Source organism: Sciurus vulgaris (assembly GCF_902686455.1).
Source record: "Sciurus vulgaris genome assembly, chromosome: 9".
NCBI lineage: Eukaryota > Metazoa > Chordata > Mammalia > Rodentia > Sciuridae > Sciurus > Sciurus vulgaris.
Genome location: NC_136469.1, coordinates 1576308 through 1817085, shown reverse-complemented (window position 1 = coordinate 1817085; position 240778 = coordinate 1576308). Strand labels below are relative to the sequence as shown.

At 56.4% G+C, this 240778-nt stretch overlaps 2 protein-coding genes across 6 annotated transcripts in view; one reads left to right on the top strand and one right to left on the bottom strand.

The window, feature by feature from the left end:
- Positions 1 to 55222: 55222 nt before the first annotated feature.
- On the bottom strand, positions 55223 to 213343 carry SYNPO2 (synaptopodin 2). 3 transcript variants are annotated; one of them, XM_079152896.1, is made up of 6 exons: positions 212977 to 213324; positions 93194 to 93355; positions 86671 to 86822; positions 81335 to 81885; positions 76780 to 78965; positions 55223 to 56982 (listed from the first exon to the last, which is right to left on the bottom strand). In XM_079152896.1, the coding sequence occupies exons 1-6, from the start codon at positions 213079 to 213081 to the stop codon at positions 56449 to 56451; spliced, it is 3690 nt and encodes a 1229-aa protein (XP_079009022.1). In that variant the 5' UTR covers positions 213082 to 213324; the 3' UTR covers positions 55223 to 56448. The 3 variants fall into 3 exon arrangements, with proteins under 3 accessions (XP_079009022.1, XP_079009023.1, XP_079009024.1); XM_079152897.1 differs by lacking the exon at positions 93194 to 93355 and having other exon boundaries at positions 212977 to 213322; XM_079152898.1 differs by lacking the exons at positions 76780 to 78965; positions 81335 to 81885; positions 93194 to 93355 and having other exon boundaries at positions 56526 to 56982; positions 212977 to 213343.
- Positions 213344 to 237216: 23873 nt separating this feature from the next.
- SEC24D (SEC24 homolog D, COPII coat complex component) overlaps positions 237217 to 240778 on the top strand; it is an 83262-nt gene continuing 79700 nt past the window's right edge. For all 3 annotated transcript variants that reach the window (XM_079152903.1, XM_079152902.1, XM_079152901.1), the window contains exons 1-2: positions 237217 to 237343; positions 239746 to 239904. In XM_079152903.1, the coding sequence (XP_079009029.1) occupies positions 239787 to 239904 (118 nt within the window). In that variant the 5' untranslated portion in view covers positions 237217 to 237343; positions 239746 to 239786. The remainder of the gene's footprint in view (positions 237344 to 239745; positions 239905 to 240778) is intronic.

The window sequence follows — 240778 nt, the reverse complement described above, 5'->3', positions numbered from 1 at the left end:
GGCACTTGGCCAGCCTCCAGCGGGCGAGCATGAGGCGCTGGAATGTGAACGTGCACCAGTGGCAGCCAGCAGCTGTCTGCCCCGTGCCTCCCACGCTGGCCCTGTTGCCACGGGCCTGGAGGCCCACAGTCCACCTGCCTGGTCACTTTCTTTCACTCCAGCTTTTCCTCCTGGCTCTTGAGGTAAGCTGGGGACAAGAGGAGGCCAGCAGAGCCAGCGATGGCTTGTCTAGGACAGGCGGAGACAGAGGGCCGGAGCAGGGACCCAGGGACACTGAGGAACACAGGGCCAACAAGTACGCAGCATGGTTGCAAGACACGTCTGGGCCCCACAGGACGCGCCGCAGACTTTCCAGCCACAGCAGCCAGCAGCTGCCCGTGCACTCCCAGGTCTGAGAGCGCCCGTGCGGGGAGTCTGCTCCTCTCCTTCGTGCAAACAGCGTAACTAAATCAAGTTAAACAAAACTTCACTAAAAACCAAGACTCTTGTTTGTTTCTAAAAAATGAATGCTCAAAAAATTTAGTGCAAAAACCACTCAGAGATAAAATCCATGTGGTAGGTCTGTGGCATGAAGGCAAGAGGGGAGATCACAGTGTCCACAGGCAAGGGCTGGCCAAGAGACACCTGATGCATAACACAGTCCTGTTGTGCCCTAGAGTGCGGCAACGTGGGCCATGGTCACTGCCGTGGCACTGTGGGTGCTGAGCTCAGTCCTGGTGTGTGATGGCATGTGACGGTGTGGGCCGTGGTCACTGCTGTGGCACTGTGGGTGCTGAGCTCAGTCCTGCTTAGGTACTAGGTGTGGGCCCAGGATGGCACACATACCCAGGCATCAAATTTGGCCAGAAGTGGGTCCTTGGCAGCATTTGGAGCTGCTTTGTGATGTGGGGGCCACAGAAGCAAAGGAAGTGATGTCAGTGATGGACAGGGAGCGTCCATCACTGGGCGCTGCTCGGTGACAGCTGGCAGGGCGTGTCCTGGAGTTGGACCTGAGGATGGCGAGTGTGGGAGTGGTGGGGTACGATCCCTGGGAACCCCACTTCTCCTGGGCATGACCCTTCCCCGGCCTAGCTCTGTGCAGAGTCCTGCCGCCTGAGACGCAGGCGGCGGCAGCCCTGCTGGCAGGAGGGCGCACAGTGGCCCCGTGACATCGGCAGCTGTTCCAGAGCATGTGGACCTGCCATGTCTCCAGTGCACATGGCTCATGGGACCAGCCCAAGGCCACCGCTTGTCAAGGGATTGCTGTGAACTCAGACTCCAGAAAGGCAGGCGTGTGAGGAGCAGGTGTGTGCAGGAAGGGAGACGGGCGCTCACCTGAGCTAGGAGAACAGCACCAGTGTGCAGGGCCCGGGTCCTGGCCGCTGGAGCTGGGCGCCATCGAGGCCTGGCCTGGGGCAGGCGGTGCTCCATGCGTATTTCCCTGATGGGCTCGCCTGACACTGTGCTCCTCCCGCGGCCTGCGGCAGGTCGGCGGGGTCACTCCGCAGCGCCTGCACGGAGGTGGTGCAGCCTGCCTGGCTCCCTTCACCCCATCAGCTCAGCACCTTCCTCCACGCCCATCACCGGGTTCTGTGATGAGCAGCAGTGGGATGGGAGGTGGCGGTCAGCAGACCTCGGGCCTCTTTCTGTCTCGACCCTCCAGGAGCTAAAATGTTACACAGGCTACGCAGACACGGCTTCTGCTGTCTCAAGTGGATACACCTCCGCACAGGAGCATCCTCCACGCTCCCTCTTCTCCCTCGATTGCAGGAAGCCACCTGGCTGACTCCTGACTCGTTCGACCAGCCAGTAGCCCCTGGGCCTCCGTCGTGCACGAGGTGTGTTCTAGGCCCGAGGAGCAAGAGACATGTTTGAAGTCCCAGCCTGCTGGAGATTTCATCCATCCCAGTGGACAGTTGCTGGGCAAGACACACAGGCAGTAAGTGCTGCGTTTACAAGATGATAAGTTCAAAAGAACGTGATAAAGCAGAGAAGGCAGGCGACCCTGGCGAGGAGGGATTGTGACGTGCACAGGATGCCCAGGAAGGACTCAGAGAAGGTGCATCTGAGTGAAGACCGAAGGAAGAACACCTGGGCAGGAAGAGAGGGCCAGGTCCCTCAGCGGAGCGTGTCAGGTGGGTGGGAGCAGGAAGCCACCAAGAGGTCAGGGCAAGCAGGAGAGGCAGGAGGCCGGCAGAGGAGAGGAGGCCTCAGCTGTCACGGGGCTCTGGATGTCCTCCGCCCAGAGAGGGCGCTGTCAAAGGGTTGTCCAGAGAAAAGAAAGTGCGGCTCTGTCCTAATTAGCCACACTGGCCACTCAGTGGAGGATGGACCCTGTAGGCGAGGTGAGAGGCAGGGAGACCGGTGGAGGGCCTTGCGACAACCTGGGCGATTCTGTGGGCTGGGCCTGTGGGTGCTCATGTGGTGGCAGCATGGGTTGGACTGGGAGCAGAGCCAGCAGGGTTTGCTGGTGGACACAGGTGACAGCTGGAGAGAGACTCCAGGCAGGGACCTGTGCAGCAGGGAGGAGGGCGAGGCCCCCCTCTGAGCTCTGGAAGGTTCTGGGGGATCGGGTGCTCAGGGAACATCAAGTGCTCAAATCTGGACGTTAATTCTGGACGTTGATTCTGAGAGGTCTGCAGACATCCCCAGGAGGTGGGAAGGAGCCAGCTGGGTACGGGGCCTTGGATTACTGGCAAGATGTCTGGAACAGAACTCACACCTTAAGGTTTTCAGCACTTAATCAAGTGCACATTCAAGCCTTCAGAGAGGGCAGGACGCTTCCTGCTGGCTCCTCCTGGCAGCCAGCTCCCTGGAATGCTATGGGCCTCTTCTGCTCCTGTCAACTCCAGTTCTTCCTGCGTTCTTTCACATTCCTGCACAAACTGGTCTGCAAATCCTGGATGTACCTCACCGCTGACCCGTCCCCTCCTTCACTGTTACACCCTGGTCCACCTCCCTTGACCAGAATGTCCCAACCACCTGGAAATTGCTCTCTTCTCCTTCGGGCTGTTCTGCAAGGCTCCGGGAACCTTTAGCAAGTTTCAACCAGAGAGTTCAATGCCTCTGCTCAAAGTGCCCCAAGGACTCTAGCACCTTAGCCAGAGAGAGAATCATCCCCACGAGGACTAACCCTGTGCCTGGCAGTCTTTCCATCTAGACAGCTCTCCTGGCTGTTCGCCTCTGTGAGGGCTATTTATTTGATTTCTAGGGAACACTTCCTGTGAGCCTGGGCCTGTCTGAACACCACTCCAGTGCTGAGTGGTCACTGGAGGGGCCCCCTGAGCATGGGCCACCTGCTGGTGGTCACTGGAGGGACCCTGAGCATGGCCCCCTGCCCAGTGGTCACTGGAGGCTGATTGCCCCTGGTAGGCTCTGCTCTGGGAAGACGGGCTTCCCTCAGGCAGCCTGCAGCTCTGGACGGCCCTGGGAGCCCAGCTGCTGCAGGTCCTCTTCCTCCTTGCCTCTCCTGCTCGACCCCTGAACACCCCTCCCATTCCTGGGGAGTCATGAACGTGTCACCTGGAGTTTGGGGTGCGGAGGGTGAAGTTCTCTTGTTTTCTCAAGCTCCACTCAGTGAGCAGTGGCTTGGGGCTGTGGAAGACCAGCATTTGGTCAGCCTGTCAGTGCTGGAGCCCTGGTGGACTTGGAATGGACATGGCAGCTGTCACCTGGCCTCCGAGTGGCATCACTGCCATGAGCCAGTGCCGGCCCCTCTGCTGAGTGGCCTCCTGAGCCCTGGAGTCAGTCAGCACTTGGGCCTGCACTCCACCAGCACTCCACCAGCTCTGCGGGGCAGTGCCTTGTCTGTCCTGGCTTCCTGAGTGGAGTTGCCACAGACACTCCAGGAGATGGCTCTCCTTGGTTCCTGGCATCGTCTGGGCCGCTCCAGCCCTTGCCAGCCACCTTTAGTCCCAAGTGGGCTGCGTCTTTACCCCCAGGTCACAGCTGTGGTTTCCTGGGTGTGCTCTGTGTGAAGCAGGCCCAGATGGTCCAGAAGACGCAGCTGAGTCCTCTCTGAAGCTCCCAATTCCAGCCATGACCCATGGCATGGCTGCTTATTCATGGAGGAGATTTTACCCCAGAGAGGAGTGAGCTTGACAGAGCTGCTCTGAACTGAGATCTTGGAAGGAGTCATGTACATTTCCAAATGAGGATGGTCTCAAGAACTTGGTTCAAAGTGGCTTGTTTGGAACCAGGGACGCAATTCCAGGCAGCTGGTTCTGAGGTCTGACCCAGCCCAGGCTCTGCGGCTCCTGGGTACAAGTGGAGTTTGCTTCACTGTCGGCTGGCCTCCCCTTCCTGAGGGTAGCCTGGAGAAGGGTAGAGGTCCCTGGGCAGCTTGCCACCTGCCCTGTTGCTTCTCTTGCGTCTGGTGGTGTGAGCCTTTATCTTGCTTTGTCTTTGCCTTCTGTCTGATCCCTGGAGGAAACACAGCCTGACCCCATTTCCCACAGACTCAGACCCTCAGGTCCAGCAGAGGCCACGACTCCTGAGCTGTGCTTCCCACCGCTCTGCCTCTGGTGTTCTCTAGTCCGATTCCGGGCGACTTTAGAGAGGCGGTCAGCACCCAGTAGCTGGATGCTGCTGGCTCTCAAGTGGCATTTTACAAAGTGGGTGTAGCATGCTTCTTTCTCAGAAAACAGACGGAGCAGGTTCCTGTCTCCACCACAGTCGAGACTCTGAGCCTCTGAGCGTGGGGGTTGCAACGCCTGCCATTACACAGAACTGTCCTGTGAGCTCTGGGGAGGATTTCTCCAGAAGCAGAGACCAGTCAACCTGGCTGGGGCATAAGGGAGGGCTTCGGGGTCTCACAGAAGAGTCCTCATTATTTAGAGAACTTGCCCTTGAAGGATAGATCACATCTGCAGCAGGGAAGACAGGGCAGGATGTTTCCGTCGGGAGAGGCCTGGGGAGTCCCTCCATGGTCAGCTTGTGGACCAAAGATGCCAAGGCATCTTAGCGGGAGGTGCGGCTGGCATGCCACTCGGGTCTGGGGGACTCAGCAAGGGTCTGCGGAAGCCTGAGGGACCGGTGATCCTCCGAGGCCCTGCAGGCCGCCACGCCACTCTGCCTTGCCCCCTCGGCGTGGAGACTGCCTCGGGCCCTCCTGCAGGGTGGGTGCCTTCCTCCGCGACGTCCTTCACCATCACCATGGCCTCCCTCCCGCCGCGCAGTAGGGCAGGTTCAGAGGCACCACCAGCAGGAGGCGGGTGCCCGCAGCAGGGCCTGCCTGGCTGCCCTCTCTGGGGACCTGCCCCATTAGTGTGGCCTTTTTCTTTCTTAAGAGCAACTGCAGAAAAACACCCGAAAGTCCAGTTAGGGCTATTTTTCCTCCCAGATATGACCAAACCCCACGCTCCCAGCCTCTCCGTTGTCACCGCTGTGGTTCCTGAGATGGGTTTTGATTTCCTTATTACTAACTGTAATATTGCAGATGAAATATTTCTACTTTTCTTTGTTTTCAAAATTCAAAATACCTTTCAGAAGTTTCTCAATCTGTTCTGCTACATATGCACATTAATGAAATTCTGGATATGTTCATTCAAGAGCCAGCCTGCCTGCGCTGGGTATGGTGGCCACACCTGTGATCCCAGCTCCTGGGAGGCTGAAGTAGGAGGATGCAAGTTCAAGGCCAACGTGGACAACTAGTGAGACCCTGTCTCAAAAATTAAAACAAAAAATAGCAATGAAGCCTGGAGTGGGTGTGGCTCACCTGGAGCATGTGACCAGCCTGCAGAGGCCCCATGTGGAGGCCCAGGGTCCAGTACTGCAGAGAGAAGAGCCAGCCCTGCAAGTGGCCGAGTAGCTCACAGCCCCTCAGGCGCAGAGCTCTTCTGAAGGGTCCTCCTGAGAGGACAGCAGCTGTCCTGAGTTGTTAGTGGCCCTGGACAGTCGCGCCGGAGGCAATCTGTAAGTGGGACACACAGGCACGTGGGGCGGGAGGGGAGACCAGGACCACTGCCACTGTGCGAGTTTGATCTCTGGAGAAAAGGCTGAGTCACCACGCAGGGCCTCAGGCCCACCCGTGGCTGGAAGCCAGGGTGGGGCTGTTGGAAAACACTGCTTCTCCTCCTCCCGGAGTTGGAATTTGCCAACAGCGAAGCAGATGGACACCGCAGGAAGGCTGCTGCTGCAGGCCCCTGAGCTTGGCCTCCTGCTTTCCTGTCCAGCCCACCGAGACCTTGTGGGAACGACAGGTGGGCCTGGGTTTGGGCCATGTCCCTTCCCGTAGATGGGACGTGGGATGCTGGCTGGCCCTGGTGGCAGCCTGGTGCACTTGCCCGAGGGCCCTGGCACCCAGAGGGGAGGTCGCAGCCCTGCCCCGCAGGCTCCCCGGAGGCTGCCTCTGTGGCTGCAGGAGGTGCTGAGGGCTGCCTGTGATAGCCTGTGCAGACCCCGTGGCTGCTGGAGGAGGGCCGGGCCCTTGCCCCATGCTCTTGTCACGGGCCTGGGCACTGTCCTGAACGCGAGGGCCACTCTCCGCCTGGTCACTCTCTGTGGTCGTCTGCCCCTTGTGCTGCGCAGCGTGTGGCTCAGCCTCTGACACGGAACCTGGCACCGTGTGGCCTTGCAGTCCCTGGCGGCTTGCCCACAGGCTTCACGCCGGGCGTGTCTTCTGAGCGCAGTGGACACTCAGCCTGTCACCCTCCATGCAAGATGCATCCAGGGCAGCGGTCCTCGTGCGTGTCATCTCTGCTCCTTACTGTGCACCTTTCATTACACATGGTCACGCAACACGAGGTCGGAGGTGCTGGCCCCTGACACCGCCCTGTCTGCAGAGGCGGGCGTGCGGGCAGCTGCTAGCAGGCAGCGTTGGCTCCTGCTGGATGTTGATGGCAGGGACAGGCCAGCACTCTGCTTCCACAGGCTGATTCTGTGGTGTGATCACAGAGAAGGCAAGTAAGTTTCCCAAGGTCACACAGTGGTGAGCGACAGGGCCTGGCACTCGAGCCCCACTTTGGTCTTCGTGGTCCTGGGAATCCAACACAGGGCCTTGCACATGCTGGGCCAGTGCCCCACCGCTGAGCTGCGCCCCAGCCCTTTTTATTTCACTTTGAGACAGGGTCTCGCTTAGTTGCCCAGATAGGCCTGGAATATGGGCCCTCCTGCCCTGGTTCTTGAGTAGCTGGATCACAGGCGGGGCCCTGGGCCGCCCCAGCCCTCAGTCGACCACAGCACTGTGTTCTTAGGAAGTGGTTTCCCTTTCTGGAGAAAGGATTACTTGAAGTGTCGAACATCAAATTGAGTTTTCCCATAATAGAAGGTTGGTACAGAGCGTGATTCTCCACGTGCATCTGGGGGTCCCTCGTCCACTCCATGGGGCCCCTGCTGGCACGCTGGACCTGGTGTCCCTGTGAGGCGGCAGCGTGAGCGCGTGGAGGGAGCGGGGCAGCAGGGACCGTGGAAATGCTGAGGAGCCCGCACCACTTTAGGACAGGGCCTGCAAGCTCCTCAACGCCCGAACGGTCCAGAAACCAGACACGGAAGTTCACAAGGCCTCTTCAGAAGGCATGGACCGCATCCCGAGGAAAGCGCCCAGCAGTGCTGCTCTCCTCCCACTGACAAGATCTTCCCACCAAAACAAGCAGGAGGCCAGTCCCAAGGCCCCCGCTGTCCTGCGGGACACAGGCCTTCGGCTCTGCCTGCTGGCCCACCGGCACCCCAGCTCTGTCTTGTGCGCGTGGCTGGATTCGAAGGGCTGCTGCAGCTTTGCGACAGGTCACGCTTTGGCGCTGCAGTTCTGTCTCCCTGTTCAAGTCCAGAGCATCTGCGGGACCACAGAGACCTTCACCCCACCCGACATCCCCCAGCCCTCCCCAGGGACAGTGGTTCAAGGCAGGAAAATCCAAGAGGCCTGCCGTCCAGGAACCCTGTGCTCCGTGAGAGCCGCCTACTGCTTCAAGTCTCACCAGGTACCATACCCACCCCTCCAAACCTGGGTCAGAGGCAGCGCGGGTCCTGGATTTGGGGAGGAGGACAAGGATTCCACAGCTGTGCCATCAATAGTCCAACCAGGGCAGGCGGGGCCCTGTGCCCGACTTGGTTTTCCTTTCAACAGTGTGACCTTGGTCATCTGGCCACCCACTGGCGTGCTCATCATGCCAGGGCAGGACGCATGCTTGGCGTGAGGAGCAAGCAGGATTATTTCCATTCAAGGCCCATGGTCACTTACATTCTCCAGAATGCACATTTCTTTGTTGTGAACCAGAAGCAGCTGTATATTTTCTAACCAGATAGACTTGCTCTCTGAGACTGGAGGCGTTCAATTGCTAGACCCAGTCCTCGTGGATGCGTGTCCATTTACATTTGATCTGGTGTGCAACCAACCACCTGCTGGTGATCAGAACCTGTCAGGAAGTTCACTTGCAGTCACTGACCAGACCCTGTGCTCACGCGGGAGGTGTGGGAGGACAACCGAGCTGGCTTCTGACGGATTCCAGGAAAACTCCTTGTAGGAAAAACATAGAATACCTATTTGTAGTGTTATTTGTAGTGTTTTAAGGTACATTAATGTTTTTAAGTTGTAGTAATTTAATCACTTCTATCAATAATTCTGTGGTGTGTGTATTATATTTCACCCACTATTTGGTTCAGGAAAGTGAAGAGATTCAAGTGACTTTGCTTAAGAAACAGTAACTATTGTAATGGAGTCATCAGGATGAACTGATGCTGGGGCCATGTCTACCCCTGGGGTCAAGTCTACCCCTGGGGCCATGCCTACCCCTGGGGCCATGCCTGCACCTGGGGCCATGCCTGCACCTGGGGCCAAGTCTACCCCTGGGGCCATGCCTACCTCTGGGCCATGCCTGCACCTGGGGCCAAGTCTACCCCTGGGGCCATGCCTACCTCTGGGCCATGCCTGCACCTGGGGTCAAGTCTACCCCTGGGGCCATGCCTACCCCTGGGGCCATGCCTGCACCTGGGGCCAAGTCTACCCCTGGGGCCATGCCTACCTCTGGGCCATGCCTGCACCTGGGGCCAAGTCTACCCCTGGGGCCATGCCTGCACCTGGGGCCAAGTCTACCCCTGGGGCCATGCCTACCCCTGGGGCCATGCCTGCACCTGGGGCCAAGTCTACCCCTGGGGCCATGCCTACCTCTGGGCCATGCCTGCACCTGGGGCCAAGTCTACCCCTGGGGCCATGCCTGCACCTGGGGCCAAGTCTACCCCTGGGGCCATGCCTACCCCTGGGGCCATGTCTACCCCTGGGGCCATGCCTACCCCTGGGGCCATGCCTAACCCTGGGGCCATGCCTAACCCTGGGGCCATGCCTAACCCTGGGGCCATGCCTACCCCTGGGGCCATGCCTACCTCTGGGGCCATGCCTACCCCTGGGACCACATCTACCCCCTGGGGCCATGCCTACCCCTGGGGTCAAGTTCACCCCTGGGGCCATGCCTACCCCTGGGGCCACATCTACCCCCCTGGGGCCACACCTACCCCTGGAGTCATGCCCACCCCTGGGGCCATGTCTACCCCCTGGAGCCACACCTACCCCTGGGGTCAAGTCTACCCCTGGGGCCATGCCTACCCCTGGGCCATGCCTGCAGGTGGAGCCTTGCCTACACCTGGAGCCTGTCTATATCAGCCACCTGCTCATGGGAAGCTCCCTCAAGCACCATCTCTAGTGCTTGTCTGATTGAAAAATTCTCATCTGATGTGACCTCCATCTCCTGAGCTATATGAACTGACCTTGGAGTGCCCATTCAGTGAGGCTGGACTTAGCATAGTAGTCCTCCTGACCAGGGTTGGACTGCAAGGGGGACCTGAATAGCGAGGGTCTTTTCTCAAAGACATACATGTCTTCTATTTCCCTTGGATGAAGGATGGAGGAAGGTGAGGGAGGCCACTAGGGAAGAGCTTCCTCTTTGCTGGCTGGGAGATGTTCACATGGGAACCAGAGGTCGCTGGGAGCAATTGTGGGCACATTGAGAGAGTCGTCCAAGAGAAGGAAGCTGATGTCAGGGAGAGCCAGGTGGAGAAGTGGGACGGGAAACAAGGTTTGGGGTCTGGTCGCCCTGAGAGCCACGGTTATTATCCTTCCTCCAGCTTGGTCTGCTGAGCCAGTAGGGATCTCCTTCCCTTTGCCCAGGTTAGTTGGCTTTCTGCAATTTCCATCTGAAGAGTGAAGAAGCAGAAACAGAGTTTGGATACTTTGCTTGCCTCCATTTTCAGGCTTCCCACCAAACCACAAGTCTGTCCCCTGCCTCCCCGGGCTTCTTGGGTTCTCTAGGATCACCTCAGGTAAGACACCACATACACTGATGTTCTTGGCAAGCCGTGTGGCCCTTGCTCCTGCTGCAGAGAGGTGCCTCCTGACTGCCTGTTGGGGCCTCTGGTGGGCAGCGGCCAGTGCTCAGGCAAGATGCGACCGGCCACGTCTGGGGTGAGTGAGGCGCCTGAGCTGTGCAGGGAGCCACTGGCAGGTCTTGGTCGCACTCTTCCCTTCTGAGTGATCACAGCCATAAGAGGACAGTTACTGAATGTGGATTTCAAGTTTCCTGAGGAGTTACTTTAGAAACACAGCCAGATCACTTGGCCTGGATTGTTCTGGAGTCCACCAGAGCACAGAGCATGACCCATCCTTCTGAGTGTTGAGGCAACCCTTGTTCCTCTGAACATGCATGCTCAGGGCCCTTGCCCATTGTGTGTACACTTAATACGGACTTCAAATTACTGACATGGAAATCACAGGTAAATCAATCTTTAATACATTGCAAGATACTGTATGGAAATAAGACACAAAATTAAATGATTTTCTTCAAGCACTTGGTTCTGGTCATATGATTCATAGAAACTCTGGGACATAAGTCCTTTCAAGCTGTACTCAATTTAGAGATGTGAAATTCATTCAGAGGAGCCATGCAATGCACTCTGCATGCAGGGGAATATGTCCCACGGGTGCTTTATAATGAGAGGACATTTCTACTAGTTTTTCTGGGCCACTGGGATACACCCATTCAACTCACCAGGCACACAGCAGGTCAGGGCCAAGCCTTCACCTGGCACTCAAAGGCCCTTACCAGGCCGACAGCAGGCCTTCGCCAGTCACTCAGTGGCCAAAACCAGGCCAAGAGTAGGCCCACAGCAGGCTTACAGCAGACCCACAGAAGACCCACACAAGACCCACAACAGGCCCTCAACAGGCCCATATCAGGCCCTAACCAGGCCCTCACTATGCCCTCACCGAGCCCTCACTAGGCCTTCACTGGGCCCTCACTAGGCCGGCACCAGGCCCTCACCAGGCCCTCACCAGGCCCTCAGCAGGCCTCAGCAGGGCCACACCAGTCACTCAAAACCAGGCCAAAACCAGGCCCAGAGTAGGCCCACAGCAGGCATACAGCTGACCCACACCAGGTCCACAGCTGACCCACACCAGGCCCACAGCAGACACTCACTAGGCCCTCACTAGGCCCTCACCAGGCCCGCACCAGGCCCTCACCAGGCCCTCACCAGGCCCTCACCAGGCCCTCACCAGGCCCTCACCAGGCCCTCACCAGGCCCACAGCAGACCTTCAGTAGGCCCTCCCCAGGCCCTCATGAGGCCCTCAGTAGGCCCTCACTAGGCCTACAGCAGACCCTCACTAGGCCCTCACTCGGCCCTCACCAGGGCCATAGCAGGCCCACCACTGGCTCTCACCAGTCACTCAATGGCTAAAACCATGTCCACATCAGGCACACAGCAGACCCTCAATAGGCCCTCACAGGCCCATAGCAGTCCCTCACCAGGCACACAGTAGGTCCTCACTAGGCCTTCAGTAGGCCCTCTCCAGGCCCACAGCAGGCCCTCAGTAGGCCCTCACTAGGCCCTCACCAGACCCACAGCAGACCCTCACTAGGCCCTCAGTAGGCCATCACCAGGCCCACAGCAGACCTTCACTAGGCTCTCACCAGGCCCTCATTAGGCCCTTACTAGGCCCTCACTAGGCCCTCACTAGACACTCACTAGGCCCTAAACAGGCCCTAAACAGGCCCTCACTAGGCCCTTAGTAGGCCTTCACTAGGCCCTCTGTAGGCCCTGACTAGGCCCTCACCAGGCCCACAGCAGACCTCACTAGGCCCTCAGTAGGCCCTCACCAGGCCCACAGCAGACCCTCACCAGGCCCACAGTAGGCCCTCACCAGGCCCACAGCAGGCCCTCACTAGGCCCTCACTAGGCCCACAGCATACCCTCACTCGGTCCTCAAAAGGCCCTCACTAGGCCTTCAGTAGGTCTTCACTAGGCCCTCACTAGGCCCACAGCAGACCCTCACTAGGCCCTCAGTAGGCCCTTATTAGGCCCTCACGAGGCCCTCACTAGGCCCTCAGTAGGCCTTCACTAGGCCCTCAGTAGACCCTCACTAGGCCCTCACCAGGCCCACAGCAGGACCTCACTAGGCCCTCACCAGGCCCACAGCAGGCCCTCACTAGGCCCTCACCAGGCCCACAGTAGGCCCTCACCAGGCCCACAGCAGACCCTCACCAGGCCCACAGTAGGCCCTCACTAGGCCCTCAACAGACCCTCACCAGGCCCACAGCAGGCCCTCACTAGGCCCTCACTAGGCCCACAGCATACCCTCACTAGGTCCTCAAAAGGCCCTCACTAGGCCTTCAGTAGGTCTTCACTAGGCCCTCACTAGGCCCACAGCAGACCCTCACTAGGCCCTCAGTAGGCCCTTATTAGGCCCTCACGAGGCCCTCACTAGGCCCTCAGTAGGCCTTCACTAGGCCCTCAGTAGACCCTCACTAGGCCCTCACCAGGCCCACAGCAGGACCTCACTAGGCCCTCACCAGGCCCACAGCAGGCCCTCACTAGGCCCTCACCAGGCCCACAGCAGACCCTCACTAAGCCCTCAGTAGGCCTTCACCAGGCCCTCACTAGGCCCTCATTAGGCCCTCACCAGGCCCACAGCAGGCCCTCACCAGGCCCTCAGTAGGCCCTCACCAGGCCCTCACCAGGCCCTCACCAGGCCCTCACTAGGCCCACAGCAGACCCTCACTAGGCCCTCACCAGGGCCATAGCAGGCCCACCACTGACTCTCACCAGTCACTCAATGGCCAAAACCATGTCCACATCAGGCACACAGCAGATCCTCACTAGGCCCTCACAGGACCATAGTAGGCCCTCACAAGGCGCACAGTAGGTCCTCACTAGGCCCTCACCAGACCCCACAAGGCCCTCTCCAGGCCCACAGCAGACGCTCACTAGGCCCTCAGTAGGCCCTCACTAGGCCCTCACCAGGCACACAGCAGACCCTCACTAGGCCCTCCCCAGGCCCTCACCAGGCCCACAGCAGACCCTCACCAGGCCTCCACCAAGCCCTCACCAGGCCCTCACAAGGTCCTCACCAGGCCTTCACCAGGCTCACAGCAGACCTCACTCGGCCCTCACCAGACCCTCACTAGGTCCTCACCAGGCCCACAGCAGACCCTCTCTAGGCGCTCACCAGGCCGTCACAAGGCCCAAAGCATGCCCACAGCAGACCCTCACTAGGCCCTCAGTAGGCCCTCAGTAGGCCCTCACTAGGCCCTCACCAGGCACTCACCAGGCCCTCACTAGGCCCACAGCACACCCTCACTAGGCCCACAGCAGACCTTCACTAGGCCCTCACTAGGCCCTCACCAGGCCCACAGCAGACCCTCACCAGGCCCTCACCAGGCCCTCACCAGGCCCTCACCATGCCCACAGCAGACCCTCACTAGACCCTCAGTAGGCCCTCACTAGGCCCTCATTGGGCCCACAAAAGACACTCACTAGACCCTCAGTAGGCCCTCACCAGGCCCTCACCAGGCCCTCACCAGGCCCTCACTAGGCCCCCACCAGGCCCCCACCAGGCCCCTACTAGGCCATCACCAGGCCCTCACCAGGACCTCAGTAGGCCCTCACCAGGCCCTCACCAGGCCCTCACCAGGCCCCCACCAGGCCCACAGCAGACCCTCACTAGGCCCCTACTAGGCCATCACCAGGCCCTCACCAGGACCTCAGTAGGCCCTCAGTAGGCCCTCACTAGGCCCTCACCAGGCCTCCACCAGGCCCACAGCAGACCCTCACTAGGCCCCTACTAGGCCCTCACCCGGCCCTCACTAGGCCCTCACCAGGCCCACAGCAGACCTTCACTAGGCCCTCACCAGGCCCCCACCAGGCCCTCACCAGGCCCACGGCAGGCCCTCACCAGGCCCTCACTAGGCCCACAGCAGACCCTCACTAGGCCCTAAGTACACCCTCACTAGGCCCTCACCAGGCCCCCACCTGGCACTCAACAGGCCCACAGCAGACTCTCACTAGGCCCTCACCAGGCCCCCACCAGGCCCTCACCTGGCCCACATCAGAACCTCACTAGGCCCTCACCAGGCCCTCACCATGCCCGCAGCAGACCCTCACTAGGCCCTCACTTGGCCCACAGCAGACCCTCACTAGGCCCTCAATACGCCCACAGCAGACACTCACTAGGCCCTCAATAGGCCCACAGCAGACCCTCATTAAGCCCTAGGTAGGCCCTCACTAGGCCCCCACCAGGCCCCCAGCAGACCTTCTCTAGCCCCTCACTAGGACCTCACCAGGCCCCCACCAAGCACTCACCAGGCCCATCGCAGACCCTCACTGGGCCGTCACCAGGCCCTCACCAGGCCCACAGCAGGCCCTCACCAGGCCCACAGCAGGCCCACAGCAGACCCTCAGTATGCCCTCACTAGGCCCACAGCAGGCCCTCACTAGGCCCTCACCAGGCCACCACCAGGCCCACAGCAGGCCCTCACTAGGCCATCACCAGGCCCACAGCAGACCCTCACTAGGCCCTCACCAGGCCCACAGTAGACCCTCCCTTGGCCCTCACTAGACCCACAGCAGACCCTAACTAGGCCCTCACTAGGCCCACAGCAGACCCTCACTAGGCCCTCAACAGGCCCCCACCAAGCACTCACCAGGCCCATCGCAGACCCTCACTGGGCCGTCACCAGGCCCTCACCAGGCCCCCACCAGGCCCTCACCAGGCCCACAGCAGACCATCAGTATGCCCTCACTAGACCCACAGCAGACCCTCACTAGGCCCACAGCAGGCCCTCACTAGGCCCTCACCAGGCCCCCACCAGGCCCACAGCAGGCCCTCACTAGGCCCTCACCAGGCCCACAGCAGACCCTCACTAGGCCCTCACCAGGCATTCACCAGGCCCACAGTAGACCCTCCCTTGGCCCTCACTAGACCCACAGCAGACCCTCACTAGGCCCTCACCAGGCCCACAGCAGACCCTCAGTATGCCCTCACTAGACCCACAGCAGACCCTCACTAGGCCCTCACTAGGCCCACAGCAGACCCTCACTAGGCCCTCACCAGGCCCCCACCAGGCCCTCAGTAGGCCCTCACTAGGCCCTCACCAGGCCCCCACCAGGCCCATAGCAGACCCTCACTAGGCCCTCACCAGGCCCCCACCAAGCACTCACCAGGCACATCGCAGACCCTCACTGGGCCCTCACCAGGCCCTCACTAGGCCCTCACCAGCTACCCACCAGGCCCTCACCATGCCCACAGCAGACCCTCACTAGACCCTCAGTAGGCCCTCACTAGGCCCTCACCAGGCCCCCAAAAGCACTCACCAGGCCCATCGCAGACCCTCACTGGTCCGTCACCAGGCCCTCACCAGGCCCCCACCAGGCCCTCAACAGGCCCACAGCAGGCCCTCACCAGGCCCTCACCAGGCCCTCACCAGGCCCACAGCAGACCCTCAGTATGCCCTCACTAGACCCACAGCAGACCCTCACTAGGCCCTCACTAGGCACATAGCAGACCCTCACTAGGCCCTCACCAGGCCCCCACCAGGCCCACAGCAGACCCTCACTAGGCCCTCACTAGGCCCTCACCAGGCCCACAGAAGACCCTCACTAGGCCCTCACCAGGCCTTCACCAGGCCCACAGTAGACCCTCCCTTGGCCCTCACTAGACCCACAGCAGACCCTCACTAGGCCCTCACCAGGCCCACAGCAGACCCTCAGTATGCCCTCACTAGACCCACAGCAGACCCTCACAAGGCCCACAGCAGACCCTCACTAGGCCCTCACCAGGCCCCCACCAGGCCCTCAGTAGGCCCTCACCAGGCCCTCACCAGGCCCCCACCAAGCACTCACCAGGCCCATCGCAGACCCTCACTGGGCCCTCACCAGGTCCTCACCAGGCCCTCACTAGGCCCTCACCAGCTACCCACCAGGCCCTCACTAGGCGCTCACCAGGCCCTCACCATGCCCACAGCAGACCCTCACTAGACCCTCAGTAGGCCCTCACTAGGCCCTCACCAGGCCCTCACCAGGCCCTCACTAGGCCCTCACCAGGCCCTCACCAGGCCCTCAGTATGCCTTCACCAGGCCCACAGCAGACCCTCACTAGGCCCACAGCCGACCCTCACTAGGCCCTCAGTCGGCCGTCACTAGGCCCTCTCTAGGCCCTCACCGGGCCTACAGCAGACCCTCACTAGGCCCTCACCAGGCCTCCACCAGCCCCACAGCCGACCCTAACTAGGCCCTCACCAGGACCTCACTAGGCCCTTACTAGGCCCTCACCAGGCCACCACCAGGCCCACAGCAGTCCCTCACTAGGCCCTCAGTAGGCCCTCACTAGGCCCTCACCATGCCCTCACCAGGCACTCACTAGGCCCTTACTAGGGCCTCACCAGGCCACCACCAGGCCCACAGCAGACCCTCACTAGGCCCTCACCAGGCCCTCACCAGGCCCTCACCAGGCCCTCACTAGGCCCTCACCAGGCCCCCACCAGGCCCTCACCAGGCCCACAGCAGACCCTCACTAGGCCCTCAACAGGCCCCCACCAAGCACTCACCAGGCCCATCGCAGACCCTCACTGGGCCGTCACCAGGCCCTCACCAGGCCCCCACCAGGCCCTCACCAGGCCCACAGCAGACCATCAGTATGCCCTCACTAGACCCACAGCAGACCCTCACTAGGCCCACAGCAGGCCCTCACTAGGCCCTCACCAGGCCCCCACCAGGCCCACAGCAGGCCCTCACTAGGCCCTCACCAGGCCCACAGCAGACCCTCACTAGGCCCTCACCAGGCCTTCACCAGGCCCACAGTAGACCCTCCCTTGGCCCTCACTAGACCCACAGCAGACCCTCACTAGGCCCTCACCAGGCCCACAGCAGACCCTCAGTATGCCCTCACTAGACCCACAGCAGACCCTCACTAGGCCCTCACTAGGCCCACAGCAGACCCTCACTAGGCCCTCACCAGGCCCCCACCAGGCCCTCAGTAGGCCCTCACTAGGCCCTCACCAGGCCCCCACCAGGCCCATAGCAGACCCTCACTAGGCCCTCACCAGGCCCCCACCAAGCACTCACCAGGCCCATCGCAGACCCTCACTGGGCCCTCACCAGGCCCTCACTAGGCCCTCACCAGCTACCCACCAGGCCCTCACCATGCCCACAGCAGACCCTCACTAGACCCTCAGTAGGCCCTCACTAGGCCCTCACCAGGCCCCCACCAAGCACTCACCAGGCCCATCGCAGACCCTCACTGGTCCGTCACCAGGCCCTCACCAGGCCCCCATCAGGCCCTCAACAGGCCCACAGCAGGCCCTCACCAGGCCCTCACCAGGCCCACAGCAGACACTCAGTATGCCCTCACTAGACCCACAGCAGACCCTCACTAGGCCCTCACTAGGCACATAGCAGACCCTCACTAGGCCCTCACCAGGCCCCCACCAGGCCCACAGCAGACCCTCACTAGGCCCTCACCAGGCCCACAGAAGACCCTCACTAGGCCCTCACCAGGCCTTCACCAGGCCCACTGTAGACCCTCCCTTGGCCCTCACTAGACCCACAGCAGACCCTCACTAGGCCCTCACCAGGCCCACAGCAGACCCTCAGTATGCCCTCACTAGACCCACAGCAGACCCTCACTAGGCCCTCGCAAGGCCCACAGCAGACCCTCACTAGGCCCTAACCAGGCCCCTACCAGGCCCTCAGTAGGCCCTCACCAGGCCCTCACCAGGCCCCCACCAGGCCCACAGCACACCCTCACTAGGCCCTCACCAGGCCCATCGCAGACCCTCACTGGGCCCTCACCAGGTCCTCACCAGGCCCTCACTAGGCCCTCACCAGCTACCCACCAGGCCCTCACCAGGCCCACAGTAGACCCTCACTAGGCGCTCACTAGGCCTTCACCATGCCCACAGCAGACCCTCAGTAGACCCTCAGTAGGCCCTCAGTAGGCCCTCACCAGGCCCTCACCAGGCCCTCACCAGGCCCTCAGTAGGCCTTCACCACGCGCACAGCAGACCCTCACTAGGCCCTCAGTCGGCCGTCAGTAGGCCCTCTCTAGGCCCTCACCGGGCCTACAGCAGACCCTCACTAGGCCCTCACCAGGCCCCCACCAGGCCCACAGCCGACCCTAACTAGGCCCTCACCAGGCCCTCACTAGGCCCTTACTAGGCCCTCACCAGGCCACCACCAGGCCCACAGCAGTCCCTCACTAGGCCCTCACCAGGCCCTCACCAGGCCCTCACTAGGCCCTCACCAGGCCCTCACCAGGCCCTCACCAGGCCCTCACCAGGCCCTCACCAGGCCCTCACCAGGCCCACACCAGGCCCCCACCAGGCCCATAGCAGACCCTCACTAGGCCCTCACCAGGCCCCCACCAAGCACTCACCAGGCCCATCCCAGAGCCTCACTGGGCCCTCACCAGGCCCTCACCAGGCCCTCACTAGGCCCTCACCAGGCCCTCACTAGGCCCTCACCAGGCCCCCACCAGGCCCTCACCAGGCCCACAGCAGACCCTCACTAGGCCCTCACCAGGCCCTCACCAGGCCCTCATCAGGCCCACAGCAGACCCTCAGTATGCCCTCACTAGACCCACAGCAGACCCTCACTAGGCCCTCACTAGGCCCTCACCAGGCCCACAGCAGACCCTCACTAGGCCCTCACTAGGCCCTCACCAGGCCCACAGCAGACCCTCACTACGCCCTCACTAGGCCCTCACCAGGCCCACAGCAGACCCTCACTAGGCCCTTCCCAGGCCCTTTCCAGGCCCTCACCAGGCCTTCACCAGGCCCACAGCAGACCCTCCCTTGGCCCTCACCAGGCCCACAGCAGACTGTCCCTCGGCCCTCACCAGGCCCCCACCAGGCCCTCACTAGGGCCTCACCATGCCCTCACTAGGCCCTCAGTAGTCCCACAGCAGACCCTCCCTTGGCCCTCACCAGGCCCACAACACACCCTCACTAGGCCCTCACTAGGCCCACAGCAGACCCTCACTAGGCCCTCACCAGGCCCCCACCAGGCCCACAGCAGACCCTCACTAGGCCCTCACTAGGCCCTCACTATGCCCTCACCAGGGCCACAGCAGACCCTCACTAGGCCCTCTCCAGGCCCCCACCAGGCCCACAGCAGACCTTCACTAGGCCCTCAGTAGTCCCACAGCAGACCCTCCCTTGGCCCTCACCAGGCCCACAACACACCCTCACTAGGCCCTCACTAGGCCCACAGCAGAACCTCACTAGGCCCTCACCAGGCCCACAGCAGACCCTCAGTAGGCCCTCACCAGGCCCTTACCAGGCCCTCACCAGGCCTTCACCAGGCCCACAGCAGACCGTCCCTCGGCCCGCACCAGGCCCACAACACACCCTCACTAGGCCCTCACTAGGCCCACAGCAGACCCTCAGTATGCCCTCACTAGACCCACAGCAGACCCTCACAAGGCCCTCACTAGGCCCACAGCAGACCTTCACTAGGCCCTCACCAAGCCCCCACCATGCCCTCACTAGGGCCTCACCATGCCCTCACTAGGCCCTCAGTAGTCCCACAGCAGACCCTCCCTTGGCCCTCACCAGGCCCACAACACACCCTCACTAGGCCCTCACTAGGCCCACAGCAGACCCTCAGTATGCCCTCACTAGACCCACAGCAGACCCTCACAAGGCCCTCACTAGGCCCACAGCAGACCTTCACTAGGCCCTCACCAGGCCCCCACCAGGCCCACAGCAGACCCTCACTAGGCCCTCACTAGGCCCTCACCAGGCCCACAGCAGCCCTCACTAGGTCCTCACCAAGCCCTTACCAGGCCATCACCAGGCCTTCACCAGGCCCACAGTAGACCCTCCCTTGGCCCTCACCAGGCCCACAGCAGACCGTCCCTCGGCCCTCACCAGGCCCCCACCAGGCCCTCAGTAGGCCCTCAGTAGGCCCTCACTAGGCCCTCACCAGGCCCCCACCAGGCCCACAGCAAACCCTCACCAGGCCCATCGCAGACCCTCACTGGGCCCTCACCAGGCCCTCACCAGACCCTCACTACGCCCTCACCAGGCCCCCACCAGGCGCTCACCAGGCCCACAGCAGACCCTCACTAGGCGCTCACCAGGCCCTCACCATGCCCACAGCAGACCCTCACTAGACCCTCAGTAGGCCCTCAGTAGGCCCTCAGTAGGCCCTCACCAGGCCCCCTCCAGGCCCACAGCAGACCCTCACTAGGCCCTCACCAGGCCCTCACCAGGCCCTCACCAGGCCCTCACTAGGCCCACAGCAGACCCTCACTAGGCCGTCACTAGGCCCTCACCAGGCCCACAGCAGCCCTCACTAGGCCCTCACCAGGCCCTTACCAGGCCCTCACCAGGCCTTCACCAGGCCCACAGTAGACCCTCCCTTGGCCCTCACCAGGCCCACAGCAGACCGTCCCTCAGCCCTCACCAGGCCCCCACCAGGCCCTCAGTAGGCCCTCAGTAGGCCCTCACTAGGCCCTCACCAGGCCCCCACCAGGCCCACAGTAGACCCTCACTAGGCCCTCAACAGGCCCCCACCAAGCACTCACCAGGCCCATCGCAGACCCTCACTGGGCCCTCACCAGGCCCTCACCAGACCCTCACTACGCCCTCACCAGGCCCCCACCAGGCGCTCACCAGGCCCACAGCAGACCCTCACTAGGCGCTCACAAGGCCCTCACCAGGCCCTCACTAGACCCTCAGTAGGCCCTCAGTAGGCCCTCACTAGGCCCTCACTAGGCCCTCACCAGGCCCTCACCAGGCCCTCACCAGGCCCTCACCAGGCCCTCACCAGGCCCTCACTAGGCCCACAGCAGACCCTCACTAGGCCCTCACCAGGCCCTCACCAGGCCCTCACTAGGCCCTCAGTAGGCCTTCACCAGGCCCACAGCCGACCCTCACTAGGCCCTCAGTCGGCCGTCAGTAGGCCCTCTCTAGGCCCTCACCGGGCCTACAGCAGACCCTCACTAGGCCCTCACCAGGCCCCCACCAGGCCCACAGCCGAACCTAACTAGGCCCTCACCAGGCCCTCACTAGGTCCTTACTAGGCCCTCACCAGGCCACCACCAGACCCACAGCAGACACTCACTAGGCCCTCAGTAGGCCCTCACTAGGCCCTCACCATTCCCTCACCAGGCACTCACTAGGCCCTTACTAGGCCTTCACCAGGTCCTCATTAGGCCCTCACCAGGCCACCATCAGGCCCACAGCAGACCCTCACTAGGCCCTCACCAGGCCCCCACCAGGCCCACAGCAGACCCTCACTAGGCCCTCACCAGGCCCTCACCAGGCCCTCACTAGGCCCTCACCAGGCACCCACCAGGCCCAAACCAGGCCCTCACTGGGCCCTCAGTAGACACTCACCAGGCCCTCACCATGCCCCCACCAGGCCCATAGCAGACCCTCACTAAGCCCTCACCAGGCCCATCGCAGAGCCTCATTGGGCCCTCACCAGGCCCTCACCAGGCCCTCACCAGGCCCTCACTAGGCCCTCACCAGTCCCCCACCAGGCCCTCACCTGGCCCACAGCAGACCCTCACTAGGCACTCACCAGGCCCTCACCAGGCCCTCACCAGGCCCACAGCAGACCCTCAGTATGCCCTCACTAGACCCACAGCAGAACCTCACTAGGCCCTCACTAGGCCCACAGCAGACCCTCACTGGGCCCTCACCAGGCCCTCATTAGGCCCTCACCAGGCCACCACCAGGCCCACAGCAGACCCTCACTAGGCCCTCACTAGGCCCTCACCAGGCCCTCATTAGGCCCTCACCAGGCCACCACCAGGCCCACAGCAGACCCTCACTAGGCCCTCACCAGGCCCCCACCAGGCCCACAGCAGACCCTCACTAGGCCCTCACCAGGCCCTCACCAGGCCCACACCAGGCCCTCACTAGGCCCTCAGTAGGCCCTCACTAGGCCCTCACCAGGCCCCCACCAGGCCCATAGCAGACCCTCACTAGGCCCTCACTAGGCCCCCACCAAGCACTCACCAGGCCCTCACTAGGCCCTCACCAGGCCCCCACCAGGCCCTCACCAGGGCCACAGCAGACCCTCACTAGGCGCTCACCAGGCCCTCACCAGCCCCTCACCAGGCCCACAGCAGACCCTCAGTATGCCCTCACTAGACCCACAGCAGAACCTCACTAGGCCCTCACTAGGCCCACAGCAGACCCTCACTTGGCCCTCACCAGGCCCCCACCAGGCCCACAGCAGACCCTCACTAGGCCCTCACTAGGCCCTCACCAGGCCCACAGCAGACCCTCACTAGGCCCTCACTAGGCCCTCACTAGGCCCTCACCAGGCCCTCACCAGGCCCACAACAGACCCTCACTAGGCCCTCACCAGGCCTTCACCAGGCCCACAGCAGACGCTCCCTTGGCCCTCACCAGGCCCACAGCAGACCGTCCCTCGGCCCTCACCAGGCCCCCACCAGGCCCTCACTAGGGCCTCACCATGCCCTCACTAGGCCCTCAGTAGTCCCACAGCAGACCCTCCCTTGGCCCTCACCAGGCCCACAACACACCCTCACTAGGCCCTCACTAGGCCCACAGCAGTCCCTCACTAGGCCCTCACCAGGCCCCCACCAGGCCCTCAGTAGGCCCTCACTAGGCCCACAGCAAACATTCACTAGGCCCTCACCAGGCCCCCTCCAGGCCCACAGCAGACCTTCACTAGGCCCTCACCAGGCCCACAGCAGACCCTCTCTAGGCCCTCACCAGGCCCACAGCAGACCCTCACTAGGCCCTCACCAGGCCTTCACCAGGCCCACAGCAGACCGTCCCTCGGCCCTCACCAGGCCCACAGCAGACCCTCACTAGGCCCTCACCAGGCCCACAGCAGACCCTCACTAGGCCCTCACCAGGCCTTCACCAGGCCCACAGCAGACCATCCCTCGGCCCTCACCAGGCCCACAGCAGACCCTCACTAGGCCCTCACCAAGCCCTCACCAGGCCCCCACCAGGCCCTCACTAGGGCCTCACCATGCCCTCACTAGGCCCTCAGTAGTCCCACAGCAGACCCTCCCTTGGCCCTCACCAGGCCCACAACACACCCTCACTAGGCCCTCACCAGGCCCACAGCAGACCCTCAGTATGCCCTCAGTAGACCCACAGCAGACCCTCACTAGGCTCTCACTAGGCCCACAGCAGACCCTCACTAGGCACTTACCAGGCCCCCACCAGGCCCACAGCAGACCCTCACTAGGCCCTCACTAGGCCCTCACCAGGCCCTCACCAGGCCCACAGCAGACCCTCACTAGGCCCTCACCAGGCCCTTACCAGGCCCACAGCAGACCCTCCCTTGGCCCTCACCAGGCCCACAGCAGACCGTCCCTCGGCCCTCACCAGGCCCCCACCAGGCCCTCACTAGGCCTCAGTAGTCCCACAGCAGACCCTCCATTGGCCCTCACCAGGCCAACAACACACCCTCACTAGGCCCTCACTAGGCCCACAGCAGACCCTCACTAGGCCCTCACCAGGCCCCCACCAGGCCCACAGCAGACCCTCACTAGGCCCTCACCAGGCCCCCTCCAGGCCCACAGCAGTCCTTCACTAGGCCCTCACTAGGCCCTCACCAGGCCCACAGCAGACCCTCACTAGGCCCTCGCCAGGCCCCCACCAGGCCCACAGCAGACCTTCACTAGGCCCTCAGTAGGCCTTCACTAGGCCCCCACCAGGCCCACAGCAGACCCTCACTAGGCCCTCACCAGGCCCACAGCAGACCCTCACTAGGCCCTCACCAGGCCCTTACCAGGCCCTCACCAGGCCTTCACCAGGCCCACAGCAGACTGTCCCTCGGCCCTCACCAGGCCCACAGCAGACCCTCACTAGGCCCTCACCAAGCCCTCACCAGGCCCCCACCAGGCCCTCACTGGGGCCTCACCATGCCCTCACTAGGCCCTCAGTAGTCCCACAGCCGTCCCTCCCTTGGCCCTCACCAGGCCCACAACACACCCTCACTAGGCCCTCACCAGGCCCCCAGCAGACCCTCAGTATGCCCTCACTAGACCCACAGTAGACCCTCACTAGGCCCTCACTAGGCCCACAGCAGACCCTCACTAGGCCCTTACCAGGCCCCGACCAGGCCCACAGCAGACCCTCACTAGGCCCTCACTAGGCCCTCACCAGGCCCTCACCAAGCCCACAGCAGACCCTCACTAGGCCCTCACCAGGCCCCCACCAGGCCCACAGCAGACCCTCACTAGGCCCTCACTAGGCCCTCACCAGGCCCTCACCAGGCCCACAGCAGACCCTCACTAGGCCCTCACTAGGCCCTCACCAGGCCCTCACCTGGCCCACAGCAGACCCTCACTAGGCCCTCACTAGGCCCTCACCAGGCCCTCACCTGGCCCACAGCAGACCCTCACTAGGCGCTCACCAGGCCCTCACCAGGCCCTCACCAGGCCCACAGCAGACCCTCAGTATGCCCTCACTAGACCCACAGCAGAACCTCACTAGGCCCTCACTAGGCCCACAGCAGACCCTCACTAGGCCCTCACCAGGCCCTCATTAGGCCCTCACCAGGCCACCACCAGGCCCACAGCAGACCCTCACTAGGCCCACACCAGGCCCCCACCAGGCCCACAGCAGACCCTCACTAGGCCCTCACCAAGCCCTCACCAGGCCCACACCAGGTCCTCACTAGGCCCTCAGTAGGCCCTCACTAGGCCCTCACCAGGCCCCCACCAGGCCCATAGCAGACCCTCACTAGGCCCTCACTAGGCCCCCACCAAGCACTCACCAGGCCCTCACTAGGCCCTTACCAGGCCCCGACCAGGCCCACAGCAGACCTTCACTAGGCCCTCACTAGGCCCTCACCAGGCCCTCACCAAGCCCACAGCAGAACCTCACTAGGCCCTCACCAGGCCCCCACCAGGCCCACAGCAGACCCTCACTAGGCCCTCACTAGGCCCTCACCAGGCCCTCACCAGGCCCACAGCAGACCCTCACTAGGCCCTCACAAGGCCCTCACCAGGCCCACAGCAGACCCTCACTAGGCCCTCACCAGGCCCTTACCAGGCCCTCACCAGGCCTTCACCAGGCCCACAGCAGACCCTCCCTTGGCCCTCACCAGGCCCACAGCAGACCGTCCCTCGGCCCTCTCCAGGTCCTCACCAGGCCCACAGCAGACCCTCACTAGGCCCTCACTAGGCCCTCACCAGGCCCTCACCTGGCCCACAGCAGACCCTCACTAGGCGCTCACCAGGCCCTCACCAGGCCCTCACCAGGCCCACAGCAGACCCTCAGTATGCCCTCACTAGACCCACAGCAGAACCTCACTAGGCCCTCACTAGGCCCACAGCAGACCCTCACTAGGCCCTCACCAGGCCCTCATTAGGCCCTCACCAGGCCACCACCAGGCCCACAGCAGACCCTCACTAGGCCCACACCAGGCCCCCACCAGGCCCACAGCAGACCCTCACTAGGCCCTCACCAGGCCCTCACCAGGCCCACACCAGGCCCTCACTAGGCCCTCAGTAGGCCCTCACTAGGCCCTCACCAGGCCCCCACCAGGCCCATAGCAGACCCTCACTAGGCCCTCACTAGGCCCCCACCAAGCACTCACCAGGCCCTCACTAGGCCCTCACCAGGCCCCCACCAGGCCCTCACCAGGGCCACAGCAGACCCTCACTAGGCGCTCACCAGGCCCTCACCAGGCCCTCACCAGGCCCACAGCAGACCCTCAGTATGCCCTCACTAGACCCACAGCAGACCCTCACTAGGCCCTCACTAGGCCCACAGCAGACCCTCACTTGGCCCTCACCAGGCCCCCACCAGGCCCACAGCAGACCCTCACTAGGCCCTCACTAGGCCCTCACCAGGCCCACAGCAGACCCTCACTAGGCCCTCACTAGGCCCTCACTAGGCCCTCACCAGGCCCTCACCAGGCCCACAGCAAACCCTCACTAGGCCCTCACCAGGCCTTCACCTGGCCCACAGCAGACCCTCCCTTGGCCCTCACCAGGCCCACAGCAGACCGTCCCTCGGCCCTCACCAGGCCCCCACCAGGCCCTCACTAGGGCCTCACCATGCCCTCACTAGGCCCTCAGTAGTCCCACAGCAGACCCTCCCTTGGCCCTCACCAGGCCCACAACACACCCTCACTAGGCCCTCACTAGGCCCATAGCAGACCCTCACTAGGCCCTCACCAGGCCCCCACCAGGCCCTCACTAGGGCCTCACTAGGCCCACAGCAGACCCTCACTAGGCCCTCACCAGGCCCCCTCCAGGCCCACAGCAGACCTTCACTAGGCCCTCACTAGGCCCTCACTAGGCCCACAGCAGACCCTCACTAGGCCCTCACCAGGCCCACAGCAGACCCTCACTAGGCCCTCACCAGGCCTTCACCAGGCCCACAGCAGACCGTCCCTCGGCCCTCACCAGGCCCACAGCAGACCCTCACTAGGCCCTCACCAAGCCCTCACCAGGCCCCCACCAGGCCCTCACTAGGGCCTCACCATGCCCTCACTAGGCCCTCAGTAGTCCCACAGCAGACCCTCCCTTGGCCCTCACCAGGCCCATAACACACCCTCACTAGTCCCTCACTAGGCCCACAGCAGACCCTCACTAGGCCCTCACCAGGCCCCCACCAGGCCCACAGCAGACCCTCACTAGGCCCTCACCAGGCCCCCTCCAGGCCCACAGCAGACCTTCACTAGGCCCTCACTAGGCCCTCACCAGGCCCACAGCAGACCCTCACTAGGCCCTCGCCAGGCCCCCACTAGGCCCACAGCAGACCTTCACTAGGCCCTCAGTAGGCCTTCACTAGGCCCCCACCAGGCCCACAGCAGACCCTCACTAGGCCCTCACCAGGCCCACAGCAGACCCTCACTAGGCCCTCACCAGGCCCTTACCAGGCCCTCACCAGGCCTTCACCAGGCGCACAGCAGACCGTCCCTCGGCCCTCACCAGGCCCACAGCAGACCCTCACTAGGCCCTCACCAAGCCCTCACCAGGCCCCCACCAGGCCCTCACTAGGGCCTCACCATGCCCTCACTAGGCCCTCAGTATTCCCACAGCAGACCCTCCCTTGGCCCTCACCAGGCCCACAGCAGACCATCCCTCCGCCCTCACCAGGCCCACAGCAGACTGTCCCTCGGCCCTCACCAGGCCCACAGCAGACCCTCACTAGGCCCTCACCAAGCCCTCACCAGGGCCTCACCAGGCCCTCACTAGGCCCTCAGTAGTCCCACAACAAGCCCACAGAAGGCCATAGCAGGCCCAGAGCAGGCCCATAGTAGGCCACAACAGGCCCACACCAGCCCTGTAGCTTCCCTCACCTGAGTTTTTTGGCTACCTGTTCACATCCAGCCTTCTCTGGTGTGTGGTTTGTTTTCTCTGCCAGGTCACCTGATTTTCCTGTTGTGGTGCAGGGATTTTGAATGCAGGGAGGTGAAAGTGGCTCTCAGAGGGCTGTTCCCAGAGTCCTTGATTCACTTTCACCCCATGCACAAAGTGCCTTGCACTTCCCAAACTCATTCACTCACTGTGGGTGAAGGAGGGGAAGGGTTAGTCCCTGTCTCTTTTTTTAATTCCAATTTTCCTTTCCCTGTGTTGCTAAAAGTTCTGATTTTGGGTATTGTTTGCTATATCAGTGATCTCCTTTTTGATGTCCAATATTCAAATAATGTCTCCATTTATTTCATTACTCCCCATGTATTTGGTTTGTTGGATTGTAAGAGCTACCTACTTAACCCTAGGTCAGCACTGCTGACAATCTTGCATGTGTCATGATGTTTGCATCTGACACAATACTTGGAGGTAAGCAGTTGGGTTTGGCCTGGAATTCACATTCATTCCCAAGGAGAAGCAAAGCTCTGATAGGCCCGCTCTCAACATGGTGACAGATGTGGAGACATTTCCTTCCTACGAAAACTTGCTGGAGGCACTTGGTAGCTAAAAATGAAATGCATGGAACCATTCCAAACTGCTTTATTACGTGGGTCAAATCACCCTTGCTAATGAGAACCAAATGTTAATTACACACAGCTAATTATGCATTAGCTGCCCTTCATGTACCACATCCCACTCTGCAGAAGAGAAGCCTGGGACTCAGAAGCAGCTCAGCTCCCACCTGCACCTTGCTGCAGTGCAGGTGGAAGCCAGCTGTGGCAGATTCTAGACTCTGCATTCTTAACCTCTTGCTGTCCCTTTTCATTTCTGGTTCATTAAAATAGTAAATAAAAACTCAATGTTTTATATTTTAGAACAGGGACCTGCCCGAAGCCCCCTTCTTTCTATTCACTGATCTGAACCCTAATGCGTTAGGCCTGTTTCCCAAACAGAGCCATTGTTAACCTGGTGAGTTCTTGATGAAAGGCAGGAGATGTGCCCAAGGTCGGGAGCACAGAGCACAGCTCCTGTTCCTCTGAAGGCATTGCCACATGGACTGCCGAGACCTGGCCTGGGTGCAGACTGGTGTGCTCTGTCTTCTTTTGGCACATACCACACGCAGGCTGGAGTGGCTCCCTTCCAGGGCAGACACCATGACCAGGGTCCTTACTGCAATAAGGTGACTCTCCTGCTTTATGGATCCTTCCCAGTTTTCCTTCTTTGTCACTTGTGAGTATAACTGAGAGAAGCGACAGCCTTGTCCTGTTTTTTCAGGTCCTCTTAGTGTCAGGTTGCACTCTCCATGGAAGGGATCTGAGTGCCTGGGTCTTGAGACCTGCTCAAGATTATGAGGAGAAGGGGTGGAGCTGCCTGGGTGTGGGTGCTGTGTGTGCTGGAGCCTCCCGGGCGTGGGTGCTGTGGGTGCTGTAGCCTCCCGGTGTGGTTGCTGGAGCCTCCCGGTGTGTGTGCTGGAGCCTCCCGGTGTGTGTGCTGGAGCCTCCCTGTGTGGGTGCTGGAGCTCCCAGTGTGTGTGCTGGAGACTCCCGGTGTGTGTGCTGGAGCCTCCCGGTGTGTGTGCTGGAGACTCCCTGTGTGGGTGCTGTGGCTGCCACTCCTGCCTCACTCCCTGCTGCTCCCCTGCAGGGCCCTGGTTCTTGTGCAGGGAGCAGGGTGGGGGCTTGTTCTCCAAAGTGACTCATGCACTCTGCTCTGGAGAGACAACCACCTGAATTAGGACTCCTTCCAGTGGTCTGCCTACCGACCTCATTTTATTTTGAGAGTTAACTCTGAAAGGAAGGCTGCATGTCGGATGCTGGTTTCTTGGGCAACTCTGCTCTGAGGTCCATCATTCCTGAAGCACAAAGGCTCTGGGCTGCAGGCAGCTTGAGCTGCACTGTAGGCGTGGGCATGTGCAGTGTGGCCTGCTGTCCTCCCGCCTGGAGTAGTCCACGCTGTAGTGTTCACCTGTGGGGTCCGCTGTCTCAGGAGGGCCTCCCAGGTGTCCCTGCCGTCTGCACGTGAGCAGCTCCTGGCCTCGTTCTGTGTGAGGCAGACGATCCACGTGTCGGGGACTCTGGAGCTAGTCCTGTGCAGTGCACGTCTTGGTCCTTCTCTTCCCCACTGTGTCCCCATCCTCTGTCCCATCAGCTCCTCTAGGGCAGCTGCCTGGGTTACACATGTGGCTCGTTGACTGTGCCTAGCTATCCTTCTGAGACGACCAGAGGTGGCCATCTGGGCATCTCTGGACAGCTGGTGTTACCGGAGGCTTTGCCGTCCTCGGACATCCCTCCGCTGAGCTCAGAGGTCCGCGGTCACAGCTTTGCTGGTGAAATCCCATCTGAGCCTCTGTGGCGTGCCCCTCTTCCTCCCCTCCCTGCTTCCTCGCACAGTAGGGCTTGTGCATGAGAAGGCGGGCTCAGCCCTATGTCCAGGTCACCTGGCATTCCCAGGCTGCTGTCCCTTGCCACTCCCAGGGTGTGCTTCCTCCTCCTCCTCCACTGCGCCCCCTGCTGCCTACGAAAACGCCATGAGCTTCCTTCCTGGGCGTTCCCACCTGCCCGGCCCTTCTCCGTCTGCTGGCCTCGAGGACAGGAGGAAGAGGGCCAGTGGGGCAGATGTCAATGGCCGTCTTCGTGGGTGCCAGTGTCCTGTGCTGCACCGTGCTGGCCCTCACCGTGTGTGCCTGTCAGGTGGGACGGGGGTCTGGTTCCTTAGAAGTGAGCCCTCCCCCAGCCCCAGGTCCCTGCCCCTCGGGCTCAGCATAGACTCCAGCGACCGCCCTCTCTCCATGTCGCGGCCCTCTCTCCATGGGGTCCCATCGTCCTGGAAAACACGCCATCCCACATCTCCTTTCAGAGAAACGAGCCTCACAGGAGGAGCCAAACAGTGACCCTGGAGCTGGACGTCCTCGCTCACATGGAGTCCACCCTGCTCACCACCTTGCTCCTTTCCACCGCTCCTGGGCAGATGGCTGTTGGCCATGGTCACTGGGATGTCCATGCCCACATCTTAGGAACCATCCTGACTTCTTTCTCCAGTGCAGAGGCAGCGTCCAGAACCTGGTCTCGAGACACGCAGCTCTGTCAGCTGTACCTGTCGCCCTCCCCAGCCCACAGTCCCCTTGCTGCGCGGCTGTCCCCTCTGTCTGTGACAGAGGCTGCCATAGCTCCTGACCCGTCGTTGGTCCACTCGGCCAGCACAGGCCCTTCTCCCTCAGTGGGCTCCTTCTTTTCTTTGCTTGAACTCTCTGACGGCTTCAGCGCACCCTGGTGCAGGTCCGGAGCCCCAACCAGCTGCGGCCAGGCCCTGAGCGGCCTGCCTCTGGCCTCTCCCCTTTGGTCCCCTGCTCTGGGCACCAACCTGGGCTCTTCCTCTGTATCCTGCCCCAGCTCAGGCTGTTCCACCTGCCCTTCCCTCTCTCTGGAATGAGCCCCACAGACCAGAGCCTGCTCAGGCAGCTCCGCACAGCACTGGCTTCTGTCTCCAGCTGCTTGCTGCCACCTAAACTGAGAAACTTCTACGTCTCCCCTTCCCCTGGAGCAGAGGCTGTCGGAAGGCTGCATCTGACCCGACAAGGTTTTATAGGACCCTATCATGGCCCCCAGCCCAACTCTCTGAAAACTTGGTCACAATGGTAAGGGAGCCCACCAGATGGACTGGATGGGCCACCAAGCCTGGCTGACCACAGACACCGGCCAGCCCTGCCTGGAGGGCACATGGAGGAAAGCACCATTGTGATCCCTCATTTCTCCAGGCCTACAGGAGGCCTGCTTGGGAAGCTAGACCACAAGAAAGGGCAGCAACACTGACCCTCGTTCACCGTGCTGACTCTGTCTGGCCCTCCTGGGTTCCAGTGGCCTGGGTTCTCACTCTTTCCTCTAGTCCCAGAACGCTCCGCCTCTGATCTGCACCTCCCCTGAGCCTCCCTCTAATGCCTGAGCACTGCTCCTCTGATCTGGACCTCCCCTGAGCCTCCCTCTAATCCCTGAGCTCTGCTCCTCTGATCTGCACCTCCCCTGAGCCTTCCTCTAGTCCCTGAGCTCTGCTGCTCTGATCTGGACCTCCCCTGAGCCTCCCTCTCGTCCCTGAGCTCTGCTCCTCTGATCTGCATCTCCCCGGAGCCTCCCTCTAGTCCCTGAGCTCTGCTCCTCTGATCTGCACCTCCCCGGAGCCTCCCTCTAGTCCCTGAGCACTGCTCCTCTGATCTGGACCTCCCCGGAGCCTCCCTCTAGTCCCTGAGCTCTGCTCCTCTGATCTGCACCTCCCCTGAGCCTCCCTCTAGTCCCTGAGCTCTGCGCCTCTGATCTGCACCTCCCCTGAGCCTCCCTCTAGTCCCTGAGCTCTGCTCCTCTGATCTGCACCTCCCCGGAGCCTCCCTCTAGTCCCTGAGCTCTGCTCCTCTGATCTGGACCTCCCCGGAGCCTCCCTCTAGTCCCTGAGCTCTGCTCTTCTGATCTGCACCTCCCCGGAGCCTCCCTCTAGTCCCTGAGCTCTGCTCCTCTGATCTGCACCTCCCCGGAGCCTCCCTCTAGTCCCTGAGCTCTGCGCCTCTGATCTGCACCTCCCCTGAGCCTCCCTCTAGTCCCTGAGCTCTGCGCCTCTGATCTGCACCTCCCCTGAGCCTCCCTCTAGTCCCTGAGCTCTGCTCCTCTGATCTGGACCTCCCCTGAGCCTCCCTCTAGTCCCTGAGCTCTGCTCCTCTGATCTGGACCTCCCCTGAGCCTCCCTCTAGTCCCTGAGCACTGCTCCTCTGATCTGGACCTCCCCTGAGCCTCCCTCTAGTCCCTGAGCTCTGCTCCTCTGATCTGCACCTCCCCGGAGCCTCCCTCTAGTCCCTGAGCACTGCTCCTCTGATCTGGACCTCCCCGGAGCCTCCCTCTAGTCCCTGAGCTCTGCTCCTCTGATCTGCACCTCCCCGGAGCCTCCCTCTAGTCCCTGAGCTCTGCGCCTCTGATCTGCACCTCCCCGGAGCCTCCCTCTAGTCCCTGAGCTCTGCGCCTCTGATCTGCACCTCCCCTGAGCCTCCCTCTAGTCCCTGAGCACTGCTCCTCTGATCTGGACCTCCCCTGAGCCTCCCTCTAGTCCCTGAGCTCTGCTCCTCTGATCTGGACCTCCCCTGAGCCTCCCTCTAGTCCCTGAGCTCTGCTCCTCTGATCTGGACCTCCCCTGAGCCTCCCTCTAGTCCCTGAGCTCTGCTCCTCTGATCTGCACCTCCCCTGAGCCTCCCTCTAGTCCCTGAGCTCTGCTCCTCTGATCTGGACCTCCCCTGAGCCTCCCTCTAGTCCCTGAGCTCTGCTCCTCTGATCTGCACCTCCCCTGAGCCTCCCTCTAGTCCCTGAGCTCTGCTCCTCTGATCTGGACCTCCCCTGAGCCTCCCTCTAGTCCCTGAGCTCTGCTCCTCTGATCTGGACCTCCCCGGAGCCTCCCTCTAGTCCCTGAGCTCTGCTCCTCTGATCTGGACCTCCCCTGAGCCTACCTCTAGTCCCTGAGCTCTGCTCCTCTGATCTGCAGCTCCCCTGAGCCTCCCTCTAGTCCCTGAGCACTGCTCCTCTGATCTGGACCTCCCCTGAGCCTCCCTCTTGTCCCTGAGCTCTGCTCCTCTGATCTGCACCTCCCCGGAGCCTCCCTCTAGTCCCTGAGCTCTGCTCCTCTGATCTGCACCTCCCCGGAGCCTCCCTCTAGTCCCTGAGCTCTGCTCCTCTGATCTGGACCTCCCCTGAGCCTCCCTCTAGTCCCTGAGCTCTGCTCCTCTGATCTGCAGCTCCCCTGAGCCTCCCTCTAGTCCCTGAGCACTGCTCCTCTGATCTGGACCTCCCCTGAGCCTCCCTCTTGTCCCTGAGCTCTGCTCCTCTGATCTGCACCTCCCCGGAGCCTCCCTCTAGTCCCTGAGCTCTGCTCCTCTGATCTGCACCTCCCCTGAGCCTCCCTCTAGTCCCTGAGCTCTGCTCCTCTGATCTGCACCTCCCCTGATCCTCCCTCTAGTCCCTGAGCTCTGCTCCTCTGATCTGGACCTCCCCTGAGCCTCCCTCTAGTCCCTGAGCTCTGCGCCTCTGATCTGGACCTCCCCTGAGCCTCCCTCTAGTCCCTGAGCTCTGCTCCTCTGATCTGGACCTCCCCTAGCCTCCCTCTAGTCCCTGAGCTCTGCTCCTCTGATCTGCAGCTCCGCTGAGCCTCCCTTCTCGTCCCTGAGCACTACTCCTCTGATCTGGACCTCCCCTGAGCCTCCCTCTAGTCCCTGAGCTCTGCTCCTCTGATCTGCAGCTCCCCTGAGCCTCCCTCTAGTCCCTGAGCACTGCTCCTCTGATCTGGACCTCCCCTGAGCCTCCCTCTTGTCCCTGAGCTCTGCTCCTCTGATCTGCACCTCCCCGGAGCCTCCCTCTAGTCCCTGAGCTCTGCTCCTCTGATCTGCACCTCCCCTGAGCCTCCCTCTAGTCCCTGAGCTCTGCTCCTCTGATCTGCACCTCCCCTGATCCTCCCTCTAGTCCCTGAGCTCTGCTCCTCTGATCTGGACCTCCCCTGAGCCTCCCTCTAGTCCCTGAGCTCTGCGCCTCTGATCTGGACCTCCCCTGAGCCTCCCTCTAGTCCCTGAGCTCTGCTCCTCTGATCTGGACCTCCCCTAGCCTCCCTCTAGTCCCTGAGCTCTGCTCCTCTGATCTGCAGCTCCGCTGAGCCTCCCTTCTCGTCCCTGAGCACTACTCCTCTGATCTGGACCTCCCCTGAGCCTCCCTCTAGTCCCTGAGCTCTGCTCCTCTGATCTGCAGCTCCCCTGAGCCTCCCTCTAGTCCCTGAGCTCTGCTCCTCTTCTGGACCTCCCCTGAGCCTCCCTTCTCGTCCCTGAGCTCTGCTGCTCTGGTCTGCAGCTCCCCTGAGCCTCCCTCTAGTCCCTGAGCTCTGCTCCTCTGATCTGGACCTCCCCGGAGCCTCCCTCTAGTCCCTGAGCTCTGCTCCTCTGATCTGGACCTCCCCTGAGCCTCCCTCTAGTCCCTGAGCTCTGCGCCTCTGATCTGGACCTCCCCTGAGCCTCCCTCTAGTCCCTGAGCTCTGCTCCTCTGATCTGCAGCTCCCCTGAGCCTCCCTTCTCGTCCCTGAGCACTGCTCCTCTGATCTGGACCTCCCCTGAGCCTCCCTCTAGTCCCTGAGCTCTGCTCTTCTGATCTGCAGCTCCCCTGAGCCTCCCTCTAGTCCCTGAGCTCTGCTCCTCTGACCTGGACCTCCCCTGAGCCTCCCTTCTCGTCCCTGATCTCTGCTGCTCTGGTCTGCAGCTCCCCTGAGCCTCCCTCTAGTCCCTGAGCTCTGCGCCTCTGATCTGGACCTCCCCTGAGCCTCCCTCTAGTCCCTGAGCTCTGCTCCTCTGATCTCCACCTCCCCTGAGCCTTGCTCTTCGTGCATTTCAAGTTTCTGTTTGTGAATCTGGGGGCTCAGGTGTAGAGCAGTTATCGAACTCAAGTGGTGCCCAGCACTAAAAAGAAACTGCAATTGTTCGGAGAAAGTCCTAAACCAACTAAACCAGTTCTGGGATTATGAAGTTCATCCTTTCCTTTGGCACTAGCATTGGAAGTGTGCCCCTCTGTCCCTACCGGTGTCAGTGCTGTGTTTAGTTGAGCAAAGCTGTTAGGGAGAAGTGAGGCTTGGTTAGTGGCCGTCCTGCACAGCCAGCTGGCTGGCACCGAGGTTAGAGTAGTCCCCTCTGGTGTGGCATGCTAGCCCGCCTGGGCGCTTGCTCCCCGGACTCCATACACTTGCTGCACTGGTGGCACAGCCTGTGCCCTCTGGAAGTAGTGTGTTGATAACTTGCAGATGTGGTGCCAAACCTGCATGGACGGGACCCTTCCACGCCCGTGGGTAAGACAGGAGGGAGCAGCAGGAGCGTCTGCTGGTCGTACTCCATCCAGCCGCCCGAGATCCCGAGAAGCCTGGGCGATGTCAGCAGGAGCCAGGCCTCCCACTGGCCTCCTGCCTGTGTTTTCGATGGGCGTTGAACCTCGTGCGTCCAGGGCTGGCCTCAAGTGTGGCCACGAGAGCTCCCGCAGAGGCAGGCCCCCCGTGCAGGAAACACGATGACGGTGAGAACATGCACAGTTACTTACGTGCCGAGTGGACGCACCCACCCCGGCCCACTGGGATGACCTGGCAGGTCTTTTCTGGGCTTTGATTCCAGAAGCCAAAGGACCTGGAGTCTCCTTAAGCCATGTGGGCTGCCACCCACCCTGGGCGATGACCAGGACACGGGCTCCTCAGCTCTGGTTCTCCTTCCTGGTCACTTTGTCCAGCCTCGGTGTGCTCGCCAGGGTCTCCAGCTGACCCTCACCTCACTGTGTCTCCGAGGCTATGCCTGCACCCAGAGCTCTGTGGGTCTCTGGATGAGTAACAACAGTAGACAAGATGTCTTAGATTCCCAGAGATCCAAATAAGGCATTGTTTCAAAATGAAGACACCTAAGTAATACAAGTCTCATCTTTGATGATGATGGGCCCCCAAAAAGCTTCGAGGTACCCTAGGTGTCTAGTCACCGAGCTGAAGAGACAACTCAGACAGGGCGAGGGGACAACATGCAGCCCGCGTCCTCACCTGGAGTCATCTAACTGGCTTTGTCATGTCACTTCCAGCTGATCCATCCTGTTTTCCACAAATCTTACTGGAAATAAACTAGATTCCCTGGATCTACGGAGCTTGCCAGAGGCATTTTGGTGAAGTGGAACCTGAGTGCGTGCCCCCGTGGCGACCTGGGTGGAGGACGCCATTTCCTCGGGGTCAGGAGACCCCTGCTGGAAGGGGCTGCCCAGCCCCAGCATCCTGCCTGTGTCCCCAGCAGGAGTGGAGTGGCCGAGCGGCCCTGGCTTCCAGAGCTGACGCTCGCCCTGCCTGCATCTGCTCCAGAGACAGCCCGGCCGCTCGGGCCCTGCAGCTGCTGCCTGCATGTATCACTTGTTTTCAACGTTTCCTTCTCAAGGAGGACAACCTTGGGCTCGCTTGACTTTCTTGTCTTCCCTGTGCCACAGGCAGGCCCAGCAGGGTCAGTGAGGCCGCAGGCCCCTCAGCGGGCAAGGGACACAGCACGCCTGGCCTGACCCCCAGGAGGTGCTGGCTCTGCTAACACTCTCTTCTTGGCCTCTTTCTTCTACAGAGGAGGCTCAGCACTAAGGCCAAAGGAAGTGGACAAAAGTAACACACCCAGTCAGGAAACACGACCCTCGCCCACCTGTGCCTCGGGGCACCCCACGCGGGAAATTCCACCCAGTGCTGGGGTGAGGGAGCTGAAGGGCAGCCGGGCGGATGGTGCCCCAACCCAGCCTGCCCACAAACACAGCTAGAAGGCCGGTTGGAGAAATCTCCAGGACTGTCCCTGAGCGGAAGCATTGTGCCCTAGGTCACAGAAGGGCAGGCGCCCAGGAATGCAGGACGGTGGCGCGTGCCCTTCCAGGGCTTGGAGCTCAGCTGCTGCGTCCCACAGGGATGGGAGCAGAGCCAAGGGCTTGCCTGACTTGACTCGCCCCTGGAACAATGCCAGGGCTCTGCCCGCAGCCAGAGGTGGACAGGGTGGCCCAGCAAGCTCCTGGCCCTCCCAAATGTGACCAGGGTGACCCAGCAGGCACCTGGCCCTCCCAGGTGTGACCAGGGTGACTCAGCAAGTCCCTGGCCCTCTCAGGTGTGACCAGGGTGACCCAGCAGGCACCTGGCCCTCCCAGGTGTGACCAGGGTGACTCAGCAGGCTCCTGGCCCTCCAAGATATGACCAGGGTGACCCAGCAGGCTCCTGGTCCTCCCAGGTGTGACCAGGATGGCCCAACAAGTCCCTGGCCCTCTCAGGTGTGACCAGGGTGACCCAGCAGTCACCTGACCCTCTCAGGTGTGGAGAACAGATGATCCAGCAAGTGCCTGACCCTCCAGGAGAGAGGTCTGCTGATAGCATGGAATTAATACACAACCACTCAAAGAAGTATTAATTAGATCCAGGTGTGGTGGTGTACATCTGTAATCCCAGGGGCTCGGGGTGGGGGACGTGCAGGAGGATCATGGGTTCAAAACCAGCCTCAGCAACTTAGCGAGGCCCTAAGCAACTCAGTGAGACCCTATATCTAAGTAAAATATAAAAAAGGGCTGGGAATGTGGCTCAGTGGTTAAGTACTCCTGGGATCAACCCTGGTACAAAAGAAAAAAGGAAAGAGGAAGTATGAATCATATATTTTAAGCATAAAAGAGTATAAAATTGTAAGTGGAGAACAAATACATTTAAAGCAGGACTCTGTCAGAGTCCACAGAACTGGAGTAGGGTTGAAATCAAGGAAGAAGCATGGGCTAAAGAGTGGATCAGACCGGCTCATGAGAGAACTGAGTACCAGCCCCAGGACACCATCCAGCATGAAGTCAGGGAGCAGGGAAGGAAGTGGGGAGGAGGGGCTGGGAGCCACGGAGTGGCATGACGAGGTCTGGGGTGCACTCTCAGCCAGACAGGTGGGGAGGACCGCAGTCCAAACCGGCAGCAGCGACTCGATGGCAGACTCCAGCTGCAGCATGAAGCCCAGGAGGCAACGCCTGGAGGGCAACTCGTGGCATTCACGAGCCCCTGGCTTCTGTGGAGGGGACAGGGAGATGAGCTCGCTTCTGGGAAGAACAGGACTGCTGGAGGCCTGGTTGAAGCAAGCGTGGCCGGAAGGAGCTGCCGGACAAGGTTCAAGTGCTCGGCGTAGAGTGTGTGGCGCAGACTTTCTCTTCCTGGAGGCTGTAAGATCTTGTGTAAATTCCACTCTTTCCTGAGATTTTTTTGTCAAGTGGATTCATTATTATGGGAGGAAGATCAGATGCTGGGGAGCTCGAAGGGAAGGACCAAGGGGCAGGAGAAAGCTGGAGCACACTTACTCACCAGCCACATTAGCCCCAAAGACCTCTGTCAGTCAGAGAAGAGCAGATGGTGATGAATGACCTGAATGGAGACTAGGAAGGCTGCTTCTTGGAAATCTGATGTGACATCAGGTCACACTGCGTAACCCAAGTTCCAGAGCAAGATGTGAACTCTGGTCAAAAGCTTGGCACCCACCATGAGCCCACTCACATGACCCAGGGTCAGTGGCAGAAAGAGTCTCCTTGGTGACTCTGGCATGCAGAGGTCCACCCTGGGTGGGGACTTGCAACTGTTAGCCCGGCTTTAAAGACAAGGACTGGCAGCACAGAGATGTTAAGAATGTTGCTAAAAGTCACAAAGGCAAAGATGAGAGAACTGGAATCTGAACCCAGACATCTCACTGGAGTCAGGATCTTCACACAAGATGGTGACTAAGATGGTGTTTCCTGAGTCAGACAGCTGGGCTAACTCCCAGGCTCCACCCCTGAGTTCAGATGGACTAGGCAAGACCCGTCTCCTTGGCTCACCATTGCACCTCTTGCAGCTGATATCAAGCAGATGTCCAGCCAGTATTTGTGCAGTGAGTAAACTCAGATGTGTCCATAGAACTATGGGAGGTCCTCTCTCCCCTGGACTGGAGTACATGGGATGTGCTCCTGCATCCCCAGGAGGTCCTCCCTCCCCTGGACTGGAGTACATGGGATGTGTCTCTGCATCCCCAGGAGGTCCTCCCTCCCCTGGACTGGAGCACATGGGATGTGTCCCTGCATCCCCAGGAGGTCCTCCCTCCCCTGGACTGGAGTATATGGGATGTGTCCCTGCATCCCCAGGAGATCCTCTCTTCCCTGGACTGGAGCACATAGGATGTGTCCCTGCATCCCCAGGAGGTCCTCCCTCCCCTGGACTGAAGTACATGGGATGTGTCTCTGCATCCCCAGGAGGTCCTCCCTCCCCTGGACTGGAGTTTTCTGCTCAGTACAGGTCAGTAAGGTGCACAGGGATGTACATGTTTCTCCTGGAAGAGGGAAGACACAGATCCTCATGGACCCCTGGGGTACTGGAATGTGGTGTACCCCTCCTCGATGACCAAGCACAGCGATGAGACCCTCCCAGGTCCAATCACCAGTACAGTCAGGACAGTGAATGCAGGCAGGGTGGAGAGAGCCACCTGCAAAGCCTGAACGTCACCGGGACCAGAGTAGCCTGCTCAGCACACATGTCTGGCACGTTCGTCGAGAAGCTCTGCAGCACTCCTTCAAGGTCACAGTGGGCGTGGGGTGGCCCTTGGTCTTCTCTCTGCTCAGGCCCAGATAGACGTGAGCCCTGCCCAATTTGCAGAGGGGCAGAACGTGGCCATGACACCAGCCAGACTTTCCTTTCCAAGGCTCAAAGTTCTTCCCTCTCCTGCTGCTCTCGCGCCCCCCGCTCCCACCCTGCTGACTCATGTGCGTGGAATGGCTGGGAACCAGGTGATGGCTGTGGACACCGGCATGGGCACACGGGCTGGCAGCTTGGAGCCTGGGAGCTCTGCTGCCCCTGCAGGTTTGGCATTTCTCCCCTGTGCTGCCCGCTCCCCCACAGAGCCAGCCCAGGAGGACACCAGGGTCACTGCCCCCATCCAGCCACTGTCAGCTCTTCCTTAAGCCTTGTTACAGAATCAGTGGCCACAGATAAATGATCCAAATCCTGGAACCAGAGCTGGGTGCAGGTTTTTTGAGGCCTGAAATGCACACAAGTTTGAAATTTTCTTTAAGAAAATGTTGTATTAAAATATACTTTCATAATTAAAAACATAAAATGAGCACAGGGCTTTAGAAGGGGCTGCTATAGACCAAGTTCCTCAAACAGCATCAGCTAGCTAAACTACACCAGGTACAGGGACAATCCATCACCCCCTTCAACATCTGAGATACAGGATGACGTAGCAGGGCAGGTGTGGAGTGGACTCTTCATCGCTGTGACCAAGACGGCTGGCCAGAGCAACTTGGGAGAAGAAGGGCCTACTTTGGCTCACAGTTTAGAGGCTTAGTCCATGGCTGGTCAACTCCAATGCTTGGAGCCCAGGGGACGCAGAACATCATGGCGGAAGGGTGTGGTGAAGAGGGCTGCTCTGCTTGTGGTAACCCAGAAGCGGCATGAAGGGAAGGGGCTGCAGGGAAGATGAACACTTCCAGGTCATGGCCCCAGTGACCTGCCTCTTCCAACCACACACCACCTGCCCTAGTTACTACCCAGTCAGGACATTAAAAGTAGGATCAGCTGATTAGGTCACAGCTCTTATAATCCAAGCATTCCATCTCTGAATATTCCTGCCTTAATAGGAGGTTTTGGGAGATGCTGTATAACCACACCATAACATTCTTCCCCTGGCCCCCAAAAGCTCACGTCTTCGGTCTCACACTGCAAAATGCTCTTAGTCCGTCTCCACGAGTCCCTCAGTCCTAAGAGTTTCAGTTGCCCGAAGGCCCAAGTCCAAAGTCTCCTCTGACACCAAGGCAAACTCTTCCGTGAGCTCCTGAGAAGGCCAAGGCAAGTTTCCTAGACCTGGTATCAGAGGCCTGGGGGAGCATTCCCATTCCCAAAGGGAGGGAGGGGCACAGAGGGAGCGGAGGAGCCAGAAACCCAGCTGGGAAAACAGGTCCTATGCACATGCAGCATCAGAAACATGGTTGTTTGGAGATGTTCTCTCCCAAGGACTTGGGTGGCCCCACCGCCTGGCCCTGCTGGTTCCTGTGCACAGGAGCTCTCTCTTAGCCTTACTCTCTCCACAGCCAGCAGCTTTCTTGGCAGACAGTCTGTGTTGCTGGCATCTCTTAATTCCCAGGGTCTCCATTCCAGCATTGGCTCACCTTCACAGCTTCATGCATTCCCCTCTCAGGGCTGCACACAGGGATCCTGACCCTGCTGCACTCTGCCTGGCCTCCCAGGTCTTCCTCTGGACTCTCAGAGGAAGCCTCCATGGCCCCTAACTCCAGCCTCCCACATCCCTGCAGAAGCAGCACGATGTGAACTAGACCAAGGTCTGCCACCAGCTTGCAAAATGCCCAGGACCTGGAATCATGGCTGCAGAGGCTTCTGAGTGCCTGGGCAACTGAGCACAGTGAGACCACTTCCTAGGCCCTCCGTGCAAGCAGGGTGCTCCCCTGGTCTCTTCCCAGGGAGGTTTCCCTGCTGTACTCCGGACCTACAGTGGTGGAGTCTTTCAAATTCCTGAGATGCCCCCAGAACATCCTTCCTATTTTCTCGTGTAATGTCCTAGTCTCTCACAATCTCTCTCTGTCTCTGTCTCTGTCTCCCTTTGCCTTTTTTAACATGTTTATTTATTTATAACAAACATAATACATTTTATATGTTAAAGATGTGCAGTTTGAAATGTCTTGACAGACAGGTGCGCTGACAAATAATAACCACATCAAGCTTTACAAATAATAACCACATCAAGCTTTACAAATAATAACCACATCAAGATTTGAAACATGCATCATCTTACACAAAGTTCCTCAGGCCCCTTTGGTATCTTTTCTACCTAATTCTCCTACCTGCCCCTGTCCCAGGACAACTGATCTGCTTTCTATCTCTACAGATTATCTTGCATTTACTAGAGTTTGGTGTAAATAAAATTATGCACCCTATGTTTTCTTTGTAGGATAGTGGACTTGGATTTTTTGGTTTTTTTTTTTGATAAAAAATGCTAGTAAGGACATGGTGTTATCTTATTGTGCCTTTTATCAGAATTTCCCTAATGACCGAAGATATTGACTATGTGCTGCTTTTTTTTTTTTTTTTATTGTAAACAAATGGGATACATGTTGTTTCTCTGTTTGTACATGGCGTAAAGGCATACCATTTGTGTAATCATAAATTTACATAGAGTAATGTTGTTTGATTCATTCTGTTATTTTTTCCCTTCCCCCCACCCCTCCCACCCCTCTTTACCCTCTATACAGTACTTCCTTCCTCCATACTTGACCCCCTCCCTAACCCTAACTCTAACCCTAACACTAACACTTCCCTCCCCCCCATTATGTGTCATCCTCAACTTATTAGCGATATCATTCATCCTTTGGCTTTTTGAGATTGGCTTATCTCACTTAGCATGATATTCTCCAATTTCATCCATTTGCCTGCAAATGCCATAATTTTATCATTCTTTATGGCTGAGTAATATTCCATTGTATATATATACCACAGTTTCTTTATCCACTCATCAATTGAAGGGCATCTAGGTTGGTTCCACAGTCTGGCTATTGTGAATTGAGCAGCTATGAACATTGATGTGGCTGTATGTCTGTAGCATGCTGATTTTAAGTCCTTTGGGTATAGGCCAAGGAGTGGGATAGCTGGGTCAACTGGAGGGTCCATTCCAAGTTTTCTAAGGAATCTCCACACTGCTTTCCAGAGTGGCTGCACTAATTTACAGCCCCACCAGCAATGTATGAGTGTACCTTTCTCCCCACATCCTCGCCAACACCTGTTGTTGCTGGTATTCTTGATAATCGCCATTCTAATTGGGGTGAGATGGAATCTTAGGGTGGTTTTGATTTGCATTTCTCTTATTACTAGAGATGTTGAGCATTTTTCCATATGTTTGTTGATTGCTTGTGGATCTTCTTCTGTGAAGTGTCTATTCATTTCCTTAGCCCATTTGTCGACTGGATTATTTGAATTCTTGGAGTAGAGTTTTTTGAGTTCTTTATAGATTCTGGAGATTAGTGCTCTATCTGAAGTATGATTGGCAAAGATATTCTCCCACTCTGTAGGCTCTTTCTTCGCATTGCTGATAGTTTCCCTTGCTGAGAGAAAGCTTTTTAGTTTGAATCTATCCCAGTGGTTGATTCTAGCTTTTATTTCTTGTGCTATGGGAGTCCTGTTAAGGAAGTCTGGTCCTAGACCAACAAGGTGAAGATTTGGACCTACTTTTTCTTCTATAATCTGCAGGGTCTCTGGTCTGATTCCGAGGTCCTTAATCCATTTTGAGTTTAGTTTCGTGCATGGTGAGAGATATGGGTTTAGTTTCATTCTGTTGCATATGGATTTCCAATTCTCCCAGCACCATTTGTTGAAGAGGCTATCTTTTCTCCATTGCATATTTTTGGCACCTTTGTCTAGTATGAGAAAATTGTATTTATTTGGATTTGTGTCCGTGTCCTCTATTCTGTACCATTGATCTACCTGTCTATTTTGATACCAATACCATGCCGTTTTTGTTACTATTGCTTTGTAGTAGAGTTGAAGATCTGGTATTGCAATACCCCCTGTTTCACTCTTCCTGCTAAGGATTGCTTTAGCTATTCTGGGTTTCTTATTCTTCCAGATGAATTTCATAATTGCTTGCTCTATTTCTGTAAGGTACGTCATTGGGATTTTAATTGGAATTGCATTGAATTTGTATAGCACTTTAGGTAGTATGGCCATTTTGACAATATTAATTCTTCCTATCCAAGAACATGGAAGATCTTTCCATCTTCTAAGGTGTTCTTTAATTTCTTTCTTTAGTGTTGTATAGTTCTCATTGTAGAGGTCTTTCACCTCTTTTGTGAGATTGATTCCCAAGTATTTTATTTTTTTCGAGGCTATTTTGAATGGGGTAGTTTTCCTAATTTCTCTTTCTGAAGATTCATCACTTATGTATAAAAATGCGTTGGATTTATGGGCATTGATCTTGTAACCTGCTACTTTACTGAATTCACTTATGAGTTCTAAGAGTTTTCTGGTGGAATTTCCAGGTTCCTCTAAATATATAATCATGTCATCAGCGAACAGGGATAGTTTGAGTTCTTCTTTTCCAATTCGTATCCCTTTAATTTCTTTGGTTTGTCTAATTGCTCTGGCCAGAGTCTCAAGAACGATGTTGAATAGAAGTGGTGAAAGAGGGCATCCCTGCCTTGTTCCAGTTTTGAGGGGGAATGCTTTCAGTTTTTCACCATTTAGAATGATATTAGCCATTGGCTTAGCATAAATGGCCTTTACAATGTTAAGGAATGTTCCCACTATCCCTATTTTTTCTAGTGTTTTGAGAATGAAGGGGTGCTGCATTTTATCAAATGCTTTTTCTGCATCTATTGAAATAATCATGTGATTCTTGACTTTAAGTCTATTAATATGGTGAATTACGTTTATTGATTTCCTGATGTTGAACCAACCTTGCATCCCTGGGATGAAACCCACTTGATCATGGTGCACTATCTTTTTAATATGTTTTTGTATGCGATTTGCTAAAATTTTGTTGAGAATTTTTGCATCGATGTTCATTAAGGATATTGGTCTGAAATTTTCTTTCCTTGATGAGTCTCTGTCTGGTTTAGGTATCAGTGTGATATTGGCTTCATAGAATGAGTTTGGGAGGGTTCCCTCCTTTTCTATTTTATGGAATACTTTGAGAAGTATTGGAATGAGCTCTTCTTTAAAGGTTTTGTAGAATTCGGCTGAGAACCCATCTGGTCCCGGACTTTTCTTTGTTGGTAGGTTTTTGATGACTTCTTCTATTTCAGTACTTGAAATTGGTCTATTTAAATTATTTATGTCCTCCTTGTTCAGTTTAGGCAATTCATATGTCTCTAGAAACCTGTTTATGTCTTCGAAATTTTCTATTTTGTTGGAGTATAGATTTTCAAAATAGCTTCTAATGATGTTTTGTATTTCAATCCTGTCTGTTGTGATATTTCCTTGTTCATTCCGAATTTTAGTGATTTGGGTTTTCTCTCGTCTTCTCTTTGTTAGTGTGGCTAAAGGTTTATCAATTTTGTTAATTTTTTCGAAGAACCAACTATTTATTTTGTCAATTTTTTGTATTGTTTCTTTTGTTTCAATTTCATTGATTTCAGCTCTGAGTTTAACTATTTCCTGTCTTCTACTACTTTTGGTGCTGTTCTGTTCTTCTTTTTCTAGGGCTTTGAGCTGTAGTGTTAGGTCATTTATTTGTTGAGTTTTACTTCTTTTATTGAATGCGCTCCATGAAATAAATCTTCATCTAAGTACTGCTTTCATAGTGTCCCAGAGATTTTGATATGATGTTTCTTTGTTCTCATTTACCTCTAAGAATTTTTTAATTTCCTTCCTAATATCTTCTGTTATCCATTCATCATATAATAGCATATTGTTTAATCTCCAGATGTTGGAATAGTTTCTGTGTTTTACTCTTTCATTTATTTCTAACTTCAATCCATTATGATCTGATAGAATACATGGTAGTGTCTCTGTCTTCTTGTATTTGCTAACATTAGCTTTGTGGCCTAATATACGGTCTATTTTAGAGAAGGATCCATGTGCTGCTGAGAAGAAAGTGTATTCGCTCTTGGTTGGATGGTATATTCTATAAATGTCCGTTAAGTCTAAATTATTGATTGTGTTATTGAGATCTATGGTTTCTTTGTTCAATTTTTGTCTGGAAGATCTGTCCAGTGGTGAGAGAGGTGTGTTAAAATCACCTAGTATTATTGTGTTATGGTCTATTTGGTTTCTGAAATTGAGAAGGATTTGTTTGACATACATGGATGAGCCACTGTTTGGGGCATAGATGTTTATGATTGTTATATCTTGCTGATTTATGCTTCCCTTAAGCAGTATGAAATGTCCTTCTTTATCCCTTCTGACTAACTTTGGCTTGAAGTCCACATTATCTGAAATGAGGATGGATACTCCAGCTTTTTTGCTGAGTCCATGTGCATGGTATGTTTTTCCCCATCCTTTCACCTTTAGTCTATGGGTATCTTTTTCTATGAGGTGAGTCTCTTGCAGGCAACATATTGTTGGATCTTTCTTTTTAATCCAATCTGCCAGTCTATGTCTTTTGATTGATGAGTTCAGGCCATTAACATTCAGGGTTATTATAGAGAAATGATTTGTTTTCCCGATCATTTGGTTCATTTTTTAAATTTTGTTTATTTATTTGTTTGACACAACTTGTTTCCTCCTTTATTTGACAATTCCTTTAGGATAATTCCTCCCTTTGCTGATTTGCTTCTTTGTTTTTCATCTCTTCCTCATGGAATATTTTGCTGAGAATGTTCTGTAATGCCAGCTTTCTTTTGTAAATTCCTTTAGCTTTTGTTTATCATGGAAGGATTTTATTTCATCATCAAATTTGAAGGTAAGTTTTGCTGGGTATAAGATTCTTGGTTGGCATCCATTTTCTTTCAGGGCTTGAAAAATGTTGTTCCAGGCCCTTCTAGCTTTTAGGGTCTGGATTGAAAAATCTGCTGATATCCGTATTGGTTTCCCCCTGAATGTAATTTGGTTCTTTTCTCTCACAGCCTTTAAAATTCTGTCTTTATTTTGTATGTTAGGTATTTTCATTATAATGTGCCTTGGTGTGGGTCTGTTGTAATTTTGTGTATTTGGAGTCCTATAAGCCTCTTGAACTTGATTTTCCATTTCATTCTTCAGATTTGGAAAATTTTCTGATATTATTTCATTGAATAAATTGTTCATTCCTTTGGCTTGTTTCTCTAGGCCTTCCTCAATCCCAATAATTCTTAAATTTGGCCTTTTCATGATATCCCATATTTCTTGTAGATTTTGTTCATGATTTCTTACCATCTTCTCTGTTTGTTCAACTTTGTTTTCAAGGTTAAATATTTTGTCTTCAATGTCTGAGGTTCTGTCTTCCAGGTGTTCTATCCTATTGGATATGCTTTCTATGGAGTTCTTAATTTGGTTTATTGTTTCCTTCATGTCAAGGATTTCCGTTTGGTTTTTTTTCAATATCTCTAACTCTTTATTGAAATGATCTTTTGCTTCCTGTATTTGCTCTTTTAACTGTCGATTGGTGCAATCATTCAATGCTTGCATTTGCTCTTTCATCTCATCGTTTGCTTCTCTGATCATTTTAATTATGTATATTCTGAACTCCTTTTCTGTCATTTCTTCTGCCATGCTGTCATTGGGTTTTATTGATGTAACATCTAGATTTGTTTGCAGCATTTTCTTTCCTTGTTTTCTCATATTGTTCAGGTATCAGAGGACCGCTGAGATATTGCAGATTTCCTCTATTGACTTACAATGTCCCTGAAGATTTCTATATATATCCCCCCTTAGCCTTCAGTAGCCTGAAGTCTTGGAGGAAGTTGATAATGCGGTGCTCCACAAGGAAGCTGCCTCTCTAGGAGTGGTGTCCTTCAGGTGGGGTATAATCCCTGCTAGTGGGCAGAGGTGCCTCCACTTGTTGACCAATGGCCATCCAAAGGGGACCTAGGCTGCGGGCTGAGGCAAGGCCTGTTTGGGCCTGAGTCTCTGGATTTACTGTCCTTGTGGGGAAACCTCACCCGGCAGGGAAGACTCACCCAGTGGGGAGGTCTCGCTGGTCAGTTCCCTCCAAGAGGTTCCCCTTAATTTACAGCTACCGCCTGTGCTGGGCTGCCTTCCTCTGCAAAGTTCCCAGGGGCCCGGCCCTACCTCCTGGGCCTGGGAGCCTCACCCTTCGCAGATGAATCTCCTTGGGCTGCCCCTCCTCAGAGAATCTGCCCGCAGGCCTGGAACCTTCGCTCCGCCCTAAGCCTGTCTCTGTGCGGCTCTTCCACCCAGAAGCCTCCTAGATCCTAGGACCCTGCTCTGCACCTAATCACCTGGCTATGCGGCCCCTCCTCTGAGCAGCCACCTGGGGCCCCGAACAATCGCTCTGAGTCCCAGAGACCCGCCGCAGGCCTCTTCCTCCAGACAGCCGCCCAGTATTCTGGTGCGGTCACTAGGAGTCCAAGAAACTCACTTTGTGCCTCCTCCTCCCACCAACCACCCGTAGCCCTGGGCAATCAATCACTCCGAGTCGAAGTGACCCTCCCCGTTCCTCCTCCTTCTCCAGATAACCCCCCGGGTGTTCCGGAGCGGTCGCTCTGAGTGGCTCTGAATCCACGTGACCCGCTGCACGGGTCCTCTGGGCAACCGCCCGGAGATCTGGTGCGGCCACTCAAGACCAAGCGACCCACCACGCTCCTCCTCCTGGCAGCCCCCCTGTGTTCAGGAGCTGTCACTTTAAGTCCAAACAACTCACCACTCGCCTTCTCCTCTGAGCAGCCGCCTGGAGCGCTAATGCAGTCACTGCGAGTCCAAAGGACCCGCTGCGCTCCTCCTCCTCCTCCTCTTCATCCTCAGGGCAGGCCCCGGGGTTCAGAAGTGGTCTGAGTCCAAACAGCTCGCCACACAGCCCCTCCTCTGGCAACCGCCTGTAGCTCTGGTGTAGTCACCCCGAATCCAAGCGGCCGCGCTCCTCTTCCTCCTCCTCATCCTCAGGGCAGGCCCCGGTGTCCTGAGTCCACACAGCTCTCCTCGCCACTCCTCCCCTGGGCAGCCACCGGAGCCCCAGTGGTTGCTCCGAGTCCCAGCGCTGTGCCAAGCGGCCTCCTTTACGGCGCTCCCAGTTGTCCGCGTTCACTGCTTCAGTGGGGGGAGGGGTGTCTCGCCGGCAGCTCTACTTCACAAGTTCCCTGCGTTCCGGGACCACCGTCCCATCTGGGACGCCTTCCCAATGGGTGAGAGTCACCCAGCTGCTTTGAGTTGGTCCCAAGTGTCTCAATATCTCCTCTTTTGAATCCTGAGTCCTGGAGCAACATGAAATGCAGCCTCCCTCTAGGCCGCCATCTGTGCTGCTTTTTGTGTTAGTTCTTTTAGTCATGTGTAATGCCTTCAGAGACCGCAATCCCTTCAACAACCATACCCTCTTTGACCCCAATTTTACTCACAATTTTCTAGTCAAATTGCAAATTTTGAAAATCCTCCTCCTCTGATTTCTGCTCATGATTCTCACAACAAACCAGGAAAAAATTGCTAGCAAAATCCCTGCCACTGCCAATGCCGTACTGTCTTGAGGTCGATTCCATCAGGTTAATCAGTCCATCGCCTTTAGATTCAATATCAGGACGTGGGCAGAACACAGGCAAGTTCTTTGCCAGATGTAGCACAGATGGCCTTTGGTCCAGCTCCCACCCGAGTCCCCTGAAACCTCAGGAGCTGTCCTTGCTGTCTGCATTCCTCCGGACAATCTGGTCCTCTCGGCTTGCACCAAAATTGCTCATTAAGCTCTGCTTACAACATTCTGAAGCTTCTCTATCCTGCATCTCCAAACTTATCCAAACTCCTCCAGCAAATCGGCACCAAAGTTTTTTGAACCATGTGGTCAGGTTAGTCACAGCCACACCCCCTTTCTTGCTAGCAACTGGCACTATATTTTCATCACTGTCACCAGAGTGCCTGCAAGAACCAGGTGAAAGAGGAAAGTTTTCTTGGGCTCACTGTTTCGGGGTTCCATCAGGGTTGGCCAACCGTGCTGCTCTGTGCCCAAGGTGAGGCAGAGCATCCTGGAGGGAGGACATGGGAGAGGAAAGCTGCTGTGCTCTTGGTGACCAAGAAGCAGAAGGAGAGGGCAAAGGACTGCAGGGCAGACACCCCCTTCCAGGGCCCACCCCAGTGACCCACCTCCTCCAGCCACGCTCCACCTGCCTGCTGGCACCACCCAGTCAGTCTGTGCCAACCGGGATGAACTGATTAGGCGACAGCTCTCCAGCCCAGTCTTCTCTCCTCTGAGCATTAACAGGTGCTTTTCTGGGATGCCTCATATTCAAACCGTAGCAGCAAGCTTAAGACTTTGGGCTGAAGGTCTAACTCTGTGACCCTGGACAAGATCGGATGCAGGGGTCACCCTTCCTTTAGGCAGGGCATTGACTCTTGGTGGGTAATAAGCATCCATCTATGAACTGTGTCTATTGAAGCATGTGATAGGTGAGGCTGGTGGTGTGGCCAAGTGGTGAGGGCCTAGTGTGTAGGTGGCATGGGGACATAAACGAGGAAAGGTCAGGTCTATTCAGGAGAGAAGACAGGTGACTGGGGAAGGTGTTTCGGGGTGAAGCAGACCTGTGGGTTGAGGCCTGCAGGTTGAGGAAGACTGTGGGCACCCAGGCCTGGAGCAGCGTGGGAAGCAGGGTTGGCTCCTCCTGAGGGTCAGGGACTCTAAGCAGTTTGATGCAGGTAAGGCCGGAAGCTCGGGAGGAGGCAGAGGGTCAGCACGAGATGCAAGTAAGGCCGGAAGCTCGGGAGGAGGCAGAGGGTCAGCACGAGATGCAGGTAAGGCCGGAAGCTCGGGAGGAGGCAGAGGGTCAGCACGAGATGCAGGTAAGGCCGGAAGCTCGGGAGGAGGCAGAGGGTCAACACGAGGGTGCGGCTGAAAGTCAACCGTCCAGCTGGGCAGGAGTCTGGTGGCTGGGAACCCGGGAGCCGCTGGGCTTGAAGCTGGCGCGTGTCGTGGGCCTGTGAGCACGGTGCCACGCCATCCTGAGGAGCCCCGCCTGCAGATGGCAGAGCTCAGGTGCGCTGCCCGGTGCCAGGCGAAAAGACCACAGGCCTTTGGGGAAGGTGGAGGCCTCCGTCTGGCCTGGTGAGCTGAGTGGATCTGAGCCAGCGAGGAGCCAGCGAGGGCTCCAGTCCTGAGGGCAGTGGTGACGGGGGGTCAGGTGGCCAGTGGAGGACACAGGGCGTCCTGCAGAAGTGTTGGAGCGGAGAATTCCGAGAACCTAGTGAGTCTGGGGAATAAACAACTCGGGGCTGGAGCTGGACAGTGTCTGCACCTGATGTGGCTCTGGATGGCCCAAGAGGCAGCAGTGGCAGTGACAGTGGCTGATCACTGCCCAGGGGTGTGGTCTGAGAGCAGGACGGGGCTGGCGGGGCACGACGCTGAGCAGGCAGGGGCAGGCGGGACCACTCCTCTGAGGCTTCGAACCCACCGAGTGGAAAGGCCCAGTGCTGTGTCCACGGGGCCTCCCTCCCCTCCTCCGGGAGTGGCCCACTGGGCTGCTCCCAGTGGGACCCCACCCTCTCAGGCCTCAGCTCTGTGAGGCTGATGTCCCCACACTCGGCACCTGCACCCTGTCACCTGGGGGTCACTGCCTCTCCACCCCTTGCCCTGGGCAGCCTCTGAGTGACAGCAGGTCATATAGACATCTGCAGGTGACTGTCTCCAGGTAGCTCCGGGCGGTCACTGCTCAGCGTCCACCACCAGGCAGAAGTGGTTTATTAGTGTTTGCTTTGGCAGCAGGACATCCTGGGCACTGTCCTGATGCTGTGGCAAGAAAGCAGCCGCAGAGCCACAGGGTTAAAATGAGCCTGTCCTGTCAGGCTGTGGGGCTGCACCTGCTTCCTGCTGGCTTTATTTGGAAATGCGTAGGATTTAATTGCTTTCCTGGCACCAGGTCACTAATTGTGTGGTACAGAGATTAAAAGGCCAGGCTCTGGAGTAACACCTGCACGCAAATCCTGAGTCTGCCGCCTATAAATGTGAGCTCCTGGGAAGCTAACTGACCTTCTGTGCCGCCGTCTTCCCACCTGTGAGGCAGGGGTCACACTGCCACCTCCTCGGGGTGGCCCTGGGGGCTGAGTGGGGTGGTGTGCAATCGGGGTCCGACGCATGGCGAGCAAGCCCCATGGTTATGAGCAGCACCGCTGACCTGCCTGGGGCTCAAGTGCCCATCCTCACCATGGCTCAGCATGTTGGACTGGACACCTCTCAGTCCCCTCCCAATGCACTCCGCATGACCTTCCTCTCCCAGAGGAATGTGCTGCATCGAGTGTCCACGTGCACCTCGCCCTCTTCTCTGCTCCTGCATCCGGTGCACCAGAGGCCAGGCCGGAACCCCCAGGATAGGAGTTGGCGTGTGCCTCGGCCTCCGATCTCCAAGTCACCTTCCCCTGGCGCCCCAGCCTGTGCAGGGCCTTCCTCCTGGGCCTTCCCCATGTCCTCAACCTATCTTCCCAGTCTTACAACCACACTCTGGCCAAGGTCCCGCTGTGGCTTTCCATGTCTTTCTTTCTTTTTGGTTTTTTATTTGTAGGTGGACACAATGCCTTTATTTTATTTTTATGTGGTGCTGAGGATGGAACCCAGTGCCTCCTGTGTGACTGCGAGCACGGTACGGCTGAGCCACGGCCCAGCCCTGGCTTTCCATTTCTTCAGGAGAAATTCCAATTCCTCGTGTTGACCTCCAGAGCACGCAGAGGCCCTAATGGTGTCCACCTCCCCTGCCCGAGCTCACCCCTCCACCTCTATGGCTACCTGCTCCTCCATCGCAGTGAGCCCTTCCGAGTCCGTTCTTGCTGCCTGGAATGCTCTTTCCCCTTGCTGCCCTCTGCCTCGGGCGCTCTGTTTCCATGGTGCTGTGGTGGGACCCAGGCCTCACGCACTGAGGCAGCACCCACCACCGAGGGCACCCAGCCCTGCTACAATTGCCTAAGATAGTCAAATGTTTAAAACATTGTTTCTAATTGTAGATGACAGCATGACTTTGTTTTATTTGTTTATTTTTATGTGGTGTGATGGAAGTCAGTGCCTCCCACGTGCTAGGCCAGCGCTCTGCCACTGAACTATAGCCCAGGCCCCATTTAAATCTTTAAAATCATTTAAATCTTCCTAGGCTGGGGATATAGCTCAGTGGGTAGAGTGCTTGCCTTGCATGCATAAGGCCCTGGGTTTAATCCCAGCTCCACAAAAAAAAAAAAAAAAAAAAAAAAAAAAAATCTTCCTTTCTCTTGAAGTTTGTTTTAAAATCTGGCACGTTAAAAATAGTTTATATCAGAATGCCAAAAATAGCCATTTTACTTAGATTCACCAAAAAAAAAAAAGTAAAAAGCCTTAAGCTTGTGGTATGTTGTGGGCTGACCAGGGAGCCCAATTCCAGCTGATGGTTTTAACATGGTGTAGAGAGAGCCAAAGTTGCGTTCTGAAGCACTTTACTTAAAACAGGGCTTCAGTTTGACAGAGCTTGGCGGGGGCAGAGGGCGAGGGCTGGAAGCACCTGAGTGCTGGAACTTCCAGGCGCTCCCTGCAGGCGGCCAGGTCAGGAAATGCTGCAGGATGCTGTTCAGCAAGGAGTGGGCCCAGAGTAACAGCAGAGTGATGACCAGCCTCGCCCTCCCGTAAGTCTTACAGGAGCTTCCAACATGGCAGAGAGAGGGACGCTGTGCCCAGCCTGCGCAACCGGCCAGGTCCCTCAGCAGCCTCCACCCGCAAGGCAGCCCACCACCCTGGCCCACTGGGCTGCTCAGCCGGACCCCCACGCCCCAGGCTACCTCTGGTGAGTTCCCACTCACCCGCAGGCTGCGCTGCCTGGAAAGGCCCCAGTGTCCCCTGCAGGCCACCTGCAGTGTCCTTGCCTGAGGCCATGTCTGCACAAAGGCTCCTCAGCACTAGTGACTCTCCCTTGCGGCACGAACCCCTTTGCTGTGCCTGGAAGCCATTATGGAAAAAGAAATTCAACTCTGCATCACAGCAGAGTGATTGCCTGAATAAACAGGGGTTCAAAGCAGTTTTAAAAGGAAAAAGGGGAGACTCCTTGTCTTCATTTTCAAGTTGTGTTTATTGCTAGGTTTGGTTTTCAGTGTGCATCTCTCACGTACAGCCTTTTGGGGTAAACAATCTCATCAGCAGAATAACACATCTTTATTTTTTAAATAGAAAAGCGTGAATAGTGTCTTCTACTTTGAATAGAAATCAAGTGTGGAAATCTACTTTTTCTTAAAAAACAAACATCCCAATGATTCTGTTTGCCATACTAAGGCTGTTTGATGTGCGTTTGTCTGAAGTTTAAGCTGTGAGCCAAGGTCTGCACTGACAGGGTGGGTGACTTTCCCACGCGGTGACGGTGCCGAGCGCTGAAGGCCCACAGGGGATGAGAGGCTGAAGGCTGCGCGGGCATAGCTCTGCGTCCAAGGCGAAGCTAGCCCACTGCCTGATGCTGGGCACACTCAGGGACACTGCTCAGACGCGAGGTGGAGGCCATGCCGATGACCCCACCCTGGAAGGATGAAGGGGTCTCTGTGGCTGTAGCGACTTCCCTCGGAGAAGGTGTGCAGCGCGCAGACCACCCATCTCCACCCACGAGTGCCACTCGCGGGCAGTGGCTCTGTGCTCTGCCTTCCTAGGCTGCGGTTTTTTCCATGGACTCCCTTGTTTGGGGACAACTCATCCCACTTCTATGAGAAAATGACAACCTAAATCCGTCCCTGGAGAATGGGACCTCGGACGGGCAGAGGCGCCTCAACCCTGGGGTTGGAGGCGAGCCCGCCACTTGGTGCTTCCAGGACACAGAGGCATCTCTCCTCGCGGTGGGCCCTGCAGTGCTGTCCTCCCAGGGCGACTTCTCGGAGCTCGGCTTCTGACAGACCACAGGATACTGCATCCTCGCCAGAGAGACCTGCGCGGCCCCTGCCAGGGTCCGCTGGGTGACGGGCCCAGGCAAGGAGAAGAGCACCTCAGCCAGCCGGTGGAGAGTCTGCCTCCCTCATCAGCCTGGAGAGCTCAGCGACCAACAGCGTGCGGCGACCAGTGGAGGTAACAGCTAGCACTTCCGGAAGGAGTAGCCAAACAGCACCCAGTGCCAGAGAGTGAGGTCTTAGGTCCCTCACCCCCAAGACAGTCAGAGCCCGCGATTCATCCACCATGACAAATTTCAAACCAAGTGGGGACCTATGTGCGGTGTTCTGGAGAATTTGCCAACATACGAACGCATACGCCAGATGTTACTTTTTAGGATTCTGTAAAAACTCTTGGGAGCCAATGATCATTTCTTACACTTTGCGAGAATCAGCTCTTTATCAATCTATATAACAATAAGCCTTTGGAAGCTCGCATCTTTTCTATTCTGCAGAACTGGACTGACCAGCCTCTGGCTACTTTCACCCTTAATTCGACTCGATTCTCAGCTTCTCTTCATCCTTCCAGGGTGGGGTCATCTGCACCCTGGAACTTGTAGTCAGTTCCCTTCTGTGAAAGAGCTTCACAGTGACAAGAGGCTGCCTTGCTGCTGGGCACAGGACTTAAAGTGCTACAGGCAAGCTCGTCACCCATGCGAACCTCACAGATCTTAAGTTCCAAGGAGACTGGACACTTGCTGAGCACGTCGAGTACTGGACCTTGCCGTCGGTGGGCACAGTAATGAGGGGCAGCCTGGGGTCTGCACCCTGCGTGCTCACGAGGTTCCTGCCTCAGCGCTCTCTCTTCCCTTGAAGGTCCAGGGGCCACTTCCCAAAGAAGCACCACTGTGCGCCCTCTGAGCACCACTGTGTGCCCTCTGAGCACCACTGTGCGCCCTCTGTGGCCTGTTCTGTCTCCACGTTGGCCGGTGCCGCTCGGCTGCACACCAGCACCTTTCTCTGCACTTCTTTGACCCTGTTCACGGTTCTCTTCCACACATCGGCCCTCGTTCCACCTCACACGTGACACAAAACTTGCTGCCGGAGATTCCTGCTGGATCTTTGAGGACACACACAGTGACCATGGTCACTCCCCACTCCTGAATGTGGCCTGTACGGGTGGGCAGTGCACCTCAGGAGCTGGGCTAGAGGGACACTCCTGGCCCCAGAGTCAGCAGGGGCCTCAAGAGAATCCTCAGCCTTCTCACTGACCCATGAGGACGACTGAACCCGGGGTCGGTCCTGCCAGGCTGCCAGGCTCAAGCAGATGAGAACCCGGTCCACCTCCCAGTCTTTCTGTTCCCCATGTCATACCCTGCACTTGAACACCCACCTGAGACCTGCAAAGCCTTGTTCTTATGTGCCTCTTTCTGAGAACAAAACATGTCAATCTTGTAAAAAATCTGAATCTTGTTAGACTTAAAAATGTTTCAGAGTAAGACTAAGGAAATATTCAGGGCACCAAGGAAATCCTCTTTGTGCAGCCATTGCTCTGGCGTCTTTTTGTGAAGATCTCCCCACATGGTTTCCCTTGCTACTTCGGCTGGCGACAATCAGCTCACGTAGGCCAATTCCTTCCTGGACTAAGGCACTTGGAGGGAAGCCCTTGTTTCCCCTTCTCTGGGCAGTTGGCTTGCATAGACTGCCCCTGTCAACAGAACTGATTTTGAGTGACCTGTGAGTCCAGAACATCAGTGCAAATTTGACTTTTTCTTCCGTGAAATTCCCATGCGTCAGCAGAGTGAAGTGAGTCACACAGTGAGTCCACAGACGTGTACCAGCTCAGAAAATGGCCATGCGCACCAACAGGGCCAGAGAGAACCAGCCCTGCGGGACAGCAGAGGACCCCCTGGGTGAGCCTTCCACACAGCTGGTGGCTGCCATGTGGTCGGTCCCTCTACTCCCGCTGCCGTCTCCATGCCCGCGGCTGCGGGTTGTAGTTGCAGCCCGTTGCTGGGAGCCAGTAGTCAGAGCTAGTCTCCAGGGACGGTGTCTCGAAGTCGTCCCTGGACACCTGCTTACATGCGCGTGGTGCCTGAGGGCCACGCCAGGAGCTGGTGGACATGCTGCTGCTGGCTAGGGAGGCAACCTGGCACTCCTGTCTTCCAGACACACTCACGTGAGCCGGCTGGCTGTGCAGCAGCCTCTCTCTCCAGCCCTCGGGGGACCCAGGAAGCATCTTCCTCTGGGCTGCTGAGACCACATGGAACACCACGGACTCCTGGATGTTCCTGGGCCTGAAGGCATCATCCACCAGCCCCAGAGGAGACTGGGCCGCCGCCTCCCAAGGTGTTGGTCTCTTGCTTGCTCTCTGCAGCCTGTTGGGGGCTTGGCAAGGGTGACTGAAGGCAGACTGCCGTGGCCAAGAAGGTGCTGTGGACAAGGCAGGTGGGGCTGGTCTTCCAGGGAGAGAAAAGGCACGCCCACTGGCCTAGGAGAAAGGACAGCATTAATGACAGTGTTAATAGCCCTGTCCATTTCAGTTTCCACTGACCTCTGTCACAGAGCCCCCAGCACCAACACCAAGCCCTGCAAGTCGGCAGTGTCCACCCCTGGACAGGCCATCTCAGCCGCCTGCCTCCTGAGCTCTGTCTGCATATGGCCCTGGGCCTGCCCTCCCTCTCTGATCCCACAGTTCTGTCTCTCCCAGGCACAGGCTATGGCGGGGCCCCTTAAACCCGCCCCGCATATCCATGTTGGACCGCGTGCCATGCTGGTTTTCCTGGTATAAAATAAACAAGGTCCAAGAAAAGCCCAGGACCAGACGGATTCTCAGCCGAGTTCTACAAGACCTTCAAAGAAGAACTCATTCCAATACTTCTCAAAGCATTCCAGGAAATAGAAAACTCATTCTATGAAGCTAACTCATTCTATGAAGCTAATATCACCCTCATACCCAAACCAGGAAAAGACACATCAAGGAAAGAAAATTTTAGACCAATATCCTTGATGAATATAGATGCAAAGATCCTGAACAAAATATTGGCAAACCGTATCCAAAAACATATTAAGAAAATTGTGCACCACGATCAAGTGGGGTTCATTCCTGGAATGCAAGGATGGTTCAACATTCGTAAATCAATAAACGTAATCCATCATATCAATAGACTTAAGGATAAGAATCATATGGTTATTTCAATTGACGCAGAAAAAGCATTTGACAATATACAACACCCCTTCATGCTGAAAACACTAGAAAAAATAGGGATAGTAGGAACATACCTGAACATTGTAAAGGCTATTTATGCTAAGCCCATGGCCAACATCATTCTTAATGGAGAAAAACTGAAACCATTCCCTTTAAAAACGGGAACAAGACAGGGATGTCCTCTTTCACCACTTCTATTCAACATTGTCCTCGAAACTCTAGCCAGAGCAATTAGGCAGAATAAAGAAATTAAAGGGATACGAATAGGAAAAGAGGAACTTAAGCTGTCACTATTTGCGGATGACATGATTCTGTATTTAGAGGATCCAAAAACCTCCTCCAGAAAACTTCTAGACCTCATCAATGAATTCAGCAAAATAGCAGGCTATAAAATCAACATGCATAAATCTACAGCATTTTTATACGCAAGTGATGAAACAGCTGAAAGGGAAATGAGGAAAACATTTGCAATAGCCATTTGCAATAGCCTCAAAAAAAAATAAAATACTTGGGTATCAGTCTAATCAAAGAGGTAAAAGATCTCTACAATGAAAACTACAAAACACTGAAGAAAGAAATTAAGGAAGACCTTAGAAGATGGAAAGATCTCCCATGTTCTTGGATAGGCAGAATTAACATTGTCAAAATGGTCATACTACCAAAAGTGCTATACAGATTCAATGCAATTCCAATTAAAATCCCAATGACGTACCTCACAGAAATAGAGCAAGCAATCATGAAATTCATCTGGAAGAATAAGAAACCCAGAATAGCTAAAGCAATCCTTAGCAGGAAGAATGAAACAGGGAGCATCACAATACCAGAACTTCAACTCTACTACAAAGCAATAGTAACAAAAACAGCATGGTATTGGCACCAAAATAGACAGGTAGATCAATGGTACAGAATAGAGGACACGGACACAAACACAAATAAATACAATTTTCTCATACTAGACAAAGGTGCCAAAAATATGCAATGGAGAAAAGATAGCCTCTTCAACAAATGGTGCTAGGAAAACTGGAAATCCATATGCAACAGAATGAAAATAAACCCCTATCTCTCACCCTGCACAAAAATCAGCTCACGATGGATCAAGGACTTGAAATCAGACCAGAGACCCTGCAGATTATAGAAGAAAAAGTAGGTCCCAATCTTCACCTTGTTGGCTTAGGATCAGACTTCCTTAACAGGACTCCCATAGCACAAGAAATAAAAGCAAGAATCAACAACTGGGATAGATTCAAACTAAATAGCTTTCTCTCAGCAAAGGAAACTATCAGTAATGCGAAGAGAGAGCCGACAGAGTGGGAGAATATGTTTGCCACTCATACTTCAGATAGAGTGCTGATTTCCAGAATATATAAAGAACTCAAAAAACTCTACACCAAGAATACAAATAACCCAATCAACAAATGGGCTAAGGAAATGAACAGACACTTCACAGAAGAAGATGTACAAGCAATCAACAGATATATGAAAAAATGTTCACCATCTTTAGTAATAAGAGAAATGCAAATCAAAACTACCCTAAGATTCCACCTCACCCCAATTAGAATGGTGATTATCAAGAATACGAGCAACAATAGGTGTTGGAGAGGATGTGGGGAAAAAGGTACACTCATACATTGCTGGTGGGACTGCAAATTAGTGCAGCCACTCTGGAAAGCAGTGTGGAGATTCCTTAGAAAACTTGGAATGGACCTACCATTTGACCCAGCTCTCCCACTCCTTGGCCTATACCCAAAGGACTTAAAATCAGCATACTACAGAGATACAGCCACATCAATGTTCATAGTGGCTCAATTCATGACAGCCAGACTATGGAACCAACCTAGATGCCCTTCAATTGATGAATGGATAAACTGTGGTATAGATATACAATGGAATATTACTCAGCTATAAAGAATAATAAAATTATGGCATTTGCAGGCAAATGGATGAAATTGGAGAATATCATGTTAAGTGAGATAAGCCAATCTCAAAAATCCTAAAGAGGAATGATCTCACTGATAAGCAGATGATGACACTTAATGGGGGGTGGGAGTGGGACAAGAATGGAGGAAGGAGGGACTGTATAGAGGGAAAAGAGAGGTGGGGGGGTGGGGGGGAGGAAAAAATAATGGAATGATTCAAACATCATTATCTATGTAAATGTATGAATATGCAAATGGTATGCTGTTACTCCATGTACAAACAGAAACAACATGTATCCCATTTGTTTACAATAAAAATAAATTTAAAAAAAATAAAGAAAAAAAAAATAAACGAGGTATGTTGAAAGCACACGGGCTGCTAGCCACCAGGCCTTCGCTTTCCCTGCGACGTTGTCCTGCTGTCTGGTGGGGTCCCTGAGCATGGCAGCCACGGCAGGAGCTCCTCTGCACAGTGAAGGGTGTGGGGTGCGCAGGGCCGGCCCTCGGCCCACCCTGCTCTGGGCGAGGGTCCCCTGGTCTTCATTTCCCCCACAGGGAGCTGCTCTGTGGCTTCCTCTGCACCTCCTTTCCCTTCCATCTCGGAGAGCTGAGTCCTCGCGCAGTCCCTGCTGGTGGGATCCTGCCATCGAAGACGTGGTAAGCACACCACAGGCCTGGGCTCCCTCTCCCACCCGCTTTTCAGGGCCCTGCCTGCTGGCTGGCACACGACCGCCTCACGGCCCTGCCCAGGGAGACCCCTCACAGAGCCCTCGGGAAGCAGCAAGGTCCACCTGAGGTCCGCATGCACTGCCCAGTGCCAGCCCCCACCTCTCCTGCACCAAGGCCCGCCGCAGGGTGTTTAGATTTCAGAATCAGTCGCCAGTGCGGCACGTGTTTTCTCTTTATGGTCATTAAAACTTTCCTGTAGTGGTTGAGTCCTTTGGAAACTTGTTTTCTTTAATCTTTGTATCTTAATCCAGAACTTGTGCAAATCATCTTCACCAGGTAGTTTTAAGGCTTGGTTTATATTCCGCATCATTTGTGTCGATGTTGTAAACGTATGTAACAGAAACGTATGTAACGGACTCTTCTAGAGCTCAGGATCAAGGCCCAGGTCCCTGCCCTGCAGAAGACCACCCCGGACCAGACAGGCTCCCCTGTGGCACGTCCGTCAGGAAGGCCACTTTAGAAAGACTGTTTTGTAGCTTGACCCCAAATAGAGAACTTTCTAAACTGAGAAACAGATTTGGTGCCACAGGACACATCTAGCCTCCGCCCACAGCTCTGTCTGTGTGCTCTCCTGTTCTCACCTCGGGAGTGGGGGGCGACCATGACCTCGTCCATGGTGTCTGCTGCTGGGGTCTCTGGCCAGAGGCAGCCCACCAGGGCCTGCAGCTCAGGTCCCTACGGTGGGAGGTGGTCAGGGCATCAGTAGACCAAGCTGCAGAGGCTCTGAATAGGCATGCGCTGAGTCAGCCCTGGCTAAGCTCCCTCCTCCCGGGAGCACTCAGCTTGGTGTCTGTGTGCAGGGGACAACCCCCCAGCACTGGGTGCAAAGAGGAATCTATTCTGTCTTCCTCCCACCTGCTCCTGCGAAGCTCCTCAGAGGAGACCAGGACATTCAAGGCTGGCGAGTGAATCCTAGCTACAGGTCGGACTCTTCGGCTTAGGTGTGAACACCCCCAGTGCAAACTGGGCGGAGGGACGGGAGCCTCGAGACCAGAGAGTGGGAGAGCAGGCGGGCATTTGCTTTCTGCAGAGGTGCTTCAAAAGCACCAGGCCTGAAGCACAGATCTCAGGTGGGGAACGTTGCTCATTTCCTTGGGCTGAAGATGTGGGAATACGCCATTCTTCAGGCAGAGTGTTTTCTGTTTGTGCCCAAAATACTGCAGCCTCTGGTCTCGCCTGTGCCAAACCCCTCATTTTGGCCTGTTTCCCCAGAGCCATTTCTGTGTCTTGCTCCTTGGTGCCAATGCCTCTGTCGTCTCTGCCCCAGGCTGTGCTGCTTGCTGCTCTCTGCTTGGCTGGCCCACCCAGCCCTGTGCTAGACCAGAGCCAGCAATGGCCAAGGGACCTGGAAAGGGAGCTCAGGCGCCTCTGCTCAGGGTCTGATGTCTGCTGCGGAGTCCTAGCCCGTCACCTGCTGTCACTTCCCCGGGACCTTGTGAGCACAAGAATTCAAGTCTGATGTGAGCCCGCTCCTGGGACCTGTGGTCACACTGGCGTCCCAGGCAGGTCCTCGGCGGCCTCCTCTCCCTTGTCTGCTGCCACCCTTTGCGTCTCACAGCAACAGCTTCTCCGCTGCCTGAGTGAAGCCTTGGCTTCTGCTCACGGGGAGGGACGGAGCCAGGCTGCTACCAAGGCCGCCCCAAGTGGTCTTGCTCTGAGAGGTTCCTGTGAGCTCCTTGCCCTCCCGCTGGGGTCCCCTCCTGCTGGGGTCCCAGGGGAGCGCAGCAGCAAATTTCCTGCTTCTTGGCCCAAATGGTTCATCAGCCTGCCTGGCCCTCTGGATTTCCTGAGAAGTCCTCAGATCCCAATCCACTCCGACCTCCCACCCCTCCTCGGCAGGCACCCCCGCAATTCTCCAGGAAGCCACTCTGAAATTCTTCCCCGCTGCTTGAGGTGAAGCCCGGCCTGCACTCACCCAGGCGCGGCTCTGGCCTGCGAGCTGTCCTCCCAAAGCCCTCCCTGCTGCCATGCCTGACCCCTGGCTTCCTGGACCCACGTCTGCTACCACGTTCTTTGTAAAGTCTGAGTCTTAACCTGGACTCTCACTCCAGGTGCAGCACGTCCGCCCAGGCCTTCCTGAGAGAAACTTCCGCTTGGGTATCCTGTTATACTAACAGATCACTTTGAGCAGAACAAAAAACTGCTTTTCTTATTAAAATGAAATGTAGACTAAAAGTGGAATGGAATTTGTTTCCATGAATAAATTCCAAGGAATTTGTCTCATAACACCCCGTCATCCCACAGAGCAGAACCCCAGGCCCCGCCGGCCCTGCCCCGGAGGACAGGCCTGCCTGTTCCCAGAATGTGGGCTCCCCCACGGCTGGACCGCGTGTCCCCTGGCACGTCCCCTCCCCCTCCTGCAGTGCTCCCTCCTGGCCGCCAGCTCCCTGCCGCTCCGAGGTGTCTGGAGGAGGCTCCCGGCTGCCTGCTGCCACCTTCCATTCTTCAACCTGGGGAGAGAGGATCGATTCCCTCGTCTCCTCCAGCCTGCTAGGAAGGCCAGCGCCGATCGGGGTCCTGATCCCTGTGAGAGGATGCTGGAACGTGAGCGTGGACACCAGAACCAACCCAGGCCGAGGCAGGATGTCGCCCTCTGCATGCGCCGAGCCTCGGGCAGGCAGCAGAGCTGCACTGCCCAGAGCATGCTGTCCTTCTCTGAGCGTCCAGCCCCCAAGGGGCCTGCCAGTCTAGTGCTGGTCTATCTTGCTGCACAGTAAAGACAAGATTGCACGGACTCAGAGTCCTGGTGCTTCAAACTCCCTCCAGCGGGCCTCCCACGCCGTCATCTTCCGACCGGAGCCCTGATGAGAGCTGGGTGGACAGTGGCTGCTGGGCACCAGTCGCTGAGCGGGAGCTGCGGTGTCGGGTGAGGGCCGAATCCAGCGTCCAGGTTCCAGAGCCTGGGTCTGACCCTGTGCCACACCTGCAAAGTCCACGTTGCTGGTAGATCACTGGTAAGAAAAGGTCAGGGCCCACGCGCACTGAGTGGAAGGAGATCACAGAAGTGTTGGACAGGGTCACTTACATGTGACTAAGTTGGGTTGATTCAGGCTGACTTCTGGCCACTTGTCAAGAGAAGTAAGTGGCCAGTACGCGGGAACGAGGAGTGACACATTTACCTGCCAGGTGCGACGCGGGTCTGTGGGCAGCCCTGGAACCCCAGGGACAGAGGGGAGGGCCTGTCTCAGCTGACGCCATCTTCCCCTGTCAATCAAAGCCTCCTCCCCCACTGTCTTGAATGGTTGCCTGACCGCGGGGAGCACTTGACCTCAAAGGGCAGTGTCCCTGAGCTTTACTTAGGACAAAGTGAATTCTAGAGCCACGTCCTGCTGACAGAGACCCCACGGGATGCACGTCTCAGCGTTCAAAGTCTCTGTCATGAGCTGGACGCCAAAGCATTCTCTTGGCTGAAGTCCTGCTTACACAGGAGAAAGGCCTCCAGCCGGACCTCGGTCCTGCTGCTGCGGCTGTCCTCTCTCAGGACCAAACTGGTCCTGGACATTGCTCTAGCATGGGTGGATTCAGAGCCCCCGAGGAGCCAGCCTCGCCTCTGCCTTGCGAGGCCTTGCTAGAGTTCCTGAGGAGCACCAGAGGACACAGCATGCAGGAAGCAGGAGACCTCCATGTCCACCTGGAGGCCACACCCCAGGAGCCAGCGCGCACTCCTGGCCACCTCCTGCCCACACCCACCTGCCCACAGGGCCCCACACCCGAGTCCCCCAGGCACCCAGCCTCTGACCGCCCCCGACCTGCATGTCACCGCCCTGGAGAAGCGGTCACTCTGGCCGGGACTGCTACTCTGTCCCACTTGGGCTCTCTCCTCCTGCCCTGGTTCCTTGGTAAACGCTCGACGTGCCAGACAAAACTGTATTTTAAAACCTGTCAGATGATGTCGCTCAGTTCTCTGATCAAAACCCTCGCTGGCTTCTCGTTTCAAAGAAGGGAAACCACATCCTTCCACCTGCACAAGACCCACAGCACCGGCCAAGCCCACCCACTGCAGTGCCCATCTCACCACCTCCTGCTGTCCCCGGCCGTCCCTGGATGTGCTGGCACACTCAGGCCTCAGGGCTGTCTATCCTTGTGGGGAACACAGTGCCCCAGATGCCAGAGTGCCTCCCGCCCGCTTCCGGGCCCTACTCAGATGCTGGCTGCCCTGCCTGCACCACCGACCACGAGCAGGAGAGTCGCCGGTCATCACTGAACCGGTCGACTTTCAGGACCACACTGGGCAGGGAAGCAGAGCCCTCCTGCCCTGTGCACCAGCGTGCACCCAGGTCCCCTTCAGCAAGACACATAAGTCAGTTTTCTAAGCAGGTGGATGATTTTGATATGCAAATAAGTGATTAAATAAGTGGAAGTTTGAGAGTTTCAACCTGCTTCAAGTCTACGCTGATCTTCTGCAAGGATCCTGTAGAAGTCCTGAAACACCAGGACTCAGAAGAAGCTGGTGGGGCCGGCTCTTGTTAGAGGCTCGTTGCCCGCTGCAGGTGCCGGGGGCAGCTCACTGCCCCCGGCCCCTGCAGCTCCACGGACCACAGCCACAGGCTCCCGGCAGCAGATGACACCCAGTGCCGGGGGAGATTTCCACGTGGAGATGTAGAGTCCCTTTATACGGCAGCCTCTGAGTGCAGGACCAACCTTACACTCCAGTGGGGCCCAGAGAGGCCAGGGGTCAGGCGGGACCCCATCCCTCGGCCTCCCTGGGACCTGCCAACTAAGGTGGATCCCATTCGCTTCTCCCTCAGGGAGTTCTGGAAATTCCGTGACAGAGCCCAATTCTGCAGGCACGGGCTGCAGGCCATCCTGCCTGCCGAGAGCAGGCAGAGACATCGGCTAGCAAGCCCTGTTTTGAGCAGAGACGAGGCCAAGTGACCACTGGTTCTAAAGCAGTTGCAGGAATGCATGAGCAGAACGCACGTCAAGTCGGCCCTGTCCTCGCCCCTCGCCGGCTCCGCCCTGACGGGCCCTGGCCACAGTGGACTTGCAGTTGTGTTTCACAAGGGAAGGAGAGCCCTCGAGAGACGGCTGGTGGTGACGGCCTGCAGCGCACGGCCAGGCAGTGACCCCGGACGCCCCGACAGGGCGGGTGTCTCTGCCCTGCTCACGCCCCCGGGGTTCAGCCTCTCCCACCTCAGTGCCGCGGGTGCGGGTGGGGAGCGGCGTTGGCTGCAGCTCCAGGTTTGGGGTGGAGGAGAGGCTGCGCTCACGGATCCCGCCACGCAGCACCAACGCTGGGCTTGGCTGCTGTGCAAAGGTACTGAGGAGCCTGAAGGTGTCGGAGGCCGGCAGAACCTTTTGTTCAGGAAGCAGCTGCAGGCGGGTGGGTGGTGCCACAGGATAAAAATAGGAGGAAGCCTCGCCTTTGAAGTGGCATTACCCTGGGGCCAGAGAGCGCCTGCTGGCCTTAGGCTGAGCGCTTCTGGATGATTCTGACTCTTGTCCTGGAAGGACTGGAATAGCCACACCCCTCCGAGGTCAGGAACTGCTCCACTGTCACCTCTGCTGCACCTCAGCTGTCACCAGCTCAGCCCCTCAGCAACCCCAGCCTCCTCCTGCCAATAAGGAAAGAAGGTGGGGCGTCAGGTGACTTCCCCAGCCCGCAGGCCTGTCTGCCTGGGCAAGTGGGAGGGCCGAAGCCAGAGGTGCTGAATCTGTTGGTGCGTCAGCCTTTTAATCTCACTTACTCCAAAGGAGAAGCAGGTCACTCTGCAAGCTACAGCCTACAAAAATACTTGTATGGACATAGACTGTGTTCTATTTAAACAGCTGAAGCTGCAATTTATTCATTTGCAATTTTTGGGAGGTCTTATGTGACTATATTTTTATAGAAGTCACTTATTGGTTTATACATAAAAATAAATTTTTAAAATTCATTTCAAAATTGTTTTGAAGATTTTTCTCCCAAAAGATTTAATGGTAAAGATCATGAGTGTGGATTCCCACCACAGAAAAAATGGAGGATGGGTGTCAAAGTTGAGATGTCATCGTTTCCACAGTGAAAAATCAACTTCCGCATCCAGCTAAGGGTGCTGGCTGCTGCCTGCCTGCCTGTGCCCTTGCGGGAGGCTCTGGAGGGAACTGCCCATGCCCGACCAGCCTGGGCACAAGGGAGCAGAGGATCAGACGCTGGCGCGGGGACACTCCTCCCACCTCGTGGGTGCACTCATGACGAACGCCAGGACCCGCCCTGGACAGGCTTGGCCACACCACCACAGAGGCACTGTCCACTGGTCTGAAATGACCTTCTTTCCCAAACAGGCCCCATAGCCTGTCCTCCTCCCTCATTCACAGCCAAACACGCCCCACCAACCCCAGAAGGGAGGCAGGACGAGGGAGACCACGGCTGGTGATCGTGCACCTGCTGTTCGCAGAAGGGCTGATGGCCCCTGAGCAGACCCCAGCAGAGCAGAACGGCGTTCGCTTTCTGGAGGAAACTCCAGCTCAGAGCAGAAGCACCAGCTTTCTAAGAAATGCAAGGTCCACCCAGCACCCAGGTCTGTTGGATGCCCAGGCAGCTGATGTGCTTGGAGGTGAGACCAGCCCATGAACTGCTGCAGATCAGTGCCACCATCTCCAGACGGGGACGGTGCAGCACAGGGAGGGTCGCTCTCGGTCTTGGTCCTCGGCTTCCTGCCAGTGGCCCTTCCAGGCTGGTTAAATGCATCCTTCCATTCACAGGCTGGGTCCTGGGGAGATGGCCTGACCCACTGTTCTTTGAGAATCTGAGATTTGCTGCCACGCGATGTGTACGTGACCTTCCTCAGAGCAACGTTCCTGGTTGGTGTGGTAAATCCAGCTCCCTCATGAAGGCTTCAAGGTGCCGCTCAGCAGAGGGGCGGGCAGCCGAGATCAGCACCCGATCCCCTCGCCACATCCCCGCTCTAGCGGCGAGAGTTACTTAGTGGTCTCTTTCTAGTTTGAGGGAATCTGCATGATAAGAATATGACTTCATGTACGTCACTTGGTTTCGAAGTTGCAGAAGAGCCGCAAAGCAGGAGGGACTTCCAGTGAAGCTGTGATGTTGCTGGGGTAGATGAAAGACCCCTGGGGGTGGACTGGATCAAGGGAGTGAATAGTGACAGTCACGAGCTCGTGCTTTTCAAATACAAAAGGGAAATTTAGAAATATCTTTCAGTGGGCACGTCCCAGGGCCACCTCTTCAACATCAGAGCATTTACTTTACTTGGAGACACCAGCCTCAGCTGTATTTGCAGTGTGTCTTTAATGTTCCAGGGGACGTCTTGTGCAGAACTTGAATACTTGTCTGCTTATTTAACTGTAAAAATTAGAGAACAAATTCTTGATTTTGCTCTGGCACTAACTTACTACAGCATTGGCACAGGTTCCTGGGAGTGTCACAGAAGTGCCAGGTGTGACTACCAGCCAGGGCACGAGCCGGCACTGGAGCAGACTGCTCTGTGGCCGCACACACGTGGCACAGCTCCATCCGCCCCAAGTGCACCTCATTCTGACACCATGTCAGGTATTACTGACTACCCCACGTGCTAATCAAGTTTTTGACTTTCAGTCCCAACACTACAAATGCATCGACCAATTTACAGAGACCTTGTGGATTATCTGCAAACACCACATCAATATCACTCCTCTTGACCATTCTGGACCTGCGGTTTTAGTCTCAGGAGAAAGACAGCTTCCAGAGGTAACCAGATGTCTGGGCCTCCTGGATGCATGTTTGAGAGCAGAAAGCAGAGATCCTGCTGGGGATCCACCGAGAGCTGCTTTGCTGCCCCAGGCTGCTCGATCCTGAGAGATCACTGGGTGCTCTAACAGTGCCCACTCCCCTTGTTAATGGCTGTTCCCCCAGTTTTGTCCTTATTTGTTCATTCTTTTTTTTTTTACAAGTAAAATAACTCACAAAATTTATTTTAAGTGTGCCTAAGGTATGGGAGCATCAGGGTCCTCATTCTTGATCTCACCTCTGTCAGAATTGTTAAGGGAAAGGCAGGTAAGTCCTTTAAAGACACTAGCAGACCAGTGACCAGTGACTCATGCACCAGTGACCAGGGCTCCCCTTGCTCTCTCCTGTGGACGCCAGCCTTCTCTTGCTTTTCTCTGATGCTGATGAAGGGCCAGCCTGTCTCGGTTGCTGGATTTGTGGACACATCACCATCTCTTTTGCTTCTGAAGTGAACTCTAGGCTGCAGGTGTGAACACCGGGAACCCTAAGAGCTGCCGCAGGTGGCCCCGATCCCGCAGCACCCGCAGCCCGTCCCTGGAGCTGGCTTTCCCCGTGGTGCGCTTGAACTTGCTTTTACTTGTGGAAATTTCATAGTCATACTTACTTTTGTTTTAAAAAGTTAATTAGCATTCAAAGTGCTTCAAAATTTTCCTTTAGCTTAGATCCCATGGTAAGGATGTTTTTATTCTGCCAAGAGATTTAAGTTAGTTACGAGTAAGAACATTTTTGATGGTGATAACAGACTCCAGGCTCCCACGGCCAGGAGGAGACCTGGCCCCCAGAGAAAAGCAAAACCGACGGAACTTGCAACAGTCCTGTGTCCAGGTGACTAGAGCATGCCGTTCTGGTCCTAGAGGTAGTTAGGCTCAGCGTCAGCTAAAGCACAACTCCAGCCCCTCCACTCTGCCAAACTCCTCCAGAGCGTGCTCAAGTACAGCAAGTGTGGACCGGCTGCCAGGAAGCGCCGCAGCAGCGAGAGCTGGCTGCCACCTCCCGGGCGTTTGCTGCAGAGCCCTGGGCCAGGCCCCCGCTGCAGCACCCAGACAGGACGCAGAGGGAAGCACAGGGCTGCCTACAGGCCTGGTGTCCCTGCTGCCAGCAGGAAAACGGTGGGCCTTACAGAGCAAAGGTGACCAAGCATCCTGAGTGGTAGGAAAGGGCTGTTGGAAGAGCTGCCGAGCAGGCAGCAGGTCACCCACGCATTACAAACCCCACTAGCACTTCTGGGGCAGGCAGGGGCCCCGTGGTCCCTGAAACCAGAACACTGTGTGGAAACATGGAAGGCGACAGCTTGCCTGGGAGGAGCGGGAGCCCCGTGGTGGAGGTGCGGGGTCCAAGCGGGAGCCCTGACACACTGGCCTGTCCAAGGCAGGGGCGTGGCCCACAATGAGCTGCGATATTTCAGTGGGTGTTTCATAGCACAGATTTCAAGATCCACCAACTCACGCTGGGCTTGCCCAAAGAATTGTAATTAGCACCATCTGGCAAACTTGAGGGCACAGTGCAGGGGTCAGACCACCTTCACCAGGTCCCAGGGTGATTAAAAACAACCGGAAGAAAACCCTAAGCCCTCAACCTCACTTAATTTAGCACTGCAGTCACTTTGAGGATGGCCTGAGAACATTCCTTACGAGGCGTCTAAGATGTCCTGGGAGAAGAAGGAAGCAGGGCACAGAAGGGACCTGTTTAAAAAAAAAAAGTAACTAAAGTTCACAAAAGAAAAAACTAAACTGTATCAATGTAATTGTCTTTGAAATGAAGTTATTTTAGATTCAGACCAAACTTCCAGAATCTCAGCAGTTTTGATTTTTTTTTCTCAAGATCAGCCCTGACCTCTGCTTCTGACTCAGAAACATTCTAGAAGATTCTAGAAGTATCAGGAAACCCACAAAAGTCCCCTGGGCCTGAAAGGCAGCTGGAATGTCAGCTTCCTTGCCACATCGGTCACTGGGCTTCTGAGAACCGTCCTCGCCTCCTGCCCTATGAGCTGGGGGTTTGCCATTTCCATTTTTGGAGAGGATTGTATTCCTCAGGCAAGGGGATCGGTTACGCTGTGCAGGCCAGGTTGTTGACCCTTTGTCCTAGGGCGGAGCTGGTGGCAGGGATGGGGCGGCTGTGCGTGCCAACTGCTACAGATCCCAACACGGGGAAGCGGGTGGGATCTGGGCTGAAGCCGGTGCAGCTGCAGCAGCCCACCAGAACCTCGCTCAGGCTGCCAGCAGGCCCAATGAGAACGCTCCTAATGGCAAGCCTGCCTCCCGAGGGTTCTCATGCTGCCCAGCATGCCATTTTTGCCCTATCTGACCTTGGTACTTTGAATGGAACTTGGCACCTTTACAGTGGAATCTCAAAGCTGACATAAGTTAATTTTCTTTTCTTTTCTTTATGGTTTTTGTTGTCATGGGGATGGAACCCCAGGAAGCTGTATCACTGAACTATATCCTCAGCCCTTTGTATTTTAATTTTTATTTCAAGACAGGGACTCACTAGCCTGGAACTTGTGATCTTCCTGCCTCAGCCTCCAAGGCACTGAGATCACAGGCACGTGCTGCCATGCCCAGCAAATTTACTTCATAGAAACACTGGACCAGTTTTTTTTCATCCTGGTCTCATCTCAGGATGCCATACTACTAGAGTTGATGAGCGTGAAGCCACAGAGTGGAGAAGCAGGCTGAGGGCAGCCAACACAATGCCTCGCCAGAGCAGCAGGGAGGCTGCGTCTCCATTAGACTCCTGGGAGCAGAGTCCTGCTGTTGGCGAGAGCTTCTTCAGGCACTGCTTCTGCTGCTGCCTCCTAGTTGTGGCAGGTCCCTTAAACTGGAAGTCATACTAACAGAGAACAAAAAACAACTAGTTTAGTTGCTATTTTCCTCCTGGGAAGCTTTTGGAACAGCAGCTCTCTGGTGGGTGCACTGCAGGATGATATCTGCACCTAGTCTTGAGGATGTGCCCTGCAGCACCATGCACCTCGCGGCTGAGGCACTGAGGCCCAGAGTGGCTGGTCATTTGTTTCACATCTCCCAATCAGCAGGAGGCAGGCATGACCATGGGCAGGCCTGGCTGGGGGCAGGCCTGGCTGGGACAGGCCTGGCTGGCTCTGGAAGCAGCGCTGGCAGCACCAACACTCAGGATCCAGTTCACTGGTTCCTCTGGAAGTGTTTCAGAATAGCAATGAGACCCAGCTCAGGAAAAGAAAACAGTTGGGAAAACGTAGGTGTAAACACCCCCTTGCTTGAGTCTCTGGAGGAAAGAACTCCAGGGAACCTGGGGGCTCTGCTGCCTGGCAGGCCCAGTGCAGCTGCTGGTTGCAGGGCAGCTCCCAGATCCCAGGGCAACTGTGGATAGGGTATATCTTGAAGTGCTGGAAACTGATTTCCCCCTGGTGTTAATCTGTTTAGAATTGTCCTGTGGAAATGCCTCAGGTGAGGTTGGTTTTGTAGTAGGCCAGGCTTGGTGCTGATTCACCACTCGGTAAGAAAGCCCCAGGGAAGCCCCTCCTGTGAAGTGCAGGAAGATCCCTGATTCAACCCCACATAAGAGAAAGGGAGAATCCGGGGGATTCACACAAAATCACTTGTTCTTACAAAGCATGTGACTTCCTGCTTAACCCGTGACCTTATGGGCAATCCCTTCCCAAGGTGACTGGACAAGGTCAGACCTTGGGCCTGTGCAGACAGGCTCTGAGCTGAGCTGGCCCAGGCCGCAGGAGTAGTTCTGCAGAACACGCGGGCATGCGGCCACGCACCCCAAGTGCACCCTGAGCACACTCCTGCAGCTTGGCCACGGCTGGACAAGCCTCCTGGCCCCGGAGCTTCAGATGTCACAGGGAAGTACCTCCCTTCAGTGGAAGCTGAGTAACGGCTGGTGGCAGGGCCCCTTCCTTCATGTCCTCTGGTCTTGACAGGGCACTCCCATCTGTATCTCTGAGGTGGGACTGAGGGTGGCCCTGTTCCGTAAGGCGCCTAGTCAAGAGCGTCTTTCCTGAAAGGTACTCAGCACTCAGCACTGAAGTTCTCCTTGGTTGGGGTTCCTTATCCTTGCAGCCTGTGTGAAGTGATCCACACATTTCCAGGCACGAGGTGGGTGCTTTATCTCCTCTCCCTCCCCACTTGGCCTGAGGCCCAGGTTGTTTGGAGGCACCAGCCTCCCTCCTCTGCACATCCTGACTTGCACCAGAACGCTCCATTCAGGGTTGTCCCGTGACCTTGAAGCGGGCAATTCCCCAATGAAGAGTACCCAAGACCCCTGAAGAAAGCCCCAGACCAAGCGCGCAGCACTGCTTTGTGCCTACCATGTGCCTTCCCAACTCAGGGCCTCTTACAGGGCCGGTGAGTTTTCCCAGGAACCTGCAGCCATTCTGTGGGGAGGGGGATGTGGGAGCTGTCACTGTGCACCCCCCAGGGGAGGAGTAGGGGCTGGGAGGCCCACAGCACCCCTGAATGTACCCCCACCAGGCACCAGGTGCTTCCCACAAAATGAAAATCTGAAAAATTTGATGCATCCATGAGGAAAAGAGGGCTTGAAGGACAGGGCCCGGAGAAGACCAGCTCCTCTCCTTGCCTCGAGGTGCGTCACTGGGGGATAAAGCCACAGTCTGAGAAGTACCCGACAGGGTCTGATTTATTTTTGATGTGCTGGGGTAAAACCCAGAGCTTCACATAGGCTGAGCAAGTGCTCTGCCACCACGCTGCCTCTCAGCCCGGACGTGGGGACTCTTCATTAAATTCCTCTTCCTTCAATTGCCTCTGAGAAGTTCCAAGATTTCCAAACGTCAAGCGCTACTTTGGTGTAAAAATAGACACACCGGCAGAAGCCCGAGTTCTTAAGACTTAAGAAACCGAGCCCCAGACAACACAACACTAGGAGGGATGGCTCTGCCTCAAGGCTGTTGGGGCTGGTGCTCGGGTGACTGGCGGCCTCTGCCTGCTGCGTGGGCCCTGTGGGGACTACCAGCCTGCTGCACCCGAGGCCACCAGGGAAGTCAGGAGTAGGGTCCCTGCTCTGCCTTTTCCCTGAACACTTGTTGACTCCATTGGCAGCTCTGAAGAGTTGCTGGAGTCCGTGTCCCCCAGAGTCCAGTGACATGGGGACATGACCCCAGTGAGGTCACTGTTTCTGGGAATGCAGTCTTGGATTTTGGCATTTACACGCTCTTCTCATGAACTTACAAACACATCTGAACGCAAGTCGGCTGCCTGGTTCTGGTGAGCGGCCGCAGGGAGTGCGCCACGCTTCCCTCAGGGGATTCAGTGTGTGGCCTCTCGGGACCACCCTTCCCAGATGCCTGACCTCAGACCCTCCTGCCTGGCTGGCGGAGACTCCACGGTGATTCAAACTCTCCCTTGGGAGGGGAGCACACAGGTTCTCCAGGATACAACTGAGAAACTGCAGGCAGCAGGGCCTTTGCGACCAGACCCCAGGGCAAACTTTCGGTCTTCTGTCCTCCAGGCCTCGGGCAGCACCTGTGACATGCCCGTTGGCAGTGGAGGACCCTCAGCCACAACAAGCAGGAAGGGCACCCCGTGTACACTCACCCACCCCCTAAGTGTGGGTCAGTGTTAGCGACGCTGCAGATCTGGGTCTTGCTCTCCAGCATCAGTCGGGTGGGGACTCACAGCCCCCGGGGAAGGCCATCAGCACAGACCAGAACAGCTGCAGGCCCGGGAACTACTCAACAGGACCGGGTTTCCCGTGCATAAAGTGGACAGCTTCTCATGAGGATCCAGGGGACAGTTTGTGCAAAACGAGAACTGGTAATGTGATCACTAAGGATTCTACTAGATTTCTTTGACATGACGCTTTCTATGCTCTGGAATGACCAAATGCACCTTTAAAAACAGTCCCAACATGCAGCTGTCAGTGGCTGGTCCAAAGCAGACACCGCCCCAGAGCACAGAGGTCCACTATCGAGTTACAAGAAACAAAACTGAACCTTCTAAGGCGAGGCGGCAACTCACCTAGACTCCCTGTGATCGGTTTGCCCTCCCCAGGATGGGGCAGCCACACAGCAGCTCTGTCCACGCAGCAGCCTCCTGGTCCCTTCCACAACCCACACAGCTGGAGGAGAGGCTGGCGTCTGCTAGGGACCCTCGCGGGAAGAGCCTTTGCTCCACCCTGCCCTTCAGTAAGTCGCCTGTGACTGGCACTGTACCTCCAAAGCCCACCAGGCCCCTGGAGCTCCTCAGGGCGGTGCTGTGGCCCCTAACATGATGCAGACGCCTACCAAGGACTACGGCTACTGTGCTGAGAAGGGGGCCTGAGCGCTCTGCCTGGACACCAAGCTAAGCAAGAGCCAGGACGAGGCCTCCCAGACCTCAGTCCCAGCCAACCAACCAACCACCCGCCACACCACAGAGAGCCGTGCAAGCTGCGGAGTGGCCCCTGGGGGCAGCTCGGCTGGCCTTCAGCCCTGCAACCACCAAGACCTGGCCACGCAGCCAGTGGGAGAAGAGGAAAAGGAAATCGCTCTCCCGCCCTCCCCTCCTCCCACATCCCTCAGCGAGAGGTCAAACTCTGCTGTGAGCATCATCCCCAGAATTTCCACATTTCTCCTACGAAGTCTGGTCCAAGACCTCCACTACCAGCTCCTGGTGGAAACAGCAGATGCTTCAGCTGCGTGCCTACAAGTCTCCTGGATGCTTTCTGGGAAGCCTGTCCCCAGAAGATGAGAACACAGGCATGTTAGTTGTCCTAAGTCATCAACTGCAAAGAGTAGCTCTGCAGACTGCCACCTGTCCAACAGGAAACAAGCCTAAAACACTTCTCACTCCTCTGCACCACAAGCCCTGGACAACCGGGAAGCCTGCCTTCCCAGGACACTTCTGAGCTGATCTCAAATGGACAGCCAGTGTGTTCCACATATTTCCTCTAACTTCAGCCATGCTTCAGAGGCTAGGTAAGCACTCAGTTATGAGAGTGATCTAGGTGAGCATGCAGGTAGGAGAGTGATCTAGGTGAGCATGCAGGTAGGAGAATAAGTTCCTTTCCTGCTATACCTACATTTTGCATTAGAAAACAATGCAAAAGACACAGTATCCAACAGAGAACAAGTGATATAAAGAGCTGTATTATATAAGGGGTAGATTGTTTTCCCCTTTATCCTACACTAATCTTCCTAATTGATTTCATGAAAAGGCAAATAAGAGGCCCCACTTCCTGTGGTTGTATTGCCACCAAAGATAATGGAAGATTTTACAGAAAACAAAACAAAAAACAGAAAAATCAGTCGCATTGTGGGCAGCTGGCTTAATTCTCTTCTTAGTGTATGTTTTAGAAATCCCTGAGGCTTGCAGTTTTATAATCTGTGGAGAAATTCAGATGCTATGGAAGAAATATCTGAGAAATGACTTAGGTCAGAATAACTCATACAAGGCAGATTTCTAAAAAATATGTGCAACGAACAGATAAAGAAGACAGTAATATTTTAATAGGACAGTGAAAACAGTGATTGACAGTGGCCACAGGAAAGGACAGGAGCACAGAGCTTTCAGAGGTGGTGGCGCGCGTGCCCGCAGGCCAGGCAGGCCTCTGCGAGAGGTCTCCCGAGCACGTCTCCGCTGGGTGGTGGCTCTCCGGAACTGAGTGCTGCGTGCTCTCCACACGACTCACGTGGGACAGTTTCCTGGATGGCCACCCTCAGACCCAGATGAGGAGAGCTCTTCAGGTCCACTCTCAGGGACACTGTCCACCTGGTGGCCAGGGGCTGAGACACTACGGCCATCCGTACTGACAAGGCAGGCTTGCCTGCACGACCCTGGTCCATCAGAGAAGGAAGAAGCAGAGGTGCCAGGACAGAGCTGCAAGCAGCTGCGGAGAAGCCCTTGCAGAGAGAATGGTGGCACAGAGGTCTGTGTGGCACTGGGTCTGACGCTGCACGGTGCCCCCACCCTGCCTGTACTGTAGGCAGGTCCTCCTGCTCACATTGGGACCTCAGGTCCCGCTGCCCGGCTCCGCAGGCACCTGCCCCTGCTTCCCACAGCTACTTCCTGCCCTGCACTCTGCCGCCTGCCTCAGCCCAGGAGAACCACCTGCGCCTTCACGGGCAACTGAAGAGGAATGTGCCCAGTCCTTAAGAAGCTGGGCAGGGAGGGGGCCATCTCCTCCTCACTCCAGGTCAGTCTTCTGAAGTGGTCACTACATGCAAGAACACCGGCAGGAGAGTCTGCACCATGAGTGTTCAGCGGCTTTCAGATCCTCTCCTCCCCACCGCCCTTCGGCCCTGGGTGCTCCAGCAACCCGCAGGGCACCTCCTCTGAGACGCCAGATTGGGTACGAGGTGGCCCACCAGAGCCCACCTGTCCTGGGCAGACTTCACTCCCTGGACACTAGCAACAGAGGTCAAGCTCGACTCAGAAGGGCAGTCTCAGCTAGCAGGTGTGGTGTGTCCTCCACCCCTGCACCTGCCCAGAGGCCGTGTCCTGAAATTGATAAGCTGATCGCTGTCTTTCTTGTGGCTAAAGCATAAATCCTAAGTATCCTGCTTCTTTCAAGTATTGGCACATGTCTACTCGGGGATTCGGATTTTTAAAGTGTGCAAAGAAGTATATCCTAAGTCAATCTGAGTTGGATTTCTGCCTCCTTGGACCCAGACTGGGAGGTGACCTATCTGAGACTAAGCGAGTGGAGGACCTGTTAGGCACTCTCGGGCTCAAGTAACACTGCAAACAACCCATTTCAAGCTAGCAGACAGTGGTGGTCACAAGGCTACTCTTCCACGACGGATGGTCTCCACACCTGCACAGCAACTCCGCTTTTCTTGGCCGAGAACTTGGGCCTTGGCGCCACAAAATAAGACGAGGAGGCCGGCTCCTGCCTAGGAGAGGCGGGGACAGCCACAGGCACTGGGGACGCGCTGGCTGGTGAGGCAGGCTCTGCAGAGCGGCAGGGCTGGGAGGTGTAGGCCGGCAGTGAGCACACCGAGGGAGCCTGAGCGGCCCTGGGGGAGCCCAAGGGGACCAGCTGGGGAGGCAGAGCCTGGTTCAGGACAGGGCCGGGGCTGGCCTTGACTGGTGGCTTCTGCGGGAGGCCATCCTTGGCACCTGGAGGCTGGAAGGTGAACAGGGCCGCATTGAGCTGATACGGCTGGTGCTTCATGACATCCAAGGCGTTGAGGGGCTTCTTGCCCTTTTTCTTGCCCACTCTCGAAGCCTGTGGGGCTGACGGCTGAGACTTGAGAGCAGCCAGCGGGTAGGAGGGGGAGTGGATGGGATTGTAGGCCACCGGAGGCGGCGCGCGGATGTTGGAGGAGTACTTCCAGCCGGCCGGGAGGGACGGCGTGGGCGACTGTGCGCGGGCCGCGTGGGCCTGCACGGTGTCGGCGTCCACCACGTACTTCTCCATTCTTGACTGCCTTTTGGCGAAGAGCTGGGCCCCCTTCCCGCTCATCCCAGGCAGCTCAGTGGACGGTCCCGCGGCACCAGTGTGGGCAGCACCACCCGCGGGTGCCGGTGCTGCTGGCTTCGGTGTGTAATTCTGACTGGCCACTGCTGCCTGTGGTCCTTTGAAGGGACCTGCCAGGTTCAGCGCGCTCGCGGGCCGGGCAGGGCCATAGGAGGGCTGGGCTATTTGGATGGAGGAGACGACGGTGCCCTGTGGCGGGTTGGACGCGGGGAAGGCCGGAGGTTGGGTCGGAGCCGCTCCTGGAGCCCAGACTGGAGAAACTGGGGTCACTGGCTGGGAGGAGGACTTGACCGCTGGCTTGGGGGCCACAGGAGGCGGGGTCTTCTGTTTAGCAGAGGAGCTCTGCATGAAATTGCAGGCCTCTGCTCCCAGGCTGAGGTAGTCCTCCTCGGGCCCAGAGTCGCCTCCAGTGCCCCGTTTGCCCTCTGCACTCTGAAGCAGGGACAGGAGTTCAGGGTTCGGGCTTACTTTGGGCTCTTTGAAGGTGAACATGGGCTTCGTGGTGCTTCTCCTCTTGGCTTCCTGAAGTATTCCCGTTCTCTTCGCGGGCACTGCGATCCTCTCATCCCGGGAAGCTATTCGCTCAGAAGAGTCGTAAAAGGCAGGCTGGGTCCACGGGGCAGGCTGAGGCCAGGGAGGGGGCTGTGCCGGGCTGGCCACAGGACTTGACACCCCTCTGGAGAAAGTGTCCGGGGGAGGAGTGACCGCAGAGTAAGGTGGAGGTGCCGGGAAATCAGAGATGGGACTTGTCACGCTCCGGGTGGGAGAGAAGGGGGCTGCTGGTGGGTTCCCAGACCCCGGGAAGGGCTTGGCGGTTCTGTTCATGGGGGTCGTCCTCTGGGCCTCGACTGCCACGGAGACCCCAGTGAGGCCGTTCTGCTGGGGCGCGTGTCTAGGACCCTGGCCCAACTGGATGTAGCTCCGGCTCACGGAGCTCTGCACCCTCACGGACTCTTCTGCCTTGCTTTGATAGGAAGCCGTGGCTCTGAGGCCGTCTGTGTGGGCAGCCTCGGCTTCTCTCCCTGGCAGCCCACTGGCCCTCCCCTCCTCCTTCTGGGCTGTGATCTGATCCATTCTCTCCCTCCTCTTGGCAAACATAAGGGCTCCCTTGCCCGTGGTGTCCGGCAACATCTCCATCTTACCCCCGCTCTCTAGCTTCCTCTCAATGTCCACCAGTCCAGAGTCCCAGTCAAAGCTCACAGCCTGCCCACTGTGGTCAGTGTCAGACGGCAGGTCCTCGTCTGCCTCCGACTCACTGGTGTGGAGAAATGCGAGCTCACACGCGTGCTCCCTGCAGCCCTCCTCCTCCTCCTCCTCCTCCTCGCCTGCCTCCCTCTCGAGCTCTCCAGTGCCGTAGCTGACCAGGGTGTACTTTCTGGCCCTGCGCCGGCGCTTCTTAAACATCAGCACCCCCTTGGAGCTGGGGTTGGGGGCCTCCGTGAGCAGCAGAGCGATACTCTTGCATTTGGACTTAGCTTCTTTCACCTGCTTTTCCGACAGGCTCTCACTCCTCCTGAGCCCTAAGGAAAAAAAGAAGGATCATTTTGAGCCAAGGACTTCAAGGAACACATCACAGCAACCCAGAAACGACCCCCTGGGGCGTACACACAGGACCTCCTCCAAGGGATGCTGGACTTTGAAGGACTCCAACTCATTCCTCTCTCTCTTTCTTTTTCGGTGCCTCATGCATGTGGGGACACATGCTGAGCACCCTGAGCTACATCCCAGCCCTTGTTTCTTTTAAAATTGCTGCTCCTGTAATAGCAACCATGTATCTGACTGCAAGCCCTACTCCCTGTGTTCTGTGAATGTATTTCATGTGTGCTGAGTAGAGCATGTTTCATACCTCTGTTCTCTCCACCAGTCTTCCACTGGAGCAATAGAACATAGCTGGAAACTCCCAGCTACTGGGATGCAAATAGAATTTAAAAGAACACACTTAAGAATATAAGATTTTTGAAACACAAGATATACTTTGTACTTCCATATTTAAAAAATGAAATGTAAATATAAAACTTTTCAAGCATCTTAAAAAGGAGAGGATATGTCCTAAGAACATTTTAAATTTTCCTAAGTGATTTAATATAATGAATTAAGATATTTAGGTTTTATTCTTTGTCATCTTCTACTGTTTTTCTTTTTTACTTTGAAAACCACCCTGTCTTTTCAGTGACTTTTACTGAATTAATATAAATACCAAACTCTGAACTAACAATTGAAGGTACTGAATAATTAGTTATAAATCAGGATACTGGGTCACTGTGAAGACATGTAATAAACTCTAACTACAAAGCTTTCTCAACAAATTTATAGAATTTGCTATTTTGGAAATATAATACTGCTTAAATTGCAGTAGTATAAGGGTAAATCTTGGGGAAATTTTAAAATCATATGACTGAACTTTTAACTGATATAAGAATTGGTGCAGCAATTGGATCATTTAAAACAAGAGCTTGATAGTTATAAAATAACAAAAATTGATATTTAAGTCTTTCTTTTATAGTTACAAATGTGAACTGTCAAATAAATTTATTGTATTGGTTAATTATAATCATGTTTTTAAGGATAATGTATATGATACACAAGCATTTAATTTATCAAGATAGTTAAATGGATATTTCAGGGAAAAAATTAAGTATTTTATGATTGAAAATTAGCTCTTTTGTCACAAGAAAATCAGATCTCATGGTTACTTTTTGAAAATAAAATGTAATCAGAGGAAATCATTTTATAACCAAGTTATATTCACCAGTGATGAAATCTCGTACATAGAAAAGTTAAAAGTGTGGTCATTACTAACTGTGATTCCTTCCTCACTTAGGTTATACAACTTATTAAATGACAGTCACAGTTGCACAGTTGTCGCTCACATCACTGCCAAAGTATGTGGATGCTGTCTTGGTGCGGCCGCTTAGCATGCTATAAATGTGAAGACGGCACAGCGGCCTCAAGTATAAGCAAAGGACGGCACTTGCCAAGGAAGTACAAATGGTCATGCTAAAAATACGCTCCTGGAGGAGAACAATGCTCAAGAGCTCCCTGCGGTGGTGCGACACTCACACATGCAAGTGCCTCGGCCACCTCGCATCCTCAACCGAGATCCCAAAATTTGTAAAGGACACACACACGCACACACACACACGCACAGAGAGAGAGAGAGAGAGAGAGAGAGAGAGAGAGAGAGAGAGAGAGAGAGGGAGACGGAGAGGGAGAGGGAGAGAGAGGGAGAGGGAGAGGGGGAGGGGGAGGGAGAGGGGGAGAGGGAGCGCGCCTAGCACCTGACTCCTACTCAGTCCGCACTGCTTGAATGAAACAACGCCCCGCAGCCTCGGGCCCGCGCCTGTGGCCCGGACCCTCCACGCCTGCACCCGCCCTGAAGCCCGCGGGGTCTAGAAGGCGCAGGTCACGCCGCGCGGTCCAGCGCGACCTCGCCCAAGACGGGATCGTGTAACCGCTCGAGGGACACATGGCCTTGTCCGTCAAGCTCTTCTGCAGGCATCATCAAGCTGCAGGGCGCCTGCTTGGGGCAGAGCAGCCTTCAGCTCGGGAGTGCAGCCCACGTCTGAAAGGCAGCTCCGGCCGCACGCTGGCCGTTTCTGACACTGAACTCGGAGCCACATGCCTTCGAATACTCTGGTGCTGCCTCAACACCAAACCCTGCAGCCTTCCGAGGCAGACCCGACGGGCGTTGGCCACTGCGCCTTCTAAGCTCCTGCGCCCCCGGGTACACAAGCCCGGAAACACTGAGGTCTGCGCGGCCCGCCGACCCGCCCCCAGTCCGGGGCCGGGTCTGGTTTCTCGTCCGCTCTCCTGTGCGTTTCTGAGCTGCACCCGAAGGCCACCGAGAGAGAGGGCCACCCACACAGCGGGGCGGGAGCCGGGGACTTACGCGCGTGCCGCGCGCGGTGCCGGTGCGGGCGGCTGCGGTCGGGTCCCGGGCGCGGAGCGTCTGCCGGCGGCGGCGCGGCTCGGTCGGGGAGCGCGGTTTGGAGCCCCGGGGGCGGGGTCTGCGGCCACTGCCCGTCCCCCGGGGTGGGCGAGGGGGCCGGGGCGGGGACAGGGGAGGGGCCGGGGGGCGGAGTCTGCGGCCACTGCTGGTCCCCCGGGATGGGGATGGGATCTGGGGAGGGACTCCGGGAGGGGACCGGGGAGGGGCCGGGGGACTGAGCCTGCGGTCGCTGACCTTCCCCGACGCCCGGGGTCGGGGCCAGGGAGGGCGACTCTCCCGGGGGGCGGAGGCTCAGCCGCAGCTCCACCGTGCGCCCGCGGGCCGCCGCCCCTCCGTCTGCAGGTGCCAGGGCCGGGCTCTGCTCTCTACCCTGGGGCCTGGCGGCGGGAGGAATCTGCAGAGTGGTACTTTCCACGTGCCCCTCGAGTGTGAGTTGCTCACGGATTTTGTTCTCAGACTCAGAAAGCAAAGCCTCACTTGCTCCGGACGGTCTGCGTACAGAAAACATTCCCGACAGTTAGATCAGTGCGTCTCGCCTGGGGAAGAATTCCCTACGGTTGCGATGCCCAATGCACCCTAAGATGGGAACATTTTCTCCTGAATGTCAACTGCAACATTTGAAAACAGACGCTGGCAACATGTTGGTATCATCAGAGAGCTTCCAAATAAACTTTTATTTAAAACACAACAAAAATGCTTGCAAAATATTTTGAAATCTAAATACGTCCTAAATTCCCTAAATTCAGCTTTTATTTTTAAAAGCACAGGTGGGAGCTATATGAATGTACTTTATCTGAAATCGTCTGGGTATTCCCAAACAACCTTGTTTTGTTCCAAGGAGAGCAAGAATTTCAGTGTCTTACTGAGTAAGTTTTAGTCTAGGCATCATAGAGTCACATCGACAACAGGTCCAGCAGCTTCAGACCAAGCTTAAGTGGCTGGTGATGCAAGTGATCCTTTTAGAGACTGTGCTTTCTTGAAAGGAATGAAAGAGAAGCTGTTTTCTAAGCTCAGGGAATGTGTGTTTGGTAATCAGTGGACCCAGCCCAGAACTCTTGTGTAAAGAGAGAACACACTGCCACCGTCCTGAGTCACCAAGTATTTATAATCTGAGATGTATTCCCTTCCCCTGAGCTGGTCTCTTACAGCACTTTCCTTTTAGGATCTCTGAAGTCAAACTCCTCCACCTCTTAGCTCAGAGCCCAAAGCTGTTCTCTACAGCCCTTGGATTTTGACCTTACCAGTTCTCAGCTGGTTTCTCAAATTGGGTCTGTGAGGAGAAGCAACGACAGTCCAGGAGTTAAGCAGCCTCTTTCTGAACTCTAACTTTCTGGAACTCTTTCTAAACTTGAACTGCTTTTGGAAGGGAAGTGTGGTTCACAGGGCAGCTGCTGGAGATGCCGCATTCCTTACATTTGGAGGTTTTTCCAAGCAGCAGAGGAGCTGTGCCTGCCCCTCTTGGCCTCCCTCAGCATGCAGGCTGGCAGTGCAGGGCCATGGCCTGAAGGGGCTCCTGGCATTCTGCTAGTGACTTCCCTTAACGGGTGGCAGATTTTCAGTCCCGTTTCAAGCACTGACTCCAATTTTCCCTTGTGACCAAAATAAATAAACAAATAAGACAAAAGCAGTTTTATCTAAGTACGTAATCTGAAAATTTCATTCCCTGGTGTTATATAATTTTTTAAAAGTTATTTTTAAAAAGTGTTTTAAAAAACATTAAATTATGCCAGCGATGAAGAATATACACTATCAAATTGAATGCGAGGGGACCAAAAGCCAGAGAGTTCTAATTTAGGAAAGATTTGGGATGGAAGTAGTTTAAGTCACTCTGAATGATGTTAGCAATCAGCTATGGAGCTGAGAGGAAGTGGTTCCAATTCCCTCCAATCTGAGAGTCTGACACCAGGCCAGGGGCCAGATAGATATTAGCATCTCTTGATAGCTGAAGTAAGATGTGTATACATGAAGAAAAATCATAAAAGTTTGAGGGAGATAGGGAGAAGCTAAAATTCAAGCACTTATTTCTCTTCAGTCTACATAGGTATTCAATTTCACAATTTATGCAACATGGTTATATAATCGTTCAAAATATTCTATTGTCTTAATGAAATTTAAGATAATATAGATTTAGTGTTAAAGGAGTTTTTAAAATTAGTTCTCACCTGGCCATCTCTGGGCAAAAATATGCAAAAGGTCAAACACTTGTCTGCTAGGGATAGATGACAGATAGAGCAATCTGTAAGTGTAGGAATCAGAGCAATCTGTAAGTGTAGGAATCACTGCTCAGACACACAGAGGGGTGGTGATGGTGGTGGTGGTAGTGGTGGTGCTGGTGGTGATAATGGTAATGATAGTGTGGTGATGGTGGGGGTGATGGTGGTGATAATGGCAATGATGGTGGTGGTGATGGTGGGGGTGATGATGGTGATAATGGCAATGATGGTGGTGGTGATGGTGGTGATGGTAGTGGTGGTGCTGGTGGTGGTGGTAATGACAGTGGTAGTGATGATGGTGATGATGGTAGTGATTGTGGTGGTGGTGATGGTGGTGATAATGGTAGTGATGGTGATGATGGTGGTGATGGTGGTGATAATGTTAGTGATGGTGCTGGTGGTGAAGGTGGTGGTGCTGGTTGTGCTGGTGGTGGTGACGGTGGTGATAATGGTAGTGATGGTGGTGATGATAGTGGTGGTAATGGTGGTGGTGATAATGGTAGTGATGGTGGTGATGTTGTTGGTGGTGAAGGTGGTGGTGCTGGTTGTGCTGGTGGTGGTGATAATGGTAGTGATGGTGATGATGGTAGTGGTGGTAATGGTGGTGGTGATAATGGTAGTGATGGTGCTGGTGGTGAAGGTGGTGGTGCTGGTTGTGCTGGTGGTGGTGACGGTGGTGATAATGGTAGTGATGGTGGTGATGGTAGTGGTGGTAATGGTGGTGGTGGTGGTGATAATGGTAGTGATGGTGGTGATGTTGTTGTTGGTGGTGAAGGTGGTGGTGCTGGTTGTGCTGGTGGTGGTGATAATGGTAGTGATGGTGATGATGGTAGTGGTGGTAATGGTGGTGGTGGTGGTGATAATGGTAGTGATGGTGGTGATGGTAGTGGTGGTAATGGTGGTGGTGGTGGTGATAATGGTAGTGATGGTGGTGATGGTAGTGGTGGTAATGGTGGTGGTGGTGGTGATAATGGTAGTGATGGTGGTGATGTTGTTGGTGGTGGTGAAGGTGGTGGTGCTGGTTGTGCTGGTGGTGGTGACGGTGGTGATAATGGTAGTGATGGTGATGATGGTGGTGGTGGTGGTGGTGATAATGGTAGTGATGGTGGTGATGGTAGTGGTGGTAATGGTGGTGAAGGTGGTGATAATGGTAGTGATGGTGGTGATGTTGTTGGTGGTGGTGAAGGTGGTGGTGCTGGTTGTGCTGGTGGTGGTGATGGCGGTGATAATGGTAGTGATGGTGATGATGGTGGTGATGGTGGTGATGGTGGTGATAATGTTAGTGATGGTGCTGGTGGTGAAGGTGGTGGTGCTGGTTGTGCTGGTGGTGGTGACGGTGGTGATAATGGTAGTGATGGTGATGATGGTAGTGGTGGTAATGGTGGTGGTGGTGGTGATAATGGTAGTGATGGTGGTGATGGTAGTGGTGGTAATGGTGGTGATGGTGGTGATAATGGTAGTGATGGTGGTGATGTTGTTGGTGGTGGTGAAGGTGGTGGTGCTGGTTGTGCTGGTGGTGATGATGGCGGTGATAATGGTAGTGATGGTGGTGATGGTGGTGATGGTGGTGATAATGTTAGTGATGGTGCTGGTGGTGGTGCTGATGCTGGTGCTGGTGATAATGACAGTGGTAGTGATGACGGTGACTACCTCTGGGCTGATTTGGATGTGGGATTCCATTTTTTAATCCCAATTATTTATTTTATAGGAAGTCAAAATACTTTAGAGAAAAATAATAATAACCATGATTCCAGTTATGAAAAGTAGTAGTCTGCCTATGAAAGTAAACATGTACCACGAGCAGCTTTGAGCCACCAAGGACTTTCCAAGCAGTGGCCATCACAATCAGAACAGGAATTAGGGGACTTGCCCAGAGAGATTGGGCCCTGGAGGCAGCAAACACATTCAAAGGGGAATCGAGTGGGAAAGGTTGTTCCTCATTTTGAATAGGAGTGACAGAGATGGACGTCTCAGGGCACTGCCCAGGTTCAGATGTGGTAATGGCAAGCCCAGACAGCACTTGGTCATTCACGCTGAGTTCCTTCTACAAGTAAACGAAGCATTTTCAGTAAGTGTTATCCTGAGGCCTTGGACACAAAACTTGATGAGTAAATACTTAGGTGGAAAGTCCTAAGAATATGCTAGATTTCCTTCACTGTCACAGATTTTGACTGACGAGCCCATTTTTATTCAGAAATGCAACCGTACTGATTGACCATAGAGGGGGTGCTCTATGCTTCTGCAGAGTTAAGGCACACCCCAAAGCGCTTTGGCATCCTGTGATAGAGGTTCCCTGACATCTGCCAGAGGCTGTTCTGGGAAGCCAGGGTCCTTTCTGGATCCTCATAATGGAGGAGCCCGGCTTCAGTTGCAAAATCAGCACAGACTGTTCTGTGACTGCACCCTATAAAACTTGATGCTACAGTTTTTGACCTCAATGTTCTTTTATTTTAATGGTTAAAACTTTTCCTGTGCATTTTTAAGGAATAGTGGTATTTGGAGGGATCATATTTACAATCAACTCGCTCTGATAGCAAAAATCCTTATTTTAATCATCTGTTTGGGACCATACCCAAATATCGATTTTACTGGGTCCTGAAAAGCAGAGATCTGGTTGTTTTAAGTTTTCTTCTTGTTTTTCTGTGTCCTTATCCTAGGTATCCTATTTCTCTGAAATATTTTATAATTCAATGGTTCAAAACAAACATTTAAATTCATATGGGAATTATAATCAGAGTGATCCTGATGCATCAGAAAATCTGGACCTTGGAAAGAATGGTTAAGTTATGCTCAATATACTAAGCTTTCCAAGGAAGCAGTCTAAAATACCTCAGATTTTCAACAAAGTGCTTGAAACAAAAATTTTTCAAGTTAATCCTCAATTAATCAGGAAGCTTGGTTGAATGGAATTTCCCATTTTTCAAGCAGTGTGGCATTTCTGTTTAACAGTGCTGGCCTCCTAGAAAGCACCCAATTCCCTCTTCAGTCACAGGATATGCACGTAGACTTCAACCGTCCCCATCTAGCTTCAGGAGAAAACGCATATCCAACCAACAGGCGTACCTTTTGACAAGCATCTGCAGGGAGTCTGTGATGCTCTCCATGAGCTGGATGACCTCAGGGTAGGTGAGGTCCGCACAAGCGCTGCCATTGATGGACACCACCTCGTCCCCCTCACACAGCCCAGCCCCGGAGGCTTTGCTCTGACTTCGAATCTGGAGTGGAGAAAAAGACATCATCAGAACCACGTGGCCTGCGAGCATCATGCGACCAGCTCCGGGAGACAGGGCCACGTCTGCAGACTGGCCGCGGCCCTGCCAGCCCACCTGTGGGCGGCCGACTGCCTCTCATCCATCTTCATGCTTCTCTCCACACAGGCACACACACGTATTTCATACCATATCACCAATATTTAATTCACAACATTGTAAGTACACAGGAAAAGAGGGAAAGTAAATCAATGAAAAGAGCCAGAACAAAAGAAGTAAAGAAGAGGGGAGATCGGGAAGGGCATTTGATGTTAAAAGTGATCACACATTAAAAATAACTACTCCTCACTCTGAAGTTCTATCCCAGTGAAAAAGTGACTGTTCTCATTAAAGTAAAATTCAAAAGCCAAGGAATGTGACTCAGGAGATACAGGACAGGGCATGCAGACAAGAGGGTTGTGCAGATGCATAAGGGATGAAACCACCCCTGGCTCTGGAGGATCACGCAGCCAGGGAGTTTCTCCAGGAGACGACCTTGAGTGGCAGAAAGCATCAGGACGTGGTGCTAAGCCAACTTCAGCAGGAAAGGAGGAAGGCATGCTGCGATGGAAGCAGCCTACAGGGACTGCGTCCCCCTCTAGCACCGGGTCTAGCGGGGCGTGGAAGAGCAGCTGCACGTGAGTCCAGAGGACTGCAGAGAGCGCAGGAGCCAGGCACCGCCAGCTCCAGCTGTAGGGCACTGGAGGTGGGTGTCTTGCAGGCCAGGTCAGGGCCCAGCGCCGGGCACCCATCCAGGTCCATCCTCTACCTCCCCCAGGGCGAGGGGGGCCCTGGCCGAGTTCCTAGCTCCCCGCCTCCTGGTGAGATGTGGTCTACAGGGAGCAGGCCACTGAGAGGCCTGGTGTTCCTCCGCTGGGTCTGCTGGCTGGGGCTGTGCCGCGGCTCTGCTCCTGGTGGAGTGGGGGCCTGTTCGTCCTCCCTGCTCACTGCTGCCTGTGCTCCTGCCATGTCCAGTACCCTCACTGTCCACTTGCTGCCTGCCCTTGATCTCTGCTTCCTGAGCACTTCACATCACTCCTTGGCCTCCTCGGGCCTGCCCCGAGTCCTGGCCTGCCCGGAGTCCCTGCGTACCTGGACTTCAACCCCGTCCTGGAGCACACCACCTACTTCCTGCTGGGAGCCTGAGTGATGCTGAAGTGCTTAGATGTCACTTTATTATATGAGCTTAGCACTGCTCATAAAATAAGCCACCCTAAACGTAAGACACGGTGGGCACTACTGCAGATATTCTCACCGAGGGTGGTCCTCATCTATTAACGTCCAGATCCCGAGTCCCGAGGGGTTGAACCAGGGAGCACCAGCTCTTGAAGTTCTCACTGCCAGACTTGTGTCTGATTGGGTGGGAAACATATCTCTGTTTACCTCTGAGAGCTGCCCACCAAAGTCTGTCAAGGTTTTACTGATACTGAGTACGTGGACTGACAGGCCTGAAGTCTGCATTTCCAAGTCCGTTGGCATCTGACATATACTCTGGAGTTTGAGGTGACTTATCTAGGCTGGCTGGGAGGGGAGGGGAGGGCAGGGGAAGGAGGGCAGGGGAGGGGAGGGGAAGGAGGATGGGGAGGGTAGGATAGGGGAGGGGAGGGCAGGGCAGGAGAAGGAGGAAAGCAGAGGGGAGGGAGGGGAGGGGGCCCACTTTAATTGCCACTCATTACAATGTACAGGAGGCCTCGTACTTTGGGGGAAGAACATGCCAGCTTACTTTGAGACTATAGGAAATGATGAAGGCAATGGGAAAGAGAAGAGGAGCATGACTGATTTTATATCAAACTGCCAAGTGCATTTGTTTTGCATGGAATATTTATTTATTTATCTACTTCACTTATTTGCATGGAATATCTATCTCTTTACTTATTTGCATAGAATATTTATTTATTTATCTACCTCTACTTATTTGCATGGGATATTTATATATTTATCTACCTCTTTACTTATTTGCATGGGATATTTATTTATTTATCTACCTCTTTACTTCTTTTTGTGGTGCAAGGGATGGAACCCAGGACCTCATGCAGTCTAGGTGAATGCTTTACCACTGAGCTCCATCCCCAGTCCCTGCATGAAATATTTAAAATAAAGGATCGCAAGAGATCTGGTAATAAGCCAAGGATAAAACGATATCCAACAATGAACATTTAAGTTAGGACTAGTTGTTCACTTTTCATTCACTGAAATTCATTTATGAAGTGACATTAGATGATAAAGCATATTTTGGAGGCTAGATCATCCGTTTGAAGGAGGCGTGTCCTAGGACACAAACAGAAAACTCATGTTTCCACAGGCAGCGGTGCTGGACTCCGCACTCAGAAGGGACTCTTGGAAAACCGGCGAATCCTCGACTGAACAAAACCACCTGACGAAACGTGCCTCGACCGCGTGCTGGGCAAGCAGAGGGGCACTGGCCATGGCCCCTCTGTGCCCAGGCTCCCCCAGACGCTGGGCGCTGCCTCGCCAGTCTCCCCAGAGGGTCCTCAGCACTCACAGCTGAGGAGGAAAGGGAACCGGCTCCCCCGTCCCCACACGGCGGCCACAGGTGCCAGCACCAGCCGCCTGCTCCTCCTGACCTCCTCTGTGCCCTGTGCCAGACCTTCCACCCCACGAGACCCCTGGACAGCAGGGCCACACTGGCAGCACACAGTATGCCTGGTGGCATTGTCCTCCGTTCACAGCGGAGAACAAGAAGCAGACCATTGGGCTGCCTGAAATCACGCCGCAGGAGCAGAATGTGGGCCACTCCTGATCTGCACCACTCGCCTGCCGCCCACATCGGCGGTCAGAGTTCACCACAGCCCCAGAGCAGGGTGTGGCAGGGGGCCAGGGAGCGTGAGGCCAGCCAGGTGGCCCCAGCCTGGGGAGGCAAGGGGCCTGGAGAGGCCACGAGGCCCAGCCCGGCTCCTTCACAGACAAGCTGCTTTTCTTTTGTTCTTCTTCTTCCACTTTACTATTTTAGAATCATTTATACAGACTCTTTAAAAATTGGAAAACGTTTAGTCAATATTATGGATGAATATATTTCAAATCCAAAGTTGAGTATAATCGTGTTTTGCATGCTGTGATTTGACGGCACACCGAGGTGGGTTTACAGTGTAGCCCTTCAAACCATCCTTGAGACCACATCCCACACCTAACACATCAGACTGGGAGGAGCTGCTCTCTGCAAAAGGTCACATTGCTGCCCAGTGTCTTCTAACTCAACCAGACGCCTCACTAAGAGATAGCCTACTGCAAACACCCACCCAGCACTGCGTTTCATTGCTGGTCACTTTGTGATTGATGCCAGGAAAGATTTATGTTACGGCAAACAAGGCACGATGAAAATTGAATACTTCTGGGAAATCCAACATTATCTGCATTTCACAGAATACATCTGAGCAGAGTTCTGTCTATGCTTATGAAGTGGTATGAATAATTCTGTGGCAAAATGGGAAAGCTCCTTTTCTGTTATTATCTGTTCATTCACCTCCCAGAAATGGAGAGAAAGAAGGTGCTGGAATCAGGTCTTCATAGAAGCCCGACTTGAACTTTGTGTTGACTTACACCTCTGCTGCCAGCAGACCAAGTCCCCAGAACTAGCAAGACCTAAGAGGAGACCCTTTCAGACAGCCAGTGGGGTCTCCCAGCAGGGACTCCTGGGGGCCTCTGTCATTCAGCAGGTCCCACTGAAACTCTGTCTTCTTTGGTTTTCTAGGTCAGACATTAGGCAAAACCTCTTTACACCACGGAAACACGTTAACACGCAGTCTCTCTCACTCACTGCTCTGAAACAAGCCCTGCTAGGTGTGTGCTTTTCTGCTGCCACCAGAGGACTGTCAGGAGGTCACTGGGAGCCAGCAAGAGCAGTAATGGCAGCCTCTAGGTTGAAAGTGAGTGAGATTGGATCCCTGTCAGGCTCCTAAGGGGCCACACAGGGCCTGGATCCCAGTCAGGCTTCTAAGGGGCCACACAGGGCCTGGATCCCTGTCAGGCTTCTAAGGGGCCACACAGGGCCTGGATCCCAGTCAGGCTTCTAAGGGGCCACACAGGGCCTGGATCCCTGTCAGGCTTCTAAGGGGCCACACAGGGCCTGGATCCCAGTCAGGCTTCTAAGGGGCCACACAGGGTCTGGATCCCTGTCAGGCTTCTAAGGGGCCACACAGGCCTGGATCCCAGTCAGGCTTCTTCCAAGGGGCCACACAGGGCCTGGATCCCAGTCAGGCTTCTTCCAAGGGGCCACACAGGGCCTGGATCCCAGTCAGGCTTCTTCCAAGGGATCACACAGGGCCTGGATCCCAGTCAGGCTTCTAAGGGGCCACACAGGGCCTGGATCCCAGTCAGGCTTCTTCCAAGGGATCACACAGGGCCTGGATCCCAGTCAGGCTTCTAAGGGGCCACACAGGGCCTGGATCCCAGTCAGGCTTCTTCCAAGGGGCCACACAGGGCCTGGATCCCAGTCAGGCTTCTTCCAAGGGGCCACACAGGGCCTGGATCCCAGTCAGGCTTCTTCCAAGGGGCCACACAGGGCCTGGATCCCAGTCAGGCTTCTAAGGGGTCACACAGGCCTGGATCCCAGTCAGGCTTCTAAGGGGCCACACAGGGCCTGGATCCCAGTCGGGCTTCTAAGGGGCCACACAGGCCTGGATCCCAGTCGGGCTTCTAAGGGGCCACACAGGGCCTGGATCCCTGTCAGGCTTCTAAGGGGCCACACAGGGCCTGGATCCCAGTCAGGCTTCTAAGGGGCCACACAGGGTCTGGATCCCTGTCAGGCTTCTTCCAAGGGGCCACACAGGGCCTGGATCCCAGTCAGGCTTCTAAGGGGTCACACAGGCCTGGATCCCAGTCAGGCTTCTAAGGGGCCACACAGGGCCTGGATCCCAGTCGGGCTTCTAAGGGGCCACACAGGCCTGGATCCCAGTCGGGCTTCTAAGGGGCCACACAGGCCTGGATCCCTGTCAGGCTGCTTCTAAGTGTCCTAGAGGCCTGGACTCAGTGGTCTTCTTCTCAAGATGGCACGGGAGACTGGGCCCTCAGCCTTGGTGAGCGTCTCGTAGCACCACCGCGGTTCACAGTGGTTAAGATCCATGTTCACAGTGGGACAGTATTTCCAGAAATCAACTGCAGATAGCAAGGTAGCATTTTCAGAAGGAGAAGACCGAAGAAAAGAGCTGGGAATGCAGTGGAGTGAAACCCAGGGCCAACCAGGGGAAACCTTTGTGGGAAGCCAATCATGTCCTGGGTAGTGGGGAGGCCTGGCTTGGTGTTGGCCAGGTGCTCGACTTCTGTCCCCGACTTCTGGTGTGCCATGCCAGAGAGGCTGGGAGGATAAACCCTCAGGGCTCCGGGCCAGAGTCAGCGCGGCAGGTGCCCCGCAGGAAGCTGCATTCTGGGCGGGAGGCACAGGTGGGCAGGTTGGGCCACGCCTCGCTCCGGATGCCACGGGTCCAGCAGCAGCCGCTCCTGCAGATCAGGGCTAAAGCGCATACCCTGGATCAGCTGCGCGCCCCTGGCCTCTGGCTCCCCAGCTTTCTGATTCTGACCGTCGAGCTCCCTTGGGCAGATCCCTTGGGTGATGTGTCCCCTGGTGCTGCTGGGACCTCTCCAGGGGCCTTTCTGAACCTGCCCTCTTGCTCTCTCCTACGAGCTCTCTCTACACAGTCAGGTGAAAGTGATTCAAGAGGTGTCCCATCTCTCCAACGAGCCCCGGACTGATGGAGTGATGGACTTAAGGACAAACAGAAGTATCCGGGAAACAGCACCCATTTCTCAAACACAGAAAAGAAGGGTAAGGGCTGAAAGGCTGATATTCCAGGACAGAGGCGATGCAGGAAGCTGGTCAGAGAACAGTTCTTCTAAGAGCAACGGAGCAGGGCAGAGGGCCAGCAAGGAGGGAGGGTGGAGAGCCCCTGCAGACACACACAGGGAGGCAGTGTGAGGAAGGAAGGCTCCGTGGATGACATGCAAGGGGAAGGCGGGGCGATTTCCGACAGGCAAGCCACCTCAGGTGCTCTGGAGGGAGAGGAGACGACCCTGAAAGGAAGCCAGGCTTCCTCTGCCAGAGCAGCCACAGCGGGTGCCCAAGGATGGACATGGCGCTCCGTCCCAGGAGCTCTGTCCCAGGGCGTGGTTGATGATGCCCACATCTCCGAGCTGTGTGCTCAGCAGGTGCAGCTGGGTGGACCAGGACTCTGGGCTAGTCCACCCTCAGCGTCCAATCCAAGCTCACGAGCCTGCTCTCGTGTTGGTTGGAAGAGCGGGAGTGCTCTGTTCTTGTCACTAGCGTGTCCAGATACTGGACAGAACTTTCCCTGTTGGCTGGTCTTTACTCTTAGGAACCAACTCACCATAAAAGTAAAAAGCATTCCTGGTAGCCACTTTGGAAAGGTTCCTGAAGTCATAACGTCCCTGACAGGTGCGAGGGCCCAGGACACATGGGAGTCTGCATACCAAGGAGATTGCAGAGGCACAGGGCAGCCCACAGCGCCACGGCCACGCACAGCTGCGAGCTAGGAGGCCAGCAAGCACAAATAAGGAATGGCATCCTCTGCTTCCCTCCTCTCCCAAGAATGTAAACATCCGGCTTTCAGAAAAGCCGTGGTCAGCGCCTATGCCCCCTCGTCCCCGCCTACTGTTGCTGGATTAAATCAGAACAAGCCCAGGAGTCCTTGAACTAGAAGCAGATCCTCGCGAAAAACAGTGACACAGAATCCAAAATGAACTTTTTAAAGAGCTCATAAGAAGCACATGTAAAACTGGAACTATTAGATGAATAAGTAATCCATTTAATCAGAACTGGTAAGAAAAGAGCAGAACTAGAACTCACTATTAGGATTTCTAAAATCTTGGTTTGTGTGTTAATGGGACATACAGCTTATAACTAAGTAACTGCTATGCTAATCAGAAACCAGATATCTAAGGAACCGACAAGCAAGCCGCCCGCTGACTTTCCAGTGGTCAAAGCATCCTGTGGAATTAGGCTCACTGGAACTTCTGTACATTGCTTGCAGTGTCTGGGTCCTTGTCTCCATCTGCTTAGTTGCCTTTATATGATTCTAATACCCTCTGGTTTGGGTTTCCAGAAGAATGGAAACGGGGAGAGAGACACGAGGTCTATGCAGGAGGAGGTCACAGCTAATGCCAAAGCCAGGGTCAGCAGCCACAGCGAAGGTACTCCTAGGCCCTCCCTAAGCCCTGAAGTTCCCACACACTCAGAGAGTGCTAGTGCCTCTGCTGGACTTCAGCTGAGCAGAGGGCATTAAGAGAGCAATCCCAAGTCATCCCAAGTACTCCAGGCCCTAGTGACTGGTCGGGGGGTGGAGGGCACCTCACATGGTGGAAGAAGCTCCCTCTGTGAGGGTCGAGCTGGACCAGAGCCGTGTCCCAGAGGTAAGGGGAACTCACGGAGCCACCCAGTCTCACCCAGTAGCTCCCTGTCACTTAAAACTTGCTGAGCAAAGTTCAAGCCCCGCACTCTGTGGCCCTGTGGGGACACCTGGGTGTTTTCAGGCAGTGCACGCGGGTGCTGTGCTCTGTGGTGGCTTGGTCCTGACTGAGTGCTTCCTGTGCCCACACAGCCTGTCTGTTGGGATGCCCTGTTCTTCCTGGCTCTAGGCACCTCGGGCTCACCTGCATCTGACTAAACCAGACACGGCAGTTTGTTCTTCTATTTTGCTCATGAATAAAACTACAAGGAAAATAGATGAGTAGGAAGGTGTCCTCCACATGGCCAGAGTGTGAACTTGTGGAGACCTGTCAGCCCTGCCGTTCCGCTCAGGACGAAGCTGCCAGTAAACGGGAGCTCCTGACGCTGCCCCACGCAGCGACCTCAGGCCCGGCCTTGGAGCTCTAGAGGTCCTTTTCTTCACCTGCAGAATGAGGGGTTCCCTCCAGACTCCTGCTTCTGTGTCTGGCGTGCACATGCACACACACGACTTACTGCTGCTCCCATTTGGGATAGAGTTGTGTAAACTGCCAGTGGGGTTTTAACTGAGGCTGTGTCAGAAGTGCAAGTTGGTAACTATCACACGTGGCTTTAAGCCAAGGAAGTCCAGTCACACACACAGACCACAGGCAGCCAGAGAGAACTGGCAAGGACGTTGCTAGCAATGTCCTCACATAGCTGGGACATGGCTGCTTCCTCGGCCAGCCAGGTGGAGAGGAAGCTGCAGAAGCAGCAGACTGGCTGAAGCAGGCCAGGTTTACCCAGGTCAGAAAGACTCGGCCTCCAGGCGGCTGCTTGAGGGCCTCTCCAAAGCTCTGGTGAGCTGACCTTGCCGAGGCCTTCCACTGGAGTGAGTGTGACCTGAAGCAGCAGTGCTCAGGTAGTGGGTCACAGAGACCGTTTGTACGCCTAAAAATGATAGAGGACCTCCAAGTATTTTGCTCTGTAGTCCTACTGTTGGTATTCATCAAAATGAGAAGCTTAACTTTTTATTAAAAAAATAATAAAACCACCGTATGTGAGCATAAGGCCTTTTTATAAAAATCAGCCATGTTTTCTAAGACAGGTGATTCCGAGACAGCGAAATTGCTCTTCACCTAGAGCCCTTCGGTCTCTGAGCACACTGGACGGCTCCCCGGTGCTCCTGCCCTGCATCCCCTGGATGTGTGAACGGAAGTGTGAGGAAGACCAAGCCCTTGGCCAAGGGGAGCACCAGGCAGCCCCACAGCGTCCGGGCCTCTTCACCACCAAGCAAAGCTCCACCAGCATCAGACTCTGCTGTCACATGGAACGTACAGCTCCGCGAGGACCACCCGTGCTGGGCCCCCGGGAGTCAGGAGCCCCCGCAGGGACCCCCACTGAGCCACCTGGGAGTCGGGAGCCCCCGCGGAGACCACCCGTGCTCGGCCACTGGGAGTCGGGAGCCCCCGCGGGGACCACCTGTGCTCGGCCACGGGAGTCCGTCTGCCCAGGTTGCGTTGCCGGTGGCATTCCAAGTGTGTGCTCTGGTGGCGTCATTTGGGAAATCTGGCTTGCTGAGTCTCACGGAGCCTCCTGATGGCGAGGTGCTTGTGGTGTGACTCCAGTGAATCCTCAGAGGAGGCCATCAGCCACGGGCAGTGGAGGACTTCTCCAGGCCTGACCTCCTCGGGAGCCCAGATATGTCCGATGTCCTCGAGGGACAGGCTTGCTCTGTGTGCTTCTGGGGAATCTGTTGGTGGCCAGTCAGGGTTTAGTGAGAGCGACGTTCCCTGGAACAAGTGTCCAGCTCAGCCCCGGTTTCCAGAGGTCGCCTGCTGCCCAGGTCAAGGCTGCCCCCAGGTTGGCCACGTGCTCCACCTACCTCGCTCGTGTCTCACAGAGGCTCACAGATGTGCACGCAGGACTCGGTAACATTCGGACCTCACAGTGTCAAGGACGTTCTTGTGAGAAGCCGCATCCTGATTTTTAAGCAGGCGTGTGCAGTGGGAGGTCAGGACCCCAGGACTATCAGACATCACGCCCCGGACGTACAGGAGCAGGCAGCCCACCCATCTCTGCTCTGTCCATCCACAGATGGCAGCGTGGCAAGGGGAGACGGCGACCCAGCACCACTGTCCCTGCCGACACGGGGTCTTCATGCCACTGCTGACGGCGCCAGCTCTCGGGGTCACTAGTGATTACAGGAGTTATCGGTGTCGCTACGACTAATAATATCCAGCATCGTTATCACTGATGTCTCCACTCCTCCCGGGCGCTGGCCGGCTGCAGACTGTGCTTGCAGACTTGCTGGTCTGAGGGACGGGGGTCTGAGGGACAGGGGTCCTGTGGGACGGGACCCTGGGTGGCTTAGGTGTTGGAGTTGGAGGTGGTTCTGTCCAGGCCCTGGGCTGACGGGTGCTGCCAGGCCCACTCCCTCCTGCTCATTCTCCTCACGGTCTCTCTCAGGCAGGAGTTGTTCTGAAGATAGGAGGAGGAGCGGCGGCTCGGGTGGACGCAGGGAAGAACTGGTCTGTTGGAGGCTGGACATCGGCACGGCTGAAGTTCCCCACCAAAGGCAGCCGTGTGCCCAGACCCCACACAGCTGCACCTGCCCATCTCTTCTCCAACCTGGTCCCCTCGTCCCAGGAGTCAAGTCACAGCGAGGAGCGAGCCTTGGGTGTGCCCTACAGGCGGGTTGTGGTCAGGAGGGGGACACAGGTCAGGGCAGAGGCCTCCCCACTGGGCCACTGACCTCATGCGTTTGTGCCCAAAGGTGCCTGGGAACTAGACTGGGCTGCGGAGAGGCAAACCCTGCACTCGAAGCCAGCCGGGTGCCACCGTCCTCAGAGTGTCCGCTAGTGCGCCTCAGGGGGACCAACAGGGCTGCTCTGCTCCTCCCTGGGCGAGGACGGCCTGCGGAGCGTCTTCATCTTGCCGGCAGAGCTGGTGCAGCCGGCCCAGGAAGCCTCAGAGGCCTTCATGGCCTGGACCTCAGGAGAGGCCCCCGGAGCTAGAGACTGTCCTGCTGTCCACTTGATCACTTAGCTAATCACACCTCGTGAGAACAACAGTCTGGTGAGCCAGGAGGGGGTGGACTGAGATAAGGTGACGAAGAAGCCTACAGAGCGCACATTCTAGGTGAAATGGAGCCCAGGACTGGAGCCCGGATGCCAGCGCTGAGGCTGGAGTGGACGATCTAAGCCAGAGTAGCCACCAGCCCCCCCACCAACCATTGGCATCATCCACAGGAGGGCCTGGCAAAGCCCAGCATGCCACAGGTGCTGGGTGTTCAGCCCGTGCTGGCCGAAGGAGACTGCCCCTAAGACCAGTGTCCAGCAGAGCGCTGACGCTGTGACCACAGGGGAGCCTGGGGCCACCTGGAGACTGAGCGGCAGCCCCGCCCTGCCCCACGTGGAGCCAGACAGCCCACCAGCTGCCCAGAGCGTGCCACACACCTCTGCACACTCGCGCTGGTGTGGAGGCGGAGCTGGTGTGGTGGCTCTCACACCGAGGCTGCCAAGGCCGTGGCCAGGAGTCCACGGGAGTGTCAGCTCTGGGCCTTTTGCAGCCCTTCTCCCCTGGAGGCCGATGGTGGCCACAGCACCTCATGGGCAACCTGCTCTCCCAGGCGGTTCCAGGTCTGATGTGGCACAACACGCTATTCCTTCTTGTGGAGACCTCATCCGGAAGGACATCGCAGCCCACTATGTGTGTGAGTGAGTGTGCAGGTGTGTGTGTGTATGTGGTGTGTGTTAGTGCAAGTGTGCACGTGCATGTGAGAGTGCAAGTGTGTGCATGCATGTTAGTGCATGTTAGTGCATGTGTGTGCATGTGTGTGCATGTTAGTACATGTGTGTGTCAGTATGCGTGTGTGTGAATGTGTGTGAGCATGTGGGTGTGTGAGGGTGTGTGAGTGTGCAGGTGTGAGTGTGTATGTGGTGTTAGTGAAAGTGTGCACATGCATGTGAGAGTGCAAGTGTGTGTGCATGTGCATGTATATGCATGTGTGTGCACATGTGTTAGTATGCAGGTGTGAATATGTGCATGTTGGTGCATGTGTGTGTTAGTGTGCAGGTGTGAATGTATGTGCATGTTAGTGCGTGTGTGAGTGTGTAATAAACAGACCATTACTGGGTAACTGAGTGGATTTCTCCCAAGGAACCCTATTCCTGTGATTAACTTTATTGAAATTCAGGTAATGACTCTTTTCAAAGAGGCTGGATGAGGGAGGAGGCTGGTGGGTTTCCTGCGGGGCCTCCTCACTAGGAGACCTCTGTTGTTCTGAAGTGAAGCCCACCTGCAGCAGAGACTCTGGCAGAAGTGGCCTCCAGGGGCCAGCAGGCTACTGAAGACTAGCCTCCTGTGGGAAAGCCAGGACAGTTTTACCCCAGAGCAGACTGTGCATGCCCACAGCTAGCCCCTCGATGGCCTCCATCCATACAAAAGACCCACCTGCACTCTAGCTACACATCCAAGTCTAGCTTATCTTAACTATAATTCTTATTCATTCTCTACCTGACCACAAATTTGCCAGGCTGAAAACAGGGGTTTTCATTTGTTCTTGATTTTCATTTGAAACTAAGTATGATGAAATTTCAATTTCCTCTTTATTGTTATAAATCTGAAGCAAAGAAACAGAATTGCCAGGTTCTTGTTTTATAGTTAAAATGGCCTGCACATTAAAGTAGTTGTAAACCATGCATCTTGTAATAATTAAGTGGATCAAATGGCAATAAGTATTTAACATTCGATTTAACTCAGCCAACTGCACAGCAGCCTGTGCAAATCATGATTTCAAATGAAATACATCAATTTCTCAAGACAAGATTTTCACAACTTAAAAAAGTGTTTATAAAACAAAACTCGAGTGATGTTGAGTCTCCTCTTCTTGCTGTGGATCCATCTGGATCTGCATGGAAGCTTCCTAACGAGCTGCTTGGTTGCGGACTTCACAACACGTGTGGAACCTGCTCCTAATTAATCTGCTCACGCTTGCTGGAGTGAGCTGTAGAGAGACCGGGGCCCTGCAGCTTTCCACTGCTCGCCCTGCTCAGCGAAGGTTTGTTCCTGCGCAGCAGCCAGGAGGCATGTGGTGGTGACCTCCACGGGATTCCACAATCACCGAGAGACTCAGGACCACCAGGGAGACTGCACCTAACTCAGACTCGGACTGAGCGCCCAGCGGCCTGGTCCCAGGTGGGTCTGGAAGGAAACCCCGTCTATGCTCCATCAACTTGTTGAACCCTCCTTGCTTGGAAAATACAAGGTATCTCACAAATTCTCCGCAGTCGGCACCGGTGCTACATTCTCAGTTTCCTTTATTATCACATCTGCGTTTGACACACAGTGGAATTGGGAGATGTTCTCAGTGCCAGAGTAGACGCTGTCTGTCCCCAGGGTCACTGGGAGAAACCGCCCAGATGGTCAACGCAGGCGAGAGCGAGGAGGAGCAGAAGTGGAGGGCGCCCCTGGCACCACACCAAGCGCTCAGGCAGGAGGCTGGGTGGACGTCGCCTGCTGATGAGGTGGGAACGCAAGGCCGGGGGCCGGACCCTGACCCATGCCGCCAGAGCCCGTGACCGGCAGGGACAGTAGGTGCAGCCGGCACCACCAGGCCTCCCCGCCCAGTGGAGTTCAGGGCCAGCCCTTGGCAGGAGGCACTTCTTACATTTCTTAACATTTGGGATGATCTTTTTCTCCCCATGCCCTCCAGTTTTTAAAAAAAGTTAGGGTAAAACAACAGTCTGTCTGTCTTGTTTTTTTTTTTTTGTTTTTTTTTTTTTTTGTCTGTTTAGGAATTTTCTGGATTCTTTCTAAATTTTTTGTATTTGAATTTATTCTAACCGATGTGTGAAAACACGTATGTACTTGTGAGGCACCAGGTGGGGTTCCCATGCAGCTACGCCTTGCACACCTGCCGTCAGGGCACACGGCACATCTCCTCGCACATCTGCCGTCCTTCCTGGTGACAAGCATGGAAGTCCGCAGCCTGTGGCCGGCCCCAGGCATCTCACCTCGACCAGCACCTGGGGCTCCTGGTGCCCTCTGAGTGCAGCCTGGCCTGTGGACCAGCCCGCCTGTCCCTCCCTCTGCTCTCCCCAGCTCTGGTGGCCGCCGCCCGCCTGCCCCCCGCTTCTCCCCCCACATGTGGGTCCCGTGCACCCGTCTCTGGACCACTTCCCCTACCGTAAGTCCTGCACTCAAGTGGCAAGTAGACATCACCTTCGGAAGGTCACACGTGCAGACAGCTGTTGAGAACAGCTAAGGGGGCGTTGCAACGTGCCATCGACACCAAGCGCACGTAGGAAGGCTGGAGTCCTGCACTCCGTCCAGGCTGAGACCACAGGCTCCCTCCATCCTGGGGCTGAACAGGCCCCCATGCACTTGGCTGCATGGCCTCTCTCTGTCCATCAGTGGACAAGCAGGCGTCTCTGTGCCCTGGCCGTCACCACGGCTCCACTCCCTGGGGTAAGCCCGCGGTGACTCCATGGCTCGCAGGGCGGTTCTGGTGGTCCTGGAGGAGCTACGTGCTGCTGTCCACAGCAGGCCGGTCCACTGACCCCTGCACCGGGCCTGCCTCTCCACCCAGCACGTGCTCTCCACTGCTCTTTGTCCACCCCTCCAACTCTGAAGAGAAGTGCGCAGGAGGCAGGCGACAGTGCAGGCCAGGTCTGTCCACCTGTTGCCAGAGCAATCCGTGACCCTTAGGAGCCCGGAATGCAGCCAGAACTAGGGCGATGACCAGGCAACAAGGTCAGAGATTCGGGCACCTGGTCAAAGACGAGGTGACCTGGGACGGCCACAGAGATTGTTCCAAGCACGTGATGAAGACACTGTGGGAGGGGCCAGCCTGGGGGCGATGGCTCTGGGAGGCAGTGTCTGTCGGCCGCAGCAGGGACCCTCGCTCTCTGGCTGACAGGGAGAGCTGTGTGGGCAGCAGAGCCGTCCTCCAGATGCTTCTGCCGTGAGGCTTCAGGTCGCGTGTTGTAAGTAAACAGAGACAGACTCAGGTGCCCCTGGGCCACCTGGCCCCCGCTCACTGCCCAGATGTCACAATGCTTGCCAGCCCCCCAGTTTGCCAGTGTCCCCTCTGATGTCCACACTTGTGGGAACGAGCATCAGGGCCTGCAGGGCCGTGCCTCTGTCCCCCGAGGGCCTGCCTGGATCTTCTTCACGAGGAATCCCAGAACTCGGCAGCCCGCATTTCCCAGCATACTCTCAGGCTTCCGTGGTCATTCCTGCAGAGGCAGCAACTGGCTTCAGATACCAAAGCGCTCTCGGTGGCCGGCAGACTCTGACATTCAGTCCCCAGCACAACCCAGGTGGTTTGTGTCCTTTAAGGGACCTCCAAGGTCACCAGGCCCTGACCGCGGTCCTTGTGCTTCTCTTCCTTGAACTTCTGCCTCCCAGGTAGTAAAGTCTGGAAAGCAGGCTAGGTGCCAGGCTGGCCAGGCTCCCCTCACCAAGGCGGTGCTGCTTCCTACGGCCAAGTGAGGCCTGACGCTGCAGCCTCCTCTCACCCAGGGCTTCCCTGCCAAGGCCCGGGCAGGGGTCTGTCCTGTTGGCACCCAGGTGCCTCTGACCAGACAAGGACACTCAGCCTCTCTGCTGCACTCAGCGGCCATGCGGGCTAGGTGGTCATGTCTGCCCTCCTTGTAGAGCTGACAGCTCTGGCTGCCAAGTGCTGCAGTAGATCCAGCCTTCCTACGTGCGCTTGGTGTCGATGGCATGTCTCAACGACCCCTTAGCTGTTCTCAACAGCCGTCTGCACGTGTGACCTTCCGAAGGTGATGTCTACTTGCCACTTGAAAATGTCCCTCAGCTGTAGAGAGAGGTGAGCTTGGACAATTTCACTCCCAGGCTGCCCTGGGTTGCTGACTCCTTGCCAGGGTGTCAGCCGTGATGTGAGCCGTGGTGTCCGACTGCCCCTCAGCTGTGTTTGCACTGGGACACTCCTGTGCAAAGGTGCAGGTCAAGAGTGCCCGGTGGCTGTGGTGATGCCCAGCCCTGCCAGGGCACAGAGCTGTGTCCGTTGGACCTCGAGCTCAGGCTCCAGCTCCTGGGGATAGAGTATTCTGGGCTTGACAGAGGACGCTAATGTCTTGCCAGGGCTGTGTCCTTCAGATTGCCTGCTTTGCTGAAGCTTTTCCACAGATGACCTTTTGATGAAACCTACATAACAAACGCACTGAGCTAGCTCTGGGCCACTGTTCCTCCATCAGAGGACAGTGTCCCACCTGGTCCCAGCTCGCTCTCTACGTGTGTGTTTGTCTTTTCTCAATCCCCATCATCCCTCGCCAGTTTTTCTGAATTAATGGCCATACTGGGACAAGAGGTCTCTGCAAGCCAGGACTGGGGAAGGCCAAAAAGCAACACCACCCGCCCTGAAGGACTCGCAGAGATTCCAGGATCTGTGGGGAAATCTCCTGCAGTAAGGGAAAGAGCGGGGCCAGCAGCAGGGAGACCAGGTGAAGGACCCTTGAAGGAGTCCCCAGAACCTTCCAACCCCTCCTCCCCACAGCCCCCTGAATGCCTCTGATTACCGAGGATGCCAGCACGTTAGGGGCAGGCAGGCAAAGTGCAGCGGCGGTGGGGGATCCACCCGGATCTTGGGACCCCTGCTGGCCGGCCCTATCCGGGTGCCCGGGACTCTGGCAGCTGGAGGGTTAGGAGGCTCTGACTGACAATAAGAATAGGAAGGTGGTCAGGAAATGGCCCAGCCTGGTCACCCTGCTGCTGGCAGAGAGCCTAGGAAACCAGTCTTCTAACCCCAGGAAAGCTTCTACTGGGAAAGGAATAGGCCAAAGTGTAGAGCACAGGCACAGACCCTCTCTGGGAGAAGGACATGGAGAAAGCCTCTCTTCCCGCAGAGCCACCCCATTGCGGCAAACAGAACAGTGCAGTCATGTGGGAAGGCACCCTCAGGGAGGCCTCGGCCGCACTGAGGCACCTCCCAGCCGCTCCTGACTCCGGACGAGTCCCAACAGCAAGACACAAAGATGGAAGGAAAAAGCTAATAAAGTTAGGATACACACGAACTGACCGGCACTGGAATGGCAGAATTCCACCCCAAAAAACAAAAAAGACGAATCATCAAAAAAATAATCACAGAGAATTTCTTGTAATTGAAGGACAAGGGCTTTTGGAGCAGAGCATGACACACAACAACCAGGCATGTCATCAGAGGTCCCTCAGAAAGGTCCTGAGTCTCCAGGGGACGGTCAGGGCAAGAGGCCAGGAGATGGAAGGGCCGGGTTCCATGGCACCACAGAAGCTGCCGTACACCTGAGATCCTCGACGTTCTGTGGCAGCATGGTCTCCAGGCCTGGAACTCCATGCCCAGCAATCAGCTGTTAGGGTTTGGATGTGAGGCATCCTCAGAAGCTCACGTCTGAGAGCGCAAGGAGGTTCAGAGGAGGAATGAGTGGGTGCGGAGTCTTAACCAAGCAGTGAACGAACCCCTGAGGGGATTAGCTGAGTGGTAGCTGGAGGCAGGTGGGGAGCGGTTGCAGGAGGTGGAATTGGGGCCTGGCTTCCAGGTGTATATTTGTATCTGCAGAGTGGAGTCTCTCTTCTCTGCTTCCTGATCACCACACTCTTCCACCCTGATGTCCAGCCTTACCTGGAGCCCTGAGGAATGGAGCCTGCTGCCTATGGACCGAGACCTCTGAAACTGTGAGCCCCAATAAACTTTCCCTCCTCTGCAGTTGTGCTGTTGAGTCACAGCAGTGAAATAGCTGACTGAAACAGTTCAGCGGAAGACAGAAGAGGAGACTGTTTACGACACCCAGTCTCAGGAAGCAACTAGAAAAAGATGCACAAAGAACACCAAGCAAAGGAGACCTGGGACCCAGGAAACGGGGTGTCACTCGGGAGGAGAAGGTTCCCAGGAGGATCACAGAGGGGCCCAGGAAACGGGGTGTCACTCGGGAGAAGAAGGTTCCCAGGAGGATCACAGAGGGGCCCAGGAAACGGGGTGTCACCTGGGAGGAGGAGAAGGTTCTCAGGAGGATCACAGAGGGGCCCAGGAAACGGGGTGTCACCTGGGAGGAGGAGAAGGTTCCCAGGAGGATCACAGAGGGGCCCAGGAAACGAGGTGTCACCTGGGAGGAGGAGATGGTCCCCAGAGGATCACAGAGGGGCCCAGGAAATGGGGTGTCACCTGGGAGGAGGAGAAGGTCCCCAGAGGATCATAGAGGGACCCAGGAAACGGGGTGTCACCTGGGAGGAGGAGAAGGTTCCCAGGAGGATCACAGAGGGGCCCAGGAAACGGGGTGTCACCTGGGAGGAGGAGATGGTCCCCAGAGGATCACAGAGGGGCCCAGGAAATGGGGTGTCACCTGGGAGGAGGAGAAGGTCCCCAGAGGATCACAGAGGGAGAGTCCTCATGACAGCTGGGTCCAGGGAAAGAGCTGCCAAAGGAAAAGGTGGGAGACTACAGAGCAGCGGCCCGACAGGCTGGTCAGAGCTTCTGCTGCACCTTACACACCAGGGTGTCCGAATGGCAGAGAGCGTCTGGGGATAAATGAGTGAGGAGACTTAGAAACCCAGGAAGGAGGGACAGGGAGAACTCGGAGAGCCACAGGTGGGGAAAGGGAGACGGCGGCCCCCCACAGGTGCCCGAGAGCCTCAGCCTGAGCCGACCCCCCGGGGTCACACCACTTCCCCTCAGGGTGGCTGGGCCCACTGAGAGCTCCAGGACGCAGGTGACCACGTCCAGTCCTCCCTGCACGACACTGTGCTGGTGACAAGGTTTATAACCCAAACTCAAGAGAGAGCGCAGAGCGCGTAGGCAGGAACCAGGGGCAGAGTCCAACCCTTGGGAACCAAGCGGGGTTTGCACAGGAACCTCCCAAGGTGCCCGTCTGTAAGGGGCGTGCACGGCTTCAGCCAAGCGCAGAGCGCAAGTGTCCAGGACGCCCGGCTTTCCCTCCATGCTCGTCCTCCACGCTCGGGTTCCAGCTGCTCCTGGCTTTGAGAAGCCTGTGAGTCTACATCTAAACCTGCCAGTTGGATCATCTTCTCACCACATGCCTCCCGTGGAGTGCTGGGTGGGCTCCGCCATGCCGCCAGGCAGGGCACAGCCAGGCCATGTCTGGGTGGACGCTTGGTGCCATTCAAGGGAAATGTGGCCTGTGTGCAGGTCTCAGCCACGAAGCTAGCATGGAACTGGGCACTGCCGTGGGGTGATCCCTGAGGAGCGGGTGAAGTGCAGAGCCCCTCTCTCCTCCCCTCCGGCCGAGGCCAAAGGCCCGAGGGCCAGCGTGCCTGCAGGTGGGGGCCTGGGGCAGTGGGCACACAGGCGGCTTCCCCAGGGCACAAAGCAAGACGAAGACAGGGTGCTGGATGGGGGGCAGACGGGGCTGTGGGCAAGGACCGCCTGAGGGCTGGATGTGGTGTCCCCGCCCTCAGGAACCCTGGCCTGAGTGGCCAGTGCCCACGGCTGGGTGCCTGGAGCGCCCCACACGGGGGCAGGAGGTGAGAGGCAGAAGAAAAGACGAGGAGCAGACCAGGGACAGAACTGGGTCCTAGGCATGGAAATGTGTTGATTCTCTCAATGGCTGTGTTTCTCTATCCCGTCTCTGCCCCCTCTCTGTGCACGTCCCTCACCTTCCGCCTGGATTCCAGCCTGGCAGCTGGACACCAGGGGTCACAGGCCCAGAACACAGCAGGGGCAAGAGTGGCAGCACAGTTTAAGCCCATTTCTGCAGCTCGGCACAGCACGAGCGGATGCCCTGCAGTGAGCCGGGCAGGCAGCAGCTCAGGACCCAGCCGGGTGCGGGTGCGGAGGGATCTGTGGGCGGGAGTGAGTGGGCGAGTGCACGCGGTCTGCGCTCCCCGGCCCTGGCCACCGGGAAGAGCTCTCCTCAGCGCTGCGGCCAGCAAGGCATGGTGTAAAATCAGGGAAAGGCACTTGGGGGGGCTGCTGGTCCAGAACAGGAGGAGGGACAGGCTGGGTCCAGGTTGCTCAGGATGTGCGTGTCCCCCGGGTGGCGTCCTGCTCCTGTCGCCTCACTGAGGGCAGCCCTGGCTGCCTGGGCGGGTGAGTGATGCTGGCCCCTTGCCCACGGTGTGGCCGTTGCCCTCCCGTGGTCACCGAAGGAGCACTGCTTTCTGCCCGGTAGACCCTGCACTGGGGCTGCGCTCACACGGAGGGCCACTCCCCAGAGCGCAGTGATCCACCCCTGCAGCCTCCTCAGAGGAAAAGGGCTTCTAGGGCCAAACATGGTGGCGCTCAGCATCTCTCCTCCAGAGCCTCTGAAAGGTGCCTGCCACAGAGCGAGCCCCGGAGGCAGCTTCGGGCAGAAAGAAACGGGACCCCAGAACCTGCCCCGGTCCCCACCATGCCCATCTGTCCACCAACCCCACCCCAAGACTGGCACCCCTCCCGAGGCCGAGGGCTTGCCCAGCGCACTCAGGAAACTGCTCCGGGCCTCTCCTCTGGGGCCAGCAAGGTGTCCTCTGAGCTCCCAAGGGGACTCTCCACGGAACAGAACCCCTGAGCCCCAGTATCCAACACGGCAGGCCAGGGTGATGGCCTGTCTCCCTTGCCCCCACCCTCAGGGCCAGGACCTCATGTCCTTGGCTGCAGACAGAACTGAGTCTGCCGTGTTCTGAGACCCAGGGCCACATTGCTTACAGGTGGCCAGCTGAGCTGGACCTCTCACCAGAACCAGAACCCATGTGCTCTGCTACAAGGGAGGCAGGAGGACGGGGAGGCGGAGGAAGAGAAAGCTAGACTCAGTGACTGGAATAACAACCACCCTTACGGAGCTGTAGGGTGAAGAGAGTGACCTGGACCTTAGTCTTCAGAGAACAGCTGACCCAGAGAGGTTAAGATCCCTGCTCAAGGTTGCACGGCCAGGTTTGTGGCAGACCTAGTGCAGACCACAAGGACCTCAACTCCAGTGTTCCTTGGAGAGGAATAAACTGGAGACGTAAATTTTTGAACCAAGCACTGAAACACAATCAATGCACATTTAACACAAGATTGTGATGAATAGATTCACAAACTTTTTGGTTCAAGCTTTTGTTTGCTTTCTAAAAGTTCTCTTGATTAATTTTCTCACCCCCAACACACAGAATAATGTCTAAATTTTTCAAGATAAGGTCGTTCCTTTGTGTCTGTTCACCAAAAAGAGCACTTCCCTTACAATGTGACTCATTCTTAGTTCTCAGAGCAGCCACAGGTCTCATGTGAGCAGCAGAGCACACGTCCCTGCCAGCGAGGTATCTGATAAGTGTACGAATCGGTTCAGAGCGCGGTCATTCCCCCTGGTGACTGGCATAGGCTTTTGGAGACAAGTGACCAGCCAGCAGCACAGCTGGCCAAGTCCTGGATGACCATCTGCAGAGAGGAAGGTGGACTTAGGCAGTGCCTCAGGAGCCTCCCGCTGGCTCCTCCAGGAGCTGGTTCCTCTCCTCAGCCCCAGCCCAAGTGGTGCCAGGGACACAGAAGCTCTGGGCAGCAGAGGAGGGGTCAGCCTGTGAGAGCGCACTCTGAAATCCACAAGGAACGGACGAGAACAGAAACGCCCAGTTCCCTCCTCTAGATGGACTGGAACGGCCAGGGTGACCAAATGGAAGTTCTCAACATCTCAAGAAAGAATGTGCCTTTCTGAACAGGCTGTCCTGAAATGGAAATGAGAGTCAAGGCAAGCAGTGCCCATAAAAGTACTGCCCAGAGGCAGGAGGCGAGAGGGAGGACTCTTCCGTCCTGCCCAGCAACGGGCTGCCTGGGAGGGAGCCCTGGCCTGCACAGCATGCCCTCCCACCGTGCCGGGAGGCACGGTCCTCTTCAACGCAAGGCGAACCACAGTTGGACAGAGAGATGGCCCCTGCCCGAGCAGCACCGTCCTCTAGACGTGCCGTGAGCCCTGGCAGGTGCTGGGGTAGTCATCTACCCCACAGCGGCTGGTCCCTGTCCCTGAGAGCAGTACAGAGCGTTCTGTACAAGAGGGAGTGAGCAGGCAGGGGCCCTCTGCACCTAAGCGCTGCATGTCAGGGGACAGCGGTCCACATGTGGCATGGCCACCCTGGGTGTGAGCAGACCACAGGCCTGCAGCCAGGAGAGAGGGACCACGTGCCCAGGCTCCCGCCGGTGTCTGAGCTAGGCTGAGGACAGGAATCTTCATCCAGAACCAGACAGGAACAAGGGCTCCCAGCAAGGGGGCAGCACGTGGCAGGGCCAGCATGAAGGAGCTGGACCTCACACCACTCCCCAGGCACACGAGGGCCAAGGATGGGCAGAGGTGGGAAGTTCCCAGGGAGGGCATGGACAGCGCGCCTGGGGGAGGCACTTCCTCACAGGCGCCATCGGGAACCAGGGCTCCTGTTTAGTGGACATCCTGAGTGCCTTGGACCAAGGAATAGAGACAGTGTGAGAAAAAAGCAAGGAAGTGGATGGATGGAGGGACAGATGACAGATGGATAGATGGACTCAGAGATGACAGATGGGCACATAGATGACAGATGGGAGATGGACAAAGAGATGACAGATGGACACACAGATGACAGATGGCAGATGGACAGGTAGATGACAGATGACAGATGATGGATACGTGACTGGTAGGTGCATGACAGATGGGCAGGTAGATGACCAGACTAATGCAGAAGGCATCTGGAGAAGCCCAGACCAGCACTGCCCAGGCCAACGCAGCATGAACCGCAGACGTAAGCCCCGCCACGCTAAACCTCCTTGCAGCACGTATCAGACTCACCAACAGAAGCGTGGATCAGACGTGCCATGTCTCCTGCTGTGTCCAGAATGCCACCCTTGACGTGTTACTAGCACAGTGTTAGTGAGGAAGTTCGCACCCTGCTCATGTCCATCTTTGAGACCCACGTGGGCAGGCCGGGCACAGCTCAGCTCGGTGGTGGCCAGGCAGGCTGGCCAGGGTCCCACACCAGACAGCACAGCTTCAGGTGGTGAATGGCCAGGAGACTGGGGCGGGAGGGAGGGGTATGGTCATCGTGGACTGCAGGTGCGTCTGACAGGAATCTGGGCAGCAGGTGAATGTGCCCGGCTTCCGGGTCCTGCAGCAGGAGCTTCCTGGCTACGCCGGGAGCCCAGGGAAGAGGACAGAGTGGCGGGAGCTTGGGGTGCAGGGGACATGGCGGCCCTGAGGACAGCGCTCTGAAACCATGCTGTGAATCCTTCCCTTCTCCAGCTGCTCTGTGTGTGAAGCACCTGCCCCGCGAAGCACCCTGCAAGGGTGTCCGCCAGCTCCCCACATTTCAGTGATGAGGCTGGACGGCAGGAGGGGGCCACCTGCCTGGTGCCACAGCCCAGGGCAGAGTGAGACCAAACTGAGGTGGGGGGTGCAGCTCAGGTAAGGGCGGGGGGTGGCCGGGGGCCTGACGGCATCAGCAGAGCAAGTGCGAAGGAGGCCGGGAACTCCAGGGACCCCGCTGCCCACTTGCAAAACACATTCCATGGTGCCAGAGCCAGAGCCCCTGGGATCAGACAGGCCTGGCTCCACACAGGCTGTCACTGCCCCGGGCTGTGACCGTGGGCACACGCTTCTCACCAGCTGCACCTTCTCATTCATGGAATTGGAAACACTCTGCCCATCTCAAGAGGTCTGGGAGGAGCAGCTGACAGAACACCCATAAGTGCCTGTCCTGGCTGGGCCCCGACAGGCCGTGAACCACGGCTGCTCTTCCCACATCAAACACGCCCCAGGGGCCATGAGAACACCCAGTGGGATGCACATCCCCTTCAGATTCCTAACGGGCACCTGGCCTAAATCCTGCCTGCTTTGCGGAGATGACCACGATTCATCACAAAGCACACGTTTAAGGAACTGCAGATTAGGGCTGCAGGCTGGGGCCGTCCTGAGCTGACAGATGAATAAGAGTGGCCTTTGCTCTTTCCTCAATGGTGGGATGCTGGTGGTTTTAAAGAAAATCCCCAGCAACCAGCCAGCATGCAGACCCACTGTCCCAGTCACACGCAGGACCCACGGTGGCCAGGGGTCCATCTGACAGGTTGCCCAGCCTCCACTCCTCAAGCTACGTCTAGACGCCAGACTCCCCTTCACCTCACAGGGGAGCTAACAAGAGCCCTGATGCTCTGGTCAGAGCGCCGATCCTCCCACACTGGGCCTCTGGCAGGAGAGCCCCAGGGAAGCTCCTCCAGAAGATGCCCCAGAGGCCACACGCCTGTGGTGCGCTGGCCACAGAGGAGGGTAAGGCACATTTGTGGGCTGCTCCAGCTCTTGCTGATGGAGGGTTTCCTGCCCTGTCCCCTGGTCCACTCAGATCTTATTTGCAGGGCCAGGGGTCTGCAGAGTCCACACTTCAGAGAAGTCAGATTCCCTATCGAGCTGCTTCTCAGAGGTCACTAATAGGGTGGCCATGGCTGGCCAGGCATCACCCCGAAGAGCCAAGAGCTCAACAAGAGAAAAGGGTGGCACCAGTCAGCTCGGGACAGCACCGGGACTGGAGCAAAGGCTTGTGCCACACCCCTCTAGCCTGCTGCAGGGACCCCGGACCCCAGGTCCCTCCCTCCTCGTCACCAGCGGGAGTGGGTTTGTTGATGGAGTACACGTCCATCTCACCAGAACATCGCCAATCTTCCTCTCAAAGTCCCTAAAATCCGCGAGACAGTCTCAGACATCTAGGAACACCGGCCCAAGCTGTGGGCCGTGCAGGAGAACGGAGGTTCGTGGGAGGCTGTAGGCTCCCAGGCAGGACTCAGTGACTGGCTGGACCCCAAGGCCAGTGGAAGATGGTGGACGACATAAATCCACGGAGAGGACTGAGGAACGGCATGTAGCCAGCGCACCAGGGAATGTGCGCTTCCTCTGAGGGTTAAACCAAACTCAGTCGGGGGCCTTGGAAAATGAGGGAAGGTGTGGAAAGGGAAGTTCCAAATGCATCTGAACCCACTGAAGTTGCATCTCTAAGGCCAGCCCTGCACCTCCCATTTCCGCCTCATGAAGGACCTTTTCCTTTTAGAGGACACACACGCACACACACTGGCTTCTAGCCCAAAGCCTTTTCCTTCTTTAACTAGTCCTGCAAACCAGCCTGAGGACAGGGGCCGGGCTCCTGCTGTGCCTCTTCCCCAGGGAGGACGCGTCTCCCGCTCTCAGTCCCGCCCTGAGTTCTGTGGTTCTGCAGCCTCCTTGCCACTGACCATCAGGTGCTTAACTCCCTGCCTCTAGGGGCAGCGCCCAGGGAACTTCGTGCTAGAGAAAAGACGTCTCCGCTCTGGGCAGCAAGACACCCACCAATCAGAGCAGGCTGGGCCCACCCTTGGCGACAGTGTGGAGCTGGACTCAGGCTACAGGGCTTGCTGAGCCCTCAGGAGCCCTGCCCGGTGCCACCCTGTCCGTCTGGGCCGCTGCAGCCCACCTCCCCGTCTGCTCACGTCCAGCTGCTGTCCACATCAGCGCCCACAAGCTGTGCAGCACCCTCGTGACCAGAACAAGCCCCAGACAGGCGCTCTTCTGCACACAGGCTCCCCCAGGCTGGCCGTCTGCTGGGGCCTGGAGCCTCAGGCTGGGCTCCTGCCCCTACGTGGGCAGCTCCCAGGAACCTCTGGGGCAGCACTTCCCACTCCATTCCTTGCACTCACTCCTCTCAAGGCTCCTGACTCTGGCTCAGCGTCTTGCGCCCCCTCAGAGGGCACAGTGTGGTGCAGAGGCCTCTGGACAGGCTGGGACGTCTGTGGAGGGCTGCAGGCCTTGCCCCGCCCTCCAATAAGAGCAGAATGGACAAAGTGGCCTTGCAGGAGCCAGCATCAGCCAGAGTGGCTCTGGAAACCGAGCCTGCGTCTGGAACCTGCTTCACCTGCTCGATCTCAGGATGAACACAGGGAGTGGCCCAGAGCCACCCACAGGCTGCGTCTCGGCCGCGTCAGCCAGAAGCCCCAAGCTTCAGGGGTCACGACCGGGCCCTGGCCTCCCTGCTGGTCATCATGGGGTCCATGCTCTTGGTTCTGGCCTCCCCCTTGGGGAGATGGGCTCTGAGAGAAGCAGAGCCATCTCGCCTGGTTCGGCGTCTGGCTCGCAGCGCCAGCTGTGGCTGGTACACGGGAGTGTCTTCGACGTCTCAGCGCATGATGCAGCGGCAACCTCTCGTTCTCTCTGCCGGGCCAGCAAACGTGGTATTTCTGGGTGAAGCTGCCAATATGAGTTTCCTCTGCTTCAGAGGAGCCACAGGGTCCACCAGAGTGCCCAGTCCCTCCAGGGGGGTGTTACTGCCCATGTTTAAAGACAAGGAAACAGGCTCAAATGTGCAAGTCAAGCAACTGATCATACAGAGCCAGACCTGTGTTCAGACCAGCTCCCTTGCCATCCTGCAAACCTTTCATCAACTCACTGCCAAGACGCAAGGTGCAGTGCTGGGCCTAATGTCTCAAGCACCTGTTCACAGGAGTGCCTCACCTTTGAGGACAGACATCTCTCTGCTGTTCATCTCTGTATTCACAGCACTGAACTTGGGGTCAGTCTTATCATAATCAGCATCTAAATTGGAGCATGCAATGTGAGCCAGTGAGTGAGTCAGTGCACAAGTGAGTGAATGATTCAGTGCGTGAGTGAGTGGATGAGTGGGTAAGTGAGTGAGTGAGTGAGTGAGTGGATGAGTGAGTGAGTGAGTGAGTGGGTGAGTGAGTGGATGAGTGGGTGAGTGAGTGGGTGAGCGGATGAGTGGGTGAGTGAGTGAGTGAGTGAGTGAGTGAGTGGATGAGTGGGTGAGTGAGTGAGTGGATGAGTGGATGAGTGGGTGAGTGAGTGAGTGAGTGGATGAGTGGGTGAGTGAGTGAGTGAGTGAGTGAGTGAGTGAGTGGATGAGTGGGTGAGTGAGTGAGTGGGTGAGTGAGTGGATGAGTGGGTGAGTGAGTGGGTGAGTGGATGAGTGGGTGAGTGAGTGGGTGAGTGAGTGGGTGAGTGGATGAGTGGGTGAGTGAGTGGGTGAGTGAGTGGGTGAGTGGATGAGTGGGTGAGTGAGAGAGTGAGTGGATGAGTGGGTGAGTGAGTGAGTGGGTGAGTGAGAGAGTGAGTGAGTGAGTGGATGAGTGGGTGAGTGAGTGAGTGGGTGAGTGAGTGGATGAGTGGGTGAGTGAGTGAGTGGGTGAGTGGATGAGTGGGTGAGTGGATGTGTGGGTGAGTGCGTGAGTGAGTGGATGAGTGGGTAAGTGAGTGAGTGAGTGAGTGAGTGGATGAGTGAGTGAGTGAGTGAGTGGGTAAGTGAGTGGATGAGTGGGTGAGTGAGTGGGTGAGTGGATGAGTGGGTGAGTGAGTGAGTGAGTGAGTGAGTGAGTGGATGAGTGGGTGAGTGAGTGAGTGGATGAGTGGATGAGTGGGTGAGTGAGAGAGTGAGTGGATGAGTGGGTGAGTGGGTGAGTGAGTGAGTGGATGAGTGGGTGAGTGAGTGAGTGGATGAGTGGGTGAGTGAGTGGGTGAGTGGATGAGTGGGTGAGTGAGTGGGTGAGTGAGTGGGTGAGTGGATGAGTGGGTGAGTGAGTGAGTGAGTGAGTGGATGAGTGGGTGAGTGAGAGAGTGAGTGGATGAGTGGGTGAGTGGGTGAGTGAGTGAGTGAGTGGATGAATGAGTGAGTGGATGAGTGGGTGAGTGAGTGAGTGGGTGAGTGAGAGAGTGAGTGGATGAGTGGGTGAGTGAGTGGGTGAGTGAGTGAGTGAGTACAGGCCAGTCTTCCAACAGCAGAACACTGCAGCCTCGAGCTCACTTGGGGACTTGGTGCAGACCCTGTCCTTTGCCTGTGACCCTGCTCAACAGAAGTAGGGCCCCTCTGCTTTCTCCCTGACTTTCAATCCATCTGCTTTCTGGTCTCTGCCACAAGATTCCAGATACTGAGCGCACTTGTCCTGCCCCATAGGATATTTCTGTCCTGGTGAATCAATGAAATGCCAGGGATGTATGGCTGCATGACATGCTCCTTCGCTACCTGGAACACGATCACTGTTCTTTATTTGCAGCTGAAGTCACTGCTAGCGGTGCCTGCTGTCAATCAACAAAGGGAGCCCATGACTCTTGCAGATTCTTTTGGGAAATCAAAAATAGCATGCTCTCTGCTTTCAGAAGTTCCGGGCCTATGGGGAGAAACAACTGCAGAATGGTGCAGGCTAGACTGGAGTCTCATGCCAATCTGAGTCCCAGTGCGAGGCCCTGACCCCAGTCCCGGCTCGCTGGAGTCCTGGTCTGCCCAGCTGCACTCCAGCAGTCTCCGCAATGCTGATCCCTGCTGCTGAGCTGACTGCCTCTGGAGCTACAGACCCGGGTAGGGCCCAGGGCCTGGCACTTCCAAGCCCACTCAGGGCCCCTGGCATGAGCGCCAGGCACAGCCCAGAAGCAAACTGGGTGCCTCCAGGCCCACCTGCACTGACATTCAGGTGCCAGAGCGCAGCCGTGGCTGGTTCAGGGCCCTGCGTGGCCGTCTTCTCCGTTCTGCTCTTAATGGAGGGAGGAGACCCACTCCTGCAGAGTGGTCTTCGCCACCACAGGACCTCTGTGCAGTGAGAGTGCAGACTTGGGGAGGGGCGCTGGCTGTGCAGCCTCCTCAGCCCCGACCAGAGATGCTGGCGTGGAGCGTGGCCGGAGCAGCGGGAGTCGGGAAGGGCAGGCGTGCGTGGACTCCTCCCTCCTCCCTGGACAGGGCTGTGGCGCTGACTGACTTCCAGGTTGAAGCTCGCGTCCTCAGACCCTAAGGTGACTAACAGCCGGAGGAGCGTGCTCGGCACTCCCCTGTGTGGTGTGGCCGGCTTCCACGCCTGGACCCCAAGCAGCCCTGCAGCCTGGAGCTCCGCTTCCGAGCAGGGCGCTTCTGCTCAGCCTCACTCCTCAGCCTCACTCCTCAGCACCACGCGCCTTCCTGCACCGAAGAGAGGCCTGACTCAGCCTAAAGGTTTTCCTAAAAACAGGACGGCGGACGCCGCACAAACCAAACCTCCGAAGCAAACCAGGCACAGGAGACAGGAGCGCACGGTGAAGGTCCTGTGAGCAGGCCGGGGGGTAGCTGGCGGGCTCAGAGCAGGGCAGCCCCTCAAGGACTCAGGACTAGCAGCTCTGCTGCCCAGCAAAGCAGCGGAGGGTCATGGAAGCCTGGGCCGTGCCCAGGGCTATTCGGGTGCGTGACCTCCCAGTGAGTCCTCTGGGGGTGGTAGCAACTGCGGCTGGAGCTGTGGAGCAGGGGCCTCGCCAGGACCCTCACCAGGACCCAGCTGGAGCTTTGCCCACGACACACCTCTTCTGAGTCCCTCTCCTTTTCTGTCGGGTCCCGGAGACAACGTGCAGCTTATGATGTGAAGAACATGGAAAAGGCAGCCAGAGACCTACACCTGGAATAGGCGATCATCAAGGTGGGCCTCTTCAAAGTAAGGCAGACAATACCAAGCTGTGGAACCAACCAGGTGCCCCTCGACAGATGAGTGGATAAAAAAATGAGGTACATACACACAGTGGAGTATTACGCAGCCATGAAGAAGAATAGAATGATGGCATTCGCCAGTAAATGGATGGAACAGGAGACTATCATGCTGAGTGAAATAAGCCAGTCCCAAAAAACCAAAGGCTGATGTTCTCTGTGATATGCAGGTGCTACACACAATAAGGGGGGGTGGGGACAGATGTTCATTGGATCAGAGAGAGGGGAATGAAGGGACGGGGGGAATGGGAAAGACAATGGCATGAGCAGACGTCACTTTCCTAAGTTCTTATGTGAACGCACCACCCGTGAAACTCCACACCACGTACAACCACAAGAAGGGGAAGGTACACTCCACGTATGCATGTGTGTCAAAGTGCACTCCACCACCATTTTATCTAGAAAGAACAAATAAAGGAAAAAGGGATTTAATAAAAGGATGGTAGCAGACGTCACAGCCCCGTGCATCTGCTGACCTGCCACGGAGCGCCTATAAAGTCACCCCCCACTTAGGTGCCAACAAGGCGCTGCCTGAGCTTCACTTCCTGATTTTACTCCTCATAACTACTTCCCAGAAGCGCGAACTCGTACCCGATTGGCGCTCAACACCCTACCCAGACCCCCAGCAACACGGCTCACCCAACCCACCATCGCCCCGTCCCCCAGCAACAAGGCTCACCCAATCAACCATCGCCTGCCCCCCAGCAACACGGCTCACCCAACCAACCATCGCCCCGTCCCCAGCAACACGGCTCACCCAACCAACCATCGCCCCGTCCGCCAGCAACACGGCTCACCCAACCAACCATCGCCCCGTCCCCCAGCAACACGGCTCACCCAACCAACCATCGCCCCGTCCGCCAGCAACACGGCTCACCCAACCAACCATTGCCCCGTCCCCCAGCAACATGGCTCACCCAATCAACCATCGCCTGCCCCCCAGCAACACGGCTCACCCAATCAGCTCTCACCCCGTTTCAGGCCCCAACCAATCAGCCTCTTCCCGGCCCTATTTAAGTTGTGCATTTTTAAAATAAAATGGAACTTCTCTGGTGATTTGCTTTGGACTGTGGCTCCATGCGCTTCTTTCAGTGCCCCCCTCCCTCCCTCCCGCAGCAGAGGGCCCTTCTGCTGAGCAGGGGTGGCCTGGACATACTCAGGCAAGGCCACACTGCCACTCCAGAGCGAAGGCCATGGCCCTGCCCTCCCGGGTCACTGGGGGCCGCCTGTCCAGAGGGAGAGCACGTCCTTGTCACACGAGACCTCAGTTCCTCCCTGACCCTTTGTGAAGCTGGTCATGTGGGGCTCGCCGAGCTCCTCAGCATTGAATCATGAGAACAGAGGCCGAAGTGAAGAGGCTGCCGTGAAGAGGCCGCTGGGCCCCGCCCGGCACCACCTGCTGGCCTTTGGACAACAGCAGCCTGTGCAGCTTCTGGGCCATGGTGGTGTGGGTGCAGAAGCTGCTGGAAGGCTCAGGGAAGTCGCCCTGCCAGGGAGGATCGGGTGAGACGGGCGGGGAGAAGAAGGGCAGTGCCTCCTGAGCCTGAGCTGCAGGGGCAGCGGGGGAGGCCAGGCCCCGCCAGGGAGGGGGAGGCCAGGCCCCGCCAGGGAGGGGGAGGCCAGGTCCCCGCGAGGGACGGGGAGGCCAGGTCCCCGCGAGGGACGGGGAGGCCAGGTCCCCGCGAGGGACGGGGAGGCCAGGTCACCGCCAGGGACGGCGAGGCCAGGTCCCCGCCAGGGACTGCGAGGCCAGGTCCCCGCCAGGGACTGCGTCTGTGGCTGGTGCAGCCTGCAAGCCCAAGACGGGGGCTGGAGGGACGGCGCAGACCAACTCACTCTCCAGCTCGAGACAGTGTCCCAGAGGTGCTGGGGGCACCGCCAGAGCCCAGGGAGGACTGGGCGGCGTTCTTAGGCCACTTTCTGAGTCCCCTGAAACTTAAACCCACTGAGATCTAAGAAGGTGGGCGCCCAGGAGGTCCAGACTCCAGACCTTGTGTGGCCGATACCAGGATGCTCCGACTCGCGCGGAGACACAGCAGCGCATTCCGACCGGCAGGGTGCCTGGCACCGAGGTGCCGCTTGCGCTCCCCCCTCTACACACTGGCCTTGTACAAGACTCGGCTGAAGGAGCAGCCGGCAGAACCAGCCCGACTGGACTTGGGCCATATGCTGAGGCAGCTGGGCCCTCAGCGTGACCGATGGGGGGACTGTCCTGGGCGCGGGGCCTCTGCGGCTGCCTTGGCCAGGAGAGGGTCGGTCGAGATGGTTCACAGCGCCATCCTGAGTAGAAGGACGTCGGACGCGAGGACGAAGCCGTGAGGGTCAGGACAGGGCACCAGGTGCGGCGGGCCAGGGTGGCAGCTTATCTGTGAGCTCCTGGTGCTAACCCAGTGGACATTCACGGACAGCCGACCTCACACCAGGACCGCTGGACGCCCAGCCCCAGCTGCCACCGGGTTAGGAGCTGCAGAAACACGTGATGCATGGTGATCCCCACGCAACGCACGGCTCAGCAGCCTGGCATGGCCCGAGGACGGCCCAGTGCAGACCTCGGTACAGGATCAGACCCCGGGTCAGGGCCAGGGTCAAGGACACAGTGCGAGCTCTGTCTGGCCCGTCCCGCAGGCAGGTGTGAAGCAAGACCCTTTGGGCGCCGCACTCAGTAAATACTTGATGATCGATCGACTGACTTGATTGACAAAAGCGCCCCTGGGATGCCAAGAAGTCTGGTGACAGGGCTTTGACGTCAGCTCTATTCATACCGCCGGCTCAGGCAAGTCCCAGCAGTTTCTTGCTACAGGATCCTCAAGTGACAACACAGAAAATAACCACATGCCACAGCAAAGAAGAGGAGCTCGAAAAACGGTGAGACCATTGTTGAAGTCCAAGGCCCCTCTCTGGTCATGAGGTACGACCTCCACCTGGCAGGGGTCAGGGCTGGGGCCTTAGCCTTCGGTCTCCTACAAGGAGAGACCCAGGGTGCACCAGGCACGGGGCAGGCCGTGCAGAGGGCTTAGGGCTGGCAGGAGCTGGGATGCTGGGCATCAGCTGGGGGTCCTCAGAGTCCTCCATCCCAGGCTCCCCAAGCCCTGGACATCTGTCCCTCAGTGGTTCTCAGCTGAAGGCCGCATGTGCCCACCTGGGAGACCCAACCAGGGACCTGAGACGGGTCGAGAATCTGCAGCTGAGCTGAGGGCCGGATGCTCCCAAGGCAGGCGGAGCAGGACCTGAGGGCCACCCGCCACTCCTCATCCAGCAACCAACATGACCTGACACCTGGGCCTCACGTCCTGCCCTCTGGCTCTGCATCCCTCAGGGTCTCCAGGACCAAGGCCACCAGAGCACTTGCCAGGACTCACGTGCCAAGCATGACATGAGGCGTGGGGCATACACAGACCACTGCAGAGCCAGGCCGCCTGAGGGACCACAGGGCCCAGGCCCAGCCCAGCCCACTGCCAGCCCGCTGGGGGCTCGGCTTGATGGTGCCCACTGCCCCTGCCCTTCCTCCCCTCCCCGTCTCCCAGCCATTGTTTGGAGTAGCCAATGTCACCAGTTTCTTCCATGTGGGAAGGACCACTTGGGAAACAGCTAATGGACGGATCCGGGCTGGGCTGGAGTGGGGCGAGGAGGGGTCTGGCCAGGATGGAGCGGCGGGGGCCCTCCACAGCCCTTGAGCTGTGTGCCTGGGACCTGCTGGTGGCCCTGGGGCGTGGAGTGAGCCTTCAGGAAGGAGGAGCTGCAGACAGAGGGGCCGTGCAGAAGGACCAGCTGTTGGGCACTTTTCCGAGACGTGGGCCCTGGCCCAGGTGATGGCATTCCACAGAAAGTCAGGCAGCGGGAAGAGGGGTCCGGGAGCACTGGTCCAGGATCCCTGGAGAGGGGAGGCTGCAGGATCGTGGAGAACGCTCAGAAGAAAAGGGCCGAGACTGGAGTCCAGGTGGAGGAGGGCATGGCACTCGAGGGCCCGCTGAGGACAGAGGAGCGCAGGGAGCACCTGGGCAGTGGGGGGCTCCCAGGAGGGTGGCAGGGCGTCTCCATCTGGTGACGGGACGTGAAGGTGACAGGGCAGGAGCAGCCCAGGGTCCGTAGCGGGCAGTGTCGGGTGGGGCAGGAGGGGCAGGGCCCTGAGGACCCTCCTGCGGGAAGCCTGTGAGCGGACGCGCCAGGCTGGAGAGCAAGGCAGGGGTCTCCGAGAGCAGGTGCTGGGCAGGCTGAGGGGAGGTCAAGGGGCGGCTGCAGGGGCTCTGCCTGCTGGCGCCCTCTGCCTCCAGAGGCGCTGAGAGCAATTTGACCCAATGTGGACGTGGGGCGGGGAGGGGATTCCACGAGGGCCCGGAGGCTGACCTCTCGTTAGCTAGGGAAGGTGTTCGAGGGCAGCCACGGTCCTTTGTGGCCCTAAAAGGAAGCAGAGGAGGGGCGGGATTGGGGCACACAGGTCCCAGGTCACTTGCTGGTGACCGTGGAGGAGCATTCCAATGGCACCTCACGCTGCTGCTCCCTCGTGGTCTGCACGTCAGCACTCTGAACCTGCTCGGTACCTACAGACCGTCGGGACCAGGTGAGTGGAGTCAGCGGCCTCCGTGCTGGAGGCCACAGCTGTGATTCTCCAGGTCAGGGCGGCAGCCATGCCACGCCCTCCTGCAGCTCCTCTTGCCCACCGTAGGTTCACTCTAACTGTGAAGGGCAGCTTGCTGTCCAGGTGGAAGGAGGCCGAGAGTGAACCTCGGGCTCCCGAGGGGCGGCCCTGCAGACCAGCACACGGGCCTGGCCGGGGCTGCCGGCTGGGTCTGCTTCATGTCGGGTGTGTCCTGGACCGTGTGGAATAGCTCCCAGTCTACACGGAACAAACCCCTCTGCTACGCCCAGCCCTGCAGTCTGAGCAGCTGTGCACACTGCAGGCAGGCGTCCACTCCCCACCCTGGCTTGAGAGGCTGCCCACCAGTGCGTCTCCTCCTTCCTGGTTCCATTCCCAGGGTTGCAGAGCCCAGGACACCAGGCTAGGGCCGTGCTGCCCCCAAGCGGCCCTGTGTGGGAGCGTCCGTCAGTCCTTCTCCAGACCTGTGACTGCCACAACTCCTGAGCTAGAACATGTCCCCTGCAGGTCAGGGCGCCTGGTCCCGAGGGCCCTGTGGGGGGCTTCTTGCTTTTCCCCTGGTCCCCAGGGCCTGGTGGGGGGCTTCTTGCTTTTCCCCTGGTCCCCAGGGCCTGGTGGGGGGCTTCTTGCTTTTCCCCTGGTCCCCAGGGCCTGGTGGGGGGCTTCCTGCTTTTCCCCTGGTGCCCAGGGCCTGGTGGGGGGCTTCCTGCTTTACCCCTGGTGCCCAGGGCCTGGTGGGGGGCTTCCTGCTTTACCCCAGGTCCCCAGGGCCTGGTGGGGGGCTTCTTGCTTTTCCCCTTGTCCCCAGGGCCTGGTGGGGGGCTTCTTGCTTTACCCCTGGTGCCCAGGGCCTGGTGGGGGGCTTCCTGCTTTACCCCAGGTCCCCAGGGCCTGGTGGGGGGCTTCTTGCTTTTCCCCTTGTCCCCAGGGCCTGGTGGGGGGCTTCTTGCTTTTCCCCTGGTGCCCAGGGCCTGGTGGGGGGCTTCCTGCTTTACCCCAGGTCCCCAGGGCCTGGTGGGGGGCTTCTTGCTTTACCCCTGGTGCCCAGGGCCTGGTGGGGGGCTTCCTGCTTTACCCCAGGTCCCCAGGGCCTGGTGGGGGGCTTCTTGCTTTTCCCCTTGTCCCCAGGGCCTGGTGGGGGGCTTCTTGCTTTACCCCTGGTCCCCAGGGCCTGGTGGGGGGCTTCTTGCTTTTCTCCTGATCCCCAGGGCCTGGTGGGGGGCTTCTTGCTTTTCCCCTGGTGCCCAGGGCCTGGTGGGGGGCTTCTTGCTTTACCCCTGGTGCCCAGGGCCTGGTGGGGGGCTTCCTGCTTTACCCCTGATGCCCAGGGCCTGGTGGGGGGCTTCCTGCTTTACCCCTGGTGCCCAGGGCCTGGTGGGGGGCTTCCTGCTTTACCCCTGGTCCCCAGGGCCTGGTGGGGGGCTTCCTGCTTTACCCCTGGTCCCCAGGGCCTGGTGGGGGGCTTCTTGCTTTTCTCCTGGTCCCCAGGGCCTGGTGGGGGGCTTCTTGCTTTTCCCCTGGTGCCCAGGGCCTGGTGGGGGGGCTTCCTGCTTTACCCCTGGTCCCCAGGGCCTGGTGGGGGGCTTCTTGCTTTACCCCTGGTCCCCAGGGCCTGGTGGGGGGCTTCCTGCTTTACCCCTGGTCCCCAGGGCCTGGTGGGGGGCTTCTTGCTTTTCCCCTGGTCCCCAGGGCCTGGTGGGGGGCTTCCTGCTTTACCCCTGGTCCCCAGGGCCTGGTGGGGGGCTTCCTGCTTTACCCCTGGTCCCCAGGGCCTGGTGGGGGGCTTCCTGCTTTACCCCTGGTCCCCAGGGCCTGGTGGGGGGCTTCTTGCTTTTTCCCTGGTCCCCAGGGCCCGGTGGGGGGCTTCTTGCTTTTTCCCTGGTGCCCAGGGCCTGGTGGGGGGCTTCCTGCTTTACCCCTGGTCCCCAGGGCCTGGTGGGGGGCTTCTTGCTTTACCCCTGGTCCCCAGGGCCTGGTGGGGGGCTTCTTGCTTTACCCCTGGTCCCCAGGGCCTGGTGGGGGGCTTCCTGCTTTACCCCTGGTCCCCAGGGCCTGGTGGGGGGCTTCTTGCTTTACCCCTGGTCCCCAGGGCCTGGTGGGGGGCTTCTTGCTTACCCCTGGTCCCCAGGGCCTGGTGGGGGGCTTCTTGCTTTACCCCTGGTCCCCAGGGCCTGGTGGGGGGCTTCCTGCTTTACCCCTGGTCCCCAGGGCCTGGTGGGGGGCTTCTTGCTTTACCCCTGGTCCCCAGGGCCTGGTGGGGGGCTTCTTGCTTTACCCCTGGTCCCCAGGGCCTGGTGGGGGGCTTCTTGCTTTACCCCTGGTCCCCAGGGCCTGGTGGGGGGCTTCCTGCTTTACCCCTGGTCCCCAGGGCCTGGTGGGGGGCTTCTTGCTTTACCCCTGGTCCCCAGGGCCTGGTGGGGGGCTTCTTGCTTTACCCCTGGTCCCCAGGGCCTGGTGGGGGGCTTCCTGCTTTACCCCTGGTCCCCAGGGCCTGGTGGGGGGCTTCTTGCTTTACCCCTGGTCCCCAGGGCCTGGTGGGGGGCTTCTTGCTTTACCCCTGGTCCCCAGGGCCTGGTGGGGGGCTTCCTGCTTTCCCCCTGGTCCCCAGGGCCTGGTGGGGGCTTCCTGCTTTACCCCTGGTCCCCAGGGCCTGGTGGGGGGCTTCTTGCTTTACCCCTGGTCCCCAGGGCCTGGTGGGGGGCTTCTTGCTTTACCCCTGGTCCCCAGGGCCTGGTGGGGGGCTTCTTGCTTTACCCCTGGTCCCCAGGGCCTGGTGGGGGGCTTCCTGCTTTACCCCTGGTCCCCAGGGCCTGGTGGGGGGCTTCCTGCTTTACCCCTGGTCCCCAGGGCCTGGTGGGGGGCTTCCTGCTTTACCCCTGGTCCCCAGGGCCTGGTGGGGGGCTTCTTGCTTTACCCCTGGTCCCCAGGGCCTGGTGGGGGACTTCTTGCTTTTCCCCTGGTGCCCAGGGCCTGGTGGGGGGCTTCCTGCTTTACCCCTGGTCCCCAGGGCCTGGTGGGGGGCTTCCTGCTTTACCCCTGGTCCCCAGGGCCTGGTGGGGGGCTTCTTGCTTTTCTCCTGGTCCCCAGGGCCTGGTGGGGGGCTTCTTGCTTTTTCCCTGGTCCCCAGGGCCCGGTGGGGGGCTTCTTGCTTTTCCCCTGGTGCCCAGGGCCTGGTGGGGGGCTTCCTGCTTTACCCCTGGTCCCCAGGGCCTGGTGGGGGGCTTCCTGCTTTACCCCTGGTCCCCAGGGCCTGGTGGGGGGCTTCCTGCTTTACCCCTGGTCCCCAGGGCCTGGTGGGGGACTTCTTGCTTTTCCCCTGGTGCCCAGGGCCTGGTGGGGGGCTTCCTGCTTTACCCCTGGTCCCCAGGGCCTGGTGGTGGGGCTTCCTGCTTTACCCCTGGTGCCCAGGGCCTGGTGGGGGACTTCTTGCTTTTTCCCTGGTCCCCAGGGCCCGGTGGGGGGCTTCTTGCTTTTCTCCTGGTCCCCAGGGCCTGGTGGGGGGCTTCCTGCTTTTCCCCTGGTCCCCAGGGCCTGGTGGGGGACTTCTTGCTTTTTCCCTGGTCCCCAGGGCCCGGTGGGGGGCTTCTTGCTTTTCTCCTGGTCCCCAGGGCCTGGTGGGGGGCTTCCGGCTTTTCCCCTGGTCCCCAGGGCCTGGTGGGGGACTTCTTGCTTTTTCCCTGGTCCCCAGGGCCCGGTGGGGGGCTTCTTGCTTTTCTCCTGGTCCCCAGGGCCTGGTGGGGGGGCTTCCTGCTTTACCCCTGGTGCCCAGGGCCTGGTGGGGGACTTCTTGCTTTTTCCCTGGTCCCCAGGGCCCGGTGGGGGGCTTCTTGCTTTTCTCCTGGTCCCCAGGGCCTGGTGGGGGGGCTTCCTGCTTTACCCCTGGTGCCCAGGGCCTGGTGGGGGACTTCTTGCTTTTTCCCTGGTCCCCAGGGCCCGGTGGGGGGCTTCTTGCTTTTCTCCTGGTCCCCAGGGCCTGGTGGGGGGCTTCCTGCTTTACCCCTGGTCCCCAGGGCCTGGTGGGGGGGCTTCCTGCTTTACCCCTGGTCCCCAGGGCCTGGTGGGGGGGCTTCCTGCTTTACCCCTGGTCCCCAGGGCCTGGTGGGGGGCTTCTTGCTTTTCCCCTGGTGCCCAGGGCCTGGTGGGGGGCTTCCTGCTTTACCCCTGGTCCCCAGGGCCTGGTGGGGGGGCTTCCTGCTTTACCCCTGGTCCCCAGGGCCTGGTGGGGGGCTTCTTGCTTTTCTCCTGGTCCCCAGGGCCTGGTGGGGGGCTTCCTGCTTTTCTCCTGGTCCCCAGGGCCTGGTGGGGGGCTTCTTGCTTTTCTCCTGGTCCCCAGGGCCTGGTGGGGGGCTTCTTGCTTTTCCCCTGGTGCCCAGGGCCTGGTGGGGGGCTTCCTGCTTTTCCCCTGGTCCCCAGGGCCTGGTGGGGGGCTTCTTGCTTTTCTCCTGGTCCCCAGGGCCTGGTGGGGGGCTTCTTGCTTTACCCCTGGTGCCCAGGGCCTGGTGGGGGGCTTCCTGCTTTACCCCTGGTCCCCAGGGCCTGGTGGGGGGCTTCCTCCTTTTCCCCTGGTCCCCAGGGCCTGGTGGGGGGCTTCTTGCTTTTCCCCTGGTCCCCAGGGCCTGGTGGGGGGCTTCCTGCTTTTCCCCTGGTCCCCAGGGCCTGGTGGGGGGCTTCCTGCTTTTCCCCTGGTCCCCAGGGCCTGGTGGGGGGCTTCTTGCTTTTCTCCTGGTCCCCAGGGCCTGGTGGGGGGCTTCTTGCTTTTCTCCTGGTCCCAGGGCCTGGTGGGGGGCTTCCTGCTTTTCCCCTGGTCCCCAGGGCCTGGTGGGGGGCTTCTTGCTTTTCCCCTGGTCCCCAGGGCCTGGTGGGGGGCTTCCTGCTTTTCCCCTGGTCCCCAGGGCCTGGTGGGGGGGGGCTTCTTGCTTTTCCCCTGGTCCCCAGGGCCTGGTGGGGGGCTTCTTGCTTTTCCCCTGGTCCCCAGGGCCTGGTGGGGGGCTTCCTGCTTTTCCCCTGGTCCCCAGGGCCTGGTGGGGGGGGCTTCTGCTTTTTCCCCTGGTCCCCAGGGCCTGGTGGGGGGCTTCTTGCTTTACCCCTGGTCCCCAGGGCCTGGTGGGGGGCTTCTTGCTTTTCCCCTGGTCCCCAGGGCCTGGTGGGGGGCTTCCTGCTTTTCCCCTGGTCCCCAGGGCCTGGTGGGGGGGGGCTTCCTGCTTTTCCCCTGGTCCCCAGGGCCTGGTGGGGGGCTTCTTGCTTTACCCCTGGTCCCCAGGGCCTGGTGGGGGGCTTCTTGCTTTTCCCCTGGTCCCCAGGGCCTGGTGGGGGGGGGCTTCCTGCTTTTCCCCTGGTCCCCAGGGCCTGGTGGGGGGCTTCTTGCTTTACCCCTGGTCCCCAGGGCCTGGTGGGGGGCTTCTTGCTTTTCCCCTGGTGCCCAGGGCCTGGTGGGGGGCTTCCTGCTTTTCCCCTGGTCCCCAGGGCCTGGTGGGGGGGCTTCTTGCTTTACCCCTGGTCCCCAGGGCCTGGTGGGGGGCTTCTTGCTTTTCCCCTGGTCCCCAGGGCCTGGTGGGGGGCTTCTTGCTTTACCCCTGGTCCCCAGGGCCTGGTGGGGGGCTTCTTGCTTTTCCCCTGGTCCCCAGGGCCTGGTGGGGGGGGCTTCCTGCTTTTCCCCTGGTCCCCAGGGCCTGGTGGGGGGCTTCTTGCTTTACCCCTGGTCCCCAGGGCCTGGTGGGGGGGGCTTCTTGCTTTTCTCCTGGTCCCCAGGGCCTGGTGGGGGGCTTCTTGCTTTTCTCCTGGTCCCCAGGGCCTGGTGGGGGGCTTCCTGCTTTTCCCCTGGTCCCCAGGGCCTGGTGGGGGGGGGCTTCTTGCTTTTCTCCTGGTCCCCAGGGCCTGGTGGGGGGCTTCCTGCTTTTCCCCTGGTCCCCAGGGCCTGGTGGGGGGGGGCTTCTTGCTTTTCTCCTGGTCCCCAGGGCCTGGTGGGGGGCTTCCTGCTTTTCCCCTGGTGCCCAGGGCCTGGTGGGGGGCTTCTTGCTTTTCCCCTGGTGCCCAGGGCCTGGTGGGGGGGGGCTTCTTGCTTTTCTCCTGGTCCCCAGGGCCTGGTGGGGGGCTTCCTGCTTTTCCCCTGGTCCCCAGGGCCTGGTGGGGGGGGCTTCTTGCTTTTCTCCTGGTCCCCAGGGCCTGGTGGGGGGCTTCCTGCTTTTCTCCTGGTCCCCAGGGCCTGGTGGGGGGCTTCTTGCTTTTCCCCTGGTGCCCAGGGCCTGGTGGGGGGCTTCTTGCTTTTCCCCTGGTCCCCAGGGCCTGGTGGGGGGCTTCCTGCTTTACCCCTGGTGCCCAGGGCCTGGTGGGGGGCTTCTTGCTTTTCCCCTGGTCCCCAGGGCCTGGTGGGGGGCTTCTTGCTTTACCCCTGGTCCCCAGGGCCTGGTGGGGGGCTTCTTGCTTTACCCCTGGTCCCCAGGGCCTGGTGGGGGGCTTCCTGCTTTACCCCTGGTGCCCAGGGCCTGGTGGGGGGCTTCTTGCTTTTCCCCTGGTCCCCAGGGCCTGGTGGGGGGCTTCCTGCTTTACCCCTGGTGCCCAGGGCCTGGTGGGGGGCTTCCTGCTTTTCCCCTGGTGCCCAGGGCCTGGTGGGGGGCTTCCTGCTTTACCCCTGGTCCCCAGGGCCTGGTGGGGGGCTTCTTGCTTTACCCCTGGTGCCCAGGGCCTGGTGGGGGGCTTCCTGCTTTACCCCTGGTCCCCAGGGCCTGGTGGGGGGCTTCTTGCTTTACCCCTGGTCCCCAGGGCCTGGTGGGGGGCTTCCTGCTTTACCCCTGGTGCCCAGGGCCTGGTGGGGGGCTTCTTGCTTTTCCCCTGGTCCCCAGGGCCTGGTGGGGGGCTTCTTGCTTTACCCCTGGTCCCCAGGGCCTGGTGGGGGGCTTCCTGCTTTACCCCTGGTCCCCAGGGCCTGGTGGGGGGCTTCCTGCTTTTCTCCTGGTCCCCAGGGCCTGGTGGGGGGCTTCTTGCTTTTCCCCTGGTCCCCAGGGCCTGGTGGGGGGCTTCTTGCTTTTCCCCTGGTCCCCAGGGCCTGGTGGGGGGCTTCCTGCTTTACCCCTGGTGCCCAGGGCCTGGTGGGGGGCTTCCTGCTTTACCCCTGGTCCCCAGGGCCTGGTGGGGGGCTTCTTGCTTTACCCCTGGTCCCCAGGGCCTGGTGGGGGGCTTCCTGCTTTACCCCTGGTGCCCAGGGCCTGGTGGGGGGCTTCCTGCTTTACCCCTGGTCCCCAGGGCCTGGTGGGGGGCTTCTTGCTTTTCCCCTGGTGCCCAGGGCCTGGTGGGGGGCTTCTTGCTTTTCCCCTGGTCCCCAGGGCCTGGTGGGGGGCTTCCTGCTTTTCTCCTGGTCCCCAGGGCCTGGTGGGGGGCTTCTTGCTTTTCCCCTGGTCCCCAGGGCCTGGTGGGGGGCTTCTTGCTTTTCCCCTGGTCCCCAGGGCCTGGTGGGGGGCTTCTTGCTTTTCTCCTGGTCCCCAGGGCCTGGTGGGGGGCTTCTTGCTTTTCCCCTGGTCCCCAGGGCCTGGTGGGGGGCTTCTTGCTTTTCCCCTGGTGCCCAGGGCCTGGTGGGGGGCTTCCTGCTTTTCTCCTGGTCCCCAGGGCCTGGTGGGGGGCTTCTTGCTTTTCCCCTGGTGCCCAGGGCCTGGTGGGGGGCTTCTTGCTTTTCCCCTGGTGCCCAGGGCCTGGTGGGGGGCTTCTTGCTTTTCTCCTGGTCCCCAGGGCCTGGTGGGGGGCTTCTTGCTTTTCCCCTGGTCCCCAGGGCCTGGTGGGGGGCTTCTTGCTTTTCCCCTGGTGCCCAGGGCCTGGTGGGGGGCTTCTTGCTTTTCCCCTGGTGCCCAGGGCCTGGTGGGGGGCTTCTTGCTTTTCTCCTGGTCCCCAGGGCCTGGTGGGGGGCTTCTTGCTTTACCCCTGGTCCCCAGGGCCTGGTGGGGGGCTTCTTGCTTTTCCCCTGGTGCCCAGGGCCTGGTGGGGGGCTTCCTGCTTTTCTCCTGGTCCCCAGGGCCTGGTGGGGGGCTTCTTGCTTTTCCCCTGGTGCCCCAGGGCCTGGTGGGGGGCTTCTTGCTTTTCCCCTGGTGCCCAGGGCCTGGTGGGGGGCTTCTTGCTTTTCTCCTGGTCCCCAGGGCCTGGTGGGGGGCTTCTTGCTTTTCCCCTGGTCCCCAGGGCCTGGTGGGGGGCTTCTTGCTTTTCCCCTGGTGCCCAGGGCCTGGTGGGGGGCTTCTTGCTTTTCCCCTGGTGCCCAGGGCCTGGTGGGGGGCTTCTTGCTTTTCTCCTGGTCCCCAGGGCCTGGTGGGGGGCTTCTTGCTTTACCCCTGGTGCCCAGGGCCTGGTGGGGGGCTTCCTGCTTTTCTCCTGGTCCCCAGGGCCTGGTGGGGGGCTTCTTGCTTTTCCCCTGGTGCCCAGGGCCTGGTGGGGGGCTTCCTGCTTTTCTCCTGGTCCCCAGGGCCTGGTGGGGGGCTTCTTGCTTTTCCCCTGGTGCCCAGGGCCTGGTGGGGGGCTTCCTGCTTTTCCCCTGGTGCCCAGGGCCTGGTGGGGGGCTTCCTGCTTTTCTCCTGGTCCCCAGGGCCTGGTGGGGGGCTTCTTGCTTTTCCCCTGGTGCCCAGGGCCTGGTGGGGGGCTTCCTGCTTTACCCCTGGTCCCCAGGGCCTGGTGGGGGGCTTCTTGCTTTTCCCCTGGTGCCCAGGGCCTGGTGGGGGGCTTCTTGCTTTTCTCCTGGTCCCCAGGGCCTGGTGGGGGGCTTCTTGCTTTTCCCCTGGTCCCCAGGGCCTGGTGGGGGGCTTCTTGCTTTTCCCCTGGTGCCCAGGGCCTGGTGGGGGGCTTCCTGCTTTACCCCTGGTCCCCAGGGCCTGGTGGGGGGCTTCTTGCTTTTCCCCTGGTGCCCAGGGCCTGGTGGGGGGCTTCCTGCTTTACCCCTGGTCCCCAGGGCCTGGTGGGGGGCTTCTTGCTTTACCCCTGGTGCCCAGGGCCTGGTGGGGGGCTTCCTGCTTTACCCCTGGTCCCCAGGGCCTGGTGGGGGGCTTCTTGCTTTACCCCTGGTGCCCAGGGCCTGGTGGGGGGCTTCCTGCTTTACCCCTGGTCCCCAGGGCCTGGTGGGGGGGCTTCTTGCTTTACCCCTGGTCCCCAGGGCCTGGTGGGGGGCTTCTTGCTTTCCTCCTGGTGCCCAGGGCCTGGTGGGGGGCTTCTTGCTTTTCTCCTGGTCCCCAGGGCCTGGTGGGGGGCTTCCTGCTTTACCCCTGGTCCCCAGGGCCTGGTGGGGGGCTTCTTGCTTTACCCCTGGTGCCCAGGGCTTGGTGGGGGGCTTCCTGCTTTTCTCCTGGTCCCCAGGGCCTGGTGGGGGGCTTCCTGCTTTACCCCTGGTCCCCAGGGCCTGGTGGGGGGCTTCTTGCTTTTCCCCTGGTGCCCAGGGCCTGGTGGGGGGCTTCTTGCTTTTCTCCTGGTCCCCAGGGCCTGGTGGGGGGCTTCTTGCTTTTCCCCTGGTCCCCAGGGCCTGGTGGGGGGCTTCTTGCTTTTCCCCTGGTGCCCAGGGCCTGGTGGGGGGCTTCCTGCTTTACCCCTGGTCCCCAGGGCCTGGTGGGGGGCTTCTTGCTTTTCCCCTGGTGCCCAGGGCCTGGTGGGGGGCTTCCTGCTTTACCCCTGGTCCCCAGGGCCTGGTGGGGGGCTTCTTGCTTTACCCCTGGTGCCCAGGGCCTGGTGGGGGGCTTCCTGCTTTACCCCTGGTCCCCAGGGCCTGGTGGGGGGCTTCTTGCTTTACCCCTGGTGCCCAGGGCCTGGTGGGGGGCTTCCTGCTTTACCCCTGGTCCCCAGGGCCTGGTGGGGGGCTTCTTGCTTTTCTCCTGGTCCCCAGGGCCTGGTGGGGGGCTTCTTGCTTTTCTCCTGGTCCCCAGGGCCTGGTGGGGGGCTTCCTGCTTTACCCCTGGTCCCCAGGGCCTGGTGGGGGGCTTCTTGCTTTACCCCTGGTGCCCAGGGCCTGGTGGGGGGCTTCCTGCTTTTCTCCTGGTCCCCAGGGCCTGGTGGGGGGCTTCCTGCTTTTCTCCTGGTCCCCAGGGCCTGGTGGGGGGCTTCCTGCTTTACCCCTGGTCCCCAGGGCCTGGTGGGGGGCTTCTTGCTTTTCCCCTGGTGCCCAGGGCCTGGTGGGGGGCTTCTTGCTTTTCTCCTGGTCCCCAGGGCCTGGTGGGGGGCTTCCTGCTTTACCCCTGGTCCCCAGGGCCTGGTGGGGGGCTTCTTGCTTTACCCCTGGTGCCCAGGGCCTGGTGGGGGGCTTCCTGCTTTTCTCCTGGTCCCCAGGGCCTGGTGGGGGGCTTCCTGCTTTTCTCCTGGTCCCCAGGGCCTGGTGGGGGGCTTCCTGCTTTACCCCTGGTCCCCAGGGCCTGGTGGGGGGCTTCTTGCTTTACCCCTGGTCCCCAGGGCCTGGTGGGGGGCTTCTTGCTTTCCCCTGGTGCCCAGGGCCTGGTGGGGGGCTTCTTGCTTTTCTCCTGGTCCCCAGCGCCTGGTGGGGGGCTTCCTGCTTTACCCCTGGTCCCCAGGGCCTGGTGGGGGGCTTCTTGCTTTTCCCCTGGTGCCCAGGGCCTGGTGGGGGGCTTCCTGCTTTTCCCCTGGTCCCCAGGGCCTGGTGGGGGGCTTCCTGCTTTTCCCCTGGTCCCCAGGGCCTGGTGGGGGGCTTCCTGCTTTTCCCCTGGTGCCCAGGGCCTGGTAGGGGGCTTCCTGCTTTTCCCCTGGTCCCCAGGGCCTGGTGGGGGGCTTCCTGCTTTTCCCCTGGTCCCCAGGGCCTGGTGGGGGGCTTCTTGCTTTTCTCCTGGTGCCCAGGGCCTGGTGGGGGGCTTCTTGCTTTTCTCCTGGTCCCCAGGGCCTGGTGGGGGGCTTCTTGCTTTTCCCCTGGTCCCCAGGGCCTGGTGGGGGGCTTCTTGCTTTCTCCCTGGTGCCCAGGGCCTGGTGGGGGGCTTCCTGCTTTTCCTCCTGGTCCCCAGGGCCTGGTGGGGGGCTTCTTGCTTTTCCCCTGGTCCCCAGGGCCTGGTGGGGGGCTTCCTGCTTTTCCCCTGGTGCCCAGGGCCTGGTGGGGGGCTTCTTGCTTTTCCCCTGGTCCCCAGGGCCTGGTGGGGGGCTTCTTGCTTTTCTCCTGGTCCCCAGGGCCTGGTGGGGGGCTTCTTGCTTTTCCCCTGGTGCCCAGGGCCTGGTGGGGGGCTTCTTGCTTTTCTCCTGGTCCCCAGGGCCTGGTGGGGGGCTTCTTGCTTTTCTCCTGGTCCCCAGGGCCTGGTGGGGGGCTTCTTGCTTTTCCCCTGGTGCCCAGGGCCTGGTGGGGGGCTTCTTGCTTTTCCCCTGGTCCCCAGGGCCTGGTGGGGGGCTTCTTGCTTTTCTCCCTGGTGCCCAGGGCCTGGTGGGGGGCTTCCTGCTTTTCCCCTGGTCCCAGGGCCTGGTGGGGGGCTTCTTGCTTTTCCCCTGGTGCCCAGGGCCTGGTGGGGGGCTTCTTGCTTTTCCCCTGGTGCCCAGGGCCTGGTGGGGGGCTTCCTGCTTTTCCCCTGGTCCCCAGGGCCTGGTGGGGGGCTTCTTGCTTTTCTCCTGGTCCCCAGGGCCTGGTGGGGGGCTTCTTGCTTTTCCCCTGGTGCCCAGGGCCTGGTGGGGGGCTTCCTGCTTTACCCCTGGTCCCCAGGGCCTGGTGGGGGGCTTCCTGCTTTTCCCCTGGTCCCCAGGGCCTGGTGGGGGGCTTCTTGCTTTTCCCCTGGTCCCCAGGGCCTGGTGGGGGGCTTCCTGCTTTTCCCCTGGTCCCCAGGGCCTGGTGGGGGGCTTCCTGCTTTTCTCCCTGGTCCCCAGGGCCTGGTGGGGGGCTTCTTGCTTTTCTCCTGGTCCCCAGGGCCTGGTGGGGGGCTTCCTGCTTTTCCCCTGGTCCCCAGGGCCTGGTGGGGGGCTTCTTGCTTTTCCCCTGGTCCCCAGGGCCTGGTGGGGGGCTTCTTGCTTTTCCCCTGGTCCCCAGGGCCTGGTGGGGGGCTTCCTGCTTTTCCCCTGGTGCCCCAGGGCCTGGTGGGGGGCTTCTTGCTTTTCCCCTGGTCCCCAGGGCCTGGTGGGGGGCTTCTTGCTTTTCCCCTGGTCCCCAGGGCCTGGTGGGGGGCTTCTGCTTTTCCCCTGGTGCCCAGGGCCTGGTGGGGGGCTTCTTGCTTTACCCCTGGTGCCCAGGGCCTGGTGGGGGGTTCTTGCTTTTCTCCCTGGTCCCCAGGGCCTGGTGGGGGGCTTCCTTGCTTTACCCCTGGTACCCAGGGCCTGGTGGGGGGCTTCCTGCTTTCCCCTGGTGCCCAGGGCCTGGTGGGGGCTTCCTGCTTTTCTCCTGGTCCCCAGGGCCTGGTGGGGGGCTTCCTGCTTTTCCCCTGGTCCCCAGGGCCTGGTGGGGGGCTTCTTGCTTTCCCCTGGTGCCCAGGGCCTGGTGGGGGCTTCCTGCTTTCCCCTGGTCCCCAGGGCCTGGTGGGGGGGCTTCTTGCTTTTCTCCCTGGTCCCCAGGGCCTGGTGGGGGGCTTCTTGCTTTACCCCTGGTCCCCAGGGCCTGGTGGGGGGCTTCCTGCTTTACCCCTGGTCCCCAGGGCCTGGTGGGGGGGCTTCCTGCTTTACCCCTGGTCCCCAGGGCCTGGTGGGGGGCTTCTTGCTTTACCCCTGGTCCCCAGGGCCTGGTGGGGGGCTTCCTGCTTTACCCCTGGTCCCCAGGGCCTGGTGGGGGGCTTCCTGCTTTTACCCCTGGTCCCCAGGGCCTGGTGGGGGGCTTCTTGCTTTTCCCCCTGGTCCCCAGGGCCTGGTGGGGTGGCTTCCTGCTTTTCCCCTGGTCCCCAGGGCCTGGTGGGGGGCTTCCTGCTTTTCCCCTGGTCCCCAGGGCCTGGTGGGGGGCTTCTTGCTTTTCCCCTGGTCCCAGGGCCTGGGGGGGGGCTTCTTGCTTTTCCCCTGGTCCCCAGGGCCTGGTGGGGGGCTTCTTGCTTTTCCCTGGTCCCCAGGGCCTGGTGGGGGGCTTCTTGCTTTTCCCCTGGTGCCCAGGGCCTGGTGGGGGGCTTCTTGCTTTTACCCCTGGTCCCCAGGGCCTGGTGGGGGGCTTCTTGCTTTTCCCCTGGTCCCCAGGGCCTGGTGGGGGGCCTCCTTGCTTTTCCCCTGGTCCCCAGGCCTGGTGGGGGGCTTCTTGCTTTCTCCCTGGGTCCCCAGGGCCTGGTGGGGGGCTTCTTGCTTTTCCCCTGGTCCCCAGGGCCTGGTGGGGGGCTTCCTGCTTTTCCCCTGGTCCCCAGGGCCTGGTGGGGGGGCTTCTTGCTTTTCCCCTGGTCCCCAGGGCCTGGTGGGGGGCTTCCTGCTTTTCCCCTGGTGCCCAGGGCCTGGTGGGGGGCTTCTTGCTTTTCCCCTGGTGCCCAGGGCCTGGTGGGGGGCTTCTTGCTTTACCCCTGGTCCCCAGGGCCTGGTGGGGGGCTTCCTGCTTTACCCCTGGTCCCCAGGGCCTGGTGGGGGGCTTCCTTGCTTTTACCCCTGGTGCCCAGGGCCTGGTGGGGGGCTTCTGCTTTTCCCCTGGTGCCCAGGGCCTGGTGGGGGGCTTCTGCTTTTCCCCTGGTCCCCAGGGCTGGTGGGGGGCTTCCTGCTTTCTCCTGGTCCCAGGGCCTGGTGGGGGGCTTCTGCTTTTTCCCTGGTGCCCAGGGCCCTGGTGGGGGCTCTCTTGCTTTTTCTCCTGGTCCCCAGGGCCTGGTGGGGGGCTTCTTGCTTTTCCCTGGTTCCCCAGGGCCTGTGGGGGCTTCCTGCTTTTCCCTGGTGCCCAGGGCCTGGTGGGGGGCTTCTTGCTTTTCTCCTGGTCCCCAGGGCCTGGTGGGGGGCTTCTGCTTTCTCCTGGTCCCAGGGCCTGGTGGGGGGCTTCATGCTTTTCTCCTGGTCCCCAGGGCCTGGTGGGGGGCTTCCTGCTTTTCCCATGGTGCCCAGGGCCTGGTGGGGGGTCTTCTGCTTTTCTCCTGGTCCCCAGGGCCTGGTGGGGGGCTTCTTGCTTTTCCCCTGGTGCCCAGGGCCTGGTGGGGGGCTTCTTGCTTTTCTCCTGGTCCCCAGGGCCTGGTGGGGGGCTTCTTGCTTTTCTCCTGGTCCCCAGGGCCTGGTGGGGGGCTTCCTGCTTTTCCCCTGGTCCCCAGGGCCTGGTGGGGGGCTTCCTGCTTTTCCCCTGGTGCCCAGGGCCTGGTGGGGGGCTTCCTGCTTTTCCCCTGGTGCCCAGGGCCTGGTGGGGGGCTTCCTGCTTTTCCCCTGGTGCCCAGGGCCTGGTGGGGGGCTTCTTGCTTTTCCCCTGGTGCCCAGGGCCTGGTGGGGGGCTTCTTGCTTTTCTCCTGGTGCCCAGGGCCTGGTGGGGGGCTTCCTGCTTTTCCCCTGGTCCCCAGGGCCTGGTGGGGGGCTTCTGCTTTTCTCCCTGGTGCCCAGGGCCTGGTGGGGGGCTTCTTGCTTTTCCTCCTGGTCCCCAGGGCCTGGTGGGGGGCTTCTTGCTTTTCCCCTGGTCCCCAGGGCCTGGTGGGGGGCTTCCTGCTTTTCCCCTGGTCCCCAGGGCCTGGTGGGGGGCTTCCTGCTTTTCCCCTGGTCCCCAGGGCCTGGTGGGGGGCTTCTTGCTTTTCCCCTGGTCCCCAGGGCCTGGTGGGGGGCTTCCTGCTTTTCCCCTGGTGCCCAGGGCCTGGTGGGGGGCTTCTTGCTTTTCCCCTGGTGCCCAGGGCCTGGTGGGGGGCTTCTTGCTTTTCCCCTGGTCCCAGGGCCTGGTGGGGGGCTTCTTGCTTTTCCCCTGGTCCCCAGGGCCTGGTGGGGGGCTTCTTGCTTTTCCCCTGGTCCCCAGGGCCTGGTGGGGGGCGTCCCTCCTTTACCCCTGGTGCCCAGGGCCTGGTGGGGGGCTTCCTGCTTTACCCCTGGTCCCCAGGGCCTGGTGGGGGGCTTCCTGCTTTTCCCCTGGTGCCCAGGGCCTGGTGGGGGGCTTCTTGCTTTTCCCCTGGTGCCCAGGGCCTGGTGGGGGGCTTCTTGCTTTTCCCCTGGTGCCCAGGGCCTGGTGGGGGGCTTCCTTGCTTTTCCCCTGGTCCCCAGGGCCTGGTGGGGGGCTTCTTGCTTTTCCCCTGGTCCCAGGGCCTGGTGGGGGGCTTCCTGCTTTACCCCTGGTCCCCAGGGCCTGGTGGGGGGCTTCTTGCTTTACCCCTGGTGCCCAGGGCCTGGTGGGGGGCTTCCTGCTTTTCCCCTGGTGCCCAGGGCCTGGTGGGGGGCTTCTTGCTTTTCCCCTGGTGCCCAGGGCCTGGTGGGGGGCTTCTTGCTTTTCCCCTGGTGCCCAGGGCCTGGTGGGGGCTTCTTGCTTTTCCCCTGGTGCCCAGGGCCTGGTGGGGGGCTTCTTGCTTTACCCCTGGTGCCCAGGGCCTGGTGGGGGGCTTCTTGCTTTACCCCTGGTGCCCAGGGCCTGGTGGGGGGCTTCTTGCTTTACCCCTGGTGCCCAGGGCCTGGTGGGGGGCTTCCTGCTTTACCCCTGGTGCCCAGGGCCTGGTGGGGGGCTTCTTGCTTTTCCCCTGGTGCCCAGGGCCTGGTGGGGGGCTTCTTGCTTTTCCCCTGGTGCCCAGGGCCTGGTGGGGGGCTTCTTGCTTTTCCCCTGGTCCCCAGGGCCTGGTGGGGGGCTTCCTGCTTTACCCCTGGTGCCCAGGGCCTGGTGGGGGGCTTCCTGCTTTACCCCTGGTGCCCAGGGCCTGGTGGGGGGCTTCTTGCTTTTCCCCTGGTCCCCAGGGCCTGGTGGGGGGCTTCTTGCTTTTCCCCTGGTCCCCAGGGCCTGGTGGGGGGCTTCCTGCTTTACCCCTGGTGCCCAGGGCCTGGTGGGGGGCTTCTTGCTTTTCCCCTGGTCCCCAGGGCCTGGTGGGGGGCTTCCTGCTTTACCCCTGGTCCCCAGGGCCTGGTGGGGGGCTTCCTGCTTTACCCCTGGTCCCCAGGGCCTGGTGGGGGGGGGGCTTCCTGCTTTTCCCCTGGTCCCCAGGGCCTGGTGGGGGGGCTTCCTGCTTTTCCCCTGGTCCCCAGGGCCTGGTGGGGGGGGGGGCTTCTTGCTTTTCCCCTGGTCCCCAAGGCCTGGTGGGGGGGGGGGCTTCTTGCTTTTCCTCTGGTCCCCAGGGCCTGGTGGGGGGGGGGCTTCCTGCTTTTCCCCTGGTCCCCAGGGCCTGGTGGGGGGGGGGCTTCTTGCTTTTCCCCTGGTCCCCAGGGCCTGGTGGGGGGGGGGGCTTCTTGCTTTTCCTCTGGTCCCCAGGGCCTGGTGGGGGGGGGGCTTCCTGCTTTTCCCCTGGTCCCCAGGGCCTGGTGGGGGGGGGGCTTCTTGCTTTTCCTCTGGTCCCCAGGGCCTGGTGGGGGGGGGGCTTCTTGCTTTTCCTCTGGTCCCCAGGGCCTGGTGGGGGGGGGGGGCTTCTTGCTTTTCCTCTGGTCCCCAGGGCCTGGTGGGGGGGGGGGTTCCTGCTTTTCCCCTGGTCCCCAGGGCCTGGGGGGGGGGGGGGTTCTTGCTTTTCCCCTGGTCCCCAAGGCCTGGTGGGGGGGGGGGGCTTCTTGCTTTTCCTCTGGTCCCCAGGGCCTGGTGGGGGGCTTCTTGCTTTTCCCAAGTGCAGCCCCAGAGGCGCTGGGAACGGTCCACAGGGTCACCGCAGGCTCGCGTTTGCTACTTAGGAGGACATGGCCCATGTGAGGCTATGAGGAGGAGGAGGGGGTCCTGAGCCAACTCGGCACCTCCCGGGAGACCGTGTCCAGGGCCCCCAGCCCCTCGCAGCAGAGCCTGGGCATCCTGTGCACGGGGGCCACAACTGTTCAGGCGACGTGGCAGGAGCGTGGTCAACCCCGCCCCGTGGCCACACTTTCAAAGGGACGTCAGCAGTCACAGTGACCCACGTGCCGTGGGGCTGCCGCCCTGGGCTCTGGATCAGCCGCCCAGTCCCCCCGAGGGTGAGGCTGGGCTTCCCCAGCTGCTCATGGAGGAGATGCCCGGCCCGGGCAGCAGGGTCAGGCCTCCACCAGGTTCCTGTGCAGGGCAGCAGGCAGGGCCGTCACTGGGCTGTAAGGCCACTCAGTGTGCCGGGGAGGGGACACTCGCACGTGGCACTGTCCTCTGCGGCCTGTGGCTGCTTCTGCAGAGCCAGGGATTTGGGTCAGTTACGAAGCCCCTGAAGGCCAACAATTCTTAGGAAGGAAATGGCAGCCCCCAAGCTGCTCAGCTGCAGGCTGAGCTGGGCATCAGTGGGCAGAGCTGGCTCCTGGGCAGCAGCTCTGGGGTGCAGTGGGGACGCCCGGCAAGGACAAAGTGCTCAAGCCTGGAATCAGGAGTGGGCTCTGCCCACCCCGCCGCGTGACTACCAGCCCTGAAACTTGGAGGCTGTGCCTCGTCCGCCCAGCAGCCTATGCGGAGGTCGGAGGCAGGGACACCCGTTTAACAGCGCAGCCCCCTCTGTCCCTCACTCACATGGCCCCTGCCTCCTTCCCTCAGCCCCTTCCTGCGTGACGGGTACAGGTCAGGAGGACAGGACTGTGCAGAGGGCCCTCCTGCGGCCTCCCAGACTCCACAGAGGCTATTGGGGCCGTGTGGGCCTCCACAGGATGTGTCTGACCTCCTGGGATGAGCTCCTGAGGGCTGGGGCAACGTGGCCACAGTACCAGAGAGCACAGGCCCAGGGCAGCAGGACACACAGGACAGTCCTCCAGCACTGGAGCCTCACAGGCACCCCACACGGGGCAGCAACCAGAGGCCCGTGTGCAGGAGGACAGAGCTGAGGTGACAGGGAGGCGACTTGCTCAGGAGGGGTCTCCAGGCTTAAGCATTAGGACTGGGCCCTGGACCGAGGGTGGGATTTTGAGGTGGAGAAGGGACAGGCCAGAAAGGTCAGCAGTGGGGAGATCCAGAACTAGGGTCAGAGGCAGGGAGCTGATGAGAGAGGAGCAGAGCAGGTGTGCACAGGAGGGGCAGAGTCCTGCGCCAGGTGTGAGTGAGGTGAGGGGAGAGTTGAGAGGTGGGAGGTGGGAGGTAAGGTGGGAGGTGAGAGGTGTGTTCTGTGAGGTGTGAGGTCTTTTGTGAGGTGTGAGGTGTGTTCTGTGAGGTGTGAGGTGTGAGGTGTGAGGTGTTAGGTGTGAGGTGTGAGGTGTGAGGTGTGAGGTGTGAGGTGTGAGGTGTGAGGAGTGAGGTGTGAGGTGTGAGGTGTGAGGAGTGAGGTGTGAGGTGTGAGGAGTGAGGTGTGAGGTGTGAGGTCTTTTGTGAGGTGTGAGGTCTGTTGTGAGGTGTGAGGAGGTGTGTGGTGTGAGGCTCCCTGGGGTGCAGCTTCCTGGCCCAGCACAGGAACTGTGTTCAGCAAGATCTCTTAGAACAAGGTGGTCTCCATCCGCGGTCCCCTCAAGCCAAGCTGGAAGGCGGGTGTGCATGTGGGTTCTTGGATGGAACTTAAGGCCTCCCAGTCACAGGAAGATAGCGCCCCGCACAGCCAGGTGCTCCCATGTTTCACAGAGGGCTCCGCGTGCCTCCCGCAGGTCAGGGGCATCAAGTGTGGCATTCCCAAGGAACCAGGTTCCAACCCTGTCCCCGTTCACCAAATGGCAGCCATTTCAGTCCTGAGTGTGGGAGAGCCATGTGGGGCAGGGAGATGGTGGCACTGGCCATCTCGGCCTGGAGGAGCTGGTGCTTCCATTTGCCCCAGCTTTGGAGCACGTGGACACCCAGGTCTGAGGACCAGGCCGAGCAGGCAGGGTGCCCCTGACTCCAGGTGGCCCACCTGCGCAGGGCGGCTGGCAGAGCGTGCAGCACACGTCTCCTGGGCTGCTGAGAGAGAGACCAGCACCCCGTCCTGCTTCCCACTGCCACACCCTGGGAGGGTCGCAATTTGTTTTAGATGCGACTGGATGATTGGAGAGAATCGTTTAGGATCCAGAACGAGGCGGGAAGAGGAGCCTCTCGCCGTCCTGTCGGACACGGAACCTACTGGGGGCTCCACGTGGGGCCTGGGGGAAGAGCTGCTCCTTCCCGCAGAGGCCTGGGGTCGGGTCAGCAGACCCAGAAGGGGCAAGAGGCCACCAAAGTCCACTGTCTTAGATCAGAGGCCCCTGGCTCTTCCCAGGGGCTCGCTCAGCGGCCTCGGGTCACTCCTACTCCCAATCTCCACAGCAGCACGGAATTCCCCACCGGAGTCACACCACTGCCAGCACCTCCTCGCCACCGCCAGGCCGGGCCGGGCCTGGTTTCTGGACTCATCTTGCCGTGGTAGGCCCAGCAGCACGGCTGCCGCAGGGTGGCCCCGTCCCGGGCAGGAGCGGCTTCAGGAGCTCTGGGGCAGCAGGAGCCCAGGGCCCTGATCTGCACACCTCCCCACTCCCCGTCCTCACATCTGAGGTCGGCCTCACCACGGCGGAGGAATGTGGGCGAGATCACGACCAGGGCTGGCGGGTAGAACGCAGGTCCACGGCTTTTCCCTGGCAGTGCCCCAGGCTCCCGGCACGCAACCCAGGCCTGGGACTCTGGCAGCCCCACCAGCTGACCCGTGTGGACAGTGGGCATTGCCTTGTTCTGGAAGACCAGTCTCGACTCCTCCCAGCCTCTCTCCCTGTGAGACGGACCCGGGCTGGGGTCCTGCTCTGACCCTGCATGTTAGTGCATCCCAGGTGGGTCTCTGCCTCGGAGCCCTGCCCAGCGCTGGCTGGTCCCCGACTCCTTTATCATCTGTGAGTCACTGACTCGCACCTCTGAAGGGTGGGCTTCCTTCTCTGAACAGAGGCTGCTGGTCTGCCATGCCCTTTCTGTGGCCACACTGTCTCAGACCCGCTCTGCATGTGCGGCTCCACTTCCTGCCAGTGACCCTGGACAGGGCTGAGGACCCAGCCCCAAGGGGTCCATTGTTCTGAGTGCCCTCCTGACCCCAGAGTGTCCACCTTCCCAGCCGCCCTCCTGACCCCAGAGTGTCCGCCTTCCCCAGTGCCTCCTGACCCCAGTGTCCACCTCCCCGAGTGTCCTCCTGACCCCAGAGTGTCCGCCTTCCCCAGTGCCCTCCTGACCCCAGAATGTCCACCTTCCCAGCCGCCCTCCTGACCCCAGAGTGTCCACCTTCCCCAGTGCCTCCTGACCCCAGTGTCCACCTTCCCGAGTGTCCTCCTGACCCCAGAGTGTCCGCCTTCCCCAGTGCCCTCCTGACCCCAGAGTGTCCGCCTTCCCCAGTGCCCTCCTGACCCCAGAGTGTCCGCCTTCCCAGCCGCCCTCCTGACCCCAGAGTGTCCACCTTCCCCAGTGCCTCCTGACCCCAGAATGTCCACCTTCCCAGCTGCCCTCCTGACCCCAGAGTGTCCACCTTCCCCAGTGCCTCCTGACCCCAGTGTCCACCTCCCCGAGTGTCCTCCTGACCCCAGAGTGTCCGCCTTCCCCAGTGCCCTCCTGACCCCAGAATGTCCACCTTCCCAGCCGCCCTCCTGACCCCAGAGTGTCCACCTTCCCCAGTGCCTCCTGACCCCAGTGTCCACCTTCCCGAGTGTCCTCCTGACCCCAGAGTGTCCGCCTTCCCCAGTGCCCTCCTGACCCCAGAGTGTCCGCCTTCCCCAGTGCCCTCCTGACCCCAGAGTGTCCGCCTTCCCAGCCGCCCTCCTGACCCCAGAGTGTCCACCTTCCCCAGTGCCTCCTGACCCCAGAATGTCCACCTTCCCAGCTGCCCTCCTGACCCCAGAGTGTCCACCTTCCCCAGTGCCTCCTGACCCCAGTGTCCACCTCCCTGAGTGTCCTCCTGACCCCAGAGTGTCCACCTTCCCCAGTGCCCTCCTGACCCCAGAATGTCCACCTTCCCAGCCGCCCTCCTGACCCCAGAGTGTCCGCCTTCCCCAGTGCCTCCTGACCCCAGTGTCCACCTTCCCGAGTGTCCTCCTGACCCCAGAGTGTCCGCCTTCCCCAGTGCCCTCCTGACCCCAGAGTGTCCGCCTTCCCAGCCGCCCTCCTGACCCCAGAGTGTCCGCCTTCCCCAGTGCCTCCTGACCCCAGTGTCCACCTTCCTGAGTGTCCTCCTGACCCCAGAATGTCCACCTTCCCAGCCGCCCTGCGGAGTTGGGTGAGGGAGGCGGAGGGAGGCGGCCCCCGGGCAGCGCACAGCAGCGTGGGGTGCGGCTCAGGCTGGGAGCCGGCCGGGATGGGCAGCAGGACCGGCTCTGGAGCCCAGGGGAGGCGTCGCCGCGGGGCTCTGAGAGGCCGCAGGGGAATCGAGTCTTGGAAGCTGCGCGAGCCTGCAGGGCTGGGCCGGCGCCAGAGCCGGCCAGTGAGGACCCATGGGTAGAGGGGAGGCTGGGAGCCCAGCTGTGGACGCGCCGAGGCTGGGTGTGAGTGGCAGCGACGAGGACGGCCAGAGTCACGGTGACCTCACTGTTGACAGGGAACAAGAGGGACACGGGCATTGGAGGTCGAGCCCTGAGAGCCCAGCCCTGCCCGCCATGGCCAGTAGTGACTGTGTTGGAGAGCGATGCTGGTGTTCGGGCAGGGGGACGTGTCCGGGGGAAGGAGCAGGCGCAGGAGAGGTGGGCCACACAGGCCGGGGACAGGGGGACTCGTGACGGTGCATGACCCAGGAGGTGGGCCAGGTCCGGCGGAGCCCAGCTCTGTGCCAGGGAACGAACGGCGCCACAGATGGACCAGGACAGGGAGCACTGTCCCTGCTGTGGCCGCACGGAGGGCGTCTCCACCACACAGGGCGCTCCACCACACAGGGTGCTCCACCGAGGCCTCCGAGGACAGAGAAGGTCGGCTCCCTCACCACGAAGTGCGGCGGCCCTGGGGTGCGGAGTAACGACCGCCCAGCCCTACCCAGCGCTCCTTTCCAAGATTCCGCCGCGGGACGGGGACATGGCATCGAGACACCGAGGCTGGGTCCTCGGTGGCCCCAGGGCGGCAGACACGCCGGCTGCCTCTCTGTGAAGAGCCGGGAGACTAAGCCAGGGCAGGCCTGGAGCGTGTTCTGGGGCAGGACGCGGTCTTGCCCCGGGCGGCCACCCTGTGGCCACAGTGGCTGTGGACTGTGCCGCTGTCAATGTCTGTGTGACCGCAGGGCCACGCTGGGCCTCTCCTATGATTCCAACTAAGATCCAAAATGGTGGTTGAGAGAAGCAAGAACAAGGTGTGGCTGTTTGCGGCAGGGAGGGCCTGGGACGGGAGCTGGCCCTGCCCAAGGTGTCCCGAGTGCGAGCAGCATTGACTTTCCAGGGAAACTGGAGGTGCGAAGCCTTGGCAGGACACTCCCTGCTCTCGAAGGAGGGGTTCTGGGGGTGGCCGGTGCTGACGGCTAGGGCTCAGCCACCCTGATCGCCACAGCAGAAGCCACCAGGAGTCCCAGACGGGAAGGAGGCTGGGTGCCCACTCCTGGGGCCATGCCTGCCCTGGTCCCTAGGAGCAGGCGATGACAGGGGAGCTTGGTACCCGAGCACGGTGTCCTCTGCTAAGAGGTCACGAGGAGGCAGGTCTTTCCCTGTTAGACGACAGCCAGCGTCACGGTGTGAAGAGGGGGGACGGAAGTCAAGCCCAGGACCGTCCCAAGTCCCCCTCTCCACTCCACCTGCTCCTGAAGGAATGACCTGAGAGGAGAGAGGGCAGGAGGGCAGTATGGCCCTGACCCCAGGACGTCCCGGAGGCTCACACGCCGAAGGCTGGTCCCCAGGCAGCACGGTCCAGAGGTGGGGCTGGGCAGTGACTGAACCGTGAGGCGCTGACCTGGTCAGTGTGGGTAGTCCACTGATGGCTGAATGGATCGCTGGAGGCGGAAACTGCATGGGGCATGGCAGGGGCAGTGGGTCACTGGGACCCGCCTGGACAGGCATTTCTTATTCCTGGTCCCTTCCTGCCCCACTGACCTGGCTGCCCTGGGCCGAGCTGCTGTCCTCCCCGACATCTTCCTCCAGGCTGTTCGGCCTCCCCTCAGGCCCAGAGCGAGGGAGCCAGACCACGGGCGAACCTCTGAAGCCGTGAGCCAGCCCAGACCTCCCTCCCCAGGTTGGTTTCCTCAGGCGTCTGTTCTGGGCGTGAAACAGACCAACACGCACAATAGTGAGTTCACCTCCAGCTTTCAAAGGAGGGGCCTGAGGTCAGTCGGCACCCGTCACATGAAGGAAACGAACAACCCCGAGATATGTCAGCAGCTCTCCTGTGGCCACAGAGCTAGACGCGAGAGAGTCAAAGGTGAGTGACTAAAACACCCTGTGCTGTCCCTTCACACCTGCGCGTCTAGGACCAGAGTGGCGGGAGGAACTGAGTCAGCTCCTGAGGCGGATCTGCTGGGCCCTCAGGCTGACACAGGGCAGCCCCCCAGCTCACCAGCAGGGGGTGCTGCTGGGAAAGAAAAACACGTGCCGGGTGTTTCCCAAAGGGAGATGGGTGGGCTTGCTTGGAGGCTGAGGTGGACAGTCCAGCCCCCTGCTGCCCCAGCCATCCACCTCCAGGAGCTGTGAGGTGGACAGTCCAGCCCCCCGCTGTCCCAGCCATCCACCTCCAGGAGCTGTGAGGTGGACAGATCAGCCCTCTGCTGACCCAGCCCATCCACCTCCAGGAGCTGTGAGGTGGACAGTCCAGCCCCCCGCTGCCCCAGCCATCCACCTCCAGGAGCTGTGAGGTGGACAGTCCAGCCCCCCGCTGTCCCAGCCATCCACCTCCAGGAGCTGTGAGGTGGACAGATCAGCCCTCTGCTGACCCAGCCCATCCACCTCCAGGAGCTGTGAGGTGGACAGTCCAGCCCCCCGCTGCCCCAGCCATCCACCTCCAGGAGCTGTGAGGTGGACAGTCCAGCTCCCCGCTGCCCCAGTCCATCCACCTCCAGGAGCTGTGAGGTGGACAGCTCGGTCCTCTGCAGTCTCGAGCACATGAGCATAGACACCAGCAGGAGTGGCCTGTGCTTCCGAGTCATGGGTTGGCCTCGTGTTTTTCTTTGCTTTCAGCTTAGAGGGCACACAGTAGACGTCTGCTGGGTGACTGGAGCAAGTCACTCAGCAGCAGCAAGTCAACCCTACCTCAGCTGAAACTGCTGGCTTAGTTGCACACCCATCTTCCCGCCAAAGAAGAACAGGGTGCGTTTTAAGATGGAGCCACAGCATGCTTAGCCCATGGCCATCCCAGCTACCCCCAGAGGGTCAGCCCAGCTGGAACATCCAGGAGGCTGGGTCACCAGGGGAAAAGATTCTTCACCCTCTGGAATTTACATCAGAGCTTCCCTGGGAGAAGCAAAAGCGATTTTTAATTGTCACCCATTCATTTATGCCAAGGGGTATTAAGGCACCCACTGTGTGCTACAACACTGCCGGATGAACAGGATCTACATATCAAAGGCTTCTGGGGTGGAGAGCACTTTGAGGAAGGTCACACTGAGTGGTTGTCAATCATGTTCTCCAAACCAACCTTACCAATGACAGAGTGGCTTCTCAGCTCCATATGGCAACGTCAAACTCTGGCCTATTTCTCAATCAGTTTGGAAATTAAAAGACAGACAAGATATGTCATTATTTCCCCCCCTAAGAGTTCAGAATGTTTGTTGTATAAAAATGTTTGTAGCAATTAATCTCCTAAAACTTGCTCTTAAAATATTCCTTGGCACAATCATATTTCTGTCCACCCAGGTCTTGGTGAATGCTGACGGGCGGTGTTGACTGTCGCAGCCCCGTCAGCCTGTGTCTCCCAGCGAGTGGCACGAGCAGTCGGAAGTAGGATGGAGGAGACCGAAGGAGCTGCCTGAGTAGAAGGCGACTCTGCTCCCATGTGGGCCTGTGGACCTGGCCTGTGGGGACACTCTGGACTCAGCCCTTGAGAGATTGGGGCCTCCATCAAGGCTGATGTGGAAAGGTGACCGAAGACCCAGCTGCAAGCCCACAGTACAACCTAGTGACCTGATCCTGGAAACTGTCTAGGCAAACAAGTAAACTAGTCTCTACCTGAGCCATAACAAGGTGAAAAATGTCACCCAACTTTAACAGTGAGCAGTAGCTTCCTGTTATTACAGGCATGCGGGGACTTCCAGCAAAGCCCTGTGTGTTCCCTGTTTTCAAAACACACTCTTGGTAACCACGTTGCCGAATAGAACCACTGTGTTCTAACTCATTAAATGTCAGACTCTCCCATCACAGACACCTCCCTGGTTCTGGCGGGCGAGTTCCCTGGCTCTCCTGGCACACATCAGAGCAGGACCAATTTCCTCCTGCAGTCCCCCAGATCACACCAGAGAAACCAGGGCAGGTGCCTCTGGAAGAAGGCCTTCCTGTCACTCACAAACACGACTGTGATTGGAGATGCTGGTTAGGGTGACGCATGCATGCCTCAGATCCAAGGGAGGCACCCGGCTACTAAAGACAACAGAGGGACAAAGAGGGCTACAAAACACTGCGGCTCCACTAGCGTACTGGCAACAGAACTGCTCCTAACACCTGTGTCATCGGTCCTGATCAGAAACAGTCAAGGGGCCCTTGATTGACACTGGAAGCACAGCCTGAAAATTTTCATTAAGCATCTATCTGTTCCACACAGTCATACGCACCTTGCAGGGAAGTACAGTTCTGCACGTTTGTGCCTGGAACATGGACAACGTTTGACATGTTAAAAGGATGAATCTGTTGGAGCAAAGCAGTTTCCAGGAAGCACTTAGGCCAGACGGAGGAGCACAGACCACAAGCACAACTCAGGGAGGCACTGGGCTGTCGGTGACTGAACCTCATTGTCGTGCGGGCAGCAGACACCACCCGATGCTGGCGTGGTCACTGAGCTGTGCAGACCCTCGCGCAGGCTGGCCTCTGAACGCAAACAGAAGAGCCCAGACGCAATTCTACTTGGCTGCATTACAGTTTTTAAAGAAGCGGGTTCTCATCTGAGATCACTTGTGGGCACTTCTCCTCATGTGTCAGGTTCTAAGAAATAACTGACTTTTTATTTAAAAAACAACTTATTACCAATTGCCAGATAAACAGCCATTTGCCTGAGCTGGTGATCTCTCAGAACAGCAGTGGACTGAGAAGACCGTACCCACAGGGGCACAGCTCCTGGGTTCTAGGCCTCGTGTCTTCCCTGCTGGGTTTTTCCAGCTCAAACAGGTCACCCTGGGACAGATCAACAAGCACTAGCAACCCTGGCTGCAGTGGAGAGCGGGCCTCCCTTGGGCAGCAGAGGGCAGTGAAGGCCCTGCTGGGGGTAGCACCAGCCTCTCGGCCACCAGGAGACTGAGCCCTAACAGCTGTTTCCACTTTGACCAACACAGCAGGAGAGGGTTTCCATCCCAGATGCAGCCTGGGGCCCGGAGCCCTTCCAGGTGCAGCCTGGGCACAGAGCCCTTCCAGGTGCAGCCTGGGCACGGAGCATTTCCAGGTACAGCCTGGGCACTGAGCCCTTCCAGGTGCAGCCTAGGCAGAGCATTCCCAGGTGCGGCCTGGGGCACAGAGCACTTCCAGGTGCAGCCTGGGGCGTAGAAGACTTCCCCAGGAGCAATGAGACCTTTCAGGTCAATCGGCACATCAGAAAACCATCTGAGAGGAATCTCCACTGTGCACTTGGCCTAAGATGTCCCTGTGTGGGACACTCTGGTGACATGCTGTGTGGATGTCAGCTAGGACCTGAAAGCCACCAGGCCCGGGGTCCCTGGGCTCTGCAAAGGCCAGCACCTCAGCCCTATCCCCCAGCCCCCGCTGAGGGGTGGCTGGCTCGGGTCCACACCCCTCCCACCCCCAGAGCTGGACGGATGACAGAGGTTTCTGTCAGGCTGCAGGTCAAGCAGGAAGTTCCAGTGGGTACGATCCTGCCTCTGACAAGTCTGTTCTCAGCTTTGAGAGGCTCCTCGAGTGAGGAGCACACAGGCCCAATCTTGCCCATGCTGGGACTTTTGAAGCTCAGCTCCCGCAGGAGCACAACTATGGAGTGGTCCACCTCCCCGAGCACCACACTCTGCTCTGCCCCAGGCTGATTTTAAAAGGGACGTGTCTTTTTCTCTCTTCTCCCTGCCCACTCCCCAGCAGGATCAGGGAGACAGGGTTATCATTTCTTCTTCCACCTCAGGCCCTTACCTATCCTTGAGCACACAGCCACCACAGAAAGGAGATGTCCCCAGAAGGTCTAGGAAGCAACTGTCTCCCAAATTAACAAGTGAATTTCAACTCACCACCAGGGCGCACCTGAATGGAGCCTTTGGGTCCTCTTTAAAAACCACTCTGTTCTCCCTGATGGGCAGAATCACAGCCTCAGGAACAAGAGTTCCCTGTGCTTCTCCTTTGCTAGCAAAGCAAAAAAACTTTTTCCTTCTTTAAACCATGTCCTCCTTATGAAATTGACATTGGGGACAAAGACCCAGCTTTCAGTAACAAAGCCTTCATGTTCTTCAACGTCACCCGTCCTTCTCCATCCTGGCCCTCAATGAGTTGAGACCACTGCTGTGACGCCCACGCCCGCTTCCTGCATAGAAGCCATGCACCGTCACCTTCAGGAACTCCACTCAAGGGCCTGGCAGTGCTGTGGGTTCTCTCAGAGCCTGGGCTTCTCCTTGGGACCTGTCACTCCCTGAGCTAGGGTGTGGACATCTGTGTGTGCCTGGGACTCTGCAGGGTGCAGAGCAACCAATGGCACAGCAAGTACCGGGAGGCATCTCTGCAAAGCCTGCGCGGCAGCCTTGGTCACCACCCGCGGCCTCTGTGTGAGTCAGTCTGTTGGAGCTCTGAGGTCTGATGGTATCAGCAAATTCAAGGCCTCCGCTGACATTACCCTGACCCCCTGGCCACTTCTCCCTTCTTTGAAGAACACACTCAGCTCCTGCCTGGGCCCTCTGCTTCAGTTTCCACTGGGTGGTTTCTCGGGCGGCGGCTTTGTTCCAAGTCTACAGTCCTTCAAGTCAAGGGTGGGCTGAGATCCAGGAGCAAATTCTTCCAAGGCCAAACAAGGAAATGCTCCAAGAGGCTCTGGAAACCAATCATCAAGAATGCTGCTCATCTTATTGGAAGGTTAGTTCACTGGGTGTCACACCACTCACCAAAAACAGATCTTCTGTGGACTGGTGTCTTCCTCACACAGCCATGACCTCTGCTCACCAAGATCAAAGGCGCCTGAATGGGCCCACATTTATGGAGACTCTTCTTTTGTTTAGGTTTATGTAAGGAGGTTTCAAGTCAAATCAAGGGGACCATCCTCTGCAGAGCCTCTGCCGTACACACCCTAATCAAAATGCCATCTACTCATGATTTTCTGAGATGGTCAGTACCTGAGGCCATTTCCCAGAGCTGAGAGGTACACAGAGAGGGCACAGGCCTCCTGGTACAGAGGCCACAGACACCCAGGCTGCGTAGGAACAGAGGACATGGGCCTCCTGGTAGAGAGGCCCCCAGCAGAAGTTCTTGGGAACTGCCCCAGATGGGAGCTTCCCTAGACTTGCTCTCTAGCTGAGTTGGCCAAAGAAGCCATGGAGTCTCCAACCATGGCTGAGTGGATCTTTGCTTAGTACGATGAGAGGGGTACCACCCGGGAGTGAGTGGGCTCTGAGCATTGCTGGCGTGACTTTCAGGGTCCTTGCATCTAACCCCCAGCATCAGAGGGAAAGCAGGGTCCACTCAGAGTCACCAGGAGCTCCATGAGCCACCTCAGGGCTCCTCCTCAGGGCTTTGTGGCCCCAGAGGAGCTGGGGCAGAAGGAGGCAGGGAGAGGAGAGTGGGCAGCAGAGGGTTGAAGAGGGCCCTGATCTAAAGCTCAGTGGTGAGCCAACCACCAGCTTTGTCTTCTGAGCTCTGAAATGGGAGTGATCGTGCTGGCCCACGACACTCTGGCTCATTAGTCCGTCCTGCTGACAGAGCCCTGTCTGGAGCATACCAAGTGTGCTCACAGAGCTCTCATCTCTGCTATTTAGGTAGCTGGATACAGAGGAATACAACGTGCCTATTGTGAGAAAGCTTCTAACTCTGCTGTCAGCAGGCACACAGAGCTCTGCCGCGAAGAGCTGTCCATCAGGCCCACCGCGGATCCGGGCATGCAAGGACCCTCAAGTCATTGCCCACATCTACCCGGTCTGCACCACCCGGGCAGACAGGCCCTCCTTGCTCAGTCTGCACCCTGCTGGAGGGGCGCCACTGGGCCTTGCTGGCCCCGCCTGCAGACTCGCTTTGCTATGCTGCCCAGGATGGAGGCCCTGGCTCTCTCGTGGTTCTGCATAGATGCCAAGGCAGTCCCAGGGCTCTTCAGATCTTGACCAGGCCTCCTGCCTACGACTTCCCTTTCCCAAGAAGACACAGAAAAGCCCCTGCCCTGGGGGCTGTCATGTGCAGAGGGAGCTGAGAGAAACCAGTTCAAACAAGTCTCTGGCTTTGCTCTTCCCAAGAAGTGCAGCGGGGAGGGAGGCTCTGCATTCCCCTCTCCCCAGAGAGCCCACGGCATGATCTGCCTGTGGGGTGACTTGCTCACCCAAGACGGAGGGGATGACGGATGAATTCTCAATAAAACAGTTTCCTCTCTCATTCCCACCACCAAAGGAATGTTGGAAATGTCAGGCCAGCAAACTGCTGTGAGCCCCTTGGGCTGGCCTGCTTGTCTATCAGGCAGCACTCTGACCAGGGTGGCCAAGGCCACCAGTCTCCCCCAGGTGCTGCAGCGTCCCTCCACCTTCACCTAACACCCCACACACTCTGGAATGCAAATCCACTGGCAGGACCTGAGCCACTAGGACACGTGGGGTTATTTCCAGTACCCAACTCATGGCAAGGCTGAATGGGTGCATGGAGGGAGTCTAGTGCACCTGAATCCACAGCACAGCCGCCCTCTGAGCAGGGGGATCTGGGACTCGCAAGGCCCTTTCCCTGAGCACCAGGAGAGATTTACATATGAGCAAAATGGGCCTGAATCTGAGTTTCAAGGATGCATGAAATGAGAAAGACTCTGCAGGACAGTGAGCAGGAAGCTGGGGTTCAGGGAGGGGAAGCAGGGGGACAGCCAGGAAGGGAACCTGCAGGAGAAGCCAGTGTGGGGCAAGCAGAGCGGGAAGGCCCCTGGGGGCTCCAGAGGGCCCGCGGCAGGAGCCACGCTGTCCTCTGAAGTTCACTACTGAGCTCTCCCATGACCCGGCACACAGCTCAAGCTTTGGAAGACATTATCAGCCTTGTTTTCAGGATTGTTCTGTCTGGGAGACAGAGGGGCAGATGGGGGTGTGGGAGGGAACAGAGCAGCTGTGTAGGGCGGGGGTTGCGCCCCGGCAGAGATTAAAGGGCTCCCTGAGAGGCAGGGTGCATCTGGAATCCGAGCAGAGCTGCTGGGGTGCACAGCACTGGCCTCCAAGGGACCTAAGTGGGAGTGGCTCTGATCTCAGCCGGCCAGGGGGTTTCCCAGGGATCTGCCCACACTCCAGGGCGGGTGGTGGGGGCGGCGGCCTCTCCCTAGGGTGGTTCTGCAGGGGCTGGCCTTGGATGAAGGTGCCCACGTGGCAAGGACAATTCCTCCAGGACGGCTCTGGCCTCTGCGCAGCTTCCACACAGCTGCAGGCAGTAGCTGGCCGTGGGCATGGGCTTCCCGTATTTCTGCGAAAGGCTTAGTGCAGGTTTTTAGGATCTGAGGCGTGTCCCATAATAAAGGCTTTAGGGACTCTGGAAATAAGTCACGACGTTTAATAATACCGATAAAAATAGCCAGTCGACCCTCCTTCCCTATGTATTTGATCAACAGATGGAAAGAATAAGTAAAATCTGATTTTTTAAAAGTTAAAGATGCAAATCTCAGAAATAAATTTGGGGGCCAGGTCTAAACACGAAGATCTGACATTGTGAGTTCTCCTTATGGATTCATTTAGCATTGAAATTGCAGATATTGGCATCACGTCCTGAGCCGGGGTGTCCTGCAGGAAGACACCCCTCAGCTACCCACTTGGATGGCAGTTGTGCGTCCTGGATGGAAACACTGAAGCAGAGCAGAAAGCCCTGCACTGTGCAGGCCTCTGATGACCCAGTAGGACTGGCATTCGCCTAGAGGAAAGTGCCTGACGGGAGGCAGAAAAAAATTCACTCTGCCACCAAAAGTGCTGCAGAATTTCTTTCCTGGAATCAAGTCAACGACTGAGTTCACTCCCAGAGAGACCCGGCTCTCACTCGGCAGTTCTTGGAACATCTCTCCCTCCTTCACTCTGCACGTCAGGGGACACGATGTGCTGGGGGACCCTCCTACACAGGGGCTGCACCCACAGGCAAGCCCTCCTCCCTTCCCTGAGCCCTCCCCAGCTTCTGGACGCACAGACCTCCCATTCCCCAGGGCCAGCATCGTGGCTGATGTGTGGTGGGAGGAAATGTGCCTGTCATCCTGCAAAGACACGGCCTGCCAACAAGATGTGGACACGCTCAGAAACCATCTCCAAACATGGAAGCAGCCTGGACCCGCGCATCAGAGAGCTTTCACCAGTTCTGTTGCCAGCCTCCCCGGTAGATTTCCCAACCACTCCACACGGATGAAAGGGAACAAAGACGACTCTATTTCCAGCACTCTGCAGCAAGTAGAAATGATCACAGATTCCCTAATAAGTCAGAGATGTGGGAAGCTTGAGGATCTGGGGATTTTTCTGAAATTTATATGGAAGGATTGACGTTTCCTGAGAGCAGGAACTGAGGTCTCGCACCGCGCCAGTGCTGCTCCCAGCGCTCCCAGCACGTCCGCGGGGGTGCTGTGTCGCCTTCCTGCACTTCATACTCCACTGCAGGCGGCTTTGCCAGAAAACGCTGAGCTATCTGATAACAAACAGGAGGAAAACCTGCCCCTGACCCATGCACGAACCACGGAGGACAGACGAACAATTCTGCACTGGACCTCAGATGCTCTCCTACAGTGGACCTGGTTCCACAGACCCTCTCCCCCTACAGTGGACCTGGGTCCACAGACTCTCCCCCTACAGTGGACCTGGTTCCACAGATCCTCTCCCCCTACAGTGGACCTGGGTCCACAGACCCTCTCCCCCTACAGTGGACCTGGGTCCACAGACCCTCTCCCCCTACACTGGACCTGGGTCCACAGACTCTCTCCCCCTACAGTGGACTTGGTTCCACAGACCCTCTCCCCCTACAGTGGACCTGGGTCCACAGACCCTCTCCCCCACAGTGGACCTGGTTCCAGACTCTCCCCCTACAGTGGACCTGGGTCCACAGACCGTCTCCCCCTACACTGGACCTGGGTCCACAGACCCTCTTCCCTACAGTGGACCTGGTTCCAGATTCTCCCCCTACAGTGGACCTGGTTCCACAGACCCTCTCCCCCACAGTGGACCTGGTTCCAGACTCTCCCCCTACAGTGGACCTGGGTCCACAGACCCTCTCCCCCACAGTGGACCTGGTTCCACAGACCCTCTCCCCCTATAGAAGACCTGGGTCCACAGACCCTCTCCCCCTACAGTGGACCTGGGTCCACAACCCTCTCCCCTACAGTGGACCTGGTTCCAGACTCTCCCCCTACAGTGGACCTGGTTCCAGAATCTCCCCCTACAGTGGACCTGGTTCCACAGACCCTCTCCCCCTACAGTGGACCTGGGTCCACAGACCCTCTCCCCCTACAGTGGACCTGGGTCCACAGACCGTCTCCCCCTACACTGGACCTGGGTCCACAGACCGTCTCCCCCTACAGTGGACCTGGGTCCACAGACCGTCTCCCCCTACAGTAGACCTGGGTCCACAGACCCTCTCCCCTACAGTGGACCTGGTTCCACAACCCTCTCCCCTACAGTGGACCTGGTTCCAGACTCTCCCCCTACAGTGGACCTGGTTCCAGACTCTCCCCCTACAGTGGACCTGGGTCCACAGACCCTCTCCCCCACAGTGGACCTGGTTCCACAGACCCTCTCCCCCTATAGAAGACCTGGGTCCACAGACCCTCTCCCCCTACAGTGGACCTGGGTCCACAGACCCTCTCCCCCTACAGTGGACCTGGGTCCACAGACCATCTCCCCCTACAGTGGACCTGGGTCCACAGACCGTCTCCCCCTACACTGGACCTGGGTCCACAGACCATCTCCCCCTACAGTGGACCTGGGTCCACAGACCGTCTCCCTCTACAGTGGACCTGGGTCCACAGACCCTCTCCCCTACAGTGGACCTGGTTCCACAGACCCTCTCCCCTACAGTGGACTTGGTTCCAGACTCTCCCCCTACAGTGGACCTGGTTCCACAGACCCTCTCCCCCTACAGTGGACCTGGTTCCACAGACCCTCTCCCCCTACAGTGGACCTGGTTCCACAGACCCTCTCCCCCTACAGAGGACCTGGGTCCACAGACTCTCTCCCCCTACACTGGACCTGGGTCCACAGACCCTCTCCCCTACAGTGGACCTGGTTCCACAGACCCTCTCCCCTACAGTGGACTTGGTTCCAGACTCTCCCCCTACAGTGGACCTGGGTCCACAGACCCTCTCCCCTACAGTGGACCTGGGTCCACAGACCCTCTCCCCCTACAGAGGACCTGGGTCCACAGACCATCTCCCCCTACACTGGACCTGGGTCCACAGACCCTCTCCCCCTACAGTGGACCTGGTTCCAGACTCTCCCCCTACACTGGACCTGGGTCCACAGACCCTCTCCCCCTACAGTGGACCTGGGTCCACAGACCATCTCCCCCTACACTGGACCTGGGTCCACAGACCCTCTCCCCCTACACTGGACCTGGGTCCACAGACCCTCTCCCCCTACACTGGACCTGGGTCCACAGACCCTCTCCCCCTACACTGGACCTGGGTCCACAGACCCTCTCCCCCTACACTGGACCTGGGTCCACAGACCCTCTCCCCCTACACTGGACCTGGGTCCACAGACCCTCTCCCCCTACACTGGACCTGGGTCCACAGACCCTGTCCCCCTACAGTGGACCTGGGTCCACAGACCCTGTCCCCCTACACTGGACCTGGGTCCACTGACTTCTCCCCCTACACTGGACCTGGGTCCACTGACTCGTCCCCTGTGCTGACGTGTGCAGCAGTTCTTCCCCTTCCTTTTGCGGCACTTCCTCAGCCCCCTTCTCCATTGCCTTCACCATTCCTCCTCCTCTAACTCCCAGCAGTAGGTCCTCTCAGGAAAATCCCTGGTCACCGTGAGTCCCTGCTCTCAGGACCCCGTTGCCTCTACTAGCCTTTAAACCTACACTTGTGAATGCTGGCTTCCCGCCAGCCACTCCCGAGGGCGCGTTCTGTCCAGAGGGGCAGCTCAGGTAAAATGACACCTCAGGCAGGCAAGCTGGGAGGACACCCTGGAGGATCCGCCTCTGATCTCCCGCTGGTGAGGAGGGAGTCAGCCCTCCAGGTGACACCCGCGGAGGCCCTCTGCTGGCGCCAAGCACTTAGGAGCGCTGCGGCCTCTGCTGCCCTGCACGTGTGCCCGCGTCTGATGGGCTGCGCGGAACCCTCTCCGCCTCGAGCTCGTCCAGATGTGGGCACTCGGCAGGGACACAGACGCCATGGGAGCTGCACACGTCCTACGTAGGACAGCAGGTGAACTGAAGTGCCGGGGGAGCTGAGAGGGCTCTGCGGCGTCGAGCTGACCCCGAGCTGAGTGAGGTGCGGACGGGGGAGACCGTGCCCGCAGGGAGCAGGTGCGTGCTCCGGGAGGGCTGCTCGGCCCTACAGAGGGCAGCGCGCGGGCTGAGCGGGTGCTCGGAAGCCAGGGCGAGCGAGGGGACTCGCGAGTCCTCTGTCTGGTGGACACTGTGTCCACCACGTACTAAGCTGCTGGGACTGCTGGAACAACGTCCACAGGTCAGCATTTCCAGCAGCAGACCCTCATTCTCTGCAGCTCTGTCGGCAGGGCTGCCCACCCTGGAGATTGGCGGCCCATCTGCCCCTGGCCGCTCCCGCCTCCGCGGCCTGTCATCCCCGGCACGGCTGGCGGCCACAGCACCCTTGCTCATCTCATGGCCTCCTCTGCCATCAACCTGTGCGCTCGTGAGGACACCTGCCGCTAGGCCTAGGTCTCCCTGCGTCGTCCAGGACCTCTTCACTGTGTTTCCTTAACTTAATTAGATCTGCAAAGATGCTGCTCCCCAAACAAGAAAAATCCACGGATCCTGGAAATTAGGATGTCTGTCTATTTTGGGGTCAACTCACTTCACCCAGAGAGAGTGCAGAGAAGACAAAGGGGCAAGAACAGAGCCAGGAGACTCAACAGAGAGCAGCAAGTGACCAGAGAGGGCAATGACCTCAGGTGACCAGAGTAAGGGCACTGGTGACCGTAGAGGGTGCCGATCCCGACGGTACACCTGGTTCCTCTGCACTGGCTTTGCCCAGCCTGTACGAGGGGCACTCCTTGGGTTTAAAGGAGTGCTCGCCATGATCTTGTCACTGAGCCACTGACCCTGCCACCTCGCTGGCTTGGGACCGTTGGGAACACTCAGTGACCACTCACGCGTCTCCTGGGTGAGTGAGTGTAAAGAGGAAGAGGATCCTGTTTGATTCTGTGCTGAGTATTGAAATGGCAGCAGGCGGCTCTTCCTTTCACCCTGACTCTCAGCCCACGAGGGTGACATCTGTACCTGTCAGAAACGCTCTGGCCCTTGGAGCAGATGTCGGGGGTAAATCCGGGGTCAGACCTCGGCGACAGGGCGCGGTGGAGGGTGGACAGGAGGTACCGTGCTGTGTCCTGGATGCCGGGCATGGTGACGGGAAACACTGCAGAGGCCACTGACCCTGTGCGGGACGGGGCTCTGGCCCCCCATTACAGGTCGCCCGACCCAAGTCAGCACCTCGGCCTCGCCACTGCGCAGGGAGTGCCCCGAGACCCTCCCACAGACACGCGAGGAGGGGTCCAGTTCACACTGAAAGAGAACGTGGTTTAAATCAGGTAGATTCGGTGGCGGGAGGGCGCTGTGGGAATGGCCCTCAGACCCTGGGGAGCCACATGAGGACCTTCCTGTTCTTCTAACCAAGTCACCTCGCTTTGGGAGGAAAATTCAGCCAAAGTGCGTTTCTGAACGGGCAGAGCAGTGCCAGCAGAGCTGCCAGGCTGGGCTGCAGGGTGGCCAGCCCTCCGTCCCTGCTGCCTGCACCTCGCCCCTTTCCCTCCCTCGTGCCTGCCCGCACAGTTGCCCCAGACCATCTGGGTCCTTGCGTCCATGACAAGAGTGGACTTGGTTCAGGACTGGACTGGGTGTGCACAGCCGGAGGACACGTGGAGGACACGCGTTCTGCACTAACACTGGAAAAGGACACCACCCTCAGGAGGACTGAGCTTGAATCCCACCTGCGTCCCTCCTGCTGGCCCCTCCCCAGCAGGCACACAGACCTGGACACCAGTCCGGGAGTCTGCGGTGGACTTACAGAGCTAACAGACCCTGTGCTTTCTGAGCCCTGAGGAGGCCCGAGAGGGAGCCCACGGCTGGAGAGGAACAGCACACCCAGGGCCACCGAGGCCAGGAGAGGGGGCACGCTGCCAGGAGTCTCAGGCTCCGCAAACAGCGCCTTCACGTGATGTGCTGGAAGGGAGGTCAGGCCTGTGCCCTTCTCTACAGACATGAGGGTACTGGGCAAGGTCATGGCAGCGTGCCGAGGGCTCTCCCAACGGGCCCAGGCTGAGCAGTCGGGCTCCAGGTCAGCCTGGGCCCTCCTCCTGGACAGGCCCTCTCTGGGGCCCTCCCTCTCCCTCTGCAAGGCAGGGGCGACTACGCACACCGCCACCCCGGTGGCTGTGAGGATGTGGGAGGCACTGGGGCGTCACAGGAGCTGAGCACGCAGGGTGCTGACTTCCATCCTCACAGACTAAGAAAGTAAAGTCCAGGTTTTTAAGACTTTCCGAATCCCAGTTGGGGGAACAGAGAGCTGTTTGGCCCCTCCGCTCCCTCCCTTTGGGAATGGGAATATTCCCCCAGGCCTCCGATACCGGGTCTAGGAAACTTGCTTTGACCTTCTCCTGGGCTCACGGGAGAGTTTGCCTTGGTGTCAGAGGAGACTTTGGACTTGAGCCTTCGGGCAGCCGAAACTCTTAGGACTGAGGGACTCGTGGAGACGGACTCAGCACATTTTGCACTGTGGGAAGGACATGAGCTTTGGGGAGCTGGGGTGGAATGTCATGGTCTTGACATGTGGTGTCCCCCAAAATCTCCCGTTAATGCAGGAATACTCAAAGGTGGGATTACGCCTGATCTGACTGTGCCAGTTTGTGTGGCCTGACTGGGTGTCCACTGTGCGCAGGTGGGGCATGGCTGGAGGAGGTGTGTGGGGGGGTGCCCTGGGAGGGTTTTCTTCTGTAAAGCCCCTTCCTCTCTCCTTCTGACCCGTGTTACCTAGCACTGTTCCTCCTCCATGCCCTTCCTCCGTGAGGTGCTGACTACCCAGCACAGGAGTCACTGTCACTACCTGTGCGACCTCGGGCAGTGTGCTGAACCAAGCCTCAGCTTCCCGTCTGTGAAAGCGGGCATATTGCCACACCTCCCTCTTGCACTGTGGTGAGGACCAAATGCGTCCACGCACCAGGTGTCCAGAACAGAGCCAGCAGGCGGGAGGCGCTCCACAGATGTCGCTGCCTCCTCTTCACCTGCACCTGTGCCAGTCGCCACCTGCTACTGCATCTGCAGAGGGTGCTGCCCACCTCAGCAGAAGGCCCCACGAGTGTGCAAGCATCCTCTGCTGCAAGAGTGCTCCCAGCTCAGGCGGAAGCCTGCCAGCACCAGGGCTGCCCCGGCATCTCAATCCTCCCCCAACTGCCTGTGTGGCACCAGAGAGCAGCGGGCAGCACACGCATCTCCAGTGAAGACTTGGACCAGAGCAGAATGCCACACATGTGGCTGAAAACCTGCCCGCAGTGGAGACACACGTTCCCCAGAGGCAGGTGAGACTGTGCACCAGGGCATCCCAGCACAGCCTGTGCAGTTTGGAAACCAGTCCTCCAGCTTCCCTCAGGAGTAATCTGATCCATGATGGGACACATCTCCAGCAGAGCACAAGCCCCAAGGGGGACACACCTCCTGTACAGCACAGACCCCACGTGGGACACACCTCCTGCAGAGCACAGACCCCAGGTGGGACACACCTCCTGCAGAGCACAGACCCCATGTGGGACACACCTCCTGCACAGCACAAACCCTGCTGGGGTCACACCTCCTGCACAGCACAGACCCCGATGGGGGACACACCTCCTGCAGAGCACAGACCCCATGTGGGACACACCTCCTGCACAGCACAAACCCTGCTGGGGTCACACCTCCTGCACAGCACAGACCCCGATGGGGGACATACCTCCTGCATAGCGCAGACCCCACATGGGACACATCTCCTACACAGCACAGACCCCACATAGGACACACCTCTTACACAGCACAGATCCCAGGTGGGACACACCTCCTGCAGAGCACAAACCCTGGTGGGGGACACACCTCCTGCACAGCACAGACCCCAGGTGGGACACACCTCCTGCACAGCACAGGCCCTGCTGGGGGACACACCCCTTGCACAGCACAGACCCTGCTGGGGTACACACCTCCTGCACAGCACAGTCCCTAGTGGGGGACACACCTCCTGCACAGACCCTGCTGGGAATACGGCGCCTACACAGCACGGACCCCAGTGTCATGGCAAAGGGTCAATGCAGATCAGGATCCATGATTCTCCATGGAACCAGCAGAACCCAGTTTCCTGCTGGCTTTTGGTCTCTCCTGGGTGACCCTTGCCATCCACTTGGATGCCGAGGAGTCTGGTACGCAGGCTGACTTCAGATGTGCTCTTGAATCATGAAAACCCAGCAGGAGACAGTGTATAGTTCCAGGACCCGAAGCCTAGGGTGTGCGCAACCGTCTGTGATGTGCGATGTTCAAAAGGACGCTCTATGGAGAAGGTCGGTCCTGGGGAGTGGCACTTTCCTCCAGTCCCAGCTTTCACCTCTAGGACTCTGCCTTCAGTCCCTAATCAGTTCAGCAGTTGGCCGCCACTGTCTGAGCACCTGCCCTACCTGTGCCAGGCAGTGGGAGATGGACACACATCCCATCGCTGCCCGCTCAGCAACCTGGGGAAGTGTCAGCTGGGGGTTTTGAGGGGCTGGCTCCCGTGAGAGAAGCAGAGCCACAGGACCCCAGAGTGTACCCTGGAGCAACAGGTCACTGGCGCAGGGAGACGGCTGTTCCTCTTCAAGCTCCCAGCAGTCTGGATGAAATGACCAGAAGATTTAGCAGAAAATGAACGATGTGCTTCGACCTGAGTGTGCAGGTTAAAAGGGAGGTCCTTCTGCCTCTGCGCTCAGTTGAGCAGAGACCCAGGTGGCCTGTGGGGAGACAGCCTGGTTTTCTTTCTTTTCATGTAGATTCTCCCCGTGAGGAATCTGTCCTAAAGGAAGAATGGCCTAGCACAGTGACGCACACCTGTCATCCCAGCAACTCAGGAGGCTGAAGCAGGAGGATGGCAAGCTCCAGGCCAGCCTCATAACTTAGCAAAACCCACTCCTAAAATTAAACATGAAATAAAGAATGTGGACTTTGTAGGATTCTGGGTGAGAATCCTGGCTCCACCACTTTCCATCTGTAAATCTCAGGAAAATGACTCGACTTCTGAGTTCAAGTTTTCTTCTTTATAAAAATGGCATAATGATGATTCCCTCCAGGTGAGCACACTCTTAGAAATGACCTTGCAGAAGTCGCCAGCACTGTACCTAACCCAAAGCACTGGATAAGTCATCGTGGTACCTGGGCATGTCTGGGAGAGACCAAGTTCCCGCGTGTGGGGCTGAGCTGGTCCTAATGAAGAGCGTGCTCGCTGACTGCGATCTGAGCATCTGCTGTGCGGTTTGCATCTGGACTGTCCCTGGTGTGGCAGCCAGAGGTGGGACCCCTGGACTGGGACTGAATCCCAAGGGCTCTGACCTCATGGGTGGGTAACTCCATGAGGGGTCCGTAACCTGAGTGGACTATTGGGAGGTGGTGGGAAGTGCAGGAGGGGGACCTAGGAGAAGGGGCGGCTCCTTGGGTGCCCTGGGGGGCTATATCTGTCCTGGCCCCTCCTCGCTCTCTGCTCTGGCCGCATGAGCAGAGCCACTCTGCTCCACCACCTCCCCCCACCATGACCTGCTGCCTCACCTCAGGCCCAGAGCAAGGGAGTCGGCTCACTGTGGACCGACCTCTGAACTGTGAGCCCCAAATAAAGTCTCCTCCTCTAAGTCGTCCCTGGAAGGCATTTGGGGACATTGCTACCAGTCACCGTGATCGACAACAGCAGCAGAGGGGTAACAGCAGCACCCGGTTTGCGATTGGTCGCCCCATTGTTTCTGCATTTTCACAGATTCCTCAGTCTTTCTGGAATGGAGTTTGAGAATTGTGCAGAGTCAATTGGAGTTAATTCACAACACAGAATCGCAAGTACAAGTATCCCTTGTTTCATACGTTTAAAAGCTTGATCTCAGATATTGAGTAAGGAAAACTTTTTTGAGCCAATAAAAGAGCTACCTCACCAATTTCAACACCGAGAAGGAACAGTCCACATGTGGTAGGTGGGATCCCCCTGGACGCCTGCTGCTCTGGCCAGACACAGGGTCTCTCGCTGGAATCCACCTTCACAGCCCCGCAATGGGGTGGGGCTTCCCATTCCTGCCCCTAGGACTGCAGGGCAGGAGGCAGGGCTGCTGTCCCTGCCACCCCTTCACACATTCTGCAGGAGGGACCTGGAGAGCCAGGAAGGTCCCCAGCCCTCAGAGTTCCTGGAGTCCCTGGTGCAGGACGTGCTCACAGCCCGTCCACTCGACAGCAGGAAGGGGTTCTCCAGCGTTGCCTGAGGCACAGGGAACCTGACTCCTGGGGTGAAATATTAAGAGACTCTGGTCCTACGTCTTAGCCACATCCTCAAATTTAGCTTGATTCGGTTCTTTGAGGTTGGAATTTTAATCTCCATCTGTTTCCAGTGTTTTATGTCTGGTCTGAAGGGTAGATACTGTCACCTCATTTACAATGCATGTTTGCAGAGGGAACTTGGGTGACCCAGGGCTGCCTGCACAGTAAGGGGCTGGATCATGATCCCAGCCTGGCCCACTCCACTACAGGATCCAGTTTCTTTTCAGGACACAATGCTCCCTTTTCTCTGGGGAGAGGCGGGAGGGGGGACAGTAAAAATAACAACGGCGACAGCGATAAAACTCCTGGTCCTATTTTTGAAGCTGTGACCGTTCAACCCTGAGTCCCAGCACACCTGCTGACTCTCGTGTACTGGTACTGTCAGGTGAAGTAGCCTAAATGTCCCCAAATGCATGTGCTGAAACTGACAACACAACATGTCAAGAGGTGGGACCCTCAGGAGGTGATCGGGTCCAGAGAACTGGGCTCCATGGATGGGATCAGCAGCCCCATTGAAGGTCTGGAGGGCCGTCTGTCCCCTGGCAACCCAGTGCCCCATCAGCCATCGAGCCAAGGCCATTGCCTCTGGAGAATGCAGCAATAAGGAGCCGTGTGGGCAGTAGAGACAGGGCTCACTGGACACTGGCCTGCTGGGGCCTCGGTCACGGCCTTCTCGCCCCAGAACAGTGAGGGACAAGTTCTGTTCTCCATGAACCATGAGCACCCAGGCCAAGTGCATCTGGTCACATAAGGTGCTCTGACCTCACAGCAGCTACCCTGGGTCTGCAGAGACCAAGAACATCTCAGGAGCATCATCAAGAAGCCCGAGTCAAAATCCCTCCGAGTCCATGCGCCAAACAAGTTCCCACTGAGCACGCTGGCTTCCCCATTCGCCTTGCTTTAGTCAGCTTTTTCATCACTGCAACCAGAACCCTGACAAGAACAATAATAGAGGAGGAAGAGTTTACATGGCTCACTCCACAGACGGCCCGCTCCATTGCTCCAGGCCCTGGTGAGGCAGGATATCATGGTGGAAGAGGGCAGCTCAGGTCAGGCACCAGGAAGCAGAGAGAGAGCACCTCTCACCAGGGACACACCCAAAACACACCCCAAAGGCACGTCCCAGCACCTAGCTCCTCCAGGAACACCCACCTGCCTACAGCTTCCACCCACCCAGTTAATCCCATTAGGGGATTCATTCACTGTTGGGTTCAGACTCTCACAACCCAATCATGTCACCTCCAAACTTTCTTGCATTGTCTCACACATGAGCTTTGGGGGACACACCACATCTAAACCACAACATGCCTATGCTCAGTAGGACTTGATGAATTCAACTTGGTAGCATAGCAGTGAACCAGACTGACTCCAGAGGGGGGCAGGGACCCCAGGGGCTAAGTCCCAGAGGGGGCAGGAGGACCCCAGGGGGCTAAGTCCCAGAGGGGGCAGGGGGACCCCAAGGGGCTAAGTCCCAGAGGGGGGCGGGGGACCCCAGGGGCTAAGTCCCAGAGGGGGGCAGGGGGACCCCAGGGGGCTAAGTCCCAGAGGCGGCAGGGGGACCCCAGGGGGCTAAGTCCCAGAGGGGGCAGGGGGACCCCAGGGGGCTAAGTCCCAGAAGGGGCAGGAGGACCCCAGGGGGCTAAGTCCCAGAGAGGGTGGGGACCCCAGGGGGCTAAGTCCCAGAGGGGGCGGAGGACCCCAGGGGGCTAAGTCCCAGAAGGGGCGGGGACCCCAGGGGGCTAACTCCCAGAGGGGGTGGAGGACCTGCCCATGACCACCACCACCCATGGCTTGACCCTTGCTGCCCTCTGCCTGGATCTGCTCTCCAGGGGCAGTTCCTCCTCCTGTCACCCCTGGCCTGCTGGACATCCAGGGTCCAGAGCCCAGCCTGCTGGATTTATTCTGACTTTCCAGTCCCACAGGGCCCCATCGCCTGCCGCTCCCTCCTGGGAAACTGCAGGGTCTGGCCATCTGCTGGCAACACCACAGGGGAACAAAACAGAATCAGATGCACTGTAAACGAACTCGCACCCTCGCAAATAAACAAAGAATGTGTTCTATTGTAAAACTGTGTTATTAAAAGTTAAGGAAAGGATGATTTTCTAGAACTCTTGAGAATGATAATATTATTGAGAACAGAATGTGAAGACTGTTTTCTATTGATTTCTTTTAACAGAATGTTCTATTTTTCAACTTTATTAAATGCATCTGATAATTGATTAGAGTAAAAGCAATCTGGAGCCACTGGGCTGCCCGTAGCTTCAGAAGGAATTGTTTTTGGTAAGCCTCACGAGGACAGTGAGGGCCATTATAAAGCATCCTGAGGGCGGAGTTGAACCGGGTCAAGAGGAACTCGCTGACTGATGTGCCCTGGGAGGAAAGGGGCTGGGCGGAGGGGAGGGCCTTGCTGAGGGTCCAGGCCAGGAGCTCCCAAGGCAGCAGCAGCACTCAGAGACGCCACCTGTCCTGCTCATCTCCAGAAGCGTTCGACTGGATCTGTGTTGCATTTTGGAACAGAGACTACAAAAACACCAGGTCCTGGGAGGCTCATGCAGCCTGTCGGGCAGGCCCAGGCTGCGCTGTTCTCAAACCGGAGGTGGGTAAGACGGGATGAAACATGAGCAGTGGCTGGGAGGAGGGTCCCAGGGGCGTGGGGGTGCGGAGAAGGCCGCCAGCTGCTCTGGGTCATAGGGGAATGTTGCCGGACCCCAGAGCGCTGGCCGGAGCCTTTGGCTTGAGCTCTGACCCCTGGCCACTCCGGCAGCAGTACAGCATCGCCCAAGACCTTGCTGAGGATGTGGATGTTCAGACCCTGCCCTCGACCTGCTGAGCAGGAAATGCAGGCGCCCGGGGGAAGCTGCCCAGGCTCCAGCCTGAGTGATGCCACGGAAGACACGCTGGAGTGCCTCACCCGTGCTCCCGTGCCTCCTTCCTGCTGATCTTTAGCCCTGGCAGGGCCCCTGTGCTCTTTGCTCGCTCCAGGGAACCAGCACGTCCACCACTGGGACTTGCTGGTGTGATCGGCACTTTAAACGTCCACCTTGCACAGACCACTGTTGGAAATACCACTTGTGACAGAGTTCAAAGCCACCACCTTGAACCCCTGGTTGCATGAATTCTGAAGAGGGGAACAAGGGCTGGCTGTTTTCTTTTGTACGGAGATAGCAAACCAAAGAAAATTCCTTCTGGGTCATTTTGAAAGCTTAAAATTCTTCTATGTTTAGCTGGAAATAGCAAGCAAGTATCAGAGCCTTTCTGAAAACCAGTGTAGCTCTAACCAAGAGGGTCCCTGGCCTGGAGCGCCATGTTGAGTCTGCCACCACGACTTAATCATGACGCTTCCCAGTGTGCTGTCCTGTGGAATCACACACACACGCGTGCACTCGCACACACACGCACACTTATGCACACACGTGTCGACACACACAGGTTTTCCTGAAAGTGCCTCCGCAGGGCCCGGGACGGGCCCCACACGCCACAGCAAGCTGCTCCTTTCCCTCCTTGCTGTCCTTGGCTCCAGAGGGCGTCCCTCTGCAGCAGATGGGGAAGGGGCCTCCTTCTGAGTCAGACTGTGGGGGCAGAGTGCAGAGGCCAGCTCAGGGAAACAGCGAAGGGTGAAGGTACAGCAGTTGGCAGTGGCAGGTGCATCTCGGTGGGCTGTCCTCAAGGTCAAGGGACCTGGAGAGAAGAGAACCTCTTCTCTGCACTTCAGAGGAAGAGATGTGGACATGGACAGGCTTGGAAGACGACACACCACAGAAAGAGCACAGCACCAGATCCCACCAGCCTGAGCCTGCAGAGTGGACATAGATACACTTAGAGATGACCTCATACAGGAAAGCAGAGCACAGAGTCCCATCAGCCTGAGCTTGCAGAGTGGGCCTGAGTATACTTGGAAAATGACATTACACAGGAAAGCATAGCCCCAGGTCCCTTCAGCCTGAGTCTGCAGAGTGGGCATGGGTACACTTGGAAGATGACATCACACAGGTAAGCAAGGCACCAGCTCCCACCAGCCTGAGCTTGCAGAGTGGGCCTGGGTACACCTGGAAGATGATATCACACAGGTAAGCAGGGCACCAGCTCCCACCAGCCTGAGCCTGCAGAGTGGACATAGATACACTTAGAGATGACCTCACACAGGAAAGCAGAGCACAGAGTCCCATCAGCCCGAGCTTGCAGAGTGGGCCTGAGTATACTTGGAAGATGACATCACACAGGAAAGCATAGCCCCAGGTCCCTTCAGCCTGAGTCTGCAGAGTGGGCCTGGGTACACCTGGAAGATGACATCATACAGGTAAGTAGAGCACCAGGTCCCATCAGCCTGAGCCTGCAGAGTGGACCTGGGTACACCTGGAAGATGACATCACACAGGTAAGCAGAGCACCAGGTCCCTTCAGCCTGAGCCTGCAGAGTGGGCCTGGGTACACCTGGAAGATGACATCACACAGGAAAGCAGAGCACTAGGTCCCACCACTCTGAGCCTGCAGAGTGGGCCTGGGTACACCTGGAAGATGACATCATACAGGTATGCAGAGCACAGGATCCCTTCAGCCTGAGCCTGCAGAGTGGGCCTGGGTACACCTGGAAGATGACATCACACAGGTAAGCAGAGCACCAGGTCCCTTCAGCCTGAGCCTGCAGAGTGGGCATAGGTACACCTGGAAGATGACATCACACAGGAAAGCAGAGCACTAGGTCCCACCACTCTGAGCCTGCAGAGTGGGCCTGGGTACACTTGGAAGATGACCTCACACAGGTAAGCAGAGCACCAGGTCCCTTCAGCCTGAGCCTGCAGAGTGGGCCTGGGTACACCTGGAAGATGACATCACACAGGAAAGCAGAGCACTAGGTCCCACCACTCTGAGCCTGCAGAGTGGGCCTGGGTACACTTGGAAGATGACATCACACAGGAAAGCATAGCCCCAGGTCCCTTCAGCCTGAGCCTGCAGAGTGGGCCTGGGTACACCTGGAAGATGACATCACACAGGTAAGCAGAGCACAGGATCCCTTCAGCCTGAGCCTGCAGAGTGGGCATAGGTACACCTGGAAGATGACATCACACAGGAAAGCAGAGCACTAGGTCCCACCACTCTGAGCCTGCAGAGTGGGCCTGGGTACACTTGGAAGATGACATCACACAGGAAAGCATAGCCCCAGGTCCCTTCAGCCTGAGCCTGCAGAGTGGGCCTGGGTACACCTGGAAGATGACATCATACAGGTAAGCAGAGCACAGGATCCCTTCAGCCTGAGCCTGCAGAGTGGGCCTGGGTACACCTGGAAGATGACATCACACAGGTAAGCAGAGCACCAGGTCCCTTCAGCCTGAGCCTGCCGAGTGGGCATGGGTACACCTGGAAGATGACATCACACAGGAAAGCAGAGCACTAGGTCCCACCAGCCTGAGCCTGCAGAGTGGGCCTGGGTACACTTGGAAGATGACCTCACACAGGTAAGCAGAGCACCAGGTCCCTTCAGCCTGAGCCTGCAGAGTGGGGCTGCAGCCGGCTGTGTCTCTGCTCAAGAAGGCAAACCTGCTGGTCCACACCTTCCACACCTTTGTGCGCTGACATCAACCATCTGCCACAGCTGGCTGCAGAGGAGCGCACAGAGACGCCAGAGCCTCGTGCCCCAGGAACTGAGGCTCAACCTGCTAGAAGATTAGCAAACCCAACCTGAAGCCACTCATCAGTGAAACCTCCCACAGAACCCCAAATGCCAGCAAATATTCATCTTTAAAGAGCAGAAAAATCAGGGAGAACACTTGATTAAAATGTTGCTCTGACTCCACAAAAGCAGCTTGGTTCATCAGTGCAGGCATGACTCTCAGCTTAAGGTGCTGACCCCAGTCCTGGCCCGCCAATCCTGCAGAAAACAGGCAGCCTCATCAGTAATTTCACCCTCAGTGCATTCCCAGTGTCCTCTCACACTGTGAGAAAACAGGGTGATTACACTCTTTCTTGTCTTATTCAGAATGCTTGCGTTAGGAGACTGCCATCCTTCACGGTCCCTGTGGGTTTCAATGTCCAGCAGTTCTACTGAGGACATGAAGTGCACCACTTCTGGGCAAGGTCTACAGACATCAAGGGAACACGGAGCCCCATGTTCACCTGGGATGCTGAGCAGGACCTGGCTCCCTCTCAGAGTCTTCCAGAGCTGCTCCCTCCCTCTTGGGTGTCAGATTTCTAAAACAGGGTCACAGAAAGGAGAAGCGCAGCGCTCTCCAATCAGTGCTGGGGCTCGCCAATGGCCCATCTTTGCTGCTCTTGTTGGACATGTTGCCTTTCTTGCCAAACTTCAAAGGCAGTGCTTACGTGGAAAATGAACCACTCACGACATCAGGAGGTGCATCCTAAGTGGTGCATCTGACCTCTTAGGCGTCCACTGGAGCCTTCTAGAGGCCCTCCTCCCCTCCCCCCTGCCTAGGTGTGCTGCTGACCCTTCATCTCTGATGGGCACATCCTGCTTTTCCTGGCATCCTCCCAGTCACACTGCTGGAGCAGCGGCCCCCACGGAAACTCAAGAGAAGCCACCACCGTCCCTTCATCCATGTGATGACACGCCCAATGGATGGTACCTCCCTGCTGACCCACTGGCATGCAGTCTTCCTGCATTGCGGGGTGGTCAGAGGCACCACAGAAGTCACTGGGCGCTGCACAGGGCAGCTGCCTTGCCTAAGGACACCCGCTGCCGACACGCCTGTGAGAGTCACGTGGGTCCACAGCACAATCACGTCACACAGCCGTCCTGAGCTGGCTGCTGTCATGGCTGGTTGGTGAACGTGGCCAGGTGTCAACAGGAAAAGGAACATCAGCACAAACTGAGCTGACAGCTTGGTGTCCACTGACTCGAGCTGCCCAACTGCCCTGCTGTGGACTCTCCATGTCCTCTGCTTACTGTGGGGACCACGTCACTTAGATGTCCTGGGCATTGGGCTCAGCAGTGCAGGCTCCCCCTACACTGGGCTCAGTGGTCCTGGCCTCCACCGTGGAGGCTGCTGTGGCAACTGAGGTACCTTCAGACAGTGCCAATGTCCCCGTAGAGCAAAATCACCCAGCAAAGAAGCACAGCTGACATGGGGCACAGGAGTGTGCTGTCCTTCTGCACCTTCTGGGGAGGGTGTGTGATACGGGGCAGATTCACCCTGAATGAAAGAGGGCTGCCCTCACGCTCAAAGAGAGGAAAACGTGTTCACAGATTCACAGATCCAACAAATCTGTTCAGGAAATGCCATGCTTTCCAGGTGAAACGGAACCACAGTGCAGGGCAGAGGGGCGCCAGCCACTGCTCCACTCTGTGACGCCACGGGCACCGTGGGCACTGGGTCCAGAGTATGAGGCAGACGGGACACCAGCTCAGGACACATCCACCTCCAGGCTGGGAGGTCCAGCAGGTGCCGCCCAGCAGCAGTGTAGGGCAAGGTGGGCCGTGGCCACTCCTTACTGCCTCCGGAGGCGTGGGCACCAGGGTTTCAAGCTAGGATCATGCCCCCCAGCTGGCCGACTCCCCAGGTGACAGACCTGCCTTCAAGTGTCCCTCCCATGAGCCTCCAACCCGTCCTGAGTCCACGTCGCCTGCTGTCCCCTACCTAACTCACACATGGAGAGTTTTCCCCACCCGGAGTCCACCAGGCTGCTAGGGAGCCTCCGTGTTCCAGAATGAACCAAACTAGCTGTTCCCCACACCTGGCCTTCCTGCTCCTGAGGGGCCGTGCTTCTCCGGGTCCAGGGAAAAGTCTTCAGTCACCTTGGCCTCTCCGGCCTCCCCACCAGTGGGTGAGATCATCCAGACAAGCAGCACGCAGGAGGGGACCAGAAAAGCTCTCCTGAGGAAGGACCGAGCCAGTGAGCCTGACTGGTGGGAGGGGTCTCATCAGGGAGAAGGGAGGGTCTATGGGGCCACTGGAGGCCAAGCGGAGGCCGGAGAGGGGAGGGCGGTCCCCACGGCGCTGCCCTGCGGGAATCCGCACTGGAAACGCTGAGGTCCCTGGGAGGACTCCACTAGCCCACTGGGAAGGCCTCTGGCTGCATGGGGAGTGGCCAATGGAGTGAGTGGACACTAGGAGCCGGACAGCGTCCCGAGGAAGCACCGAGCAGAGTTGGTGACCTGGAACGGGAGCAGCTCGGGGTGAGGGTGAGCTGTGCTGGCAGGGCCTCCAGCTGAGATCAGCCTTGAGGATGACCAGAGCTGGGAGGCCAGCCCTGGACACGTTGGACACTGAGATGGTGGCTGAGCCACATCCCCTCAGGTGGACGGTCTGGAGCAGAGACGAGGGACACGCTGGAGTCACGTCTAGATGACTCAGAAGGTCAGAACACGGAGGAGTCCCCACCAGGAGGAGGAGCCCAGGAAGGGGACTGAGGTGGTGCAGGAGGAGACCCGCCTGGAATCCCGTCTCTCTCTCCTCCCCGGCAGAATGCCCCCGACCCGCACAACATCCCCACTGAAGCTGGGGCTGCACTCGTCCCCATGGCCTGACCACCCAGGGGTGGCAAGCAGGGACCTGTGCTTCAGGTCACCTGGAGGTAGGGCCAGTCTTCACGCCGCGTCCCCACCTCGTGAGGGGCACACAGTAGGTATTCAGCAGTGCTGTATTTGTTGATGGATGGAAACAAAGTCCTCCTGCCTGTGTGCTGGCAGTGCCCCAGGGAGTCCCTCGAAGCTAACTTCCCCTCTCCAGCAGGACCTAGCACATCTTCCAGCCCCCGGTGACTGGACAGCTAGGAGGAAGAACGCTGGCACCAGGAACGCTCAGGCTCACTGAGGCACAAAGCCCAACAGTGAGGGAAGTGGCCCAGCCGCTGCCCTGGCCGTCGATGCCTGTGGACTCAGAATAGCATCCTCAGGGATCTCAACACGGTCCACCACGTGAGGACACCATCCCAAGGTTGAGTTCCCACAGGTTTCTAACACAATGGCAGTTGCTCTTTGTCTTCACAGCAGAGATCGTGCACATTTTGAAGGATTCAGAGTACAAAGTGATGAAGCTAGGTGCCTTAGCTTCAGGTCCCAGAATGTGTGCGTCCCCTGGTGCTCCACCCCTCCCGGAGCGCCAGGATGGAAGTCGCTGCCTCTGTGGGACTCCAGGTACGGGGCCTTGCCCTCCCCGTGGTGAGCTTGCAGGGAGCTTCCCAGAGACCCACATGAAGGTCGTGCCCGTGCCTGACCCGCGGCCGCCCACGTCTTCCACATTGGCACACAGGGCCGAGGATGACTCCTGCTGGGCAGGCTCTACAGTCAGCCGGGCTCAGCGCCACCCATCCGTGCCGGCGCCCTGGGCCCCGAGAGAGCTCCCTCCCGCGTATTCCCAAATAGGGCCTGAGGCTGAGCTGCCTGCTATAAATACCCCGGCCACAGGGCATTTCGGGCTCTGCCTCTCCGTGCCAGGTGCCGCGAGACCAACTGTGGACACACAGACTCACTCCTGTTGCTGCTGTTGCCAAGCAGTATGCCGCCCCGCTTGGCTGGTTAGACTCTGTTCTTCGTGCCACATAAATATTTACCCCAGTGAGGTGACAGTGGGAATCCGCGCACTCCTGACCTGCTCCTCAGAGCCGTTTTACTGCACAGCCCTGCCGAGGGCACAAAGGGCACTTGGAGGCCCCTCGGGAAAGAGTGGACACAGGGAGCCCAGAGGCTTGCAGAGAGCACCCCCTTTCATGAGCCGTGGTCTTCTGTTGGAGGCTGGCAGTGCACACAGGTGCCTGAGGGACTGAGGCAATGGTAGAGACTGTCACACAGAGAACAGGTGACCTGGCTGGGATGTAAAGGAGGCACCCTGGGGGAGGAGGCTGCCCCAGGAGAGCAGGACAGAAAAGGAAGAGTGAAAGATGAGCCCATCGGAGGGTCCTGAGGGGCGCCTGGGCACGTGGGCGGGCCTCCGAGCCTCGCAGGTCCATGTTTCACTCAGCGTGACCAGAAGTCACCAAGGAGCTCTGTGTTAGGACAGGTGTTAGAGTCACCGGCTGCTGTGGGAACACACACGGGCGGGAAGGGACCGTTTGGAGGCCACTGCACAAGCCTGGGCAGCAGGGAGACTATCAGCACCTTCTCAGGCCATCCTGAGACCGCGCTCGGCCTTCCTGCCTCTCCTGTGTAGGAACTGTTCTGGCCAGTACTCCTGGAGAGCGAGGTGAGCGGGACTCAGCTCTGTTCCTGCCCCTGGGCTGCAGGCCTGACCACAGCCCATCTGGGTTTCCAAGAGGTGGTGATGGGGTGGGGTGCAGCCACACAGAGAGCAGGCAGAGCACACGGAACAGCTGCCGGCCATCTGCCTGTCAAGCCCCCACAAGGCTTCCAGTCCTGTGTCCATGTGCTACGCTGACCGTCCCCAGGAGCAAGACTTCGAATTGTGTGTCCATGTGCCACACTGACCATCCCCAGGAGCAAGCCTTCCAGTCCTGTGTCCTTGTGCTACACTGACCGTCCCCAGGAGCAAGCCTTCCAGTCCTGTGTCCATGTGTTACACTGACGGTCCCCAGGAGCAAGGCTTCGAATTGTGTGTCCATGTGCCACGCTGACCATCCCCAGGAGCAAGCCTTCCAGTCCTGTGTCCTTGTGCTACGCTGACGTCCCCAGGAGCAAGGCTTCGAATTGTGTGTACATGTGCTACACTGACCGTCCCCAGGAGCAAGGCTTCGAATTGTGTGTCCATGTGCCACTCTGACCATCCCCAGGAGCAGAGACCAGGGCTCAGGAGACAGCAGCATGGCAGCAGGGCCATTGATGTAGTGCCCCCTCTTGCATTTTATAAGGGAAAACAGGAAGTACTATCTTAAAATGACTCGCAGGCACCTGACTCGGCCCTTATTGAAGTGCGAGTGACTCACAGAATTCTGAAAGTCAGATATCAAGCAAAAGAGTGAATGGTGGGGCCCAGGTGAGCGGTCAGAGAAGGGAGGGACTTTTGCACACATCTGACTATGGGCGGGCTCGCAGCTTCTCTTCTGAGCTGGCTTGTCACCCGGGTTCTGGTGACATCCTTCTGCAGGGGGTTGGGCCTCCTTCCCTACGTCCCCACCACACGTGTGTCAGTGAACAACTGCATGTTGGGCAGCTCGGCATCAGGTCACTGCATTAGCCAGAATTCGTCGAGGAGAGGCCACACTGACCCTCCAGGATGAGGACAGGCCAGAGGGCTGTGCGCCAGGAGGACAGTCAGGGGCTGAGCCACGTTCACACTCCCAGGAGGCAGTTCACGTGTCGTGGCTGGACCTGCAGAGCAAGGACAGATGGCTGCAGCCACGGCCAGCAGGCCGGTGCTGGACATCAGAAAGCCTTTCCAAATGTGATGCTGGAAGCTCAGGACGGTCGCCTCCCAGAGCGGCAGGTGGGGGTCTCGCGTCTGCAGAGATAAAGCACCACGGTGCATTGGGTTCTGGGAAGCTCAATGGGCCAGGCAGGGCGTGGCCAAGATCAGGACGTCTGGCTCTCGTTCTGAGGCCCGTGGTGCCTTTGTGGTCCCGGCTCCAGCCTCACCATCCCTACCCGCGAGTCTCCCCTGGCAGGCGCGTGGTTTGTGGGCAATGCCTCGGGTTGAACAGAGGATTGCAGCTGGACCAGGTTCAGTCATTCACAGAGACACTCAGGCCAGGGTGGCCCATCTCGAGTGCGCACTGCGAGATCGTCACCTTGTGCCGTGTCCCTGGAGCACGTCCTGCCGCTGGGCAGTGAGGCCTCTGGCGACACTGAGGTGTCGGGTGAGTTGATTTAGAGGATTCTGGGACAAATGCTCTCTTCCCACCAGCAGTGGCATCCCAGAGCACAGGAAGTGGCCTGCTAGGGAGGGGGACAACGGAAGGCTACCAGGAGCCCAGACAGAGCCTGGAGCCGCACAGGAGGTGGTCAGTCTTGCCCAAGCCCCTTCCCCAGGAAGAAGTGAACAAGAGTCCAGTGCACTCTGCATACCAAGGTCCACCTGACAGCCACGAGATTTCTCTAAGGCTCTTCTCCGAATCCCATAAATCTCAGTCTGTGCCACAACTCGTCTCTGTGAGGGTCAGTGTGCCTCTCAAGACCAGCCCCGCCAGCCGACCTGTCAGCCACCTTCACTGAGGTCCAGGTTGCTCCCAGGTCCTCCTTCCCCACCCTGCAGGGCTGTCAGCGTGGCCAGCAGTGCAGGAACCCACTGTGTCAAGGGCCTTGTGAGGTGGTCGCGCCACATGCTCTAACATGCTCTGCGCAAGGTCCGGGTAGCCTCTTACCTAGGACTGCAAGAACTGTGGACTGTCCTCCACACTCTTGGTTCTGTAAACTCTCACTGGGTTCTCCCATCTTCTCGTAAGTGACTCACTATAAAAGAAAGCCCCACCCAGACGCTGAAGCTAAGGTCAGCACCGGCCTTGCTCCAGGTCAGGCCCCCAGCTGCACCTGCAACCACGGCTGTGCCGAGTGGGGTCCTGGCAATCCCGGCAGCAGGCAGGGCCTGGGCGGACCGGACCCCAGGCAGGAGCTCTGGGGGACAGCAGCGTCTGTCCACCCAGAACGCAGTGGAGATACCTCGTTTCCTACACGTGGTCCTGCAGTAAGAACACATGGCCTGAGGCGCTCCCGAGTGCTCCCCAGCCCTTCTGCACGACCGGATGCCTCCTCTCTGGAAGCAGATGCTGTTTTCCAGCATGTTGATCAAGGAAAGCAAGACTTTTAAAGAATCCAAGAAAACCCAAAACTCGTTTTCTTTTTCTGCATCGACATGAAATATCTCACTGGTCTCTTTCCTCTGAAAACTGGTGCTATGTCCTGTTTTCAAAGTGGACTTTAGTTTGTTTGGTTTTAAAAATAAAATTGTGGATTTTCGGCAGGGGGCATGTTACAGTCCAAGTGTCCTCACCCTGTTGCTCTTCGTGGACAGGATTCCTGCGGCCAGGACACATAGCTGGGAAGACACGGGGCCTCAGGAAGCTTCTAGGAACGTCCCCAGGGGTGGCTCTTGCCCAGCATGGAATGGCCAGCCCAGGAGTGCCAGCGTCGGCAGGATGCTCACCACTTCCGGCCTCAGAGGTCAGAACGAGTCCTCACGCAGGTTCCTAGTGTCACTTGGCACTGATGGCATGGCAGGCTGACCCTGAATTCGGTCAGTTCCCACGAAGGCTTCCTTTTAACCAGGATGGAGAACGTCCAACGTGACCTTTAGGTATCTCATGGTTAAAGTAAGCAAGACCAGTGGGAGCGATTGAGCGCCACGGCCCCAGGTGAACGTCCTACGGGGCTCACGCTCACAGGACAAGGGCTAGTGCTTCAGTCAAACCCGCCAGTCAGACAGACGCGGCCACACCCCACGTTCTGCTCCACCCAGGCGGCAGTCTCGAGCAGGGCAGGGCATGCGTCTTATCCTGCCCAGTCTTCCTGGAATCCACCATGAAAGCTGCCTTCCTTGGTCTGCCTCTGTCTCAACACAGGCCCATCGAGGAAATGCCCGGTTTGTGCCCGAGCACCTGGGGACCTTAGGAGTGGACATTCTTACTAACAAAAAGCATACTGTGGGAAGTCTGCGTGGTCAGCAACTACAGCCCAGGAATCCAAGTGACCTCAACTGCAGGTGTCAGCTGCCAACACCTGAAACACCACAGCTGGACCCAGCTGCACGCCAGTCTGGAAGGCCCTGCCCAGTCTGGAAGGGACAAGGGACCGTGCCTCCTCCTCAGGCTCCTCCCTGGGAACTCCTGCTCATGAGACTCTAGCAACCGCCTCCTTCCTAAGAGAGGAGCCCAAGTCTCCTGTCTGGGCTCCCATGTGCCAGGATGCAAGGCTGCCTGGCCTCTGCTGGCAGCCCAGGGGAGGAACTCAGCCTTCCATGACACCACGTCCTCTCTGTGCTCACCCAGCTCCCGACCAGTGCAGGGAGAGTGCGGGGCGGGCGTTCCCCAGGGCAAAGCCCCCTCCACTGCTCCAGCTCCCAGCTCGCCAAGGTGGCCAGGATCTACTGAGGACACTAGGCAGATTCAGGGCTCGGAGTGAGGGATTCTGCTGCACAGCAAGCCTGCGCCAGTGCCCTTCACACAGGGATAACGGCCCCGCCACCTGTGCCTGTTCTGATGACAAAGGCAGAGCCTTCCTGAGGCTCAGGTCCCCTCACAGGGCGCCTTCCTGAGGGTCGGGTCCTCCTCACAGGGCACAGTGATGCCTGGAGACATGCACAGCACAGCTGGGGAGCTGTGAGGAGGCAGCGGGAGCAGCAGCCACCCCACTCCTGCACGGCGAGTCCTGACCACCCCTGGTGAACCTCCAGCCGGACCCGTGCCGGTTCTGGGTCTGTAAGGCAGGACGCGAGGCCCTCCTCACAGGTTTTCCTGAGGGTCCACAGGGAGCACAGCAAGCTCTGGCTCAGTGCTCAGTCCTGGCTCCCGGTTGCTACTGATGCACTTTTATCTCCCTGCTTGACCGCCTCATCTGTGCACTATTACCCACGGTTCTAGTGGGCAGCACCAGGCACATGACCCTACACAGTTCACCACCCCAAACGTCCTTTTAAATAATATAATATGGAAGATGCTATTTTCTTTACTAAATTGAGACCAACCACTGGCTTTCTTGGTCCCTTGCCTTTTTTCTTCTAACAGCAGAACATATCAGGTTGATCAGAACAGAAATCTGCATCCAGGAACACCACCGGAGGTATGAGCCCAGGAGGGAGGACCCGGCGGCACGCTCTCGCTGTAGGCAGAACGCAGGTGCTTCTTTAAATGCCGTGCATCAGGGGACAGTCACGTCAATCTGCACACTCAGGGGAACGTCAGGACTCTACAAACAAAAACTGGAGATTTGGGGAATCATTTGGATAAAGAGGGATCAGAAAAGAAGTGAAGCACAAACTCTTTGGTCAAAAAGAAACGTCAGCTCTTCACTCCACTTGGGAAAACATCACCATTTCTTACATTTTCCAACATAACTGGCCAGAACAAGATCACATTTAACACTTTGAGAGGTTATTTGGCTTTCTTAATGGACATTCTGAATTTCTAAATCTATGTGGCTATAAATTTAGGAGTATGAGCAAGTTAGTTACTTGTGCAAATCCAGAAACATTTAAAATCTCCACGCACTTGGTCAGTTCCTTACTTCTACTTGACATGAACAGCAGCTGCAGGTGGTTCTCTCTCCCTCCCTCCCTCCTCCCCAGCCTGCTTCCCATCCTATTTCCTGTTGTCCCTCTTCTTTTCCTTCTTTCCTTTATCCTTCTCTTTCTGTATTCCTTCTTCCTTTTTTTCTTTAAATGGCCAAGTCCAAGCACCATCCCTGGGGCTGGCAAAGACACAGGGGTAAGACAGAGCTGCTCCCCCAGAGCCACATCTCATGGCCACTGCTGGCCAAGTCAGTGGACTCGCCGTTGCTCTGTGGTGCCGCACCTGACAGGGGCATGAAGGACGCAGGGGCATGAAGGACGCAGCCCCGGCCACCAATGAGAAGAGGTGCCGCCAGGCTGGCAGAAGCCGCCTCTGGCCATGCTTGTTCTTGATCGGTCATGCTATTTATATGTGATTATGTGAAATAAAAATGCAGCAGTCAGGATTGCTCCACAGTCCCCCAGGTAGCTTGGTGTAAGCACCTAACAAAGGCACATCTCCCCTACCAGACATTATAGAGTAAAGGAACAATAACAGAGGGTCGAAGAAAAAGCCCCTTTTGTGTCTGTGCAGGGATGACTTTCTGTGTCAAAAAGGAACTGTGGCTGCAAACATTTGGGGCTACTGGGAGCCCATTTGGGGTCTGGGAGCCCAAGTCTGACAGTGTCAGTGCCGACCTAATCAAGACCACACCGTCTCTTTTCCTTGCTTGGGAAGTTCCTGAGCTTGGCACAGAAGCCCCGTGGTAAATGCATTTCTCCCACACGGGCTAATGTGCAGGTGTCCGGCTTTCTGGGAAGCAATGCTAACTCCACGGGAAGGCTACTTCCTGGGTGTGGCCACAGATGCCTGCTCCCAAGTGCCTGTTCTGAGCTGGGTCCTGACCAGCTAGTACACACACCTCTCCTGGATCCATTCTGCACAAATAAGCCATTTGCCATAAAACATGGCTCTTCCTAAAGGGCATCATCAGCCCTTACTGTTGGTTCTCAGGCACTGGCCACTTGCCCTCTAGGGTGACAGTGGGCCAGGCGTGAGTTGCTGGTCTTGTCTAGACCCAACCTGGGTTGCTGAGCCTCCTTGCATTGACGAGCAGCCTGGTCTCTGCAGATTCAGGCCCTCTGCAAGACCCCTGTCCTCCAGGGTAACGCCAAGCAGTGTATCCAAAACATGCACATTCAACGCAGAGCAGTCTAAGGAAGCGGGGGGCGGGGGGCAGCTCATGCCGTTTCCTGAGCGTCTGTACCCTGCCACTGCAACACTAGGAGAAGGACATTCCTCCCATCAATAGCACAGCTAAGTTTTCCAAGAACTTCAAGTTGCAGATCTATCTCCACATCTCTCTCTCCAGTAGCAATCACTGTGCATCTGTAGCAGCAGCAGCATCAGCCTGGGCAACCTCTGAGGTCTTCTACCCCCAGAGTTCTGTCACCCTGTAACTTCTCACGGAGTCTTAGGAAAGCCCAGGTGCTACATTTCCATCCACCCAGCTCATGGAGACTAGAACCCCTGATGGAGCCCAGGCAGACCTGGGGGTGGACAGAAGCACGCTGCCCTCCAGGAAGAGCGCATTTGGCTGTAAGATTCCTGATTCTCACTTACTACACTTTATAACTTAAAATGTGCTACAGGTTTTGTCTTACGACACCATTTAGCAATGCCCTTCTTCTGGCGGAGCCTATTTTTCTCTTTACTGTCACTGCTGGACACTTGAGTGGCCCACCTGCCCCAAGTGGTCTCTGTGTGCTTTGGTGCAAGCCCAGCACCGCCCTAACTCCTTGTGAGCACCACTGTAAGCAGGGCAGGAAGACCCCTCCGGTCAGTCTGCTCTTTCCCCTGCCTCCAGCTGGCCTTGGAGGGCCTCCCGGGGCACCGCCCCACGTCTGTCATCACGACCTGGCTGCAACCTCACCTGCTCCGTGGTGGCCACGGCTTCCCGGCAACTCTAGACACATCAGCGGGCAAGATCACTACCTCCATCCAGCACCACCCTGGGCCAGGCCTGGTCTCGGCCTTTGGAGGACCGTCAAGACCCAAGCCGCAGCACTCCTGTGGCCTCCGGCGCCCTCAGCGACGCCAGGCCCCGCCTCTGCACACCTGCCCAAGAGCGGTCTCCCTCCCTGCGGGAGTAGCTCTGCACGCTGTCCTCCGCAGGACTGCGGACGCCTCAGACAGGCACCATCCCATGGGCCCTGCTTCCCTGGTGAAGAGCAAAAGCCGTCGTTCTGCTTGAATATTCTTTAAACCTCAGAATTCTGAAGTGCCGAGGTTGGGGGACTGTCATGGCGAGATTTCAGGGTATCAACACCAATCAGGCCACCTGTGACCCCAAACCCAGCTGGACTGATTATAACCCACAGCCCCCCAGCATCCTGGAGAAAGGGCCCCCCGGCCCTCAGACCGCCAGGCCTCCTTCCCTCGGGAAGCTATTGCGTTAACCTGCTGGCTTTAATGAGACCACGCTGAGCTCAGGACCCCCCTAGGGCTCAGCGCTGGCGAACCTGGAAATGATGAAGTGGCTGGAGCCCAGGGTATTCAGGCTCCAGTTCCCACAATGGCTTTAAATGACAAGAAAGATGACGGAGGTCATAGTCCTGGACATGTGGGGCCTGGTGTTGAGGCAGAGAACCTGGACATTCATCATGATTCACCTGGATTAGGAGAAAACGGAGCTCCTGGAAAGGAGTTGGGGGCAGAGCACGTCAGCGTGTCTGTCCAGGTGAGTGGAGGTGCCAGGCCCAGCCCTCCCATGACTGAATCACACCTGTGGCACACCTGGGCATACCCAGGTACCTCCTGCTCTCTTGCTGTTCAGGAAACTTTCCATCCTATCGCCTCCCTAACATGCACGTGAATCGCTACAGCACTCAATGACTGCATCCCTAAAACGCCACTCTCAGATTCTGGCACAGCACTATGTCTCGCTGTGCAAAGACCCTAATGACACAGCCCCGTACATGTCCCCACAAGGGGAGGGGCTTCCTTAACTCCACGCACAGTCAGCTGTTGGAAATCGTGATTTAGATTTCATGTGCCTAGGACAGTAAGTCGCAGCACAGTTTGCAAAAGTCAGAGATATTAGTGACTCAACTCAAATGCACAATATTTGAGCATTGGCAAGTGAGAGGTTGACAGAAACGGGATTGGGGACAAACAATTGGCCTGCAGGATGGCCTGAAGGAAACTATCCCTTTAAAACAGCAGAAAGCCATCTGGAAGAAATTCCCCATTTCACGTACTAAACTGTACGTGGCCAGAGAAGACATGATCCAAAAGAAAATCTCTGTGTGTCCTTTTGGAGACTCGCCTCCCTTTGCTTGTTCATAGAGGTGTGCACCACGCATCTCAGGAGGGAGGATGGCCCTACCCAGTGCCCGAAATGAGGGTAGGGGGCAGAGGAAGGGCAGGTAACGCCAGCACCCAAAGGCTGTCCGGGGGCGGTGGCCGCAGCCTGGTGTTCTTTGCTCTGAATATGGTCTTGGCATCTATGTGGCCAACCGTTGGTCCATGTTTGGGGAACTAACTCCACCCTCTATGAGCATGAATCACTGACAAATCATCTCAAAGTTCATGCCCTTCCACCAGGGCCGTGCCACAGTAAAAGCTCTGTACTCTCACCAGAGCTACCACACGACCCTCTTCTGCAATTCAGGTTTCCATGTCCAGGGAACAGGCAAAGGTCCCTGGCAGACACGCACAGTCCTGGGGCAAGGGCACACCTGCTGCAGGCACTGCCTCTGATGTGTCTGCAGCAGGGCGTCAACTGGGGCCCCTGGTCTGCTGGGGAAGGCTCTGCACACAGCCTGGTCCTGCCCATGCACTTCAGTCTTGCATTTACTGACAGAGGATAACGTCGAATGCATCTGGGCTCCTGCCAACTACATGTCTACAGAAACACAAATCATACAGAAGGGCATCTGATTCCAGCTGAGATCTGCATTGACAGAAGCGAGTGCCAGGACACCAGAGGTTCCTGCAGCACGTGAGGCCACGGCCACTGTCTCCTTTCCTGTGCACAAACCATCTCAGAGAGCTAGGAGCTGCAGTGTAGAGAAGCACAAGATACAGAGACAAGGCCCGGCAGGTTGTGAGGCTGAGCTGTATGAGCCTACTCCACGGCCACTGTGTTCCGAAAGGGCTGGCATGCACCACGAGGCCCAGAGGAGTGGCACACACCAGTCAGCTACAGAGGGTGACACACACCAGTCAGGTACAGAGGGTGACACACACCAGTCAGCTACAGAGGGTGACACACACCAGTCAGCTACAGAGGGTGACACACAGCAGTCAGCTACAGAAGGTGACGCACAGCAGTCAGGTACAGAAGGTGACACACACCAGTCAGCTACAGAGGGTGACACACACAAGTCAGGTACAGAAGGTGACACACACCAATCAGGTACAGAGGGTGACACACAGCAGTCAGGTATAGAAGGTGACACACACAAGTCAGGTACAGAAGGTGACACACACCAGTCAGGTACAGAGGGTGACACACACAAGTCAGGTACAGAGGGTGACACACACAAGTCAGGTACAGAGGGTGACACACACCAGTCAGCTACAGAGGGTGACACACAGCAATCAGGTACAGAAGGTGACACACACCAGTCAGCTACAGAGGGTGACACACATCAGTCAGGACAGAGGGGTGACACACACCAGTCACGTACAGAGGGTGACACACACCAGACAGGACAGAGGGTGACACACACCAGTCAGGTACAGAGGGTGACACACACTAGTCAGGACAGAGGGTGACACACACCAGACAGGACAGAGGGGTGACACACACCAGTCAGGTACAGAGGGTGACGTGTGCCAGCCAGACACCCTCCACTCTCGGAGCTGGGAAGCAAGCTGAAGGTCAGAGTTTCTTGTGGGGCTGCTGCCACACTGTGTGCATGTCACTCATAAGACAGGGCCAGCACACCACTCTTCTGGAGCTGCTGCTACACTGTGTGCATGCCACTCATAAGACAGGGCCAGCACACCACTCTTCTGGAGCTGCTGCCACACTGTGTCATGGCTGTTATGGTCTGGATGTGACGTGTCCCCCAAAGTTCACGTGGGAGCCAATGCAGGGGGGTTCAGAGGAGAAATGATTGGGTGGTAAGAGTCTTAACCAGTCAGTGAGCTGATCCCCGAGGGGACTGATTGAAGGGGTGTGTGTGGCCAGAGGAGGTGGAATTGGGGTGTGGCTTTGGGGTACATACTTTGTACCTGGCAAGGGGAGTCTCTCTGCTTCCTGATGATGTGGGCTGCTTCTCTAACCCACGCTCCTACGCCACGCTCCTCCACTATGAAGTCCAGCCTCGCCTGGAGCCCCGAGGAATGGAGCCGCCTTCTGTGGACTAAGACCTCTGAAACATGAGCCCTCAATAAACCCTTCCTCCTCTAATTGTGCTGGTCAGATCACTTAGTCACAAAGAGCTGACTGAAACAATGGCAGACTTTCCCCGGTAAGATGTGCATGGCACCTGCCGCCTCAGGTCCCATCAGACACCACGGAATTCACTGCTCAGTAGAAGATCCATGCTGCATGCTCGTCACGGACTTGTGATTGAAGACATGACACGACACGGACAAGGCCAACCAGCCCAAACATGGCTGAACTGCATTTCTCGGGTGATGCTTCTAATAAAACCATCTCATCTCTCCGTGGGCCGACTACCCACGTGGTGCCCCTGGTTATAATGCAGTCAGTACAGGACACTGTCCTGAGGAGTTAAATGTAACCCTGTGCCCCCACCTATCACAGTAGGCCTGTGCACATTCGCAACTGCCAGCAATCCTAAACATAGGCCCCTGAGGAGGCCGCTGACCTCACCCTGCCGGGGTCAGAAACAAAGACCGCATGGGGTTCCTCATATGAACGTGCAAGTAGAAAATATGCACAGCCCATGACTATGCTGGAAGAAAAGTTAAAAAAAAAAAAAAAAAAAAAAAGCTGGAGTAAACCCATTTGACCACCCACCAGGCTGGAAGGAACCACCGGCATTTCTCCAGAGGGCCCTTCGGAAAGGTCAAGAGCAGGCACCACAATCAGCCCGTGTGTGTGTCCAGAGGACCCCCACCTGCAGGCCCTGCTCAGAGAGCCAGCCTTGGTTTCTCTAAAACTCAGAGCTCTGTGGAAGAAGCAGCCCTGCCCCCCACGCATCCGCAGGTCCACAGACGGCTCCAGGTTAGACCCGACAGAATGGCAGCCGATCTACTTGGGTGGCTGCAATCCCTCCTGGGTTAAAATCATGCTCGAGCACCATTGCCCAGGGTGTGCACCTGGGCCTGCACTCCTTCCTCACATGCTTAATGCCCTGTGGGCAAAGCCAGAGCCTAGGACTGGAAGCCAAATGGCACAGGCTCCTGCTGTGAGCTCCCAGAAGTGACCTGCATGCCACTCAAACAGGTGACTGGCACCGTCTGTTCTTGTTCTTCCATCTGCAGGAAAACGCGCAGTGTCACAAAACACTAAATGCAGCCATCAGGTCTGGGCCATGCAAGGCTATCTGGGGAAGGGGAGAGAAGACAGCCAGTCAGAAGAGGAAGAGAACTGCAGAGGGCAGAGCGAGAGTGGAGACAGTCAGCAAGGGAACGAAGTCTATCTAGTCATTCATTCATCCATCCTGTCTATCCATATATCTTATCATATCTACCATCCACTCATCCATCATCCATTATATCTATCCATCCGTCCGTCCACCCACCTGTCCCCACCTATCCATCCATCATCTCTCCATTCATATCATAGCATATCTATCCATCCATCCACCCATCCATCATATCCATCTATCCATCCATCCATATATCGTATCTATGTATCCATCCATCCATCCACCCACCAACTTGCCCATATATACAGATGCCATCCACCACATCTATTTATCCATCCATGCACCCACCCACCCACTCATTTCTATCGTATCTATCTGTATGTCTGGCTATTCATCCACCCACCCATCCTATACATCCATCTATTCATCCATCCATCCATCCACCAACCCACCATTCACCCATTCATCCACCTATCTCAATATCAAGAGCAGCCATAAGCAATTTGGTGTTGCTGGAGTTTACAGCTCAAGGAGTTAAAAAGACAAGGCTAGAAATGACAGGCCATCACTGGTGAAGGATCTGCTTTCCAATTCGGAGAGCTCTGCATTGTTCTGAGGAGCACAGGCAGGGACATGTTTGGTTTGCCAGCCTGGCTGTGGTGCATGGCACAGGTCTGAAGGCAAAGTCTGGGCTACACATGCAGAGATTGGTGAACATGACAGCCAGCAGCACTTCTGCAAATATGCTCATCTCCAAGGGACAGAGCAGAGGTCACAGTCGGACCAGGAAGCCCTGTAGAATACCAACACGTGGAAATCAGGCAGAGAACGTGGACAGCTCCTAGCAACCTTCCCTTGCCAGAGGAAATCCTTCTCCATTAGGCTGCATGAGTATCGTAAGAAATATTTAAGATCAATTTCAAACTCAGCAAAATCGCCCCAGTATGCCATTTGAATATGTCAGGGTCTGAAATGATCTTTATGACACGAACTTCGCAGGGTTGCTTCGCCTCTTTGCACCCTCAGGAGCTCACCTCTTGCCCTGACGCTCTCCATCGCTTCCTCCAGCTGCGCTCAGGGCCTCACTGGCTCCCGCCCACACCTTCTGCGCACCGTGAGGACTGTGCACCCACAAGTGACATGTCCTCGCTGGACCCCCACCCTTATTAAGTCCCAGGTTCTGGACAAGGGATCACAAGCCCCACTGTGAGGTGGCTCCTGCCCGCCTCCCAGCCGTGCATCTGAGGCTGCCCACAGCCTCCGCACAGCCGCACGGCCGCACGGCCGCGCTGGCCCGGCCTTGCGGACCCCACCGGAGGTTCTCACCCTCAGGCTGCCTCATTCTCCGTGCGTGCTACGCCCGCCAGTGCTCCAGAGCCCAGGCTCCTGCTGGGAGTCCCAGCTTCTCCACGCCCTCTGAGCTTGTCTCCTCTGCCCGCTGCACCCTGACCGCAAACTGCTCACGAAACCTGCATATGAATGGGTCAGGCCCACCTCCCTCTGTAATAGCGTCAATCGTTCTATTTTTACAGAGAAGCACTTTGATTTCCCTCTTTGATTCTCAGTGAGCCCTTAGCTGATGTTGATTGACATTAGGACAACTGTAAAAGTCGATATGCAGGTGAATGAGCCTTTCTCATTCCATCGCCTTGGTAGCCACAGTCGGAGGGGAGAATGGGGCTGAGCAGAGTTGGGAAGGACTTTTGGCTGGAAGCATGACCCCCTGTGCATGTGGCTGGCAGGGGCACAGCTGGAGGGGCGATGGGCTCAGTCCAGGCTGGGAGCGGGAGGGGACCATCCACCTGCACATTCTGTCCTGCCAGCACCTCACCTTGCTCCTCCTCTGTAAGCAGCAGGTAGGCAAGTAGTCTGGGTGAGTGCTCTGTGAGCACCTGAGAAGAGCGCATCTGGGCACCTGAGTGGCTCAGGGTCCCCTTCAGAGAGTGTCCTCTGGGGCCCGAGTATGGGGGAGGGGCCGCTGGTGAGGCCAGAGGACCCGCTGCGTGCACCTCTGGTTTCCTGAAGCCCTCCTGCGGCCTGCGCTGCGTCCTGCGCTGCGTCCTGGCACAGCAGTCCTACCTGGAGTGAGGCACCTGCCCCTCCAGCCTCACGGCATCACGCGGGTGCCCCGAGCAGAGCTGAGCTGTCGCTGACCAACGTGACTGCCTGGCCATGCCTTTCTGCACGCACACGGTTGACAGGCAAATGGGAATCCCGCCCAGTGTCTGGATTCAGTCTTTTTTTAAAGGACCCACTTATTTCATCTACAAATTAGACTTAAGTACATGCAATCCATAAAATTTCCTTTTAAAATTTACTGTCTTGTTCCACACAGTCTAATTAGGGTCCCCTTCTTCACAATTTTATCTGAACTGTATATAGTGTTTGCTGCTCTGCAAATGAGTCATAGGATAACTATTTCCAGATTGTAGCCAATTCTCCAGAGAAGCAAAGGAAAAAGAAACAACTGCCTTTTAAGGAAATCGAACCTGTTCCTAGTGATAAACCTCTTTCCACTTCAGTTTGGAAGCAGTCTCAACAACCGAATGACAGAAAACTGTGGTATATAAATACATCAGCTGGTGGACGGCCCTCTCCATGGGTGGTTCCCGTGCACAAATGCACCACGTCCACACGTGGGATGCAGAGAGGGCATTTCCTTCCCTAACATCAAGACATCTGGTCGCAGTTTGGATTATTTGCTGCATACTTTATTAAGGAACTTTATGTTTAAAAGTTAAAATCCTATCATTTCAGGATAGCTGCATAACATGGAATTGAACTGCAGGAACTTGTACAGCAGCTGAGGGGAAAGACCGTCCCAGGCAGGCCGAGCAGCAGGCTCCCTTCAGGACGGGTCACTCCATCTGCACCTCCTCAGATGCTTCCCACTGCCTGACCTGAAAGTGATGGGAAAGTCCAGTGCACCGCGGGGGGACGTGGCTGCGTCCCCAGTTGGTGACTTTTACGCTCCTTCTGTCGCACTGACATATCCAGTCCTCAGGGTCTCGGGAAGGACCACAGTGCTGACTCCTGTACCATGAGACCTGTGCAGACAGCCCGCACGGTCACCAGACGCATGGAGGGGCCCTGCCCTGGCAGCAGCTCCCTTGTGACGCCCGGCAGAGCCCCTCAGGGTGCCCCCGGCTCAGTTCTGTCCACATCTGCTCCTTACCTGGTGAGCAGAGCCTCAGCCAAAGAACACAAAAGTCAGAGCACAGGATTCTGCTCTGTCGGGCTAAGACCCGACAAGCTAGCTCCTTCAGGGCTTTCACGCAACACTGAGTCAGAGGGTTTTTTGTTTGTCTTTTAATGGGATGATTATAAATGTCCCAAATGTTTAAGATATATTTTCTGGAAAAACTAAAAATGATATGGGATTTAAAGGATAGTATTAGTACAAGAAAAATTCGGTATATGATTAATATGTATATGGCTAAACATCCTTGAAAAATATTTAAACGATCATTGAAAAACTCAAGATCTTATAGTAAATCTAGGCATATGTTTTTTGAACCCTGGTGTAGGTTGAATATTCACCTAATAGAACCCAAAACTCTATGAAAGAACTAGCAAATCTGGCAATATTAAATGCTGCTCGTGGCTGGCATTTCCTCTTCAACCTGAATCCTCAGAACCTGGGACTGCAATTCCACTCTGGGCGTGCCACTCAGGGGCCTGGCACCTTCTAGTCGTTCTGCTCCAGAACAAAGCCCTGCACAGGCCAGAAGCTGGCCACCTCCAGACCCGCCGGGCTCCCGCCAGGCGCACAGACCCCAGCAGGCCTGTCTGAGAAGCAACATCCCCAGCGACCCGGGGCCCTCTGAGCCGTGCGCAGATTCCAGGGGCCCCAAGCAGAAGAAGGGTAGTGACAGAGGGCAACTGGGTGGGCGCAGGGCAGTGGCACCGCGGCCCATGGGCTCCACCTGGGCCGGGCTTCCTGTCTGCAGAACTGGGTTCTGTGTGAAGATCCTCGAAGTCATTTAAAAATGTGCTGTGAGCAGAGACTCTCGGTCAGTGAGTCCTGTGCTCTTCTGTCCAACATAAACAATGACTCAAAACTTCAGGATCTGTTGCTCAAGTGCCAGAAGGCTTTCAGATAACAGAAATACGCACTCGTTTTTCTGTCCTTTGTAGGTTTTTTTTCTACATCTAATATTTTTTATTATATAAAGAATACTTCCAAATATCAACTGAAATCCATGAAGACTACATAAAACATAAACATCTGAGCTCCAGGCTCAGCAGACACCAACCCTGCCGCCTCCTCGGGAGCTGCACTCTGAGGGCCCACCTCCCGCACCTTTGCTGGGACAGCCCCACCTCGCGCTCCTGTTTCCCCTGGACCACCTCTGCCGGCTCCTGAAGGGCCAGGCCGCAAGCGCAACGCCCCAGACGCTGCCTTCACGTGCACCTTAATCCATCCTCTCTCAGACACGGCCACAGGGCTTCCGTTCCTGCCACTGTACTGAGAAAGGCCACCGAGACCCTGGTGTCCCCTCGTGGCCTCAGAGGGACGTCTCCCTGAGCCTGCAGAACCCTGGCTGTGGCCTGCGGCACATGCTCTGCTGTCCTAACCTGCACCTCCCTCTACAGTGACCTCTTCTGACGCCCGCTGCTCCCGTTCTCCAGCCTGAGTTTGAAAGGTCTCTTTTCCGCACTCTTCCCTTTGTTCCCTGCTGTTCGGCCCTTATCTGCACGTTGTCTCCATCGCTGGGCATTCTCTTGGGTACAGACGCTGCTCTTAACTCTCCACCAAATAGCTCCTTCCTGTGGCTCATCGATGACGCTTTTAAATTAAGTGGATTCCCCCTTGTGGCTGCTCCTCATCTCTGATGCCACCTTCCAGTAAGCACAAGGTCCATCCTGTCACCCAAGGTCAAACCCCAGCTCCCTGCCCCCTCCCTCCCAGAGCCTCTGCCGTCCCCGCGTCCCCTGTGCCCAGCACCCAGGAAGTGCCTTGAGGATGGCAGGTGCCTGGCCTCGGCCAGCCCAGCCCAGCCCCTCTGCACAGGCCGTCACCTTCCCAAGCACACTGCAGACCAGGCAGCTCGGCGTAGACTCCAGTGAGAACGTGGGGAAGGAGCTGTGGTGGTGAGACTGCACAGGCACCATGACGGAGAAGGCCACTTGGACCCTGGCTGCTGTCCGCCTCTGAGCTGGTCGTCCAAGGGGGTTCTAGAAGTGGGGTCTTTGAGCCTTTCCATGAGGAAGGCAGCAGGATCCTCATTCTCTGCCTCACAGACGGTCTCTGAATGATGGTCCACGATGGGGGTAGAAAACAAGGGTGGAGTCCCAGCCGCTGACCAGGCCCGTCAAGTAGCTTTCAGAAAGCACACCAGACACCGAGCGATGGAAGGCAGGCTCCAAGGAGGGCCGGTCAGTTCTGGCTGCTGGGTCCTGCCTTACACGGGTGCGCAGTGATTGTCACACTCTTTATAGAGGAAGTGGCCACAGCGCTAGCTGGAAACCCCAGAGACCCCAGGCTCCGCAGACCTCCCCGCGCACTGGCCGCAGCTCTGCAGGCCTCGCGTTCACACTCCCTGTCCTACTCAGGCCTCGGGTCAGGTTGTGCCGGCTTCTCCGCTGGTCCCTGGTGTGCTGTGCAGAATCGATCTCATGGTTTGTATTTGGTGATACGCTACATGTTCCTTCCTTTAAAGATCCGTCGCCTGTATAGAAGCTATGGCTCGTCCTCTTCTGGGGAGGTTGGCTCCTTAAGGTGACACTGTCTGATCAGCCAAGTGGCCAGCATTGCACTCTTCACAAAGCTAGTGGTGTACATTTGTTTGCAGAGTTAGAAGCAGAAGCTGATGTTAAACACTGGTTAGAATCCATGAATCCAGAACTGTGGTTGGCTTTACTCTGAAACAGCCATTCTGGTGGTTAGGGACTCGGTCTGGGAAATGACATTTTAAAAATTTACACAGAAGTCAGAGCCACAAACAGAAACAACACTCGGGCGTTCAGGAGACACTTCCCTATTAAAGGTGCTGAGACTGCCTTAGGCTGCTGTGCTCCACTGGGGGACCGGGAGCCAGCCTGGCCAGCTGAGACCCTGGAGTCTTATTCTCGGCGCACCTCATGAAGTGGATGTCTTCTATCGCATGCGGCACTGAGCATGCCCACTGAAGGGCCAATCAGCAGACAAGGGTGAGGGGCTTTCTAGAACGCTCTTCATCTGAACATCAGTCATAGATGAAGACTAGCTCCACAGCTCCCAGGCAGGGCTGTGACTCAGGAGGTGGTGACCAGGGACTTCGCCTGGACACAAGGCATGCCTCTCTGTGCAAGGTGACCAGCTGTGGTCTGCTACCTGCATTCCAACAGGCTGAGGCTGAGTCGTGAATGATGTGACGGAAACTGCGTCTCTAGCTCTCGTGACGTGACTCACTGGTGCCTCAGGTCTTCAGGGCCACTCCACAGCCAAGCCTGCTCTGCATGTACCCTCCCTGTCCGTGGGCTCAGCCTGGGACTCCTGCCTGCACCTTGGGGCGATTTTTCTTTATTAAGTCTGTGTGCTCCTTGTACTTGTGTGTGTTATAGTGGGCAAACAGGGTTCCTGATGAAACGGGAGGTGTGAGCAACTCCTCATTCAGCTTCTGGGACAGAGATGGATAGGGAATGCTGGCGTCTCAGCTCCTCCGGTGGCAAGATCCTCACGCACACCTCTCCTGTGGCAGAGATCTGGTGCGTATTATAGAGTGCAGAGTTTTAAAGCCATCACAGGAAAATAGACTTTCATGAACCAAGGATATAAAACAATAAAAGAAAAAACGGAGGTATCAGAGAACACTGCTACTCTGCTGCAGCGGCTGGAAACACCACTAGACTCAGTGGAAAACACAGGGAAGAGGAACAAGCTTGAGCTTGTCTCAGTCGCGTCTGGGCTTGGAGAGGAGTGGAGAAGGGCCTCTGAGGGAGCCACGTGGCGGGAGGCAGGCCACTCCCCAGCAGCCACCACCATGGACAGAGCACGGCTCAGGACGGCATCTCGGACAGTGCAAAGCTGAGTTGGCTTCAAAATCTCAGTTTCCCACACTCAGACTTCCCCACATCTGCACACCTTCTTATCTTCCTTCATCCCTCTGGCAGGAAAGTCCCTGTTTGCTAGTGTGATGAGTGGCACATACACTATAAGGCCGTTTCTTCTGTGCATGACCCCAAATTCATTCACACATTCTTCATTTTCACAAAAGAAAATAAAGCAAATAGAGGAATGGAGAGTCAGAAAGCCTCAGGTAATGCCATGCAGCAACTGGCCTCAGGACATGCCTGAGGGATGGCCAGCGGGGCACCAGCAGGTTCTGGGACCTTCAGCCACCTGAGATGGTGAGGCAGAGAGCAGGTGAGGTGCTGCTCCTGGAGAACCACGGGCGGCGCTCTTCCACCTGGATCTACGTGAGCAGGCTGAGTGCATGCACAGACAGGGTCTGCAAGGTCGCTGCTCCCCTCTGGATGTGAGGCCTCCTCAGCTCACGTGGGAGACAGTGCAGGGAGGCTCAGAGGAGAGGAGAGCAGGGAGGCTCCGAGGAGGGATGACTGGGTGGTGGTAAGAGTCTTCACCAATCATGAACAATCCCTCATGGGATTAACTGAAGTGTAGGTGTGGCTGGATTAGCTGAAGTGTAGGTGTGGCTGGATTAACTGAAGTGTAGGTGTGGCTGGATTAGCTGAAGTGTAGGTGAGGCTGGATTAGCTGAAGTGTAGATGTGGCTGGATTAACTGAAGGGTAGGTGTGGCTGGATTAGCTGAAGTGTAGGTGAGGCTGGATTAGCTGAAGTGTAGGTGTGGCTGGATTAACTGAAGTGTAGGTGTGGCTGGATTAACTGAAGTGTAGGTGTGGCTGGATTAACTGAAGTGTAGGTGAGGCTGGATTAGCTGAAGTGTAGGTGTGGCTGGATTAACTGAAGTGTAGGTGAGGCTGGATTAACTGAAGTGTTTGTGTGGCTGGATTAACTGAAGTGTAGGTGTGGCTGGATTAACTGAAGTGTAGGTGTGGCTGCATCAGTTGAAGTGTAATTGAGGCTGGATTAGCTAAAGTGTAGGTGAGGCTGGATTACCTGAAGTGTAGTTGTGGCTGGAATCTCTGAAGTGTAGGTGTGTCTGGATCAGCTGAAGTGTAGGTGTGGCTGCATCAGCTGAAGTGTAGGTGATGCTGGATTAGCTGAAGTGTAGGTGTTGCTGGAGTAACTGAAGTGCAGGGTGTGTCTCGATTAACTGTAGTGTAGGTGAGTCTGTCTGGAAGGGAACCCTGGTCAGTTGTCTGTCTGCAAGGGAACCCTGGTCAGGAGCCTTCATGGAGGGGAGCCCTGGTCCGGACGCCCTCCTGGAAGGGAGCCTGCTCAGGCACCTCAGCGCCCAGTGGAGGACGTGAAGGCTGCATGCCCTGAGATGTCTGAGCCACGCACCCTGGGACTTCCAGTAAGAGGGAAGCAACAGGCTGTCACGTTCCATTCAGAGTTTGAGTAACAAAGTTAGATTTATAAAATACCAGCTACATCTGAATCTATGAATTATACATGATGTTTGTAAAAACTAGGCTACGTTAGTGTACACCAGGCAACCACCTCATGAACCAGGGAATTGATAAGGGGTAGAAAAGAATCCAGCATTTATTTTAAAATAGGAAGCAGTAGAAATGCTGAATTCAATACTCATTTACTGCAATACCATTGTGGGCATTGATACGGAAAATCTAGTGAAAATACACTTCAAACTGGTAGCATTTGGGAGTTTATGTTTTATTTTCTTAAATTAAACGGGCTGGCCATTTGCCTACCTCTCGCCTGTCCATCGCCTGCCTTACACCTATCCATCACCCAACGCACCTCCTGATCGGCCAACAAGTCAGCACACTGATCACCGACCGCCAGTGGAGCGCCAGCTGCCTGCTGTTGCCTGGAAGTTCACTGTTACAGTACCTGCAGGTTTGATTACATGTGGCTGCCTCCAGTTTGAGACAACACCCAGGCCCTATAGAACCCCTGGCCGGACTGACTGAGCCCCGTCTCCAGGATCCCTCAGCCCGACCAATCACTCCCTGCCTCTGGGGCCCTCACATCGACTGACTGCTCCTGGCGCCAGTACCCCCAGACCAACTGACTACACCCATCACTGGGACCCCAGACGGACTGATTGCACCCGGCCTCCAGGATCCCGCAACCACACCAAACACACCCGACCTCCAGGACCCCTGCCTGACCAAACACATCCCACCTCCAGGACCTCCAGCTGACCACGTCCACCCCTGAGCTGCAGCTTCCCATTTGCCAACACATTTAGAAGCCAGAGCAACCATCTTGGATAATCCTGGAAGCCATAGCTCCGATCTTCAGGTGGGGCAAATCCCATCCTGAGAGGCCTGCTGGAGGCTTGAAGCTCATTGTCAGGTACCTCTCATGAATCAGGCTACTGAACACTGGGAGGTTTCATTACTATATGACTGTTATACTGTAGGGTTTTTTTTTCTCCTTATTGAACAATTTTAAGTTTTTATTTCTTTACTTTTCTTGCTCTCTTTTCCTTCTGTTTACCTGTTCCCTCAGAGTCTCCTTCTCCCTTTTTGCATGCTAACATCCAATTTCTTTTTATTACACTCTCACCCTTTCTGTTATCTAGAATTTCTATATATTCTTTTCTTATCCCATTAACAGCCACATTCTACATCCCTCTGCATCCTCTTCATTTTCCATTAGAAACTGCAGACCTTATTGCAAACCTGTTTGTTTTATCGAAGATAATATTTGAACTCATTCTGTTTACTATGAAAATTTTGTTATTGTCTTCATAGGGGCTATTTGGTCTAGGATTGCATAGTGTCTGAATTGGGCACAGCTAATATTGATCTTCCCTTAAAGAAAGGGTTTTGGAAACCTATAGGGCCACTATAAGCCTATAGGGGGAAATCTGCAATACCCCAGATCTGCAGCGCTAGAGGGGAAGATACATGAACAACATGAAAAAACAAGGGAAGAAAATGATCCAAACAAATCTAGATTCTATATTAATAGAATCAAATGACAGTATGTTAGAAGAAATGTCAGAAAAGGATCAGATTATACATGATTAAGATGATTGATGAAGCAAAGGATGAGATAAGAGAGCAAATGCAGGCAATGAATGATAATACCAATAAGCTGAAAGAGTACCTGCAGGAAGCAAAAGATCATTTCAACAAAGAGATAGAGATTCTCAAAAAACAAAACAAAACAAAAAAAAAAAAAAACAAATGGAAATCCTTGAAATGAAGGAAACAATAAACCAAATAAAAAACTCAATGGAAAGCATCAACAAAAGACTAGACCACTTGGAAGACAGAACCTCAGACAATGAAGACAAAATATTTAATCTTGAAAATAAAGTTGCCCAAACAGAGAAGATGGTAAGAAATCATGAACAGAATCTCCAAGAACTATGGAACATCATGAAAAGACCAAATTTAAGAATTATCAGGATCGAGGAAGGCAGAGATATAAACCAAAGGAACGAACAACCTATTCAATGAAATAATATCAGAAAATTTCCCAAACCTGAAGAATGAAATGGAAAATCAAATACAAGAGGCTTACAGAACACCAAATGCACAGAATCACAACAGATCCACACCAAGACACATTATAATGAAAATGCCTAACATTCAAAATAAAGATAGGAGTTTGAAGGCCGCGAGAGAAAAGCATCAGATTACATATAGGGGGAGACCAATACGGATAGCAGCCAACTTCTCAACCCAGACTCTAAAAGCTAGAAGGGCCTGGAACAACATGTTTCAAGCTCTGAAAGAACATGGTTGCCAACCAAGAATCCTATACCCAGCAAAAGTAACCTTCAGATTTGAAGATGAAATAAAATCCTTCCATGATAAACAAAAGTTAAAAGAATTTACAAATAGAAAGCCTGCACTACAGAATGTTCTCAACAAAATATTCCATGAGGAGGAAATGAAAAACAACAATGGAGGTCAGCAAAGGGAGGAACTACCTTAGAGAAAAACCACTCAAAGGAGAAACCAAGCCAACTTAAAAACCAAAAATAAGCCCAAATGACTGGGAATATGAATCATATTTCAATAATAACCCTGAATGTTAATGGCCTAAATTAATCAATCAAAAGACATAGACTGGCAGATTGGATTAAAAAGAAAGACCCAACAATATGCTGCCTGCAAGAGACTCATCTCATAGAAAAAGACATCCACAGACTAAAGGTGAAAGGATGGGAAAAAACCTACCACGCACATGGACTCAGTAAGAAAGCGGGGGTTTCCATCCTTATATCAGATGAAGTGGACTTCAAGCTAAAGTTAGTCAGAAGGGATAAAGAAGGACATTTCATACTGCTTAAGGGAACCATAAATCAGGAAGAAATAACGATAGTAAATATTTATGCCCCAAACAATGGTGCATCCCTGTACGTCAAACAAATCCTTCTCAATTTCAAGAATCACATAGACCACAACACAATAATTCTGGGCGACTTTAACGCACCGCTGTCACCACTAGATAGATCTTCTAAACAAAAACCAACCAAAGAAACCATAGAACTCAATAACACAATCAATAACCTAGACTTAATAGACATATGTAGAATATTCCATCCATCAACGAGCGGATACACTTTCTTCTCAGCAGCACATGGAACGTTCTTGAAAATAGACCATATGTTATGCCACAAAGCAGCCCTTAGGAAATGCAAAAAAATAGAGATACTGCCTTGTGTTCTCTCAGATCATAATGGACTGAGAGTAGGAATCAATGACAAAACAAAAAACAGAAATTACTCCAACACCTGGAGTGTAAATAATATGCTATTGAATGAAACATGGATAACAGAAAACATCAGGGAGGAGATAAAAAAATTCTTAGAGGTCAATGAGGATGACGATACAACATATCAAAATCTCTGGGACACTATGAAAGCGGTACTAAGAGGAAAATTCATTGCATAGAGCGCATTCCAGAAAAGAATGAAAAGTCAACAACTAAATGACCTAACGTTACAGCTCAAAGCCCTAGAAAAAGAAGAACAGAATAACAGCAAAAGTAGTAGAAGACAGGAAATAATTAAAATCAGAGCTGAAATCAATGAAATTGAAACAAACTATTCAAAAAATTGACAAAACAAAAAGTTGGTTCTTTGAAAGAGTAAACAAAATAGACAAACCCTTACCCACACTAACAAAGAGAAGAAGAGAGAAAACTCAAATTACTAAAATTCATGATGAAAAAGGAAATATCACGACAGACACCACTGAGATACAGAACATAATGAGAAACTACTTTGAAAATCTGTATTCCAACAAAATAGAAAGTATCGAAGACATTGACAAATTTCTAGAGACATATGCTCCTCCCAAACTGAACCAGGAGGACATACACGATTTAAACAGATCAATATCAAGCAATGAAACAGAAGAAGCCATTAAAAATCTACCATCCAAGAAAAGCCCAGGACCAGACAGATTCTCAGCCGAGTTCTACAAGACCTTCAAAGAAGAATTCATTCCAATACTTCTCAAAGTATTCCAGGAAATAGAAAAGGAGAGTACCCTACCGAACTCATTCTATGAAGCTAATATCACCCTCATACCCAAACCAGGAAAAGACGTATCAAGGAAAGAAAATTTTAGACCAATATCCTTGATGAATATAGATGCAAAGATCCTTAACAAAAATATTGGCAAACCGTATCCAAAAACATATTAAGAAAATCGTGCACCACAATCAAGTGGGGTTCATCCGTGGAATGCAAGGATGGTTTAACATCCGTAAATCAATAAACATAATCCATTATGTCAATAGACTTAAGGATAAGAATCATATGGTTATATCAATTGATGCAGAAAAAGCGTTCGACAAAATACAACACCCCTTCATGCTGAAAACACTAGAAAAAATAGGGATAGTAGGAACATACCTGAACATTGTAAAGGCTATTAATGCTAAGCCCATGGCCAACATCATTCTTAATGGAGAAAAACTGAAACCATTCCCTTTAGAAATGGGAACAAGACAGGGATGTCCTCTTTCACCACTTCTATTCAACATTGTCCTCGAAACTCTAGCCAGAGCAATTAGGCAGAATAAAGAAATTAAAGGGATACGAATAGGAAAAGAGGAACTTAAGCTGTCACTATTGGCTGATGACATGATTCTATATTTAGAGGATCCAAAAATCTCCTCCAGAAAACTTCTAGACCTCATCAATGAATTCAGCAAAATAGCAGGCTATAAAATCAACACGCATAAATCTACAGGATTTATATACACAAGCGATGAAACAGCTGAAAGGGAAATGAGGAAAACAACTCCATTTGCAATACCCTCAAAAAAAAAAAAACTTGGGAATCAATCTAACCAAAGAGGTAAAAGATCTCTACAATGAAAACTACAAAACACTGAAGAAAGAAATTGAGGAAGACTTTAGAAGATGGAAAGATCTCCCATGTTCTTGGATAGGCAGAATTAACATTGTCAAAATGGCCATACTACCAAAAGTGCTACACAGATTCAATGCAATTACAATTAAAATCCCAATGACGTACCACACAGAAATAGAGCAAGCAATCATGAAATTCATGTGGAAGAATAAGAAACCCAGAATAGTCAAAGCAATCCTTAGCAGGATGAATGAAACAGAGGGTATCACAATACCAGAACTTCAACTCTACTACAAAGCAATAGTAACAAAAACAGCATGGTATTGGCACCAAAATAGACAGGTAGATCAATGGTACAGAATAGAGGACATGGACACAAACCCAAATAAATACAATTTTCTAATACTAGACAAAGAGGCCAAAAATATGCAATGGAGAAAAGATAGCCTTTTCATCAAATGGTGCTGGGAAAACTGGAAATCCATATGCAACAGAATGAAACTAAACCCCTATCTCTCACCCTACACAAAACTCAACTCACAATGGATCAAGGACCTCGGAATCAGACCAGAGACCCTTCATCTTATAGAAGAAAAAGTAGGTCCCAATCTTCAACATGTCAGCTTAGGACCAGACTTCTTAACAGGACTCCCATAGCGCAAGAAATAAAAGCAAGAATCAATAACTGGGATAGATTCAAACTAAATAGCTTTCTCTCAGCAAAGGAAACTATCAGCAATGCGAAGAGAGAGCCTACAGTGGGAGAGAAAATCTTTGCCACTCATACTTCAGATAGAGCGCTAATCTCCAGAATATACAAAGAACTCAAAAATCTCTACACCAAGAATACAAATAACCCAATCAACAAATGGGCTAAGGATATACTGGTGAGACTGCAAATTTGGTGCAAACATTATGGAAAGTGGTATGGAGATTCCTCAGATAACTTGGAATGGAACCACCATTTGACCCAGCTATCCCACTCCTCAGTTTATACTCAAAGGACTTAAAATCAGCACACTACAGAGATATAGCCACACCAATGTTTTTAGCAGCTCAATTCACAATAGCTAAACTAGGTGCCCTTCAACAGATGAATGGGTAAAGAAAATGTGAGATATATATATATATATAAAATTGAATATTACTCATATATAATGAAAAATATATAATGGAATAATATATATGTGTATATATAATGGAATATTATTCAGCTTTCAAGAAGAATGAAATTATGACATTTGTAGGTAAATGGATGGAGTTGGAGAATGTCATGCTAAGTGAAATAAGCCAATCCCAAAAAACCAAAGGCTGAATATTTTCTCTGATATGCAGATGCTAATTCACAATAAGGGAGTGCAGCTAGGGAAGAATAGATTCACTTTGGATTAGAGGGGAGTGAAGGGAGGGGAGGAGTCTGGGAGTAGGAAGGATAGCAGAATGAACTGGACATTACGACCCTATGTGCATATATGTCTACATGACCAGTGTGATTCTGCACCATGTACAACCAGAAGAATGAGAAGTTATACTCCATCCATGTATGATGTGCCAAAATGCATCCTACGGTCATGTATAAATAATCTGAACGAATTAAAAAGTGAAAAAAAAATACTGTATCTGTTAGCAGCTACTCCCCATTTTCTCTCCAGTTATCTTCTAGATCTGTTTATTCTGGATACCTCTTATAAACAGAATCATATCATTAAAATAAACAAATAAATAAATAGGTCCTGGAAATTTCGACTTGGAGAAATGCAAATGCGACTTCCCTACAATGCCATATAAAGAATCCAACTTGCCAGAAACTCTTTCTCTGTTTTTCAAATCAACAGAGACTATATGACTATTCATGGGAATTTTCTTCCACCTATTATCTTCCTGACTTAAAATAGACTGTAGCCAAAATGAACGTCGACATTATCTATTCTAAGTCCTTTGTTTTGTAAGCAGGGCCCTTGGTTAGCGAGGTAGTTAAGGTAAGGGAGCCAGCTGGAGCCATGCCTGGGACTCAGCTCTGCGATTCCCAGCGTCCTTGGTGGCTCTCGCTGAACCTCTGGGATCCACATCACAGCACCACATGACAGCAAGTAAAGGCATGGACACGCACCAGTGGAACACGGCACTCTTCTAACCACACTTTAACAAGCTTCTCGTTTAGAAGAGCAAAATGACACCTCAGCACAATCATGCTTCAGTAGCTGCCACGCTTACACTAAGATCCAAAGACGCTGTTCATTCAGTTACGTGTTCACCAGCCTTCCCGTAAGTAGGTCTAGCTGCCTACCTATTTAGTTATCCAGGGATGGCATGTCGATCACCCACACCAAGAGCAGGGGTAGGAACGCCAACGTCAATCACCAGCCCCAGAGCAGGGGTAGAAGGACCAAGGGCTATGGCTTCTGCTTTCACAGAGCAGGGTGACGAGGCTTCGAACCTGCTCCAGGCTGTTCTCCCGCCCCATCCAGCCCTCCCTGCTGTAGCAGGCAGCCCTCAGCTCCCACCTGCCTTTAATGCAAACATGCACTTCAAGTGTTTTCACCTCCAAGGCTGAAACACGCCTGCGGACTTCGCCCCAGACATGTGCTTGCTTTTGCAACTTTATCACTCATTAAGTTAAAACAGGAATTGTTGCTAATCAACAAGATAAAATGTGATAGTCTTTACTGCACACCTACTGTGTGCCTAGGAGAAATAGACAGAGGAGTGTTCCACTTTGGAAAAGAGCCAAGTCACAGACCTGGGGAAGAGCGAGTGTGAGCATTCAGGGAAGCCAGGGGGCCAGTGCAGGAGGCAGCCATGCAGAGGGGAGGCCAGGGTCCTCAGGCCTCAGAGGGAGCTTCTGCACTTAAGCTGCCCCAGGAGGCAACCCTGGGAAATCCTGCCCTGCTGCGAGGACAGATGAGGGTCCCTACAGTTCACCTCGTCCCTGGATGGGGTGTTGCTCCCTCCCGGGAGTCAGCTGGGGCTTGTGCAGCACCACCACACCCCCTCACGCCCCCGCGGCCTCTCTTTCTTCTGGATACCTGATGATGCGACCTGGGATCTTCTGTCCTGCTCAGCTTAGCAAGTGGCGGGGAGAGAGGTGGGCAAGAAGTGGACCAGGACTGCAGGGGAGTGGGCAGTGGAGAGAGGAGAGGAGAGAAGAGAGGAGAGGAGAGGAGAGAGGAGAGGAGCTGGAGGCCTGGAGGGCACAGGGGATGAGGGCACTGCTGCCCTGCATGAGGGACCTCTGCACTGTGCCAGCCACAGGGAGCCCGGGGCTCAGTGCAGGGCAGCGCGGAGCCACAGGGAGGGCTGAGCCCCCTCCTGGTCTGGAGGCCCAGGAAGAAGCTGTGTGGACCATGCTTCCCCACGGGGCGGTAGGTGGGCAGCCACCAGAGCCCTTCCAGGGGACACACATCTGACGTCCTGCAGCCGCAGTGACTGTCAAGGAATAGTCACACAAGCTGGTCTGCTGGGAGCCACACTGGCACCAACCAGGGGAAATGCTAGGCTTTTCACCAAGAGACCACGGAGACTTGTGTGGTGGTGTCCTGAGGTGGCGTCCTGAGGTGGTATCCTGAAGTGGTATCCTGAGGTGGCGTCCTGAGGTGGCATCCTGAGGTAGCGCCCTGAAGTGGTATCCTGAGGTGGCATCCTGAGGTGGCATCCTGAGGTAGCGCCCTGAGGTGGCATCCTGAGGTGGAGTCCTGAGGTGGCATCCTGAGGTGGTGTCCTCTGGTGGTGTCCTGAGGTGGTATCCTGAAGTGGTATCCTGAGGTGGCGTCCTCTGGTGGCGTCCTGAGGTGGCGTCCTGAGGTGGTGTCCTCTGGTGGTGTCCTGAGGTGGTATCCTGAAGTGGTATCCTGAGGTGGCGTCCTCTGGTGGTGTCCTGAGGTAGCACCCTGAGGTGGCGTCCTGAGGTGGAGTCCTGAGGTGGCATCCTGAGGTGGCGTCCTGAGGTAGCACCCTGAGGTGGCGCCCTGAGGTGGTGTCCTGAGGTGGTGTCCTGAGGTGGCATCCTGAGGTGGCGTCCTCTGGTGGTGTCCTGAGGTGGCGTCCTGAGGTGGCGTCCTGAGGTGGTGTCCTGAGGTGGCGTCCTGAGGTGGTGTCCTCTGGTGGTGTCCTGAGGTGGCGTCCTGAGGTGGTGTCCTCTGGTGGTGTCCTGAGGTGGCGTCCTGAGGTGGTGTCCTCTGGTGGTGTCCTGAGGTGGCGTCCTGAGGTGGTGTCCTCTGGTGGTGTCCTGAGGTGGCGTCCTGAGGTGGTGTCCTCTGGTGGTGTCCTGAGGTGGCGTCCTGAGGTGGTGTCCTCTGGTGGTGTCCTGGTGGCATCCTGAGGTGGAGTCCTGAGGTGGTGTCCTCTGGTGGTGTCCTGGTGGCATCCTGAGGTGGAGTCCTGAGGTGGTGTCCTCTGGTGGTGTCCTGAGGTGGTGTCCTCTGGTGGTGTCCTGAGGTGGTGTCCTGAGGTGGCATCCTGAGGTGGTGTCCTGAGGTGGTGTCCTCTGGTGGCATCCTCTGGTGGCGTCCTGAGGTGGCATCCTGAGGTGATGTCCTCTGGTGGTCCTCTGGTGGCATCCTCTGGTGGTGTCCTCTGGTGGCGTCCTGAGGTGGTGTCCTCTGGTGGTCTTCTGGTGGCGTCCTCTGGTGGCGTCCTGAGGTGGCGTCCTGAGGTGGTGTCCTGAGGTGGTGTCCTCTGGTGGCATCCTGTGGTGGCTTGCTGAGATGGTGTCCTTTGCTTGAGGTGTTTTCTTTAAAACCTGTGCTGTGTGTAGGTGGGACTGTCATTTCACTGGCCTTCCTTGAGTGGACTAGACTGCATGACAATGCGGCCCTGACTGTTGGATGCTGCGAAAGTTCTGTGGCCTGCCATGATCGTCCAAGGCGAGATCCCGCCTGGTGTGCACAGCCCCGCGACGCACTCTTACCTGGATCCTGTCTCAGTCCCTCACCTACCCCACTAGCAATCCCCCAACCCTGTTCACCTACAATCCAGCAAATTCATCACAGAGGACAAGACCAAGGCTCAGAGAAACGGTAAACGCTGCGCGTCAGGGAGGGGTGGCGGGCTCTGAAACGTGGGCCTCTCCACGGGTCTGTTTCCGAGCCTGTCCGTACGCCCGCCCCATTTTTGAAGGAGAACTGGAATTAAAACACACTCGCTCTAGGTCTGACGTTGAGGTCAAGATGACCAGGATCTATGCACCAACTTCTTCTCAGTGCTCTTAAATTCTGCCCTCAGCGGGGAAACCGCCTCAGGGGAAGAGGAAAGATTGCTTCAGCATTGGTTTAAACCAGACTTCCCAGGAGAGGCAGCAGCAGCACACGTTCCTTTAAACGAGTGTTCTAGACTGACTATTCCAGGGACAGGGTCTCATCTGCGTCCCTATAAGACTCCGGACTCACATCCTGGCTTCCCATGGAAGCTCATGCCAGCCGCCTCGCTGTTTCCAGCACACAACAGTCCCAGGTCCAGCACTGTGGCGCCTGTGCTGGAGACTCTTCCCAAGCCCACCAACCAGGGATGCCCGTGACCCTGTACTTTCATCTACAAAATGAGACCAAAATGAGACCAAATGAGCACAAACTGACGTTTAGTCTACTTTAACAGTGGGTCTGGCCGGGGCTCCTGGTCCTCCGGTCTGTGGGCCAGAGGCGGGCACTGCAGACAGCACTGGAGGGGACTCACCAAAGGGCTGCCAGCATGGCCGCAGGGAAGAGCTTCGCCTGGGTGCGCCTCTTCAGCACGTCGCAGTATGTCATGTCTCTGCCCAACTTTGCATGCGATCATCTCCTTTCAACCAAAACAACGCACACAAAAGGATTCAAGTCCTAGAACAGCTCTGAAAGGAAGCCAGCAGTTAAGGATGATCCACCATGGAGGAGGTGGGCGGGGCCGACCCTGCTGGGAGGGCTGGGAGGACGTGGAGAAGGAAGCTTCCAGCACAGGAACAGCTTCTGCCTTTGAGTTCTCAACAGCCCTGAAGTCAGCCAACACCCAGCTCCAAACCCCGCAGAATCTAAACCAAGTTGAGAAAGACCTGTGTGGACACGGTTAACCATGGCTAAAATACTACTACCATACGGCAACTGCAGATCTTCAGCAAATTCTCTCAAAGATGAAAAAAGCCGGTTCCAGCAGTAACAGAACTGCACAGGTGAGCAGCTTGCTGAATGCTTGGATGGAGGACAACATGCGCACGGTGTCTCTCAGTCGGAGATGCTGCAGATTCTATTTCAGTACCCAAAGAGACACGGAACTACATTTGGGGACCCTAAAAGGAGAGATACTGAAAGGACATTCTCAAAAGAAAAGGAGTTAAGAAAACCAACATTTTATAGAAAATCTGTGCACATAAAATCATTGAGGGAGTACCTGCTTCGACAGGCAATATCACACCACAAAGACTCAGGAAAGGCCTGAAGGGTCACACGCCAAATGCATCCAGGACATTACTGTAGCAAACTCACGCAGCGCAACGATTTGAAGACAGAAGTGCGACTGCGCAGGAGGCACTGACGTGGGCACTGTCAGAAGTCGCCTCTAAGCGGCCCTGAGCCTTTGAAGCATGGTGCAAGGGTGCAGGCCGTGCCAGGGAACGCCGACGGACCCACAGGAATCTGAACCACTGAGGGGCAACGCTGCCACGTGGAATCCTCCACGGAGCTGCCACGCGGAACCCTCCACGGAGCTGCCATGGAGCTCCATGGTACGCCACCGTTTTAACTGATGAATGGACATTTCAGATTCATTTTCCTTTTCCGAGATGACAAGTGGCTCTTACTCACTGGTGACCTGACATTTTCAGAATGATGAATGCAGCGTTCCCCTAGCAATGAGTTGTTTTGAAAGCAACTTTTAACGAGAAGTGGATGAAACAGAACCTTTTAATAAAGAGTTACTGAAAATGTTTCCATAATCAGGTGGGTTTTTTTTTTGCCTGAGAATTACACGTGTATTTTTAAATGCCCTCTCTTCACCCTTAAGTAGAGAAAAAATCCATTTTCAAAGTACAGTGAGACTTTAACACTGAAACATTCAAAGGTGGCCTGTTCTAACCACTAAGCAGAACAAAGGGGGACATCTGAGAAGAGAGAAACCTGCTGGTCGGTCTCAGCAAAGGCGTCCCCATTGCCCGCTGGCGAAACGGAAAGGGCTTGACCCGGCTCTGTCCCTCCGGAGCCTCTGCGTGTGCCTGCGTGCTCTCCAGTGGCTGTGGCAAATTGGAGGGATGGTGTGGCTTGGGAGGAGGGAGGGGAAATTGGTCAGACATTAAACCTCTCCCAGAGCGCTCTTTCCTGACAACAATGTGTCCTGGGGGAAAGGGGCAGATACTGAAGGCCAGTTCTAAGCCTTAACCTCCCCCATGGCAAACTAGTCCTAAAGGACAATGGGAGAGATCTGAGTACTCATTCCTCGGGATCTGGACTCTCATCTCCCCTAACAATGAGTTTCAGCCTCTTCAAAACCACCCTCCTAAATTAAAATCCCAACCTATACAACTAGCCCCGAGGATCAAAGCTGCACGTGAGGGTTTCCAATGGCCACATCACTGTACCCTACAAAAACCAAAATCCCTCTGTAACTGACAGCCATTTTCCCATCCGGAAAGTGGACCCCAATGGTGCTCAAGGCTGCGAGGGAATAAAGGCTTCTCCGAATCCATCGAGGTCTACCTCCCGTCCTTTTGCACTTGCACTAGGGACACTGTGAACACACAGTGATACAACAGGTGACAGCAAAACCCCTCTGGCGGCTCCGTAGCATGAACATAAGAAACGTGACACCAGACCACGGAGACTAGTGTGGCCCAGAGTTGCCAAAGAGTCCACAGTGGAGCCTGGGCCATGGGCTGTGCATCTTGGATGCACTCTAGCACCACAGTGGCTGACGCCTTGGCACAGGGACCACGACCTATGAACTGGACAAGCTCACTACTGAAGGATGTTCCCAGACAAAGCCAGACCATAAATCCTGGAGTAGGTACCTCCTTCTTCAATGCAGAGACATAAACACACAACCACAGAGATAAAAAATGACCAGGAAACATGGTGCCACCAAGCATACAGAACAAGGCACCAGTAAGTGACCTTAGGGAGATGAAGGTGTACGAACCACCTGACAAAGAACTCACATAACTGTTTGAAGGCAGGCCAAAGACTTCATGAAAATACAGAGAAATATTTCAATGAAAAAATAACCAGAACAAGAAATTCAAAAGAGAATAATAAAGATGATAAATCAAACAAATCCTGGAGCTGAAAAATACAATGAATGAAATGAAAAATATAAATAATATCACCAGCAGACTTTATCAAGCAGAAGACAGACTGGGAGCTCAAAGACAGATTCTTCAAAAATATACAGTCAGAAGACAAAAACACAACAGAGACTGAAAAGGAATAAAGAAAGTTTATGGGAAAGAAATAGTAGAAGGAAACTTTTCAAGTCTGGAGAAAGATATAAATATCCAGGGGGTAGAAAGGTCAAATGTCTCCAGGTTCTATCTGAATAAGGCTCCCTGAAGACATTGTAGTGAAGCTGTCAAAGCTCACAGAGAAAGAAACCAAAGAGAACAGGACAAATGTGGAAAGACATCCCGTATTCCTGCACCGGGAGAACCAATATTGTTAAAATGTCCATACGCGTGAGTGGCTTACAGAGTCAACATAATCCCTATCAGAATATCAATGGCATTCTTCACAGAACAAGAACTATCTATTGAAAACTTGTATGAAACCACAAAAAACCCAAATGACACCTTGAGCAAAAACAACAAAGGAAGAGGTGTCAGACTACCTGACCTCAAAACACAATTTGGGCTTAAAGCAGCATGGTACTGAGACAGACACACAGACCTGTAGAACAAGAGAGGCCTCGGAGTGACCCACACATCCACAGCCACTGCACCTCAGGAACGGAGCCCAAGGTCAGTACAGGGAGGAAACAGTAAATATCAGAGCAAAATAACGAAACAGAAACTAGAAAATGCAAAAGATCAACAAAACAAAGAGCCGTTTTTTATGAAAAGATAAACAAAATTGAGAATCTTTAGCTTAACGAAGATAACAAGAGAAAAGACTCAAAAATCAGAGATGAAAAATTAGACCTTCCAACCAATACCACAAAGGATCCCAAGAGACGGTTAGGAAGAAGTGTGTGCCAACAAATTGGACACCCTGGAAGTAATGGGTAGATTTCAGCTCAAGTGCTACAAACACACAGGGAGGACAGTTTGGTCAGTAAATGGAAGACTCAGACCCTGCCCCTCACTCGTTCAGATCAGCTCCAATGGGTTGAAGACTGAACCACGGGACCACCAGAGGAAACGGCTGGTCAGACAATGACCGCTTAGATACGACTACCCAGCAGCACAAGCAACAGAAAGGAAAATCCAGAGGGGCCACCTTGAACTAAACAGCTTTCCACAGCGATGGAAACCACCAGGAGAGTGAAGAGACAATCTGCAAATCGGGAGGACATTTTTGCAAACCACACATCTGAAAAGTTTCAAAATATGTGAGAAACTCAACTCAAAGTCAAGAAATAAATAACTCGGCTGAAATATGGACCAAAGACACAGATAGACATTTCCCCAGAAAAGACACGCAATGGCCATGGCAGGCGTCAGGGAGATGCAAGTCAAAGCCATGAGGTCCCTCTCTCCTGCTAGAAGGCTGTGTCCACAGGACATCGGGCTGGGGGCTGAGGAGAAGGGCACCCGGGCCCACTGTGTGCGGAGCACAGACCAGTACTCCTGGCACAGAAAGAAGCCTGCGGGCACCTGGGCGACTCAGGAATACAAGTCCTGGCTGGGAGTGAGCCCAGAGGAAGGGAGGCCCAGGCACCTGGCCGTGTTCACGCAGAGAGTCCTCACAGTGGGACACGGGGCCCAGCAGAGTACGGGGCCCAGCAGACCAAGGGGTGAACAGGAGGCCTGCATGCAGAGGGTGCAACCTTTAGCTGCTCAGAGCACAGGCCTTCCGGGGTGACAGGCACTAGCCTGGGAAGTGCAACGCCAGGTGAGATCAGGCAAGAGCACATGGTCTCACTCGTGCAACCCAAACACAGGGCAGCACCTGTGGCCCGGGGTCCACGGGCGTGAGGGCATGGACTGCAGTGGGGAGACGGGCTAGGGTCGCCAGGTGGCTGGGAGGGTTGTGAGCCCCGCGGCAGCTGGATGGAGTGGAAGGCAGGAGGTCCACTATTCAGCAGCTGACTGTGGACATGGTTATGGGTGGTAAGGGCACAAACCTCAAATAAGGACGGGGTGAAGCACGTGTGGACAGCTGTTCTAACCACCCCGTGACATGTTTCAAGACGCCACATTCTGAGTGATAAATACATACAATCTGACCTGTCAACTTAAAATAGATGAATAAACAGAACACTGACATAAGACTCTGGTAAGAGAAAAATCAAGGGGACACCACCCTTCCTAAGACAGAATCATGAAGGTTTCTAGTCTGTTTCTATTTTATTTCCTAAATTGTTTATTCTGAAAACAAAATTCCAAATAAAATTATTTGCATCCTGCGTCCCTGAGGTTACTCGGCGTCAGAACAGGTTGTTTACGAGATCAGTAGCACCACTCCGCCAGGTCCATGCAGGTGACGTTCTACCGGCTCCTCAAGTGCACGTCCTAAGGAGACGCCTATCAGTCGGAAGGCCCTGGGCTGCCCGAACCACCAGGGGCAGCAGAGGCCCCTACCCTCCGCGTGCTCCTGAAGGCAGGTGGTAGGTGGGGCAGGCCCCAGACCTCACCTGTGCTCCGAAGGTTAGTCCAGGTCTGGGTGTGGCAGGACGTTTCCAGCATGCAGGAAGCCCTGGGCCCATTTCCAGCACCAGAAAGGAAGTGTTGTAAATAAAACACCCAGAAGTAAACATCCCTTTCAAGTTCCGTCAGTGAAATTGTCTCCAGAAGGTTCTGTTAAGGGCCATCAGATGTTTGGGGAAATGATCCCGACCTCCCAGGGCAAAAGTAATCTGTGTCCCAAAAAGGTGGAATTCCAGCCAGGTGCGTTTTGATAAAGGGGATGAAGGGAGGGAGTTGCCTGGACAGTCAGATGGACTGACCACAGGTCTGACCCAGAGGTTCGTCTGCGGCTCCCCGTGGGGCATCCACACCTCTTCCAAATACAGCAGATAACTCTCGCCAGCAAGAGCACCAGGGAAAACCGAAGGCCAGTGGCAAGAAGTGGACACACGGTATCCGCTCACATGGAAAACCTCCACGTTCTTAAAGTGCCTCTACCTGAAAGACGCTGGACCTGCATGCCAGGTAGCACTGCACTGGCATTCTGCCCATCAGGGGTCCACAGGGACTTAGAGGCCTGCCTTTTAAAACTGGGGAGAAGGTGGTAGATGAGCAGAGGACACCCCTCACACGAGCTTTGAACTTCCACATCTGTCTCCCTTCAGGGCCGTTCCAGACCCGACTCAACTCTGCATCCCTACAAAGCCCGCTTGGGACTGGTTTCCTCGTGAATGTGTTAGAACAACACAACGAACGCCGTGGAGACGTGTATCTCCAGGTTTATTTAAACATGGGCAGCTCCCCCAGCTTTTTCCTGCTGCACATTAGCTTGGAGGCGCACCTCTAACCCCTTCTTTCAGCCATCAAGGAGGAGTGGCAGGTCGTCCATGTTCTGAAGGACACTCTTGGATTCCGCGAGTGTCTGTGCTGCTCAGACCCCACGTTGAAGCCCCGGCCCTTCTCAGCAGGACTGAGGGGCAGTCCAGGCTCCTTTTCCAGGATCACGGCAGGATGCCTTTTCCAGAAGGAATGTGTTCTATTGGACTTTGGACTAGTTTACATAATTTATTTGCAAATGATTTAATTTTTCAGGATCTTTTTTTTTTTCTATAACTCAACAGTAATAAAACCTGGTCAGTCCTGCGAGTATCAGAAGAGGTAACTCAAATAACACACTTGGAAAACTACAAGTCAGACACATGGAAGTACTTTTAGCCAAACACATGAACTGATGGGGAAGTTAAATTGTTTCACACATCATCTAGCTGAGTGTAAGGGCCTGTCACCAGGACCCCCGCCCACCCGCCTGGCACAGACAGGGGTCTCTGCACCTCCTCTGCATGAGCAACTGCTATGGCAGGTGGCTGGATGTGAGCCAGCTTCTGGCATCCTGCCCCAAAGGTCAGACCCCCAGCCAGGAGCTGCAGGAGCCTCCAGGGGCAGGACAGAGCAGGAGGTGAGCCTGCTGTGGGGCCTCTAGGGGTCCTAGCAGAAGCCACACCTGCCTGGCACTGGGACACCAGCCACAGCGAACTTTAAGGGCCACTTGGCCCTTAAACCAGAGAGGACACAGCAGCAGAGAGAGAACGGCACCTGTTCAGCCCTGGTGAACACTTGCACCTTCCTCTCCACTCTGCACCTCCTCGTCCGCCCTCTAGCCTGGGAGGAGCTGGAGGGAGGCGGGTCAAGAGCAGACAACACCCCTCTCCCCACGGTGAGCCCCAGAGCCACGCGCCTGGCCACAGCTTAGGGAGGGAACTCAGGGTCAGGTATTAGTTCCACCGGATGGTTCATGACTAAGAGCGTGAGCAGCGCATGGTCTGCCCAAAGCTCTGTCGAGGGAGGGCTGTCTCCATCAACGCCGGGAGCAGCAGGGAGGAGCCGACCCACCCACGCTTAGCGCTGAACCAGCTGGCACTCCGCCAGGTAGCCCGCATCTACCAGTACCAGTCACCGAGGAGCTTGGAAAACGCGTCCCGGCTCCTTCAAAGCTACTGTCTCCAGGTAGAAAGAGTGAGATTTTGCCTGTGGGTTTAACAAGGATGGTAAATTCCGGGTTGTCTGAACAGGAATGGGAGCTCTGGTAAGCTGAGGTGCTTCTGGGCACGTGAATGCTGGCTCCAGGTGGCCTGCCTGGGTCCTCCTCCACGCTGTCAGAATTCGGGTCCCGGGCACACTGGAGCCGGCCCTGGTGTGGACACGAGGCTCCACATTGTTTCTCAGACACAGGAGCAGGGGACCTCCCTTCCTACAGCCCAGCCACCAGGGCTCCTGCTGAAGCCCCCAGCACCTGCCCTCTTCCCCAGCTCACCTGTCTGGGCTCCAGAGGGGAGATCCTCCCCTCCCACGACCATGGGCTGCTCACAAGGCTGAAAACTCTGGCCTCTCTGGCCACCTCCTAACTTGGCTGGGAAAGGGCAGTAGGGCAGGACATGCCTGCCTCCCAGTGAGCGCTGAGTGGACCCAGCTGGCTCCCTCTCTGTAGCAGTGGTTGTGAATCTGGATCACAAATGGGAATTACCTCCGAGTGTTTACAAACTCTGAGGCCCAGGGCACGCCCCAGGCCAATTAATTAGCTCCCAAGTGTTTACCAATGCTGAGGCCACGGCATGTTCGTGTTTTATAAACCTTCCCTTGGGGACCACACTGGCCTACTCCGTCCTCATTCCTCTTGGGCACGTTTCCAACAACAGAGGGAGAAGAGGTGCATCCAGTCGTCTTTACGAGTCCCAGTAGCAAGCAGCCTGGCCTGTCTCGCTCACCTTCGCACCTCAGGGTGGAGGTAGCGGCTCACACACGCCGTGGGCTTTGAGGAACACTCCAGAGGCAACACTCGCAGGACACCTGAACCCTCCCAGGCACCCGGCGAGGGCTCGCTGGACGCAGCCGCCGCGCCAGGTCCCCACCGGGCAGAGAGCACGTGCAGGGGCCTCTGACTCTGTGTGCCCATGAGCGATGGTGGAGCACATGACACACGCTTAGGAAATGCACCGCGTGTGTTGGCTGTGTAAGCAAACCTGCCTTTAATTTCTAGAAAGGGCTCAAAAATCAACTAGGAATTAAGTGATCAGTTTATTTTCTATTAACGATACTACTAGCTTTCCGTGGGAAGTAAAGAGCAGATGTTCTCAATACATTCGCACACATTAACGTCCTTTCCCCAGGAGAGGTGGTTCTTCTGGAATTACTCCATGAAGCATCGCAGAAGCCTCACGGGTGGCACAAAGGGACGTGGCCGCAGAGCCTGAAATGCCTTAGCCCAAGTGATGTGCTCTGTTCAGAGCTTTGAAGAGAGTGTCTGCAGCAACAGATAAGAGTCGTTGAATCCATCGCTGCCTCATGAAATGAACGATTATAATTTGTAATCTCAGTTGTAATCGGTACTTGAAAATTTGAACTCAAATTCAATGGGAATCAGGACTACAGAGGTTTATAAGGTTTGAAGAAAAATTCTAACTATATCAACCATGAAAGGATAAATATTCTGAACAATTTTTTGTTGTTCTTAAAATGTGAGTCATTTTGAACTGTAAGATTTGTTTATACATTAGAAGCTGATCCCGACTGCTTCACATGAGGCTCTTCCAGAATGATCTGCAAGAGTGTCCAGAGGAGCCGTGGAGGAGTGTGTCCCAAGAAAGCTTTGCAAAGTGGAAGGGCTGACGTCCTCTAGTGCAGGCACCTAGCACCCACAGTGGGACCGTGGGCTCCCAAGCTGGCTTCTGGGTACACACCCGGCCAGCGGCTCCAGCCTACGAGGCGTACACTGTGTACGTGCAGAATGCAAATGTACAGACACACAAGCATTCAGACACCAGGCGCGTTACTGATTATTTGGGCCTTTTAAAAAAATGAGTTTACTTTTAAAACAAAACAGAAACTTAGAGCACTGAACTTCTTGTACTGACAAGTTTTATTAATATTCCTGTTAGTGATCTTTAAAGTGTGGGTTTGTGTGCAGTTTGGTCAGCCAGCCCAGCACTTAACACGGCTAAGCATCTCAGAAGTGTCCAGCCTGGTGCTGGGAGGGTGCTCAGGGAGCTCAGAAGGCCACTGCACTCCTGACCGTTGAACAACACTATCCCCATCTCTCCTGTGCTATTTCAGCCTGCTAACGTTTTGTTCTATACAGAATAATGAAAACCCTAAACACAAATGTTTCACAACAAGACAAACTTTGTTTTGTCTTTGAACAAAACATTTCATAGCATTCTCATTTTACAGTCATGGTTCAAGCACTGGCTGAAATTTTATCTTCTTGGGAAATATTTTTTTTTTTTCAATTCTCAAATTAATCTTTTTTCTCAAGACCGTGAGCATCTTGCTTGCCAGCAAGCGTCCTGCATCCAGCCCTGTGTGTCTCCTCTAGGTGGGAGCAGCTGGGCCCCAAGGAGCAGTCTCTGCCCCAGGACCCCGCCTGTGCTGGGCTCCTGGTCCACTCTGACCGACTTGCGCTGTAGAGAAGATGGTGGCCCTGGAGAGGCAGCAGTGAGCAGCCCTCTGCTCCAAGGCTTCCTAGAATACCGGGCTCACCTGAGCACTGGAGCACAGTCTAACCTGGAAACCAGCACGGAGAGAAGGGAGGCACCACCCCGGCCCTGCTGTTCAGAGCCACTGGAGGACGACAGCTTCCAGCCAGGCTGTCCTCACCAGCAGACCAGGAGTACTGTGCCCTCAGGCGTAGGGCAGGGGGAGAGGCGGCCCTCAGACACTGCAGTGCAGTTTCTTCCTTCACTCTCTCCTTCCCACCCACTCAAAAGCTGTCTCTCTGCTTAGTTGCACATGCACACACGCGCAGCACCCCGGGGGGCTGGCCACTGCCCAGGGCCAGGCTGCCCTGGAGCTCAGATCTGGAAGGAACTCCAAGTCTCCCCATGGGAGGCAGCCAACCAAGGGCAGTTCTAAACTGGGCAAAGCCACATCAGCCTCCAGGTCTCAGCCTGGATTAGACATTCACATTTATCTCACATCGCCTGATATCTTTAAATGTTGTCACAAACTTTGGTGCTTTTACTACCAGTAACTGATGCTCTGTGGTTCCCAGCATTTCAGGACCCTGTTGCCACCACCCTCCCTCTGTTCTGGCAGGTTCCTTTCCCCTGCCCCAGTGCCCCACCCTCTTCCACTGCTCTCCTTCCACGCCTTCCCTTCTCTCTGAGTGGGCTCCACGGGGCGCAGATGAGGGGTCCCCCCACGTTCCCGGGTCTGAGGCGGCTCCACGGGGAGCACAGGAGTCCCCAGTTCACTCTTGCCTACAGCCACCTGCCTGCCCGGCTCCCGCAGGCGCCCAGGGAGCCGCCTGAGGCTCGGATCACTGGGAGGTTCAACGAGGCACTCCAGGAGGATTACTTAACCCCCCGGGGCTCTTTCCTCTACCGAAAATACTTGACCTGGAAATCCGAGGGACTTTCCAGTAATTAAAAAAAAAGTGCGTTTCAGGTCCTGCTCAGGGTCCTCGCTGAGGTCTGAACCTCCACTAGGGGGCAGGATTCTACCATCGCGTTAGGAAAGGACTGAACGGGGAAACTTCAAAGAAACTCCTTTCCTCACTCCCACCGCTTTCAAAAGTAAAAGTTAGGGTGAAGGCACGCCCACAAGGCAGCCACTCACGTTCCAGAGCCAGCCGGACCGTAAGCGTGGGACAAAACCCGACTCCTCTCCACATCCTTTGATACGATGCTATGATTTGGTATTAAAGTCAGGTGAAACTGCTCACTCCATACATTTTAGAGTTCTTTCGACTGCCAGTTGGAGGCAGCGGCCGGCCGGGCGGGGCACCCCTGCGGACCAGCTCCGAAGCCTGCAGTCGCCCCAGGCCCTGGCCACTCCAGGATCCCTGCGTCTCACTGCCGCCCGAACCGGCTGAGCACACTTGAGGGAATACAGTTCTTGGATTTGTGCATTTACTTGTCAAACCCGTAAAAGGATATTCTTTAAATAGATTTTATGACATTTCATCATACTTTAAAAATTATTGCCAAAATTGGCTTTTCTGTGCACGCTGCCACCAGTACTAGATCCCCTGGCGCATCGCCGACAAGCGGCTGTGCCCCGCGGAGCTCTCTGCTGTCCTCGGAAGCGGGCGTTACCGGCCTTTTCTCCTACATGTGACCCTTCTCTCCCCCGTTGATTGCCAGTTAATTACATGATATACGGTAGTTACAACTTCGCAGTTTCTTAAATCCAAGCCGGGTCCTCCATCAATTCAGCGGCAGCTAACCCAGGGGCCTGCCGCCCAACTCAGCAGGTTGCCATCACCCTCCGGGCAGACGAGGCGCACAACCCTGACCCTGCTCCCTGCTTACCTTTGCCACTTGGAGAGGCTGCTTCTGCTCCTTGCCGCCCTGCAGCCGGAACCCCCAGGGCGCCCCTCCAGTCATGGAGATGCAAATGAAATCCCCGGTGCCCATTTTCCTTCCCGCTGGGCAGCGTGGTGAGCTGGAAGGCCGTTGGCTGGGATGCGCGCAGCGGGTGCCACGGGGACCGACTGGGCGCGCAGCCGAGCGGAGCACTGCGCCGCTAGTGGGTCCTGCGCCCCGAGGCTGGGCGTCCAGGACGGGCCCACTCCTGCGTCACGCTCCTGACTCGGCCCCTCGGAGGGAGGGCGCGCTGCAGTGGCAGGGTCGGGAGGTGGGGAGGGAGAGCAGCATTCCTCCGCCGGAAAGGCTGGAGTCCCGGTGCTTAAGAAGAAAGAAGGGTTGAAAACCTTGCAGCTAATAATTCTATAAATAGCAGAGGACACGTGAAGTTTTAATCCCGAGCGACTAGTGACATCCTAAAATATGTGCTCAGAGAACACGACTTCTGGAGGAGCAGATTCTCCCAAACACATGTGAGATTTACCACCGTGAAGAAGGAAATGGACAGAGTTCAAGTGGGTTATACTGTTTCTATTTGCAGTCTGCAGAGTAAATCCCATAAGAAGAAGAAATGCAAGTATCAACATTTCTACAAACCTCCTGTTTTCTGACCTGCATTATATGGAGGGAGGGAGGAAGCGAGGGAAGAGAGATGGAACCCATCTCCTCGCATCTACCTCCTAATAGTTATGCTGTTGCATGGTTTGGGCATTTCAAATGGATATGCTTCTTTATTCCTTCCTCTGGCCTTCTTAAAACTGAATCTGAGAGTCAACAGCTGTCACCTACAACTACAAGATGGTTTCTGTAGTTTCTCATTACATGTTCTGAACTGGGTGGTCCGATGTGAAGGTGGATTTCACATGCATTCCAAAGTATTTTAATGTTTTCAGCTGGAACATGAGATACCAAAAATATACAAGTGGAATATTTCAACTTGGCCATGATAATTTTCTTTTCCATAACCTTCGTCCATACAAGAACACACTTCCAGGAACCTGGAAGAGTTCCTGTGCTCCAGGTGGGACCAGAGAGCAGCCAGGCAGACAGGATGCAGACTCTTCTCTCCGCACAGGGCTTCACACAACTCAGGCCCCCGGGAGGATGAGAAGTCAGCAGCGTTGACCAGGAAGAGAGCGAAGGTCACCAGGGCCAGGGCTCATCCCCAGATGGACTCTCTCAGAAAGGGAATTAACTTTCCCTAAGTCTCTTTAAAAACAGGAGAGAAGAGGCTGGAGGTGAGGCACAGTGGCAGAGCCCTCACCTGGTAGGCAGGAGGCACTGGGTTCCACCCCAGCACCACACACACACACACACACACACAGCAGAAAGACAAGGCACTGCAGGTGATGCAGGAGACCAAGCTCTGGGAGCAGAGGCAGTAACAGCTTGCACAATTGTGCCCACTCCGCCGTCCCCTTGGCTCCACTACCCATTCTAGTCTGACTCCTGTCCTCAGCAGAAGGGGCTCCAGGCAGATCCACAGGTGACATGCTGACCATGCCCCAGAGGTTCTTGGCTCTGCTCAGCCACTAAGTGTTGGTGTGCATCTGGGTAGAACCGGTCCTCATGTTTCCACTTTACGCCCTTTCTGCGGGTTCTCCCACTCCCCCTACAGAATTCAACTGTCCCCTGTGGTCTCAGACATCTTTCCTTAAGTCCAGGCCAATAAATCCAACTGCCTGTGAAACCTGTTTCTATGATATGAATTTGCCACAGAAACCTACAACTCAGGGCTGGGCTGCAGCTCAGTGGTAGAGTACTTGTCCTCATACCCAAGCCTGGGCTCCACAAGAAAAAGAAAGGAAGAAGAAATGTGTTTGAGCTCTGTCCCAGTTCCTCACACGGAGCTCCTAAAACCCTAGGAAATCATCAGGAAACCTAAAACCCCATGCTTTGAAATTGAGTTGTGTTCTGCCCAGCACTGCTCTCCTGGGCTCCACGGGCCAGCTCCCTTCAGCCCTGACTTAACTGTCGATGTGACACAGCGTATGTGACCAAGCGGAAGACAACTACAGACCCAGGCCCGAATGGCTCAGTGCCAGCATCCCCAACTGCAAGAGCCCAGTGGGAGGTTCTGCGAGCTGTGTGCTGTCACAGCCCAGACCTCACCCATCCTGCCCTCAGCTCCGTCTCTGACCTGAACCAGGGAATCAAATTTGCTACCGCCTGTTGGAGATGCTCCTGCCAGGACCTGGACGTGTGCATGCATCCTTAAGCTCCTGTGCTGGGCCATGTTGGAGCCCACGGGACCCAGCTAGGACTTAAAGTCTGCCTGAGTTAAAGTGTGTTTCTAAAGCTTTGGTGCCAAAGGTGGAGAGCCCCACATGCTAGTCTCACCTCAGCCCTGAGGTGCCTGCTGGTCACTGCTGCCCTGCCAACAGGCTGTGGGCCCCTCCCTACTCCTGCCCCCCTCCTGCCCCACTAGGCCCTGTGCATCCAGCCTCCAGACAGAAGCCAGGGTCATTCTGTCTGGCTGGGCTGCAGCAGCATCCTCATACACCCAGCTCCAGTCCAGCTTCCACCTATGGCCAGGATGCAATTTCTGAAATACATTTTCTAGGCTGCTTTTCCTCCTCCAGGGCTGCTAGAATAAAACCACACATTTACACAGACAACCTCTGCCTCCACTCCCACTGTGCCTACCTCCTTCTCCTGCCCCCACCTTGACACATGACTCAGACTGGAGCTGCTTTTAGTCTCTAACTTGCCGCTGCTCCATCTGCTCAGCATTCCTCAGCCGTCCAGTCCCCACACAGCTTGATGATTCTTGTCCACCCTTGCAGCCTCCAATTCCACATCGCCATCCCAGGAGGCCTGATCTGTCCCTCCAGCATCCAGGCTGGGTGCTCCTTCCCTACCACCTTCACCCAGCACTTCCCTCTCACTCTCAGAGTCTCCCAAATTGTGTGGGTCCCACACAAGGTGACTCACCCTGAGAGACTGGATTGCTTCTGGCCTACTCAGAATTATGCCGAGTCTGACACAGTTCCTGACAATCCGTACTCGTTAGCATGAGGAAAGAGCAAGTGAGATCTCCCAGGACTCCGTACAGAAAAGAGAGCCAAGGATTTCTAACTTGACTTCTTTGTCTTCTCTCCATTTGACTGGAAAGGGGTTTTAGACATAACAAAATCCCCAAACAAACAGGTGGATCAGACCAGGCCGCCTCCCGAGAGCCCGTGCGCCTCTTCACTCTGGGCTGGTCCACCTGAGGCCCCTGCAGAGTGGGGGCTGGTTCCTCCTCAGCACTGGGATGGATGGGGAGCTGCCCGGGGAGGTGGCCCAAACACCCAGGGCCACGGGGGATTCGAGACTTCCAGGAGAGCTTCTGGGGCAAGCCCCACCCCCAGAGGACACGGGAAGCAGGCCCTGGAGGGTGTGGAGATGGTCCTGTGTCCCGTGCTCCTGCCTGGCTTTCCAGGTGTGCCAGACACAAGGTCCCAATGCCTTCCCTGACCTTTTCCAGCGATCTTGAGGGTAAGGTAATGTCTCCACTGAGACAAAGAATGGGTCTCCCACCTGCTTCTTCAAAAGCTGCGGCTTCTCTAAGCTTGGTGTGCCCTGGGATCTCCTGCAGGGCGGGAGACAGGCTGCTGCCCCTCTGCTCTGGGGCTCCTGCAGCACCAGGCTCTGTGCCTCTGACCCAGAAGCCATGTGTTCAGGTCTGAAACAGGAGTAGGTCAGGCGTAGTTTGCAAGGACAGGAAGTCAGACCAGGCCCAGCAGGCACACGCAGTGGAGACGGAGCGGAGCCTGATGAAGCTCACGGCCGCTGTTCAGTTCACAGGCTTTGGGAGCAGAGGTAAGGGGTACACTGCGTCCCCTGAAGGAAAGCCGGATGGGGTTTGGAGGTGGTGGAGGACCGACCCTCCTTGCCATTCTGTGGCCGACCTGCGTGTGGTGCTCTGCCGACTAGGCACCCTGGCTGGTCCCTGGACATGACCCGAGGCACGCCGTGGGCACAGCCTCCCCCAGGGACAATGTGCCACACGGAGCCTGGTGTCCGCTGCCGGGCCGGCAAGTGCCTCTTGTATTTCTGATTCGGTTTTCTCACTGCAGGATAGATGCACTAACCTATCATTTCTCCTGATCATTCAAAGGCGTAGACGTCACTCTTCCTTGTGGATGAAGGTGTGACGTGGGGGAAAACAAAGCTTCTCAACAGAAGCCAACATCACCATAGAACTAGAGGAATTCAGAGTGGCCACGCCCACACAGCTGGATGGGGGACCTACCTTGGTGCGTCCCTCCTGGCCACCAGACCCCCCTGCTCACCTCAGGCGTTCCTGGTCCCACTCCGCCACCACTGCAGCGTCTTCATAGCCCAAGGCCTTGAAGAAGCCAGACCTCCCTGCTGATGAGCCTTTTCAAACAGACTGGCAGGCATCTTCTGACATAGCTGAGGTCAATTCAGGTTGAATAAACCACCAAGAGCACCAGAGACCCACGTCCCCTGGTGTGCACATCCCGCAAGAGAGTCATCTCCAAAGCACAAAGTTCATCACACTTGGTGACTGTGCATGTGCATGTGTGTGTGGACCAAGGAGGCAGAGTTGAAGTCACATGTCACAGAGCACAGCTCCAGGTGTCCAAGACTGCAGGTGTGTGCAGCAGGGGGCTTGCTGACCCTCACGTCCACTGGCTCCTGCTCCTGGTGCTTTCACGTGTGGGCGCTGAGCTGTGCTTTTGGGGAGGTGCTGGTGGGTCTGACACTTCAGAGCCGTGTGACAATGATGTCGAGGAAGTACACATGCCACCGCACCCAGCAGGTGGGTTTGCCCGGCAGCTGGTGTTGCTTTACCAGACAACAAATCCACAGGCGGTGACCCCTAACTGTGACTGGGTTGTACCCCAAGCCAGCACTAACAGGCCCAGAAGCTGTGTATTTTGCTATGTTTTCATTCTAGATTTTCCCTTTGTAAAAAGTGACTGACAGCAGGAGATGGGAGACCATGGTGCCAGAAAGAACTATGTCCTCCTTCAGGGTGACGGCTACTGGCCTCTCAGCACACGGTGGCTGCAATAAGCTGCAGATAACAGTGTCATGGGTGCACTCCCGAGCCCATGTCCAGCTGGAGAACGGGGTCCATCACTGCTGGCAGTGCTGTCTGGGGTGCTGTGGTCACGTCCAGGCCCCAGAGCGTCTCCCCTGCTGCCCCTGAGCCTGCACTCAGGCCGATGTGACTGTGGACAAACTGCTGTTTTGGTTTGAAGTTCGACCTGGAGGGGTCGCTGGGGGATGCTCACCAGCAGCCACATGTGCAGCTGCAACCCAGGCGGCCACTCTCGGCCCTAGGGCAGAGGCAAGGTGTCACCAGGCTGGAGCTGCCCAACACACCCCAGCTGCAGGGCTGGAACTTGACGCTCATTCCTGCAGCCCGGAGGCTGGAGCCCAGACGCAGGTGTCACAGGGCTGGCTTCCCCGTGTTCCCTGGGCCCGTGTGGCCCCTGCCCACCTCAGTTCCTCTTCTTAGGAGATCTGCCATGTGGGTCAGGGCCCCCTGGGGCCACGTCCTAACTTGAAACCTCTTCAGGGCTGTCTCCAGTCACTTCCAGGCCCTGCTGTTGGGACTCCATGGGCAGTGGGGCCATAACTCGACCCTCGACAGGAGGCTCGGCATCCTCCCCACTTCACACAAGCACAGGACCTGTCTGTGACGGGAGCCCTCCAGCTGGTGGCGATCTCATCTGCTCTTCAGGTTTTCCTTCCTCCTTTGACAAGTGGGTGGACAGAACCTTGCTGTTCCCCAGGTCAAGACTTCTGCCTAGCTGGAACAAAAGGTGGCGATGGCCGTTCTCTGCCTCGTGGCGTCCACGTCCACAGGCAGGCAGGAGCCAAAAGGGGACCTGTGAGGGGTTGGGGAAGGACCTGTCCCCACAGGAGGGCCCAGGGGCCTGTGGGCCTCTTAGGTGGCGAGGCCCTCATTTAGCTGACAGGTAGATGGGGCCTCAGGAATGTGGCAGCAGGACCCCAGGCAGAGACTGGACACGGCCCACATTTCCAACTCTGGCAGCTGCAAGGAGGACCTGGCTGCCAGCAGAAAGAACAGGCTTCCCCCAGGAGTGAGGAATTTCCTAGAACAGGAAAGAAGGGCAGGGCAGGGCAGCCACTGCAGAGTGGACTGCAGAAGAGGAGGCTGGTGACCAGCTACCTTCATCCTCCAACTCTGCAGCAGGCTTCAAAGTCACAGGTCAGAGTGCCCGACCCCTCCGCCACCTGCCAGCAGCCCCTGGACTGTGGACGCCTCTGCTTCCTCATGGTGAAGAGTCTGCCGGGAGGGTGGATGAGCTGCCTGCGTGCCCAGCACCGTGCCAGTTTCTGGAGGCTGGTCCCTTGGGTTTCTGCTTCTTTGGTAGGACACTGCTGTTTGTGCCTGGCATGCTCCCATTCGCCACAGTACAGGCTGCTCTCAGCCCCCCAGGGAGGAGGAGCACCATCATGCTCCTGAGCAGGACTTTGAACTGAGCCAGGTGGCCACGGCTGAGATTCCAGAAAGTTCTCTAGGTCCCTGCTGTCTCCAGTGGTGCCTGAGACCTGGGAGCTCAGAATCACCTGCGGACAAACCTACTGTCCAGCTCCGTGTTTGAACCTTGTGCCCTGCACTGCATGTCCAGGTTCAGCAGAGGTGCTGCACAGTGGTGGACTTGACCTTTTCCTGCCTTTCAAGAAGAGGAATCCCTTCAGCTTCTAACATGGCCAGAGAACCAGCGTTACAGGCCTCCGGCTATGGGAACTCATCAGCAGGGTCATGGAATGAACAACTGGAATCATGTTGGTTACGTGGAAACATGCTGAAAGCAGCTGAAAGCAGACCAACCTGCACAAACCTGGCCTAGACTTCACAGCCAGGTTTTATTGACCAACAACAAGAGGAGTGACAAGAAACAATGCCTTCTAGACCTCTGATTGCTTGCTCTTTGCAATCCCCGATTAAAAGAATTAAACCTCTCCAAGAAAATGTCATCTGCTAAACTCTGGGAAGCAGGGAAGACGGGCAGCCAGGCCAAACACAGCTCTGAGTCATGCTGGAGTCACTGGAACCTGACCCCAGAGCCCTCACCACAGCAGTACCACCCAGAAAAGTCAGGCGGACACGTGGAGGCCACGCCCTAACAGCGTGCAGGGGATTGTTTTCCTGCAGTGTGCCAAACCTGACCCTAAATAGCTCACGGGACACATTTTCTCCCGTTTCCTTCCAACCTGGATAGTTGTGCCGGCACTAGAGAGTCCAACACCAGGGAGAGCTGTCCATCTTTCAAAGTGCCGCCCCACTCCTGCTCAGGGTCTCCAGCCCCACCCTCCTGGGCTGCCTTGTGTATTCCTAGTGCAGATCCTGGTCATGAGGAGGAGAACTAGGAATGGGGCCAAGCATCCTCATATATGGAAATTTTTTCTCTGTACTAATTTAAAATACCTTTGAAAAACACTTTCTCTTTTTAGCTAAAAGATAGAATTGTTTTTAAAACAGTAAAATGATACTTCAGAAAGGCATGTGTCAATATGCACAAAAATTTAGGCAAGTTGACAACTTAAAAATTCATTGTTATATTATCATGATAGGAGAATTTAATTCAGATATGAGGCATTTCAAATACATTATCTCTGATATATCTCATTTAAGAAATGCATTTTTTAAAAATTCAGTAATCACCCAAATTTAGACAATCAGTGTGAAAAGCTGTAATACCTAGACCAAGGGTATTGTATTTCGGGAGGAATTCAATATTTTAGCACGTGTGTCTAGTTAAAAAATACATAAAATCCAGCAGTCAGTGCACAGAAATTCCAGATGAGATCGTGTCCCTTGTTCCAGCATTTTCTGCTGAGTAGTTGTGTTTGCTGTAAAACTGTAATAGGTTTTCCTGTGAAGTCCACGCTTTTATTCAAAGGTGAACTCGACAGAGCCTGACTTAAATAAAGGGGGAACTTTTCAATCCAAAAGCAAAACCAGATAATGATCATTAAATCTGATTTTGCTTCCGTCTTTCCAAATCCACCTTCTCCTGCCTTAGCAATGAAGGAAATCCAGCTGTTGGGACGATCTGCAGGACACTTGTGTTTCAGACCTGGTGAAGCAGACATTCAGTTAGAAACACCCTTTCGTTTCCTCACAGAATCGCTTTGGCTAGGAGCCCGAGTGGTAAGTCCCTTCCACTAGTCTTCTGGAGTAACCAAGTATCGAGCACCATGCAGGTGGAGACGCTGTCAAAACCATCAGACACAGGTTTAGACCTGAAGCGATTTTTCTCAAAGACTGACAAGCTTCACAGCGTGGCAGGCATTCTTTTGCCACAGAATTAGACTGACAAATACATACATTAGCACCGAGCTGGAGTCGGGCTCGGGACACCTGACCCACGGTGGTGTTGCTCTCTAAAGATGAGGGGAACAGGGCTGTGGCGGCAGCTCAACAGGCAGCACCAGCCTCGCAGGCGAAGCGCGGGACCCCATCCCCAGGACTGCAGATGAACGTCAGTGGAGCAGTTCATTAGCAGGAAGGATGAGACTGCGTGACAGCAGCCCCCTGTGCCAGCAGACAGGAAGCACGGTATTTCTCAGCCCAAGGGCAAGCCAACAGCCCTGAGCCAGGAGACACATTCTGCTCCCATTTATGAGGATATTTGGGATACCTTTTGACAGAAGAGCTCTTCCTTGGAAAACCACCTGGACAGCTAGAAAATTTCTCGACATCTGTGGACGGCAGCATTCTGACCAGCCAGGACCACGGTGTGAGACTGGGAGGCCAGTGCTGAGCTCAGGGAACCTGCAGCTGGGTGGAGCGTCCCAGAGCAGCGGTCTCACCACAGGGGATTCTGTCTCCTGGGACATTTGGACGGTAGTGAAGGAGACCTCCTGCTGACAGCCCCAGGCTGCATGGTGAGTTCTCTGGGCCAAAGTGTCAGCAGTTCTGCAACCCAGACACCACAGCTGGGAGACCAGGCCAAGCTTAGAAACCCACACACAGCTGAGTTCCGTGGTTCTCATGCCTGACTCCTCCACTCAGACGTCTTCTAGCATCTCTGTGGGAGTCTCCCAGCCTAGGCAGACAGTCCACTCCGTCATGATCCACACTCACCTCGCACTCCCAGGTACAGACCCACCCCAGCCACAGACACTCCCTTGTGGCCTGGTCAAGAAAACAGGAGCCCCTACTCCAGTTACCCCAGGCTTCCCATCGCCTGCTGGCCCTCCCACCCTAAAGAGAGAGGAGGAGCTCGCTGTCCTCCCTCCTCCACTGTGGGCCCCTGAGGGTAGTCACACCCTCCACAGCTGCTTCACCCTAGTATGTGCTTTGGGGATTTTCTTCAAACGCCTTCTTCACCAAATCTCAGCCAAAAGACAAAAGGCCTAACTTGAACCACAGGCTTACCTCTGTTTGGAAACTCTTACCTCCTCCATGACACTTGCTAGGCTGTACTGCCCTATTGTTGCCATTCCTTCAAAACTACACTGACCATGGGGCACAACTGTATCAGAACGCTCAACTTCCCACTGTGGAGCATGCTCAGCTCCCCAATGTGGACCATGCTCAGAACCCCACTGAAGATCATGCTCAGCTCCCCACTGTGGATCTTGCTCAGCTCTGCACTATGGACCATGCTCAGATCCCACTCTGAACCGTGCTCAGCTCCCAACTGTGGAACATGCTCGGAACCCCACTGTCCAACATGCTCAGCTCCCCACTGTGGACCTTGCTCAGCTCTGCACTATGGACCATGCTCATCTCCCCACTGTGGATCATGCCCAATACCCCACTGTGGACAATGTTCAGCTCACCCCTGTGGACCATGCTGAGCACTCCACTGTGGATCATGCTCAGAACCCCACTGTGGACCATACACAGCACTGCACTGTCAACCGCTCAGAACCCCAATGTGGACCATGCTCAGGTCCCCACTGTGGACCATCTCAGCTCCCCACTATGAACCATGTTCAGAACCCTACTGTGAATCATGCTCACCACCCTACTGTGGACCATGCTCAGCTCCACACTGTGGACCCTATTCAGTTCCCGAAAGTGGACCATTCTCAGCACCCCACTGTGGACCATGCTCAGGTCCCCACTGTGGACCATCTCAGCTCCCCACTATGAACCATGTTCAGAACCCTACTGTGAATCATGCTCAGCTCCACACTGTGGATCATGCTCAGAACCTCACTGTGGACTATGCTTAGCTCCCCACTGTGGAACATGCTCAGCTTTCCGCTGTGGACCATGCTCAGAACCCCAATGTGGACCATTCTCAGAACACCACTGTGAACCATGCGCTGCTCCCCTCTGTGGACCATGCCGAGAACCCCACTGTGGACCATGCATAGCCTTGCACTGTGGACCACTCAAACTCAATGTGGACCATGCTCAGGTCCCAACTGTGGATCATGTTCACCTCCCCACTGTGGACCATGCTCAGCTCCCCACTATGGACCATTCTCAGTTCCCAACTGTGAACCATGGTCAGCTCCATACTGGGTAACATGCACAGAACCCCACTGTGGACCACGCTTAACTCCCCTCTGTGGACCATGCTCAGCTTTCCCATGTGGACCATGCTCAGCTCTCCACTGTGGAACATGCTCAGAATTTCACTGTGAACGATGCTCAGCTACCCACTGTGGACCATGCTCAGTTCACTGCTGTGAAACCTGCTCAGCTCCTCGCTGTGGCCCATGCTCAGCTCCTCACTGTGGACCCTATTCAGTTCCCGACTGTGGACCATTCTCAGCACCCCACTGTGAACCATGCTCAGCTCCCCACTGTGGATCCTGCTCAGAACTTCACTGTGAACTATGCTCAGCTCCCCACTGTGGACCATGCTCAGAACCCCACTGTGGACCATACTCAGAATCCCAGTGTAGACCATGCTCAGGTCCCCACTGTGGATCATGCTCAGCTCCCCACTCTGGATCATGCTCAGCTCCCCACTGTGGACCATTCTCAGCTCCCCACTGTGGACCTTGCTCAGCTCCCCACTGTGAACCATGCTCAACTTCCTTGGTGGAACATGCTCAGAACCCCATGTGGACCATGCTCAGAACCCCACAGTAGATCATGCTCAGCTTTCCACTGACCATGCTCAGCTCCCGACTGTGCACATGCTTGACTTCCCACTGTGGACAATGCTCAGCTCTTTACTGTGGACCATGCTCAGCTCCCCACTCTGGATCATGCTCAGCTCCCCACTGTGGACCATGCTCAGCTCCCCATTGTGAACCATGCTCAGAACCCCATGTGGACCATGCTCAGCTCTCCAAAGTGGATCATGCTCAGAACCCCATGTGGACCATGCTCAGAACCCCATGTGGACCATGCTCAGTTTCCCACTGTGGATCATGCTCAGCTCACCACTGTGGACCATGCTCACATTCCCACCATGCTCAGAACCCCACTGTGAAACATGCTCAGAACCCCACTTAAACATTGCTCATCTCCCCACTGTGGACCATGCTCAGAACCCAACTCTGGACCATTCTCAGCTCCGCACTGTGGACCATTCTCAGCATCCCACTGTGGACCATGCTCAGCACCCTGCTGTGAACCATGATCAGCTCCCCACTGTGGACCATACTCACCAATGTGGACCATGCTGAGCAACCCACTGTGCATCATGCTCAGCTCCCCACTGTGGACCATGCTCAGCTCCCCACTGTGAACCATGCTCAACTCCTCACTGTTGATCATACTCAGCTCCACCTGTGGACCATGTTCAGCACCCAATGTGAACCATGCTCAGCCCCACATGGTGGACCATTCTCAGCTCCCAATGTGTACCATGCTCAATTCCCCACTGTGGACCATGCTGAGCTCCCCACTATGGAACATGCTCAGCTAACCACTGTCGACCATGCTCAGCTCCCAAATGTGGATCATGCTCAGCTCCCCACAGTGAACCATGCTCAGCTCCCCACTGTAAACCATGCTCAGCTCTTTACTGTGGATCATACTCAGAATCCCACTGTGGACCATCCTCAGTTCTCCACTCTGATCATGCTCAGCTCACACTGTGGACCATGCTCAGATCCGCACTATCAAGCATGCTCAGCTCACCACTGTGGACCATGCCAGCTCCCCACTGTGAACCATGCTCAGCTCCCCACTGTGAACCATGCTCAGCTCCCCACTGTGAACCATGCTCAGAACCCCTCTATGCATCATGCTCGGCTCCCCACTCTGGACCATGTTCAACTCCCCAGTATGGACCATGCTCAGAACCCCACTGTGGACCATGCTTAGAACCCCACTGTGGACCCTGTTCAGCTCCCCAGTGTGGACCATGCTCAGCTCCCCACTGTGATCCATGCTGAGAACCCCACTGTGGACCATGCTGAGCTCCCCACTGTGGAATATGCTAAGTTCCTTACTGTTTACCAGCTCAGCTTCCAACTGTGAACCATGCTCAGCTCCCTACTGTGATCCATGCTGAGCTCCCCACTGTGAACCATGCTCAGCTCCCTACTGTGGATCATGCTTACCCCACTGTGAAACTTGCTCAGTCCCCACTGCGAACCATGCTCAGCTCCCCACTGTGGACCATAATCAGAACCCCACTGCGGATCATGCTGATCTCCCCACTGTGGATCATGCTCAGAACCCCACTGTGAACCGTGCTCATATCCCCACTGTGAACTATGCTCAGAACCCCACTGTGGGTCATGCTCAGCTCCCCACTCTGGACCATGCTCAGCACCCCACTCTGGACCATGCTCGGCACCCCACTGTGGAACATGCTGGCTCCCCACTGTGGATCATGCTGATCTCCCCACTGTGAACTATGCTCAGAACCCCACTGTGGGTCATGCTCAGCTCCCCACTCTGGACCATACTCAGCACCCCTCTGTGGACCATGCTGATCTCCCCACTGTGAACCGTGCTCACATCCCCACTGTGAACTATGCTCAGAACCCCACTGTGGACCATGCTCAGCTCCACAGGCTCTATGTACAGTTAGACATAGACAGGTAGACACAGGCAGGTGGAGAAGTGGATGGGCGGACATAGGACGGAGACGTGGACGGGTGGACACAGACAGGTGACATGGACACCTGGCCCCTCTTCCCACACGTCCCAGTGACCCTGCTGGTGGCACTGACTGTATCCTGAAGCCACTGGTGTAGTCGCCTGGTCACTGTCGGGCACCAAGGAGCTTTGTGGGCAGCAGCTAGGGCAGGCGAGAACGTTCCCTGAGCATTAGTCAGGCCCCAGGTCTGGGTGAAGCACCAGCAGAAGCCAGAGGGAAGCACAGGCGCAAGCTGGCTTTGAGGTGCTAGTTTAAGTCAGGCAAAAGCAAACCTCTAAATCTGAGAGCACACCCAAGGGAAGGTGTAGGCGGGGAAGTCTTGTGCCGACTGGGCATGGTGAAGCCCAAGTGTTGATCGTGACCCTGAAGATGGTCTCCACCACCATAACCCCACATGATCCTCCTAAAGAGCAGAATGCCTGAACCCTGAATTCTCACAAATCACACCCAGAACTAAGGACCTGAGCATTGTGATCTCGAGAGCTGAAATCCTGAGAGCTGCCACTCCCCCAAAGAGAAAAGTAGGGTGTGCATTGGCCTCCTGGGAGGGTCAGGGTGACTGGCTGGGCCCAGACCACTGCAGCACACAGCGGGAGACTTCCCAGAGACCCAGGTGCCCTGCTCTGGTGTCAGTGGGCCAGGCAGGAAAGACTGGCCACCAGAGAGTGAGGAGAGATGAGGCGAGCCAGGAGAGCCACGCCTCAGAGGAAGAGGCCGCCGGCAGCCCAGTCGTGAACTTCAACAACAGCAGTGAGCGAGAAGGCGGTCCAGCCCAAGTGTGCGCTTCATTCCGTATCTTCCCTTCCGTCTCGTTCGTCGTCTTTATTTTCTTTCCAGTGCTTTAAGCCGTCAGCATTACTCTGCTCTACACCAGGTGTTTTATCCTCACGTCGTCTCCAGCACTGAGCGACTGCAGGTGTCAAGTCCCTAAAGCCTGGGAGAGCTGATTAAAGCAAACACAGTGCTGCAGAGGGTCCCCAGGAGCACACGGCCACCGCGACGGCTTGCGCCTGGGGAGATGCCGAAGTTTCCTCGGTAAGCAAAGTGACGTCCACACGTGCATTTGCACCTGTGCAAGATGAGACTTCCTGAGTCTGTCTTTCTGGTGACTGCACTCATGCTCTGCCTTGGCTTTTGATCCATCTCATCAAAACACTTCCGCTGGCCATCACCGTGCTCCCCATGGCCAGGGACGAGGAGGGGCCGGGCGTCTGCAGCCAAGTGGCCTGTACTCATGCACCTGCTCCCCGCTGCTCCGCTCATGCCCTGTGTGTCTGTCCGCACGCCGAGTGCTCACAGTCACAGAGGACATGCTCTGCTGTCACCTCCCCCAGGGGGCACAGTGGCCCCAAGTACTGTGTTGTGTTTTACACGTTTCTCACATAAAGTACTTTAAAATGTGAACAGGTGTCCTTTAATGATTTTGGATTTTTTTTTCAAAAATTTTATTTTCAGGATTTTGCCCATTAGGGATTTTGATCTTTAAGGATTTTGAACTTTTAGGATGTCAACTTCTGGCATCATGACCCAAACTCATGAAACCCTTTTAGCAGTTTAAATTCAGAGTGGAAATAATATCAGTTCAAATCTGCAAACATTTGCTGAGGACCTACCCAGCACTAGAACTTACTATTACAGAGATCACAGCAGCTGACTTTCAGGAAAGCCCTAAGTGGTCGTGTGCATCAGAGGAGAATCCCGATTTCTAGAAAGGCTTTCCAGCGTGCCCTTTCCCATGTGCTCTTCGGCGAGAGGCTAGAGTTTCTTCCTGCACTTTGACCCACGCAGCACAGCACAGCACAGCACACCAACTGTGGGAGAATCACAGTAAGCCGACCCCCTTCCTTGAAGCCAGAGGACAGAGACTTGGGAAGCTAAGTGCCATCCCTCCTACGACATGTTCTGGTTAATTTTCATGAAATGTTATTTACATGGACGTGCAATGGTTTTATCCTTGCCATTTTAAAAAATTAAGACGTAAGGATCATAGTAGCACTTACTTCAATTTCATGTTCAGGAATGTTGATAGCTCTAACTCACACGAACAAAAGCCCTGTGGCCTCCTCAATCATGTTTAAGAGTGGACAGGGCCTCTGCATTCTGTATACCTTGAAGGCAACAGTGGAAGTGGAATAAATACTGTCCTGGAAGCCCCAGCCCTGCTGTCCTCCCCTTTCTTGGTGTCTGCCCCCTGCCACTTGGAGCAACTTGGCCCACAGAGCATGGTGGGCCGGTCCCTGGCCTTCCTCCACACTTCCCCACCCACCCTCCACTGCCTGGCTCCTTGTTCTTTCCTGTATCACCCTGCTTCAAATAACTTCACCATGGCCCCCAGAGCTCATGTGCTGGAAGCATATTCCTCAGTGAGGCAATGTTGAGAGATGGCGGAACCTTTAAGAGCTAAGGTCTCAGCCAGGGGCAGTGGTGCAGGCCTGTGATCCCAGCTGTTCCAGAGGCTGAGGCAGGAGGATCCCAAGTTCCAGGTCAGCCTGGGCAACTTAAAATGAAGTTAAACTAGGCTGGGGGCAGAGCTCAGTTGTAGAGCACTTGCCTGACACCACGAGGCCCTGTGTTTAATCCCCAGTGCTGCAAAAACAAAAGGATGAAAGAAAGAAGAGAAAGAGAAAAAAGGCCTTTGGGGAGGCAGTTCAATCAGGGGGTGTACCCTCAGAAAGGGTTAGTGCAGTTCTCAGGACCCCAGTTAGTGCTCAGTTCTCATGACGGAGGTTAATGTAAAGAGTGAGCCTGGCCCGACTCTCTCCGATTTCCTGCCTTGCCACACGATCTCTTCTGCACGTGAGATCCTCCCCAGGAGCCAATCTGATGATGGGGCTGCCTGATCTTGGACTTTCAGCCTCTACAACCGTGAGCTAAATAGACTTCCTTTTGTTATAAGGACCCAGCCTGGGTATTTTCTTACAGCATCAGAAAGCAGAGCAAGGCATACACAGTTGCATGGTTTCCTTGGTTCTTCCTACCTCCAGCCTCGCAACCTCCTCTTCCATTGCCACATGGCTGCCAAAGTCAAAAGCAGAAAACCAGCAACTATAATCAGTGCTTTTTCTGCATTGAGTCCCTTTACTGCCCTCTCCAGGATGAGCCACTAACACCTGAGTGGACCATAAATGCTGTCCAGTACCTGGTGCTGGATTAGGACCTTCCTCAGCAGGACCCCTGCTGTCCCTGCTTCTGCCGTATCCGAGCTCTTGCTCCCACATGTCCTGGGGTACATCACAGCCCCAGGCCCTTGGCCAGGTGCTGTCTTCTCTGGGAAAGCCTTCTCCTGTTCTGCCAGCAGAGAACATCAACTCACCCTTCTAGATTGTCCCCAGACCCATTTTCTCTGAGAACCCTTCTCTTCTCATTAGGCTAAACAAATACTTAATTTCCTCTTTGGTAGTACTGTTTTGAAAGTGGTTATTTGCATTTGAAATCTGTTTGGGAAGCTATTGGCCATTAGCTTCTCCTCTCCACAGCAGGAGGCGAGGGCTTGCCCCTCCACAGGACAGAACACTGGGGTGTGGACACGTGTCCAGGCTTGTGCTGTCTTAAGCACACAGGAAAGGAAACTGAAACACTAGCAGGAACCACCAAATTAGGTGATTTCTGTAAAATTCCAACATATAAACTGCAAAAAGTTATGATTTATAAAATGTGTCCAATATCTGAGTGTTTATCGTGCCCTTTAAAAGCTAATTTCGAAAATAATCTTCTATCGCTGGATCTTATAGTTCTTGAATATTATGCAGTGCTAGTTTTTTATGGATTTGACATTCTTTTACATTCTTGCAGGAATTTTGTTTTTAAGAGTTTCTTTTTTCCCCAGAGCCGTATTTCCAGTTTTTCATTTTAACACAGCTGGTCATTCACAGTTCATCTCAGAATAGGTAAACTTCAGCAGCAGCCTCATGGCCCTGCCTGTCATACCCGCGCGCACATGGTGTCAGTGTGCAGGTAACATGCTGGGCTCCCCTGCGGTTGGGTCAGCCACTGCTCTCTGTGAGCCTCGCAACCTCTGCAGGAACACGGGACCCCAGGGTGCCCCATGAAGCCACACAGGGACACCAGACATCTGGATATACAGTGCCTCCAGTTCAGTGACTACGGCTGGCACTGCAAATGAATTCCTGATGACGAGCTTCATTCCTGCTTCCATCCTACTACTAAAAAATAATCTGCAAGAATTTTGTCAAAGAAAAGATGTGCCATGAGTGGTATCCACGCCTCTGTAGGCGCCATGTCTCAGAATGCTGGCTCGGTACTCGAGCAGGGTCTGGAGCTCTGTCAACCGCCTCTACACAGGTCTAGAGATGACGTGCGACTTGCTGAGGGGAAGCACAATGTCCCGCAATGTACCTGATTATTCCAAGAGGACATCATCCCAGCAGAAGTCCATGCCACATGTTACTGTTGGGATGGACTTCGACCCACCCATTCAGCTAGAAGCTGAACAGCAACGGTAGAGGCAGGAGAAGCGCCCTTCCTTGCTCCCTCAGTGCCCTGAAATCTGCAGCAAGTCCGATGGGGTGACATTTTCCACTACAACGCAAACGAAGGGAAGGAACTGATATATTTTTTTCCTTTTACGTCTAATAGAGGAACGTAAGGAATAAGTAATGGAGTCAAGGCAGGATTTAGGATGAAAATCACCTGGAAATCCATCAGTGATGGTGGGTAGCGTTACGGAAGCCCTTATGTTGAGAAGGAGAATCATCAAGACTTACTCAGCAAAGTTCTAAGAAAGAGCAGTGAGCTCTCTTACTCAGCTTTTCCTGTTCACTTCTCTGTTTCTAATACCCAGCTTCCCTGTGAGCGGTGGTCAGTTGGTGGGATAACACATGGCTGGAGACTGTCGTGGCGCTCAACCTCAGAAACAGGAGGCTCTGCCTCGCCTCTGTGGGTGCTGACGGTGGAGGGGCCTCTGAGCACACAGTGTGGCTCCTCCTCCTCTCCCCGCTGGGAGGCTGGTGCAGGCCTTGTGGAAGAGGAGAGCACAGAACCGAAATCCGGAGGCGGAGGCAGTGGGCTTACAGATAAGGCACTTGAGGAAAGCAGGTTGGCGCCTTGTCTCCGATCACGAGGAAGCAGTGATCCAAGCCACAGAAGGCAAGTGCAGAGCCCGGCGGGAGAGACCGTGCCAACCCTGCTGCAGTCAAGGACTGCATGGTGCTGGGCTTCAGAGGCACAAGGGGAGACTCACCTTCCAGCCTCTCTCCTCTTCTGCCCCTCCACCTCCAGCCTTCCTTTCTTTTCCATGTTGGGGTAAAGTAGTGGCCAATAGAGCTTCCCTCCTCTTTCCTCCTCTGCCCTCCCCTCTGGCTGGAGGGTCCTGGGCCAGCGCATACCTGTGCATTTTAATGGACATATGTGTACCCACACACAGAGCTCATTCCGCTGCCTAAAACTGGCTTCAAAGTACAGGAACGTGGAGAGTGAGGTGCCATGGCGACTCCCAGCTCTGACCCCAGCTCTCCCAGACCCGGGGGGCTGTGAGCGCCACTCCCGGCCTCCACTTGCCCACTGGGCAGTGGGGTAGGCTAGAGTGCTCCCTGAGGCAAGCACGCCTGGAGTGGAGGGGTGAGCCTCCCGGCTCTCAGAGGTCGCAGGACCCCGGCCTGCTCAGAAGTCCAGCCGTGACCCGTGTGAAACCAGAGAGGAAGCACACACTCTTGCCACTGAGACTTTATTAAATAGAGGTTTTCAAATGCCAGACTCCGTGAAGAGCAGTGCCTCCCAGGTGGGTGAAAGGACTGTGAGCTGCGTCTGCTCCTCAGAAATCCCTTTCTACTGGGAGTGAGAGCCCCACTGAGAAATGGCCTCCGCTGGGACCTGCCTCTCTCCTCTCAGCCTCCAGCCCCTGGCTCCAGCCTCCTCCCGGCAGGCATCCTGCCCCAGACCCCTGGCCCGCACCTTCCTGACCAGGCACAGAGCCCTTCCCCAGGATGGGCTTGCCTCCAGGGCGAGGTGCAGTCTCACCTCTGGCGAGCGGGCCCCTGAGGCCCCCGGACAGCAGGGCCAACGTGGAACTAGACATGCAGGAGCTTTACTAGGAGGACGCCCGTGCGGGACAGAAGTGAGGGACGGGGAGTGGAAGCCTTCAGAGCCGCACAGGTCCACGCCTGTGGACACGGGAACCGGAAGCTTTGGGGACGAGCCTGGGACACCGTGGACCCCGAGGACAGCAGCGTGGGCGCAGGAGCTCCACCGAGGTGTCCCTTTCACGCAGCACTGCTCTGACTCGAGGACCCCACGCCGGAACATGGACCTGTGGCGCTGAGAGCAGGGCTTCAGGAACCTGAATGCGGCCCAACCTGGCAGCCGGGCTGGCTGCCCTGCACCTGGCACAGCAGCACCTCCTGGGACTTACCCCCCAGCAGCCACGCATTCCTGACCCTCGCCACCCGCTCCACCTGATGCTGCTCCGTGGCCCTTCTGCTTCAATTCACGGCCACAACGAGGAGCAGGGTGCCTCGAGTTACACAGAGCCAAGACTTGGCAAGTTTAGAAATGCCCACGTGGCCTTCATTGTCACGTGTGTACTGTTCATCATGATGACATGGTGACGGTTCCTGCTACAGCTCATGAGGGAGACGATGCAAGAAGGTTCACAGGTGACGTGATCACATCTTGAGAGCCCTGACCTCTTCCTTGGACTAATGAATTGATATGGGTTAACTGGAGGTGAAGTAGGCAGGTAGGATGTGTCTGCAGGACGTAGGTCACCAGGGGCCCGCCTCTGAGGTTTGCATTTTGTCCCTGGTGAGCAGAGCTCTCGCAGGTTCCCAGCTGTCGAGTCCCGAGCCGCTTTCCTCCATCACACCCTTCTGCTGTGCTGTTCTGCCTCCTGTTGGCCACAGCAATGGAGTTAGCTGACTGTGGACTAAACCTCTGAAACCATGAGCCAAATAAACGTTTCCTCCTCTGATTGCTCATCAGGCTTTTGGTCACAGCGGTGCCATAATATTATTGAGCACTTGGGCACCAAACATTGTGCCAAGAACTTTGTGTTAATTTAATCCAAACAACGACCTTGAAGTTGCTGTTACTGTTATTGCTTTCAATTATATAGATGAGGAGCCCGAGATTTAGAAAAGGTGCATGCAGCTGGTGAGTGACAGGAGCAGAAATATGATTGGTTTGACTGCAGAGCCCTTGTCTTTCTGCAGACTGACTTCTAAATGTTCACCACTGGTTGCCTTTAATTTGTTTCAGCACAGGTGCCTCCCTACCTCCAGGAGACCCAGCAGGTGACTGGACATCTCCGCTCAGATGTCCCACAGAATATCACTGAAGCAGATTCCTGCTCTCATTCCTGGCTCCGCAATCCCTCAATAGCACCAATACCCACCAACTGCCAGGTCAGAAGCCTGAGAGTGGCTGACAGTATTCTGCCTCTCCTCCCCTGTCTACTCTTCCTGCCACCTCCCATCCCATGCATCCACCCGTGGCCCCCTCTTGCCACCTTACTTTGCTGGCCACACCCCACTGTCTTTGCTTAGGCCACCATGTGCTCTCACCTCAATTGTTGCCAACAGTGCCCCAGCAGAGCCATCCCGCCATTCTGCCTCTTCCTGCCTCCATCCTTTCACCAACTCTGACTGATCTTTCTGGAAAAATGTCCATTGTGTCATTCCTGTGTTATCTTTTGCTGCCTCTCCAGTGCCTTCAGGGGATCTCGGGAGCTGCCCTCTCTATCTGCCTGAGCTCCTACCACAGCACGCCTCTCCAGAAACCCATGGGCAAGCCAGACCTGACCCCATGGTGCCTCTGAGAGCCTGTGCTCCCCACTTGGACCTTGCCTAACCTACGCCTGTCCTCAGGGCCACAGCAAGGTGCCATCCCCACCAGGGAGGTGGCTGTGTCCCTTCTTACCTGTTTCTATGGCAGCCTGCATCTCCCACAGAACAAGCCGCTGGTTGTGAGTGCAGTTCTCTGAGGCCAGGGGCTGACACGTTTTTTATGCAAAGGGCCAGGTGGTGTGTATTTTAAGCTTTGCAGGCTTCAAGATTTCAGCTCTGCCATTAGAGTGCACAGCAACCACAAGATCAGAAAATGAAAAATGCCCAAGTTCCAAGAAAGCTTTATTGATGGACACTGGGATTTGAATTTCATATATTTTTTGTGTGTCACAAAATATCTTTTTCTTTCCCTTTTTTTTTTTTTTTACCATTTAAAAGTGTAAGCTTGTATGTGGTCCAGAGTTTGCCTGAAGGCTATGATTTGCCAATTCCTATGCTATTCCATAAACTTTTAACAGCCAGAGCAGTGTTTCACCCAAATGTGTATCAGTGCTTAGTCCAGTACCCAACGCATACTAGGTACTTAACAAACACCACCTGATGCTATCTACAGGGCTTAGAATGCTTGGTTAAGTACCCAACTTAAGGTAGATGCTAAACAAACATGTTGAATAAATAAAACTTATCCAGATAGTTGGGAACCAGACCTGAGTTGAGGTCAGGGCAGTGGGATGTCATATACACCATGATGTCACATAGGGTGACATTGCACTGCCCCAGGGGCTGGAGCTGAAGTGGTGTATTCTGCAGAGAATAAACAAATGTGAGTCAGAATTACAAAAATAATTTTAAAATACACTTATTGTATTTTTGAGTTACACTTATTGAGTGTAACTGTGGTTGGCGAAGGTAAGCTAAGTCCAAAACCTGATAGGTTGTAACAGGAGTATGCCCATCTATTTCCACGAAAGTGTAGTAGCTCAGAGCAAGAGTTCGAGATACTGGAAAAGGAACCCTAGAAATACCTTGATATTGCGCCTTGATGGACACTCGACCTGTCATTGTTGTTAATTCTTGCTCCACTCGGCCTATTTGTACCTTTGCTATCAGCCCAATTTAACAAGGCTTCATTTGCTGTGCTTCTCAAATTTAAAATAGTCCAGTTTAAAACAAAATAAAAAATAAAAAAAAAATAAAATAGTCCATGTTTTGTCATTTTAATAATGAGAATGAGCTTCTTCAAAAACTCTCTTCAGAATTAGAAACCTCCAGACTGAGCTGCATAAATGCTTTGAGCATCACAGCTCTGACCTTTGAAGGTCATCCATTAGAAGGAATCCTGAGTGTTGTCAGGGAATTCCTTCTCTTTCCATATAGTCTTGTGCACAATTGACTCTGCTCTCTTTCCCCTTTAAAACTTAGTGCAGAATTGCCAAAGGGCAGAGAGCTAGTACCTGGGCCTTGCCTTGACTCATCTGCAGTCAGGCCATGGTTACCTAGGTGACGGAGTGGTTGCACACGGAACGTCAGAGGCTAGGCAACAGGGCCGGTGGCCTGTGGCAGGCTGGGAAGCCACCTGGCCCTCAGAGCAGAAGGCAGCAGCCACCACAGGAATAAGATGAGTCACAAAAGAGATGGGCACTTGGGGCCAGGAGAGTGGAAGCAAAATGAAACCAAGGGTCCACTTCACAAGAGCAAGAGGCCTGTGATCAGCACTTCAGCTGCTGGTGGAACTGTGCAGCCACTCAGCACCTCAGTTAGTGGAGAGCTCAGAGGTCACAGTTCCAGAAGATGGAAACGGTGAAGAACAGCAGATTGGAGGGACACCGAAGTGCCCAGATGTAGGTGGATGTGGGAGGAGGTGCTGGATGATTTCCAACTAGCTGTAAGAATAGTGGCTCTCTTTATGTTCTGGGTAAACCTCAGTTTGCTAACCTATTGCATGATTAGAACAAATTCAGTCCTCAATGAATATGGAGTTGATGACTCACACCTCTAAAGTCTCTTCCAGCTTCATCATTTAGGAACTGGAAACCACAGCTGCTGGTCCTGGTGTCAGACAAGCCGGCCTCCGAGTCAGGGGTGAGGATGAATTTACAATCCAGACAACTTGTGCAGGGCCAGTGAGCCAGCAGGACATCTGGAGGTGTGGCTGCCCTCCTCTGTTGAGCGGTGACATGACAACCTCTTCCAGCTCTCTTAGAAGCTGTACTTCTTAACAGATGCCAGACTTCACAAACTCATCCTACGTGGAATATGAGAAACAACAACATGGATTTTCAAACCTCTTTGTAAGCTCGGGTGCAGGGCTAATAAAATAAAATCGGGCCAAATAAAATCGGACAGAAAGTGACCCAAGCAAGCTTTATTGGAATTTGGCTCTCGGGTGAACTTCCCAGCCCCCGGGGTTACAGGTCAGGTAGGGAGCAGGAGAAAATCGCCCATGGCTCCGGCTGCCCAGGGTCTTTATAGGCCGGAATAGGTGTGTATGAGGGTCCGGCTGAGTGACAGGTGGAGGTAAGGGTCAGTGTCTTTCTGCCCGTTCGATTGGTCGCCGCGTGGCGCCCTGCCCTTTGCCTCAGTGGCTCCGCTCTCCCTCATATAGAGGCTCAAATCCCGACCCGACACTTGAAGGTTGAAGCTGGATGTGGACGGTCACCACGCCATAAAATCCTACACAAGTCGGGAAAGGCGCCACAGCCGAGACGGGCTGACGGTTCCTGCACGGCCCACCTGCCACCAGCACGTTCCTCTGGGTTTCACCTGGTGGAGCACCGGAAAGGAGTGCGCCAAGGGATTTTAAGTTCGGCAGCCCAAAGAAGCTACCGTCAACACCCAGTCGGGGGCTGGGTTTGCTCCGTGAACTTGAGGAGACGTAGGACGGGCCAAACCGGTGGCTGAAGGCCTGCTTAGCAGCGGGGTGGTCCAGCCTCGGGCCAGCAGGAGAGGAGGCGGGCTCCCGCAGCCGCGGCTCCGCGCCGGTCCTGCCAGGGGCGCCATCGCGCCTCCCGGACGCCGCGCGGGCGCCGCTGCCGCAGCCCCGGGCGCAGAAGCCCGGGCTGCCGATCCCAGGCCGGTGGGCGTCGGCGCGGGCGCCGCCTGCCGGGGAAGCTCGGGCCTGCCTGCGCGCCCGCCAGCCCCGGCTCCGCACCGAGCGCCGGCCCCGCTAGCCGCGCGGCCCAAGTGCGGCGCGCGGAAGGGGCGGGGCGCGCCCGCCGGGAAACCGGCGGAAGCCGGGAACTGGGCGGGAAAGCGGGCGGGCGGGCGCCGACGGGCCCCGCCCCGCGGCCCTGCGGCTCTCGGCGGCCCCTCCCCGCGCTGAGGCCCCGCCCCGCCCTGCCTGGCGGCCCCGCCCCGCCCCGTGGCCACGCCCCCGTGGTCCCGCCCGCGGGCCGTGCGCTTGCGCGTTGGGGTGCGCTGGTCCAGCCCGGCGACGCTGGGCAGCGGGTCTGACGTGGCAGTCCAGCTCTGGGAGTGGAGCAGGGAGTGGAGACTCGGCAGGAAAAGGAGCGGAGGAGCGGTCTCCGGCCACCGGCACGAGGAGCCGAGCCTCAGGTACTGCCCTCGGCCCAGGTTCGCGGGAGGCGTGAGGGACCTGCTCGGCTAGGTGGTCCTCAGGCAGGTTGGAGGCCAGGGTAGGGACCCTCCCAACCCGGTGGACCTAAGACAGGCTGGGAGCCAGGGGAGGGAGGCACTCTACTGGTGGTCCTCAGGCAGGTTGGAGCCCAGGGGAGTGACCCGCCCATCCCAGTGGCCCTTGGGAAGGTTGGGGAGCCAGGGGAAGGACCCGCGCATCCCGGTGTCCCTCAGGTAGGCGGGGGCCAGGGGAGGGAGGCACTCTGTCCGTGGCCCTCGGGCAGGTTAGAAATGATGGCGGGGTCGGCGATGCTCTCAGCCCTTGGTCCTCAGGCAAGTTAGAGATGATGGAGAGGGATTCCCTATGCTCTCTGGTCCCAAGTAGAGGTGAGGAGGAGGGACCTGCTCAGCGTGAAGGTCCTCTGGCGGACCAGACCTTGGGGAGGGCAGGGGAGGGCTGCCCTCTGCTCCCTGGTCCGTCGGAGATGACTGGGAGGGACGCACCCTGCCTGTGGTCTTCAGGCTGGTTGGAGGTCAGGAGAGGCAGGGGGCGGGCACTTCACCTGTCCTTCCCAGCCTTGGGCGAGGAAGCTACCCGGTAGGTCCTGAGGCCACGTCCTCCAGTGTCATCGCTGGGTGTCCTTGTCCCATATTAACTTAGTCCACTCATTCTTAGAGGAAGAATGTGTTAGAGGTGTTCCTAGTGGAAATGGCAACAGTATCCATAAGCCTAGGGAAGTCCTGATGGCGACATGGACTTGACCAAGCCCCTAGCGTGCTCCAGGGTGAGAGCTGTGCATGGCTAGGCAGGGGACTGGGGTCTCTCTGGGTTGTGACTGGCCAGGTTTTGACCCCAGGCCATCTGTGCCAGGTGGCTTTCTGCCACGTTGCAGCTTGAAGCTGAGTCAGGTTTCTGAACTCTGTACGGTGCGAGGAAGTTTGACGTGGCAGGGGCGGGGAGAAAGCAATTCCTCAGGACCCACTGAGATGGGTTCCACGCTCTCTGGAGAACATCCTTGCTTCCTTTCCTCATCAGCCACCGGCTTCTTCCGCTGGCTTCTTAAACGCCTGGGAAGGAAGCTAAGGCTGCCACGTCTCTCCACTATGTGGGAGGAGGGGAAGAAGTTGTGGCCAGCAAAGCAGACCAGAGACCTGTTGCCTCTTTCTGCCAGTCCAAGGAGAACAAAACCATCTCATATTTTTTATTTGATTGCTTTGATTTTTACAAACTTATAGTATAACATGAAAATGAAACCAAATCACCAACTTTGGGCTTCAGATTTTAAATTTGAATGTTATTTCCTGGACATGGACAGATCCCAACTCTTGGCAGGTATCACCAACCTTTACCTTAAAAGGCACTGAATAAGAGAGCAAAAGGAAGAATGTGCTGGTGCTGGGTGACAAGACTGGAGAGAAACTGCAGAACCAGTGTTTATATCTCAAAAGGCTTTTGGGGGTGCATTTCTTTTCTAAGAGAGCAAACAGAGGCTGGAGGTGTTTTCAATCTATTCCATGTCACACATCTAAATATCGGCAGACATGAGTTGAAAACCCACTTGTGTGGGGCAGGATTTAGAACTCTTTCTGCCTTGTTATAAAATGCTGTTTGAAAATAGTCCTGAGAACTGTCTCTAATATGAAAATCTGGAAAAATGAAAATTTTAAAGCAAAATGATGTTGGGGTTCTGAGACTTGAGATGGTTCTGTTACATTTGTGAGTGTGTACGCCTACACACCCATGAAATTACACTTTTTTTCTTATAGAATGCATATGTTCTTGGAAGTGTGATTATCATTTAAATCAGAAAAAAATTCTGTCTGCTACTGAGAAACCACTGGTAACTCTGAAATGGTGTAGCTGCCTCCCAGCTTGGCCAAATTGTGACTCATAAAACAAGGCCATGACCAACTTCATCTTCTGCTATATTTGCTGGGCTGATTTCTCTTTGTCAGAACTACCAGGTTATAATTGCTGGTTAGAAGAGCACTATACAGGTTTGAGTCAGAAAGCCTGTGGCCGCAGCTGGCTAGCAGCCAGTGGCTGGCCAATTGCATGGCATGGCGTTGCCCTGTGGCCATGGAAACCTGGCCCTGGAGAGAGACTGCCAGATACTCCAGGCCTCAGGCTACAGATGTTTCCAGGTGTTGTGCCCAAGAATCAGCCCACGGCTGTTGAAGCGATGCTATTGAGTTCCAAAGAACTGTGACTAACTTCCAGGGTCTATGGTGTGACAGGGTACCAGTGTGAGATAGAGATGCTCCTGCACCTGATCCTTCTGCCTTTCCTCGAACTGTTAGAAACGTGTACTAGTAGTATCTGTGTTTTGAATATTAAGTAGCTAACACCTTCTGTTGACACTAGCATTTTTCTGTTGCAGGGTTCTTTTGTAGAACTATCCTTGGGAATGGTGTTTTCACAATGAGCCAACAAGGTTACGTGGCCACACCCCCTTACTCTCAGTCCCAGCCTGGAATAGGCCTTTCTCCTCCTCATCATGGGCACTATGGGGATCCTTCCCATGCCACTTCTCTGCCAGGTAAGGCACATTACTTTGACTTGGGTGTGATTATTCGACCCTCAGGGTCAGAGTGGATGTTCTGAAGAGGGGCTTTGAAAGAGTGGAATCGCCATCATCTGATGCCATGATTTCCCTTTCGGGGTCACTGCCATCCCCAGTGTGGCTATCGCATGGACTATAAGTCGGGTTTTTAAATATAGAATCTTTCTTGAGTGTTATTGTCACACTTATTCTTACTGTTAATAATTAGGGTGAGGTTATTGAAAACAGTCAACAAAAATAAATATATTTGTGTTAAGTAGTTTGGACAATTCTATCATAAAATCAATTTTGAGATTAGAAAAATACCGTTAGATTTATACACTAAAAACTCCTCATTGGTAATAGTAGCCAGAAAAGCAAGGCCTTTTCTTAATCATTATTGGACAATATTGGTTGCTTTTTGTGAGGGAGGAGTACCAGGGATTGAACTCAGGGGCACTCAACCACTGAGCCACGTCCCTGTTTTGTATTTTGTTTGGAGACAGGATCTCCCTGAGTTGCTTAGCACCTTGCCGTTGCTGAGGCTGTTTTTGAACTCCTGTCTCAGCCTCCTGAGCTGCTGGGATTCTTTTGTGTGCCACTGTCCTGGCTCAACAGTGTTTACTAATGTGGTACCCAGAGGAGAATCTTGCCTTTAGGGGCAGAGGTGAGGAAAGAAGAGGTGATGGAGTGGACCAAGGACTCTTGCTGATGTCAGCTCACACTGCGATGCCTCAGAGGACTGTTGTGGGGACCCAGCCTGAGTGAACAGGGCTGAGGCCAATATTGACTTGTTTCAGGTCTGATGGTCCCAGGTTTCCTGGGCTTCCTCCAACAAGTAACAACAGATCCCTCATTATGTCTTCACACC

What these genes read in the sequence shown, in the direction of transcription:
- SYNPO2 (XM_079152896.1), bottom strand. Translation starts at nt 213,081, where the DNA reads ATGGGCACCGGGGATTTCATTTGCATCTCCATGACTGGAGGGGCGCCC. An exon ending in GAATGCTTTTTACTTTTATG is followed by an intron (nt 86,823 to 93,193) that starts GTGAGTTGGTTC and finishes TCTCCACTCCAG; the next exon opens with ATTCGAAGTCAGAGCAAAGC. An exon ending in AAAGCGGAGTTGCTGTGCAG is followed by an intron (nt 56,983 to 76,779) that starts GTGTGGAGACCA and finishes CCTTTCTCCTAG; the next exon opens with GCCAGTGGGCGTGCCTTTTC.